This window comes from Corvus hawaiiensis, chromosome 10, assembly GCF_020740725.1.
Source record: "Corvus hawaiiensis isolate bCorHaw1 chromosome 10, bCorHaw1.pri.cur, whole genome shotgun sequence".
Lineage (NCBI taxonomy): Eukaryota > Metazoa > Chordata > Aves > Passeriformes > Corvidae > Corvus > Corvus hawaiiensis.
The window spans coordinates 8,143,964-8,432,321 of NC_063222.1; the positions used below are offsets into that span (position 1 = coordinate 8,143,964).

The following is a 288,358-nucleotide window of genomic DNA, read 5'->3' on the forward strand; positions in this document are numbered from 1 at the left end:
TTTAGAAGAATACAAATGGAAGGGATGTATCTCACCACTGTACCTACATGTGCTTATCCTCAAGCCCATAGCATGATTTTAGAAGCAAACAGCTCAGAGCACTCCAGGTCTGAGATCTTGCTGTTTAGTGTGTATTAGCAACTCATTTACTGCAGTCAGCCTCACAGAAGGCTGACTGAAGAGAGCTTGAAATTGAATTCACAGTGCTGAAAAGGGTTTAAATCTTTCTGCATAACTCAGAGAGTGATAGTTTGTGATTTCACAGTCTACCTAAGGTGATCAAAGACCTTACACATCCACCAAAAGGAACAGTCCTACCACCTCCACTAAGTTAAAAATCAGTGATTATGCAACTGTACTGTTAGTCAGGTTAGGAAACCAATTTGACTGAAAATATCCCATGAAAGAAGTTTTCGATTGGATTACATCACAGCTGTGGGAGCACAAAAGCCAAACGAAAACAGGATCAAAGAACATATTTTGAGTTGGAGCGAGGATCCAAGACCAAGAGGAACATCAAATTACAGAGTTAGGCGCTTAAAATGAAATTTGCATGTCATTAGGTTAGCATAAGAGAGCTAATAAGAGATGCCAAGCAGAAAAGTGCATCCTCATTCTTGCCTATTGTGTTGGGTTTATACATCCTCTTCTGCCCTGAAAGAAAGCGATTACATCAGGTTGGGATTCACCATTCAAAACCATCCACACATTTATGCCAAAGACAGCTTTCACAGGGTTTCTGGGCTGATCTAACACTTCACTTTCATCAAGGGATTGGCACCACTGCCATCAAGTACTCATGTCTGTGTGGTCTTGACTATTCCTTTTCTCACTCTGCTACTTTCTTGTCCCCTCAGTGAGCCAGTTCAATTTGTTAATCTCTCAGAAAGCTCCCTGAGTTAGTTTCCTGCCTCTAAACTACTGAATCTGCTTCCTTGGTGAGAAAGTACATTCCCAAGTCCAGGTATGGCATGGACAGGGCATTGGAAAGCTCTTTTAAAGGTAATGAGACAGCAGAAAATATTCCCACAGCTTTTGATACCCGAAGCGCACTCCTTTCTGGATTAAATGTGCCCATATTTAGCAGGTGTTCTTGAGACATCCAAATTCCTCAACAGACATCTGAGCATCCAGGCCTGTGACATGGTGCTGGGCCTGTAACACGGTGTATTCCAACCCCTGACTCCCCTCTGGTTCCTAATGCATGCTCCTTGTATTGATTTAAACTCTGCATTTGCTGACCAGAGTCAGTTTACTGACCTCCATCACATTTATGATCTGGTTTTGGACTCACTGCTGTAGAGTGAAGTGTTACCGGTCTCTTACTAAGAGTGAGAGACACCTTCCTTTAAAAACAGAGTAGGGATAGGGAAACAAGATCTGGGTACTGACTTCCCCAGCAGTGAACATTTATGCAATTTTTATTAAGTAATCATTACATAAAATGTTGGATTACGTCTTGGCATGGGATTGGAGCTGGACTTGTTCATAGGTAAACCGACAATCACTGTGCAAGGGAGTCATGCTGCTGCTCTCAGCTACTGGGAATCTAGAGGCACCCTTCTTCCTTACTTTGTTTTCATTTTTAAGAAATATGATAACATTAACAGATTATAACAGAAACATTTGTAAGAAATTGGATGCTAAGTGGCAGAATCTGTTCCAGCACATCTACCGCCCTCCCTATCACAGTCACAGGCCTGACTTCAGCCAGACACTCAGCCATTCCTTCCACTAACAGTACTAATTATAGACCGGTGATTTGTAGTTGTTGAGGAAGGAAGAGCCAAATTTTAAATGGGAAAGAGTGTCTTTGTGTATAATTCTGGAGAGTGTCTCTTAATTAAAAACACTTCATTTTCAGATTGAGTTTCCCATTACTCCTCTGTGTCAATTAATTTTCCGGCTTTAGTTCACACTTGAGCTGTTTTGAACTGCTCGTCGCTGCTACTGAAGTCAGCGGAAGCTTGGGTTTGTTTTCTGGAGAGGGTGTTTAGTGACTGGCTGAGTTTGCTTCAGGAAGAGAAGCCTGACGTACCTGGCCACACTACTGAAAACAAAGTAGGGATTTTAATAAGCCTTTCAGGCAGAAGTCCCTTGTACTAAGCCAATTCAAGAGACTTCAGTAAACAAAGTTTTACAGATGTGTCAATAAATAGAAGTTTCTGATAAGCAGTCAGAAAGTCTTTTGGTTTAATTCTAATAAATTAAAAGAGAAAGGACAGCTCGCTTTACACGCTGTCATTGAAACATAGAACCAGGGGGTGAAGGATTGATACAAAGTGTGTTTGGATAAATCGCTTTGATATAAACAGCTTTGGCAATTTGCACAAAAGAAGAGAGTAACTAAAGCAAAGAGGGCAGAAATCTTTCCTATCTTTGTGGATAATCTGGTATTTAATTGGTGTGAGCTTAGCTACAGTCTTTTACTAAGTGCAGCTCTAGGGAGAAAATCCTCAACTACCTTGTTTCCTAGGTATAACATTTCTTGAAAATTATGTGGCTGGAATATCCTTGGGATTTCTTTCCTATCTGTCAGTAGCCAATAAATTTAAGATTACTATGTGAATGGGGAGAGGCAAACAAGCAGACAAAATCAAAACAATCACATGAGCCTTTTTTACACAGAAACCCACTAAAATATAGTACTCATTACCATAATGAGACATGTTCTATCCACTTGTAACATGTCATACTTCATTAGCAGTAGAAGAACTCTGGAACTCAATGCTTCTGTTGTGTAACTACACAATTAAAAAAAAAAAAAAATAAACAAGTAGTTTAAGCCAGTGAGTAGAAAAAAAAACCAAACCAAACCCTTACATTTCTTAAAGGAGAATGGTTAAAGGACATAAAAAGAATGCAGGAAATAGTAATCCTAAGTAATATTAGCTAATTGTTGTTCATTAGAGGAAAGGCTGTGCTACAGGAAAGCAAAGGAACTATATTTGAGAAAAATGGAGTAGCTAGAACAAAACAGAAAGATGGAAGAGATCTTACCTTGCCAAAAAAGCAGAGCTGTGAGATATGCCTCCTATAGGCATTTATAAAAATGCTGTAGGGCTCATGGTTTCTTTGGGTCTGGATAGAGAACTAAGTGAGCATTGGGGTGTTTTTCTTTCTAGTGGGTCTAAAAAAAATATCCAGCTGCCTTTCAGCCCTTTTATTGATATGGGTAATTTACAATTATCAGTTTCCCCAGCCCTGCTCCCCTACTGTGCATTACTAACCAGCTGTTGTTGGTAACAATGCTGGTAGCTTTTGCTGCCTTCATTTAATGCTGAAGAAAGCAGTGCTTAGTTAGGAGACTGATTCCTCTCATGTAGCAATAGCATTCTTGTTCTTATTTAAATGAATACAGTGCAAGGAAGACAGTGACTTGAGGTAGCCTTGGAGTACACCTGCATTGTAGGGACAGCCTGTGAAGGCACATTCAAGCCAGCTTTAAAGCAGTGGCACTCCTTGGACAGGCACAGAGCTCAGTGGATGGAAAACCCACCCAAGGAGCCAAGTCAGTAGTGCTGAATTATTGAGCCTGTTCTGCTAGAGCCTTGCTCCAGCTGGGGAGCACACAGCAGTTTGGGCAGGCTGGGCTCCACTGCAGTCCTAACTCACGGTGCCTTACAGTTTGCTGAAGTGTTTCCTTGTGTGTTCCCCCACTCATGGGACTACTAGAAAGAGGAGAATTTTCCTCTGCAGAAAGACTTTACACCTTTACTGTGTTTTAGTTTTCCTATACTCCTATCTGAGATTCCCTATCAAGAGTTACCTAACTCTCGTTAAGAAGAGGGTTAAAAGCAGCGGGTGTTTTGACTAAACTTAACAGCTCCTATTTAAAGACTGGGCTAATCTACTTCAGCTGCATTTTGGCCTAGTAAGAGAGGATGTTGTGCTACTCTTCAAGGCACTTCAGAAAGCAAATCAGAAAAGATTTTAGATTTCACTGGAACCTAATAACCAATGAATCAACTTTTCTTGTCATACACTGACTTACTACTGAGAAAACATTTCCTCAAGTTCTAAAATGCAATTAAAGTACATTATGTCCCTATCTATAAGCTATTACCTCACTACAAACTTGATCATTAGAACTTGGACTCGGGTCCCTCAGAAATACAAATCAGTGCCCAAGACCAGAGACATGGCACTTCCCACATCATGAGGCCGTTACACCACACCTCAAAATCTTGAGATGGAGAATCTTGCAATTCACACTGAGTTAATGTCAAATGTCAGTTACAGAAGGCAGCACTGTTTGAACGATGTTTTTCCCAGCCATTTGTTGGATTACAGTACAATGACTTGTATAGGGAGACCATTAACAAAATATACTTGAAAATTGCACTGAGCCCGTCCAAGAACAGCCGCTGCTACTGAAGTGAATGCATTTCATTGTTTCCAACTTGGGATGCTGCAGCAGTCAGGTAGTATGGGTCCACTACAATCAAAGTGAAACAATAGGAGAAGACCTAGTATGAGGACTTGTGTATTACATGTTCAAAAAGTACGTTACTATTTGCATACTTTAATAGCTTCATCTGAAACAAAGCCTCAGTTCCCCTTATATAGTCAAGATTCTTTCTTTGTTGTCAATGGCATTGGTGGAGTTAAGTTTTTATAATACCAAAAATACTTTACAAATAAAGCTCTAATTTTCAAAGTTTACCCTGATATATTGTAATTTCTATTGTCTACTTTGTCAAAAAGTTTTATCAAAGTGATAATTGATATACTGCAAGGTGGAAAAGCAAAAACATACCAGGAATTAATTTCTTAGCCCATTGTTAAGAAAACATGAGTGTCAAAGTTGAACACTCTTGTGTGTGAAGTTACACAACCAAGCTTTACTCATCAAACTAGACACAAATCTCCCTATTTTCAGAACCCTGTTCTCATTTCAACACCATCATTATGATAATCATGGTTGATGGTCTCTGCAGCACACCAATATTTAGTATTTTTAAAGCTTTTTGGTTTTAAATCCAGGACATAGAACCGTTCATTCCTTAGTAATGGTATTAGTATTGTTAGTGTTGGCATGTCTGTATCTGCTGCTAGAGGTGATTACAGTGTGAGAGCTTGGACACCATCAGAGAAGATGAAATTGTTGTGGGGCTGTTGTTTCAAATGTGCTCCTGCAGCGCAGCAATGGGTGTGTGAGAACGCTGTGCAGAGCTCACTGAAGAACTCTTTGTTCTCCCTTCAGTTCTAGTTTACTGACTTTGGAGAAACCAGTTATTAAAAAGGAAGGTAGGGAATGTTCTTAAATGAGTCATGTTTGTTCTGTGACTGTCAGACTGCATCCATAACTGGTTCAGTAGCTCCATTCAACTGGTGAGGTCATTCCCATGCAGCACATGACACAGGGAGCCTTTGTACAGCTGCAGGCAACATGCTCCGGACTGGCTCGTGACTTTAGAGATCCCATGAAGGAATCAACAGGTATTTCTCCATGTTGATGCCGTGTTTTATGATGCTTGCAAGAGCACAGGACGGGCCTAAAACACATAAGAAACTCACAGCCTTGTACTTGAAGACCAAGGTGCATTTATATTTTATACTTGTTTTTAAACAAGAATTGAAAGACTCTATTAATGACAAACAAGACAACATGATCAGTCAGCCTGAGCAACACCAAAACAGAGAATGTCAGTGTTTAGGAAGCAGCCCTGGAAGCATCAGGATAATGCAAAGACCTTGATGGCTTAGTCCAAGTGTGCAACTTTTGTGGCTAGACACTAATCACGTGATTACTTTTTTCCATAGAGAAAGTGGGGAATTTAAGAATTAAATGAACTTACTTGAGAAGTAATAGCTATTGTAGACAGGAGGGAGAACAATATTTTGTTCAGCACCATGAAACAGAGAACAGGTGGGATGAAGCAGAGAGGAAGAATGAGACAAGGACAAACCCACAAAGAAAAATGCTGTTACGTTTGAAAACATTTGAGAAATTTGAAGCCTCGGCTGAAGAAACTGATGTACGAGAGGTAAAGAAGAATTCTGAAAAACTATTAAAATGAATGCCAGTTACAGCAGAATGGCTGACCCAAGGGGTGGACATGATGCCTGGGGTGACCGCCTAAAACAGAGACTAGACAAAATAAAAGAATAAAAGTAGGTATTTATTTGAAGGGCCTTCAGAGGTACACCCTGGGCAGTCAAAAGGCTACACCCAAGATGGACCTTGGGTCACGGGTTCTTCACACTTTTATAAGTTTGGTTCATTTGCATATCAGGGTTAATTCTCCAATTATAACCTCAGTTAATTATGTAATTACCCCAAGTTTGCCCCCTTTTTCAGAGGCTTTAGTTTGTACATTTTGGGGCCTGGTGTCCTTGAAGAGCAAACCTAGAGAGGCTTGTTATGTCTAACCAGCATCAGAGAACAGCAGCTAACAGGCCACACAAAACTTCAGAGTTACACACTAAGCAGTACAGGATTTGAAAAATATAAAAGTTAAAACCTAAGGCATCATTCAGTGCAGTTTAATCCCATACAGACAAATTGTGACCAAATTTGTTTTGCATTTGAGATTGAGTCTGACCCTGTTAGCCTATGTTGGCATCATTTGTGAAATAAATTCACTAGAGCAGTAAGCGGTGACTGACAGTGCCCCTGCTGTCACAGGGCAGTGCTGCCTGCACTGGCTGCCACTGTTTGACATTCCCAGGCTGGGCACCATGGGGTGGTCGTGGCTCTGCTCACTGAATGCCTCCTGGGCCAGGCACAGAGTCACTTCAGGGAGCTGCAGCAGGCAGGTGGCTGCACTGCTGGACAGCTGAAACCAAAAAACATGGGGCTTTTGTTGTTTGGGGGTTTTTTTCCTCCATTAAGGCAGTTTTAAAAGCAAGACATTTCTTTTTAAATATTTACATATTTATCTATGGGAAAAGGAAGTTTAAAAGACAACCTGCTTTCTGGCATTGCAGATATATAGTGATGTGCCCATCCTTGTCAGCTTATTTTAAGGGGCAGAGATAGTTCTGCAAATCTCTACAGAAAGCTTCCAGAGATTGTGCTATGGTCCACAAAGAGAAAACGCTCAGGAATAGAAGCTGCTAGTTTGAGTGGATTGAATTTTGACTCCTCCCTCATGTCTGGGTCAAATAGGAACAGACAGGTTATATGCTGAGGAACTCCTTTTTAATGATTATGTGCCTTTTGCTTCCTCTCTTTTTCAGGCATCACATCACATCACATCATCACATCATGATGTGTTGTACAAGGCTGAAGAAGTGTTCAGACTGAACTTAACTGTGTATTAATGATCTACCCAAAGGCCATTTTTAATAAAGTCCAGGCACAGGGATACCTTGTCTTAATGGCATCAGAAGACACTTCAATATCCTACATGAGAGCTGATAAATCTACATATAGGCAAGGGAAGCCCATAATGGGCACAGCACTACCACTTATACAGCCAAGCTTGGCTTTCTCACTCCGTACAGTTTCAAGTTCTAGGCTCAGCTGCAGAAAAAGATGTGGACTGGCTCTTTATCTATGTTAAAGGCAGGCCTTGAGGATACTTGTGCTTACAGCTATCCAAAGATGTCTTTTCTCCTTAACAAAGACTGTGATTTTTTCCATCTAGCTTCCAACCCTAGGCAACCTGAAATAATAGTATTTTCAACGGGCATTCAAACAGAGCAGAGATACCTGAGTGGTCAAGAAATGCCTCAGCTGGTGAGTGCAGTAGGCAAGTTCTACTTTTAGTATAAAAAACCTCTGGGGGGAGAAAAAGTCATGCAAACCGTGAGATTTTGAGTAAAACAAAAGACTGAAATGAAACTGTTAGTTGATTTATAGGCAGTGTCTCAGGTCACCTAGCTGCCATCTGGCTGGGCACTGGATGTATCAATACGATTTGTTTTGGTGATAGAGGCAGGAGAATTCGGATCAAATTAATTCTTGAGGATATCGCTTGCTATTGATTCAACAATGATAATTTTGTTGGTCCTAAACTTGTAAAGATAAGAAAAAGAGATTAAAAAACCCAACAGGTGTAACAGGATGATTAGGATGACTGCCATGGGGGTTGGAGGGTAAAGGCACTTGTGAGAAATACTAATATGGTAGTAAGATATTTTCAGGTTGTCACAAACATTTGTGCCACCGCATACAGCATTTGGCAAACCTTTACTTGGAGCAGAGAACTGAGAACTGCAATGGTCATAAGAGACAGAACCGGCAAGTGTGCATGGATGGACTGTCAGGATGACTAAGGAGGACATGGGCTAGTCAAACTGAAGAAAAACAGCAAACAGAAGAGTAAGAACTATACACTGTGCCCAGATAGTAAGCAGAACAATAAAAAGAATTTTTGAGCCAGCTCAGAAATTAAGCTCAGATAGAGCTTTCTAGAGGACTGAAGCAGGCCAAGAGCATGTGTGGTTATGAAATGACGACTGATAAGCAGGTAAAAGGATGGCAAAACTAATCCAGACAGTTCCTGGTGATAAAATGATTGAACTTTGTCACTGGAACTCATAAGTGTCTTCAAAGTGAGACATTAAAAGGAGATTAAAGTATTCTTTGCCAGTGCAATGTATGCATTGTAATTACTGGTTTACATTCCCAGATCCTCAATCACTATTAACCTCAGTGTTCCTTGGGGCATTACAGTTCCAGATGCTTGCTTTCTGCATCCTGTTCACAGCTGAACTGACTCACTGGATAGTCTGATCTGAGAAAAAAAAAATTCCTCCCTGTCTCCCTGGTCATTTGACTCAGACTAGTGAGAATTTTTGGTTTTCTCTCTTCTGTACCTTTCTTGGAACATTAGGAAGGAAGTTTAACAAAACCTGGATTGGTGCAGGGCTGTATGGTGCTGGCAACACCCCTGATCTAGCCAGCTCTTTCAGTGCACTGTCATTATGGATTACTACAGATTATATCACAGAAGCATGCACTGTATGGTATTGGGAAGCCTTTCCAGTTCCTGGTGAAACTGGACCATGGAGCAGGTGTTTTCTAGGCTAAGCCAGGGAAGATGTAAATAGCTTGATGTTGTATTGTACATTTCCTAATAAAAAGAACAACCTGCCAGTCATTAGGTAAGTACTAGAAGTCAAATTATCAAACCCACTGACTACATTCTGCAGAGTAAATCTGCTTTATGGCCAACAGAATGTAGAAACACCAGGCTTTACTTGCCTTTGTAAAGCAGTCAGCCAACAGCTGTTGAATTATAATTACACTGTTCAGATGATAAAGGAGAAGACAAGGGTGTTACTTCTGCAGAATCATTATAAAAACTGCCTTAAAAGTGTAATAAGTCTGTGCCAGGAAATTCCCCTAGTAAAATGTTCTCTTCATGGTTACCTTGGCGCGGTAAGAGCTTTTGATTGGAGCTGCCCAACCACAGGCGGTGTTACAAGGTAATTTTCCCCTAGACTAAAAACTCCCGGGAAAGCAAAAAGAGCTGGCTTGGCTCTCTAGTAGTTACCACTGCCTTTCTTTCATATGGAACTCAAGCAGTTTGCCAACTTTTCTTCTCAGATTGCAGTTTTGACCATCTTTAGTCATGTGAGACTTTTTTTTTAAATTTCAAAACTGTCAGGAGCACTTACAAGTATCGTATTCATTCACTTACCTTCAGGTACTTCAGCTTACAAAGCAAAGTGTGTAGGCAGTCACTTCAAGGATTGTTTTGTCTTTGAACTATCTGGTATTGACTTTCCAAAGCACGTGCATGTCCCAGGAGTTCGTCACCCCACATAGTTTAATAACCCCTAGGAAGCAGTTCTTCTTTCTGCTCCCTGAACTGTCATGAACTATGCAAATCTATCTGACCAGAATGAAAGATAGATTTTTCATATAATCTTACTGATTCTTCCATATCCATCTAAATATCTCCATTATTTTAAACATAACTTCATTTTCACTTGGTTTTGTCATTTTCTAGAATTCTGTGTAAGCTCAAAAGTCAGAAATTGGGATTTTTTTCAATAAAACTGAGCTAATTATGCAACCTTGCTGTAAGAGTGCTAGTGGAGCATCAGCCCACTGTGCTCTCTTAATAAGTCTCACTTTGGCTTTGATCAGCTTCCTGTGTTCTTTAATATCATGTTCACATGCACCAGTCAACATAATTCACTTTCTCACTTGGTCCTTATTTGCTATTTCACATAGACCAGAATGTGCAATGTATGAAATCAGTGATTGCTTTGTCCCAGCTCCTCCTTTTAGACTCAAAAGTGTCTTCAATTGATTGCCAGGTGCACTGAGTTACCAAGGACAAATCTATAGTTTTGCTAATAAAGAACCTTCATACAAAAAGGCATCTTGACATTACCTGGGTTTGGGGTGGGGAGAGACAATAATGTGCCTTTTATGTGTTCTGAGACCATTTGCAACAAAATTAGAGTTGTTGAATAATGCCCCAAGTGTATTGAAGGTGTGGAGCTACCTGGGAGTTACTGTGATGCTTATGCAATTTAAAATTTAGGTGTAGGCGCTAGGAAGGGGAGAAAAGCAGCTTCCAACTCTTGTCCCTTCAAAGGGCTTAATTATTCATTAGGAATAACCATGGCAACAGTTACCATGCCCCATTAATCCATCACACAAGTGGCCAGCACCAGCTGCTTCAAGTTAAGGCAGAAGAGGACCCTGCAAGAGAGTCTGTATTCCTCTCACTGAAAACCCTTCTTTCTTCATCTAAAAACTGTCCAACATACACCAAATTGGTGAACTAAGAGTATATCATGGCATTGAGTTCCCCGAGTTAACCATGCCCTATTAAAGGAAAACCCATGTTGCCATTAAGAAAATTAAGAATATGGTCAAATGCACTAAATACATTTTCTCATCTGCTCCTATTCACAATTTGTTAATGATTGTATATTTTTGTACTGGGTTCATCACTGTTTATACAACAGTGATGCTTTTTTTTTTTCTATTACACTGAACATGTAAAAACTCAGTGTGAATTAGAAAATCTTCATTTCTAGAAGTCTCCCATACTTAACACAGAGAGGGAAAGCTGAAGCTGCTCAACTGTCCTTAAACTGTGTGTATTGGGAACAGAATGATACAAACCCAAACTTCTTAAAACAAGATTTATTGGCACAAACATACATGTTAAAAATGTCTACGATATTCTTGGAAAATATGTTCACCACTTCAAAAAAATCACTGTTCACAAAAAAGTACAGTAATATCAAACTTTGTAAGTCATCACAATTTCAGCATCAAAATGCATGCATTCTATCATTTATAAATGAAATTCCACTGACCTCCAGGTAAAGCACTTTAAGAAATGTCCTGGTCTCCACAGCATTATTTTTCCTCTCCAGATAGTTCCAATAAGGTGCAAATGGATTGTTTTCTGTGCAGGCACAAATCACAACTCCTTGCTCAGTACAGCTGAGTCTATGAGGTGAGAGATGCTATTCTCAGCACAGACTTTCAGGTCCTTTCTGAGTGTATTACTACATAGCTTAACACCACTGTGTGGCCCTTAAAAGAATGCAGTTAGACATTTGGTCTGGGGTTTGGGTTTTTAAAAGGGCAACTGAAAACTTATTTCTGATTATTCCGATTACAGGAAGTAAAGCTTGAAGAATTACAGGGAAAGAGGTAGAAGAAAGGTTTTTATTTTGCACTGCCATTCCATCAGCATTTGAATCAGGTGTGGTATTGCCAAGGTGACTTGTGAGGAGAAAGAGTAATCTCAGTAAATCCTCTTCTTTCTTTGGTGCCAGTCTAGTAACTGAATAGCCACTCAGGATTGTGTCACTGACCTCAGACAATACAGAACAAGACTTCACCAGATGTTCTGGACCTGATTCTACGCCTATTCCCAGTTTCACGGTCAGAGAAGTAGGCTTCACACACTCAGAGGAGAGAGAATGCATTGATATCCTCAGCATGATCACATCTGGCTTAGACCAATGGCAACAAGAAAGAAAAAATTTCTTGATGTCAGTGGAAGTCCTTTGAAAAAAGGGGGCTTGCACTTACTTCCACTAGATCTGAATTTTATTCTAATCAGATAAATGTACAACCAAAAAAAAGGCAAAAACACAAACCACATGCACTTACAAAGGTGTTTCCTGCACTTTTATCAGCCTTGGCAGGGCATTGAACATACCCAATGACAGAATTTGTTGTGGAGTCACGGGCCTTGGAGATCTTCAGAACTCATCAAGACAATACCTGTACAACCTGATCCAACCTCAAAGGCAGCCCTACTTCGAGCAGGACATCAGACCCGGCAACCCCAGGGGTCCTTTTCTCCCTAATTTTTTTCTCATCCAGATGAAAGGTTTTTCCTCTTCTGAATTAGAACATATCAGGCCTGGATTTAGCAAGGACAAATGAGGGGTTTTTGTTGTGTTAAACAGAAAACAGAAATTCACTATATGCTTAGGTACATGTTGAAGTCACTTCCAGAACAGGGCACGCCTTGCTCCTCACTCCAGGCTGTCGAGTGTGAGATACTACAGTGCTGAATTGATTACATAAACACCTCCAGAGGCTGCTCTTCTGTGTTAAGACTCAAGCATAAGTCATTAAGGAAAATACTAATTAGCTGGCTATGAACTCATTTCCTGCAATGAGCATAACAAGTTTATAATAAGAGTTCATCTATTGCCACTTAGAGAACTTTTTATTTTGCAAAACAAACTAAAGGTTTGCTCACAGTAGATACTGGCTGTTTTATCTCTTTCATACTTGGAAGGAGAACATCTCGCCTAAATGGCAAATGCCTGTCTACATATATAAGCACTTCCTTTGGAAAGGGGAAGGAAAAAAGAACAGGAGTTGTCAAATAAAAATTTAACCTCTACACAGTTGGTGCTTCCCCCTCAGAATGTATTTTTGCAACAGACAAAGCATGTTTTTAAGTCCCACTCTTGAGTAGGAGGTACTAATTTCTAATCTTTCAGTGATGCTGATAAACCTAATGTGAGTAATATTTTACCAGGTTTATGGCTGGGGGAGGGAGGACGTTTCATTTACAAGACATTTTCATGACAAGTAGTGTGCTATCTGTAACGTTTTATTGTGCAGACCTGTGAGTGTGTCATAGCAATATTAGCATTTTATTGTCTGGGGAAAAAGTAGATGGAACATAGATTGAAGCTAGCTTTTCTAATGAGAAAAAATATTATTTCATCTATAGTTAGCCTTTGAAAGCTAATTATTTCACAATTATTTTATAATTATTATTTTATAATTACATTATTTGACTATTTTTATAGCTGGCAATTGCTTAAATAATACTTAAATGAGTAATGGTTAAACTTTATACCCATAGTCTTTACCGTACATTTCTACTTTTATTCAAAATATTTTTTCCCTTTGGGTTTCATGAAGGGTTGAACTTGCATTATTTGGTAGCTTGTTAGTGGCATGGTAGTCATGCTGATCACTGAAGTTTGGTTCCAGCCAAGACTACTTTCATTAATAAAGAAATTTTAGCAAACTTTCAGATCAATACTATAAATATTAATAGCTAAACTTCTGAAAAAAATTATGCATTGTGTATCTATGAGTTTGTAGGTCCATTATATGCACTATCTCAATCCTTGATCTTACAAAGAAAATAATTGCAGCTGCCATTATTTAGTTTTACTTCAAACAAACCTGCAGTGTATCAGGGGGAGAAACTGATTTAATTCTTTTAAACTTTTCATTACAAAAAGCTCAAGCCACCACCATGTGTTCATATATATATATATATATATATATGACAGGAATGTAATGGATTCAGCAAAGGGATTTTCCATCCTCACCTTAGACCATTTATAGGTGGAGAAGCACAGGTACTGGAGTGGATCAAGGGTAACCCAAATAATTATGCTGCATCATGAAGATTCCATTACTGAGACCAAACTGCTCTAGGACAAAGAGGACGTTCAGTCTTTATCTTTACTGCACCAGTCCTGATTTGTCTTAAGTCCTTGACCACTTCTGCAGCTGGCAGGAGCCCCATATCTTGGCATAGAATACCCCAAATGGTGCTCTCTGCAAAAAATGCTACACCAGCCTGCCTGCATATATCCGCCACATTGTCCAGGAAAAAAATCTACCATCTGTCATAGTTCATTTAAAGTATTTGAATTTAATAGACAAGCACTGCTTAATTTTAATATAAAAAAGGTGCTCTTAGGTAGAGCCACTTATAAAAAGGAGGTTACTGAATGTTAGTGATATTTCGCTTGGACCATTTCCCAATTTACTATATTGTCATTAGCACAATATCCTTATTTGCTGTTTCTTCTCTTTCCAACAAAACTAATGGAATTACTGTTACAAGAACTGTTAAATAAGTTTAATTCAAATTCCAGTGTTACAATTTAAAGTCATATAGCAAAAATGCTGTTGTTTAGCCTTCTTTTGTATCACATAATTTTGAACCAAATTAAGACCCAGGAGCCATATTCTGCCTCAGGTGTTCTCAACCACCTGCGAGAGTGGAGACTGGTTTGAGGAGAGCTGGGCATTATGGGGAGGAAGTTCTGCTTCACCCAAGGCCTGTCTGAGCTCTGGCTGAGGGCAACAGTAACACCATGGCAGGAGGCAGGGAGTCAACCGAGAGGGCAGAACAACGCTACCCCAATATACCGTGTTCCAAATACACTACCTCCAAAACCACAAAGGCTTTCTAAGAGAACAGAAAGAGACTTGAAGAATAATGGATAAGCCAGACACTGTGAGAAGAGCTAAAGAATGGAGAAGGTTTTTTCATAATTGTCTTTGTTGTTCTCTATGATATTTTCTCTTTGAGAACAAGTACTTTGCCCTTTTATACTTATAGCACATGGCTTCTTTGGTTGAATAGAGTGTTACGTGCAAACCATGAGGCTGTATTCATGTTTGAAACCAGTGCAGGTTATGGTTTTTGCTTTGGAGAGTTAGCAGATGTGATACAGTCATGACAGAATGAGGTTACTGCAGGAATGACTCATTGTTGAATAATCAAGTGTTTGCTCCACCAAAACTGCATGTAACCAGACTGCCACAGTTCTTCTGCTTTATTCTAAGATGTAGCTTTTAAATGTCAGTGCACCAGGAAGGAAGGTAAACTCCTCGGGTGGCTGAGATCTTTTTTTATGCATGTGTTTAAAGGCAGAGAGTCTTCCAGTTCTCAATGGAGAAGAAAACTGCTGAGCACATCAATTGAGACATACATTAATGAACTAAGGAAGGGAAATTATCTGAAGAGGAAAACAAAATCCTTTCTTGAAGTGGAATAGAGAAGTGTTTCTGAAGGAGACCAGATGGAGAAAGAACAACTGGTGTGAGGTTTGGTTGTTTCATACATCCTAATCTAGTATCCCTCCTGACAATAATGTTACCATTTGAGAAACCTTCAGGCAGTAATTTCTCTAGCTACAATTCTTTTTTTTCAAACTATTTTCTTCAGCCTTTTAAATTTTGCTTTTAAAGAAGCTAATTTGAGGGTGCTTTTGTTTTCTCTGGCTCAAATGTATCTTGTCTAGCAACAGGGACCTAAATGAGGTGAGGAAGAACTGGCTGGAAGAGCATCTCAGTCTTCTGAGTACATAGAGGGCCCAAAGGTTATGATCTGTTAGAGATCTAAAGTTCAGGTCAGGATGCAAATCCAGATCATAGAGACTTTGAGACCTTTCTCATACTCACTGTGTACATTGGGAGGGACCCCAGTGCCTTACATGGCTGCTGGTTCAGCCCTCTTCCCTGTTTAAAGGGCAGGAGAAGCAGGGTTGAGATCTAAATCCTGGATCATACCCAAGTGCTCTTTAGGTTATTTGTGAAGGTCTCTCACCAACATGAAATCAAGGCGCTCTCATAAAAAAAATAATAGATCATACATATTCCCACTGTGTGGATAATCTGCCATGGAATAGAGAAAATTCACTCTGTAAAAGCATCAAAGAGCTGAGTAACATCGAGCTTCTAAAAGCTCCTGAAGTTTGAGTCTCCCATGGTAGTTGCACTTCTGAGAAGCAGACATCACCATTTTGCAGGTATGTTCTAATACCGATGCCAAGTCAAGAACTTGCTCTTAAGAGCTAAAATCCATTGTATTCAGACAAGAAGTAGTCCAGCTGCTCATAAAATTAAAGTTAGGTGAAGCCCTGTCAGAGGAGTAGTGACAGAGAAACAGTAGAATTTTAAAAGGTCTCGCTACTCAGACAAAAGCATAACAGATTTAGGCTGTTCTAATTCAATCCTTGCACAGACAATAATGTCCTGCTCTTCCATCACTGAGAGTGTTTAAGTCACTTATTGCAGATCACTATATAAAAAGAAAAAAGCCAAATATTTTACTTGCCTGAACTGTTCCCAGGGCTAACATCATGCAGGTTCCAACAAAATGAAAGTGCCAGCTTTAAAAATCTACATTTCTAAATCATTCCTTGTCTTACAGACTCTAGGTTACATTCAGAATCTTGATCAAATTCTTCCATCCTCCTTCTAATAGTATTGGATCAGGTTTGACTATGTTGGATTGACTGCGCTGTTACATAATGTTGTCAACTGAAAATCAGGTCAAGTATGTCGTTAGGGCTTCCACACTAAGTTTTCCTGCCAAGTTATGTGCAACAATGTTTTCAGGTTTAAAGCCACATCTGTGTTACTGCAACGTGAGCTAAATTTGAGAGGAAGTGTAATGCCCAAGCAGGACCTCACTAGCCTGTTGATAGTGGGTGCAAATAACACTTGTTCAAGCTCAGAAGCTGATGTACGATCATTGACAAGCCAAGCAGCAGCCATGGTACAGGCACGGACCAGCTGTTAACCACTTCCTTTCAGCTATGCTCTGTGTGAAGGGCACCTCCTGCTATACAGCCTCTGAGAAGTACAGCTGTGGTCCAGAAAGCAGAGGAAGAGCTTCTTATAAGGATGGAATAGGCAGGTCTCAAACAATGTCTACTTCTGGATAAAGCTACCAAAAGCATTGTTTCCAGCCAGAAGAGTCTTCAGTTTGGTCCCCAAGGTGGCAGTCAGAAAGCAATGGCCTTGGAGTGCCCTGAGGATTTGCTACGGAGTCACTAAAGGGAAGCCCTTTTGTGATGTTTTACCAGCCCAAGGGAAGAGCCTAGGCAGCAGTCAGTGGTGCAAAGCAGGAGCTGAAATTCTAATCAGTGGTGACTGAACAAGAATGGCTTAACCTCTTCATGGACAATTTACAGGCAGGCAGTTGTAACTGTACGGACATTTAAAATGTAGAAGCAGCAAGTTGAATGCAATCAATCCTGGCTTCAACACAAATAAGATCTCCAACTGTGTTTATACAGATTATCCTCTGCACCAGTCTGCACATATGTGATGCTGTTGCACAATCTATGACCCTGAACAGTTCGATATTACCATACTCTCCTTGCTGAAGATTTAACCCTCTGCAAGAGCAGTTGAGCTCTGGGTCTGTGCATCAGGGAAAGACACACTTGTTCATGCTTCCTGGGCTGAATTAGAAAAGTTACATGGTTTATCTTACCAATTACAACCAACTACCATGGCACAAGCAGTAGCAAACATTCAGCATTCACAAGCACACTGTGGGCAAACAACTTTGAAAAGTTAAACATATTAATTTATCATATTTCATTACCACATAGGAGGAAATAGTCTCTTCACAAACATTCTACAACCCACTAGAAGGTAGATTTCTTAACTCTTCCTTGCAAAGTCTCACTAACATTTAGCAGTCACCCCCCCATTAGTTACAGTTTTGAGAGAGAATGGGTCCACATTCCACAAAGAACAATTTCTATTCTCCACTCTCACCTAAAGGTCCCACTTTGATTATTAACTTGCTTGAACTACATTAGCTGGGAGGATGTAAGCTTTGCATCCTCACAGCACTTTCACTACAGTTTCATTTGGGAGCTTTGCATGGTTGTAGCTAGAAGATTCAAACGATTTAATGTGTATTTGCAGTCCTATCAGCTGAGTACTCAGTTCAGCCTCTCAGAGGAGAAGGAACATCTACATTAAGGCTCAGTATCAGCATATCACCTTACTGATTGCACCACCTCCAGCGAAAGCTATCTTCATCTCATCAGTCTTTTCAGTCGAGAAGCTCTGTGAGGACACCACGCTCAACATGTGTGTGGGTGGCAGGGTCCCAATCTTAGGAGATAATTCTTTCATATCAGCTATCTAATTATCTTAGCAGTTTAAAAGGGTCCTGAAGTTGGATGGCTTGTTCCTCTACCAGTGAAAGCTCCATTATACTTAGCACTCAGGTGTGTCACCTCATGGAGTCAGGCCTTTCATCATCCCTATGATTTTTGTCTGACCCATGAGGATTTCAGAATTGTTTATGTTCTCACCCAGCTGAAGGACTGAAGTGAACAGGGCATACCAGGGAGTCCAGGATCAAATTAGTAACTTTGAATATTCAGCTTCATTAAGACTGGAGCCACTTATGACTTAATGATATGAAGCAGTACGCATGACTATAAAGTAATAAATATTTAGGGGAGAATGTAACTGGAACCTTTCAATTGATCATTACTTATTCTCTCTGCAAAATTCTACTTCAGCACAATTTATATATAGATTCACAGCAACAAACTGGTCAGGGTATCCATTTTTTTAAATCTAAAACCATGTCAAGAGAGATACTCCACAGTGGGAATATTTACACTACTATTACCACTGTTTCTATTCCCTAATTAAATTGCAGACAAAAAACCCCAACCCACCAAATTATTATTTTTTAAATTCTATGAATTCTTTTTAGGAATTCTGAAGGAGTTATCCTAAAAAGATCCTTTTCTGAATTTCCTGGTTCAAAATGTGATTAATTCATTTTTAGTTTGGTTAAGGATGATTAAACTATTCACTGCTTTAAAAAGAAAGAAACAAGAAATTCGCAAGACCATACAAGAACTTTCTCTCAAGCCACAATATATAATTTCTTTTAATTACATCAAATGTTAGTCTAAATTAATTGAGTATAATAGGTATCTCAGCTGAGCACTTTATAAAGATGACACTTTAGTTTATGAACTATCCACATGCACAAATTAAAATATATATTTTTAAAGCTTTTTAACACCACTACTTTGAACAGTGTTTCTCTTCCTTCCTCTTCTTCAGGAAAGCTTTGCTAGGCACCCTTCCGTTTCTCAGCCTCTCTCCACTGTTCCCCCCTACCTTCTTCCTGATTTTTGAATGATCCTTACAGCAGGGACCATTTCTGCAAACTGGTGCAGAGGCAGCTTCCTACAACAGAGCTGGAAAGCCGCAGACAGCACCAGTGCTGCTCATGTGCTTTAAGTTTGGGCCTAACTATTGTGGATTAGTATTCAAGAGATGTCCCATGAAACGTGACAAACAGTGCCTTGAGGTTTTAGCAAGAAACTGTTTCTGAGTAATTTGTGATGCCTGTATTACCACTTCTGCATTTCACCTGGCTTTTTCAGGACTGTGCTAGCTAATGCTTTTTGGTTGTCATACAACATTTTTTCTTTCTGGCTTTTGTATTGAGGCCATCTTGGTTGTTCCAAACACCATTAGGTGTTTTCCATAAGGAAAAAATTAAATCCATAAAAGATGATAAACCAGTCTTATTTATTTTCTGTAGACAATGTTTTTAGACTTGGATTCTACATCTAATCTCAAAAAAATCTGTGTTTGGTTGGCTAAATGGAAATGTGATATCTTACATGAATACTTGTAGGTATCACTCTCTTCCTTCAATGGGAATAAGAGATACATCTGACAATGGATTTTGCCATCCAACTTTAGGAGCTCAGATTGAGAATTTTGGTCCTAATGTTTGCTGCAACCTTCGATTTGAGTCCAATCCACCTGACAGTGTCCCTTTAAACAGGAGCTTCCCCACAGCTGCATTCTCTGATTCGGAGATGTTTTAGGATGCTTTTCATATACTACAGTTTCTGAAGGTCAGTGCATACACATTTTAAGACACAGTGATTAGACAGTGTATGGAACTACTTGGCAGTATTTAGCTGGTACAGTTTCTTGTGGAAACAACAGAATTCCAAAATACACCACACTGAATGCTTATGGGTTATTACAAGCAAAAATCCCAAGACACCGGGAATTAAAAAGCGGAGTTCAACAAAGGAACACTGATATCGTCGGTTGATATGAACAAAGTTGTGCCAAGTCTTCCTTCTTTGCTTTTTCAAGTGGAGAAATAAACTGGGAAATGAAGCAGAAGGAAAGAAAGATTAAAAAAAGACAAAAACCAACAGTTATTACAGAGTTACTGTTGTGCTTTATCTTACAGAAGCGTGTGATGTCAGAGAATTGCAAACATCTTTAGCACATCTTAGCTGAAGGAGCATGACATGTCTTGCACACAGTATTCCTTTCTAGCAGACATGAGGATGGGTCCTCCTGTGTCAAATGGAATTTGGAGGGGAAACTGGAGTAGAAAGCAGGGGAGACTGTGGCTCAAATGAGAGAAAGGGCAAGGACTGACAGTGATGTTATCTGCTTTCCCCAGCTCCAGCAACACCTGCAAAGCCATGTGTTGTATTGCTTCCTCCAGCAGGCAGCTTGGGCCATTTCACCACCCATGGTAGCTTGCTGCTGTGAGGAATGGCTCAGCTTATCTGCATCTATAGCCACCCCTCATGGAGAGTATGATCTTGTTCCCATTCAAATCCCGGACTGGAAAAGTCATGCAGGCCTTGTGTCTAACAGCACTTGGATGCTTGATGTCTATAGGATTTAAACATATACTTGAGAGCTACTGTGAATAAATACAGCATTGAGATAAATACACAGGGTCCTTCCTGAAGCTGCAACCTTTAGGCACTTACTACAGAAGAATCAGCCTGAAAAAATTATTTGAACAACAGGTACACTTAAATCTCACTGACCTGGTACTAGATCTCACTATGGTGAGCCACGACCTGGGTTGAACAATATGGCACTTAAGTTTGTGATTAAATACCCTAAACTCAACCTAACCCATGTCAAACTTGCAGTGTCTTTTTTTTTTAAACTTACCAGGACAGGCATTCAACACTTTAAACCAGGAGTGAAACAATGTTCTACTTATATATGGTTCAGCCTTAACTTCTATGGAGGAGTTACAAACTATCTTGACCGCTTTTTACTTTCTTGTTAAGATCACATAATGCTCAATGAGGCGTATATACACAGCAATTAGTTCAATGGCTGCACATCTTCTCTTGTCTGGTTGCTGCAGAAGAAGGGCCGGTCTTTCTCTTGAAGCCCGTTGCCTTGAGTACCCAGTTAATATAGTTAATTAATATCTAACCATTTCCCATTCTTGCCGTATCAGTGTTACGAAACCCTGGAATTATTCTGGGTCACGCTGGTGCCATGGTTCATAAGGCTAATAAACTGTCACATGTATCTCATTCCATTTAGTCATTTTTACAGGTGATCCTGTAAGCCTCCTTTACAGGAGCAACAGAGGAAAATGGAAACATGTTTAATATGAGGCATGTAATTTGAGAGCTGGGAATTAACTCACATCCACGGTCTAGCCTTCTGGTGAATCTCTTCTGGGTTACTACCTGGATTGCCCATCTGAAGAAATCTCCCTTTTAGGAGTTAATGCCATATTACAGTTATGTCACATAACAGCTGTTGCTAACATAGGGTTACATAAATGAAATGTTCAATTCCTGTCATTACAAGATCCCTGAGTCCCAAGCAGCACGACTGCTATTATTCATTCATAGCTAACTTTCCTACAACAACTGCATGGAATGAGATGATCTTCTGAGAAAAGAAATCAGTGAGACTTTGGGCCATCTTTTAACAACATTTGTGCATTCGAGATGCCAAAGGATCTTCAGAAACACTGACATCTCAAATTCTAGCTGATATGGTAGCAACTAGGCACCTACATGCTTTTAAAAATTCATCAGATGCCTGTTTGCCTGTGTGCCTTCACCCTCTTTTTATAGGCATGAGGTATTTCAAGAATTACTGTTCTTAGTAGAAAACACCAGGACTATGGCACTCATCATAATGAAAGGAAGATCTCTAAGACTGCATAAAAACTTACTTTAAACATAAAAAGGGAGAGTTTTTAATCCTAGGGAAAGTTATGTAACATGCTAATGTAAAAAACATTAAATGTCAACAAATTCTGCCAATATGTGTCCAGGGAGTTTGCAGTAATTCTCACTATGAAAGCATAACACTAGAAGGGAAATTTCACAAATTAATCAGTTTAAATATTTTATATCCTTTTTTTGTTGTTTTGGCTTTTAATATAGCAGCCATTCTTAAGTCACAAGCTATTGAGATCATAGATAAAAGAGAAAACGAATTACTCACTTATAATTATAATGAGAATGACTGCGCATACTACACCAAGGATGATCATCATCTATAAAAAGAAAGTTATAAGAAAGAAAAAGAGAAAGTCAGGTTTTCACATGAAAGACATTAACCCCTCAATTTTTTTGCTTTTACTTAGTGACTCATTCCTCATACTTTTAACTCTTGTAAAGACTCACTGCAACAGACTTGTTAAGGCCCCAAATTTAGTGTCAATTTTAAAACCAGCTGACCACCAACAATGGACATAGCCTCTTGTCAAAGCTAGCCAGTTCTTGCCTGTCAGCTAAAGATGCAGTGACCAACCTCAACCATTTCTAGCAATAAAGAAATAGTTAATTTCCAAAGTAAAACAACTCCAGTGGCTGGGGTCACCCATGGCCATGTACCACTTTATACCAGAGTCACTAGATCCCTTTTCCCCATGTTCCTGAAGTCAGTGAAGAGGCAGCTGGAGATGTCTAAAGCCCAGCAGCTATTTGTGCTGCTTTGTATGCTTGTGCTGTTGGGAGAAGCAGCCCATGCTAGCCAGAACAGTTTCCAGCACGTTCTCCTGGAAATAGCTCATTGCAAAGCAGGAGTCTGCTCCCCCAGGAACAGGTAGAGCAGAGGCAGCTGTGCACAGATCACAGCAGCACTGAGCTGTGTGGCTCAGAGCCCCCACTTGAGACTCACTGAAAGCTAACGAGCCCTCCAGGGATGCTGCAGTCCAGTTGCCATTATTACCCCAGCGAATAGTAAGACTGAAAAACAACAAACATGGGCATGTCAAATCAAGGCCTTCATTCCTCCTAACATGTGTCTGGAGGACAGAGCCAACCACTGGCTTGCAGGAGATTTTTTTTTTAATTTCTACCCTCTCTTTCCAGAGACTGGGAGCCAGAGGAAGGATGGGGAGATTGTTTGTCAGGATAAAGCAGGAAGGGACAATGAGGAAAGGAGAATGAGGGTAGGTTTGAAGGTCTAGTGTAGTGCAGATCATTCTGATGACTGCAGTCACATGGGTGAACGTAACTCAAAATCTGTGCTTGTAGCTCCCAAAAGTCCTGCTGCCTGCACTTCTAGGCATAAAAGAGGCCCAGAGGACCTACTCAGTTGAATTTCTAACCTAGATGCTTTTATTTCTGGAGTGTTTGTACATGTGGTTTACCCAGAATATTTTTTCTTGCTTTACATTTCATAGCACTGTGGATTGAAGAGACAAAGCAGACAACAGGCTAGCGAGGGATATATGTGGCATTCTCCCTTAGGAACAGGTGGTTTTATTTTGGGTGGACATAAGTAGTCAGCAGGAAAGTCGGTATTGAGAAATGGAAATGAAGCTGAACTTTTGGCATAGGGTTCATGTTGGCGGTGCATGAGTAGAAAGAAGCAAAGACGTGAGTCTTAGAAGAGTAAGAGGAAATGAAGTTTCTGGGTCCAAAATCCACAAATGCTGGAGAAAGTCTGAAAAAGCAAAGGAGAGTGAGATTCCCTCTGCTCTTGGGAAAGGATTAGACTTTGAAGACAGCAGAGAAGCCAGCTGGTCAGTGAAAGTCCTGCTCTATCCTAACCAGCCCCTCTTTATAAAAGACTGTAATTTCCTCCCTTCTCACAGCAATTTGTGGAATCCAGTTTGGGGTATTTTTTATAGTTTACCATCCTGAAGGAAAATCAAAAGGCTGATGATCCCCACAAGAAAAAAGCTTCTTTTCTCCCATTGCTAGAGTTCACTGCACCTGACCAGGTTTTGCGATTCACACAGAGAACTGACATGAATCGACATGGAATGCCTTCCCATCCCTATTTGAAGGCACTGGTGAAGCACCAAAAATTGTATCGACATTTTACATGCTGCACAAATTATGGGTTCTGGTAAAGATCAAAGTTGCTTGACCTATGGAGTCTCAAGGTCAAGGCACCTCTTTCTTGCCTTGACAAGAAGAGATGACTCAGAGGTGCCATCCTGCAGGCAAAGTCCCACTAAATGCAAGTGAAAGCAATTCCTGCCATGAAGTGATTCTCAACAAGAATTTATATTCCTTACCTTGCAATTTTTCCACCAGTATTTCCTCTTCAGTTTGGCTGCACTGGTCTCAAACTGTGAGGCACCTGCTTGCAATGCATCTGCCCGGTTGTCAAGCTCTGACAGCCTCTGGTCTCTTTCCAGCACCTTATCCACGTTCATTCTAATGATGTCAACCACCTACAAAGGCACAGACGCATGTGAGACTCCTCACACAGGAAAGCTGAAGGACACCTGTCTGTTCACACCCTGAAATACCACACATCATCCTAAACTCAGCCATTTGCCATTATGATGTGTGATGGCATTACCTGGACTGTGCCTCAAAAATCCCAGCCTATGGAAACACACCCAGTGAAAACAAGGTGAGCACAGCTGCACTGTGCTCAGGTGCTCTTAAAGGTAGAAAATAAAAAGACATCATGAAATACCATAGTTAGTTTTATTAAAGTTTTTGATTTCTTTTACATAGATACAAAAACCTGATGAAGATCTCTATACCACAATTTGATTGACATCACTAAGAACAAGCCATTATTTTCCTTATACTTTTAATATCTTCCTTACTTGAACTAGAGAAATTATCTTGATAAAGGCCACTCTAAAGGGAACTGTATGCATTTCCTCACCAAAGAATTTTCTCATTCTGCAGATCTTTTGGGCAAGATGACTTCTCAGCCATAATTTGAAGTCCTGCTTGAAACTGGAGGAGGAGAATGTTTTACCTGAGCAAATTCAGCCTGAAGAGTAGCAAAGTGTTCATGCCACCTTACTGCACAGCCAGTACACCACAGGTAAGGGCTGTTCATATATATATTTTATACATTGGGTAAGATGAAAATCCTCTTCCAGCAAGCCAATAACTAAATGGAAATCATGTAGAAATTCACCTCTAACGCAAATGTCAGACAGTGTAACTACCTCAGTAATGCTGTGTCCAAGTTTTCTAGCAGTGAATGAGGCTGATGGTCTGTAAATTCTCATACTCTATAAAAAGGAATTCCATGTTATACATATTTAATAAGATTTAACTATTACCTGCAAAAATCCAGAATTATTTAAAAGATACATTATTCAAATACAGTGAGATAAAATTGGTAGTGAAAGAATCTTTAAAAGGACTGGCAGAAGGTCTCAAAAGATTTGTTCCACTTGTCTACCAAACCTAAACCAAAATGAAATGTTTTGGTCGATTCAAATTTCTTACTTGCTTTTCCAACCCAAAACCTTCCAAGCATTTAACTTCATATAAAATAATAATAATTTTTAACAGTATTAATTTCTCAGCTACTATTTAATTGAGTTTTAACATGGTACAATGATTTGTAGTGAAAATTTTAAACTATTTGAAAATGCTGAAGCAAAATACTCTACTATTTCCTACCCATTCAGTTAAATTTTTATGGTTTTTTCCCCTCCAGAACTACTTACTGAATCTAACCTGGCTGCAGTGAACACTTGTTCCAGATGAGATTTCATTTTTGTCAAATAAATAAATGTTTTCCTGGGCCTTAGAAAATAAGCTCTACGACGTCTGGAGGAATCAGATGAGAAAACCCAATAGAGGTATACCTGAAATGCTATATGGGCATTAGTCTAGCATTAAAAAGATCAGTGGTTTCATGCAGACCCAAGGCTTCCTGCGAAGCCGGGCTGGGGAGCGGCGCTGCCCGTGGCTCTGCTGCCACCTACGGGTGACTTCCCCGCACGGCACGGAAGGAAAACAGCCGGAAAAGGTCTGGGAGAAAGGTCAAAGCCGTGCTCCCAGCCCGGATCCTTCGGTATTGCAAAGCAGCGTCACCCCAGTGACCGCACAGTGCTGGAAGGGCCGGTTTGCCTCCATCGGCCATTCTTATAATTGTGATTTCCCTGTTAAAAAGGACCTGCCGACCACGTGCTATCAACTCCAAACCCGTATCAACTGCAGCCTCTCTCTCAAATGGAAGGCAAACCCCTCACGAACCCTGAATTTCACCCACATAGTCCTCAAATCCAAGAGCTACTCATTGTCCCCTCACACTGGGCAAGAGTTCCTGCCAAACTTATGTCATCATCTTCACGAAAAGACAGATTTTCAAGTGTCCGAGTGAAAAGTGTCAGAATACAGAGTATCTTAAACACAAAGGAGGGCTTCACTATCCTCACTGATGCCATCTCTACTGATCTACTTGAAGAGCCCTATGTATCTGACAGGCATCACTCATTTTTAGATCATAAAAGGCAATTATTTTTCATCTTTTAGGGACAGTTACTTTTGCTATCACTCACATAAACAATTACAGGACCACCATGATGTAACATGTTCAGGACAAGAAGGTTATTTCATTATTCTGACCCAAGACAAAAGCTAAAATGTAACATTTCTTTCCCCACTGGAAGAAATACTCCACTAATGTCAGTAAAGTTAGTGGGATGTGAAAATCAGAGATAAAGAGAGAACGTGGTCTAGACATTTCTGCAACCAGAGGATGTTGTGAACACATCCAAGCACCAACAATGGGGAAGACCAGAAAGTCACTGTTCCAGATTTTCAGCAAAGAAAAGGTTCTCAAAAAGACAAAGCCCATTTTGACAGGTGCATTTAACTCATCTTAAGAAATTCATGTGAGTTGGATATTTTGAGGTCTTCTCTACTATCTTTAAAGCATGCCTGAAGCTTTTGAAAATAGAGGCCTTTATGCATGTAAGAACATATTTTCTAATGTGTATTTTATCAAATTGGCATTTAAGAATCACACAAGCTCTGCACACTTCACCATAGACAGTAAGCAATTAGTTACTTAAGTCTTTGGAGGGGTTTAACAATATTCTTTCCTTAATACCCAGCACACAAGTGCACACAGCAGGTGTGTAAGGACGCTACAGCTGCTACTGTCCTTCTGGTGTACTCCGGGACCGCACCCATAAGCAGTGGTGTGCTCACTACTACCATTCCCAAAACAGGTAGATGGACACTGGCATTACAGCCAAGGTGCAACAAGATTTTAAGGATCCAAGCTGGAACAGGCACATGGTCCTCCAAGATCAAGAAAAGAAGTGGGGATTTGTTAAAGATGCTGTTATGACGTCATGTGTGGGAATAAGTTGTGATGATTAATCAATAGAGCTCTTGCTAATGAACACAGCCCTCAGCTGCTTAATTCTGATGGTTTTAATCTATCTATGAGAAGCTGATGGCCTGTCTCTGTGAAACAGTCTGCGAAATTAGCATCTAACCTTTAGGAGTGCAGGAACACACTAGAAAAGCTGCTTCCACTATGATATTTCCTCCTAACCAGACTGACTGGGAGGAATTCCTCAATTGGCACCAATGCCCACATTTAATCTGCCAAACTGTTACTGGTACAGGGATGTTTATATTCAGAATCCCTCTTGTACTGTCTGCCTCCTCACAACTGCCGTCCTTTGATAAATCTCATTTCCCAGATCCACGGCCTTCAGATGAGCAGGTGGGAACCTGGGGGAGGAAACCAACCACAGCAGCACCATTGTGGTGCACAACAGATCATTTGGAACCACTTACCTCGTCCACCTGGGCTTGTGTCTGCTGCAGCCGCTTGTTGCTGGACACACTGGTAGCAGGAGGAGGCCCTGCAGCCCCTGCAGCACCGGTGGGACCTTGGGTAGAAGCTGGAACAGACCTAGATCAAAACCAGAGAACGTAAGTGACTGAAACTATCTTTATTTGCTCGCTACCCCTTCTCTGGAACTAGTAGAAAGTACCTATCTCTTCAAAGAACTTTTCCATTGTTTCAACCCATGTTTTCCATTCCTGGATCACAACCCTACTATTCCATACCACAATCAGTTTTCACACTATTTCTTGATAGGACTTTATCAAACTCTTCCACCTCCCTTGCTGCCTTTCTAAGCAGCAAACAATTCAGATTATCTACCCTAAGTTAGGCCAATGGCCAAACGGATCACAGGCCTGACTAGCAGGGCAGAGCTTATGTCCCACTAAGGAAACACATTCTGCTCTGGGTACTCTGTGTTAACACAGTAAGAGCCAGGGCCGTGACCCTGTCTTCCTTCTCAGTGTGCTGAGTAAAGCACTGCCCTGCTCCTTGGTGTTTGGACTTAACCAAGTAAAGATAAACAGAAGGAGAGGAGAAAGACATGGAGGAGGAAGTGGGGGTGAGAATTGCACACAGCATGGGGTTAGTCATCGCTGGCATTCAGCAATGCTGAACCTCCCCACTGGTGGTCACCAAATGGCCCACCAGAGCAGCTTAAGCATCTGCCACAGACCCTAGATGAGTATTTGCAGCAATGCTGTGAATAGAGCCCTGATCTTCTGCACAGTAGCTCTTAAACTTCAACACTGGCTTTCTCCGGTTTGCTCTATAACAAAGGACAAAAGAAAGCGTCCTGAAAATCCAAGAACAGAGCTGGTCTGTCTCACAGTATGAGTTTGCACAGACAAATCACCCTGCCAGCCTGAACAGGGTCCTTTAACCTTAGCCACTGATCCTTCACACCCATGCTTTAACCTGTGAAACCTCACCTTTTCTTTCAAGGGACCCCTCTCTGTTGGGGAAGATGAAACAGGAAAGCCTTATAAATATGATTGCCTGACAAAAGATTTTGGGAATATGAAAACTACAGGCAACATCGAAATGAAAGCCACTTTTGAAATACCAAGTCTTAGTTACTGAACAACTGGAAAACAATGGTATGGCCGACTGAAGGTAATCTCCTCTTGATTGAACAATACCCTCTGCTTGCAGGCAGGTCCAAGGGTCAGAGCAGACCCTACTAGCTCAGCAGAAGGGGTCGGTCCAAAGAGTAGTTTTTAGAAGTTAAGATGTAACACTCTATGGTAATATAAGAACTCTTATAGGCTGTATGTAAATGCTATAGGATTTGTATCTTGTATTAGATTGGTTAGTGACAATTAGAATATTCAGTACAGAAGATGATTTATTGTATTGTAACCAGGACTTCAGACACTCTTATTCTTACTACTTCTTCCTCACTCTCCTTGCTCTTACACTCTCTCTCTCTCTCTCTCTTACCTGCTTACTCTCTTGCTCTCTTGGGCCTGCTCCGAGCTGAGTCTGGCAGCTCTGAGCAGTGCCCCTATACCCACGCCCTTTGCAATAAACCGCCTGTGTCCCAAGATCAGACTATAGAGATCTCTCGTCTCCGTCACCGACCGTCCCGACCGAACCCGTCAGTAACCTACACCTCTCACTTATTCCCACAGGGAAATAAAACCCTTCCTGAAGCTGCAGAGGAAATCCCTAAGCATGTGAACTGAAAAATATCACAAATCCCACTCATGCATTACCAATGCCTTCCCACAGTGACAGACTGAGAGAACACAGTGTTTCTCTGTGAATCATTCCCTTCTACATCCTGGGGTCTGATTAATGCTGCTGGAATTATGGCCTCATTAATACACTGTCAAAACGCCTGGGGGCACTCAAGTTAGTTCCCCAAAGGTACCTTAAGCTGCAAAATTCAGTTTGACAGTATTGCCTGAGGGCTGAGATCCCTGTGGATAACACTGGCCCTCAGAAGCTCCCAGAGATGGAGCAGCTGTTTGCAGACCTGCAGCACTGCTGTAACTTACACTTCACTTTTTAACTGTGGGTGAGAATGTCATTAGCAAGCTTTAGCTGAAAGAAAAGAAACTGAGCCATGCACTGCTTGGTCATCCTTTGAGGACCTCACAGCCACAACTAACAACATAGAAAAACAGATGCTGCTGCCACCTGCAATGGAATCACTCCATCAATGGCCATGGGCCAGCATCCCAACAGGATTTATTCTGAGTTGTCACAAAGGATAAAAATCTGACTATAATGCACATCACACTCACACAACACAAAACAAGATCTCCCTGGAGCATCAACAGCTTCAAAGGGAGATCCTGGTACAACAACAGAGCCAAAATTGAAACTGTAAAATGTCTTTGCAGTTAAGGAAGTAAATAGGCATTTTCCCAATAGAGACAAGCAGAATTTTTTCTGTGGAAACACTGTGTTACTACTACAAACATTAAGAGAGTTTCTCTCTTGAGTTACACACTGTTAGAATCCCAGAGACTGCAGAAGGGGAGTATGTGAGAAGAGTTTTTCCCTGCCACATGTTTTGCTGTAAGCGTATCTTATAAATGCAGTGATGTTCTTGGTCAGAGCTACGAGAGAACTCCACAGTTTGGAGCTCTGCCATGTACCTTTCCTGCCTAGTAATTCTCATCTTTTTTTTGCACCTCCCAAGCTGTCCTTAAAATGACTTGACATACAGTAGACACTTTCAAGATTGTTCTCTTCCAGCATTCTTGCTGCCATCTCATTTGGTTTCAGCTGCATTTTCTGGGGCTTCTCTGCTCCCTGTATAGGGGAGGAAAGGATGGGAAGAACGGGTGCTTTTACAGCTGCCCTGACCGTCCAGCAGGAGTTACTGCAACCACCAAAGAGAGATGACAATCTTTATGCTAAGGCACAGCAAGCTTGTAATTAACATACCCATCTTAATTTAATTACCTAAAATCTAATTCCAGAGTAACCAGAGCTGGGTGCTGCCTGCAGTGCAGAGCTACTCTTTCCAAACCTTTTGTCTCTGGAACTGTGCTCTCCTTACACAGTTAGAGCAGCAGCCTCGGTCACAGCCTCGACAGTCAGAGCACTGAGCTGCCCCAAGCAGAAGAACACTCACCCAAAGAGAGAGGGACAGCACAAGCTCCCAGACAGGCTCAACAAAGGCAGCCCCGAAGCTCATGGCTTTAATGCCACCAGCAGCCCTTGCAGGTTACCAAGGCAAGAGCCCTCTCCCATCATGAGGCAACACACAATATCAAAAACAAATACACAAGATACCTGCATCCCCTCCTGGCCTCCCAGGGCACTACAGAACAGGACAGAGGGGTCCCAGTGCTTCTGGCTCCGCCCTACCAGTGTGTGAGCCCTGTAGAAAGCATCCTGGCTGGGAAGAAGACAGCACCTCAGTGTGCTAATGTGGCTCCAGTCCCACAGAGCAGCCAGTAAGAGTTTGGTTTTGAACCTAAGATTTCTGGGAAAGAAGGGAACTGAAGGCCTGCATCACTTGAAAGCACAGACATTCTCTGTGGTATCATAGTGCAAAAATCCTAGAATTGAAGTCCAGCCTACATTTACATAATTCTTCCTGCATTTACATAATTCTTCCATTATTGCCTCTGTACCATGTCGTATCAGTTTATAATTTCTCAGAAGCGTTATTCAAAGAAATTTATGCAAAAATATTAGCACTATGTTGGAGAAGCCTCCTTTTGAAATACATGAAGCATCACAACTTTAAAATACAATTTTTCATGGTCTGGCATGATTTTGTGGAGCTACAAAAGAGTGAAAAATCCATATAAAAGCTCCACCACTAGGCCCCTAGCCATCAGACTTGTGTACTTTTTTTAGGAAAACAATTACCACTGGTGCTGAGAACCTCCATTCCCAAGAACAAGTCAAATTAATTCTGAAAGAGGAACAAAATTCTATTATTGCTGGTGAAAAAGGATATGAATCCCTAGCAAATACTCTTAAATGGAACCACTCTGTGACATCAGAGCACTGGAGTACACTCTGGGAGAGTGATGAGTACACTTACTTCAGGACAACTACACCACTTGCTTAGAGCATCAGCAGCCAGGTCAGTCTTTATATAACATCAGTTTCATCCCCACTCCCCACAAGCCAGATTTGGATCAGTTAGCACATGAACAACCCAACAGACTGAAAGCACTGCAGGGCCTGTGTATGCAGCCACCTTGGAAGAAACATTCAGGGACTATCTGAGTGATTCAGCAAAATGGTCTCAACTGACTCAGACATCCTCAGTTCTTCTAGTTGGGCCTGAAACTGGTAGGTCAAATTCATGACTAAGAGATTTGTCATCTTGCTTAGATGTTTTGCAAGCAACTTGCAAAAGTTAGATCTGACAGTTAAAGGGAGCTGCAACTCTTAATTGAAAGAGAATTGGAGATATCCAGTATTACTGTTTTGCATTTCAGCACTGGCTGAAGGAACACTAAGGATGATTGTGTATCTAATATTTTGGGAAACCATCTGACACACACTTTCATTTTTGTTCATATGTGTGAGCTACACAGCAGAATTTTTTCACTTTGTCAGGCTAGGGAAGGGAGATTCATGATGCAAATTCCAGGAGGACACCAGGCCACCACTGTGACTTGGTACAGTTTACATTAGAACCTCCAAGGCTGCTTTCAGCATCTTCTTTTATCCATCCAAAGTGCTTTTTAAAGCCTCCAACTATAGGACCTAATCCCTTCAAAGTCTTTATCCTAACAACACTGCAATAAGCTAAGGAAAAGCTATTATCCCCACATATGGCTGGGAAACAGGTACAGGGAGGTTAAGTGACTTGCTCCATGGTACAGAAAGCCTGTGGCAGAGCCGCCCAGCCCTCTTCATTGTCATCCTTCTGCTCCTCTCCAACTACTGACTCAAGTCAAAGCTCACAACCTATTTCTAATAGCAGGAGTTATTTTCTACCCCTCAGAATTAAACAGTGAGAAACACAGCTAAAGCTGACAGCACAAGGAAAGTGAGAATCACATCAGACAGCTTTAGGGGGTGTCAGCTGGCAGAGCTCAGGGGAGGGGCAGTGAACGTGCAGCAATGCAGCAGATTTGACTAATGATCCCTACCAAAAATGAAATGAAGCAGGCAACTTTTTAAGAACCTCAGTCGGAGTCCTCTTTCCTCAAACCCTTTCCCTGTTGTTCGAATAAAACAAAATTGCACTGCCTCTCTTCCTACTTTTTTTTTTTTAACTGTTCAGGTATCATATTCGTGTAGTACATATTTACTGTTGTAACTTATGTATATTTAAGACACTCTTTTTCCATATGGACCCCTTCAAAAGGCACCTATCCATTTGGGTTTTGCTGTGTAAGTAGAGTCTGACAGTCTGTGATTTCAAAGGCATTTGAAAAATACACCAATTCCCTGCCCCCCCCCCCCTTAACTGTAAAATAAATCTGAACACTTCCATAGCTTTGTACTCTTGAGATTTAACTCTAAAACAATTATTAAAATTAGCTACAAATGCAAATTTATACACTACTTTAGTGGCTATGCATGTCAGTGAAGATTCTGGCCCAAAGAGTAACTGCAGAAACAAACCTGTCTCACGTTGTTCCCAGTGCAGAGAATGTCCATCTGTGAATTGAGATGCACTGGAAAGCTTTGAGGCACAGAGGATCTCTAAGGAAATAAAGGAGCTCTATAGCCCTGGGGGGTTGCTGTTTCGGACTTGCTTTGTCTATTCCTATGCAGTAACAGCTAAACCAATTTTTCCACTGATAGTTTGCAGAGAGGGACTTTTACTGACAATACTTTGAGTCTTCTGCATTCTGGAGGAATTTGGAGGTTTCCAGCTTACTGTTAATCAGATGCTACCACATGGGACTTTTTTTCTGCAGGAGGTCAGTTTAGCTAACACTCACAAAAAAAGCTTTCTTACCAATCAGTGTGGCTATATGAGGTTTGACACAATCCTAACAAAATCCAGTCTAATAAATAGAGCAGACTAAAATTCTGTGCTTGTCTATTCACGTGTCATCTCTCAAAGAAATATATTTTTAAACTCCTTAAGATTTGAGCCTTCCAGACTCAAGTTCTTAGCTGTACAGACTTAACAACAGCATGGGCCTACCACAGTTGTGTGTGGACAGTCATGTTTCTCTTTGTGTCCAGGAAAGAGACATTAGTTATCCATCCCAGCACCTCCTACCGAGTTATTTGGTTTTGCCATAGTGAAATGGGATAGTGTCAAATGGCAGGTCCTGTTACTCTTTGAAAACCACACACTAATTCTGTCACGAGAGGTGTAGAGAAACTTAGAGCACCCCCATAAAATTAAGTGTTCTTCAGGTTCTCATTCTTCTTACAAGTAGACAGTGATGTTCTCTGCCTGCAAAAACTCTCCAGAAAGACAACCGTGGCTAGAGACCGTGACCTCCCACTTCTGAGATAATGCTCTCAGTAGGGTAATTTGCTTTTCAGTTCAGTTGCCCACTAATTATACGTATTTCAGATTTCTAGCTCATCTTCCCCCCTCCAGTTATTAACTAGCCTATTTTAATAGGCTACATTTATCCTTGTTTTCATTCTACTAATGTCACTTTGGCAGGGGAACAAAAAAAAGCTGCTCAATGGGAGTAAAGAAAGCCATGATATCATAAAACTGGTTAGGCTGAGGAGATAATTAGCTGATTGATGGAGGAGTATCACTGCTGGGCTAGTGGACATTTGCAGACTGTGGCTGGAGGGATTTTCAGACTACAGAAAAATGTAGAAAAATTAGCCCTCTGAGGTCTCACAGAGGGAGCAGATTTAGCTCTCAACAAGAGCAAACAGGCTTCCTTCACTTACAAGGCAAGCATCACTGCTTGAACAGAGATGTTGTTCTTAACTGGTTTTTTTCGTATCTGAGCCCTTCAGTATTCAGTAAAAATGTGACTATTGACAAGTAAATGGCTACAGACTTAAACTTAGACTCATTCCATTCTATGACTATCAAATTTCAAGTTATTCCTCATGCTATTTGTAATAACTGTGTAATGAGTAATAGTGAATCGCTGGTAGAATAAAACCCCACATATAAAAGAAATTAGCATTTGAGATGTCTTCATTTTGTGAAGAAAGTTCTGCTTTGAACACAGTTCTGTTCTCAAATGTGCTTTTCATGTATTACCAACAATATTCTACATGGACTCTCCCATATTACCAAATATTTACTCTGATCACCAGCCAAAGGATAATACTCTGCATTTAATGTCCTGGGAACACATTTAATTAAATATTCCCACTAGTTTATTATGACTGCATTAACCATCTGGTGTGCTAAATATGCACACAGAGGAAAAGGAGAGGAACCCTAAGACATCATCTTTAATTTGATCAACACTTGTTAAGTTAGTAATGACCAACTGATTTATCTCTTCCAGTATCTTCTATTCAAGCCAAAATAAATGTTGCTTACAAAACCACCAACACCTGAATTCTAAATCCCGCCAGTTAGTCCAGCCAAATGATTTTTGTGACAAGCACAAGAATTTTCCAGAAAGAGTTACATTATTTCCATAATTTCCTCTAAATTATGGCCCTCACAACAACTAGTAGTGGTGACTCAGGTGGAGTTTCTGTTAGTCAGAAAAGTAACAGAAGGCAGGATTCCTCTTCCAAACTATCAACACCACAGAATTTTTTAGATCCTTCTTTCCTCTTGCTGTCATCTTTTGCAAAGTCCGTGGCTTAAGTCAGCTCAATGCAGGGATGTTGCTTCATGTGTTAAGCTCTGCTCATGCTTTGCAGAGTAGTCCATGGATTTGCTTGAAGGACAATTAAGGGTTAGATGACTCAGGGTGTCAGCATTCACATTCTATATTCGCAAGTTAAAAACTCAGAACTACAGTATGGAAGCCAACCATCTAACATATCCTAGTCTTAAGTGGTCATTAATCCAAAAAAGCACCTGCACATACAAACCAGTTCTGCCATGCCTTTAGATCCCACTGGACTAACCTCATCTTGACATTTAACCAGGCAAAAGTAGGGTTTAACAAAATTGTAGGGAACTAATGAGGCAGACAACCAAGCAGACAGTCGCCATTATAACCTGTAACCTATCTGACCCACTGAAAAGAGTTCAGTGTGCTACTTAAACTGCAATTAGGAACTGCACTGACCCAGACTAGACTAGCCAAGTCTCAGCTCTAACACACCGCGATGTGGGGTTTCATTTTTACACCACAGCACTTGCCTCTCCAAAAGCAGGGGCAGTGGAGAGAGTTCAAATCAGGTCACTGCGGGAAAAACTACCAGAGGGGAAGGCAGAGGTCCCTCGTTGTGAGCTGGCTGGCTCGTGGGGCAGCCCCAGGCACCTCGCTGCTGCTGGTGGTGAGACCTCTGCTCCCCTGCTGCCAACACGGCACCGGCACAGGAGCAGCGGGGACTTTGCCCTGACAAACCTCTGCATGAGACTGCCCAGATCTGAAGCTAATCTCGGACCAAACTACAGATATTGTTTCACAGCTACAAGGACTGCAAATTTATATACTTACATACAGAGCACTGAAGAAAACCCCAAACCAACTCTAAAGTAAATCTCCTTTTGAGGTAATTTCCATAGACTGACCTGTGACTTCAGCCAACTTTAGCCCCATACTGTGTGTTTTTTCTTAGAAAAGGGTTAATTCTCATTTGCTGGTATGAAACTAATTGTAATCTTTATACTACATAAGATTTTTTTTCATTAGAGAATGGAAGCAAATACAGGTGTAAGCAATAATAAAAAACCTTTCTCTTAATATTTATATGAACATTATATTATAAAAAGAAATGTAATTTATTGTTTTCTACATTTTGGTGTTTAAATTCATAATTTGCTTAATTTGTATCAGGCTGCTTTCAGATAGAAATTAGTTTAGTAAAACATATGGAAATAATTTATGTGATATCTTCATAATAGTTAATAACTAAAATCTATCTTCAGTGCAATGTCTACACAGAAGAATACCAAAACACCGTATTGCACTAACATCAATTTTTAGAAGGACATGTTCCTAGGTAGTATTGATTGCACATTCTATTAATTCTTACAAGATTTCATAATTGGCAGGTTTCAGGCTCTTGAAATAATTTCTCTTCACTAGCTAAAAGAACACAAACTTCTTTTTTTCCTTTTTTAATTTTTTTGATGCTTTTCAACCTGTTAACCTTGAGTATCTGGGTTATGATGTGGGCTAAAGGCAATAAAACTGGCACAAAGATCAGGTCTGTGATCTAATTTTGTCTCAAAATGGTTACTATTTCAAGCCAGTTCAATATAGAGTAAATCTTGTGTATGTAAATGAACACACTGTTACAAAAAAAATACCAGAATTTTCTTTTACAAAAGTTCTTTATGCTCCATTAGCCGCATATGTTCTTATGTTAATGTGGTTCATTTGAGCTGAAGTGGTCTTTAAATCCCTGAGAGCTCTTGACTTTGCAAGCTGCAATGGTAGCAACCTTTGCCACTTCAGTTACTTCAGTTCTGTCCTGCACACTGAGGTTACGCACCTGGAAAAATAACACAGACACTGACCATCACAGGAAGAGTTGCACTTTTCTCCCTAGAAAACTTTATTAAAGGAATTTTAGTTTATAAATGGGAAAGTGCTTTTACTGGGCATAAGAAGACACATTCCACCCCCCCCCCCCCCCCACTACAAAATGCCAACAAACCGAAGCAAAGAAGAGATTCAGCAGAGAAGTCAAATCCTGGATAACACAAAGCCTTTATTTTTCTTGCCCTAAGTTACTGATGGGAAATTAGGGAAAGAAAAAGCTGATAGCAAACAAACAACACTGGACTAAAGCATAAATCACTGCAGTATACCAGGCTGTGAGAGAGAGGAAGCCTAACGGAACAACGCTTTACTCAGTGCCTTGGTGAGATACATCTGAAACAACGCAAGAATAAAACAATGAATAGACTGAAAATGACTCAGTATCATTGCTGCCATTTCTTACTGGAAGATAAGAATTGCAATCTGCCTCGATAACAAACTGTAGGGCAAAGAGATAAATAGCAAACATGTTGCTAGAGAAATGTTTCCAAAACTCAGGACTCTAAAGCTTGAGTACATTTAAAGAAGCCCAGTGATGTTAAATACCCTGGTCTGCCAGACATTCCAGATTCACAACCCTGTTCTTTGAAGCTTCAGAGCAATCCCTAAGGACACAGTTTAATGGAAATGGCCAGCTCTATGCAAAGTCCCTATTTCTGAACAGGTGCTGATGTGTTACATCATAGTTGGACATCGCCTGTGCTTCTCAAGCACAGGAGTAAGAGCATCCACTATTTCTAACTTTCTGTGTAGGCTTCCAGTTTCGTGGGATATACCCTAAGGAGTAAACAGGCAGCAGCTGGGCAGGGAGTGGGAGGGAAGGATCAGGGTAGAGTTTGACTCAGCTATCCCCTACTCACTGACTCATGTGCTGGTGCAGAAGAGACTGCTGTCATTTGCTGCTGGTTGTAGTCAGTTAAAAGTTAACTCTGAAACAGAGAAGCAAGGAGGGCTCTCAAAGGAGTAGTAAGACTGATAAGCTTTCCTTGCTTTTAAGTAATATTTACTTAAGAGTGAAGGATGTTTTTTGTGCCTGTCTTTTAAGAGACTCCAATTAATACCTAGGAGGCTGTGGGGCTTCCCATTTGCCTATACATTACTTCCCAGAATTGCTGATGCATTTTAGAAGTAAATCAACTCTTAACATGTTTGTTTGTTTTTAAAGTCCCAGGAACAAGAAAACAGCTGAAAGAAAGTCACATTTCCACCAGCAGTGTTTTTGTAGCCTATCTATATATATGCCACTGCTGTTCAGTGACAGTTTCATCACAGCTAAACTTTATAGGGTAATTACCATCTCTACTTATATTAAAGCTTAATTACCAGGAGGCTTGTTAAGTTTAAATCTTGTCTAACTACTTGGCCAAGAAAAGTGCAGTGAATTATTTTATCCCACCTATTCAATACTTAAATAACAGTATGTGCAAGTGTTAGAGAACAGCAAAGGTATCTGCACAGAGGGCCAAACTTCCACCGTTATTTCTCCCAAATTGTCACGTTCAGTCCCTGAAGAGCTTCCATGAAGCGCAGCTATCATTCACAAGTGACAGTGTCCTATCACAGGCACTCCACCTTCCCACAGTGTTATGATTCACACACAATGTACCGTCTTCCCAGTTTCAACATCCATCAATTGCTAAAACTGCATTCCATTTAACCAATCAAATACATTAAAGCAATAAAGGGAAAGTTCTCATTTCAAGTTCTCATTGAATTAAAAAAAACGCCAAAAACACAGAACATTTTGAATACAACAAAACCAGATATTTAAAGACCTTTTAAAGAAGATTTTTGAGATTATTTTGCCAAATAAATTGCTTGGTAAACTAATGTAAATTCATTGAATACCTCCTAACAGAAAATTATGAACTATATTGAAACTTAAAATGTATAAAGTAAGATTGGTCTGTAAGATAACAGCCACCTCTCCTAAACTCCCCATGGATCCTCATGGGATCACCGAGAGCCTTGTAGTTTCTCCTTAGGCTAAGCTCCCACCTTTATTTTACCACCGATTTTTTTAATGACCATCTTTGCTTTACACAGAGACCTATGTTTAAATCACATTTCCAGAACCCCTAGTGTGATATCTGAAGCTCGCAGGCATGCTCTGTGGATCAACCTGTACATTTGAAAAATGCTACAATCCAGAAATTGAACTTCAGTTTTGCTTTTTCTTCCCCCAATAAATCCATAAACATCTACTAATTCAGTAAAGACCAGCTTACTCTGGTTGTGTCTTTCAGTTTTGTAACATTCAAGAGACTGCCTTTTGCTATTTGTGAAAATGCCTGAACATTTTCATGCCTGAAAATCTACAGTGAGTTGCATCACTATAAGCAGTCCTTGGGGTTCTCTGGGTAAATGGAAACATTCTCCTCCGTGTCTGCTGAAGGAGTATTTCTATTTTGCTTCCCATTCATCTGAAACTTGGAAGTTAATTACTTTTACAATACTTCAAAAGTAACCACTTGTTTCTCATCTCCTTCTTCAGAAATAAAAAGTCATTGGAATTGTGAAGGAACATTTGGGATTTAAATTTATACTTTAAAAGTCAAAGACTTAATCAAAATTTGAATTGTCCATATGTTATTCAAGTGACAAGAAGAACTGCTGAGAGTCATACTTGGGACAAAACAACACATTTACAATCAAACATAAACTCCTGTTTTTATAAATAAAGACGTCAGATGACTGAAGCATTCCCATAGTTAGCATTCCCTGCCCTCAAAACTACCCTTCAAGCTCTTTCAGTCTTTCCATCTGTGTTATATCCCTTGAAGGGCAAAGTATCCTGCTACTACAATTCTGATACAGATACATACTTCAGAAGCAAATGTTATTCATGCATTTTATTTCCATAAAAAAACTAAATAACTTTCTTCTACTATCCCAACTAAATATTGGGAATTACATCCACCTGTCCACAACAAATTCACCCTACCTACAGCAAGATTCAATGCACTGATAGAGTTATTACTTTTTTATTACTATTCCTTTTTGGCCTCTGTATCCTTGTGCAGCGGAGTCATCCCTCTGGGGCAGTGCTGTGGTGCACTGGCACAGCAGGTCCCAGACTCCCAGTTCTCCCAGCATTACTGGGAGCCCTGTGTATGGCACACCTGATGACAGGCAAACAGGGGAAGGAATGTGCAGGGCTGGAGCCAGTTCCCTAGGTAACCAAGCGATGTTTTAAAAGGGAAAGTGGTACCACAGTGATAAGTAAATAAATGCACACAATGAAGGCCCACACACATGACTAACTTTCCTAGATACCACGGACAATAGAGAATGGCAGAACATGGAAATTCATGGATCTTGCACCTGTGAGGAAACAGACAAATTTCTCCCCAATGAGATGGTTAAGTAACACCCTCATTCACAAGTTCCTTGTAGGCAGCCAGAAGCACTCTGCCTCCCAGCCCTTTTCCTCTTACCTCACCATGACTTTCCCAACTCTCTTCCACATTACAAACAGCTCCTAAGCAACAGGAGGTTTGCAGAGAATGAGTCACTCTCCTGTGGCTGACAGGCTGAGTGCAGGATGGAGATTAGTGACCTGTCAATGCACAGCCCAGAGCCACTGTGCTTCCAGAAAGCCAGCATGGTCACTGCAGCAAAACTTGAAAAATGAGAAGTGCTTTAGAAGGATACAGTTGTAAGCCATGCCTTATAACTCTCACAGACAGATCGTGTTGGCTTAGAAAGGAGACTGTTCTATGCTAGATGCACAGCTGACACGTCAGAAACCATTTCAGACCAATAAGGTACCTTAAAGTTAATTAAACAATAGTTAAATTAGATTTTATTTAGATGGTAATAGGAAATCATTAGGCTTTGGACTGACAGTAAAAATTTTGGGAACTAACCATGCAAGGTCAGTCAGCTCCCAATGTAAGCAACTGATTCTGACATAACTGGGAGTGTTTCTGGCAGAAAATTTCCTTCTGAATGAGGTTCTACTTCTCTTTCCCCAAACAGAACAATGGAAAAGAGAAAATTTATCTAAAAAAGGACTCAAGAGGTCATCTTGACCACTCCCTTATCTCCAGGGATGACTGACTGGTAATTCAGACCTGATACAGGTTTGTCTGCCTCAGCCTTGTCTGTTCTTTCCCCAGCAGTGTTTGTATCAGACATTTTGAGGCTCATTTAGCACTTTTAACTCATCCAAGCTCCTAAGGCACCAGACAGAGACATTAATCCTTGCAAGCATGCTTTGCAGTACTTAGTGCTAGGGCCCCTACTGAGGGTGCCCAAAGTGTATCTGCAGCACAGGCCCTTCAATCAGGAATCAGCTGAGAGACCACAGCATCCAGAAAAGAAAGAATTGTGACTTGTGAAGAGGAGGAATCTTGGTGCCTGCATGAAAGCCTTAAAATCAAGCTCTTTATTTTATCCATGAAGTCCTAGAGTGGCTGAATGTCCATAGAGAAATTCAATACAGAAATGAATATAAGTAATTTTCCTTGCTAGAGTATGGTAGAAACCACACCTGTTCTGGAGAAGTGTCTATGAAATCATTGGCAAAATACATTTTAACCTGTTCTAGGCCTATTCTCTTTATAACTGGGTTGATTCGATTCCCTAGTCTTAATTAAAACTAACTTGTTAAAAATAATTTAATAATATACTCATAAAAATCTTGACATTTGCAGTCTGTGACCTGCTGTCCATGAATATTTAAATTATTTAACTGAAACAAGTATTATCAGAAAGACAAACTACAGTGTTACTGGGAAAATAGATTTTGAAGTCAGATTCCAGCATTCAAATGGAGGAGAAAATTACAGAACTAGTCCAGCCTAGATGAACAGACCACATTTCCATTTTTTCCATGAGATTTTAAATAAAAACCATCAACATCTTATGAGTAATCCACTGAACAGAAGTTCTCAGAAATTACTTTCAAATGATTTTTTAAAAAAAAAATTTAGATGATCAGACTTCTCATAGGCAATTCTGAATTGAAAAGTTAAATAAAAAACTGTGAAGTATTGATTCACTTCAAAATCATAGAAGTTACTATCACAAGACTTAGTTATGCTATTTAAGAACCTGAAGTAATTCCACAAATATGTAAGCATGAATATATGTGCATGTATATCTCAAAACCAGTAACCATCAGAGCTCAGGGAGATGTTAGACATTAGATTATTCTCCAATCTAGCAAACAAAACCATAATGATCTAGGATTAGTGGGTTATAAATTTAAATGGTTAACTGAAGGCTAAATTTCAATTTTAAAAACTTGAACATCAACACACTAGTCCCTGCTATAATTCGAAAAACTTGTAATGCCTTAAAAAACTAAACTGTGAAATAATATATCTACACAGCACAATAAATCAGGATTTAATGCATTTTGGCCTTAGTCTGTGTTCCAAGCTGCAGTTCATTTGAAAAAAAAATCAATTTCTAGCTGAATTAATTTGATTTTTATCAATGGCTGCTAAATGAAATTCAGATGAAGTATATATTTGGTGATTATGCTAATCTCTCCACACATTAAATCCAGGTTATTCAAGTAAATGAAATGTAATCTGTAACTTGCAGAAAAAACCAATTCTGTTAACAATCTCACCTTCAGGATTGTTGCTAATTTTAAAGGTTTTATCTTGCTCATACACTGTTTATATAGTCACTAAACACTAAGAGATTCTCAAATCCGTTAGGAGTTAAAAGAACGGCATTCAGTTTCCAGTAATGAACCAATAATTACCACAGTTTCACCAACATCATCCAACCAAGCAGGGTTAAAGCAAGTTATGTTTTACTTTGTGCTCATACAGGGGAGCAAACATGATGAAAAAATTTGATCCAACTTCTTTTATCAATGGAGCAACTGAATAGTTTCTTACTCCTCTCGTACTCTGCTATAATCTTCTCTGGATAAAGTTGCACCAAATTCACAGTTTCCCTCCAGTCAGTTTCCTGAGGAATCAGGACCTCACAAATATTAGAACAGTTGCAATAATTTTGTTGCATTCACATGCATTCCAGCAGCCACCAGATGTGATGCACCCCTGTGCCTATGTGGATTAATAGCAATACTTCCAGAAGCTTCAAACTAGCATAAAAGAACAGTTTCTAACTGGTTATTGATATCTTGACACCCCATAACCACATTCTATGGCAACTTTCCAGAGAACCTGCAGCTTACTTCCATATAGAACCTTCCTAAACCATACCAGAGCGATAAAGAACCTTCTAACACCATTTGTTAAACATTTTTTCTTATTAAGATTTTGACTAACATTTCATGGGATTCAATAGATTTGAAGGGCCCGATCCTGAAAAGGACTCTTTTTCAGAAGTTTGCAGTACTGCTTTGTACTGGGATTTTTGTTGTTGTTTTGGGGTTGGGGTTTGTTTTTTGTTTGGTTATTTTTCTGGTTGATTTGTTTTGTTTTGAAAGAACTTCAACTGGGCCTTCAATCTTAAACATGCAGAGTTTTACATCTGGGACTAATTACAGACATTATGTTACTCCTTACCTGATGGTTTGTGCAGGTAGTTCAGAGATTTTGCCTGAATTCAGTAATATTACTGTCCTACCATTGTAAAGGAAAAATGGCTCATCTGACACAGGTGTTTTCCTGGTGAGAAATGCCTTGATGAATTGCTTTTAATCTGAAGAACTTTCTAATCATGTAAATTCAGAGCATTCTGTCAGTGAGTAGCTCTGAATCACACATCTTTGGTTTAACTCATACAGAATAAGTGACAGCAACTTCAGCACCCTGTCATCACCTTAAGAAAGCAATTACAGTAAAATATTACTGTTACAACTCCACAGTGTATCAGGCAATGTCCAAGGGGATTTTAATAGTGGGGTACAGCTCCATCTTACCACTTTAGATATCCTCTGGTGCAACTGGAGACAACAGTCGATGTCCAAAAGGAAAGAATATTTTCATTTTATTATCATTTGTACGTTAGTTTGCTTAGAAATGAAATGCATCAAAGCAGGACAAATACTCAATCTACTGGCTTATTTATTTATAGAACAAACTCTCACGATATATTATCATACGTCTTCACTTTGTATACATTTCTGCCTTTTTTTGTGGTTAAGGTCCCCCAGGAGTTGTTACTGATACTGAGCCTTATCCCTTCTACTGGTCTAAAACATCAGCACTATTCAGAACTACTCCATTTATTCCCTGCTTTATGATGTTATAATTGTCAGCAAAAAGCAGCCTTTGCAGGCTATGTTATAAACTGTTCCATGCAGAGCTAAACCAATAAAGCCTTCATATCCAAAATTGCTACATCCCTCCCCGGTCACCAAAATACCTCCAGCTTACCTCCGTTACCATCTTTCAAGACTTGCTAACATGAAATACTTCCAGTTCCTGCCACATTCACCAGCTCTCCTCCAGCCTTTCCCCCTCCAGGGAGCATCAGCACAGTTGGTGTGGTGAGGTCCCACCATCCCTGCACACAGCCAACCGCAGCAACAAAAGGCTCCTGAGCTGCTTCTCCTCAGCTGGCAACAGTAACTGGGGCCTCAACTCCACCTCGCTACTGATTTTCCACAGCTTTTAAGGATTTGCATCTATGAGGTCTTTACCACTCCATCAAGTTTAGCAAAATGGTAAGAAGGCAATCACACAAACTGTATTTCCTTGGAAAGGCTGACCAAAGCCACTACCATTTAAAAGCCTTGCGTGCATCTCTTTTTAGCCTCTGCTCCTGCCTTTGTTACTCAGTTTTACGCCTTAGTCGTGCCAGTGTGCTCTCCAGTGGAGGACACTGTTCATTTTATGGAGAAGCAGCATAAGACATAAGTAGGCAATCATTCAGCTTCCAAAGAAGGTTGTGGCTTTGCTTTTCTTCTGCATTCAGTCACTCAACTGCCCTGAATGGAATAACGACATGAAAAGCGTGGGCTGTTTTGAAGGTACAAGTAAAGAATCCACCACAAATGTTTGTACTGATTTCAGTTCAGAAGAAAATTTAAAACACTTGCCTGAAAATCCAGATGTATGGCCACTGAATATGTAGTCCAAACACATTTCCATTTTAAAAAAAAAATCCTACTGGAAAAGCATGATGGAACAGTTCAATTCTAAATACTCCAAGTATTTTGAATCTTCTTATAGAAGTCAATGCCAATTGACTTCCATTTCCACTACAGACTCACACAGTAAAACAGTAGTCAAAGAACATTTATTGGTTAATATGTAGGCAAGTACATACTCTTATGCTCAGTTTGATGATAGGTTTTAAGGATTTAATTTTGAATTAATTTTCTAACACCTCTTTCGAAATCATACACTTGGGGGTACACAGGAAAACATGTACAGACACCAATGGATTAACATGATTGATGTTTAGTTTCTGTAACTTAGCATTTAATGAGCCACTGATAACTTACTGTCTCCCAACCTTATGCATATCAGTCACTATTGTACTTGTTTCCTTCAGTTTTTAAAATCTTTTAAGCATTTTAAAATCCCTGGGGAAAACAGAAGTGGGTAGCTCATACACAAGAGATCTTTAATTAGAAAGAAAAGAAGGTTGGGGCTTCAGAGTCACTTCTCTTTGTAGCAGCTGAAGATCTGCCTCAGAACTTACACAGCAAACATACCAATCTTCAAGCACTGTTAGGAAGAGCTTTGTAATTTCTTAGGTCAGAGTAATTGGTGTGAGGAAAAAGAGAAGCTGACAGAATGGAAAGAAATAGCGGAGAGAAAAAGAATCCTGAGCAATACCTTACTTGTAACATCATTTCTCCAGTTTCACCCCCCACAAACTCTTCCGTAGAAAACAAAGAGTGAGAACTAGTGACGGTTCACTTCATTCTTACCTGCAGATCCACCCAAAGAGAATTTCTTTAGGACAGCAGTTCAAAGCTAACCCACCTGCAGGCCCACACTGACTCAGTGCCACATCAGACTTCCCAGCCAGGCAAATGTGGAAGCTGAAGGTGGGTAGTTGTGCAACATGTTATATATGCTGTGCTGTGAGATGGGGACTCCTTGACTAAGAAACCTACACATAACTGACACAAACAGGCTCTAGAGGCAGACCAGGACACAAAACCCATAGCAAAAAAAGCTACACAGATGTTTAAGAGCTTGTAATTGGGTGAAAGATAAGTAACATGAGCCTTTTGCGACAAGTTAAGAGGTTTACAGAAGAGTAAATTAGCTTAAAAAAATCAATTCATGATTTCCTTTAAATTTCATCTGTTACTGCCTGCTTGAGTTTGTTGTCTAAATTGAACAAATATTTCTGAGTTATTTATTACAAAGAGTATTGGCTATGACGTCTGCCCCTTATTCAGTGCTTGAGTATTTTACACACTGCATTTTCTCCTGTTACATTCATGATACAGGCAGCCCAAATTTCAACCAACAGTTCATTTATTATTAGGGGAAATCCCTCACCCTCACAAATGCTTGTATGTTGCATTTTTGAACTTGTGAATGTCTACTTCTCAACAAGATCAACCAGAGAGTAAATGTGCTTCTGCAATTAGTTCTTTATAGTGAGATTTACAGTGAGATTCTCAGTATTTCTTCGTTTGCAATCTTTGGAATTACTTAATTCCCATCCAATTAGGCACAAGTTCTGAACAATGAGACACCCTGACTCACAGTACCTAGAATGCAGATAAGCACCTCTTGTTTGTTTAGCTTGTCAGCTGTAGGAACAGGGAGCATCTCCTGCAATATTTGTACATGATCAAGTAGAGCAGAGACTCTGAACTCTACTGTTATACCAAACACTAACAGTTTTAATGTGGATCTGATGTTCCTTTCAAGCAAATATGGAAATTAAAGGAACACCCAAAGCTCTATCTCAGCCACACTAATCCTGTGAAAGCAGTGACTCACCTAGTAATGGCTTTCCATAAATTAGGCAGCTAAAAATGGGTAGGAAGCGTGAAACCATTAACAGTTCCTGTAGTGTAAATTCTCTCACTGCATGTGAAGAAAATCCATGGCAGTAAAAATAAGAGATGAAGGTGTCAGCACCCGTCATGTTTAGATATGCTGTTAATAATTCAAATCTTCCTCCCTTGGAGCGTATGGTTTCAGAATGAATCACTCTATTTCCTTTCTCTAATGAAAACTGAGGTTCTGTTGCTTACTAATCCCATATGTTTTCTTCCCAACTATGAAAAGAGAAGAAGTCAATGTGGCCAGTTGCCTGTGTTGCCAGCACCCTGCCACAGTGGAACCCTCCGGCAGCAGTGTTGTGTATGCTGTCATCTTCCACCCCTCCACACTGCCAGGGAAATGATTGATGGTAAAATTGACAATACACAAAAGAAAAGCCACATAGAGCTGTGCAAAACAGGAAGAGATGGAAGAGAAGGAGTCACTGCACCTTTGGGAGTAGCACTCCTTTCTACCACACAGAGCAGCCCAGTTGCTCTGGGCCTGGCAGGAACAGAGTGTGCCAAAAGGCTGCCACTGTGATTGCTGCTTTGTACAAGTGCACCATGGTATAATAAAGGTTGAAAACTGAAATTTTAGGACTGGTATCTAAACTTCGCTGCTGAACTAAGATGACATGGTTATACAAAAAGCAAAAAAAATACCAAAAATCCAACCAAAAAACCCTAAAGTGGTGCCAGACATAACAAAGTGCACAATTTTCTCATGACACAGAAGACTATAACAGAACATTCTAGAAAAGGTGGGAACAGCATGGTCTCATACTGAGAGCTGGCAATAGCCTCAATACTGTAACAGTTCTTGACATATCGCCTCAGTCACTCAGTGGCAGCTGTCCAATTACTTCTGTCCAATTACTCGCTTGAAATTCTGTTGGCATCCTACTATCAAGAACTCTGAATATCAAATATTCAGCTCAAGGTATCTTATCTTCTCATTTCTAGAGTAACAATACTTTTCATCAAAACCATTTGTTCTATCCAATCCAGTGTTGCTGCATCTACTTCCCATAACTTCTTGGGTTTTGTCTATACTTTGCCAAACTAAACAAGATCTTAAGAGAATAGAAGATAGCAGTGCTTTGCTATTAATAGCTGAATTTTGCACTCATGTTGCTCCATTCCTTCTGGACTACGCACCCACTGAGATCCATTCCTTTATGTAATTCCTTCTTGTCATAGGAATAGAGAGATTGCTCTTGCAGTTGCTCTTGCTTTAAAACAAGGAAAAATTTCTAGTTTAAAGTAAAACTGTCTAACCAAAAGAAAGGCTTCCGATTTTATTTTTAACTAAGTTAATTTTATTTCATTTGAAGTTGCCTGTGAGCTGGAAGCAACACAAATCTTACATCAGTTTAGCCACTTCTTAGAACAGCAGAGGAGCACACACAAGGCACAGGCAGTATTAATGAGGAGCAAGGGCTGGGAGACCAGGATTTACCTGGGCCTTAATCTCTCTCTCACCCCATCCAGTAATAACACCCCTCCCACAGCATATGGTCACAGGCAAAGCACTAAATGGGATGTGCTGATGAAGTGCACCCCAGTATTGTTCAGCTCTCCATCAGATTGTCCCTACAGAGGTGACCCACAGATATAAACATTCCTTCCTTACGGTCACTATACAAATCTACTGCCTTTATCAAAATAAACTCCTGGAGACAGAAAGACGAGAGATGCAGGTTGTTTCTTAAAAACTGAAAAGGCAAATGAGAAACTGACCCAAGACAGAGGGCAAGCAGGTGTTGCTAAGAAGCAGTAAACGTTGTTTAGACACGACTGTCAATAAAGGAAACAACCGGCAGGTTTGTGGAGATGCAACTGCTCAAACATTTGGAGCAATAAACCTGAGGGGCAAGCAGCAACACCTACAGATGGCTCTGTGTGGCTGAGTATCTCTCAGTAGATCCAGTGCTTTGTAGTTAGTGCAGGTGAACCTCCTCGTTCAGGTAAAGCAAAGGCACAAACCCTTGGGACTTGTCCTTTGTGGTGAGACTCAGGGAAGGATGGGGGTCTAAATGGGAGAACTGAGGTGCAGCTTCTGCTCTGCCACAGAAGCCCAGCACAGCCTTGGACAAAGTCACTTGATCTCAGCTTCCTGAGGCATTTCAAAGGTCCGATTCCCACTGACGTGCCACTGAGAGGGAGATCTTTGAGGATCTGTCTTTGCTGCTCAGCGTTGGTTCCTGTTTCTGTATGACTGTGACACACCGAACGCTGCGGGGGTGAAGAAGGGCCATGGACACCTACAGCAGTGCAGATGATCTTTGCTAACAATAACCTGAACAAAAGTTTTTTTCCAGAGCTTTTCACCCATGAACATCTCCTAGCTCACCATATAGGTTTCTGCCTTTTTTTCTGTGATAAGCTCCATATATTTTTGACCCTAGAAGGACCTACTCAGACTATTAAAGTGACTTTAAGAGTTATTACAGTTACATCAGTCTCTTGTCAGTCTGAGAGGATCTGTTTGCAGTACAAGGTGCATTAGGCTGTAGTCACCAGCACAGAGCACTGCAATAGAGCAGGAATTTAAGACTGCAGCTCCAAGGCTACCTTGACACCACATAAGTGGAGGCTGCAACAGACAGGAAAAAAGTCCCTATTCCCACTAATAACCCTTTAGCTACAACATATAATCTCAAGTACTTAGCAAGCCATCTAACTATCTTTTATCTCCAACAAAAAGCCCCACTCCTTCCTATTCCCCTCTTTTGTTTGAACTTACTATTTTCTCCAGGTATTTTTTTACCTTGTCATAATCCATTAAATTCATATGCTTTGATCTTTCCATAGGAAATTTATTTTCTCTCTTCAAAGATCTTTTCTAGTCAGAAGGTATGTTCCCCAGTACACAGACTCTGTTCCATTCAGATGTCACAGCAAAATGCTTTTTTTTCCTGCCTTTTTTTCTTTTTTTTTTTTTTTTTTAATTTTATGAACACTTAAGAAATCGAATTTCAAATTAGAACCAAGCCAGGCAAGTTTATTCCTGATGACACAAGATGTGGCCTCTGATGAAAAATCTAAAAGGCACACATTGTGCACACACTGCTGGAGCAAATTCACTCCACCAGAAGGTTTTGTGAGGCAAAATAATTACAGGAAAGCAAAGATATTCAAAGGTCAGTCATAGATCAAAGGTGAGGAAAGGCAAAACAAGGAGCAGGGCAGAGATGATTATGATTTACCACAGTAACACCCTTTACATGTATCTCACTGGACCAGAACATCTTTCCTTATCCCAGTGTCATGTTATTAAAATGTGTTGCTCCCCTATTTCGCTCACCACTTCTCTGGTACTCAATATCATGTGTATCACAAACACCAGCACACTTGCAGGGCTGAAAATGAACTGCAGAAGCCACCACCCCGAAGCCACGTTCCCAGCCAAACAGTGGGTAAGGATTCTTGTAGGCTGGGTTTTATCCCAGCACTTTGGGAGAACAAACATTCAGGAAGAGGACCAGAGTCTTAACATCTTTTAAAACCTTGATTTCTGGAGCATTGCGATGGAGACACAATCCCACACTAACTCAGTTCTGCGAGATACTTTTGAAGGACATCAGCAAAGGGAAGACATTCATTAAAGCTCTGAGACAATCATTAGCACACAGGAGAACTACATAAATCATTTTTACTCATCTATGCTACTCAGCATAAACCAGGATGCTCTACTCTCTTAATTCCCATTGGCAGTTGTTCATTCTGAGGAAAAATAATCCATAAAATATATTCTATACGGCTATATTTGCCTTAGTTTTCCAAGAAGATTTTAATTCTTCTTTGGTTCATTTGTCAGTGTTCATATTGTGTAAATCTGCACAGTGCTGAGGTTGCCAGTATTCCAAGAATCAATTTGCTTTACTTACATGTATATTACAGACTGGGGACAAGAAGGAAAGAGAAAGATGCTGGATGCATCCTCTTCTACCTAGTACAATATTATACAGCCTGTGACCTTCCTCTTTTATGAACAGGGCCAGTTCCTGTGCAATCAATAGCCACCCCCTGTCCTTCTATGAAATATATTCTCAATTTCTCTGATGCTGTAGACACAGAATAATTGTTCCTGGTTTGTTGCAATTAAACTTGCTACAAATGATACCTCCACATAGAGAGGATGAGCACCAGCAGCACATCCTGTGCAAAGCAAAGTACTCCTGACAAGAAACAAGTACTCTTCAAAGACAGATACCCAAACTGGGACAAGAGCCAATCCAGTGGACTGCAGATGAGGCCCCAAAAACAAGATGTTGAATTCCAGCATTTAAATTTGTCAAGCAACTTCTCCATTTTAGATATTCTAAACAATAAACAAAACAAATTGCCTATCCCAAAACAACCCATCTAAGGCACACACATCGAAAAACAACCAGCCTCTCAGGGCTTTATTTCTAAAGACAGAACAAAACACTGAATTGTCAAACAGAACATGCTTGAAATCATAATGCTCATATGTAAAATAGCTCTTGCACAGTATCATGGAAACTTCTAAATTGCGCTTTCTTTACATTTACACAAAGCAACTGTCATAAACATCAGCAATTTGAAAACAACATCTGCATGCTCCTGGGCAGAGGTTTTGTTCCTGTGCTGAACACCTTCTCACCTAAAATCTCACACTTCTTGTGGAGTGTTAACATCTTCTCTACTAATCCTTGTCAGGTCAACTTGTCTTTTTGATCTCTGAGCTACACATCCTGAGCCTTTATCTGGACATGCCCAAGAGCAAGTGCTGTGTAAAATCTGTTGTCCTTGGAAATACAAAATAAACCACATTCTGGAAAAGCAAAGGCTTCTCAAGAAGATCCCTGCTTTGGTTATATACAGTACCTGTAATATATAATTAAAGAAGTTTGGAGAGAAATAAAGCTTTGCTTAAAATTTCAAGTCTCCATTCTGAGACAGAATTGTGCTGTTAGGCCTGATGAAAGGTCACACCATCTCCCACATGCCTTGTACAAATGCTGAGGCACCTATGATGCTCTCATTTGAGATGTGAGGTTAAAGTAAAAGAAGTCTTGTCCATCATGACAATTCTCAGTTTTCTGTGCTGCTCCCCAGAAAAGGATTTACCAGGTTGGAGCTTGGAAGAACAGAAAATGCAAAGGCTTTTCAGAAATTCGAATGTTCCATAAGAAAGAGTCAAGGCCCTCACCTCAATTCCTCACATATTCTAAATTAATTTTCTTCTGACCCCAGCCTACATCCAGTCTGTTCTGTGATGAAAGAATGAGCAGAGTTTGCCTAGTTTATTCCCTCAAAGAGACAACCAAGAAGAATAAATGCAGATTATTCTACTTTGACCAAATTAAAGGAAACTGTAGCTCAGAGCAGAGGGATTCCCTTTGTTTACCTGACAACACAAAGGAATTACTGCAATCCTGTCTCCTGTCACCACTGACAGGCTGTTGGATATGCTTCTGTTGCTACTCCCAAAATGCATGCTACCAACCCAGCAGAAATTCAAAGGAAGGCCATTTCCACAGGCTGGGAGCTGTCATTGATGCTTGCCGGTTGATGAATCTATAATCAACCTGTAATCAAGCCACCTCAGGAAGGGAAAAGTCTCAAATACAGACAGACAAGTCCCATTCAGCAGGGAAGTGGCAGGAGAAGGCAGGTTTTGAGACAGACCATCTGCAGGGACCCGTGACACAACAGAGAAGGGTGTTCAGCGTGTGAGTCACCGCCCAAGGCACCTGGCCACGGGGATTCTCTGTGTCTGTGCTGTCAAGAGACTGAAAGCTGCCTTAGAGTAGCAGCCTGCAAGAATAAACACCTAGATTTGTCTCCTCCATATACTCATCAAGCTGCTACCTCCTCTCTGTTACTCACAATACTTCCCCATGCCTTCCAAATAAGAAGAGATTCTCATTTTGCAGCCTAAATCCTAGATGATAATTTTTTTAAAGAGAGGATGCAATCTTTATTAAGTACCTTCCCTTGTCATTTACACGCAAAATCCCATCAGCAACCTGCACAATCAATTTCAAAGCAAAACAAAGATAACAGAAATAAACGTAAGCCATTGAGAAAAGTCCTTCCCAGTAGATGAGTTTTACAAATGGTTACATGTATCCAAACAGTGAAGCACACATACTCTGCTCCGCTTTGAGGAAACAGCTGCCTTTGCTGTAAATAGACAAGAAGTACTAGAACAGACCCAGAGACAAGCACCACCACCAAAGTACAAAAACAAAAAAGAAAAAAAGAAAAAAAAGAAAGAAAGAAAAAAAAAAAAAGGTGAAGTTTTAAATTAAATGAACATTTGGCTAGTCACTATTTAGGTTTTGTTGAATGTTTAATATTTTGCAATATTTGGGGATTTTTCATGTTCACTCAGCAAAGTAAGTAATGCTTAATTCATTGGGAGTTACCTTCTGAACTACTCTTTGCTACTTTTTTGAACGTTTCCCTTCACGTTATGCAATGCTACTGCAGCATCTCAGAGTGAAAGTACCTTGCACAGAATGATTTAGCTCTGAGCTGAGCCTGATCCAGAGTCAGTAGCCATGTTGCCTCTGAGGACTTTGGATTTAACTTCCTACACAGATAAGACCCCTCTGGACCCCTGTCCCCTTGCTACATAGCACTTAATCTTCTAAGGGACTTAAGTACTAGCACCCATTCAGTGCAACCAAATGTATGATTTCTGGAGTTCTTTCACTTGATACAAGACCTACAGATTCCTCCAAGACTACAGCAAGTTACCCAGAAATCCTGGTACCCCTTGTTCACCGGCAGCACACAGGAACAAGGGTATTCTAGAGAGGAACTCTGCTCTGTGGGTTACTTGTTTCCTTCTCCAAGGTGCAGGCCCTCTCTTGATTCTTAGACACAAACATTCTGAGTTGTTCTTTCTTCTGCCCAAATATATAGTGTTTGACTCTAACTGTTATGTTTTTCTCTAAGTGCCTCCTTTCTGCATGATGAGTTTCACCATCCAGGCTGCTCATGAAAAAGGAAGGGCTGGGAGAGGCAGATCAGGATTGAACAGGCTGTGGTGGTGAAGGAGCTCTTGAGCAAACAGCTGCCTGGGAGTCAGCAACAAAAAAAATACCAACTTGCATAGTGCATAACTGGCTTTGCCAGGTGGGGGTTAAACAAGAAAAGCACCTGTCAGCTGTGATTTCTGCTAGGAGATCATCCTAATGCTAAGACATCTCGGTCTGCACAGAACTTAATCAAATCTGCTCATTCTCCCCTAGAGTCAAGTGCATAAAACTGATTGTCACTACAAGGGCAATGAACATGCTGATGGAAAGGTCTTTGCTTTAACGCTGCTGCTGCTGAAGCCACGTATCAGTTACAAGGATGAAATACAAGAGACCATGTTGCTTCATGTACATGAAGCAGTAGAGACTGAGATGAAAAATGTGGCTCCTGTCAACATGCCAAGACACGTGGAGCATATTCTGCCTTTCCACTCCCTCTCCCCTGTCTCTCTAAAATGTTCAATGCAAAGAAAAAAGCATCAAGGTGTTAAGTGACTTGAAATATTTTTGTATTTATATCATCTAGTAAACAAAGTTGCTGAAAAATGTCACTGTTTGATCTTCATATGTGTGGGAGACAGTATCTCAGCTGTCAGGGAATGACTGTACAGCTCCCTGCTGGAAAGAAGAAGTCAAGCATTTCACAAGCAGACTTTTATAGCCTGGTGGGATCTCTGCTAAACACTTGGGATATCCAGACTGTCAATTGCTTCCAGGAAGATATCTGCTGATTCATCCTGGCAGTACCCACTCCCAAGCTGAGCTGTCCCCAGATCCCAATCAGCAGAAAGGCTCTCAACCGCAGCGCTGACACCAGCTCAGTGAATTCTGCCTTCATATCCTTGGGTGAGCTGATGGGCTGGAAGTCATCATCAAATCCCAGTCACCTTTTGAAGTGCAGGAAACAACCCAGTACCCAAAGCCTTCTGGAAGGACTGTTTTGTTACCCAGTGCACTTGTGATGGTTTTGGTGCCATTGATTAAAGCTCTTTATTCCTTTGCTTCCCTTCCCCTTTCCCCATCTGAATTGTCACCACGGGTGACAGCTGCTGGGTGCAGGTATTGTCTCTGTGCACACGCTGGAAGTGGATACTACTGGAGATTTGTGAAGGAAAGAGAAGGGGGAACCATTCTCTGTCACAGCTATCAGGAAACCTAGCTGCAGTTCAGAAAGCCTTCCCACAAGTCAGCCTAAAAGAGTGAGGGGGAGAGAGGGGGTGAGAGAGTTTTGTCTCTTCTTTTTAATGTTGTTCAGGATCACTGACAGCAGTAAGGAATGTATAGGCTTAGAATTCCCCTCTAAACTCCAAAATAAAGTACAAAACACTAGCCCATGCATTAGGTGGTGGGTGCCAGCAGACCAGGTTTATCCTTTCAAGCAGCAGTGCCCTTTGCCTTACTGCAGCACACTGTAATTAAGGCCCTGCACAGGGCCAGTCACTAGCATGATAAAGATGAGCTATTTTTGTATGTGAATTCAAATGAACAAATGCAATTTCTAACCATTAACCTCCTGAAGCAGATAACAAGTGGGTTTCGGGATAATTAAGGATTTTCATAGTTTCTAGAAAAGCTTTAGCAGGATCCTTATATTTCTAAAATGCTGACATTGCATGATCTGGGACCTCAGTTCTAAAAAGGCAACGAGTACAACACCCCCACCTCCTAGAGCCAGCACCCCTGACTTTCTGTGTGTGCTGGGGAGATGCTGAGAAGCCTAGGGAGCCAGTTCCCAAGACCTTTCCCTCATGGATGCACACCTGCTCTTACACAGGCTCCATACTTCAGCAAAGCTGAGTACTTTGGGTGGATCACTCACTGTGAAGGTTCAGAGATCGATTCCAGCAAGAAATGCAGTTTGCATGGCTCACTGGGAAAACTCACTCCTCACCTCTCCTCCAGAGGTACATGAAATCTAGTATGAGGAAGGAGATCTGGAGAGGCAGGGAAGGTGCTGGGCTAGGGATCCACCCTGCTTCTGACACCCAGAAACAAGAGGTGGCCAGCACGGGTATAAAGAGCCTGCTCTGCAGAGTGTGCCCACAGAGCTCCTGCACAGCTCCACAGACAGGGATCCACCTCCTCAGCCATGTGCTGACACACACAGCCCTTCGTGCCACTCCAACAGCCACCAGCTGGTAGACAAGCCAGGGATTAAACTCACCATTTCCAGAAGTTACAAACCCAGCTGCTAAAGCCACAGCTCTGTAGCAGTGGGTCACAACTCCTGCCTCGGCCAGCACACCACTCCTTGTCTGCTAAGGGCGACTCCTGCTGTGTGCTGCATGTGGCAGTGAGATTTCCATCTCCTCTGTTACAGATCTGAATGCTCTAACTGGATATAAGCACATACGGTTTTATTAAATTGATCACTCTGCACTACTGAGGCAGCATTTACAGGGGAACAGCACAATGGCTTTTTCCAGACTATCAAGGTCGTGTGAGACATGGTGTAGAGAGCTGGGAGCTGACACCAAGCTAGAGAAGATTGCACTGAAGATGAAAGATGAGAAAGCTCACTTGCAGAGAACCTGGGTTTTGTTCTCTGTGGGAGGAACACAAACTTTTGCATTCAAGCCAAATTTAATAATGCATTCCAGTGATCTGCATTTTTTCAAGCTCCTACATTCCCTTCCTGAATACCATATGTTTTCCCATTCTTTTAGAGGTATTTCTGTGGCATCCACTGCCAATGGGTTGAAAATCAAAGTGCTACCAAGTTATCTGGATGAAACATCAAGATCTTGAATGTTTGGGAAACAGCCAAATGTTAGTTTAATTAACTCGAACATATTCAATTTTGACTGACCTTTTCAAACAGAATCAGAGAAGCACTGAGGTTGGAAGCAACCTCTGGAGATCATCTAGTGCAACCATCTGTTCAAAGCAGAGCCCATTAGATGGGCTTGCTCAGGACACCATCCAGTCAGATCTTTTATTATCTCCCACAACAATTTTCAAAACATCTCTCCTGAAGACAGGCACTGCAGTCCTTCAAGAAGTTATTTCAACCCAAATTTTACAACTTCATTTCCTAGAATGCAAAGATATCTTTTGATAATTTTGTAACAACACATTGTCCAGAATAGGAAGTAAGAAAAACCTTTTTGCTACAATGACTTCACTTTTAATACTGCTCACTTTTCAAATTTCAATGACCAATTAAAAATTTAAAACTTCAATATATAAATTCCCATCTGGACCTTGTGTAAGCATTTTAAAAGAAAATCAGCACCTATCCAGATCAAGCACTAAGAAGAGTTCAATACAACACTTATCACTGTGTATTTCTTCTCTTCAACTCTTTTCCAGATCACATAAGGAGTTTTGGAAACTCTATGGACACTTGCTTGCCTTGTCAGACTCCAGCACATGGAGATCATTTGATGAGACAGGACCCATCACAGTCTCTGGGGTGTTCCTACCACCCAGCAGTTCTGTTTCTGTCTCCAGCTACTTGCAAAGGCTGTTGCAATTGTGTGGTATCGACAGGTTTCAAAATAATGAAACCTCCAGTGAAGTTCACAGCATAGTCTCCTCACAAACACAAACTTTCAGCTCTCTGGTGCTTCCAAACAGGCAGTGACCACACACTGGAAACCATTCCAATACATTTACTGGTTTACACTGAAAGTGCACTGCAATAGATGAGAATGTACTTTAAAAAAACCCCAACAAATAACTGAACAAAGCACAAATCCTGAAACATTATGGGGTTTTTCTTCTAAAAGGTAATAATAGGAGAATCTCTATTTTCCAGAAGAGTTCTCTTTTGATGCTGTGATACTGAGTCCAGGTATAAGTTAAAACACCTGAAAAATTCAATTTTTCTCTCATTTATTCCGAAATATAAATACTTTTATTTTTCTTATTAAATTTTTCATCCAAAAAGGTCAAGGAACTGGATCACGTAATTCAGATCATTTGGTCAGGAACTTCCATTCTAATTATATCACCCAGTACAGAACCAACAAAACACTTGCAAAGGTACAGGCAGTTCTTTTTCAATGAGTTACTTACTAATTTACACTGAAAAAACATAAGGTTGTTGTAGCTGAGCAGTTAAAAAAACCCTACCTTGCAATCATTTGATGGTTCTTCACTGAATAATGGAAAAGGGTTTAGAGTGCTCAACCACAGACACCAGGAAAAAAAAGGCATTGCACCATTAAAGAAACCCAGGCCAGTTAATTGCAGGTAATCGCTATGAATAATGACAGCAGAGAGTGCTGAATGATGTAGGAGAGAGAATATTCTGTCTCTGAGTTGTAATTGCTTAAAACAAACAGTTTGGTCAATCTGAACTTATTCGTGTCTGTGCTGCTCCTTCCGGAACTGTAAACATTTGGCTAAAGCTGTCAGGGAGCAGCTTCCATGTGTTCTGCATCCTACAAATGGTGGCAGAGGAGCCGTGCAAGGAGAGAACAGTGAATACATTGCTCTCCTCTCCTCAGCCCTGCCTGTTCATCCCCCCACCCAGGAACATTCTGTACACACGTGCACACAAACATGGCTTTGCCTGGTGCTCCACAGCCTAATCACTGATTCTTCAGGAAGACATTAATTATGTAAATAGCTCCTAAAAAAGGAGAAATGTTCCTTTGCCAGACCAATTCATCTTCGACTGCAGCCACCCTCAGTGTCCTGTGAGTCACTCCACAGCTGGAGCTACCTGTGCAAAATGCCTGGAAGTCAACTGGAACAAGTTATGGCTGATGCACAGCAGAATGAATGAGAGCTAAGAGACAGGGAAAGGGACCACCAAACTAAATGTATTTGGGTTTCATCTACTTCATATTAGCCTTTTTGGAAGAATGTTTATTAGGACACATAATCTTTGTCTGTACTTGTCATATATCATTCCCAGTAGCTCCCTTTCTGAGATTGCTTTCTTAGCTGAGGCCCTCAAGACACCATGCAGTTTGATCTCTACACTTTCAAATACTCATCACCCAAATATCCAAAAGATTCATTACCTACTTGGGCCACCCTTTCTTCAAATGGCAAGTTGAGTGTATGAGGAATAACACTTCATGTGAGCTGGAAGCATTTATTTATACCACATTACATGAAGCTGATCTGTGCAGAATGCCACAAGAGAGCAAGTCGAGGGAAGCAAACAATGAATGAAACACGTATATCCCTCTGGTGATGTCTCCAGGCAGCAGATGAAACAGCAGCTCTTAGTCCTAACGCCCTTACTAAGAGCTGTGAGCCTTAGAACCAGCAAACGAGTCAGCATAGAACTATGCTGAAAATGGGGTGTTTTCTACTTCTCAGCATCCTCTTCTCATGTACACAGCCCTGCTCCTCTGAGAACAGCCTGGTTATTTTCACTACAAGCTCCATTACATCCCTTAAATGAGAAGAGTGACCCACTCCTGCACAGCCCTGGTTGCGGGAAACAAGTACTACAAGAGTCTCAGACCATCAGTCCCTCTGGCTGACTGCAGGGAGGAGGAAGAATGTCAGCAAATGTCAATCCTGGCCTTGGCTTGTCTGGGTCTGAGGCAGCAGGCCACCAGGTATAAAATCCTGAGAGCTCCAGTAGACTCACATCTCCCTGCACAATGCTCTTGTGGAACATACTTCTAAGGGAACACAGACACTTACAGCATGGAACAGCTGCACCACTTAGAAAGTGTATCCCTCCATTTCATGCTTGTTGTACTTTCCTAGGACATGCACTAGCTGTATGCACTTTTGTAAGCCACTAAACTCCCTGAAAGCAGTGGATAAGGACTGTGAAGAGGATTATACTGAATCGTTTGTCTCTGCTGATCAGTACAAGAGAAGGGCAGGGAGATTTTGACAAGTATTATAAAATTATGCCCACAAAAGCAGGGCTAAGTACTGCTCTACAAACAACAGGAGACAATAGTCACGACATTCTCCTCAGAGAAACTGAATAGACATTCAACCAGAACAGACTCATTACTACTGCTGGAACCATTTTAATCCCACCTGCCCCCTCCAGGATGGACTCCTTGCTGCTCTAAAACAGGCAGAAGGATATTTTTTTTAGGAAGCTCTAACTGCTACCCGAGGAATGAGATTCCAATTTTGCCCCAGGGAGAGCCAGGTGCTTTGCTTTGGTGCTTGTCTCACAAAAGTTGTCCCCTGCAATAGAGCACATTTGTATTGGATTAATGTAATCAAAGGCACCCTGCTGTCTGGTCACCGACCTGTCTGTAAACAACAGATGACGTGATGCCTTGAGCTGCTATTGTATATAATTACCTATTGAGTTGTGACCATTGTAAACTAAACAAATCCATAACTTCACCTGCTGCTGTTGGCCTGTTTTCCAGCAAGGAACAAAGCCTATAAGTGCCTCAACTTTGAGCACCATTTTGTCCTTCACTGCTTCTCACATCTCCTCCAAATGAGTTTGTGTGCTCTCCCTCACACCCAGAACAATTTTCCTAGCTGCACTGGCAAGGTCTAACCTTTCTCTGTTCTTGCTTTAAATCCCTTTTATATCCTTCTCCTTTCATCCAACCTTTTGATGTTACAGCTTCCTCTCCTCTGCCTGCATAAAGGTGAAAGTTGCCTGTTACCTGAATGTATCTCACCTGCCCTAGATTGTGCTCACTGTGATAGAGGCCACAGGGACAGATTCCCACCTGATGTGAATCATGCAGGTCTGCTGGGGAGATACACAAACATGGATCACAGAAAACACGGTGAATAAGAACACTGTTCTCTGGTTTCCAATACAAGAGTAAGATCAGGTGGAACCTGCTACCTGTCAGCTCAAAACCAACAGGAAGCTGCTTCCACGTGCTGTATTGTCCAGCTGCAGGGCTCCTCACCCCAGGACACTAAAAACTGAGCTACTGGACACCTTACTGAAAGAACAAAACCCCCTGGGAGCCATGAAATACAAAGAACTCTCCCCAGGTGTCTTCCTAAGTTGGAAACTGGAAAAGTATTCTGGGAATACCTCGGCATACCCACTGTACTCTTCCCTGAGCAAACCCTGCAAGCTGCTGTTGGGGACAGCACACTGGGGTAGGTGGAGCTGGCATCTGGCCCAGTGCAGATTTTTATCACAGCAGTTCACACCAGGGAAGACACAGCACTGTGTGCGTGTCATTGCGGGTCTGGACAGGCACGGGAGGAGCCTGATACTCCTGCAGGTGTAACAGCAGGAGAAGCGACCTCCAGAGAGTGTTTGGTGCTCATTAGCAAATGGCTCTGATAGCCAGTCAACTGCTGCAAGTCAGTAGCTAATAAACACTTACCTCTGTTGTTCATCAGTAACTCAGAAGTTACTGGGACATGACATTCATGGAGACTTTCAAAGAAAAGGTTCCATTACAATACCTGGCAATGAAACAGAAGCCAACTGACACTGCCAATGACAAGCTGCTTATTTGTTTTGGTTTTCTTTCGATTATCAAACTGAAAGTCTATTTGGCCAAATTAGACAAAACCTGCTTTCCCTTTTTCCTCTAATTTTTGTCAGAAGTCTGATGTAAAGCCTCTACAGAAGAAGTATAACCAAGTTATATTAATATCACCCTTTCTACTTCATTTACAAATGAAAACCTATATACGCCAAGACTGAAACACACACAGGTTATGTTAAACATTATCTGATTACTGCTTAGTGTCAGAACAGCTCAGATTGTATAAAACTGCAGCAGCAAGCTCATATTAATCATTGAAGAACAGCTCACAAACAAATAAAAATATTTGATGTAATCATCTGTTTCAATATAAACACAGCTAGGCAACAGGAGCCTTCAATGCACTGACTTTAAGTGATAGACTTCAGTGTTTGCATAAGGAATCTTCTTTTAGAAAGTTGTTTTTTTGACTTCCAAAGAGTTCCTTGCTTTGGAAATATTTTTGACGACATGAACAAAAGCTTCTTGTCTGAGATATTATATAAGAAATAGCACTGAAGACAAAAGCTAACATTTCAGAATATGTGATTGTAGACTCTATTTTGAAAATGCTTCCTCAAGAACAGTTAGTTATTGGAAATATTTTAAAAGTAATTTAATCACAGATTTCCAGGACAGTTTGCACTCCTCATGTTCTCTGAATCAACCAAGCTCCAGTTCTTACAAGATCACCCAGTACCAGCACCGATGACTGTTTTCAACATCTTCTTAGGCTCTCCCTTAAGGGTCACGGGGAATGAGCAATGAATTGAGGCAATAGTAAAATGATGCATTTAGCTGCCTGAATCCTTCTGTGAATGAAAAGGGGTCTGATCAATTCCTATTTACCTCAGCACACTTCTGGTTTCAGAATGGGCTTTGGGGGTTTCATCATTGCCTAGCAGAGAACGTTAATGCTTCCCTTAATGCTACATGCAAAAACTTGGATAGGTTTTAGGAGAGATAGGAACAGGAAGGAACAGATTACTATCAAGCACTGCTGACAGGAAGCCATTGGTACTGGAGAAGGTGAGGCTGGACTGATCAGACGGCAATCATCTGAGAGAGAACATTTCATCAAACAGTGAAAACAAGCAGGACCCATTTGCTGTGGAGCAGCAGCGCTGAGTGACTCATGCTATTGAACAATCCTGACTCGAACCTGTTGAAGATCTTGGCCCAGCCTTCCCTTTTCAGTATTAATCCGACTAGATACGTGTCAATAACCCCCTGGGCTGCTGCCTGGCAGCTGGATAACCAGCAGAGCAAGCCCATCTGGGCGCTCAGGTGCCCGGCAGCAGCAGCCCGGTCAGACCGGGCGGTGCTGCCGCAGGCTCCGAGCGCGGCACCTGCCGAGCCCCACGCCCTGCGAGCCGCCCCTCGGAGCCGCCCCGCGTCCATCCCCGCACCCCCGGGCGGCACAAGTTAAACCCCTGGGCTGCGGGAGCAACAGGGTGCCCGCGGTCCCCTGCGAGCCCGCAGCACTCCCGGGCCGGTACTCACATGGCGAGGGGCCGAGCGGGGTGCGCTGCCTCCCTCTCCAGCAAAGATGGCTTTCGGCTCCGCGCCTGCTGCCACCAGTCTCCTACTGTTGTAGGCACTGTTGTTGGGAGAGGAGGGGTAGGCACCGGCTACTGAGCATGCCTGCGCCTCACATCAGAGTAGGAAGCAGAGGAGAGGCACGGAGGTACCCCCTCCACACCCTCATGCCAGGCGGGAGCGAGTCCTGGAGTGACAGACGGGAAGGCAACCTCCGGGTCCTGCCCGCATCCCGCCCCGCACCGAGCAGGGAAAGCCTGGGTGTGGTCACCGGAGCGGGCTCATTGCGGCTAGCAGGCTGGGAGGGGATTTAGGTGAAAACCATTGTCTGTTTCTCTAACCACCTTCTTTCTCCCTCTCCTCTCTAGAAAGAAAAAAATTTTAGAAGGGAGAGAATGGCGAAAGGTGCTGCTGTTCAACCCCTGCTGTCATGGGTGAGTGCTTGTGAATGAAAACCTATAGCACAGGGCAAATCCAGAGACAGATAAGCTACTAGATCAACCACTGATTCTGGAAAGGTTGTGTCTCTCAGATGAAGTACAGCTCTTGCTTCTGGCTTAGATATCACCTCACACTCAACCTAAATCCAGGTATCCAACCTCACCCTTCATGAACATTAGCACTTCTCTTTCATGCCCCATCCCCCAGTACAGAACAAAACTTATTCTGAAGCAACACATGTTCCCTTGCATTCAAACCAAGGCCTTCACATACGCTAAACAGAGGTGAAGGAATAAGAAAGTCTGCATGGTTTTCCAAGAAGTGGCATTTAACATTGCTGTCCCAAATGATACCTTTTTCACTTGTAAGAAGATACTTCACCTGTCGCTGCCTTCACTAATTTTCCATGGATGTCAGTGGCAGCTAGCACTAGCCATTCAAACCAAGTATTTGGGTGAGGCAAGTAGCTTTTCTGAGTATCTAGACCTCAAATCTTGGGGTGCCTGTTGGAAATAAAGTGCAACAGTGTCAACAGACCAAATCTGTGTTTTCTGACGTGGAAATCTAAGAAAAGGTGAATTGTTCCTCAAAGCAACAGGCACCACAGTTACTGGGGGAGAGCAATGCATCAATCCTAATTTCTAAACTTGTTATCAGCCAGTTGAGTATTTTCATGGAGAATGTAGCCAGGGAATGTGACAACACCCAGAGCCCAGACATTAGGACACTCAGTTACTGCCCAAATACAGGCTCAGGTGTTATCACAGCCTGATTCAGATGTAAGCCAGGGCCTGTCAGCTCTGAAGGGATCCAGCTCCTTGGGGAACTATGGAACTCCTCAGAGTGACTTAGTCACAAGAACCTCTCTCCCTTCTCCCTCTGCTGCCTGAGAGCTTGCTCACTGCATTAAAGACTCCTCATACCTCCTGCCACTGGAGGGTGATTCTGTCTCTTCTGCTGAAGCTAATTACCTGCATGAATGAATAAATGTCACTTCGGGCAGCACTTTAAGCCTGAGTTTTTTTGCTCACATATCACACTCATAAGACCCTTGCTCTGAGAAACTTTTCCTGATGGAAGCAGAAAACACTTCAAACTGTATTTTTTCTATGAAAAGATGGAGTTTCAAACAATTGGTATGCCCTCATGACAATTAGGAGATTCCCAACTACCTTTAAGCTTTATCCATCCACAGATTACTTAGCTCAGCACTTCTAATCTGGAATTCCTCCATAGCTCTTCCGTCCTGAGGGGAGTTTACTTTTCAGATGTCCTAGACAAAGATACATTTATATGATACCCTTACAGCACACAGCCACATCAGCACCCACACACAGGCTTGCACCAAACACAGGTATCACCTGCTACCATTATCACCTTAATCTTCAAACTCAAGCCTCATCTGAATACTGAGAAAGTGAGAAGTCATGCCTGGCTTGTGAGGCCAGGAGCTTCTAGGAGAGAGAGACCTTCTGCTAGATCTTTCTGCCCTTTCTGTGGTCTCACTTCAAGTCATTACTACAACTACATGGAGGGTGGAACAAGTACTGACTCTAGACCAAAGCTCACAAGACTCAAAAAAACCCCCCACAAGCCTGGAAGACTCCAAGCCCAGCATATTAAAATGTTTTATTATACAAACTATCCAGACCAAATGATACAGTGTTTGTGCTGACTCCATGGCAGCTTTATCCTGAGTGAAGGGGAACAGAAAATGCCCACACAAGCATAAAGGTGAAATGGCAGTCAGAAAAATTAGAGATCAGAAATTAGCAGAAGCGCTCCACTGCAGGGAAAATACCTCAGACCTTGTGAGCGTAGTGCAGAATGAGCTGAAGCTACATCAGTGCCCCACATCATATAGCCATGGCTTCCTCCGGTGTGGTACCAGAGAGTTCTCAAAACCAAATTAAACATCACTGCAATATAGCTGCTAAAAAAATAATTTCCTACCAGCTAATGAGAGCATCACCATTCCAATCCAAGAAGGCTCATGATCCTGAAGAAAATCCACAGCTCACCTGGGGGACATTTTCCTTTAGCCCTACATTCCCTGGAGCTTGCAGACTATCATTAAAGGCTACCAGAGCCTTTGGTGTTGGAAGAGATGCAGAGACACCCTGTGGTGGCAAAAATAATACAACCAGAATTAGTTCAAACAGCTTAATTTCATTTAAGTCACAGAACTGAATCAGAAAATCTGCATCCCAGGGACACAGAGAAATTGTCCCCCAGTTGCTATTCAGGTACTTTCCTCTCTCCACCTCTCCTTTCCTGTCTGGCATCTTTTGCTCTGTGTGTTTGCACAAAGATTTTACCTCTTACTCTGTTTGGTATAATAGTAACAGCTGAATCAGGGCTGGTGCAATTGGAGGAATGCCATAGAAATGCTCCATTTTTGGAAAATAGCTTCCTGTACCTTTAGCCTGCCCATCTTGGGTATGGAAAACAATCAGTCTGCTTTGTAAAATGGTGGTGGTGGTTTTTTACCCCATCCATAATTTGTATTTTGTACTGAAGCAAAATTTTGTATATGAAGGCAGTTTCAGAGCCACCAATACACTGCTTAGGATGTTCAAGAATGAAAGCCATCAACAACCATCATCAGTGGAAATCAATTCTGGCATCTGGAGTCTTGCAGGTACTAGACCTTGCTTATAATTAACTAGGGACAACCTGTAGACAGAACACCGAGGCCCCTGAAAATGTTATGTACTGCTGTTACATGATCTTCATCTGAAGGCAATGTATTTTCTCACAGATCTGCAAGTAGGATCCCCATTTGAAGAGTCATCATGTAATCTATAGGTTTATAAACTGCCCATATAATAGAGTAAATCTCAGGGCTAGCCACAATAACACTGGTATTGGTTATTTTGGCTCACAAAACAAAACACAGTGCTAAATAAGAAAGGTGAGAACAGTTAATTGGTTTACAGAAAGCAGTTGTAATTAAGTTTCACAAGATTTAAGCAGAAAAGAAAAGCAAGCTAAATAAATCAATTATTCAAATGCTGTGTTTTCAAATCTTCTGATCTGGCAATGCATTTAAACAAAGTATAGGAGGAATTCCCCCCTAAATCATCAGAACTTATGACACTGGAAATTCAGCATAGCCAGACAAATTCATCTTTAAAAGAGAAGTTAAATACTATACATGTCCAAAGTACAAGTTTTCAAAAACTATGGTCTAAAAGGATTAAGAAAAGATCTATTCTAAGTATCTTCAATCCTTTGTCACCAAGTCTTACATGTTTATTTTCAATGCTTCATTTTCTTCTCTTGACTTTTTAGACAAGTGGAATTGGTAAGAACCTACCTTTGCAGCTCCCTTCTCAGAAGTAAGGCAGATGCCTGCCTGCCCAGCTGCTGATTTTATTAGCCACAGGTGGTCTATTCTGCAGAGCTTCACCTCAGAACCACTGCATGCCTAAAATGGGTCTTGAATTTGCAGATTCTTTTGCCACAAATTAAAACATCAAGTCTGTAACTGTGGGGTGTGTAATTTTCTTTCACTCACAACTTCTCTTCATTCCTTCATAACATATTAGCTGCTTTAGTGATAGTTTACTTTTACAGGTCAGTGAACTGTTTGTAATTCCTTTTATAAATTGTCTTTTCTGCCATTTCAGTGAGAGATACAGGTCCAACATAGCTGGGTTCTGTTAAAACCCTAGGTGTCTCATTTCCAAGCCTGAGTAGCAAGGTGTGACACTCTGTGCTCCTTCAAGGTATTTACATTCCTCGTTAATGGTATTAATGTATAATTTTGGTAAACATTTATAACACAATGAAAAACTTTGCAGGTGTGATCCTGCAAAGCATTTGCGTAGTGAGGCCCAGTCCCTCCTGCCTGTGTGTATCCCTATGGTAAGAACTGGGTGTAGGGAACTCTACTTAAAAGGCTGTGAGGGGCTGAGGAGAGAGGAGGTACAAGGAGGGAAGAGAAGAGTAAAAGCAGAAGAGTTAAAAATGGTTGCCAGTTTTGTTTTTAAGCCTACAAACTTCCTGTGATTTGTTTTAGAAGATTTGTGGAAAATATTTGTAATGGGCAGGAACAAGACAACAGAGGAGGGGGTGAACATGACCCTCCAAGTCAAGCAACCAAAAGTTAATGCAATTACCAAATATCAAATGTAGAGCAGAGGGACTAATTTGATCAGAGAGGCCAAGGGGATAATTCTTGGAGACAAAGCATTGCAACGCGGAAATGCAGGCTAATCAACTGCTTTATCAAAAGAAAAAGGAAACAATTTCCAAGCCTTAACTAAAATCTGCAGTTGGTTCTTCATCTTTTTGGGGGTCTGGTTTTTGCCTAGCAGAGTTTGTTCCATCTCACATTTATTTCACTGCTTCTGTTCCCAGCACAAAGCTGTTTCCCTGGCTCCTGGCTCTTTGCTTGTATCAAACAAGCCGCCTCTACTCTTGGTTTAAGGAACCACTTAATCATGAAGGAGAGTATGCAAAGGGAAATATTCATTATATTTAATGTCCAAGCCTACTTTCCATAATTACATGGAAAAGAGCAAGAATATCCAGAGTCACTTTGTGCCTGCAGGATTTTTCAGAGCAGGTATTTGCTTCATCTGATGGAAAGCGGCTGCTCACTGATCTCCACTGAACTCCTGCATGACCAGGACCCTCACACGTTTGTAGAGTAGCAGATCCAGACTTCACCAGGTACAACACAGCAAAGCAGAGGCTTTCAAACAGCTACTCAGACTTCTGTTTTCAGCTAAGCAGGTGCTGTTGTTATGACAGATAAAATGAGCTGGCACAAAGGGAAGAAGGAACTCACAGAAGAAAGCACAGGAGATGGGAAGCACGGCCGAAAAAAGCGAGACCGGCTGTTTAAGAAGAGATTTTCTCGACTGAGCCTCTTCTCTGAGTCTCCTAAGACTAAATTGTAAGTACATCCAAGATTATATTTTGCATGCATTTTCAAATGTAGAAATTTTGTGCGTATTTCCAGAGCAGCTTTGGAAGAGCCACAGACACCTTGTTACCCTGCTGTATTAACTGTTTCACAAACAAGGAAACAGCCTCTAACAACTTGAGCTAAAAACTAGTCAGTCACTGGCAGCACTAGAGACGAAATTAACTTCTCTAAGTCTTGTGTGTCTGTGTATTTGTTTTATATCCATTTCCCTATGCTTCCAGCAAGAGATTAGCAGGAGTAGCATCTCTGTTTTTCCAGGTACACACCAGCACTGCCAAGGGGACAACCCAGGACAGTTTCCAGCAATAACTTTGCTGCAGTTTTGGTTGCACCAAAGCTGTAACTCCAGGGTGCAGTGGAAAATGTCAATGTATGGGCAGCAGCAAAAATCACTGTTCAACAAAGTTAATGATACTAAATTTCTCAGAATTCATAATTAATGCTTGTGTTCCTGCAATAGTGCCTTTATACTTACTCTTTTCAGTTAGAAGGAGAAAAAGGGAAACAAAACAAAAAGACAAGCAAATAATAACTATTTTTTTTTTTTAACCAAAGTAAGCAGAGGCAAAAGTGATTTTGAGCTTACTGCTTTGTGAATGTATAAGTTTTGAGTTATTGTAATCATTCTTATGGGATTTAAAATTCTCCTCTTGGGTCTTTCTCCTTGGTATTATTCTTCCTAAACATGAAGTAAATGGAGTGTATGCAACATGCTAAAATCAGGAGGGGTTTCCAAAAAGTGTCTTTTCTCATCCAAGAGCTGTTTTCCCTACAGATCTCCTAAAAGGAGTCTGTCTTTGGTAATTATCATGAAATTACCGTCTTAGCAGGAAGTGCACGCAAGTCTCCACAATTACTCAGCTAACTGCATTAGGCTTGATATCCACAGCAGCTGGTTACAGGCTCCACAGGAGATTAAAATACACTAACAAGAAATGAACCTGAGAGCCAGATTTTTGATCTAATTGCAGCATAACTAATACCAAGGGCTTGGTTTGGGGATTTTTCTTGCTGTACTGCTGAGGAACTGGACTAGAAACATAGTCAAACATCCAAGAAGTAAATTACTGCTGTGAATGTTCTCTGTTGTTCATAATTTCTCTGAAGAATGCATTCAGGAGGCAAACAAATACAACGGAAGCAGTAAAATCATGTTTTCTGAACATTGATCCTTATTTGTATGTGATAAATATGAATTTTCCTCAGTTTGAGCTAAAAGAAAAAAAAAAATTGAACAGTAATCTAGTAACCTCCCAAGGTACTCCCACATTAATGGGGAGAGAGTCAGCCTTCAGACTTTACTGGACGTATTTCTACAGACACACTGCATGGCAGTGGTTTTTAAATACATTCAAGCCAGCAGGGCTTGCAGAACTTTCACAGTGGTGTAGCCAAATCAGATCATCTCTACAATTCAGCACTGATTCGTGAGCTCTTGTAAGGGATTAGGTAGGTAAAATAGAAGGGTATTTAATTTGATCAGGAGAGCTTTCCTTGCAGCTCTTCCATCTCTGTTCAAGGCCAGTGTAACACAGGGCTTATCTACTGGCCAGCATTAGTGTGCATTGCTAGTGCACACAAGTGGGAAAAGAACCTTTATGGTGGTATAGGGAAGCACTAGGTCAGATACACAGAGCTGCATGGAATTTGTCTTCATGCAAACACGTGAGGCTCATGCCACAATCACGCACAGAAGAGTTGCATATTAAAGCTCCTACCCCGTTCGCAGGTTTTGTTTAAATGATGAAAATCCTTTAATAATTTTGTGTTCTAAAACTAATGGCTTGTCACTGCCGCCACAGTACCAGAGCCAGACTCTCCTTTTTGCTGTCCATTCCTGTTTTTTTCAGGTGATCACACACGGGCACCCACTCCTAGTGTGTCACAGGCACAGCCTGTGGAAGAGTTCATAAATCACACACTAATTGCTTCTGCTGCCCTCATCCATCTAGGAAGTGCACGGGCTGAACTTGTCACCTCTCTTTGTGACTGTTCCAGCCCTCAGGGAAGAAGCCAGCTTTCTGAAGACAAGCGGAGGTGTTTACACAGGAAAGGTTCCAAGAGGCTGAAGCCAGCGCGGGAGGAAATGTGTTCCCTGAGGCAGCCGCACTCCGGGAAGATGTGTCCGAAATGCGAGATCCTCCTGTGCCGGAAATGCGGCACCCTCCACTCGCAGAGCGGCTTCATCGCCCACAGCCTGCTCGACCACTACGACACGGGAGGGGTCGCAGCCCTGCTCTGGTGACGGCTTTGGTGTGGGGGCCCTGCCAGTGCCTGACCACATCCCAAAGGCCAGAGCTGGGATCCATCAGCGTGACTGGATCCTGGGCCTGCGCAAGCTCTGCGCAGCCTCAGCCGCTCTGTAGTTCAGTCTGTATGTAGCAGATGCACTCATTTAACCAGCATAAACCTAGCAAACAAAGATCTGTAACCTAAACATTTCTCAGCTGTTAAGGACAGAGAATTGTTTCAGAAATATTCTCCAGAGCTTTCCTTTTCCTCTCAAGGAAACAAAGATTATCCCATTTGGCTGCAAAAGCAAGCGTGACTCTTACATGCAGAGCCACTGGGTCTGCTTGCAATGCCTTTGTTTGCTTCAGTGTTGTTTGTGGTCTGGAATATTAAACGTTTTATTTTTAAATTAACTAGCTCAGAGATATGACTTTATGGGGGAGAGGGGCTTCTAAAAGCTGTCCTGGCCATAAGGATTGCAGATCACATCCAAATTCCCTCCTGGAATTTCCAAACTTTCACAGGATTTCAACATCTCACTTGTGATCCTGCACCTTGCCTTAAAAGGAGCAACAAAAATCACAATTCACAAAGTATTTAAGCCTTCTTTGTGTTCTTAAACCCAAACCTGTATTTTTAAGCAGTTCTTAAAACAGTGTAGTACAGCTCCAGATAAGGCCAAGGCTCTATGGTAGGGGTGGGTGGCATTAAGGTCCAGGCATATATAAGACACTTTACCACTGTGCAGTTCCCAAGTACAGGTGAAGGGTGGAAGTAGCCTTTGGAACAGATTATCCCAAGTCTAGCAGCGTGCATCTTCTCCTCCCATGCCAACAGGCACAAATCTATACGCAGGATTAATTCCTTGCTCTTTTGTAGGGAACAGGCTAAACAGACTTAGTCTCCCACAGCCATTAATATTAAGGGTTCTTTTATTTAGCCAAGCAGAAGAACACAGGCTGGGACATTTGGACCTTTGTTTCATCTCTCCTTTTCCTAAATTCGAAAATAACAAGTCCTTAGGGAAAAGGGCTCTCTGTCCTTCCCACTCCTCTTTTGGAACTGTTCCATTTTTGTTCGAATTAATGTTTGGTAAGGTGACTGGAATCCAGATTTTTTTCTTCTATCCCTAGGGAATACTTTGACTGAGCTATGACATCTATTCTCATGCTTTTTTTCCACACCCCCCCCCCGGAAAAGAGTTCCAACAGGAAGAATTCAGAGCCACATGTACAACATTCCAGAGTATCCTGAACAGCAGTGCTCAGCTCCCTTTGTGGAATGTCAAACACTCCATGCTCCTCATGCAAGAGGTACAGAGACTATTTCAGAAACTAGACTGAGCTGCTGACAGCTCCCAGGGCAAAACCCATTAGGAATCTTATGTAGGAGGAAGCTTTAGGCAGGATTAACAAACTGGAATGAACTGCTACCAGGTTCCTCCCTTCTGCCCAGACTTCACTGGTTCTGCACACTGCTAGCAAGTACCCAGACTTCCTGCCCAAATTGAGACTTCTAAAGCCAAAAATTAGATCTTACGAACATCCTTGTGCTACAAGGGCCTTAATCCCTCTAAAACCACATTTCCATGGTGCTTGATTGCCACTTCCATTCATTTTAAAAAGCCAATTAGTGCCTGGCAAGCCAGAATTAACCTTTCACATTTCTCTGGGACTGCTGTTCCTAAACTGGGACCCTTCACAGCTTTCCCAAGAGTAAGCGACTCTTTAAGAAATACATATTCAACCCCATTCCTCTTCATCAAGCAATCCAGAGGACACTTCTCCAAATAATCACCTGAGGAAGAGCAAGGTGACAGACTGAAAGGATGAAGGACTAGCTCATCACAACAGCATTATTTTAAATCCTACAGTCCCATACAGTGAAATCAGTTCCAATAGGTCACATGACTGAGCCTTTATCTAAGTGTTCCAGAGGGGACAGAACAAGGAAAGTTCTATCAGCATCTGCTTGGTAGGGTTTCCTTTGTGGCTTGCTAAAGGACACAACAAGCTCCTCATGTGGGCTATTAGGCTGGAAAGGCACCCAAGTACCAGCAGTGTGCAAACCCAGCTCATCGAAGAGAAGCTCACTCTTGTCCTCGATGAATGCTGTTGTGCTGTGCTGTTTGAGGGACAGCTGCTAACACGGGCAGGGCGAATCAATGCCCTGCTCAGCACTGGCGCCAACACCTCCCCTCTTCTCTATCAGGCATGAATTTGTATTTGGGGAGAATAACTACAACATTTTTGTTATGCACGTAGGTAGCATGAACAGTTTTGTACTTTTTTTCTCAGCAGCTGTTAAATTACTGCACCTTTCCTGCACTGGCTACCAAAATGTGCTGCAGTGATCTGCTTGGTACGGCATTTGTTCCTACCATACCCAGGTTAATGTATGTGGCATTGAGGTCAGGCGATAGCACCACTACCTTGAGCTTAACCTGGCTTTTATCTCATCAGCCACTCCACAATGAGGCCCTTTTGTCTCTAAAAACCCCAGAGCACCATGCAAACAGCGAGGCCCAACAGCAACAGGAAACTGTCCTCTCATACAGCAGCACCTATTGACACTCGTCCACCAGAACAGCTCACTCCCTCAGCTCTTGGCAGTGTCATGCCAGACAAGTCATTTTTAAAATTATGTTAGCAGAGGATTTCAGTCTTAGATTTTAAAGCTGGCTCAGACATATAATTACATTAACACACTATATTGTGAAAGAATAATAATAGAAATACTGATTACACATTTAAAAGATTTAGGCTTGAAATCATCCTACAGAATAAAGCTATGATATAGCCTGACATACCAATTATTAAGAGCCTCTACTATTTAATTATCTGATTCCAATAGCTTTGGGAGATTAAAGAGGAATATTGGACTCTATTATATTAAATACAGGAATGCGCTCTGTGCAAGGCATTTGCTAGAATGTGAGTGACTTGACAATCAACAACACCCCACTGCCAAAACCACCAATACAAGCATGAGAGGGAAAGGAAGCAACTCCACAGCTGAGGGGTAAATCCATGGGAGCACTTTCCCTGGAAATCCAAGACAGGACAAGCAGGAGTGTAAAAGCAGCAACTGTCACCATTTGTCACAAATGATTCAAGGTACAGAAAGCAAACCCATCAAGTAATCATGCAATCAATAATAAACCAGAACAAATAAAGATCATTTACACACTGCATATACCCAATTTCAGCTGTGGTTTTTAAAGCAGCCTAGGCAGCTTTCCCTTCTGCCAGATACAATGAAGGCCTTGAGAAAGAAAAGTCATTTTTCCAGTGGACAAAGAAAGGTAATTAACATGAAACCATGTGAACTGAAGGTTCAACACAATCTTTAAAGTCTCTTATTATAATCTGACCATTTGATGACTTCTGAATTCAGAAAATCGTCTAAAATAATGTTCCAAATCAGCTCAAATTAACCTGCCAATTTATTACTATAGCTGGATATTGGGAGGAAAGTACAGAAATAATCAATGGACTGATGTGCCAAATTCCAGTCTTCTCCTGGATGACAAACTGTCTCTCCTTTTACTTTTCACAAAGCAGTTTATTTATTTATTTATGTGTTTTCTGAATCAAAGTCTGTATGCCACAGGCTGTAGCAAGTACGATGAAAACCAGGGAAAGTGGTGATCTATTTACTAATATAATTCAGCAAACCAGGACTGTGCTCAAAACTTAACATGAAGGTATCACAATATCAGCTTTGGTGATGTGGTAAATGCTGCTTCCAGTCAGGTTCAGCCCTGAGAGGTCAGCCTGGAAAGCATCCCTGGGATCTCTTCTCAGCTATTTGAAGACCAAGATCAATTCATATGAGGAAAATGCATCGTCTTTGCTGCCAAACACCGAAAATAGACCATCTAACACTCTTTCTTTCCCCATTCTTGTTAATTAATTGCCAAGAGTAAACAAAGACAACCAAACACAACACAGCCATTGAAGGGCTATTAACCAACACAAATACTGAGCAGAAGTAGCTTTTCCTAATAATCTCTAAGTATTCCTCCAAGAAGGGAGGCAATGGGATTTTCTCACCATCTCAAGTGCTTTTATAACCTGCATTAAAGTCGCACGCAAAAAACCATCAAACACCACAAAACCTCTTTACTCTGTGCAGTAACCCTGGTGGTACTGAAGGCAGGGAAGGTGTTCCTGCATCTGGAGGTCACAGCTCTCACCTGCAGTTCTGCAGAGGGGAGCCTGAGGCACAGACTTGAACCACCTGTTCCAAGTCTCACAGGAAGCCTGGGGTGGAACATGGAACCAAGCTGCCATTTAGCTAAGGAAATAAAGATACCATCATGCTCCCTCCTATCAGATTCCACACACACCAGCCTCAGGCAGCCAAGGTGCACTTGCCAACTTCATCTCAAAGCTCTGGGAAAGCTGATGTCTCCCTCAACAAGACCAGAGATGTCCAAGTGCTCTGTCTCACAGAAAAATAAAATGTGTCCAGGAACAGTTCCTTATGCAGATTCACATGCTGTGAATTACCTGAGGATGAAATTACTTTTTTCAGAGCTATCACCTTCAACATAGTTTCTTTTTAACTTTCCTGCCATCTGCTATAGAAATAATAATAATAAAAAAAAAAGACATGGCACACTTCAAATGCTACTATATTGTATATAGAAAAACCAACCCTAAACCCACCAAAACCAACCCACATACCACTTGTTACTTTTAGAATATTCTAGAAGCACAAGTCTTTTCAGACAGATAAGCCCAAAGGGTGAGGACAAGAGAATCAATGCCCTCCACAGAATGCCACCCAGACTCCAGGTAAGTTCTAAATCTCTAAAAGAAACCAACAAAAATAAAACTCTCTCAACAAAGTAAAACCAACTTTAATTAAATTCCTACATAATCCAACATTTCTATGCAGAACAACTGTTTAGTCAAAAAGTAAATATATATGTTTAATTCTCTTTCAAATGTCCACAAGAATCAAGAGCTACCAGTGTTCCTTGGAGAACAAGCAGTAGTCAAAACCTCTCTTGCTGATGTTCAGGAACAGTTCGTTAACATCTTTTAACCAGCAGTTCCCTATTGCACGTAACAAATTTGCTCTCCATTTAAGCACCTAAAAGCCTGATACCTCACTAAATAAATTAAAACAAATCCAGTTTCTTCAGCAACCATGTTCAACATATATATCTTGGTAAAGCAACATTACTGCAGGCTTTTAATAAATACAGAGAGAAGATCAATGACTTCGCATTGGTGTTCTGTGGAATGATCTTTTCCTATCAACACCTGCTTCTCCAAACAGTTGGGGTTTTTGGTATGTATGCTCTAAAAATCACTTTGTGTAGTATATTTAATAAAAACATCCCTTACATAAGTCAGTACATTTTTCAGGGAAGGACTCATCTGAGATATGAATTTCAGTGTAAGGCTGGCAAGAGCTTCTTGCTGAAACCAAACCAAATTGTGCCTCTCTGGGAGCTGAAGGCAAAGCCCCAGAGGCGGAGTGGAGACTGTAACCAACGAGGGATTCTCAGGCATGTTTGGAATTGGCCTAACCTTCCTCATTCTGAAGGGCTTCTTCTGTGTGTTAAGTCAGAGGAACAAAATGGTGCAACCCTGAACATCTGGATGCTGCATCACTCTCAGAGGTCTCCCCAACCCTCCAAACACCCACCCTTTCCTTCGGCAGCAGCACGAGACATGAAGCAGCTCCCTGCAGTACAGTGATACCATGGTTGCTATTTACAGTAGAATTAATGCATCTGTGCCAGTAGGGCGGAGGTCATATGAAAAATATACACAATGCGCTCATTTTTAGCCAGATTAGGATATAAAAAAAAAATTTACTCTTCAAGTCCTAACTTTAAACAAAGAACAATTCTGTCAGAGGTCTTCAAACCTCCTGAGGATATGTTAGAGCACATTACCCTAACGTATAAAAACAAATATTTACACCTCCATAAAGTACCAAAGAATTTTTAAAAATGCCTAGTAGCTCTCAGCGTGCAAAGTCAGCAGGAACTGATTATCCAGGATGTTCACAAATTGTAGAGACAGTCTTGGAATCAAGCATTCAGAAGCAGAGTGCAAAAGACTCAGGAATTATTTCAGTCCGTTTGTTTTCATTGTTGTTTCCTTTCTTGTTTTGAATCAGTTCATAGAATCACAGAATGTGCTGAGTTGGAAGGGACCCATCAGGATCAGAGTCCATCTCCTGACCCTGTGTGGGGCCAAGAGAACCACCATGTGCCTGAGAGTGCTGTCCCAACGCTTCCTGAAGTTTTGTTGGTCCATATGACAGAAACCCTTCACAAACACTTATCAAGGTAACCTTCAGCTTAGTGCAAATGCCACAATCTTCTAGGACCTGTAATCTTTTCTAACAGTGTGAGCCATCCAGTTCACTTTAGTAGTCCAACTTTCCCGCAGAGCTTCATCAAACTTTTGCTTAAACTGTTTTAGTGCTTCTTCCTCACTCTTCCCTAAGGCAAGGGAGTCCTAAGACAACAGGAAAACAAGTACTGTTAGGAATTTTAAAAAACACAGTTAAAGCCTCCTTCACCTTTCAACACAAGCCACAGTCTGTTTTGTTCTGCTTTGACACTTTTTCACTTACTATTCATTAAGCAATACATCAGTTGGTTTAAATAATACATCTTTCTGGGTCTAAAGATAAAACTGAAAAAGAATGAAGCAAATAATTTTCACCTTTACAGGTCTATGCTTGTGCATGAGCCAAGATGTAAAATACCCCTGAGATGACCCCATTTAAGATGCGGAAATCCTGAACTCATCCTTTGAGCACTAGGACTGACTACAGACCTTGTACTATAGAGCTGAAAAAGAAAGCTTTGAGGACTGTGTGGAAATCTTGACAGAAATGGAAAACAACTAAAATGTATTAATCTTGGAAGCAAAAATTCACATCCTGGAAAAATGCTGAGTCCTGCTGAGCCATAGATCTTACTTTACCTTGAGATACTGGATGTCCTTGACAGAGGTTAGCTCTGGCAGCCCTGCAGTCAGCATCAGTGCAAAGAGGGTAATAAATAGGTTCCCGTGCTTGCGCAGGATCAGGTAGGCTTCCTCACAATACTGCCGGAACCTGCGTCCAGCCCAGGCACATGCAAAGAGCACAACATGGGAGAGCTTACACAGATGGAAATGCGTGCTAGCACTGCCAGAATTTGTTATCAAAGACAGACTGTAGGAACATGGTAACAGAAAGGACAGAGATGTGTGCAGAACCTCCAGTGCATTCTCACAAATACATCCCATGTCTCCCCAACAAGCCCTTGGTACAAAACATCACAAGCTGTTCTTCAGAAAGAACAAAAGTGCCAGAGGTCATGGCAGTGTCCCATCTCCCTGAGAACTTAAGTGAAATGCTCTGATGATCCTATCGGGTGGGCTACAGTGGAACAGCCAAAGCTCTGTTGCAGTCCTTCTGCACCAATTCAGCCTTTCTCTAACCTCTGTCGTCTCTAATTCCTTCCATGGTCAAAACTGAACCCACTGCCAGGGCTGGTGGATCACAAGCATGTGGCTCCTTATGCCCAAGCATCCAAGCAAGGCCAGAATGGAGCAGCACAATGAATGTGCCCTGATGGACAGGAAGGGCAGAAAGGGAGCCTGTTCCTAAAGGCAGTGCTGCATCTTGCTTGAACAAGAGTCTGGCAGCCCTGCCTGGAGCCTAGAGCTGCTGAAGGCAGAGCTGAGCCCAGCAGAACCTGCTACCTCCTGCTGTGGGAGATCAAAAGCAACTGCAGAGCTGCAGCTTCTGGTTCTGAAATAATCTGTGGACATTAGAGCTCAGGGAGAGCAGCAGATCGTCCTGAAAATGCGTGTTGGCACACTTCCACACAAGTGCAAATGAGCAAACCAACCCCAGATAGGTTCTGGTATCCTGGAAATTATCATCTCAATTACCAATAGATCAAAATAACACTCACCGGCCAAATTTTTCAGTGTTCCCTGTTTTTCCTTGTTGAATAACATGAATGAAATCATAGGTGAGTATGAAAGGTACCCGTTCCCTTTTAATTCCAAACTTGGACTTAAAGTTTCCAAGAATATGACCAAAATCTATGTGAAAGAGCTAAAAAAAAAAAAAAAAACCCAAAACAAGAGAAAATTAATTTCTGCAGCAAAATGTGTCACTTGTCTAATATTTCTACAGGATGCTGGTATCAAGAACAGTTAACTCCTAATGCAACTCTCTACAGCCTGTGGTTCCAACCCTTTGGGAGTATCTAGTTCTAAAACATTTTAAGATTTAAAGTCAATGATAACATCCATGCTCTTATGAGTGACCACTGCAGCAAATCAGTATGTGAAAGATTCTCTCAGGTCTAAGCTGCTGCTGCCATGAGACATCTTGTTGGCAGTATCAGACAAAAATGAGCCCAACGATGAGCCCACAAGGCTCAACATCATCATATCCAAGGCCTTCCTACACAAGGACAGAGCCAAAGGTAGCAGAGCTGAGTTAATCTGAAGGAGCCTATGGCCATTCCCCCTGTTAGAACCGAAGAGATAAGGGCATTCCAGCTTTCTTCCAGGAGGTACAAACTTAAAAGAATATTGCAAATGTCTGTAAAACTCTCAATTTTATAACCCTTGCTAGTTTTCCAGGCAGAATAATTTCAGTTAAATCAGACAAGTTACAGTACAAAGTAACAATTAAGAAATTTATGTCTAAGAGCTCACCCAGGTTCTGAGTGCACAGCATGGTGCTGGTCCTGGGTTCCACACTGAGCATTTCTGCAGGGCTGAGTTGTAGAGACTCACTTCAGGGAAACCACACTGCTCCAAAATGCAATTCATGAATTTTTAAGGGCGGTCTTTTGTAAGATACTCTAAGACCACTTTTATTCAATAAATCTGAACCATTAAAAGGCTTCTTGGATATTCTGTAAAAACTCTACAGAACAGCCTCTCTCAGTACAGAATTGCTGATGGACCAGGCTTTGCTCTGCCCTTCCACCAGCATTGCATTCCCTTTCCTTGACGCTCTGCCCAACTCTCAGTGAACCCCAGACATCAATTCTGACCATGTGCGGCTTTCATTTCACCAAGGCACTAAAGAAATTACAAGTTCTCAAGAGAACTCTTGTACACCAGAGATACCAAAGGCATTCTGCCTACGGAAGGGATTTTTACCTGCCCATTTTTCCTGACCATGATGTTGTCACTGTGTCTGTCACCAATTCCCAGTACATACGTAGCTACACAGTAGCCAGCACAAGACAGAGTAAATTCTTCAATGGCTCGATCCAAGTCCTCTCTGTAACCACGAAGAAAATTATATTAGTGCACACTGTTAGAATTCACGTCATGCCTTGGCCTCAAAAGGATTTTTGCTTGTTTAAACCAGAAGCCCATTAGGATGCTGTAAAACCAGAATTATTTGAGAAACAAATACTGTAAAGGTAGCTATGGAGAATAAGCAATATGAAAGGCAACATCAAGGCTTGAAACTCATGTAGTTTTCTTGGGTTTGTTTGTGTTGCCAAATTTAATATAACTTACTCAACAGCACACAGCCAAAATGCTGCAAATGCTAGGCCCAAGGGCACCATGAATCTCAGTCAGAATTTGACACACTAGAAAAATAATTAGCAACAAACCACATCTTCCTCAACACTGAAAGAAACTTAAGAGGAATTTTGTAGCTTATACTATAGCTGAGAGAATAACTGCAGAAATTACCCTAAATTGTATTCCTTCAGCCAGTTCAAGAGCGCGTCCTTGTTGAAGGCAGCAGCTGCAGCAACATTGCTGCTGTTTAACTGAATGTCAGCAATGGTTTCTGAACTAGAAACAGCCTCTATAAGGCCAGAGTGATCTCCAGTTGCTAAACAGCCATATGGCAATATCCTGAAACAAAACACAGAATCATGTTAGAACTTAAAACAGCAAAATGTTTCTTTAGTGTATTCATTTTTTGGAGAAGCTGAATACTCATTTGAACAGGAAACTCTCTAAGGTTAATATACAGGAATTGCTTGTAAAGGCAAAAGACCAGCAATACATTTAAAGCATTCATTTTTCCAATTATGTACATATATGCAAAGAAAGGAGGCATTTTAAAAAGCCAAATTTTTCCTTTTTACTGGAACCCTGTTTCTTGTAATTTCCCAGGATGAGCCGCAGAGGGAGCCCTGTGCCTGCATTTGTGAATTCCTGCCCAGACAGACACTGACCTGCTCCAGTTCTTTCCCGATAAATTATTGCTGGAAATGGAAAAGAGGATCTTATCCTTTTTCACTGTCTTCCTGCTTCAAATGAAAACGCTAGAAATCCTTCTAAATAGTAACATAAAGAATGCTTTCTGGCTTTTACTAAATTGAAGCATAGAAACCCAATGAAAAACAGGAATCTACCTCTTAACTTGCTTCGTATCTCAGAACACACCCGTGCATCAACATACTGTGGCCAGTGAAAATACCTCTTACCATCACTGCATTACAGTAAGACACAGTTAAAGATGTAAATTAAGGAGAGATGTGTCTAAATAGGTAAGTGTATTTTTTTCCAATACATTTCCTCACTCCACATGCTTAAAAAGCTAAACAGAATGGCAACATCCCATGAGATGGGAGCTCAGCATGTGCAATGGAAACTTACAGCAAACTTTTCAAAGTTTTCAAAGGCAATGTATCACAAATTGAGGTGTCTGTTCTTGTGCCAGGCAGCTCAGGCCAAGAATATTATCCCAATTGTGGTCATGGTCCACGTATAAGGAAATGGATACCCACAAAAATCTACACTGCAGTACACAAGGTATAGACCAGCACTCGCTGACTTACAGAGCTGTATAAAACAATTGCAGGACATATTAAAAATTTATGTGTGTGCCTTCAGACATACATATATATATATATATATATATATATATATATATACACACGTATATACATATAAAATACTGCTGGTGAAGCTGTCATTAGTATTAATATATAAAACAGATATTAAGTTTGATTGCTACAAAGCATAACCACATCTCTTAACTGACACAGCCTATTATCCCAAGCCATGGAATAAAAATAAATAAAATTCCATACAAAATTAAACACAACTTTTTGGCCTTAGAGCTATCAGGGAATGGAGCAGTTTCTCCACCTAAGGGATAACACAACTGAAGTGGTGCAAGTTAACAATATAGTCTGGGATTCTTCCGTACTGGCAACAAAGTGAACTGAAACCCAGATTCAACAGGGTATTTCAAGAGTGCTCAACTTCAAAACAACAACAGAAGTGCAGGCTTGGAACGCTCTTCCCATTTCTATTCTGATCCCTTCCTAGTCCCAGCCCCGGTCCCCGGAGCAGCGGCTCTCCCAAGGAGCAGGAGGGTGGCTGGAATTGCCGCACACCAGCGCCCACGGCACGAGGAAGCTCTGCCCATCCTTATCACGACACCGCAAATGGGAGCCAAATCTCGCCAGGTTAAAGTGCACGCTGGCCTCCTTCCATGGCATTTCAACCCACTCCTCTCGCAGCTGAACTGGGCAAACGGCCAACAACTTCCCCTTCAAAAGCAAGCAATGATGAAAGCCTTCAGCCCCTTGGGGGCTGTGTGCTTACAACTGGAGGAAAAAACATCCTTGTCAGAGAGACAGTTTGACAGGAGTCAAGTTAGGGACAAATCCTCTGGGCCCTTTCCATCTCATCCTGGTCCTTCTGACTTCAACATCTGTCAGCAGGATATGTTCCCTGCTTTTTAAAGCCAGCAAAAGCCATGGACAGATCAATGCTGAAATCCTGGGCAGGACAGAAAATTCTCTTCACTCATTTTAAACTGTTCTTTATTTCTAGTGTTTAATTCTCCAAAGCAGTGCCCTTCCAAACACACAAGAAATACTGGTAATTTATCAACACACTCTCTGTAACTTCAGGTCCAATAGTTTAAAAATGATGACATTCTTAAGAGTTGTAACAAATGCATTTTTCAGTATGTGTGTGAACTCTGAATTCATTCATACACAGCCATATAACCTCAGATCTCACACATGTAAGGGCGATGAAAATGAAAACCTACTATAGACAGGCACTGAAAAAAGCGTTTTGGAGAATGTCCTGCATCTGGTCAAAAAAGTAACCAAGTCTTAAATACTTTAATGACAATTTGCCACAGCAAAGGTGACTTGACATAGATCAAACTCCTCAAACTCATGATTTTCTGTTGCTGTTACTTTACTCCTTTCTCCACTAATGCAACTTTGATGCTGTAACACAGGTAAAGCAGCTCAAACACTTTCTGATGCAAGGTTTTTCCTGAGAGGTGCAGCACCACAGACCCCACAGCATCCTTGGGAAGACAGATGTTATGCTCCTCTGCTGTGACACGTATTTGTAATAGGCCATCTATTTCCTGCTCAATGTTCAGGTAAAAATTTGTCTTAGAAATTAAGGTGTGGGGATTAACTACATAATACACTTTTTGCTTTGGTCATTTCTCTCTGCTACTTGACTGATGTTTGAGGTGAACTGACCCACGGCAGACTCCTCTAAACGTCAGTGTTTGGGTGCTGGCCCTTGGTGCTCATGGCTGGCTCTGTTCTGGGAAGCAGATCCAACCTACACCCCAGGCTTTCCTCAGCTGTGCGCATACAGGGAGAGCCCAGGATGAAGGACCTACAGGAGCACATGGTTCCATCCCCCTGCACACACTCTCTGCCCTGTTTGTCACCCACATGACAAATTAGTTGACAGTTAAACAAACAAACAAACATTTCTCCTCCTTCAGCTCTCAAAATCAATATATATTTGGCGCTCCTCTCTAGAGCTGAGAAATCCCACTGGGAATATCGTGCTTGCTTTAGACACAGACTGAGCTAAGATTTCATTTTCAATCACTGCTAAAGAACTGAGTGTGGATTGCAGTGCAATTAGAAGGGAACTGATCCTGTCCCCAGCTCCTCAGCAGCGGTGCATTGGCTGCCATTTGATCCATGCCTCATGCAAGCTGTACAATCTGCTTGTGGCAAAACATGACTGATGGGGAGAGGCAACAGCAAGAACTTCTACCCTGACACTGCTGGCACAAGTGAGATGCCCTGCTTTTACTTGGGTGGAATTACCAGGCTCTCTGTAGTGGAAAAAAGTTGAAAAGTGCAAAATCCATTGTGGATCCACAAATGGAAATAACTTCAGGGAAACTAAGGATGATACAGGGCAAGAAGCAAAGACTGCACTCATTGGTATGGGCATATGACACTTATTTTTCAGGAAAGCAGCTCTTTGACACTGCTTTTCCAGCAGAGACCATGCCTCTCACCCAAGCAAAAAGTAACCAGTGAGTCCTGACTCATGAACATGGCAGAGAACTCATCCCCACCACTGCTAGCTCATAGATTCTGGAGTTGTCTTTTCTTGAGAGATATACAGGCTATAAACATGGACATGACAAAGCCTCACCCTCATGGCTGTGCCCTCCTGCTCTGGGTGTTCAGAGTGCTGTTTTGTCCAATTCTGTTCCCAAGAAAGGTCATTTCAGAGCCTTCTCTTCGCAAGTGCCTGATTAATCTCTTTGACAGACATGGAATTGTAACCCTGCCTCAATCCCAGGATTTTATTTTATCATGGTAACTATGAGAGGATGAATGGAAGGAAGATGCTCCCAGTTAAGCAAATAAATGGAAGAGGCCAAATATAGAACTTCAATTCTCACTAGGAACTTCCCCTTTCTACTTTTTTCCTTCGTGGAGTTTTAAGAAAAATCTTGGACATCAGAGCTAATTTTTGGTTTTCCTTCGTTGCGTTTACAAAAAATGGCTTAGTCAGGAAAAGCATATTTGATGACTCTAATCACTATTCCTGTTTGCTAGGCACGGTGTGTGGCCCAGGCTGGAACCACAAACAGCTTCTGGGAAGGCAGCTACTAAAGAATGCCTCATCTGGGATTCCACAGCTGCCAGAGGCTGTCCTTGCCCCCAAATGCTGCATCAGTCTCCTCACAGACAATTTATAATGGCATAAATTACGTAAGGTTTCCTCAAGTCAGTGTTCAACTTCACACACACTCAACCACCTCATCGCAAATGTACATTTCCAGAAACAATTTGTAATTCATATTCCCACCTTTCCTTAAGCACTCAAAGTAACAAGTTGATATATTTACTTACCTGTGTTGATGTTACATGTCTTATGTAGTTCCCACTACTATGCTTGAACCATAACAAATTTTTAAAGAGCTCCAAGAATCTAAATGAAGTATTTCAGTAATATTTAAATATAAGTACTTCTAGACTTGTAAACAACACTTAAAATTAAACAATGAGGATTACAGCTCTTGCACAGGCATACAAAATTTAATTTATGGCTAAAAATGCTTTATAATAATGAGACACCCAGTACCTCCTTTAGGACTACTTTCCTAAAGTGCAACTAGAATTTGAGAATTGTATTACCTAAAACTGGTTCATAAATTTGGGTGGAAAAGGTTCCCATGTACTAGAGGGTTGTGCAATAACGCTGATACTGTTTCTCTTTGGAAAGCTCTAGTATTCCTTCAAAGAAGTCATGTTTACCTTATGGAGCATATGAAGGTAAGAAAGCTGCTTTGCAAGAGACTTTGGAAGATACAAAGATATTTCTGGTTGGAAAAATGCATTCTAGCATCCCAACAGTGTTTTACCAACAAGAGAAAGTGACCTCAGAGCTGAAGATGTTCACAGTGGCTGGAAGTGCTGGTGTGAACAGCAATGAGAGCTCTGCTCACAGCAGGAAGGAAAGAAGGTAACGCTTCCCACACCCTGTTCACCTTGGCTGTGGCAGCTGAAACCTCTAGGCACCCGGATAGATGTGTAGAAAGGGGACAGTAGGGAAGGTGCCTAAAAACAGGAAAGCTTTACTTCTAAAAGTAGCCCCTCCATCCAAACAAACCAGCCCTCGAGAGATCCTTACCGGAGATCCAGGCCAGCCTCTTTCCAAAGAACGTCCATCAAGCGCAGAATCTGGAGTGTCAACATGTCCTGTCGGAGATCTGCAATGAAAGGTGAAACCACTGCTTCAATTCCTCACAAACTTCCTCAAGTTTCCAAGGCCTTCAGAAAAAGGGATCTAAAAATACTCACCCAGCCTAAGGGTTAAAGTGGTATTAATCATAACTACACCATCCTGACTGGCAATGTCTGTGCTGTGAAACGCAGTCAGAAGATGCCTAATTTGTTCACTGATGTCAGAGTAATCCATGTTTACATTATGGCAATACAGAATGATACAGCTTAAATGCAAGACTGAAGAAATGAAATGAAGAAAGAAAAGGAAAAATTTCAACTTTCTAGCATTGCTTACCATCACCATTTTTAAAAATGATCCCTACGAGATCTCCTCCAAACATCTTGTTGTTGTACACTATCCAGAGAGGCTTCATTTTAGAATCCATATATCTACACTTCTCAACACTAGAGGAAAACACAACAGAAGTTGTAGTCAAATAGGAATAATTCAACTGAAAAGATCTAAACATGGTTTGGAACATAAGAGAACATGTAGACTTCCAGTCTGGAAGTACTTAAATGCTCTCTCTGCTTTCATGCTGCTGCTGTGCCATGAGCACTCACCAAGCTATGAACACATTTGTTACATGTGGAATGTACTTGATATTGACTGGTGAATGTATCTCTATGTAAATCAAGCACCCTCATTTTCAGAGAAATTCGTTTTCTTTATATCCTTTCCCATCAATTTTTATACTTTATATTTAAGTGCTGTGAAAAGTTTTAGTGGCCTTTGTGCTTTTTGTTATAAACAGAAGCCAGGAATGCAGTCTAGTTCACTTTTAGGCTTACACTTAAATATATTTAGCCATGGTAATGCATTGACTAAGAGAGTATTAAGTTTCATGGTGGATCACAAAAATCTTCTAATTTAACTGATCTCTTAGCCTCAGGAAAATGCCCAGCAGACTCTGTCACTATAGGAAAAGTTCCCTGCGGCAGCACATGTGCTGAACAATGCAGCAAGAGGAAGTTCAGACACGGATGTGTTTCTGCTCTACTGTTTCCATGCAAAGCTACAGTGAAATTGTGCTCATTCTTCACTTACTGCAGTTCTGAAAGTATAACAGAAGGATTCAGAGGAGACTGGAGGTCAGAAAGGGCTTCTCTGTAAGCATTTTGTTTCAAACACGTATGCATTGCATCTTTTCCTTTTGCTTTGCTTTGCTTCATGGCATTCAGCTTAATTAGACTATTTAAAGTCTTCATTTTATTGAGGGCTTCCACCTAAAAGAGATATGTTATCATTAAGAGTTATTGCTCAGAGGTAATATAATGCAAAATCCCTTTTCACAACAAAACCAGGTATTAAATAATTTTGCAGCTTTTTAAAAATGGAAATAACGGATGGAAATTAAGTCACTCATGTTTCAGAAATATCATTTTCATAATTAACAGAGACACTGATGAGATGAAAGCTCCTAAGCTTTAAGTCACTTTTAAAAGCATGACTTAAAATTTCCAAAAAAAAATGAATGAGGTATTTTAATGTATGACACATTAACACAAATTCTTTCTTCAAAGTACAGCTTTTAGTTCCCTATTTCAACAAAGCACATGAAAAAGGTGCCCCTAGGCATGTTGAAGGCAATAGAAATACTGATTATTTAGAGTTATATACTCTAATAAACTGAGACATTACTTGAGATGAGCTGTGGATGCAGATACTTCATTGTTCACATTAAGTTGCATCCAACAAGGCACGGCCATGTGACGACTTGCAGACAATTTTCACAGAGCAAAGTCTTACATGTTTGTCATTAAAATCCTGCTGAAGTCAGGCAGAAGACAGAAGCTGTAATTGACTAAGGTGTTCGAAATCATAGCATCTCAACTAAGCAAAAATCTTTACCTTAGAAATGTGTAAAAAGTCAAGGCAATTATTTGCAATAGTACAGGTGGGTTTAACACCTTTTCCCCCTCCTGTTTTGTAAAGTTTTTTACTGTTACAAAGTCTGTAAGGATTTTGGTGATGTAACTGATGATGTAAATGTTTAACACTGACAGAGCAAAGCCCTTTGGTACCAAACCTAGACAGCACATACAACAAATACAATTTCTACACCTAAGCAACTTTTTGACCAAATAGGTCTTACAACAATCAGCTGTGTTTGCACCAGCCTCAGTAACGTGCTGAGCAATACACAGATTCTCTAGCAAACAGCAGCAATGTAACAATTATGAAAGCTGTTTTCTATACAAGGAAGTTTCAGCCTAACTTACAAGGTGCTGAGTCAAAACTCACCCCTCCCACAGACTGAACCCTGTCAGGCAGGATGCTGTGGAAATTGTATGGAGTTTGATTATAAAACTGGGCAGTGGAGAGCTGCCAGGTCAGCCATCTGTCAAAACCAAAAACGCTCTGCTTTTCCACTATTCTAGGAGCTGTACAAACATCAGTGACAAGGGAACAAAATGGAACCTGTGTTGTACAAACAGGAACTTTTTGAAGTATTTCTACTTTGAATTTCTTCCGTGTTTGCACAGTTGGGAATTTTTTTGCCCCTTCTTTGATTGTACTGACATTTGCTTCCTGTAAAGTGCACAAAAACTTTACTGACCTTACATCTATTGCTTAAAGCATTTCACCACCTACTCTTTTCATGATTTTGACAATGCTAACAAGCATACATGGAAGAGATGGTCTTTTCCATGTCCTGTGAGCTGCAGCAATAAAGAGCTCAACAGAACATCCCTGTTCCATGTGCTCCCAAAGCACAGTTTCAACGCAGACATACACCATCATCAGTTAGTCATCCACTGAGTGAATCTCTGTGGCCTGATACAGTAAATACTTTAACTCCAAAGAGAGACCATTTTTCAAATATTTTTATGATCACAATCTAAATTAACTCACTAAAACTGCATTAGAGACTTCATGATTTGTGAGTGTCTCTTAATGATCTGCTGATAAAATTATTAGTGCTTTTAAAAGCAAACCTCTCATGCTTACTAGGGCATTTAAAAGCAAACATATCTCTCCTTTGTTCTCTCTTTTTTTGCATGTGTGTGTAAATGACAGACCTATATTAACACTAAAATGAGTATTTGGGTGATTTGCAACACCTTTTAGCAAAAGCCAAAGCCACAGGGAGTAGTCCTGGAGTAATCTAGGTAAAATTTAGAACAAGCTACCCTTACTGGGAAAAAAACTTCAAATGCACAGAAGCCGTTCTTCAGTTAATCCAGAGAGTCTCTGTTGTATCCAGAATACACACACACACACCGGAAGGTGTCTCATGTTTCAGAACACTGTAAAACCAGCTCTCTGAGGCCCCACAGCACTGGCTGCCTTCTGGGCCATAGAGGCTGCTCCATCATTCAGCCCTTTTAATTCCCTGTGTCACTCATGCCTCTTCCTCCTCACTGCCCAACTTTGTCAAGGTAGCCAATGCACCCCGCAGGAGCAATGGAATAAGGATGGGAGTTACAGGCTTGGATAGGTCAGGATGACAGGAAAGGGAAGTCCCTACCTGTTTAGCCAGCACCTTCATATGAGCCACACTTCCCCTGCAATAAGCTTCCAATATCAAACCGAACTGCACGGACACGGCGGGGATGTGAACCTCTGACCTGCAAGGGGAAAAGCTTCTCATCAGACCACAGCATTTACAGAACTGCGTTGTTCCAGTCATTAAAAAAAAACAAAACAAACACAAAGGAACTCAAAACAAACATTAAAACACTTCATGGTCACACAGTTGAAACAAAAAGCCAGATCTCCTGAGAAATGCTAGAACCCTTCTGTGCTGAAGATGACGAGAACAGGCCAGTTTTGATGCAGGACCCTTGTTTCAAGGCCCAGGACTGCTCTGGAGGCAGCAGTGTTCATGCCAAGAGGTAGTGACTGAATACCTGTTTCAGAATCCCCTTTTATTCAGAGCAGCACTGAGAAGTCACTGAAGGGCTGATGTTAAACCACATGCTCTCCAATCTTTGTAAGGGAAAAACTCAATTTGCTTGAAGGAGAACACTTTGAAACAAACCACTGAACTTTACATCAGAGCCAATTACCCTCCAAAACATTTTCATGTAACACTTGCTCTTTTTAGCTAGAAATATTAAAATTAATTGTGCTCTAAAGACAGAATCAACCTATTTCAGTCCATTCTGCAAGGCTTCTGCCATTTATGAAACTGTTCATCAAAAGTAGCAAGAACACACAGAACAGCTTTTATTTTCTGTTAGACTTGCAACAATAATAATTTTTTCCCAACTGTGAGGTATAAATATTGTGATTTTACTGCACCCACAACCAAAACAAACACTAGGGGTATTTACAAACCTAACTCATCAGGTAGTCAGAGCTGAATGCAGTTCAGAATACTTTCATCAAAGGGTACATTACAGACCACTCTAATTCATTTTTAATGAGAGGTTTGATTTATAGATGCCAAAGATAAAGAAACAGAGGAGTTGTGGGGCACTATGATAATGGCTCATCTAGAAAAATCCTCAAGAAATCATATTTGAAAGTCCAATCAGGCTCAATAGTTTCAGAAAGACAAAAGGGAAAAACTCCTACCTCAGGTGCCAGAACAACATCTGTCCTATTCTCCTATTGCCAAGTGCTCTTTCCAGAAGAAATCTGGAAAGTGCACAATCCAGAAAAGGCTCATACTTCAGGACTTGCACAAGCTGGAGAAGATACTGAGAGAGCTCTTCATCACTAGAATGAGGTACATAAAAGCAGTTAGTAAGAGAGCAGCCAGATTAGTGATACTCCAGAAATTCAGGTGCATATGACAAACCCAACAATGACAGGATTTGGTTCAACAGCAAGAGTGTCTCCCAATTTTTCCATCATACAGAGAAGGACAACACACGACTTAGTGCAACTGCCAGATGGAAATAATTCCAAATGTACTCTTAGGATAGCCCAGCAGCTAAATTCCTTGCTTGGATTTGAAAGAAGTCAAACTAATTTATTTTTTTTACCCCAGAAGTCCATCCTTGACCATTAAAAATTAATCACTAAACTATTCACCAAAGAGAATTCAGAACTCAAGGACAGGAAATATGCAGTAATGATAATGTTACACAAGTCTTGCCCTAGGTTACTGTGGAGAGCAAATGAAATGCAGTAAGGGAAGAACTGCAGAGAACGAAGGCTTCTGTAAATCAAAACCAAATCAGTAATTCTCTCATTATTTATTACATGCTGCAGCTTACATTCCTATTAAATGATACAGCCAATCCCTGCCACAGAGTGGAAGTGGCTGGGTGTCAGGTTTTACAGTATTTGACTATAGGAATACTTCTCCCTTCGTTATTAAAATGTTTCTCTCACAGTTTCTCATTCTCCTTTGCCCAAGAAAGGGATGAACACCCAATCCTTTCTGGGACAAAGGTGCACTGGTGTTCTCCTTGCAACATGGAAAATAATCATCATTTTCTACAAGGTGTCAGAATAAGGTGGTTTTATTTAGCTGCCAATAAGCCTATCTCGAAATTCGACTGCTTGATTTGGCCACCTATTCATGGCAGACAGTGTGTTTAGATCTTTCCTCTTGGGGTTGTTTTATCCTGTGAACAAAGAGAATGCAGTTTTGTGCCCCAGAAACCCTTACCTACCTCATCTGTCTCAAACAACCCACTGCATATTCTCTGACATACTGGTCAGGGTAATTGAAATCCAGCAGCTCCAAAGCCTCTCTGGGCAGCAGCTTGGGCCAGATCTGCAGGAGAGCCTGAAGCTGTTACAAAAAGAAGGTGACAGGTAAGGACACAGGTGGGTCTCACTGCCCATAAAGGCACTCAAATCAACAGAAGATGGTGACCAGCTACCATGAGGGGGTGGGCAGAAAGGAGAGAAATAATTTGGGGTAACTGGGCCCACTTCTGATTAAGTTTCTCACTCTTTAAAATGATGCAGATTATTTTTAGTCTGAAAAACCTGTTTCTTCACACACAATGCACAGTAAACAAAAATTAAGTACCAGATATGTATGGTTTAAAACCAGACATTCAATAAAAATAAGATGTCTTGTAAGTGCTCTCATAAATATATAGCCATTTTGGTATCAGTTGAAGTTTTCTACTAAGGATAAAAAAAATGTTTTTGTTGAGAGAGATCTTTCTTTACTAAAATTATTTGTCCACCTCAACTGATGGAGCCTTTTTGCACATTCACTGTGAATAGTAATGAGCTTAAATTGTGGAAAAAAAAAATTCAGGTTAGATACTAAAACAAATAAAGAATCCCTATATTGATGACAGTAATGTGCTGGAAAAAATTACGGAATACAGTGATGCATCATTTTGGACAACCAAAAAGAGCAACATTTAGAGGTCTCACAAAATAAACTGGTTTTATTGCATTGTTATGAAGCTCACAGCTACCTGCTGTGAGTGTTTTTAATAATATGTATAGAGTTGTATCACTGAAACAGTGCACTATGACTTCAAATAAACACTTTTAATATGCGTTTTATTAATATAAATGCAGTGTATCAACAGCACAAGATTTTTCTTTCTGTAGGAACAAGTCATAACTCATGATAATAATACCCTTTCCTACAAATTAGATAACACAGATTATTTCATATTTAAATAGCAACTTACAAAATCTGAATAATTAAGATCTTTATTCCCCTGATTTCATAATGACTTTACAACAGTGAAAAACCTGTATGTCTACTTTATGTCACACATCAACTCATGCTTCCAGTTCAAGTATGACAAACATGAGTTCACATTCTCAGCCCACATTTAACAGGCATGTTCATAACACTATTTATACACCTTGGGGCCAGATTCTGAATTGATTCATCAATTTTGTGAAATCCAGAAGACAAGAAATGGGCAGAGATAAATCACAGTACAAAGCCAGTGGCTGTGCTGCAACTCCAGAAGTGGAGGAAAGGATCAACTAAACTGATTCCATGGACAAAGAGAGGTATGAACAATTCATAATGATATAAAGTAGAACTACAGGTGTTCTAAACATAGATGTCACATTCCCACAGAAAAATACACTCAAAAATACACTCCAAAATCTGTTAACCCAGCAAGGGTCAATGATGCCAGTCCTGATGTCAAGGACTGCAGCCACCAACATTTTCACAGCAGGAACACTGGCACTGAAACTCTGCAAGAAATACTAACCTGATCACACACTTAATACACAAGGCAGACACTGAAAATGCAAACAGCAGCTCTGCTTGTCAGACACAGTTACAGACTCCCAAAAAAGACTATCAGAATTTCTACAAAATCTACTTTAAATCAGGTGCAGAAATCAGCAAAAATATAAAAACATTTTGTTAGTACTGAATGACTGAAATGAATGGAGAACCCGAAATAGTCTGAAAAGATGAGCTCAAGTGGCCCCACATGCCTCATATATCAGGCAATGAAAGTCATGGTCCACAGCATGTACATTTACTGGGAAGATGATTTGAAAATACAGAGCTCCTCCCTTTGCTGAAATTATTGCAGAGGTGGTTACAATGAGAATGAACAATGCATGTTTCAGAGAAAACTCAAATTCGGCCTTGGTGTATCAATATTTTCTTCTAAGAAATAACCACAATTTCTTCCCTAACAAGACAGGTTTACTATATGAGACAATACAATTAAGCACAGGCCAGTATTTTTATTCCAGTTATTTCAAGTATCTCAGTTGTCCTTTCTCTACTTCTCATTAATTATGGTGTCACTTCACTGAAAGCAAGTGGATTTTTTAAAAATTTCTTTTAATTTTTTTTTATAATTTTGCTCTGAGAATAAATACTGCCTGTGAATTCTCCTAACAAGTTCTGCCACCCTGCTACTGTGCTGAGCAGGGAGGTTATGGCAGCAGTAAGGACAATTCCTTCTGTTCAACGATTTTACTAGAATCCTGCATATCCAACAAGAGCTTGGATGAGATCTGCATGGTAAATAATTCAAGAAAGCTGCTTGAATCCACTGGACATAACTTCATGGACCACTGAACTAACAGATTAAAGACAGCCTACAATCAAATACGAGAGTCTATTTCTAAAAGAGCCTTACTATTTTTAAGCTGCATTAATAAAAACAGGAGTATAGTTATTAGGTCCATTTGCTTACAAACAGCTGGTATTTGATTGCTTTTTCTTATAAACAGCTGGTGTTTGATTGCTTCTTTGGGTTTTGTTGTTTTGTTGTATTGTGTTTGGGGTTTTTTAAAGTTTTTGCTAGAAGTGTCAAGACTTTTACTGAAATACATCTAAAAATGGGCATTAAAACAACTTCTGGTACAACAGTGTGCACATTGTAGCAGACAACTACAGCTAGTACAACAAATACTTAATTTTAATGGGAAGTAAATTATGAGTTCTGTTAATTTTGGAATTCTTAAAATTCATGAGGCTGTCTTGCCTTACCTGAAAAGGTAAATCATTAGGAGTACTTACATGTCTACATACTACAGAAATATTCAGTATGTTTAAGGGAAGATCTCATTTTTCAGAGACTCTCCTTGCTGCCAAAACCAATATTATAAACTGCACTACTGTCTATAGATAAGCAAACATAAATACTATATTCCTTCCAGAAAATACACAGTAACAAGACAACAACATATCTTCAGCCATCTGTTTAAATAAAAAGATTTATGCATATATAATATTTAATGTTCCCAAATGTAAAGGACTTTGAACTGTCAGCTAATATCCATACTCCAAATAACTTTTCAAAACTGCCACCAAGGGCCCTATTTCAAAGCCCCAGCACTCAGAATGCCTTTTCCTTCACATATTTTACAGAGCAAAGAGGTACCTGCTTATATTTCTACAGTTCTGATTTCCAGAAGACTTTTAATAATGAACAATAAATTCAGAAGCACGTAATGGAATTACTAAGGAACAGGATCTTGCACATGAAAGAATACAAGTGAGCAAGGAATGTTCCATTTTATTAGTGTAGCATTCATGGCATGGACAAGGAGCTAGGATGAAATTCCATTCATTTTTAGAGGTTCGCAGAACATATACATCTAGCTGGTAGGAAGGATGTTGCAGAAAATGAACTCTGCTGGAGCAAACTAAGATTCTGACTGACTGGATAATCACAAAAATCACACGATGGATAGACAGAAGGTGAATTTTCATGGAGTGGCTTCCTTTTCTTCCAAGAACATGTAGCTTGTAACAGGTGAAGATCAGAATACTAAGGCACAATAGAATTTTATATCATGAATCATAACCTTTCACAGCAAATGCTTTTTAGCTCTAAGTTTATAAGAAATGAAAAAAGTTAGTTTAAAATTTTTAAAATGAGACTCAGGGCAAGACATAAATATTATCTCAGTGTAGGGGTCTGCAAGAAGCTGAGCATCATTTAAACCTGAATTCTGTCAGGAAGACCAAAACAACACCTGGGTTCATCCCTTGCAGTGAGTGCTGTGCTTGTTAACTTTGGCCAGACTTTTTAGTTTGGCCCAAACTTCTCTGTACACAATCTGACTGAAACATTTCAATACCAATCCAGAAACCTGTTATTTTATTACTTTTAAATCAGTCTATCAAGCAGGGATGGTCTTACTATGAGCTCATATAATTTTTCCTGAATTAAAGTTCAACCTATTCCTAAAAAGTGTCCCAAAAGTTGGATTCTAGTTGGGTAAATACAGCAGCAAAAGGTTATTTCATTACACCAACTTCTTTACAGTGTAGTGAAATAACCTTGCACATCATTTGCTGTACAGCAAACAAATAAAACAATTTTACTGAAAATGCACCTTATATCACAGCACCAGCCTCACTTCCTTAAAAGTTACTTTAAAGAGACTCTATTTGGTTAAACAGCCACAGGATGAGAATGATGTGTTTCCTAGCACTGGTGGGTATCACATCTCTTTGAAAAACCATCTGTCTGCCTCAATGAGGTTTAATTACTCAGTCTGAGACGTGGCTTTTATAGTGTTTGAGCAGCTTAATTTTCACAAGAAGTTTTATTTCAGATCTTGATTTACAAACCTTTTTTTTAGAATAGCCTTGCTGTGAGGGTGGTCAAACACTGGACTTTGTTGCCCAGAGACTGTGGAGATACTCCCATCTCAGCTGGACACAGCCCAGCTCAGGCTGACTGTGCTCAAGCACAGGGCTACACTGGAAGAGTCTGTGAAATTCTTGCTTTTAAGATCAAATTTGAGCATGAGATTTTTAAATTAGTCTGTATAAATATCCACTGTGCTTTTCTCATCATTCAGAGCACCTCTGAATTGCATTTTGGTCCTGGTTTTTGGGGTTTTTTTTGAGAGAGTAAGCTCTTCTTTATGTGTCCAGGCCACAGAAGTCAGACACTAAACTCCAGTTTACACAACAGCACCACTTCAAACTGGTTACACTTGAGAAAGAAATCCTATTTACTGATGATTTAAATCAAGCATTTTTCCCCACCATCATTGTCTTTTCCCTTACCTGAGCAACGTCTTCAAGTTTGTTCCACTTTAAAGAGAGCAGCAGTTTTGGCAATGATTGTGGGAAATTTTCTCGACAGTCATAGCGCAAAGTCCAAATGAGATCCATTTCATTTTCACAAAGCTGGGATAAAGGATCTCTTTCCATTATATCTTTTAGCACAACATAAAACTTCTTACCACCTCGACCCTAGGAAATGAGAAATGTATAATGTTGTAATAAATTCAGTAGGATTCTCGTATGGTAGCTCCAATACCAGCCGCCATATAGCAGAAAGAACATCAGAAAAAAACTCATGAAACACAGGGAAATTACTACTGTGCTTTTCTTTCAGATTCCTTACTGTAGGCACTGTAAGTAACAGGTTCCAAATTCAGTGTGCAGAACTTTCTGAAAAAATAACTAAACTTTAGAGTTAAGAACACTAGATGGCAATATTTCTGTTTTCCAACTCCAAGATGGAGCACTTTCATTTAGGATGCATATATTTTCTTGTGTTTTTCAAATGAGCAAATCTAAATACATGTATAATTATTTCTTTTAATTAGAAACAAAAAAATACTTTTGCAACCATCAAAAGAAAACACATTTGCCAAGTAGACAGACACTTATTTTGGTCTTCTAGTCCTAAATTGTTTTCCAGATCTAACGTAAATCTTAGCTGTGTTTCAAATCCAGAGTATGTAAAGCTTTTTGAAAAAAAAATAGACAAGTCCAAAATATATTGGAAAAAGCAGATATATATCTGAATTTTAAAGCAGCTCATCAAAGTGAATTATATAAGAAAACAGAGCCAGTAGAATTGCTATTTGAGCAGTTGACTTATTTATTTCTAGATTGATGCAGAAGATAAGAACCAAAAAACGACAGAAAAATAATTTTTAAATAGTCTGTAGATGATGCTCACCGCCATTGCAGCATTGTCACTGTTTCTTGCAATCTCAGCTGCCTTTTCAAGTATCTGCAAGAAGTTGGTTTTAAATACATTAGATTTAAACCCAAATCTGACTGCATTGAAAGAATAAGCATTACAGAAATGAGGCAGATAAGGAAATTTTTCTCTCTTTTAGACAGTTTTGTGTATTCAGTGGTATAACACGGACTTCTGTGCTGTGTCCCTTTTCTCATCTACAGGACTAGGGAGATCAGGAGTAGCAGTGCTCATGATGACCTCAATTATTTCCTTTTTCCTCACTTCTGGGCTAAATTAAACAGTCTTTCTGATGACAGCTTGCTTTCTGTTTCTGCATTTCCTCCTTATTTTTTGCCACAGCAAACCAATTCCTCAACTCTAAGTTATCCTTTGCTTTCTCACCTCTACTTGCGCAGTTTTCAAGGGCACTGTTTCCATGCTCACAGATCCATACTTCTAGCCCTCAATTCCAGTAAGAATCCACAAGCCCAGTCCTTTCACCATGTTCTCAGATTGTCCATATGATCTCAATCAGTGTGTCTAGGTACTTCTCTAGATCTTAGATCTTCCTTCCTTTTTTTCCCTTTTGAACATTTTACTTGGTTTTGGAAGTCCATGCAATAACCCATAATGGAGAATTAAGTCTAGAAGTAAATGCAGTTCTTCAAAGTGCATTCTGCACATTACTACAACCAAGCCAGGTGTTACAATGGTGCCTGCCTGGGCCAATTGGCCCAGCTGAATTGGTCAGGTATGTCTATCTACAGCTGTCAGATGCTGCTGCTTTGAGGAACAAATCATAAAATAAAATCTCAATAAAGAAAAACGTCTAAGGAACTACACCACCTCCTTTTCCTGAGAGCTCTCCCTCTCCCATTACCCAGGAATACAACAGCACCCCCAGGTCCAGCAAGACTTGTGTTCTCTTTATTCAGACAATATGAGAAACAACAAAAGACTACAATTATCAGAGCATAAATACCCAGCAGCTAAAATCCTTAGAAAGGTATCCTAACTTGTTTTATTTCTTTTCTCTGTATGAAACTCTCATTAATATCATGTATTACATCTACTACTTGGCCACAAAGCTTATTTACTTATTGTGTGTGAAAACATGCATAAACAAAACCACAGTGTCCCAATTCTATGTTTGATTCTTGCCTCCCCGTGCTTTTCAGAGTTACTCTGTCTGCAAATAAACTTTCAAAGTCTTTGCAAGTCCAGCTTTGTTCAGGTGAACCCTGAGCCCCACGATGTGCCTGCAGCACTGGCCATGGACCAGGCCAACACATGGCTCCTGTCTCAGACAGTTTCTTATCCATGGTCTAGGCACTTTTGCTCCCTCAGCCTCAAATAGCTCCTTGCTGTGCAAGCAGGTTGATGATATGATCGAAAAGATTCATCTATTTTAGCACATTATGTTTCTTAAAAACAAAAATCTGGCATCTCATTCTTTGTTTTCTTGGCAGAAACAAGCCAACACTGGGAAAATGAAGAGCAGCCATAGAGCAAGCAAGTCTCAGCTGGACCATTTTGAGAGACAGATCCTCAGCTGATGTAATTCAAGCAGCTACAGCGTCACTCCTCATTCAATAGAACCTTCAGCAAGAGAATTTTTAGGAGAGTGAGTCGAATGAAATTAAAAGTTACAAGGGATGAAGACCATTAGACACTACCTTAATGTCACTACACCGTCTGTCTCACTCAGTAAATCTATTTGCTGCATTCTATTGGCTGCATTCAGTCCAGGGTTTTAACTTACTGAGAACTTGGTATTGTAGGGACAAATAAAGGAAACACCAGAGCTAGAACAAATATGTGATTACTAAAGAAACACACTTTTACTTAGCCTGTCTGTAATATGTACAGCAAATTTTTTCTTTAGAAATTAAATACATATAAGTGCAATGAGCAAAAACTTAAAGCATTACAAATAAAGCAATACCAAAACTGACTAAAATATGTTCACTATAAAGTGTTAACTGGTCATCCTTAAATAAGGCAGCAATTGGGCAGTACTGGTTTAGCTCTTGCTGAATTTCCAGTACTGTTTTAATAAAAGAAAAAGTACTGTGCTGACAAGGAATGGGAAACACTATCAACACAAACTCAAACAAAAAGCCCCCTATTTTGTTATTCAATTTCGTTTTTATGAACATTAAACCCCAAATCTGCCTTTGATCAAGATGATAAGACTTGGTAATTTCAGTCTTTTTGTTCATCCCCCCCCAAAAAATTGCAGACTAATGTGCATATGATTTAAGCCTTCCTTTTACAATGCATCATTAGCAGTCTGTTTTAAGACTTATTTTATTGCTTGTTTCCTGGTCTTAGCTTTTTCTGCTGGTTTCTGAACAACTTTCCATCTATCCTTCACACTACAGACATAACCATGTGTATTCCAAATATACACTTCCTTTCTAGACAGATTCTTGTCTTCTTCTGTAGAAGACTGCAGGGCAACTTCAGTGGATTCAGTCCAAGAGCTGACCTTCAGAAATCCCTTTGCACACAGTATTAAGAGTCCATTTATCCTCTAAAGGACTTGAGCTCATAGGGCAGTGTCCCAAAGAGTGGGTAACACACATTTGTACCAAGAAAGAACAGATCTTTATAGATCACAGGCAAGCACAGTTTGAAGGTTTCCAGAATAGCAGATAAATTTAGCTTTTTCTAAGATCATTCATATGGGAAACTGATTTGCTTTTGACCTTCAAGAGACCATGTACAGACCACTTTTAAAAGTGTACATCTTCAAAATAGACCCTGAAGTCAAGCACCGCCACTCACACGGTGCAAGTTTAACAAACTGCAGTATGGTGACTAACAGGCAGGAAAAGGGGAATTCACTGGGAAAGGCAGTGTTGAAAGGAAAGAAGAAACAGCTATTTCCACATAAGCATTCATGACTGCTCTTTAGGTCACACCTTACCTTATCAAAGGGAGGGTAATTAATAGGCTGTTTTGAATATTCCTGAAATCTAATGTGCAAAGCTGTTGCATTTTCAGTGTAAGGGTTAGTCTGGACTGTTCCCATGGGATTCAACATTTCTTCAAGTTCATCTGAGACACAGACAGAACAGTTACTATTACAGGCCAGGCAGGCATTAAAATTTTAGAAATCTGAAAGGCAAAGATGCAGTAAGAAATCACTTACTTGTAAAATGAACAGAGCACATTTTGCTGCACAGCACTTTTAGCACAATGCTCTGTATTTCCAGCATAAACCGCCTCCTACATTCCCAAATGTTGGATTATCACCCAATGAGAAACTGATTTTCTTAAGTAAACATAACAGTCAAGGGAAGCTGAGCTATCCCTACACTGAAACAAATCCCAGTAAGATCTGCAGCTTCTGCAAAGCAGGACACACCCTCAGGCTGGTACAGGGTTCCTCAGGATGGGATGAGGAGTGACATGGAGGCTCCAGACACTCTCACTAATTGATCTCAGTATCAGGGAAGAAGACAAAAATCTAATTCACAATTCTTGCTGATGCAAATGTTATCACTTACATTATAACTGATCAATTTAATTTGGGGTGCATAGCAGAGGGACCAAATGAAACCTAAACTGCACCTTAAAAGCAAGTAACACTAGATATAAACATGCAATTTATTTTATGTGGTTTTTCTTCCACAACAGATGAAATTTTTAGAACACTACTTCCAAGCAGACTCTTGCTCTTCCTCTTTCCTGACAAAGAATACTTTCAGGAAAGAGATTAAAATGTTATCTATTTATCCACATTAAAAATATAAGTAATGAAGAGATTATTACAGGAGAATTGAACATGCATACAGTAAATGTTCTGCTATTGGATCCCCCACTCTCCCATACTTAAAGTCCAAATCTGAAAAGCTAGGGTTTACCAGGAAATGATGACCAGCTGTGCAGTACCAGTTCTCCGTTCTTCAAGTGTCCTTTATAATCAAACACCATGGTATTTACCCAGGCTACAGGATAATGCTGTCAAAGGAAAGAATTTTTACATGGAAACTAAGATGCCAGCAAATATTACTACACAGAAAACACTACAATATACATAAAATTGAGAGGGTGGCTTGGGTTTTTTTTTCAAATGGTGATACCTTTCAGAAAAGCAACTAAACACTGAGAAGAATCAAAAGTTTTCATACCAAGATACGCAATTTTTAATACGTACGCTCTTTTTAATACCTTTTCTTTTTCATTTTGTGTTCTTGAGCACTAAAGTGAGGACAAGGAAAGATTTCTGGATGCTCATTTTGATATAATTAGGAGGTTACTCGAGAAAAACAAATTAAATAATTACCACTTTTCCTGCTTTCCTAATGGTTTGGTATTTGGAAGGATTCATTGCCTTGGTGGACTTCTTAGTTTTCATCTTATCCATGACAGCATAAACAGCAAAGCAGAGCCTTGCCATCCTTGGCAGATCACAGACATTGATTTCAAACTCCAGCACTTCATTCCAAACGTGGTCACTTCTCCCAGATATTTCTGTGCTTACAGTTGTTTTACAAAGGAGCTCTGTACCATGGAAAAGACCAGCCCTAACATGAACCTGCCATAAAGAAATATTTTAAGCTTGTCACAGAACCTACAGAACTCTGTAGAGAGTAATATGCAGAACATATATATACAGAAATTTCATCAAACAAACAACTAAGTAGAATGCAGAAGACTGATTTTCTGAATACAAATTAAAATCTCCAGGTAGAACCAATTTGTGCTTCTAAATGAGGAACATTTGGGGTTTTTTTCAGCTTAAGAAAAAACTAATTTTTTACTTAAACTATTTCTAAAATTGTATAGAGGGAACACTGTTGGCCCACATCAGGAATCACCTGTAATAATAATGACAATGTACATGATTTCCAGGATTTGTTTTGTCTTTAGTACCCAGAAACCAACAAAACCGGGTAGCTTGAACAATGAAAATAAGGATCAGGAAAGGAGAAGGACAACTAGACAAAGAAGCTGGAGTTAGTGGCACTGAAATTAAACTCATTACAGGTCAATGCTAAGATGTGGCTTATTTCTTCATTTCTGTTTAATAATACATATACACAGAAAACTGCAGAGTGAAATGTGCCAACTTCTTTCAGGTGGCCTTCCAAAATACCAGTGTGAGAGAGAGGCAGAGAGAGAGAGAGAGAAACCCAGAAATGTAATCTTTTGGTCAACAACAAATGGAAGTTCACAATTTTAAATGTTAAATGTGTAAAAGTGATCTGATGTTTCAGGTTCCCTCTGCTCCTTAATCAACCTTCCCAACATTCCTTTGAAGTTATCATACTATTTCTGAACAGTACAAGGGAAAGAGAGACATATTAAATTTGAAACAGGTTTTGGGTAAAAAAATAATTAGCCTGTTCATGTAAGAGATTGGATCCCAATTTTTTTCTTTTTATTCTGACATGCCCCTTTTACTAATGAAATGGTGTGTACTGATGGGGTGGCCAAAGACCAAGACAAAAGAAAAGCAATTTTCAATGTCATGTATTTGGAAAATTGGGTGTTGGACTGCTGGGTGAGGTCACTTGTGCCCCAGGTGAATGTCCCCAACCCAGCTCACATTGGGGCAGTGCTACCCAGCTGACAAATGTTTTGTTCCCCATTACAAACACTGCATTTGTGAACCTTGGTGGTGGTTTCAGCAAAAATGGATGAATATTGGCCTGATCCAAAGCACAGTAGGGCTAAAGGAACAATGGCAGTGAATTAAACAGCCTTAGAATCAGGACTGGAAAACAAGTAACTTCTCAATAATGACAATTTTGTAACACTGTAGACAGACAACGGAGGGAAACATGCACAGGTTTGCAGGGCCACTACATCCACTCTCGTTCTAGGTTACCCACAGGACTTCTAATTTTTCAAGACTAAAAAGCATTCAAAATACTAAATAACATTGAGATGGTGACCACAGGTGCCAATACAAAAGAACTGCCCATTTTTCCTGCTTCTTTGCAAGCTTAGAAAATACTTTGACTGTTTCTCCCCTAAAAGCATACTGAAATTAACCAAAAGTCACTTTTCTAAGCATTAAAAAATCACCTTAGAAACTCCTGATAGCTATGCTGCTTCCAGAATCCACCATCTCTTTTATCTTTCCTTTTAAAAACTTAAGTCTACAGAACAGAGTTAAGATGATATTGGAACTAGCTAAATAATGGTTTAGACAAAGAAGGGGGAACCATCTGGTTTTGCAGCCATCCACTTCCACAATCACAGTGTCTCAGGTAGTAAAATGTAACTATGGCTCATTTATCTGTGTAGTAAAATGTAGGATCACTAATTTACAACGAGGTTGTAACAATAGTTTTCAATGAAAAAAATGCACCAATTATCCTGAATAAAGCATGAAACAGCAAATATCAATGGTTAACTGGGTATCTTCCTTATCTACAATAGTGGCTACACAATTTACTGATTGCTAAACAAAACAAAGGAGTTTAATGTTGTTCTACCTCACAGGCAAGTGTTGTGTAAAGCATTAAAGTAGCTGTGCAATAAATTCCCATGTGTTAACAACTTGTGGTCTGTACAACAGTCAGTAGCCCAGTCATGTATATTTTTACAGGAAATGATACTCCAGCTTTCTTTCTTTGTGTTCCTCATGTGCAGAAAATAAAAGACAGATTGTATAGAAGCACACAGTCCAAGTTCAAATATACAGAATATATTCAGGACTACAAAAATACTCATGTTGCACTTTAAAACATTTAATATTTAATTTATTTGTGTCAGGTGTTTATGACAGTCTATTTTAAATAAGCTCTTTTCACACCACTATCAGCACTTTACAGATGCCATGTTTTAAGAAATCAAGTACCAATGAACACCTATGTCATACTGCCACAATTACTGCAGTGTTCCAATGCACATATCTAACTTCAGGCAATAAAGGAATACTTCAGCAATAAAGCCAGATTTTGACCAATGCAACCAATGCAACTGGGAATAAATAAAAATGCTTATTACACTTCTGCTGCACTGAAATCTGTATAATTTTGAGTTCACTTAGCATTGAAAATCATTAAAATGATAAACAGAATGTCTTCTGATACTAGACATAGTTACTTACTTTGGCATTTTCTTCTGTGTTTAGTTTATTACCCTTTAATAGAATAATCTTGAAAGGGTTGGAAATATCCCACACACTCTGAGAAGAGACACAAAGATACAAGTTCATTCTTCACCACTGTAACATTGTAACCTATTTCATAAGCTAAGCATTTTAAGAAAAAGTCACAAAAACAAACCAAAAAATGCATTTTAAAAAATATAAATTTGAAATCCTAAAAGATAAATTAGTTATCACAGCTACAAGAGGAGACAAAGTAAAAACTCAGCTGAGAGCGAGCTGGAGATGAGAACATACATCATGTACTACCTGCTGACAATTCAGAATAACCCTTCAAATTTGTTGTTCATTCTGAATAACTGCAGTGTGTGTAATAGAGCAAAGACCTGTCCACATTTCTCAGAGTGACAGTACACAGGCTATAACTGTGCAGTAAGGCCACAGGTTTAGCAGTAAAGGAAGCACCAGGTTATAAGAAAGTCAGCTGTATATTATGGCAAAAGTTGCCATCAGCGCAGCAGCAATGCCATGCAGGATGTCTGGGCTAATACAAGAGATCCCAGCCACTCCTGCCCAAGGGAATGAAGCCAATGCACAGCAGTGGAGCTGGAGAATCCAGTTCTCTGCAGTAACTTCTCCAGCTGCTGCTGACGGATTATTCCTGCTCCTCTGGGTTGTGATTAAAAGTAGAATCTATAGCAATGGAAGGGGGGCGCAGGAAGGAGAAAAGGAGGATGGATGAGGTGAGGGAAGGTAAGAAGTTTCCAAAAAGCCTCAAGGTCTGATGTTTCTGAGGTAAATCTCCCAAGCAACAGGAGGCTCTGAGTTGACCCAGGTGACCTACACTGGAATACAGCGGTCACAGCACAAATCCCAGGCACTGTGATTTATATTCTACGAGTCATTGTTCCCTTTGGGTATCAGACATTCTCCCCATGAACTTACAGTTGTTGCTCTTGTTTTTTTTGGTGGCAGAGGAAGAGGAAGGTTGGAGGATTTTCGGTTTATGGCAGCTTCTATGGCAATCATCTCCTGCTCACACATCTTCTTTATGGTGCAACACTCCACCAGGGTCAGCTGGGGAAGAGTCCTGTTCATCACGCAGTTGCGGATATACTGAAAACCCACGGAAAACAGTTGTTACCAGCCAGCAGACTATTTCTACAGCAACTTTCAAACCAAAGAAACAAAGAATTCATTACAGAGATATAAAGGGAATGGTGCACATGTGTTTTACAATTGCAGAGGGCTGCAGACATGAGGAGGGAGGTGCTACTCTTCAGTAATGGGATGCGAGGAAGCGCCTCTGGCCAAGGCAGCAGAGAATTGTTACACCAAGTTCCAAAAAACTTCATGTACCTGGAACTGAATTAATGGGTGATCACCAAAGACATATTCTAGCCTTCCACTAACTTGCAGCACATAGTCAGCAGGATCAACTTCCTCATCTTCTTTTCCATGGATAGTCAAACGTTTTCGGATTGCCAGCTCATTCAGCTTGATGGGATTCATGTTAGGAGACACCTGAAAACTAAATACATCCTAACAAAACACAAACAGGAACATTGAAGGTCAAACTTGTCATAGTCAGACACACAAGGCTAAAATTGCAGCACACATAATAAAACAGGTAGAAAAAAATAACTGTTAAATCCAGACTATTTTAACAGTTAAAGTCTGTATCTTCAGGGCAATCAAAATAATAGACACCCTAAAAGCTATAAGATGTTAATTCCCAAACTTTTATATTATCAGAAGTACATTTAAAAACATAGGTCTTTATTTGATTTAGCAGTGATTTAAAGACTTCTAGAGCAATGTATTGATCTAGAAGGCTGTATTTTGGAACGCTGAATGAGAGAGACAATAAATCATGATATATTTCAAAGTATTTAGCAGTACTAGATGTGTTAATTTTTCATCCTTCTGGCCACTAGCAAGTTATCCTCTTTCTAAGTATCACTGAACTCAGAAGAAAAAGCTTCAAGTAAGAAAGTAGAAGAAGCTGTGAATGTGATTTATGTAGAAAACCACCACCACACTGGGAGGAGAGCAGAAAACAGAGTAGCAGCCAACACCTGTAGCATTCTGAACTCAACAAGGAAAGACTGCATTTTTAAAGAAATGTTTAAATCAAAACCCTTAGAGGCTGTCAACCTACTTCCAAAGTATCTCTAATTTTAATGTGTTCTAAAAAGATAAAGGTAAGAAGTTAACTCTCTTTTGTAAATTAAAAAGAACGTTTAAATTAATTTCAAGTTCCTAAAGTAAAAGATCTTCTGTGAAATCCTTCATCTCCCTTCATCTACCACATTATGCTTTGCACAGGTTTATTTGCAAAGGTTGATTCAGGAGGTCCTGTGGTTTTGTTGTTTTATTTTTAAGTTTCACTATTTTTTATTTACACACCCAGTTCTGAAGATGTGAGCATCCTAAACCCAGTAGTTGACAAATGGGAAGTGTTGTCTGCTTACATTCTTTTGACTTGTGCTTTATTTATACAGACTGGTAAGAAGCCAAGCTGCCCCAACGGAACAAGTAAACTCTGCAGAGTGACACTAAATTAATTCTGTATTTTCTCAGTTTCTGCCTGGTTCACAACAGCTTCCCCCTTTCAGAAAGCTGACACAGTGTGAAGGCTTTCTTCTCCTGCCATAACTGGGAGTGAGTAGACAGGGAATAACACTTTTTCTTCCCAGGAAGCTGGTGCTCTCTGACAGCTGCCTTGTTTCCCAGATGTAGAGCTTAACAGATGTGTCACAGAGATGGGGATCAGTCTCTCCTGCTCCAGAGACAACCATGTAGCCCTTACAGCTCACCCACACCTTCTAGACAAAAAGTATTTTAATATTTCTTTCTCTCAATCTTGCAGCTGAAAGAATTGACAGAACAGTCCCCACACCTTCCTATTTAATTCTCCTGGGATGACTCCAATACTCAGTGCAAATAGTAAAGTCTGGAACAGAGTTTGCTGCTCTAAAAAGCAGATCAGATTTGAACTGTTAATAGCACTGAAGGTCAGAGCTGGCAGCAGAAGCATTTGAAACATTTGAAATGTCAGCAGCCTAAGGTATTACAGTGGCAGGCAAATACATTCTGCACCAGCATGAACTTTTGCACTGCTTTTGTACTGTCAGCATATGCATATAGACACAGTATTTAATCAAGAGCTGACAAACACACAGAATCTCACTCCTGGACAACTACAAGTTCTCTGTTAAGCTGAAGAGGACTGGAAAAAGTTTTGTCATAAAACACCTATGCATCCAACATCAGCTGGTGTTACTGGTGCCCAAATTTAGCTTTCAGCTCTACATTTAGTGTTTCCAGAGGCAGATGTGTGTACCATTTTAAACCTTTAAAGTTTAAAAGGATAGTACTAGAAATAATTCAGCTTTGTAACTAAAATCATCTGAATCATTAGAAAATCAACATCTTGCACCTGGGTCAAAATGGACACCAAATCTAGCCTGATGTATTTACACACTTGTAAGATTTTTAAGGTTTCCAATACTGATCATTCATGGTTATCCAAAAGAACAGAGTGCAAAAAATGGTAATGGGAATACTGGACTCAAGCAAGAGTCACAGCAACTTCAACATCATAAAAACTCATGATAAAATATTTCAGGATTTCCTGGTAGAAACTAAAGGGGGTTTTATTTTAAAAATAAACTATGGTTTTGCTAGCCTAAACAAAAAGCTAACTCTCAGTGTTTTAGTTTTCTACTTGCATTTCTAGTTAAGAGAATACTAATTCTTCCTTTTTTAGAAATTTATTTCTCAATCTTATTAGCAGATCAACCCCAAAGATGCTCAGTGAGTCACTTACAGAGAAGTGTGTTGAATATGGTGCCTCCCAATTACCAGCAATCTCTGATGAACTGAGCTTAAAACTGAATGTAAGTGAAGCAACACAGGAACAGTTGGCAAAAAAAAGTCCTGACAACTTTGAACCATGTTTTACATTTAAACAAACGTGAAATAATATAGAAGATACAAGTTGTACATTTTGCCTTTAGAAGTTGAACTGTAATTAGACTTTAGAAGCTCCATTCTGAACCATAGGCTCACATCCTCACTTTCTTTCAAGAGTCAAGTATCCTGGTGAAAGACTTTACTTTTTAAAGCTAACACCATAATGTAAGTATTCTATGTCACTTATATCCTTGAGCAATCCCATGTTAATTCAGTCCTGGATCAAGAACAGCTCATGAAACATGAGGAGCAACCATTCCTACCTGACAGTTATCAAAATGAACAGCCACTACAAGGTTTCCACTATAGAGTTTATCTTGGAAGCTCTCTGGGATTACAGGCTCTTGTTCTGGTGGGTAAGTGTGCTTCAACCAGTCCATCCAGGAGAGACCCACAAGTGACTGAATCTTTTCCTCACTGATTCTCCGCATTTTAGCTCGGAAGTCGTTCACTTCAGGATCTTGTAAGGCATCGAACTCATGGAGACCTGAAAGAATTCAAGGAAGCAAAAGGATACATGGGGCCCACATATCCCATTCAAATCGTTACTGTCTTTAAGTTAAGGTGACATAGGTGGTTTCCTTCAGCCATCCCATCCAAAATGGGTGCTCAAAGTTGAGTTGGGTTCTACATTGTCCTGTACATCAGTGGACTTCCAAAGTTCCTTACACAATTCCCATGCAACCTGACATGAGTGTTTATTTTAAACACTAAGAACCAATGTATCTCTTAGTTACTATGAGGCAGAAAATCCAACCTTACCCTGATTTCAAGGTAGTTTGGAAAGTTTTAAGTCTCTCCTCACAAGAGCAAATAAAAGAAAAGCACAATAAATGCATCATAAAGACCACAGAGCAGAAGTGCTTGCAAGCTATGGGGGTTTTTAATCCCCCAGAAAGATGACATCGTCCCTTTTGTATTTAAAAGTCAAAAAAGAAAATCATCTACTCAAATCAAAATGACATGACTGAAATTTCTACCAATACAAGACCAGTAGTTACTTTTCCAAAACATGTAATGAAAGAATACACAGGGCAAGTCCTGCCTGACCAACCTGGTGGCCTTCTACGATTGAGAGGCTACATCAGTGGACAAAGGAATGGCTGTGGATGCCACCTATGTGGACTTCTGTAAGGCCTTATAATGTCCTTCTCCCTAAATTGGAAAGAGATGTTTTTGATGGTGGACTGTCCAATGGATGTGAAATTGGTTGGATGGTCACATCCAGAGGGTCATGGTCAATGTCTCAGAGTCCCAATGGACACGAGTGACAAGCAGTGTCCCTCAGGGTGCATTGGGACCAGTATTATTTAATAGCTTCATTAATGACAGACAGAGGGAGTGGGGGCCCCCTCAGCAGATTTGCAGACGACACCAAGCTGAGTGGTGTAGTGACACACCCAAAGGATGGGATGCCATCCAGAGGGACCTGGACAAGCTCAAGAAGTGGGCACGTGGGAATCCCACTGAGGTTCAACAAGACCAAATGCAAGGTCCTGCACCTGGGTCAGGGCAACCTCCAGTATCATCACAGGCTGGGGGATGAGCAGATGGGCAGCAGCCCTGCCCAGAAGGATTTGGGGGGGCTGGTGGATGAGCTGGACATGACCTGGCCATGAGCACTCAGAGCCCAGAAAGCCAAACGTGTCCTGGGCTGCATCACAAACAGTGAAGGCAGGTGGGCAAGGGAGAGGATTCTGTCCCTCTGTTCTGCTCTGGTGAGACCCCATCTGCAGTGCTGCACCCAGCTCTGGGGTCCCCAACATAAAAGGGGCAGGGACCTTCTGGAGAGAGCCCAGAGGAGGCCACAGAGAGGCTCAGAGGGCTGGAGCATCTCTGCAATAGAGACAGGCTGAGAGAGGTAGGGTTGTTCAGCCTGAAGAAAAGCAAGCTCTAGAGAGTTTTTAAATTAAGAGGATAGGTTTAGATTAGATGTAAGGAAGAAATTTTTTACAAGGAGGGTGGTGAGGCACTGGCACCAATTGCCTAGAGAGGTGGTGGATGCCCCATCCTGGACATGTTCAAGGTCAGATTGGACAGGGCTCTGAGCAACCTGATCTAGTTGAATATGTCCCAGCCCACGGCAGGGGGGTGGAACGAGATGACCTTTAAAAGGTCCCTTTCAACCCAAACCATCCCATGTTTCTATGATACAATGGAAAGCTGTGACTTTTTGGTACTTCAGGATGTGTAGGGCCTGCAATTGTCTTTATCTTTACTCCTGAACTTTGAAGGACATTGTCCAAATCACACAAAGCACCAAGCACCTCTTGAGAATAAAGCACTAAGTTTAGAAGCTCAGACAGGAACACATTTTTTTTCCTGCTAAGGTACAGAACAGGGGCTGCATAAGGCAGGGTCTCACACAGCTCTAATAAGCCAAATATTCAATCACAGAATGTGAATCTCTCTGAGTCTGTCAGAATCTGTCTGAATGGTTAAACTGACCAACTGTTCCCATTGTCAGCTCTAACAAATAGGCAGACAGTGTACTGCTGAAATCTAAACAAAACCTGCAGTCTTTATAAGAGACCTAACAATGGCTCATTGTTTTAAAACAAGAGATATGACCTCATATGACCCTGTCAATCTTGATTGTATAACCAAGCAGAGTAGATTTAAAAGCCGAAAATTCTGAAATAACATCACGAATAAGTTACTGTGAAACCTTTAAAAATAGCTTTTCATTGTTTGATGAAAATTAGTGTCACAATTGAGAGTAAAAACAAGAATCATTGTTAATCAACTCAGACACCTCGTATAATAAAATCATAATAATTTCTAGTTCCTTTTGAGTATCCAGTTTGCTGGTAGGTTATTTCTGGTAACACTGTTCAAGGATTATGCTTTTCTTCACTTAGTAATAACAATAATATATATTTTCTCCTCATCTACAAAATAAAATTTGCTCTTGATTGATGTAGTAATACAATACAATGATGAAATGCAATACAGAAAGCAGCTTTAAACAGCTTTCATGTGTTTCATCTTGAGTATTTCAATTCTTTACAACTATATCAATATTTGTTTGACAAAGGGAAATATTGAATTTTTAATACTTTTTTTTTTTAAAAATCTACTACCTGCCCAATTAAGACCCTCATACACAACAAAGTTTAACCTCATTTCTAAAAGAAATCAAATGGAATTACCTTTGCCTATAAGGACACCTATTTTGGAATCCAACTTTTCTCCTGGATCACAGTTCCTTGTCACTAGTTTAAGGACAGGGAGAAAGGGTCTAACATCACAAAGCCTCCGTGTTTCATCCTCTAATTCTTCATGTACGGCAGTCTGATTCACACATGAGAACATGTAAGAGTCAATCTCCATAAGGAGATGAAAGAGTGGATAGGAATGTGCCTGCTTCCATAACAGCTGCAATGAAAATAAAGAAATAAATGAAAAAAACACCAGAAAACAGGGACATATCTTAAGGCACTGAAGGTAACATTCATTTCCATTTATGTTCCCAAAAAATATAAAAGAAACATGTTTGCTAACTTGGAGAATTTTTATCACTATATATCATTATATGTTTACTTTGACTCACTTTCAGTCTCTATCTTGAGTGATTTCCAGGACAGACCTCTGTAGTTAGGATCAGCATTCCTTTTCTTTGGAAAACAGCTGAATATCAATAGTACCTGTTTATGGCATGTTAAGTTTCCATGTGCCACAAGCATCGAGAAAACCAGACAGCTTAGTTCAAGTCCCTTACTGCTGCTATTTACACATTTGTTTTTAAATTCTTTATCACTTGAAATCACTTATTATATTAGGAGTAGGTTAGTCTGTGTTGTAATTCATTCACTACTTAACTCCTCAGTAATTTTTCCAAATGTCCTCACATGGCCATTATCTGATCAAAGGTCAGTAGATTGTTTTTTAGTGTCTGTGGTCACTTCCTTATGTTCTCCCCTTCCTTTGATTTGGATATTCCCTCACATTTTAAGTGATGATCCAATTTGTACAAAACCTTTAAGAAGTGGCAGTCACAGTTTTTAAAGCAATTCTCTTTGGTGTCAGTCAACAGAAGCAAGAGCCCAATCTGTGACTTCTGTACTAAAAATCTAATCAGACACACTAATCAGAGAAATGTTAGATCAGCAAACAATGGATTACTGATGTGTTAGAAAAAGGTTTAGAGCAGCAATACAGTGTTATTATAGAACTATTAGAATAATCTCTGCTGAACTGTAACTATCAGCAAGAAGCCACTTTCCACACCTTGCCATCTGCCCAAACCCAGGGCTACCCCCACATACACACACTTCTTTATCAGTCAGTCTGCTGTGCACGTGCCTTCAGTACCTTATTTTTATGCCTGCTAAAATTCATTACTTGATTTGCCAGAGGGCATGTCAAAATCAGAAACAGCCCTCATTCCAAACTTAAGTTAACTGCCCATTTGGTATTACCTGTTTAATCTGAGATATGGTGGCATCTCGAGGGACATCCAGGTTGATGTAGATTCCAGTGGGCAACAGGAAGTCCACAGATACTGAGCCATCAGCACCAATCTGTGAATCCACTGCCCAGATGTCAAGGCTGTCTGTCACGGCAGGAGGCATTATGGAATCTCAATAATATCATAACCACATGGCCTTAGGGGAAAAAAAACCCTAAAATTCAGTATACTTAACCTTCTATAATTAGACACACATTTTAAAGTCCTTGGAAAGTTTACATAAGCCTGCTTTGAGCAGCTCAGCTTACAACTCTGGGGTCTCAAATGCCAGTATTGCAAACACATAAGCATAGCTCTTACTCATGAATGTCATTTAATATAATAAAAGTATTTACCTGGCAAAGGGCTATTGTTGAGATGTTTATATCATTAAAACTAAGTAATAAGAGAAAAAATTAATTAGAGGTTAGCTGCAACAAAGTTCGAAATTAATTTCAAGTTTTCTCTAAACCTTTTCCAGTGTAAAACACAACCAAAGTAAACTTCTTGGATGAAGCATGGCAATATTTCATATGAAAACTCATTATCAGTTTCATTATTTTATTTTTTGCAAATTTCCTGTTAGTTGTCCACAAATGTGGCCAGTGACATATTGAACTTGAAAGTCTGTATTAATAGCAGGAAAAATTTCTTCAACTCTACTAGAAAGTGACATTTTCCTCTAAAGACACTAACCTCAATTTGTTTTCACCCTTAGAGAATGACCATCCTCTATGAACTCCACCCACTGCAGGGTAGGAGGAAACCCTATCTGTGATCTCCTTCAGCTCACTACACTGGCTTCCTGATTGCTTGTCCTCTGTGTTTCAGGACATTTTTATTTATTCTTAATGCTACCACCAGTTTTTCTAACCTTCCAAGTCATCTTTTTTGATTACCACTCTCTAAAGCTGAGTTTTCCCTTCAGCCACAGCTCACGTAATCATGTACCTTCCTCCTCATCCAGACAATGCTCTTCAGCTGACAAAGGGATGGCATTGTAAAACACTATTGTAAAGCACTTTAGTAGACAAGTTACCCCTACATCTTCCAAATAATTGTTGGCCAGCATGAGGTGTGGGAAATCACCATTTGTAACAGTATGTCAGAATGTGCAACTCCACTTACAGCTTTCCAATATTTTAATTGGGAATTCCCTTCCCTACAATGGATAATAGATGGTGCCAGCAGCACACAAATCAACTTGCCAGTTCAAAGCTGCCTCAGGTATTTGACAACACACTCCAGTCCCACCTCCAACTGCCACATAAATACACTGAATAACAAGACCGAAATCATTCCAACACCTTTCCATTTGGCCTTAGCAAAGCTTCGAGGACCAGCACAAGCTGCCAACACATCTTGTAACTGCACTAATACATGGATCACTTCATATTTTGTTTGTTCTAAATAAAAATATAGCAGAGTTTTCATTAATGCTAAATAAAACACCTCTAAATTTCAGAAAGCATAAATACATAAGGAAATGTATTTTTCCTCAATAGAAGCAACAATTAGGGAGCTCCTACCATCATCACTACCAAATAATAGTTTTACCACCATTCTGTCCATGTTTTCCTCCAAGGAAGTCCGCTACACCGACCAGATTGAATTAAAACAAAAAGACTAGGAGATGGGGGTGTGGTACAAGTAACAAATCAGATATGAAGGTATTTCACATGAATTACCACAGTTTACAAATCCATCCATTCATTGTTGGATGTGAGAAGTTTAGCATGGGGTGTGAGCTCTAAGCTGTCTAAAGGAAAGAAATAAAATGTTACCCCATCATTACACCCAGTACAGACTACATTATTGGAATAACACAACATCTACCCAAAAAACAACTCTAGACAAAATGTGTAATTCCTCATCACCAATCAGTATATTTTCAATGAGCTACTATTTTAATGAGATACTATTCATTTTCCTCCATCCAGTTACTTGTACACATAAAATCCTGGTTGCAACTCTGTTGTAACTGAAATTAGTAATCAGCAAAAAATAATAATACTATACATTTTTCATACTTGGATGCATACATGTTTTCAGTTATTTTGTGTGGTCATGAAGGTAAAATAAAGAGGTATTTCCATTAAAAAGCATTACTTGGACAGGTACAGCAGCAAGGAAATCTGTTTTATGTAGTTATTTTGTATACAGTTCATTCCTGCTTTAATTCAGCATGTCTTTTCTATTTTCATCCTCTTTCAGATGTTTTTCACAGTTGCAGTTGTTGAAACCACTTTAGTGCATCAATAAGAGTTTAAAATATTCAAAGAAACAAGACTTAAAAATGCTGCTCCAGACACCACAACACAGAGAGTCATAAAGTTCTTGTAAGATACTTGTTTATAATTATAGATTTCCAACACAGACACCAGAATCTTTTAAAATTCCATTTGCATTTTCAATTTAAAAGGGAAGAGAAGCCATTTCACCAATCTGAGCATGCTGAGAAGCTATTCTTGCTTTCAGGCACTTACTTAATATTTCCTTCCTCAAGGAAGCAGGTCAGTGTGTTTTGCAGCCAGCACCCTGTTTCTGCCCCAAGAGCTGACATCACAGGGGCCAAGACAGAACCAGTTTTTATCCTGAGAAACACAAGATGGCCAACCCACAGCAGCTCTGGAGATGAGTCACGGCCCCAAACTGTGACATGTGTGGTGGCACTGGTGACTAACTAACAGTATCACATCTAGGAACTGAAACAAAGGCAAAAAGCCATCTGGATTGGGAGCAACAACACCAGAGACATTTTAAACAACTTCCAGCTAAAGGAAAAAAACCAACAATTAAAATAATAATAAAGAGCTATTTCAGGCTGTTAACCTCATAGCTATTCCTGCCCACTGTCACAGTAACAGCAACTTCACATACAAAAGAAGGAAGTAATTAAACCAGCACTTAACCTTGGCTACTCAAATGTCTAATCAATGACTTTGAATTTCACAGGAGCAAAGCCCAGTACAAAATGCTTTTCTAAGTTACAGGCAGTACTGACAGACAGCATTCAAACCTTCCCATGTAAAGTGTAAATTTTCTCTAAGCTTTAACCTGCAAATTTCAGATTCATATATATGTGTGTGCCCACACACTCACTCTCTTAATCAATTTGTATTTTAATATATCAGCAGTTCTGCCAGAGCTGCTTATACTAATGGAAAGAAGTCAAACACAGATGAGTAAAACATCTGCATAACAAGAAATTTTAACACTCATCTTGGTATTTATTTATATAATGTACACAAAGAAGAAGCCCTAGAAAAAGATTTCTCAATTGGGTGCTTCTGTTTTGGTTTTTAAAGGACTTGCCATCTCTAGGCAGACAAAAGAATTTGCTCTGGTGCTAATAGCCTTATTCCTGAAGCCAAAAGACCTTACAGATTTCTCCTCACTTCCCAACAAAAGTACATCTCATCATTTAACCAACAAGACCACTGGGAAAGGAAAAAAGGAGAAAACAAAGACAAAAAAGGGCTACCAGAAGCAGGCTGCTTCTTCCTTGATTTCTAAAATAGTTTAAGGACAGATGACAGTCAAAAGTAAGCAACACATTTTTATGTGAATTACAGCCATTCATGTTTTCCCCCTAACCAAAACAGAACTAGAATCATACATCCTGGGCTATACAGAGTAGGTATAAAACTAGCTTGGAAAAAAAAATGTAGGCAACACTTCCACAGCAAGTGTTGGCCACCAGCAGAACCACTGGAACAGTTAACAAAACCCAGGCATTCAGAACATTCCCAGGCTTATTCTTTAGACTAAAGGATCAGTAGGATTTCAGAAGCTGTGGTTACAAATTGGAGCTGTGTTCTCTTACTAAACCACCCACCCATTTTCCTGAGGGCAGGCAAGACTATCTTGTGTCAAGCTCAAATCCATGGTGACTACTTCAGGACGTCACTGAGAGCCCAGGACCACCCAGCTGCAAAGGCTTCACTCCACTGTGGAAAGAGCTGGTGAAATCAGTTTTACCCCTGTTGGGTAGTTAACTGGCATATGTACAGGAATTAAATCCAGGAGGTGCAAAGATCTGACGTAAAACAGTACCGACCAAGAAGATACAAAGGGTAAGCATGAGAGAGAGTTTGTAAGGTTATCCTGAAATTAAGAGCTGCCCAAGAACATGCTCAGAGAGAGCCTGTCTGGAGCACTGCAAAAAATGAGACATGGAGTAACAATGCAATGAACTCTCCTTTGAAAATAATTGATATCAGCAAAAGACTTAGACATTAAAAAAAGACCAAATCCACTTGAATTGTCATCAACACTAAGCATTTATCTGCGTCAGATAAGTTCTTCTAAAACCAACTTTTTGAAGAATGCAGCAATTATGAAAACTCATGCTGTCATTAAATCCTTTACTTGTGAACTCACCACAAATCCCCTATCACTCATCCTTTGAGGTCTGTTTCTGTTGTTAAAAGAACATCTACGTAAAATCCAATGCAACATTCAGTGTTTTATCTTGAACTATAATCCAGAAGAATACTAATAAAACACAAGTAAAAGTAGCTGCAAAGAAGGTGATAATACTAAACACACATATAATGCAGTGTTAGAGGAAAATTTTGATGTCCTGTTATCTCTCATAGCATTTATTCTCTTGAGCACAAAGAAAATCTTGTCTTTGGAAAAGTCTTGAGAAGAGCTATCTTACATCTGAAATGATGTCACCCACCTCTGAAATGTGGTCAGAGTTCTCTCGGGGTGAAATCAGTATGCTGTCATCCCAAACAGATGGCAAAAATCTGGAGGGGAGGGTTATTTATCTATTAAAAAGTAATTTTCCTTAAGAAATAAGTTTCTTTTATACCACCTCTTCTAAACACAGGTGCATTTTAGGGGCACATAAATATCTACAGCTCGTCAAGTTAAATATAAAGCTGGATTTACTTTTTTTTCACTAAATCCATGAATATTTACATAAAGGACATATCAGAAGCTAACTTGTTTTGGATATGCAAAAACTAAAGGCACTGCGCTTATCCAGATTTTTGCTTTATGTAATAAGTTGTTACAGCTGTTGAGCACCACATCCAAGACAACCACCACTGTGATCAATACAGCTCTTTATCTACTGCTTGCTCTGTCATGTGGCAGTCAAGGGGCTAAAAAAAAAAAGTCTTGCAGTAGTGAAAAGGGCCACCCCATTCAGACACACAAGAACACTGTTTAAACAGTATCTTACTGTCCAGAACAGACGAGATGACAATCTGACCACAGTCATTTTCTAGGAAACAGCAGCAGCATATCACGTAGTCTAAGTAGGAGAAACACTAAGCACTTACACAACACAATCATTGTAATCGTTTTTCTAGCTACGTAAACATATAGTACTATAAAAAGATGAGCAAGCTATAAATGAAATATTTGAGAACAAACAAGGGAAAAAAGCCTCGTAGAAAGATGGAAAAGGAGTCTGAACATGCAAGAAGACTTATGTCCTTTGAAACTTACAAAGCCTTTAGAAAAAAGTTTTAAAAAAACATTGAAAACATTTCTTCTGAAGACATTTAAGACAAATATATGCGTTAGATCAGTGCCAGTTCATGGCTCTGTAGAACTACATCCTCTTCTGCTCCTCAGTCTGTACCAGATTCCCGGGAGCTGTTCCACAGCCCAGGGCAGTGTCCAAGAGCTGCCCGGGACTGCCACAGGCTGTGACAGAGGCACTTCAGGCACCAGCTCAGCCCTCTCCACTCATCAGTCCTGTTCCATCTCCTCATTGCTCCTGTTCCATCCCCTCATCCGACCTGTTCACCCTCTGGCAGCGGGCGCAGGGTGACATCAGGGTTAACGAGGAATTACAGCCGACATTTGGTTTAAAGGTTTAACGTGACAAGAGCAAGCACCACCTATGCCAAGCAGTGCATGTGCTACTAAGAACTGTATTTTCTATTCACCCCTCCAAGGTCACGCAGAACCAATAGTGACCCTCTTAAAACCAGCACCCAATGCACTGACAACTCAAATGCGTGCCACTGCTGACCATGGAAACCACTGCAGACCGTGCCATGGGAATTCTTATTTAGCCCTAAAGAGTGAACCCACTTAAGGTTCCAGCCTTCTACAGTTGCATAGGTGAATTTCCATCCAAACTGCTTCCAAATCTAAAAATAAAATACAATCAACTTGATGATAAATACAAATGCCTAAATCAGCTCTTTCCACTCCACGAATGTCATGGGTATCTATCTACAATAGCAAAGATTTTAAGAATTCAAGACATCTACAAAGTAGTCTGGAAAGTTATTTTTAAAGATCATGTGGTACTATAAATATTTCCCAGCAGTTTAGTTCAACTGCCACATGAGCTGGCCCTATGGAATGGAAAATTAAATGTCCGTTTAGTCAGGGTTCCTCCAGAAATCAGAACAAAAATATCACCATTTAGTTTTCTAAAAATATCTATGTACTGAAAACATAAAAGGCCTTTTCCAAAGGCCACATTCCCTCACAGTGCTCACACTGGTACCAAGAGTGGTCTCTCAGCCATCAAGTCCAGATTCTCTCATTCTCCTCATGAAATACAGCTAATTTTCCACAAACAAAGATAATTTCATTAGGGTTTTTTATCTCAGATCCCTGATTATCTTGCCTGTTCATCTCCTGTAGCTTTATTCCTCTGGTGAACCCATACCATTATGCACCAAGCTTTTAAAACTGAAGTCAGGATTTCAAACCCACAATGAATGCAGGTTCTGCCCTGATATTAATGCGTCTAAATAAAAGTGGCCCAGTTTTCAAGAAATGCTGAGCACCTGAATTTGTAATTGACTTACACAGGACTTAGAAATATGAAAAAAATGCAGACATGTTAGCTGGTTTCAAATTAAAATTTAATTTAAGTAACTTCATTTGAACAGATGGTTAGGTTAGATTAACTCTAGTCTTCCCTTTTTACGAAAATTATTCTACAATTCAATGAAAGCATAGTTTTAAAACTAGCTGTGAATGAGATTGTCTTCAGATTTTTTTTTTCCTGGAAAACAAGTCTACATGTAGAGAACGACACTACTAAAATGGTATTCCAGACTCAGAAGACTTACAGATTTGGCTTGAACAATGAGGATAGAAGGAAAATCTTACTTCCTGTTACTTTATATGCAGGCAAATACACACATTTGCTGTTCCCTTCAAAGAATATTCATGATGAACTGAATAAGTGAATAAAACTTAAGTCCCAGGCTTCTGATAGACTTCTGACAATTCACAGGCAGCACATAATTCATAATGAACACAAAACAGTAACATATCAGCTTCTCACAGCTAATTCACAGCCAACCTCCACGCTACCTTGAAATTATTGCATAGATACATTAAATATAAATAAAGAGTTTCGGGCCATCCTTTTGAATTGTGCAAGTGAGCTGTAGGGAGAAGAAAAACTCCTTTCACATTTCGATATTACTGTGTGAAATTGTCTTAAGAAGCATCCAGTCACTCAATCACATTGAAGCTGGGGACACTATGAGAAAACATTCCCTTTCAGCTCGCTGGAATGCAGTTCTGCATGATTGAGAAGGGAGGGAATATAAAGGAATGGAAGAAAACAGCAGATTAGAAAAGCACTGTCATATGAATAACAGTTCATTTGACACCTTGACCAACAGAGTCAGGGGGACAAGAAGTAAAAAAGCTCAAAGGAAAAAAAGCCCAGGCCAATTATTCAGTATTCTATGTCAACTGGGCTGTGAGAAAACATCTGGTAGAGTCACCTTTAGAAGCATTTCTAAACAGCTCTCTCAGATATTTTGGAAAATTTTCAATAGCAGCAGGCAGAGTAGGCCCTGACACGAGGTGCAATGCATTCAGTATAGCACACTCCAGGACAGAAAGGTGAGACTAAAGATTTGGGCAAAGATTAGAGCTGGTGAGTTCACAACCTGGATAACTCCCTTTGGCACTGCAGAGCACTGTAGATACTTTATGGACTAGAGGGAGGCTAGCATGAAATGTTAGGGTATGTTGAGTTCCAAGAATAGACTAAGCATTTAAATGATGGCATGCTCACATGGATATTTTAAACAAACAAACAAAACCAAGCTTAACAAAAAAGGTGAATGGAGGGGGCACAAGGGAAGAAGGAGGACTGGACAGTCAGACTGAATGGGAAAGGAGGAGAAGAGGTGACCCATAGCCCAGAACAAAGATGTCAGTTTAACACAGGCAAGTCAGGCTGCTTCCATAAAGCTGCACCAGTGCTTGTGCCAGCACGGTGAGGGTGCAGAGAGAAGCAAGAGCAGTGGTAGAGTGGCAGTCTCTCGCAGCCTCAGGGCTGGCTGGCCACTTGACAGCTCTTAACATCATTTCAAAAAATGTAGGCAAAACTACAGCCTAAAGGCCTGACTTTCTGACAGTCCAAGCTATTATTAGAACTATCATGCAATGTCTCTGTCATGAATCTGAAAAGATGCATTAATAATCTGTGCTTTTATTGATTTATTATACTAAGTAAACTGTAGGTGCCCTGTCCCCCCATTGTTAAACGAGAATTGTACCAGACTTCTTTGTCTGACAACAAAACTAGGAAATAATAAACCAGTATTAGTTCTGCTCTCTGGTATTTCCTTGCCTGCTCTACCACTCAAAAAAAAATTTTTATTCCACTGTAAACACAAAGGAAACATTCCACTTAGAAGATATTTAAATATATAAATAGTTACTATATAAATAAATGTTACAAATTTTACTCTATATATTATATATAATTTTAATTTAATAACTATATAATTTTATATAGTTACTATATAAATAAATAAATGTAAATTCCTCTCTTTTGGAATTGTACAAATGGACCTACAACATCAAATCTCACCAGCAGCCAACTGTTTCCTTCAGCTATTAAGATGTTACATCTAGATGACATGCTACTATAAGGAAAAAAAGTTAAAACAGAAACTAAGGTTTTCCTATAAGTAGATACCTCTTCACACAGGGACTAAAAGATTCACCTTTTAATTATTTCTCGTATTTTGATCAAAACCTCTAAGAAAGAGGGTTGTTCTCCAGCAGACAGATTGCATGCATCTACAGAGAGAGGTGAACCAGTGAAGCAATTAAAACCAGTTGAATATTAATGAGTGAAATTTACACCTACAAGGAGGCCACACAGACCAAAACACAGAGCTATCACACGAGCAGACTGTGCTTAAGTCTCATACAGAGATGCCATGGATCCTACAAGGTAGAAAGATGCCCTTTAATGGAAAAAAATATAAATTTTACATGCTTCATCAGGCCAGACATTCTTCCTGATTGGGTCTGTTTCTTACATAATCTAGTCTGGATTTTTGCAGTTATTTTTCTTCCAACACCAGCTTCAACACCCCTATCACACAGATTCAGAGGTGGCTGTTCACAGCCATTTGTTACATGGACAGGACTGTTCAATGCTGACCAAGCACTGAAGGAAATCAAACAATTCAACTCTAATGCAAATATTTAGATGTATTTTATGTACCTTTTTCATGACACTCATTTATGAAGACAAGTTGAAATACAATGCCATTTGGTAGAAAAACACAATCCTAAAAATCCCACACAATTGACACTGTTGTCATGAAGTTAAAGGTAACAAAGACAAAAGTAGCCCTGGCCATTCATCATAAGGACCAAAAATATTCAAGATTATGTAGGAATTACAGACTATTTAGCCCAAAAAGGACCTCTGGGAGTCAGCTGGTCCCAAGATTAGGTCCAACATTGAAGTTAAAGCATGTTTCTTAGGAGTGTGCACACATAATTTTGCAAGACTCCATGGATGGAGGCTCCACAGTATCCCAGAAATGCAGCTACCCTTGGAGCCTTCAGCATCCCTTCAGCGGTCAGTCCTTGGCTGACTGCTCCTGGGGTTACTTTTCTCCAGCTGTGAGATTCAGCATCTGCTTCTAAGACTTCATGAGAACTCCACCTGGCTTTTTAACTGTGAATAGAGATTCACAGTTTGCTACTGTGATTCACAAAATTTGCTACTCAAACTTTATTTTAATGCTCTTAGTACTTAAAAAATTCCAATTGCAAAATACCTTGTGATGATTGAAATGCACACAAATACACACAAATGTCCAACTAAAAACAACAACAACAAAAAGGGTTCTGAAACATTTCCCCAAAAAGGAAAAATCAGAATCAATTTTAAGTTGTAACAATGGAATTCTCTGAGTCTCTTAAAAAAAAGAGGGGGGAAGGAAGAAGCACAAGTTTACTGATTACTGAACACCTGAGCAAGTTTTGTGTCTGGTATAAGCCTAAATACAATGATTTAAAATGACTAAAGCTGTCTCCAGTGGACAGTCTTCATTTTATTTGTTTGGAGAGCTCAGTTTCAACTTTATTGTCTATCTGTTTTGGTAACTTGATTACTAGAGTCAAGAATTAACTTGTCAAACTAAGTGTGCAAGCAGCAAATAGGTTGGTTTGTTTGTTTGTATTGGGACATTGTGAACAGGTGCCTGTATTTCTACTGTGTAGTCTAGTAAGGCAGTAAAAGACAAATAACTCCACATAATACAGCTCCTGAGAACTTCAGGGGTCATAATTCAGAATCAGGTGCTACAAGAATGTTGCACATGAGTATTTATCAGTCACTTGACATATGGCCTAGATCAGAAACTGATGCAAATTTAAATATGCTGACTAAAAACTGTAGCATTTCTTTTAAGTACTTAGAGAAAGGGAACTAACACACATCAACTTCTTTAAATCCACATTTAATTGAAAATTTTATGGTGTTTTTTTTTAAGAGAGGAAATCAATCAATCCAAACATGTTATTCTGCCAGTTAAAAACACTTTGCTAAAAACACCAAGTATGAAAAGCTTTTCTTGTCTGATTAGGTTCCACAGACGTTTTTCTACCAAATTATGACACCCTATACACATCCGTGTTTAAAGAAGAAGCTAAGAGGAGTCATTTCCTCTTGGTAATAAAGCAATATGCCAAAATATACTTCTTGTAAATTAAAAACACTTCTCACCCCCTTCAGTTCTAATGGCCAGATATTTTTCATTCCCAACCAGGCATTCAAGAGTATTTCCAGTGACTCCTGCAGAATTACATTCACATAATCCCACAGCATGAACAAAATGCATCAGACATAGGCAGTTTTTTCCCAGTTTCTAAGGAGAATATGTTTTAGAATCTGACAATCCAATACAAAGTGATAGAAAAATAATTACACTTCTCATCTCAAGCACATGAAATAGACAGAAATTAAGCATTACACTGTATCAGTATGTAAATGTTTATTTATCTGGTAGCAAAAGGTGCAATCCTTTTGTGCAAGGTGCAAGTCCCTGCATTAGGTAGAGCGGCTTCTTTTATCATCAATGACATGTGTCAGCCCAGAATTCACAAAAGCTAGAAGTGAACTACAAACAGTGAAGAAAAGATGTATCCGAGATTCATAAATTGAAAACCTGAGCAAGTTTGATGAATGATGGAGCTACAATACAGGATAAAAAATAGCGACAACAAAAATATTAAAGTCACTCAGAAGAGCCATGACTGGAGAGCAACAGACAAAAAAGAAGTGTATTTTCAAATTCCATGGAAAATACAAGCAGTGCTTTAATTTTTGCTGGCAAATAGGGGCTTATATGCAATCACATCTATACCACACAACTCCCTGGTCAAAATCATGGCCAGCATACACAGCAGCCAAGAGAAAAATCTGAACCCCATTAAAATTTCACAAGATACAACTACTTCCAACATGGAAGATGGTTCAGTGGGAACCTATGAGTCCATCAGCAGCCGATCAACTGAAATGAGCACGGACCCACCCATTTATTTTCTTAATGTAACTACAACAAAGTTAAATACAATAAAAGCCTAATAGCCATGCTGACTTTACAAGCAAAAGATAATAGAAAACAAGCCAAAAAAACCCCAGTCCTGTAATACTTACTCCAATGAACTTTTCCTGTTTCAGTCTGACTGTGTAGTGAAGATACTTTTATTAAACATTTTCTTCCTATTACTCTTGTTTTTTCAGAAGATTCCACAAGATGACCTCAATGTGATCTAAAAAAAGCAAAACACAACATGATGTAACTGACCAAATGAGAAAATCAGTAATTTTTATTTGGTTTAAAAGCTGCAACAACTTTTTGTGCAGAAATACCTAATTAATCACACTATTTTTTATTGTCTTCAAATACTACAGCACCACATTCAGATTACACAATCTAACAGTTAAAAGAATGTCAAATCCACAAACGCCCTGCTACCAGAAAGGGAAAAAAGGAAGGAATAATTAGAATATGCCATTTATTCTAATAAGTAGTATGATAGTGAATTAGTCAAAAACCTTTTTAACTGCTACAAATATTTTCAAATTTTTGTGCACTCAGTTTGAATCAGACCAGCAGATGTCCATTGCAGTTAAAGACAAAAAAAAGGGAGACAGAGTTGCCTTCATTATCTTAAGCACATTTTCTTTTTTTCCTCCGGGCTGTAAGCTGATTTTGGTGAAGGTTTTTTGTTTGTTTGGGCAGGGGGGAGTGGGAGGGAGGTTGGTGACATTTTTTTAAGAGTGTAATATTATCTGTTGTTCTACTATGGAGAATTTGAGTTGATGACACAAGTGATCCGATCTTACTAGTCATAGAGTTCAACATGTGAAAGGTTCAGTAGGTCTCTGACCAACAAACACCCTGCTGATGTACAGGGCCAAACATCTCCACAGAGCCAAGACATCATCCTCATTAGCTCTACCTTGCAAATCAAGCTCTCAATAAACAAAAACTACTTAAATCCCCCTTGAGCCAAAGCAGTGCTATCAGTTTGCTCTGATGTTATCTACAGGTTTGTAGGCCAAGCCACAAAGCACAAGACATGTAACTACACTGCACTTCCCATAAACAATTATTTTTCTAAACCACACCAAGTAAGTCCCACTGTGCTTGTAAGAACTCAAAACAGTACAGTGACCAGGAGGGAAGGTGGGCTGTCATTGCCCCTGTCCCACACAGAGCAGGATTTCTCTGGGAATTGGCATGTAGAGCCCTCTGAAGCAACTTGGATTCTTCAGTGGCTTTGAGGGATAAATTCTTACTGTTCCACCTGCTTAAGCCTGGAAAAAAGTTAAGTTACTGCTCCATGCACAACTTTTTGAAAACAACCTTGTGGTGCAGAAAGGTGTCATAAAGGACATCTTTGTCCCAAAATGGGTTTTCACCTGGTATGCAATAAGCCAATTCACACACATTATTTGATTTATTTAGAGGCATGAGCTAGTCCAGAAACTTCTCATAATTAATGTCTAGGAGCCTACAGCAGGGAACACACACACAAAAAAGACTAGAGAAAAATGAAGACAATGTTATATGATTTAGAAATTGCAAGGACAAAGCAATTGTGTGAATCTCACAGAACCAAGGCTGAACTACCAGCCTGGAATTCATGTTTTACAGCCACGTCAATATTTGTGCTTGTGGAATCAGAAAAATCTGAATCAAAAGCTACCAGCCAGCAGGCAGGATCTTAGGAGGGGGTGTGAAATGCATCCTACTCTAGCTAACAGGCATGACAACAGAACTTCTACCCAAGGAAGAAATCTTGCATGACCTGTGGCCCCTCAAACAAGGGGCACAGTGTGTGACTGAAGTACCATACCCCGTGGCAGGAGCAGGATACTATTTGACTGAAAGCTGGATATCCCAAACTTCTAGAGGTCAATGGCTAACTAGACACATGATAACAAATCAGATGGTGGGAGCCCAGAAACTATCCAGGGTCTATAAACTGTACAGCTTAAACAAACCAGTGCACTGTGAATAGCTCCTATTACAGTTCCTGTGTTCACCCCAGTCTCTCACTTCCCTACAGCTCCATGTCCTGTTTACCCTCTTTTCCCACAGCACTTTGTATCTCTGCAGCTCAGACACGACATTGACAACAGGCCTCCTGCTGGTCCTCTACAACCAACTGTGGGGGATCAGCCAGTCCTCGAGATCTTAAACCACTTCTAAAGCACACAGGCAAACCCCCCACTACTATATGCAAGCATGAGAAACAAACCTTTCATTAGTGGACAAGGGTGTGCAGCCTTATTTTTCTCACCAACCAACCTTTCCCGTTTTTCAGAGCAGCACAGCAGGGGTTAAGAGAGGTGGTATCACTGGACTGCAGATCACACCATGGGCAGCCAGGACACCTTCCACCTTCAAACAAGTGGAGAATTTTCCAAAGGCTGGTGACTGTATCACCCAACAGACAGAGTACAAACTCTGCTGGCCTTTTATCGACCATGAACAGCCATTGAGGACTCCAACTATGTAAGAAACATGCCAGCATCATCTTTGGGAACTGCATAAAGATCAGAAAGACTTAAAGGAACTGCCTCACAAACTGGACTCTCTAATGATGACATCTTTGTCCCCACTGCACCTCTCTGGGGAACATGGGAAAAGAGAACTGGCAGTTGGACATTACAAGCCACCCTTTTCTGGGTCTGTTGGGTGTGAGCTCAGCGAAAAACACACCACCAAACCACCTTGGGCCCACACCCATATGACTTCTTCTGACAGTACCCACCAAGGACCCAACAGAAATCCTTTTCCATTCCAGCTTGTAACTTCTGCATGAGAAACTGCATTTGGCGAAATAATTCTTTTCATGAATCCTTTAATTACATCCTCATTACATAGATACTGATTTGATGTAAATTGTAACTTGTTTTTTCTAAAATATTAACAATCTTATGAGGCAATTCAGCAATCATAAAATTGTGTGGTGGCAATCAAAATGCCTGTGACAATACAGTAAAACTTTTTACAGTTCTCCACCTACACTCTATACTTCCCTATGTCCACAGAAACACTTATGAACATATGACCAAAAAAAATTACATCACAAGGAAAGAAAGGGGGAAGAGCTACAAGAAACTTTTGCCAAGAACTCTTGTGTGGCATCTAATGTTCGAGAAAAACAATTACAAGCCAAGGAAACAGGCCACTCACAAAGAGAAAAGGAAAACTAGAAGAAAAAAAAGAATCATTCATAAGCAATGTAAGATGCTACATAGAAATTACTGGGCTAATTGTGGCCCGATTGTCTTCTGCTCTATAACAATTTCTAGGCCCATCAGACAGGCTGCTCTGTCAATTCTTCCAGAGTACACAAAAAATCCATTTGTTGGAGAGGATGCTCCAGGTTTACTTCAGGATAAGGAACTCTGAGTGGGTTGAATACATTATATAGCCGTTTCTTGGGTATCTTCTCTGTAATTAAACCTCTTACTCTGGAAGAAAGCACTGCAAAAGACACCAGGAGAGCACTAGCAGATGTTTAGGACAGCAATACACACAGAAGCACACAGCTGGGGTATTAAAGCTTTTGGTTCACAGCTTTGGTCACCTCAAAGCTGTCTTGAGCATTTCATGCTCTCAAATAGTCCTGAAGACTGGACAAGTGAATATCACACTAAATTAGCTGCTGTAGCAATGAAGAAACTCACCATTTTGGAGTCGGAGGAAAAAAAAACCCAAAAGAAACATCAGTAAATACACTAAATATCTTCAACTTAAAAAAATATTGAAACATATAAAGCAACTCAGTCTTCCTCAGTCTTAAGTTCCAACAATAATAGACATAAAATTCTTCAAGAACATTCACTGTCAGTAATTAAGCCATTACAACTCAAATCCAGGAGCTTAAACAGTGAGCAAAAGAGAAACTCGCAGCAGTGTACATCTGCCTAAACGACAGCAACTTCCAGCTTCTACACGCTGCATACCTGAGTGCACAGGCTAAAAAAGCAGGTTAAAGCCTAGATCTGAAAAAAGTATTTCTTACATATTACCTAGAGTTGTGTGGAAGATGATCCAGATGGCAGAGCTCTACATAAGCACCGTCCTGACAGTGCAGCGCCCAGAGCCTCTTCAACAGCACAAACCAGTTTTGACCTTTTAAAGGCGGCACTTATTTCTGCAGTAATATCAAAAGACAAAATACTTACTGACAATGGACAGCACACTGTTACACACAGAACAGCATTCTTCTTTGTGTTCTACTTTCCCAGGTGTTGGTGCTTGGTCAGAAACCAATAATATCCTTTAAAAAGCCTCAGACTTCTCTGAAATGTGAAACCCACCTATCTTGCACAAAATCTTTTAACCAAAACTGAACAGGCAAAGAGCTAAAAGTTCTCATTGCACAAGAACAGCCACAGAAAAAGAAAAAAAAAAGGCAGAGACAGAAATTGCAGAACACCAAATGAGTTCAAAACACACATCTATGTCAGAACTGTAAGTCAGTTTACAGCCTTTCTTATTCCTGAAGATGGGCGAAAGAAAGATCATTTAGCATTTTCTTGCATAACTAAAAATATAGGTCAATATTATTCTTTAAGTTAAACAGATAACAGTTAAAAACATGATTTAAAGCTAAATTCAGTTATGTCTTCATCAAGAAGAACTTGATACCATAATTACATTTATCCAGTGGGTGATTGAAGGCAGGAGCCCTGTATCCCAGTACAATGAATCACAGTGTGAGGAAGCCTTGTTCACTCTTCCCAGAGAGCTGCCTCACTAAGTCCTGGCTCACTTCTGTGAAATCCCCTTCAGTGCCCAACAGGCTTGGTTAAAACAAATCTATACTCACGCAAGCACAGAGTAATGTGATTCAAAATGAATCATTTTTTTTACTTGGTTACACAAGCTGCTGAGTTTCTTTCAGGAGCTGCAAGACAGTATCAAAAAGATCTTGCAAGTTTTCACCAACTCTTTATTTTGAACATAGTGATTTTTTAACTGGGTGTCAGTTACTGACATTTGAATTTATCTGGTGGTGGGGGGGGTAGGGTGTGTCCCTCTTTCACAGTGATGTATCCTGCCTGATGGTGTTCAAGGTTAAGTAACGCAGTAACCCTCCTACTAATTGTATCTTAGAACTCGATCTGATTGGAGCTGTGAGGTGAATAACAATCTTTTTGTCCTTACAATAAAGTCAAACTTAAGAGCAAAAGACTGTGGGCACTTATGAATGTATGATCCTGGAAAATGAAGGACTTACCATTAAAGGAGCAAGAAACAGATAGTTCCAGATGGGAAGGACTCACCTGCACTATTTAGGATCAACAAACAGAAACCTAAACAAAAATAATTTATTTTTATTTTCCCAGAACGATTCAGCTGGTTTTTTCCTGCTCTGTCACTTTCAAAAGAAATGCCTCTGGGCAAAGCAGAAGAGGAACACATCACTGTTAAAGAAGCTTAACAAAAAAAGGCTCGTAGACAGCAAATTTTCCTCTCACACTCTGTCTGGCAGCCAGTCATTCTCTGATCTGAGGGCAGTGTGCTGAGATCGAGACTGGCAAAGTCTCTGCTATGGGAGACCCTGCAAACGCCCTCAGCAGTCGAGGGCTGGCTGCCAGTGCCGATCACTTCTAATGACAAGAGCAGACTAAGAAAACATCCTAGGAGAGGTTCTGGGCTGGAAGATGTGCTCTGTCTGGTACTCTACGGTTCAAAAAGCACAAAGTTCAAGGTTGCATGTGACCATCTTATAAAAACAGCAGTGTTTTTATGGTTTCAGATGACTCACAAACAAGTGCTTAGATTTGCTTTATATTGCTTTACAAACATGGAGTCAAGTGAGCAACACTTTCCAGCTCATTTCCAGTTCCGATCCAACACAGGGCACAAGTGATTACCCAGCTGGCTCAGCAGCTCCAAAGCTGGTGACAAAGAATTGAATAGTTTAGACTGAACAGACTCATCCATGTGAAGATGTAACTCCTCCCAGGGCCCACAGATCACTTTCACCTCCATGCCACTGTTGCAGCTTTTCTAAATCTGGTTCATTACATGTGGCTTACAGACGTGAAGAACTGGAAGCCATGGTCACAGAGCAGTGCTCCTCTTCCAAGAAATCGTCGTCTACACGTGCATGTGCACAGACACAGAGTGTGAGGCCCAAAGGCTTGAACTGAGCTAGCCTAACCACTGAGCAGCAGTTTAGGCAGGTGTAGACAAACCCAGCACCCTGCACAAGCCCTTGTGGCATCTACAGAGATGTTTGCAGGAGTCAATGAACCCCCAACCAGCCTGTCTGCAATCCCTGCACACCCTCAGCAGCCCTGCCACTCAAATTCAGCTTTCTGAATCCTACAACAGGTTGCAAGCAATAATAACATTTGATTCTGCATGGATTTTCACTACATCTAGAGCAGTATTTGAGGACAGAAATTTCAGGGGCAAGGGCAGGGGCATTAATTGCCAGCAGCACAGCAATTCCTGTACCTGTTTCTTTGATCTTCTAACACAACACAATTATGTCCCATACTTTTGTTTTGTAACCTGTGATTGAATCTAGAGTCATTTACTGGGCAGAGCACAAGGACTTGCTCTAGAACAAAACTACCCCCACACCATCATTTTTAATAAAGAAATCTTATATTCATTTAATGAGCCATTTTTAAGCATTCTAAAGTTTATGAAGTCCTTCATGATTTCTCTCTGATTGCCTTAAACTCTGAAAGGCTCAAGGTGCATAAGCGGTGACTAAGCATTTCCTCTGCATTCAGGAACACCTGAACACAGCCCTTACTGTTGATGCATTTTCTATTCACTAGTGTGTCACAGATATAAAAACACTGAAAAACCCCTACTGGTTCCACCCAAAAGTTACTAAATGAATAAATATTTACCTGCACTTTAAACAGAGAAATAAAGCAGTGAGTCTTCATCCTGTTTCTGCGAAGATCCCATCACAATTACTTAGTTACTTGTAATGTTATTAGTAGGACTACTTGTGATTTCTATTTCTTGTGATCTGCGTAGTCTATTTTCTTCACTACTTTCATGTCCCCATGTTTCACTTCCCAATTACATCCTGTGAAATGCCTAATATGGTGAAACTATTCAAATGTACTTCTATTTTGTTCACAAATTCTGCTTTTTGTTGTGCTCATATTTGAATTTATATAAATGAGAACACAGTTAAAAAGCAAGACTGAACAATTTTTCAGTAATTAATTATTATGAGCCATTTTGTGAAGGTATTGCCCACCCTGCTCCAGGTATCACTTGAAAAACTTCATTCTTTATGATTAAAATAAACTCCCAAGTGTGGATTGCAAGAGACTATGAACCAACACAGCAGTGTCTACCTAAGTGTATTTTAAAGACATGGTGCTGCAGTCCAGCTTGCCATTTGATTACAAATACTGCCACATGACAAATAACAACAGTATCCCATCACTAGCATCAGGTATACAGTAAATACTATCTGAAACTAGAAGCAATCACTAAGAATAGTTCCTGTGCTGAAGAAGGAAAAATACAGGCATCTAATAAATACAGTTTACCTCCAGCTATTTCCAACACTCAAAAGCAAATCTATTAAGTTCTTTTAGATAATAAAAGTGTGCATTTTAAACACCTCTTGCTCCCCACTCCCTCCTCTTTCAGGTAGTGAGGCCTCATAGAAAAAATATTTTAAATATGAAGCATAATTTCAGCATGACAATTTATAATACTATGTAATTTAAGAACCCCAAATTTGCACTAATCCCAGGCTAAAAGCAAGGGAGTGCTTGGTTTCAAAAACAAACAAACAAAAAAAACAAACATGAAAAAAACAAACAAAAAAAACACCCCAAACCCACCAAAGCCAAAAACACACCACAAACACAAAAGACAATCCTCCTCTCATCAAACCAACAGTTCAAATCTGAATTTGGATCCAAAAGTCATATTTGAATAGTATTCACGTATTTTACATGGTCTTTAGACATAGCATCTAAAATTACAGAATACTTGATGTAAAAAAAACCTAACCAACCCAAAACCTTCTATTTTGATCAGCTGCAAGGCTCAGCACAGTAATGCAGACGACATGGCGTTTTCTGGCTTCCTTCACTAATGAAAAGGTTTCAGTCCATTAACCAACTACCTGTTCTACAGGCTTACTTCTGAGAGAAGTAAAAGCGGTTTGTGGCGTGAGGAGCACTTCAGTGAGAAATTCCCTTCCACATACTGAGACGGAACAGAGTCTGAGCAGTGCTGGAGCTGTGGCTGGCCCCAAGAACCCTTCCAGAGCATTACCCTGTACATTCGCCTCAGAGAGTTTCACACAAAGAGCAGCAATGCTGTGACCCTGTGACAGCAGCACTGGCAGAACACAGAAATACTTGGGGAGTAAAGTTCCTCAGAAAGAGGGCAGCATGCCTGGCAGTTCTCTGGCACAGGGGAGTGACTTCCTACCTTCAGTACCGTAGGTGCTGCGGTGAATAGCACTGCTCTGACCAGAGTAAAGATACTTCTACACTCAGTGGGATCAAGTTGCAAAGCAATTTCTGACACTGAGACAAATCATGAAGAACAAGATGCAAAGAATAAAATACAACCCTCTTAAGTTTGTGTAACATCTCAAAACCACCAGACTAAAGAACGTGACAAAGGCTGCACTGAAAATGGCACATTGTCTGACATTTTCCCATGCAAGGTGTGGAAGGATGGAGGAGAGGCAGCAGATACATCGTAGACAATGTATTTATCCTCCTGCTACCACTAAATTATGACACCAGCATTTACACCACTTTCTGGCAATAGGCATCTAAAACCCACCCTCTCCTTGATAAATGAACACGAGCTCCTTCTTTTCCCAGAGCTGATCACTGGAGACTTTCTTTTGACAACTTCACTGCATTCTGCACCCCAGCCTACTGCTTCACCTCCAAACTGCAGGAGCAGGTGGATACAAGGGATGTAAACCTGGGCACAAAGAAGAACTGCTGGAGCAGCAGCATCTGTATTTTAGAAAGCAATTATTAAAATATGACAAAATCAGGCACCAAGAAAGTGACTCTTGCAACTGAAAACAAGGGCTTTTCAGTTTTCACACAAACAATGATGGCTTGACCAAGATAGAAATTCCTCAACACCACACTTGACTGCAGAAGAGTTACTTTCAAAGGAAAACCTCAAAAAGTATTTCCCTAAACTCTTTTCAAATTTTCTCCCAGGATAAGTGAGAAAGAAAACAAAGCCCCTCTAAAATCCTATTTTACTTCTCACCAGTACATGGCAAGTAAAAAAGTACATCATAGAACAACAGAAAATTTAACAACTAACCATTTCATTTGCCACCACACAACAATAAATCTTTCTTCAGGTTAACTGGGTCCGTTAATCACCAATGTGTAGATGCTTGAGCCAAACGTTTCAGGAGTCCTGCCATTTCTGAAGAACCCCTCTTGCATAAGGGGTCTAACCACTGCCTCTTTCTCAAGAAAATGGTCATTACATAGGCAGAAACCCTTACTACTGCACAAATAGAGCTGAAAACCACCCAAAGAGTAGCATGCTACTTTCCTGGCCAACAAGTCCCAGTTAAATCAACAATGAAAAAGCAACTTAGGGCATCAAGAGAATGGAAAACTTTCACAGTAATTGGTATATATTGTCTGGGTCTTCCAAGAGTTATCAGCACAGCACACACAGCCTGCATCTCGGATTCTCCTGAGGCACTAACCCCAGGAATTCACCCCTAAGCAGTGATATACCAGAATTTTAAAAACTGGCAAGTAGTGATGGGAAGACAAAAGGAGCCACCAAATGCTGAAGGCCTCTATAAATCTTGTAGTTGCACACAATTAAACTTGACAAGTTATCAAGCTACAAATAAATCTGAAAATTCAGCCGTGGTTTGTGAAATTCACATTAAAAAGAAAGTAACTTGAGGATACTAAAATCATGAGCTGCAGAGATAGACTAAGGCAAGAGTTGCTCTGCCTTCTCATAAAATTTATCTAGAAGTTAACTGGAACAGGAATAACTCAGAGAAAACAGCTATAAATAGAAAGGGGTTAATCATTCAAATTTCTATTCCCATGACAAGAATACACTAAAGACTCTTACTTTTTAATCTTATGATAGGATGCTTTAAAAATACTTTAGTTGCTGCACTATAGTCTGCCTCTACCTACTTTTTAAAAATAATTTCTCCTTTATTTTTTTAAATGCAATAAAGGAGATTTTCTTTCAACAGAAACATTTTCACCGACAGTAGACAAAGTGAGCCTGTGCATCAGCTGGAACAATTATATGTGGTCACTTAAACAGATCTTTTTTTAATGGGGCCACTTAAAAATACATTTACCTTTTCTCCATCCTAATATACAGCACATAAAACTTATTTGTTATCAATTTCAACTATTAGAGCTGCTACAAAGTATTTTTCAATTAAGTGTTTGCATTTATCCTAAAGTAGAAGAGAAAGCTAGAACCATTAAGGTTGGAAAAGATCTCCAAGATTATCAAGTCCAACTGTTCCCCCAGCGCTGCCAAACCCATCACTAAGCCCTGTCCCTAAGCATCACATCCATTATATTGGTTCAAGGACAAACACAAGTTTACCATGCAAAGACACCAAAGAAAGAAAAACTGCCTCATCCTCAATGCACAGATAAAAACACACCAGGATAACCAAACGTCTCCGAACTCACAAGCAGCCTGTGACACACTTGGAAATAGAATCTAATTATTACAACTCGCCAGCCAGTGCTTTACTCACAGTATTTCTCACCCAAGTAAATTAATGTTGAAGCTTTTAAGTTAAACCAAATGGAGTACAAGAAACAGAGAGAAGTTCTTTATTTAAAATGTAGAAACAGATAAGGACTTCTGTCATTTTGTGGTGACCAGCAAATTGAATATAAAGTGAGGTGTAATCCAGCATATTTGCAGAGGCAGAAATTAGAACAGCACCAAATATATGCATTCAACTTCGAAAGATGCAGAGCTGCTACAGATCTTCATTGACTACTCATTACAAGAAATTGTGAGGGAAAGACTTGATTGTGGTCTTAACATTACTTCCAACTTTTTAAGTTACCTCCTCTCATTCTTGCCAAACTTGCTTTTATTGAAGAACTCTACTAAACAGCCTTTCCTTTTTATGCAGTACTTTTCTGCTCTTCCCTATCACTGCAACTCTTCATGCACTAGATTTATTTACAGCACCCAGAGGAAATAGAAGTTAACAGTTATCAAAACAGACTGCAGAATGTAAATAAACAATTGTTATGCATTTGTGCTAGCTGGACTCTAAAAACTTGTGCAGAGTGGCATTGAGTATCAAAAAAAAGGTATCCTAAAAATTAAAGCAGCAATTCAGTAAACAAAATGTTGCTGTTGTTTTTATTACTCAGATAAAAATAGAGTTAGGTCATTAGTCTGAGCTTCCTAAAATTTTCAACATAGCTAGAGGTCACCTAATTAAATAAACATTTTTATTAAAAAAATATATTCTTTCTCTGCATTATTATCACTAGTAGTAAATGTAAAAAAGTACCTCTGAAGTGCTGGGGAAGTAAAACTGGCCTAGCATGAAGACTCTCAGTATTCTACACATCTGAAGAGTGGTATCTCTAAACACATGGGAAATTCTGCAATTGTTTGCACATAGCTTGTAAAAGCTTATAAACATAATAAAATTATTTCAAGTTAGATATGTAATTGGATGCAGATTATCAGTATATTATAAAGTGGGTTTTTTATTTTTAATAAAATATACAAGTACTTTTGTCAAAAGCATTGGATCTGTCTTACATGGATAACAAAGAAGCAGAACAGTATTAGCTACCAAGCACAGATAATCAGTCCCTCCTCACTTTTATTATTAACAACAGAAAGGAAAGTCTCTTTTTTTTGCTAGCAAGTTTTGTGCCAAAAATTAATATACCATTTGCTGCTGACAATCTGCCAGACTAATGATGTTTTTCTTCACTCAAGAGGGTTCAGAAACTACTACTCACTTTCCAGTCAGCATTCATCACAGATTCCCAAATACAGTCCTCCCATGAAAAGAAAAACAAGACAGCTCTTCTACAGACACACACACACCTCTTCACACTTAAGTCATTACTACAAATAAATAATTTAAAACACTTCAGCAGCAGTAGACAAGTGTTCTTCACCTCCTGCTATTGTGGCTCAATCCTACATCATGGTGTACATGATACTTTCACTTAAACCTGGCATAAGACAGAATAAAATCATAAATTCATTTAGGTTGGAAAAGACCTTAGAGGGTGAGTCCTTTAACCCAGTGCTGCCAAGCTCAGCACTAAACCATGGCCCCGAGTGCCACATCTGCACATCTTTTAAATACGTCTGGGGATAGTGAGTGCACCACTTCCCTGGGCAGCACATTTCAATGCTAGATAATGCTCTTGGTGAAGAAATTTTTCCTAATATCCAATCTAAATCTCCCCTGGTGCAGCTGAGGCAGTTTCCTCTCATCCTATTACTTGGTACTTGGGAAAAGGCTGACCTTCACCTGGCTATAACCTGCTTTCAGGTTGTTGTAAAGCTCCACTACTGTAAAATTGTAAAGCTAGTTGTGGATGCCCCATCCCTGGAAGTTTTCAAGGCCAGGTTATACGGGGCATGGAGCAACCTGGGATAGTGGAAGGTGTCCCTTCCCATGGCAGGGGAGTGGAACTGGGTGATCTTTAAGGTCTCTTCCCACCCAAATAATTTTATGATTCTACATTTCAAATTTTATTTCCTACTATGTTTGGACTCATTTTTGGGGATTCAGTCTTTTCCATCTCCATTAATCAGTACCAGGACACCACTGTGTCTGCTCACATTCTGATGCTGCCATTACATGTGCCCATGTGGACGGCACACACACATATGCACTGTCTCTCTTTCACTGCTGTCTATACACCAAGTACTAACTCTTCTTTGTTTAGAGGATCCCTGGTTATGACTTGGACAATCCTCCTTAAATATCTTGTGTCTGCATCCTTAGCAGGGCATACAGATAACCAAATAGTAAATTCAGAAAATCCTTCCCTCTATCAGCTGAAACAAAGTAAGACACCCAGCACTAAAGGTCAGAAATACAAATACTGCAAGCCTACATTATTTTCATACCCCAATATACAATGTGTGTGGTGGTGTGAAAATCCCAAAGGCCTTGCCTTCCTCAGCAACACCTATTTAAGTCAAAAAGGGAACTGAAAAAAAAACAACCACAAAAAAACCCCAAACACAAAATAACCATCCCAACACCAGCAAAGAGTAAATAATACCAGCCAGCTATAAGCACCAAAATGTAGAGGACCCAAAGTAGGCCTCCAGTCCCATGATTTCTCCCAGGCCAGCCCCCACACTTCCCTGTGTGCCTCCAGCCCCCCACTGCCCAGCCCTTGGCACAGCAGTCCCCTCCTTTACTGCACCTCATCTGTGACTAATGGTTTCCTTCCCTCCACAGTTGTCACCAGAGTCCTTCCTTCTGGAGGTTCTGTTTTACAGAATATTATACATAGTAAAGCATGAGTTATTTCTAGCACACACCCTCAGGACAGGACTTCACAGGTACTGTAAGCAACACTGGCCTATGCCTCCAAAAACTGGCAGTGTAAAAAGACAAGACACTTAACGGGTAAGACTCACATATGGTTAACACACAGGTCCTTAAATTCTTTGGGGGTTGGGAGGGAAATAATGGGGCATCTGGGGAGAAGCACTAACCCAAGAGTAGTAAACTTAGTGATACACTGTATGAAGAAAAGAAAAAAAAAAGTAAAAAAACCCAGGAACACTGAAAGGTAGATGAAGTGGAAAAAAGTACAGGCAAAAGGACCAAAGTACTCTTCAAAACCAGAAAAGGAATTTGAGACGTGAAGCCAAGCAGGAAGGGGATTCAGTGCCCAATGAAATTTTTAAATAACATTTTGTGTGCTTCTTTCTGCCATGTCAACTTTGTACTTAGCTTTTTGAGTTTCTACTGGAAACATTGACCTTTATTCACCCGGTTCTCCCCTGGAGCTGTGTCTGTACCAATGGTTTGTAATACACCAACTATAGCCCAACCTGCAGCCTTCTGGAGGACATAATACTAAATAGCAATGCTCACACCACTGACTGAAAACCATCCTTCTGCAGTACTCAAAAGCAGGTTTTTTGGCTGTTATTTGTAGTGACACAAATGTAATCAGTTTTTTAAATCACGTACGCTTCATATTCTTCTGTTATGAACATTCTATACTCATAAACATCAAATTATTAACTGAAAATAACAGCATATTTCAAAATGTTACCTTTCCTTGTTAAAAAATAAAATGATGCAACAATATCAAAATTAATCTCTCAAGCACCTTATTTACCAAAGATAAAAAAGGTATTACTCAAGAGCTGGCTCCCGTAAGAACCTCAAGCACTGAAAAATGTTGCCAGTTATTCTGTTTTCTAGAGACTTTGTACAATGTTCTCCAAACCACCTACCTACTCTGGTTTTTAAACTGCTTCTAGTACTCTGTAGCTGCATACAAGCACTGGTCTTCCACATTAAATCTGTCACAAAACCACTTGAAAGCAGGACTCTGAGCCTCTTACAATGTCAGGTTAATGGTAAAGAATACCAGCTACTGCACAGTCCACATAACAGCTTTCACAAGCAACTGGCTATTCTTACGCTTATTTTTAAATTATTTCATTGCCCTGTCAAGATACTTTCTGTGCACACAAAGGACTTTCAGAAACACTAAGAATTAGCAAACACTTCATAGCAACACTGTACCATAAAACTAAATGCACAGCAATATTCTTATGAATTCTTATTAACAGACAACATTCACCACAGAACCTCACATGACTTCCACAAAACTGTTTATCTACCTCTGCCAGCCACATGAGCTCTTGCCCACACGCTGCCAGCTGATGCCAACTCAAAACTTACATCCTCTAATTAATCTTTGAATTCTCTCATGGAGTTTTTTTTTTAATCCAGTGGATATATGGTGCCTGGGGGCAAGGAGAGGGCAGGAATGACCTAAAGTGAGAGCAAACAGTGCAAGCTCCTAAGGGACTACACATTACTTAAAACTGTCCATTGGTTCCAAATTAATGCCTCTGCTTTCTGCTTTGCATACAAGAAATATGGGGGGGGAAAGCTGCAGAAGAGCACTGTGAAAAGAAATTTTAAATCAACCTAAACCTTTAGTGGCCCCCAAAAGGGAACCCAAAAAGACAACGAGAACACACTGCTTACCTGTGTCTCATAAAAAGAAATTAGAAATCACAGTGCCGTCACTGTTCCCCTCTTACAAGTAAACTCATGCAAAGACAAAACATAACATCACATACCAGCACAAAAATTAAGCCCACCAACACAGACTTTATTCCCAATCATCATCGTTTCTGGAAAAGCAGGAACAAAAATTGTATTTATACAGCCAGTAGTAAAGTACTAAAAGATCATTTATCAACCTAATATGGGAAGTAAAACTGTTCAGCATTACAGCAACACATAAAGCTGAGCTACACAAGCATAAAACTAGACATCAATACCTCTTATGGAGATGCTTTAGGATATTTTGACGCTGCTATTTTGATGAATTCACAAAGCTATTCTAAAAAATCAGAGTAACTACAGCAAATAAAAGCAAGATATTCTAGAAACAGAAAAGCACCCTTTACAATTCAATTTCATAGCAAAAATTCAATGCAACACTACTTATAAAAAATACACAAGTTTAACAATCTTGAAAAATACAAAAGTAAGCTGCAAGTAGCAAATTTACATACTTTGTGTCAGGAGGAAGTTACAGTACTCCTAATTCTTATGCTCTTTTAAAAGTAAATACTAAACATACTTCTATATACGTAGATGTAGCTCCAAAGACACAAAATTACTCCTGATTCACAATTTTAAATCAAGAGCATCTAAGGTAAGAAATAGATACAGCTGCCCTCCTCCCTTTTTAATGAACTGAAAAAGGTTTGGCCAACAGCCAAAGCTGGGAAGTAGCAAAGGTAGCCCAGGACAGCCTGGATCCTCGATGTGTGTACAACCAGTTTTCTGAAAGGCTGTGCCCTGTAGCAGGATAGCAATTAACCCCTGGCTACCTAAAAGAAGACAAAAATCAAACCAAGTAACAATGCACACACACACACAATTTATCAGTGGGGAAGTAGAACTGCCCCATCCCACTTCTCAAAGGAAGTTGGTTTTGACACCTCGGTGTTACTCTGTGTTTCTTTAATCTTCTGAAGCCAGTATGTAAATTCAATTATGTTGGTACCTACATATCCACAAGCATTTGCACATGAGGGCCTCCTCTGCAGCTCCTAATGTATGTAAATGAAACCGCATTCCTGAATTTATTTCCACCAAAGGCTGAGATAAATAGATTTCCCCATGTAAATCTGATAGACTAAAACAGATTGACCAATGTCGCTTACAAAGTACCTGATACTTCAGGTACTATCCAGATACATACAACCTTCACCTTGACAGTTCTCTGAATTGTGATTATTTCAAAGGTTACCTGCTGTTAATTCTGGATTGTAAGTACACACCTTACCAACCCAAAGCAAAACTGCTTGCTTACTAGTTACTACTAAAATTAATTACAAAAAAAACCAGGTTAAATTTCTAACACAAGATGATCTTTGCCCCCAGATCTGATTTAGTTATCAAAACAAATCACACAAACTTTCCCAGGTGAGTGACTGTAAGAATTTGCAGCACTGCCACAAAACAAATTGGTTTATGCACTCAGGCATTAATACTGAATTCCTGGCCTCCATGATTCAAAGTCCTCATACTTTGAGGCAAACGATTTGAGATGTAGTGTGTAACACCATGTGTGTCAGCCTAAGGGTATTGGTTTGAGGAAATCATACAATTACTAAAAAAAGCCAAAAACAAAAAACCCCACCAAAATAAACAGGCAAGCTTTTCTACACAACTGTGTAAATAATGCTTATTTCAGATTTTTCTGTCCTGGACTGCTTCCACAGAAACTGCCAGTTGGAAAAGAGGGTGAACTTAGTGGTCTGCTGCTCCCAAGAGTGGCAAGTCAGAAAGTCCACCTAAACCAAAGCAGCCCTGTGGCCTTTAAATAAATAGAGTGCCACATTCTACAGCCCAACAACCCCTATACTTATTTTCAGGTGAGTTAACTGATGGCAACTTGTAAAGAACCAAGGGCAACACTTCCATGTCTATCTTTAGATCTGTGAAAAAGCACTTAAACTACTTGAACTGTGTGCCCTGGTCACTGAAACACAACAGCAGCTAAAACACCAACCTGCATTTCCACCCAACTTCTAAATAACGACATTCTTTCCTCTGCACCCTTCTCATATATATAGCATTCTAACAGCTTGAATTTCTACTGGATTTTGGGTTTAAATTATTTGCAAAATAGAGCATATAAAGACATAAGCAAACTTTAAAATGAAAGGAGTAGTGGAACAGGACACGTTCTCTCTTCACTACATCACAAAAATCAAAGAAAGGTTTTTTTTTTTTTTTTTAAGAAGGCTTTCCCACACTAGAATTTGGAGTTCTGCCAAAAGTCCATAGACAATTGGAGAACCAGTGAATTCATAACATCAGATATTCCAAGGAAGTGAAACCTGGCTTAACAGAAGTGATTTTTACTCAAGAAAAATAGATACTTAAATAGACAAACAACAAAAATATTTTAAGACCGCGTATGGAGAAGGTCTCTTTTATTAAAAAAAAAAAAAAGCCAACAAAAACAACCACGCAAAAAAACCAAAAAAAAAACCAAACCCAAAATATTTAATCAATGTCAAAAACCCCACTTAAGCATGTTTCCAAGGCAATCCACATCAAAACATTCCTGATGTTACCAATATCCCTGATATTCTTTTAAAAAAGGCCAGTAAACCAGTTACCAAAGAATTTTTGTTCAGTAATCCCTTCCTGAATGCCCATTCTCCTGAAAAGCACTGCTTGATGGCATGAAATTCCCAAGGCCTGGAAAACCACCATCAGTCTGAACTGAAGCTTCTAGATCAAAGTTTCCAAGTGACCTGGTGATTGATTCCCCAGCCACCTTAATGCGTTCCACTAGACTTCACAAACCTTTGCCAAGCATATGGGTGTTCAATATTCCTTTATATGCAATTTTCCTAAAAGCAAGCATGTTATAAAGTTTTACTCCACCTCTTAATTAATCTTTGAAGGCATACAGCTGTGGGAGTCTCAGCTAATACTGCAAAACACAGGCCAATCAAATTTCTCCAACATCCTTCATGCATTCATCTCACTTCAAACCCTGAACTATGGTCCTAAAAACATAAATAATATGTTGCTGGGGTTTCTAGTAATTCCCAGCTTCAGGAACTTCCTAAGCCTAAATGAAGTTCAATATCAATAGAATAATGGCAGCACGGACTTAGTACATAACATTTACAGTTATGGCTACAGTTGTCAATTCCAAATGAACAAAATTTGTCAGTGTATCTAGCAACAAGAAAAGACTGTAAGTGCATAAAGTTCTGGGGAAAAAAAACCAAACCAAAACAAACAAAAAAAACCCCTACACTCCAATAAAAACTAAGCTTTCCAGATTTTGGAAAGTGTCCAGCATGAGTCTAAGCACACATGTGTTGGAGCTAGACAAACCAGCGAATCTGGCATGAAAGGTTTCCGTTTCTCTTTCAGGAACTCTTTGGGACTAATGAAGATTTATTTCCCCCTTCCACAGAAGCAGCTCCTCGTCTATGGAAGTTCACTTGTCTGTTACGAGAGCACACGATGACAGACAGCGGAGCCAAAGCCATCGTTCTGTGCGCCGCCCGCGCCGCGCTGCACAGCGCGCGAGCAGCTGACTGGAAACACATTTCCGAAATACTGCTTTGTCATACAAATTCCTGCGGTTCCGAAGGAAAACAACGCCCAGAAAGCCAGCTGAAAACAACCAGGAGTATCCAGTAATTGAAACGCCACTTAAAATTCACAGAGGAATCACCAAGAGTTCTCAGCTGGGGGGGGAAAAAAAAAATAGAAAAAAAACCACCAGGCACAGCGCAAAGCTTGTCCGGCGAACGCTCGCGGGGGAGCAGGCGCCGCGCACCCAGGGACGGTCCAGCCCCTCCGGAGTGCCGCCGAGCCCCCGGGCAGCGGAAGGGGCCGGGGCTGTGCCGCTCGCCCCGCGCTGCCCCGCGGCGGGAGGGGTCGCCCGGGCTGGACGGGCCGCCGCGGGCCCCAGACCGGGACGGAGCGGAGCGCGCCGGGCACTTGTTGCGGGGCCGTTCCCGCCGCGGTCGCGCACAAAGGCGCCCGCCCGCCCCACTGAGCTGAGCCGAGCCCTGCCGGCCGCCGCCCGCCCCGGGCCCCTTTCCGCTGCCAAACGGCCGCGTCCCGCCGAAACCTTCCCCCGCGCGGGGAGGGGGCAGAGCCGCCCGCGCGGTTGAACAACTGCCGTGTCGCAACCGGAGCGGTGCCCTCTTCTGCGCAGCTCGGCGCCGCGGGGCGGGGAAGCAGCGAGGTGGCGGCCGAGAGGAGGCACCGCCGCAGCCCACACCGACACGAAGCGGGTGCCCGCCGCTCCGTCCCGTCCCGCTCGGAGCGGAGCCCGGGCACAGCCAGCCCCGCACTCCCCGCACGCTCACCTGCCCGGGCAGCGGCCGCCGCCGTGTCCCGCGCCTCCCCAGCCAGCGCGGCGGCGCTGGCGCCAGCGGGGAGCCCTCCCTCGGCCGCCACCGGCACCGGCCGCTGCGCTCCGCCGGGGTTACCAAGGCGATGGCTTCACCCTCGGGCCGGCACCGCCAACCCGGGCAAGGCTTTCGCTATCAAACCGCGGGTGGCGGCCAATGGCGCGGCGCGTCCCGCCCCTCCGGGCGCTCCCCTTCCCCGGGAGGGACGGAGTTGGCCGCGCCTCTGACCGGCGCTGGCGGCGAGGAGGGTGGGGGTCGCCTTTTCCCCCGCGCCGTCGCGGGCCGGGCCGCGGAGCCTCTGGCGAGACCTCCCTTGGCGCTCCAGCAGCGCTCGGCGGCCGCCGCCCGGCCCCGCGGACAGACGCGCAGTTCCACTTTCCCCCTTGTCTGGCGCTCCCCGGGCGCGTCTCGCACTCGTAGCGCCCCGGAAAGCCGCTACCGCACCCCCGGCCAGCCCTTCCCGCGGCCGGGCTCGGACTGCCGGCAAGGGCAGCAGCCCATTGGCACGCTGGAAAGGCTCTTCCTAGAGCAGCTTTCCCGAAGCGCCTTTCGGAAATCGTTATAGAAGCTTATTGCCTTGCCAAGGATTTCAGTGATACATCCTCATTTCAAGAGTCTTGGTGCTGAGCTGTAAGGAATAATTGCATGGAAACTAGTACCTATAAAATGGGGTTTTCTGAGGCTTAAAAGAAGCAATCAAAGAAAGGCAAAGTAGATGTAACCGGTAATGAAACAACTTTTGCATGCAGCGGGCCCGTCCCCACCCACTGAAATCAGCAGCAACATTCCTGCCGCCTTTAATGAACATAGGGCGAGGCGTAGCACATCCTTGTCCACAAAGAGTATGATCATATTATGCATATTTTAACATCCCTATGCTAATAATCATGCTGTACCATTAGGCTTGTCTATTTTAGTCTGTTCATTTTTCCAGTTATTCCAGTTTTGAAAATAGATGGATGGATTTACTTCCTCAACTTCACTTACCAATTCTCAAGGCACTAAAAATCCATTAAATTTGGATTAGAAAATATCTAGGAAACGCTTTGTTGTTTTTTCCAAACCACCCAACCAACCACAACATGGATTAACTGGAAATCTATGGGAAGGACAATGATCTCCCCTATTACTTCAGCAAATGGGATTTTTGCATGTATGGTGATCATGCAATGCTACCTCTAGGCAAATCTCAGTGGAAGGGCAGAAGTTAATGAGAAATCTTGCCTACCGTGTGTCAGTTGCTTTCACAGCCTGTCTGTTGTATGTATCAATTAACAACTCCCTTTCCTGCTTTTAACCAATTCCTTAAGTCTGCTCAGTACCACAGGCATTGCTCCTGAACATCATGCTACTTCTTCACACCACAGAGTATAGTAACAACACTTGACTTCCCTTCTTCCTGGAAGAAAAAAAAAAAAAAAGCCAGTAGATTTCAAACGAAACTGAAAATTTATCAGGCAAATACAAATGGATCCTGTTCTACATAAGAAGATTTAGTTCAGCATGTTGCGCCACTTGTTTCTTCTGTTTCAAGTTTACATTACAACCGAAACATATTTCTGAAGAAATAAGGTATTAATGAAATCCAGTAGTGTAAAAAGTCCCAGATATGCAGTTTTTCAAATCATTCTGATACTTGTGGTTTTGACGTTAAATATTCCAGATAGTCTTGGCTTAGATACTGAAACCTTGGCTCAGTAGCTGGCCTCACTGATGACAAATGGGTTTGTGACAGGAAAGGCCTGATAATGTTTTTTTAAAAAGAGCTATTTACTCTGGATCTTGCAACATTAGGTGATTTTTCTGCAGGATCCAGTGCAGTCTTTGCAAAGCATAAGCCAAGTATGATGTGTGTGACTTAACTGGACTGATCAAAGGGCTACAATCCAGAGGATTAAAAATCTGTTAACTGTACTGCCATCTTTTCAACTGAATAATGATGTCTTGAAGTGTCTATCATGCATAAAGCCCCAAGCACTTTAAAACTGTCTTGTATAGCCAATTTCTATGTCTGTGAATCGACTTCAATAAAACCTGACCACACCGAGTTTTTCTCCAGGATTGTAATCCCCAATTTCCACTTTCCATTTTCTGTTTTATGGCTCCAAATACAATATCAGTATAGAGCAGGAGAAATAAAGAGATCTTAATCAGTAGTTATTAACATATTTCAGATTATAGTTGATCAACTTGCATGATATTCATGTTCTTGTCACACATGGAGTTGTTACAGACAGTGTGTGCGATATGGATAAGGAACTTGCCTTGAAATATCCTAAAGAAACATTTTTATACCCTATGTGGCATGGAAAAAAACCCACCAGACTTTAAATATAATTTTAATTTTCAATTTCCTTATCTTTATCTTTTTCCTTATCTTCCCACCCCCCTTCACAAACAACAAATGTTCTATTATTCTGCCCCCCAGGCTATTGTTACATGTGTTCTCAGAATAACAAAAGGGTTTTGTCTAAAAGGACTGTATCTCAGTCATGTCTTTGCATATGAAACAGCTGTACACCTAGGGCACATTCTTGGTTGCTTGAAAATGTGAAATGTGTCATTTTCAGTATTTTGGGTTTACACTACTTGAATCCTGTGTCCCTGCAATGATCAAAAGAAAGGAACTAAGTTGTCTCTGCAAACACCACAGAACCCTGGCAGCAGACCCAGACATTAAAAAAAGGCAAGTGGAAATGCCATGTTAAGGATGTTTGGCCTGAAGCAGAAAAAGCTGTTCTGAAAAAAACTGAAGTTATTAAATCTAAAGGACAATGATCCAGAACACAGCAAAATACTGGGCAGGAGATGCTTAGCAAGAATTCATTAAAAAATTTAAACACTTATAGCAACTTGCTACTGTCTGATACTGTGATACAATGGCAATATCTACAAACCAAATGAGCTTTGGGTAGTTAATGCACAGGAAAGTTTTCTGGTGAATACAGAATGACAGGAGAATTTCTCATCAGTAATTCTTTTATTTAAAAAAAAAGAAGTTATATTCAAAACTATGTGAGCAATAGCAGAGAGAATAATGGTCACTTCACACTGCATGGGCATCCCTTTGTCAGCTTGCTGCCTACTGCTATCCAATAAAAGGCTTCAGAACATCTTGTGTATGACAAATAACATGTCACTCTCCTCAGCAGTCACTAGAGGAAAGCCAGTTTTCTTTATAACATTCAAAAAATAGCTTATCTGTTAACAAAACTTTCATCTCCACTTTGAAGTCCCTCCTTCATCTATACTAGAAAAAATGTCCCCTATTGCCTAAAGTAGCAGGTTGTTACCATTTGGAAGACAGAGTCATTAGTCACTGAAATTAAGAAGTGTTAAACAAGTGAATAATATTGGTTGTGACTATTTCAAACCACGTGTTTAGTACAATAAATCACAAGAATCAGGTTTAACTGTCAAAGTTTATATTTAATCTCCTGTAGGGGAAATACTAAGAGATTCCCAATACATGATTTCATGCCCTAGGTTAAAGTACTGCAGCACATATAAATGATATGACAGAGAAGATAAGGTATGTGGGTAGCATGGTCCTGTAACAGCTTCAGCTGATAAATAAAAGCTGGCATGCTGGCCTGGACCTCCCCCATCTCTGCAGTTGTTAGACAGCCCAGTCTGTGAATCCAAGCTGGCCATTGCCACCAGGGCCTCTCAGGGTGCATCAAGATGTGCTAATGGCACAGTGAAGGACTCGGTACGACACACCACCTCAATGTTGTGAGCAGGACATTCCCCCAGAGGTGCTCTGGACAGTGCTTTGGTCCCTGTGCCTGTGTTTGCACCAGCATGGGTGTCTATAATAAGCTTCCCTTTGTGTCTCACACTGACTCCGGGGAAGGGGGAGGCAGCAGCAGCAAATGGCTTGAGTGACGTTCAGTACCAGACTGCAAATGCAGATGTCAGACAAAACGGATGCTGAGTTTGGCTAATGAAGCAACAGCCTGCAGCAAGAACAAGCAGCTTTAAACAGTGCTTTACTAAACCAAGTTATTTAACATGAGTAAAATTCAGTAGGAAAGTTTTCTGAGAACCTCGAGCATATGTACAGGAACTAGAGAGGCAAACCCCTCTGACAGCTGCAGTAGCCCCTCAAATAGCCAGCAGCACTAATACCCAAATGGGGACCAGCCTGGAACTTCACTGTTCTGTTCCCCCTACTGAATTCCATGTCTGAGGCCTCTCATTTTAAAATTTCAAGCCTACTTAAATGACACAGAGCCATTTGAAATAGAGGGCCTCTTTCTCAACCTCCCTGACCTCCCTGGCTGCTGTACCACGCCAGAATCACCAGCACGTCAGCTGATGCACCCATCAGGGCAGACACAGCCCTGCTGTAAACTGGTGGACTCAGCTCTTTCTCCTTTTCCCCTCTCAGACAAGCTGTGAGCTGGTGTGCAGCAGCAGGTCCAAGCTGGAGGGAGACCTTACCCCACCAAAGCTCTCCTGGAGCCCTGGCTGTGCTGGTGATCCCATAGAGCACAACTACTTCCCTTGGGCTCTCTAAACCTGGGCTCTGGACTGGAGAACTGGACAGTCCCTTTGCACTGAGGCTGCAGCTCTGCCAGGAGGAGTTGGAAGCTGATCCCCCTATCCCACCATGTAAATCCACAGCCAGAAGGCACATTGTCGCATTGCTTCCAAAGCACAGAAACTCCATGGGCAGGAGCTCTTAGGCAGGCACTTCTAAATGGTGGCATTTTGATCAATTTATGCAAATTCTATTGTAATAAAGCAGCAATTTTTTAATAGCACTAATCTGTAGAGAAACTGACTGAAAATACTTATTGTCACTAATTCCATAGTATAGCCAGTGTATATTTTTCTGCATCTGTTCTGGTTTCTGGGTATGGTCACACTTTACAAGACAGCTTTTTCATGAGGTATGTAGACCTCCACCTGTATCAGCAAGTGAAGTTAAAAAAAAAATACTCAGAATGAGGAGGAGTAAGGCCTTTACAACAATCAACAGCATCCTGAAGTGGTCAACTGACTTTCCTGCTACATTCTCTCTTTATATACAAATAACTCTACATAGTCTTTCATTTTTCCAGTTTCCTAACACAGACTTTGTAAAAATAGTTCCACCAATACAAAACAAATTCTTTCATCCAAAAGGCCAATGCCTAATAGAACAGGACTTCTGTCCACATGTAACCTCACATCCCACACAGGCAAGTCTCCCACCAGCTATCATTTCCTCTGCCTACTTTATGGGTCTGAATTTGTAACCAATATTAACATTTTCTTGACTAGATTGTTAGAATTGTCAGTTTTTAGATGAGGCACCAAGTTCCCTTGTGTTATTTCTACTGACTTTTCTAATCAAAGATCCCATGACACATTTTGACAAAAAGTAGGGCACAGCCAGCTTATTTATTCTTTTACTAAAAATAGGCTTCAGTGTCCAGCAGGTTGTAATGCGAGACAGCACTTCAAGTGTAACAGCTGCTCTACCTGCCTTGATACATCTGTGTTACCAGCCCCTCTTTGCAATCTGCTAATTACCAAAATCGAAACATCAGGCTTCACAAGGACTTTAAGTAGTTCCCTTTTGTTAAAATGCTTACTACAATTAGGCTATCCAACAATTGGAAAAGCAATAAAATATCTTCTCATCCTTACAGGAGGAGCTTCTGACACCCTTCCAAGCACAGCACAGCATGTTTTACATCCCTTGGGTTAATGGCATATTACTATTCTCAGCCAGAGGCAAAGACTAGAAAGAGATTCATTACAGGAAATCCGTCTCTCTCTCAGCTTCTTTGCATACTTATTTTCTAGCTGGCCTTTTTGTTAAGGCAATTCTGATAACAGAGCAGATGTGACAACTGTGAAAACAAGTAATGATCAAGAATGTTATTGAGTCTGTCACACTTTTTAATGACTGTGGATATGAAACACTATTATTTCAGAATTTCACCTTGAGGAGACTTTCAACTGATGTTTTGCCAAGTTTGCTTAGAGAAGATCATTGTCCAACCACAGTGGCGTTAACCACGGTTAGCAAGACTTTATTTTGTCAGATCTGACACAAGAGAGAAAACACAGTCTTTATCCCTCAAAGTACACTGATGTAGTTATCCTTTGGGTCAAAAACATCTACTGACCTGCAGTGCACAGTGGGCATCACCTCAGAATTTGGCCATGTGACATTTGCAAACCATGAAAGACTTGCTGCAATGCAAATCTTGCTTTATCTCGCACGGGTTATTCGTGATGTACAAACCAAAGAAAGAGATGAAAGCAAATGTGATATATTGCTGGTACAGTAAGACACAGGTACTGCGTTAACATTTCAGTAGCCCATGGAAAACATGATCAAAACAATAATTTCATTGCTTATCACTACTATACCTACATAGCAGGGCAAACTAAAAAGTGTAATTTTAAAAATCCATAAGCACAAGAAAAATGACAAATACTACATACATTATCATTCCTCAAAAATACCAATTCTAACTACAAACGGACTATTATTCTATATTTAATCTCTATTTAAAATTTCAGATTCTGACTTCTTCCCTCTGGTGTCTATGTTGTAATCTTAATACTACTGATGAGTTTCTATTTTTAAAATGACTACCAAAAATACACATATCTAGCAGATAGGCTTTCAAAAGGCATTTACAGATGTCTTATTAGAGATGTTTCAAGTCTAATACTAATTTGTGTACAACTAATTTCAATGTTTATTTTTCTATAAAACTGTCCTACACTAAATGAGTGCAAACAGAGTCACAAGCACACACCGAAATTGGTGAGAAGCAAGAATGTTTGGTTCTCTGCTGCAGCAGACAGAAATAATTTCATCTCACAGTTCTACTAAACTTCCGATAATCCAGAGCCATGAGTCCCATCCTCAGAAAAAAGCAGCACCCTGACACACTTCAGAGCAGCGCCCACCAAGTGTTATTAACGGGCACTGCACAACCCATGCAGGAGAGATTCCTGGAATACTCCTAAAATGCCAGTACATTTTTTGAAGCAGTACTCAGACAGCCTTTTCTTGCTAGACAATCCAGTCACCCTGAAGCAGGAAGACTCATGTTATTTCTAGGAATTATATTTTAGACAGTTTCTTCGAGCTACACATGCATCATCTTAGTTTTTAGTCCACTAGAGCTAACATTACTAAGTCTGGCAAGATGCCATCACAAAAAAAAAAAAAAATTGTTGCAGTGTAAGAATACAAGTATATTACTATTATTATTATTATTATTATTATTCCTTTCTAAACTAGAAATTAAGCCTGCCTTACTATTTTGGAAACTCCAGGCTTTGTGCTAGATCACTTTTAACAAAGTTTCCAGGTATTGATTAACCAAAACAAAAACCGTGTTTCACCCACTCTGCCTGGGAATCTATCACAACAAGTAGAAAGTGTCATTTATATGACTCATATGCCTTCAGATTAAACAACTATGCAAACGATGCCAAATCTTTGTTTATCACAGCTTTGTCAGCAAAACAAAATCATTCAGCAGGTGAATCATGAAATTACTGTCTGTGTGGATGAGGGAAGCAGATATGCCATCTTAACTTCACACTTCCCAATCTATTTCTCCTTCTCATCTCCTTCACTGTATGACTGCAGCACTGTTCATACAAGCAGAACTCCCCTTGCCTTTCCCTCAACACAGCCCATTTGGCTGCAGTTCAGAAAGTCCTTTAGGCACATCAGGAAAACTGAAGCTTGAGTGGCTTGCTCAGGAGAGAGCACTTGCTGCCTCCCTCTGAGAGGGAAAGTGGGCTTTCATTTCCAGGATGAGAAGTGCATCCATTTAAATGGCTCCACCATTCAGCGTGCAGCTCCTCTGCTTGAAGAGGGCTCACAGGGGGCTTTTGTGTCAATTCTGTTCTACACTGGAGAAAGACCGACAGGGTGTCAGTGCTCAGAGAAGGAGTAGCCATCTGGACAAGGTTAGGTCACCTTCACTAAAGAGCACATTCCAGGAGCTCATAAAAATGTGGCTCAAGAACACATTTTCTATTCCTGGAATGTATCTCATTGCCAAAGAAGGTAGCTACGAGCAGGAAAATATTCCATGGGGAGCAAACAAATTCTCCTGCCAAAGCCATTCCTCCCTGCTCCACCCCAGCTGATATTACAAAAGTTGAATAATGCATGTCAAGGTATTAAGTAACATGTAAACACTTCCAGTAAATGTTTCTGCTGCAAGCCTTAGCTTAACTGGTGTTGTTTCCCTCCTGTGATAATGGAAAAACATCTTCCTCAGTTCTTCACCACTTAAAGCTTAATATTAATGAAGCACTTCCCACCAAACACTGACTGGAATCTTCCCTCTCACCCCATCTCCAAGGTAGATTTTAAACCTCTTGAAAACTTACCTAATGAAGTCTCACTCAGAGATGGCCTTGTCTGAAAGCCTCTGATTACCTTACAGCCTATGCAGTGGGGAAACCTGATGTCTCAGAAGTATTATAGTTCTGGTAATACTCTTAATAACAGATGACAAAATTCCAATGGAAGCAAGTTGGGGGTTTTCTCCTACCACCAAGGATGTTTTATACGAGCCTTGTCTTCCCACCATGCATTGCCCAACAGTATTCCCCACCCCAATTTTGAGAATATGTGTTTTCACATTTTTTCCCAAGGGGAGCCACAGTTCTTTTCAATCTGGTAGAGGAAATCTCCTTGGAATTTAGTGTCAATTTAGGCATGCCCACTGCTTGCACAGCACATGCCAGTAACTCCTTCTGCTTTACTGTCTGGGACACTCCACAACAGGGCAAATGCAGTTCTGAGCCAATTAACCAAAAGAGGACTTGGTTAATCACATCACTGGGATGAAGATGGGCTCTTGAGTCACCTCCATGAGACTGAGAATCATTAGTCCCAAGGGAGAACTGCCCAAGGAAATTTCTGGGATTTTCCACTGGCATGTGTACTTTCATGAGGGTTTTTTGTAGGAGAGACTAACCTAGGGTCAAGTATCCAAGGAACTTCCAGGGAACACCACTCTGAAGAATGCCCGGGCAATAAGTTTGAGAAGAGCTGTTAAGTAAGAAGGTAACATCATGCATTTTCTGTAACTTTTTCCAAGCATAAATTATTTCATTTGATGTCTGTTAACTGCACAGGGCTGAGAGTTGTGGTTTGAGTTGGATTGTTTCCTTTCCATAGTTGTTTTCCTGGCAATTGAACTTGCAGCCCAGCTGAGGATGTGACACCAGCAGCACTAAACACTACTTAGATCCAAGGGTCTAAGTCACTGCAATTGCTAAGAAATATGCTCCTGTTTGGGCAATAAATAGAAAGCAGAAATAAAAGTGAACAACCTCCTCCAAGTCTTCTCCTGCCCCCTGCTTACAGCAGCAGCCTTTTGTCCCTGATCTCCCACATCTGGAAGAGAAGTAATGGGTTAGTGATACTGAACGTCACAGCTCCCAACACCAAGGCCTCCCACCTCTGTATGACAACTGTAACACTGGTACCAGTGACTGTTCAAAGACTAAAAAGCACAGAGGAACTGAAATGACACCCCCTATGGCAAAATCAGATCACAGTCCCATGTTGTGTACATCTCATTAACTGATACGGGATTATTTTTTTGTCTGGGCTGATCAGGACAGGCACAAAGCAAAACCCATGCCAGAAGGAGCCTGTCCTGCTCAGAAGATAGTTCAGAAGATCATTAATGACTGCATTACAGCTATCACAGGAATGCCAGTGCTCAGTAATGAGTGTTTTGAAGAAGGGTTTCTGAATGCTACTCCCTGCTGCTTTTCCCCTACAGAAGAACTATTGGAAAGACCAAATCATCCACAAACACCTTTGGAGAAAGCTTTGGCCAGCTGCTGCTGCTTTCCTAAGAAAGGGTAACTCACTGCAGTCTTCATTCTTCTTTATACTGTGAAATAACCTGTTTTGATGAAAGACTAATAAAACTACTGATTTCCAGACTTCTAAAAATGTTAGGGCTAAGTGGACTCTCAGAAAGACCAGTGGTTTCTAGACTTTTAAAGGCCTGAAAAGTTCACCTGAAAAGCTGTTTATCTTTCAGTCAGGGCACTGGGGGTGTTAAAGCTCAGGTATAAATTCCCTATTCAGAGAGGAATGAGATGACAGCAAAGGACATGCATTTGCACTGTCCTTTTTTCCCTCCACCCACACACCACCACCTGCAAAGCAGAATAGTGTTCCCCAGCTCTTGCCTGGATCCCTCTCCACAAGGGCAGGGGAACAGGCAGGCACATGCCACAGCCTCCACACCAGCAGCACAGGAGATAAAGCAGGACACAGTGCCACAGAGCGAGGAGGGGCTTTCCTGAGGGGGCTTGTTGGTGCGCACATTGCACACACCTATAGATGTGTATAATCCACACCTCCTGCAACTTCACAGCAATTTGGCTTTCTAGCTCTCAATACATGCAAGAAATGACAGACCTCAGCCTGTCACCCACCATAAGCTTGTGGTTATAAAGCAGTGTCTGGCAGCAACAGTCTCCTAGCCCTCTCTGCAGAGTCCTTATCCCACAGGGAGTTGGGAGCACACTCATCCAGCAGGAAGGCCAAGACTGGATGGTAATGACAGCCTGTACACATTTGACATATGGAAATATTTACATACCTGACTACACATAGATCTGTATCCTTATTACCGTGTGCTAAATCACAGAGCTTGGAGCAGAAGACTTAGGCAGACCTGTTTCAGCTGCAGTGATCCATCCAGACCTTACACTCCAGTGAGCTGCTAAGGCAGAGCTGTGATATAATGCCATTAAAGGAGAGCCTGGTGCCTTTAACCATCCCACACAAATCCAACAGCATTTCTAGTGCCCCCATATAATGGACATCAACACTGAATCATTGAAACTGAAACTTCAAGTACATCCTTACCATTTCATTCAACTATATTTAGAATTCCTTTTGTCAAGTACAATTTTCAGTTATGGTGACTCAGTTACAATGAGGACTAGACAGGTGCTTCAAAACAGCAAAAAAGTACCAAGTAGCATCTCTCAAGCACCTTTGTTCTCAAGCACCATTAACAACAGAGCAAATACCTGGAGCAGTCACAATACAGAAAAAGAAATCTTCTCTACATCCCAGTGGAAAAAGTCTCAATGATATAGCACCTGTAAACTTATAAACCATCCTATGCTAATTCCTTCATATATTAGATCCAAAACAACCTTTTAAAACACTATCGTTAAACATTAGTGTTTTCCTTTGATAATTTAACTTAAAGATGCATATTTAACCTTTAAATCTTGACTCTTATGCTAAATATTCCTTTGAGAAAAAGTCTGAATAAAGTATTAGAGAGATGCACACTTCACCTCTTTTAATCTCAGTCACATCTTAAACTACCATTATTACAGATATATGTTAAAAAGAAATACATGCAGATATGAAAAACAAGGTCCTGTTACAGCATGTCAGGTTTTCTATCAAAGAACATGCCATGACACTTTGTGGCTTAATCATTTTCAAACCTGAGAATTGATGATGCTCAGCTAAATTATCCATAAAATAAACCTTGAAAAATAGCACGATTTTGTTTTGCTGTTTTCTCTCCTTCGCCCACGACAACAGCTGGGGGAACAGTCGTGCAGTTCTACAGTGGCTTGGCCATATGAACTCTATTAAGAAACTGATTATTTCGAGTTGTTAAAGATCAGGTGATAACCTCCCTCAAAAGATGAAAAAATGTCAACAGACCCTAATTAGTATCTGATAGAAGTGGGGCTGTTGCACTGTGTAAACCCTGAATTAGAATGATAATGCAGGGAGACTCAACAAAAGCAGCTTTGTGTTTCTCCTTGCAGCCGGTAACAGCTCCTGCAGGGGCTGCCCCTTCCAGCACTGCCACTTCCAGCATGTGGAATTCTGCAGGAGTGGAACACTGGTTATTCCACACTCTGCTCAGATATACCTGGCAAGTGCTTCTATAGCGTAGTTTAAAAGAACAAACCCGTGTCCCATGCTACACATCTTTTCTGGTACAAAGAATTTTTAAATAAATCCTTCTGGGCTAACTGACTAAATCAGCCCCCTGGTAAGGTAACTCTTACCAAACACACCTATTCAGTGCACCTGTGGCATTGCCTCAGCTGTTCTGCCATTGCTCCTCCCTGGCTTTACACCAAAAATGTGCTCTCCACCTGCATTTAGGACTGATGGGAATGTGCTGTTCCAGGTGACACACAGCCGAGTCACTCTGCAGCAAACACCTGCTCTGCACACAAGGGACTGGCTTTGCCTTCTCCAAACGCTGGCACCCAAACACACCAGGGTTAGACTCGAGGCTGCAGAAGGCACAAGGCTACAAATGAATGACTGCATGGCAAGTTTACTGCCAGCTCCAAGTTACTGTGGTTGCTTCCTTCAGGTTCTCTGACAAACACTGAGTATCTTAATTAGCAATCTGCCTTTTTAATGCCCAGAAAATCACACTATGTTTTGTACTCTGGGTCTGTAGTGGCTGATCCCACATACCCACACATGTAACCTTACACACAGGAAAAATCCTGCTGAGTCCAGCACTCTTTCCAAGCCAGTCTGCTCCCTAGCATATGTCAGCTTCTGTACATTTTGCCCTTTTCCAATTCATCCCATCTGTTTATGGTCTTTCCATCTAGTTAAATATGATTTTCCAAGGTTTCCAATTCATCATTTTCCTTTCTTTTTTTTTCCTACACGATGTCCAGTTAATGATATTAAAGGGAAATTTATTAAAGAACTATCTTATTTTTTCCACATTTTTTCTCCAAATTGGCTGTGACCTTTGCAAAAGTATTTAGTAGAGGCCTGTCATTTACCAGATTATTTTTCCACTTTTTGTCAGAGTGAATTTTGAAATTATTATCAAATTATTTTTGTTACATCAAATTTAAAAAATGTTCTCTAGCTAAGCTGACATATTTTAGTCTAATTCCTTAAAACTGCATGAGATTAAGTACACAGTAGAAAAAATCCACAAAAGTCTGGTTTGTGGCCAAAATTCCACCTTGACATAAAACAGAAGGGGGAGAAAATTTAAATCTCTTGAATAGTATTTCCCAAGTGTTTATTAAGAATTACTTTCTTTCTTAGTCTCAAATCCACATAGTCTCAAGTCAACAATGCCACATCTGGGCTTGATGAGATCTGTTGAAAATCTGTTAGGACAACATCTCATTCTGCTGCCCTGCCGTCTCCAGTAGGTTACACATCCATGGCACACGCAGACCAAATTGTTTATTTCTCACAGCTCTCATTAACCTCTGACTGCTGTGTTGGTTTCGGATGCCAGGTTGGAATCAGGAGACCAGTTCAAATATCCTCTTACAGTTGCTGCTAAATCGTAACTATTTGAAAAGATTGAGTATGACAGGTCAGAGAGAGGAACAAAGAGTTTTATTCAGGGAGAATCTTACTAGCCTTCAAAGCAAGTCATATGAGAAATATATGAATACATATGTTTTTATAGCTTGTGCCTAAATTAGAAACAAGATCAGAAATCTCAATGTCCCTCATGAACTCCTTCCTGTTTCACCATGTTCTTCTATTCATTTTGGATGATACACTGTCCCCTTTATTCTTCTTCCTCCTCTTATCCCTTCTTGTCCCTTGTCACCCCACTTTGCACATCCTACTTCGTGACTTTGTGTTCACTTGTAACCTTATGTTGGATTCAGAGATGCAACACCCCAAGATCTGTCACTCTGGAAATCTGGGAATTGCCAGCTGTGAATTTCCCATCTTGCCTCCCCCAAAGAAGCAAAGCGAGCACAAAGGCAGACTCTATCCCTCCTTAACAAGTGATATTCAAATATACTTCACAACAAGGTAAGAAACAAGCCCTTTAATGCGGTAGATGTGAATGAGAAAAACTGTCAAAGCAAAATTCTCTAGGAAAAAGGCCATTTCCTCACCTTCTGGCTGTTGGAACTAGATGAGGATAAGCTAAGCGGGTGAGGCAGAAGTCCATGCCATTTGACCACCTCAACATGGGGAAAGAAAAAAGGAAAAAAAAGAGAAAAAAAGACAGAAAAAAAGTGAAAACTGTTTCCACATGAATCCTTAGGGCCATCCAAACTGGGAAGGTATGTTAGAAACCACTTCTGCTTGCTGGATTAAGGTTTCAAAGTCAATCGGGGCAATTATTTTTGGAGATATAGTAAAATACAGATAGTGCCTTTTGACTCAAAAAGAAGAGATAATGAGAGCAAGAGACAAACTTTTGGTTGGACAAAAAGCTCTTCCTACAAGAACAACCACCCCTAAAAGAGGTAAAGAGAGCAACAGCAACTACTCAGATTTACACTGATGTAACAGAACAAAATTGAAACCATCTCTAGCTGGTACCAATTGCTACATTTGTAGGTCTAAACAAGCTTACAGCCTCAGAAGACTGCAATCTCCCACACAGGAAAGGAAAATCGTTTCTTTTAGAGGAACTCAGAATTGCTCAACTCTAATTAATCTTCTAAAACAGGAAATCCCTGCCACCACAGGTGGAACTATAACACACGGGCTGTGCAGCTGAGGAACATGAAACATACAACTTCTGTGCTCCTGTCTCACCCACCAAAAACAGAGTAAGTAAAACAGACAGCTGAGAAATCTGAAAAGAAGAATGCAAGTAAGAAAACTGAAAGGAGAATTTAAGAAGTCACTTGGTCATTCCTAAGAAAATTCCCTACAATGTCAAGGATGGTTTAAGCCCCTCTGAGGAAGCTGCCATCACTGAGAGCCGAGTTTAGGGCAAAGGAAACTCATATTAATCTGTATTTTAGGAAACAAAGTTGAGAGGACACTTTGCTGCCTTCTGACATGATCTGCACTCCTGAAAGAGCCCTGCAATGTGCATGGACAAGTCCAGCTTCTCTCAGCCATCCCTTTGTTCTCTGTAATTGCTATGTTTAAATACAGTTTACACTGTTATTCACTGGACCACATCACAAAAGATGAATGTCAGGATAGACGTTTCTTTGCCATTGAAATGTTACTTGAGTTAAAAGCAAGACAAGAAATAGGCATTTCTTTATGGTATTTACTTGTCTGCAGCATAATTGTGGAGGCATGTAGAAAAGAGAGATATAACCAATTATTTACATTGCTACACATTTCTGTCTGCCTAATTGAAGCCAACAGACTTAGGGACAGGTGGAGATGACACAGGTCATCACTGCTTGTAGGGTATGCCCTGCACTCTGCTCTGAGCACTAGGGCTGTGCTTAAGTTCAGCTTAGGATAAACAGTATTTTTCATGACAGCTTATTTTAGTTTAGTTTAGTTTAGTTTAGTTTTTAAACAACCTGGTCTAGTGAAAGTGCCCCTGCCCATGGCTGGGGGGGTGGAACTAGATGATCTCTAAGGTTCTACAAGGCCCCTTCCATCCCAGACCATTCTGTGATGCGATGATTGTATGACAGCAAGCACCACAAGGCCATCTGTATCAGAAGAAAGACACAGGGCAGATTTCAGAGAAACTAAATAAAAATTGTGTTTTCATTCAAATGAAATCAACTAACACAAACAGTAGCACCAAAGCTTTGTTTAGACCAGAGAAGTTCAGCAAGCCACTGATGAAAGAGTAAGGTAAGGGTGGGATACTGCAATATGTTTTCACCAGAAGAGCAGTGCTCTCACTATAAAATAGCCTGAGTACTTCTAACCATAGGAAGTGGCCCTCACTCATCTGATGTGCCAGACCAAGAGGGTAATAACCAAAACCAGATTAATTTTGTTTAACTACAAATATACCCTCAATACACTTGCTCACTGGGAGAAAAGATAAATAGACTTACTATTAATAAAAATAACACTGGGGGAGCATGACACTTTTTTTTCTTTCCTACACACATACAAGTTCTCTCTATTTAGACTATTAGAAGGCTAACTTTTCTCACACATACATTTCAATCAATATAGTAGGTATTTGCATTGTTATGTTACTTTCTCATGAATTTATGTTTTATTGCTCCATTTCCAAAAGCCACTGAGCCCACAGGACACAGCTGTAGCCAATATAGTATTGTACTGCACAGCAAAGGCATGCTTGGAAATGACCTGAACACATGCAATGGAGGCAGTAAAATGAGCAAGATTACTCAGCTGGTCTGTCATTTAAGCCTGGATACTATGTTCCAGCAAGAAAGTAACATATATTCTCCAGAACAGATGTCAGTCAAAGCCACAGAACCTCAGTTGCTCACAATTCAATGCTTACATGCACCTTGCCAATACCATGTCAGAGCTGTGAGTAACCTGACACAGGAGGCTGCAGGTAGATCAGAAGTGCAAGCTGGTCCAAAATGTACACATGCCCTTCACTAGCCTTACATTCATTCTCAGTCTGACCTCTGTGATTCAGAGTGCTACACTCAATCTTGAAGGTAAATATATAGGAACAACTGAAAACTATTTTCATCCTGGCCTATTAGTGAAGGGAAGTGTTTAATTGAAGAAGACAAAGATTATCCTGTGATTTAGTGTGCCTCCTCTTAAGATGGATAGGTAAAATGCAGAATTTAACATAAGGTAACTGCAAAACTGAGATAATGACATGATGTTTTGCTTTTTACAAGATAAAAGGAAAACCCTGGTTGCTATATTAGGAGGGGAAATGATTTTAAATAAATATCTTAACTTCCTGGCAAGTTACAAGGTTTAAGTCAGCTCTAAAATGAATTTGTGTCAGCTGGAATAAGGCATCTATGTGAAAGATTAATAATAATGAAAACCAACCACTTAAAAAAGTTGAAGTAATGCTTGTTGAATTTATCATCACCTGTAGGACTGGTTATGTTAATAATCCTTCATGTTATGCCAAGTAGACTGAAAATAATTAATAGTTCACAACCTTCCCACAGAAGTTTCAGTGCCAATGTTGTTTTGACTGATGAGAATAAATACAAAGTATAATCCCAAATATTCACACCTTCAACATGAATTCCTTATATCCGAGCAACTTCCATGAAAAGTAATAAGAAATCTAACAGTCCAGCATTACCCTGTCAAGGGCAACTGAGTTCCTGGATCACAGACTCAGTGGGGAATTTCAGTCTCACTGTTCACAACTCTTTAATGAAGTCCACTCTGCTCATGGAGAAGCTGATTCGATGTGTGCACTCAGGGGTTCCACTACTGAGCTCTGCTGAGCCACCACAAACACTTGGGAGGCAGTGAGTGAGAACCAGGGCAGTACCAAAGCTTAGCTGATTGTGCTGCTTCAGGGGGTGCTGTTAAATCCTGAAGGCTCTTTGTCTCACGGGCAAGCTCTTTCCTCCTCGTCTGAAGCAGCTGTGAGACAATGTTCCCCTGGTAATATGCCTCAAGCCAGCTGTAAGGAATGTCTGCAAGGACACAGCACTGTGAGAGAGGATGGAGAGGAAGAGAAGGAAGTGGAGAATAAAGCAAAAGATGGAAGGGAGGAAGGTCAGAAGGTTGTTTATATGCTTACAAAATCTCTAAAATAAAGTCACACCCCAAAGAGATGCAGGTGGCAAACTGATCTCATTAGAAAAACCACAATGGTTCAGAGACAAGGTTCATTTCTGCCAGGATCCTGTTTCCAGTACTGCTCATACCCAGATGTTGCAGAGGAAGGTTCCCAGCCACACTCTTTGACAGACTTCAATGTGATTACTGAAGGACAAGCCAGAAATATTTGGCTAAAATTCATTGCCAAGTTAGAGAAATACTAAACAAGGAAGAAATAAGATCCACTATTTAGAACAGGGCATCTTGGTTAATCAAGTTTAGAACCTGCTCATGGTATTTTTCCTTGGAAACAGCACTTGGTGCAGCATACAGCATCCCCGCAGAACTCCCAGGTCCAAAAAACTCTCATATGTGCCTTGAAAGTGTGAGAAATAAACCTGGCTACTCACTGCTCTTTTAGCCTAGGAACTAGGCAACTAGTGTACAAACAGCACCAAATCCACCAAGGCATGAAAGGACTGCTATATCCACCTACACCATGCAGACTTTTGGGCAAAGCAGAAAGATTTACAGAGGCCACCTGCCCTTAGGGAACAAAGTGCCCCACCAGGATGACGTGGCAGTCAGTGTTTCACTCATGGATGCTGTCAAGGCAAGAAATGGACAAGACTGACTGCATTCATTCATCATCTCTCCATTAATACTGGATCTCCGGAACTGCTGCCCAGGGCTAGTCAAAAAACTCCCTTCATGATGTTTTTCTACTGAAAATTGTGGCTTTCTCCTGGGAAAAAAAGGAAAGCTTTCCATTAAAGGCCCTCACTCTGTCTAGTATTTAACTTCTAAAAACACCAAGACCTACGATCTTTTTGTTTTCAACAAAAACTTGTTTTTGAAGTGGTGCCTCACCGGAGCTGTGGTTCAGTTGCCAGAGCACACCTCCCACAAGGTGTGAGATCACTCAGAGGGGAGGTGATGACACAACTGTGGAGATGCAGCCTGGCCAGGAAAGCCAGGCTGCAGCTGAGTCAAAGCTGTCAATCAAAAGGTATTCACAATTTTAGGAAGTCTACTGCAAATGTTGACAAAAGTGCTTTGCTTTAAATTTTTCTGCAAAATAATATATTTGGTGATCATGTCTGTTCCTCACCATTTCTGGGCACTCCTGAAGCTGCCACTCATAAAAGTGGAGTCAATTACAGCAGGACACTGGAGGCTCAAATAAGAGCAGCCATAGCCCACCACTGCCAGGCTCTTTCCATGCTTGGAAATTGCAAGTAGTTTGCTGCTCCTTCTCTATTTCTTCCCCTCCTCAAGCATCTCAGCTCCGGTATCTGTCCATACATTGCCAAAAGGGACTGAGCTCCCAGGGAATGCTCTGACAATGTCAAAGATTAACTCAATGATCTTCATGTTTAATGTACAAAAACTCTTGCTGGAACACTGCATTTAAGCCTTTAATATAGACTCTGATCCGAGGGCAACGGACAACCCTAATAGGAAAACTTAGTGCCCCGGCAGCTGTCTGAGCTCTCTTACGGGATGTGAAGTCTCCAAGAAGCAACCCAAGAGCACACAGGCATTTGCAATCAAGGCTCCACTCTTATCAGACCCCTCCCAGTCTGCTCAAGCTTTAACAGATCACTGACCTCCCTCGTGTTACAATTGCCAGTAAAATACAATAGCCTGAAACTGAAAACACCTCCAGTCCACCAAGAACCCACTCTGAAGGACAAACTCACTGATAATGCTGAGACCAGCTCATAGGATGAGACACTGATTGTTTCAGTGCTCTAAGTGAGCAGCTTAATTGGAATAGAAAAACAGGGTGATGAATCAGAGCTAAGGAAAGCACCTTGCTGAGGAAGACAGACAACATCAGTGCTTTACATCATTAAAAAAATTTTGAGGTTGCTGTTTAGGACAGCACACGTGGAAAACATTTCAGGAAAAAAAGATGAGATGTTGTTTAATTGGTAAATTCTTGCCATTAACACCCTAAACGGTCTGACACATGCTGGCGGGTAGGAGGTGTCAGCCTCAGACACGCTGCCAGCCACACTTCCCCACTCCCAGCAGCTGCCAGACCTTGCTGAGGTTTGAAAGTTTCCCAACTGGAGGCCCTCTTCCCTTTGCTTTCTGGTAAATTAGCCAATGTAGGCACATCTCCTTGGTGGGTTCGATTTTCTTTTCTTTTCTTTTCCTTTTCTTTTCTTTCTTCTGCTTCTCTTTTTTTTCTCCCGGTTTCTTTTTGATGCAGTAGCATCTGATTTTATTCAATCCTAACCCCTCTTCTCATCTCCTCCCTCCCGAAAAGGGACAGAGACTCCAGAAGCACCCTAGAGCGTGGGGATTCACCTAGGACTGGGAAGCCGCTCAGCCAGCCACCACTGCAGTGGGACTGGGGAGTTTTTCACAGCATGAAAAGCTCCAGCAGCGAGAGGGAGGGGACCGCGCCCGAGTCCCCGCCGCCAGGAGCCGGCGAGGAGCGGTCAGTGAGCAGGAGCGGGAGGGGCTCACTCTCGCCCCGCAGCCGCCGGTGCCTGGCAGAGCTCCGGCGGTGTCGGTCCCTCGGGCAGTGCTGGGGAGCGCTCAGCCGGGGGATCCCGGCCCGCTCCGGCCGCGGGCAGAGCCGCCCGCTCCGCCGGGGCTCCCGGTCCTGGGAAAGGGTCGGGAGAGGTCAGAAAAGAAGCAAAGCAAAAACGCGACTCGCAGTCCTACCCGGCTGTGCCTCCCGCAGCCTCGCACCGACAGGGCGTCCGCGGCACCGGCTGCCCCAGCCCGCCCCGCCCCAGGCCGGCCACCGCCTCTTCCTCCTCCTCTGCCGCGGCCCGGCCCCGAGCAAGGCACAGTGACACCGGCAGGGTGTTTGGCGCTGGCTGTCCTGGGCTGCAGTGGGGCTCCCACGCCCTGCTCCCCACCCACTGCCGCCGGGACAGTTCCTTTTGTCCCCAGGCACTGGCACTTCCCGAGGCACCGCTGTCCACCGGCCACTACCACGCACAGCCTGCCACTGCCACCACCACTGCCACACACAGCCTGTCAGCCTGCCACTGCCACGCGCAGCCTGCCACCACTTCTGCCACCGCCACGCACAGCCTGCCACTGCCACCACCACTGCCACATGCAGCCTGTCAGCCTGCCACCACTACTGCCACTGTCACGCACAGCCTGCCACCACCACTGCCACGCACAGCTTGGCAGTGCCCCAGAGCTACACTGTACCTTTGCCCCGGGCAGAAGAGCAGCCAGCCCCCTCAGTTTACAACCATAATCTTTTCAGCCATGACTTTGCGCTTGGTAGTGAAATACTGAGTCACGCCAAATGTTACCCAGCTGTTCCTTTATCTCCTTCTCTGAGGAAAGGTGATTACTGCAATAAAATCTGCTGTTTTGTTTCATGCCAGCCTCCAGTTGTCTCAGAGGAACTGCCTGGAAAGCACCAGGTAACATGTGGGGGGATGCAGGGCCCAGGTCTGCCACAGCCAACTGAGGGCACTGCTTCCTTGCCATCCCTCACCTCCTCCTCCCAGCCAGCTCCCAGGATGGCCTTCAGCCAGCCAGCCACCCACGGGGCCTGCCTTCTTCACAAACATCACACATGCCACAGGCCTCCACCTACCACAGAAACTCCGGCAGAAACCCCTGCCAGCCCCTCAGGCTGACACAGGGCATCCCACAGGCACACCCTGCAAGACCAGGGGATATTCTGCCTTGCCTGAGCCAGCCCAGCACTAATGCACAGCAGAAACCAGCTGCCCACAGCCCACACAGACATCTGTCTGGCCTCCAACCAAAAAAAGGCCTTCACTCTCCTCTGCAGCAGCATGTTGTGTCAACCTTCCCTGAAGTTTGGGCCACTGCTTGGGAGATGGTGTTCTAATAAGTCAAAAACTGTAACTTCAGGTGTAGTGGTGACAGATGTGCAAATCCAGTCATCACATCTGGCAATGTGTCAGGTGGTAAAGCACAAAACTCTGCTCTTGCAGGCTGCAGCTTTGATTTGGTGGGAAGGCCAGGGTATCTGCCAGCAAACATAAGACAACTAGAAAGCTAAAAGGGGGACAGTAAGCAGACCCCACAGAACGAGTGGCCTCAATTGCTGAACCAAAGGCAAACGTGGTCTCTAAGAAAAGCCTGAATCCAAAAAATGCCCTAGCAGGAGGCCTGAAACATCCCACAGGGCAAGCTGAACCTCATATTCCTGTTTTATTGTATTCCTTAAGCAGCTAGAGTGGTGTTCAGCAGCAGAACTTGAGTTAATGATCTCTAGTAAATTGTAGTACTTGCAGAAAGGTTTAATGAGAATTTTCAAACCTACAAAGTTGGAATATATGCTAAAAGCCTGGCAACATTATATTTTTGAAGCCTGATATTCTTTTAATGCATGGTATGGGCAATAGATTGCAATGAACAACAGCAACTGCAGACCCTCTCCTACAGCTGTGCTGGCCACAGATAAGGTTCTGAGCAAGGCAGGAAAACCAATGTCACAGAACAAAGGAACCTGAAGTGCCCTCCACCTGGAATTTCCTTTCCCAGGCTCCTCTCTATGCGCATGGGTTTGCTTTGGGGATCCTCAGTGCCAGATCTCTTCCCTGCCCCTGTCCTCTGGAATGAGCAAAGCTGTCCCTCCTCAACGACACAGAACAAAATCCAGGTAGCAGCAGTTCCTTGCCATTTCTAGCAGGGTGCTGGTTCCCCTCCCCTTGGACAAGCATCTGTGCCTACCAGTTACATCAGCATATTGCAACATCACCCTCACATATGGAGAAGTGCTTGGGGCACTCTGTACACACGGCTTCCACCTGGAGTCACAGAAACTGTAAAGTCAGAGTTCAGTCACAATTTTATCTGGCATAAACCCACACCACAGGAAGACACCCCCTTCCCTTGCCCACTCATGGTAGTCTCTCCATCACCCCCACCTTCCCACCACTGCAAGCTTCTTTGCCACTGGACATACAGGATGAGTGAGCTTATCCAGGCTAAACCACAGTGGTTGGCTTCTTTTCCCAATGTACTTGTGACTTCTAACAACTGCCTTCCTCGAGCAAAAAGGATATATCCACTTGATTTTTTTCAGAACAGAAGGGACAGTACTCACTTCTGTATCTAGAAGTAGTTGTTTAATAATCTAAATGGAGGCATCTATCCAGGCACCTGTCCTAGCACCTATATGAATCAATGGCAGATGTGATGAAAACCTAAGCAGCTGAGAAGGAGCAACTAGGAAAAACAGAACCTTAGGGAAGTGTTTTCCACCAGTAACTCTCAGTGACTGTTGGTGCTTTTGAGTTTATATCTGCATCAGAATTGACAGATTTGCAGGCATAGTTCTCCATGACTGACATTTGCCAGCACTTTATCAGTAGCTTTTATGGCATCTGTAGGTTAAACCCTGCTTAGAAAGGACTCTACTTCCTTTGGATGCTCTGGTATGACCATCTACGTCAAGGGAGCTAATATGTCAAATCTCAGAGAACAATGAGCATCAAGGCACTGCTGGCTCTAATTCTTCACTGAGTTAGTTCCCTGAGATAGTTCCTTAATCCAAATTTCCAATTTCCTCCCACAGAGCATGGCTAATACTTCACTTTTTCCACCCTCCACCAGCCATCCCTGTACAGGTGATGCTGTCCAAGTAAGGCTGTTCCGTATGCACTGAACACAGCTGTGGCACCTAAGCATTGCCTGAACGGGTAAAAATAGGTACCAAGGTACTGCAGAGACAAACCTGACTTGCTTAGTTTCGTGCCCTTGCCATGAAGAAATCTTGTTTTGCATGTCCACTACCACAGCTGGATTTTTCAGCCTGCAGACAGCTTGTCTGCCTGGCCTAACTTACATACTCCTGGCCACAGTTTCATCTCACCTTATCAGTGTACTCAGCATTCTTCAGATCCTGACAACCCATGCCCCTCCCTCGCTGCTTCCCAGGATCCCTTTGTATTCTTGTCATTATCTAGTGTTGCCTTTTATACTTCTTGCTTTTTCTTTGTACTATCATTTCTCACCAAACACCTTGAGAAGGGTGAGTTTCCTGGAAAAAGGCTTACGGAAAAGATCTTGCCTCCCTATCTGAGCAAGCAAGGGAGCCAGGAGGTATTTACATATTTTCTGATAAGCAGTGAGAACGTTCTGATGGTCCTGTGAAGTCCACAAGGAATTGGCTTTGTGCTATTCTGCATTTTCTGCTTGTCTATGCTTGCCCAATTCTAATGAACTAGCAGTATTAAACATATTTTACATATTGTTATAACATTATTTGGAGGAGAAAGCAGTATCAGCATCTTGAATTTAGTCATTAAAGAGATGATATTGGCAATACTTAGCATTTAAAAACATGAAAATCACTTTTAAAGTATGATTTTTTTCTTATTAATTATAAGTTAATTTCTGCTTACAGTATTAGGTTACTGCTGCATCTAATTTCTAATTTTTTTCGTGAAACCATTAGGGTAAAAATTATATTTTATTATCTATTATTAATTTAAATTCTTTACTTTTTTTATAAGGACTAAAACTGGGGGGGTATTGAGGTTTTTGCAGTTGACATTTTCTTTTCTTAACATAACTTTAAAGATCTGGAGCCTTACAAGAAAACCCCAGATGCACACAAAGTGCTAAGACTGATGGCTGGCAATAGCACCAAGAGCTTTCGCTGCCCTGGCACGGGGTAACTGTGGGAATGGGGGTGCTCAGCATTTTGCTTTCACAAAAGATGAGAAGCAGCCTCAAACTGCCCATTCTCATACAGCAGCAGCACAGCAGCGACCCTCAGGTAGTGAGCAGCCCTGTAGGAAGTGTAAAGAGTAACCCATGAACTGACCCAGGCCAGCAAAGGGACAGAGGTGTCAGGCTGAGAGGCAGAGCTGCCACTGCTCCCCAGGGCTGCTTGGTCTGCAGTCCCCCGTGGCAATCACAAGTCCTGGATAAGGAAATGCAGGGGAAAACTTGTACATCACTCTGAAATATTTCCCTGTCAGTAAGTGATCTTTGCGTGTTATGAATGCGGCAGATTTCTGAGTATTTCTTGCTCTGTAGCTAAGAAATAAGAAAGGCTGGGCTATGAGGTAACTGACTACCAGGAGAGAACTGTTTGCTGTCAACAACATGCATGACCACTTCTGAAAACACAGCTGAAACTCTCCTGGGGGCAGATCCTGAGATTGTAACTGTTTTCACTCGGACCATATTCAAATCAGCCTGTACTGACAACAAACAAAATGAAAGCTAAGCCAAGCCACAGTCTTGGGAGGAGAAGATGCAAGTGGCTGTGAGAAGAGAGCACACAAGCTGCCCCTGCAGGGGCTGCCGGCTGCTGTCAGGGACCGCCTCGTTGCTCTGGTGGGAACTCTCCTGTTCCCACTACTTTTGTTCTTTAATTTTTCATTAGCTACTCGACCTGTTATGACTTTCAAAGTGGTTAATTCAAAGTTTCATCTTACTCACAGCACCTATCAAGCCCTAGCACTTGGCAAATACTTCTAACACACCTGCTTTGAACCTTGCTTTAGATTACAATATAAAAAACTACCCATTAGGTGAACTAAAGTTGATTGGTCACCTGTCAGCCCCTGACAGCCACACCCATCCTGTCTCTGACAGTCACCTGTTGCAGCATCTGCTGCAAGCAGAATAAAGGAATATCTATTAATTTTTGCCTCTCTTAATGGTTTCAATCAAATCCTGTGACGGTCAAAATTGCTTCGTTTTGAAAAGGCTTTTCTGTAGGTGCACTTTGGGCACAACACTGACTTTAAAGCAATACAGACACACCGTTTGCAAAAAAAACCCTATCCACACAGGGAGAAATCAGGCAGCAGGCTTCCTTCCAAGGAGCAAATTCCAGCATCCCAACCCATATGAGTTTGACCCTAATGTAGCACCTTGAAGACACAAGTAGAGGCCTAAAACACACAGCTCCACACATCCACTTGCTGCCATACCAGATCTCAGTCCACACACTTACATGTGAAAATCCCTCTTAACTTGGTTTTTGAAGAGTTGTACTCATTCTCATTTTGGTAATCTGCTGATGGCAGCAGCGCAAGTTCTGCGTACGATACTTTATTCAGCTAAACACTACTGAGCTGCTCCTTCATCTTGTTGTGCCTTATAAACCGTGCGGCTGCTAGGCAGGAGGAGCGAGTTGTGGGGAAAATAACATTTCAGTGCACCAGGTACTGCCCAAGTGCATCGGAAATAATCCCTCCTGTACCACGGGCCTCGCCGTCCGAGAGGCAGCATTGCACTCACAGCCCTGCTAACAGCCTTGACCTTGAAACGGTCCTGAAAGCAGGGCTGCAGGGGAAGAAGCAGCAGGACATTTGCAAGTAGCTGCACTCAGGCGGAAAGACAAGCCCGCGGCACGTCTGCCACGGGATCGCTGCCGCTGCACAATTTCGCCGCGCAGTCAAGCGCGGCCCCTCCGGGAGCCGCTCACCGGGGCTGTCTGGCGTGGCCGCTCACCTCCCCACGACCCGGGGCTGTCTGGCGTGGCCGCTCACCTCCCCGCGACCCGCGGCTCGGCCAAGCAGCACCGGCTCTGCGGAGAACGCACCGAGCACTGTGGACTCCCTGCACACAGCGCCAGCCGGCCACTCACCTGGGAGCCTTCTGTGCACAGGGCCCACACTCTGCCAGGATCAGCGTTTTCTTGAGGCACAATGGCAGCCATCCTGACAGATGCTAACAAGATGTTTCCCTGGGAAAAACAAAGATGCTTGTGGATACTTGAAGATACTTGAAGAGGATCATTGCCTGCAAAGTCACTGCAATGCTTTATAGAGTCCCTGGGATAGTTTTATACTCATTCATTATAAGATCTACCAACTGCTACAAAATAGCAAGGGCTGCAATAACAGCATTACACATTAAGGATGGCTTTAATTATGTACACAATATCTATGCAAATGGCAGATAGCATCTTCTGCATGAAAGGGTTGGTTTGTTTGCTTCTTATCCTCACAGTATGGAATCTTAGTGCTTCTTATGATGCAATATTAATTTGGTTAGACTTAATTTAATTACTTTGGTTGGCAATTAAATTAACATGTCTTAAATTAAAATAACCAGTATCATCACGAAGTATTTCTGTCACAGTGGCTCCTAAAATATTTCGGTCAGGACTAGATCCCTATTGTTCAAGAGGCTGTGAAAAAAAAAATGCGTAAGAAAACGGGGCCAGACAAACCCATCTGCTTCTTAATGTGAGGAGGCCACTGCTGAATGGCATGCACCTGGCACAGTACAGGTACCTCTCCAGCACCAAAAGCAACATTTTTCTCAATCTCATCCTAGTTTGAATAACTTGACCTGAGTGTCATGTCCAACATTACACCATAAACCACTAAAGCAGTGCTTGTTTCACCGCTTTTCTTTAGCTGTTTCAGTGTGTTTGGTTAAACCCTCAAGCACCAGAGAGCAAGTTCATAGTGGTGATTGTCCTAGACACCCCAAGTCACTGAGAGGTAAAGTAACTTGACCAAGGTAGTGGTTAACTCAGTAGCTTACCCTTATTTGTACTGCTGCTGTAACTGTGCTGAGAAGTTGGGCTCCTGTTTGAGCAGGAGTAAACAGATGAGGCCCTTGTTTAGTCACTGGCACAGTCAAAAGAACTCCAACATCCTGCCAATGTCAATGATGCTGAAGGCACAGCACACCAGGTAATTGGGGTCTTTGACTTTTCGGCAGGAGCAGCTTCCCCTGACGTGGTCTGGCCAACCAGGCTTTTGAGGCAAAAAGCAACCATTTGCTCCAGATTAACACAACACTCATGGAATTACACTGTTTGCTTGACTATGGTTATTGCAGAATATCATGCACAAGGTACAACGTTACATATACACTGAAAAACCAGAACCAACCCCACAGATTGCAAGGACAAAGGTTACCAACACATCTTCAGCTTAGTCCTCTCCAGGCCATGTGGCACAGTCTTGATTCCTTATTTCTCCTGCATTAATTCATCAGTGAAGCTCGAGCCCACTCTCTCCCTTGCAGCTCTCAGGAAGAGATTGCTTCCAGACTCTCAGCTGGATGACAAGGGAAACATTCAGTGTGGGCCAGGAGAACACATACCCCACAGTGAGTTACACAAGCAGTTGTGAGACAGTACTGGAATGTCAGCAAACAGGATCTTTGGGTCTAGCTCCAGATCTGGAGGCAGAGAGCAGCCTAAGTCATCATCAAGAGGCCCCATCACACCAGCAGGTAGATTTACTTTGAAAGGTGATATGGCAAAGCAGATGAGCCTTGCTGCTTTATAGGCCAGGGCTCCATTCCCAGCTCTGTACACAGCCTGCAAACTGCAGTTTATCTGCAAAACAGGTGGATGACCACTGCCTCCCAACAGGAAGGATAACTGGCTTAAAGGAGTGCATGTGCTAACTGCAGCAATGGAACACGTGGGATTAGACATCACAGACTTCTGGGCAGCAGTAAACAGCATTGTGACTGTGTCTAACTTCTCCCCCTGCACTTACCCTTCCCTTGTCATTGTGTGGGCTGGCAGGCTTGCCAAATGTGTCAGAGCCACATGAAATGCATGACACTTGTGACCCTGTCCTCGTGGCTCCTAGGCTGACGGTCAAGTCTGAGACACAGACTAACCCAAAAGGAAATGAAGAAGGTCCTACCCAGACCATAAAGGACTGCAGGACCAGTCTCAATGTGTTTGTTTATTCTGCAATTTTGAGATGGAAAGAACCCCTGTAATAACAACCAAGCTTTTGAATTCTGTGCTATGTATAGCAATTCTCTTATATGTGAGCTCTGCATGTGCTTGTTGATGTCAATGCCCTGTAACCAAGAGCCACTGCTGCCTATCACACACAAGTCCTCATTATGTTGCATAACAAATTACCTTTGTTGCCTAACAGAATGGCACAGTAGATTTTGTTGTTGCCTCGTGTAAACTTTAGTCTTGCGAATTCCATTTTGCACTGACGCATTGCTTCTGCCTGACAAGTGCTTTATTTCTGTTGTCAAGCAGCGAGCTTCATGATATGCAGGCGGCCACAGAGCCTGAAAAACAAGTTCAGAAATACATAAATACGCCACCACTATGTCTGCAAAACAATTGGCCACGTGGATCCTGACTGCCGCGTAACACTGGGCTTAGAGGCTGCAGCTACGCATCCTGGGAGGCAGCACCGCTGCATATTCATCCCTCATGGTCATCTGATGTTTTCAGTTACAAGGAAAAACAGGAGCATAAAGAAACAAAGAAAGTGGCAGAACAGCAAAGGAATTTTAAACTGACAAAGGATTCACAGTGTTGGCATTTTAAAGCTATACTGCTGCCTTTTTAATGGATTTATCCAACTGCATTACATTGTCTCTTGTTTTCAGTGTTTAAGTACTGTTTCTAACTAAAAACATTAGTTACAATGTTCATCTACTAAAAGAACAAAGTGTGAAAATATTAACAAATTCATCTGTATGATTACAAAATGTTAAACCTCACTAGACACTCCTGAGTCTTCCTTCTTTATATAATGTTCAGCACATATTTCAGGGGAAGGAAAACATTTACTGCCAGGATTCAAACAGTGTTTCCTTTCTTTAAACGTTTTAGTTGGCAGCTTTTTCTGTTGGCATGTGACCAATACTCTGGATAAGTGGGAAAATAGCCGTGATATCTACAGGCCAGATTTTGCCACTTCTTAAAATGAGTAATGCTATCTTATTTTTGTATGTCCTGGCCATACCCTCTACTCAGAGCACTACTGGAAACTCACTGATAGCTGCTCCCTGCTTTCCCTGGACAAAATCCAAAGAGGAAGAAAATCTAGTCATTACAATGGCAAACTTCAATAAAGTCTGAGAGTTGGCCTGTTGGGGTAACCCTAAATAAGGCTAACAAAATCTGGATGCTAGCTTATTTAAAAATGCACGTTTTGCCATCCCCTCCTAGTCCTTTGAGAAATGTATGTTCCAATCTCCAATATACACTTACCTCCCATGTACTCTCCAAATTTTTTAGGTGCTTTAGCTCCAAATTTGCTTTTAGGTGCAAATTTTCATCAGTGCTCCTGTCATCCCATCTCTTCCATGGCCAAGCAACAGTCATCAAATAAATCATTGGAGACATTATTGGACAATGGGTGAATGAATTACTGCTGAAGGATTGGGTTTTGCCTCTATTTACTGGTTGTAGTTAGAAACACTCGAAGCCAAATTTCAATTACAGGGATAAAATAAAGGCCAGCCGAGTCTGGGCACTTAAAGAGATAATTGTACTTCAGTAAAGCACTAAGGCATAGTTGTTTTCAGACATTGCTTCTCACAGCTAATGGTGCTGGGACAAAATCTACCTGGGTATTACTGCAAACAGGTTTGGAGAGCCATCATGGGAATGAGTATGGTCAATGAAGGCAACAGGGTGCCTGAGATGCTTGAGGTACAGGACAGCAAAACAAAAAAATCTCTGTAGGAACCTGAGGTATGTGAGCACTCTACAGCTGTAATTATGTTGTTATTATAACAACTACTCTTTAGCTTGTGGAAAAATATCGTGAGCAGTGTTAAGTAGAAGGAAGGGAGATTACAGCCCTGCCTCCTTCAGAGTAAAACACCAGCCCTGAAGCTGTCGGTTTCTTCATCTTCACAATATGCCTATGACACAGGGCCTGGGAAACTTCAAATGATGGCTGAAAGACCAGGATTTCCCAGGAGAGAGAACAAGTGAGTCAAAGAAGACCTGATAGAAGCATTCAATATGGGAGATAGGAGCTTGGCTCTTTCCTGTCCTGATGTTTGAACACAGGGATATGAAAGGAAATGGAAAGGGTAGAAAACTCAAATCTGAAGAAAAGAAATACCTTTTCACAGCAAAATTTAATGTGAGTCTATAGAAAGTCTGCACATTAACAAGAGTAGACAGTAACCCAAGTCCTGTTTATGCTCCACATGTTTTGCCACTAACATGTATTGTTTAAGTCCTGCTGTAAGCTCTGGGCTGACTGGTTACCCTCTTTTAATAATACAAGAACAATATTACTTCAATGCAATTTGAAAGGCAACATTTTAAATTATAAAATCCTTTTCTACACAGCACATAGTTAACCTATGGAACCCTTTTCCACAAGATTTCAACTGAGCTGAGACTCCTCCAAAAAGAATTGTACGTGTATTTATTAGCTGGCCCGATTCCACTTGGGGCAAGGGTAGTAAACATTCAATTGGGTAGTTGTAAATGATCCTTTTAAAATCCCCGTGGAGAGCATGCCAGCTGCCCTAAGGACCTCAGGCTTGGGAATGATACACCCAGGGGGCAGGAATTTTCCAGGGCTGCACTTTAACACTCGACTTCTCCTCAACAAGAGATGGAGCAGAAAGTTCAGCTCCACTGCAGTTGGCAACAGCGCCCTCGGGACCTGATCCGCAGCCCTGGCAGTGGGTGTGCACAGGTAACAGAGGGTGTGCACAGGTAACAGAGTGACCACTGACCACACACCTGGCCATTGCTGAGGCTTCTTCACACCTGCCGAGCTCACCGAGTGTTCGGATTCGCAGTGTTCTTGTCGTTCAGCAACTCCAGCAGAGTCAGAGCCCCTGCATAGCCGACACTTCACAAACACAGATCTGCTGAGACCGAAATCCTGACCATGCCTTTGTTGCTTCCGTGCCGGCAAAGCCACCGCTTCACCCGGCTCCGGCGGGGAGGAACGGGCGCGGGGGCATCGGGCCGGCAGACGGTGCAGCCCGTGCGCCCGGACCGGGCTCCCCGGCGCTTCCCCGGGTTCCTTCGGGCTCCTCGGCGCTTCCCCGGGTTCCTTCGGGCTCCCCGGCGCTTCCCCGGGTTCCTTCGGGCTCCCCGGCCCAGCGCCGGCCGCGGGCGTCGGCACCGCCCTCAGGGGACCCCGCCGCGCCCCATGGCGACACCTGGCGGCGGCGGCCGGGAGTGGCGGCTCGGTCACACCGGGATGGGCTCGGTCACACCGCGCCGGGGACAGTTCGGTCACACCGGGATGGGCTCGGTCACACCGGGATGGGCTCGGTCACACCGCGCCGGGGACAGTTCGGTCACACCGGGATGGGCTCGGTCACACCGGGATGGGCTCGGTCACACCGCGCCGGGGACAGTTCGGTCACACCGGGATGGGCTCGGTCACACCGCGCCGGGGACAGCTCGGTCACACCGGGATGGGCTCGGTCACACCGCGCTGGGGACGCGGGGCTCCGTTCTTCCAGCAGCCTTAAAGCTAACACTCCACCTGGGGAGGCCAGACTGGCTACAACTCCTCTGCAGCACAGTCCCAGTTTGCGTCTCAGGGACAGGGGTATTGGGATGGGACCGGACCTCAGGAGGGGACAAAGCAGAGCCTGGGCAGAAGCAGAGAAATGAACCTAGAAAGGAAAGGTAACATCCAAAGAAGCTGATTGAGGAGAAGTACCAGAGAAGCGGGGAAGATAGATTTTATCGGTTTTGCCTCTGCAATTCATCTCCGCTTTTTAGGACACAACTACTCTCCCCACACAAATCTACCAGCTTCTGCATCTTTTGTAGAGGGGTTTCTTCACCTCTAGACAGAGCTCAATTTCTCTTGGGGCAAGTTAAGCATTAGGCCCATCTCCCAAGACCCATCTTCCATGTCAAACAGCAGCCAAGGCTGCTGGCTCCTCACCACTCCAGCAACATGCCAGTTCCCTCCAGGTCTCCCAGGCAGATCCATAGTGACAAGGCAGGTCTGGGACCAGGCCACAATGTCCGTCTGTGGGTTGGGGTTCAGAACTGACACAGCTGTGACCATGGCTGGAGCTGTCATATAGCTCAGGTCAAGACTGAAGGCTCCAGGGTGAGCAGAAAGAGGCTCCTGAGCCATGGGCAGAGGTGTGGGTGGAGGGCCCAGGGGAGGCTGTTTAGGCTGATTGGGGCCTATTGGTGCCCTCAGGGCCCTGACACACGAGAGACACACACCTGAACTGACTAAAGGCTTGTGGTGACTCCAGAGACCTCACTATGTAGGCAAGGAGGGATCTAACAGAAAACTGCTGAACGAGCATGGGGAGAGATCCTGCTGATGTGCAGTAGCAAGACAGGGCTGTATCAGGATGCTGCCAGGTCTCATCAGTAAGAGCCTGGTTTACCTAAAAATAGCCCTTCTGAAGCCACCAGCCAGAAGGCCATCATGCATAGCTGAGGAGACAAGATGAAGGAACAACATATTTTCAGAATAACTGAAATTAAATCAAAAATTAAATTAAATTAAATTTGATTAAAATCAAACACACTATTTCAATATTTTACAGTGGCATCTGTGATCCCACAATTATGCAGGGTTTGGAGAAGCAGCTACAAGTTTCCACAGTTTTCAGTTCCTTTTCAAAACTCTGACTCTGTGCATTTGCAGCCTGAAGTTTCAAGACAGCTCAAGCTTCACTGTGCTGGGTTTCCTCAGCCTCAACCCCTCTGGAAAATGTTCCGTGTGCACATTGCATCTCTCCAGATTTTCTCCTTATTCCAAATCGGCAAGTACAAATATAGTAACATTCCATTCTCCTAATGCACACTTACAAGATGTGCTGAAATGTCAGATGCTAAACGGTACAAAAAAGCACTTTTGCACGTTCCTGTTGATGTGCAATATAACAGAGAAGGCAGAAATTGATTTAACATCTGTTGATTTATTAGATCTGAGTACTCTCCTCCTTTCATCTGGCAGCAGCAGAGCGATTAACATTGCCGCAGCTGCTTCAGAGCTTGCAGCAGAGCACTATACACACCTTGAGAACGGTCCCATTTCTGCAGGATTTTGATCACGTCTCCTATCCAAATGAGAGCTGCCGGAGGAGAGGGATTATAGGAAGGTGAACCCAGCAGAGAGGAGTGGGCAGGCAGGTAATGCCCCTGCTGTGGGGAGGAAGCAGGGGTGAGGCTAGAAAGCTTCCTACCACCGTAGCTATTGTGTCCCTGCTTCCTCTGCCGTACAGGCAGGGAAACCATCGCTGACGCAGCCCTGGGACGGGGCTCACACAGCGGCACTGCAGGGCTCTCCAACCCGATCAGAATCGGCTCTTGACAAGGAGTATTGCTGAGTTATTCCAATGGAAGCGATACAGGGTCGTTCCTCGTGGTTGGTATTGTTTCTCATGCAGCTAAAAACAGCCAGCTGGCAATATTCCTTCTGCACATTTGAATTAGAAAACTCAACTCAGCCAAAAACGTTGAGATAACAAGATTTTTTCCTGCTTCTGGATGGGAAACAATATTTTGACATATTAAGAGACTTCAAAATGAAAAAAAATCAAGGTTTTGTTCTGATAAATTTAATTTTCTCAGGGAGTGGAGGGCCAGGGAATCGCTTTGTTAAAATTTCCCAGTCAGCTTGAAGAATAAGGATATGACCTTGTAGAAGTCAACTGTGACATGAATATTTTCTCATAACAGAAGACACAACCACTACTTTACTGTGGATGGAGTAATGTGGCTGGTATGTTGAACACTGTCCAAAGGAGAAAACATGTATTCAAGTGCATCTTGTCCAAAGCTCCACATAAAGGCAGCACAGGTGAGAGCTCAATGTCCTTGCCCCACCTCTGGTCCTGCCCTGCCCTTCCAAGAAGAGAGTTGGAGCTTTCTTCGAATTAGGGACACAGCTTGCCTCCTCCTAGAGAACATTTAAGAGAGGAATAGCTGTCACATGCTCTTGCATTGTTAGCACAGCTGGCTGGTGCGTTGGCATTTGTCAAATGTCCTCCAGATTGGCCATTGCTCCCTTCCCTTCCAAGGGCATGGGCACAAATCCACTCTGAGCATCTATCAGGCGGCTACAGCAGCTGTCAAAACCCTTAGGCTGAAATAGTTGTGAGGACAAATTTGTTTGGAATCAAATTAGAACCTCACCATGGGATAAGCATCAGGTTAAGCTGAACCACCTCAGGAGCATCCTTTAAACAAGCAGTCCTCAGTTCTCCTTTTCTGCTGCCAGGAAGCCTCTTGACTTCAGCGAATTACTTCACCCAAATACGCTCATATTTTCCTAATATTGAAATGATAAACTGCCAGAGCAGCTAAATATAGGAACAAAATAAACTAACTGCAGGAGAAATAAAAGCTTATTTTGTGTCTCTTTTGATGTTGTTAGTAATATTTCTTTCCTTTTTCTAAAGTACCTTGCTGAGATGGAAAAAAAAAATCCTAGTTGCCAAATCTGTATTTAATCTGATGTTTCTTTCTATATACTTGTTACATATTCTTTTCTTTTTTTCAGTCAAGGTTCCTATGTAAATGCAAGTTCTCCACAATGTCCCAGACAAAATATATGCTGTATTAGTGGGAGCTAATCTCTTTGGTACTTGAGGAGCAAGTCTCAAGGGATTTTTCTTCAGCAGAAACTCTGTCATACCATGAGCACTAACAAATACTGCAATTCATGCCTCCATACTTTGTGTATAAAATTTAAACTTCTCATAGCTGCATTTCTGGCTGTGATCCCCATGAAGATGTCGCTGACAATTCCCACCTCATGAAGAAGGGAAATGTCCAGCCATAGCTGGGACTTGCGTGGCTCCTGGGGAACGTGCAGCAGCTGAGCAGCCTCTGGTGCTGCCTGGAGCTGCATCTCAGCAGTGCTGGAGCTGCAGTGCCTGATTGCTCCAAAAAAACACTTAGTTCAGATCAATCCTTCCAGCTGCAGCATTAAACCACTGGTGACCTGAAACCAGGGCATAGCACGAACAGCCCTGCAACATTTGCCTCCCTCTGCCTGTGTTAAATGCAGCTAACTTTTGCCATCTTCTGGAGGAAAGGAAAAAAATTAGGGTACTCAGTCATATTTGTGCTTTATCAAACTTGAGACATTAAGTAATCTAGGTTTTTGCTATTCTTACAAAGATCACTAAGTGTGTAGAATTTTTAAGGAGCTTTTAACTATTTTGTCCCCAATTCTCCAATGCGGCTCTGATTCTGCCTCAGACTCTAGAGGCCTCATGTCCATCAGAAAGACTCCCAAGGTACGCATGACATATGTGGGGTTTCCTGACAAGTTCTTTTCAGCATTGCAGCCTGCTGAAAAGAACTGCTCAGTACCAGACCAGTGGTGCATTTCCCCTTGACTGAAACAAAAATCTCCTTCACAGGAGAGCTGCGCTTTCCCGTGGACAGTGAACTCACTTCCTTCTGTTTTGTTTATAGCCCTATGTGAGGTTTTTCCTCTTCCATTTGCTTTTCCAAAAGCAGTAAGACAATAAGACATTGTTAAGTGTTAAACATCCATGTTTCTGTTTCTTGTCTTCGTCACAGGATTATTAGAACGACGAGAAATGAAACAGGGAAATGATATGGGAGAATGGCAAAATTTAGCTCAGATTTTTACACAAACCAGCAGAAAAGACATTCAGAAATAGTCCAGTAATGGCCAGAGGCCATTTTGGTTTTAGAAGAATTACAGATTAACCATGTACTGTTAAGGAACCCGGGATCCATGCTTAAACTAGAACACCTGAAAAAGGTGAACAGTGCCAACTGTGACAGGGCATAGGAGTGAAGCATGCAGGTCACTAACAAAATGCTGAAATGCCACTTCCAACAGCGCCACGAAATAAAGTATCCATCACTGAACCACAAAATCCTTGGACTCCTCATAAAGTGGCCCTCCCTGGAGGGACAAGGGATAAACACAATCATGGGAGGACCTGAGGACACCTATGGAGAAGAGGAAACTCTCCACAGTGTGCGGGAGAAAACTAAAGGAGTCTGACCTTCCTCACAGCTTGAGGAGAATGTCTAAGGCAAGACAAACTGGAGCTGGAATGGCACACCCAAAGGGATCGGTGCGAGCCCAGGAGCTGGCTGTAAGGGTACAGGCATGAGACATACAGCAACAAACCTATCAGTGGGCAAGAAAGGAAACTTTGCACCATCCTCAACACCCTAAATGTGGTGGGTGCCACAGTTTCACCTCGAGCAAGAGAAGGGCACATGCAGGGACCCTGGGCAGCTTTGAAATGAACCTCGTGTTAAGAAAAGAAGATCCAGAAAATGCGTATTTGGTTTAATGAGGAGAGTCAGCCCAATGCATGGACAGACAGATGCAGGAGGTTTGGGAGCACACCCACTGCAGCAGGCATCAGCAATTGCTTGGGATCCCCAGCTGGCTAGAGAAATGCATGTCACACCCAAGCCAGAAACCTCATCTATTGCCTCTGTCTCCCCAAGACAGCCTTGCTGAAGCCACATGGATGGGCAATCCAGTTTAGCTTGCTGAGTGTGTTATTCCCCACACAATAACAGAGCACAGTTTACTGGCCATGAGCATAAACACTCTCAGTCAAAGATATGCCACTGATGGTCCCAGTAGTGCCCAAGTCAAAGGTAGAAGATGATGATACAGTAAGAAAGGGCCTATCTTAAAGAAGGCAGAGAGATTGTGGTCAATATTTAGCATTGTTGAATTATCAAATAGATAATTTCAAGATCACTCAATGACTCTTTCAGCCCTAAAAAGCATGAAAAGTTATGCTGTTTTACTAGCAGCTTGCATGCACAGGAACAGACAAGGCAAAAACAATGACACTAATTCAACAACAAAACAGTTGATATATTTTGGATCAGTCAGTGCAAAATGAAAATGTTGCCATGAGTATCAACAGGAGGAAACAGCAATTGCAAACAACTGTGGTATCTAAGTGGACAGCCCCAAAGTTGGGGGCTGCAGGACAGAGGAGCCAGAACCCCCATTTCCAGCTCTTAGAAGGCAGGACAGAAAAAACCAGCAAACTGAAAGTCCTGGCTCACAGCACTGCATGGAAAAAGGCATTACTGCTGCTGGAATTGTGGCAGCGTGGGAAAACTGAGAGTATGGGGAACAGTGGGAGATCCCCAGGAAGACTGAAATTTCTGTGTCATTTTTTGTATGTAATTACATGGACACACACATATATATCTATAACTATGGAAAAAAAACCCTCCCACGCACTTTCAATACATAAGTAGTAACCTTCATGCTACAGGCTTAGTTTTTCTACAGTAAAAGCTGAGAGATGACACAATAAAGTGTCATTATTTTTCTTGCTGCTCTCCTCTTTCCTATCTCATCTCCATCTTTCATGTTTTTCTTTCTCGTTAATTTCACTTCATTCTTTCCCCCTTCTATTCCTCACTCTCCCTTCCCCCCCATACTAGCATTTCATCCCTCCACTCATTCTTATTCTTTTCCTGCCACTTCTGTTCTTCTGTCTTCTTTCCAGTCATTCATTTCTTTCATACTGAATTAACTCTATCCCTGGTCTATGAATCCTGACAATCTATCTGGTTTTAATTGTTGCATTAAACTTAGCTGGACATTTCAGAGAGCCGTGTACATTTAAACTGAGGACGTTTTCAAAGTCTTCATAATTCAACTTGATTTCATGTATTTGATACAAGAGCCATATGTTTTTGTGGATCACATATTGTTTCGCACATGTGAACACTTACGGAGCAGACCTGGATTCGGGTATCAATTGCTTTTGCTTTCTGAGCTGTCAAGTAATTTTGGGCTGTGTAATAGCATTGATACTTTGAAACATGCAGAGATATTCTCCACACTTCTAAAAATACTCTTTAGATGTAACAAATGAGAGCTCACAATGCTGACTGGGCTGTGCTTGGCACCCTTTCACGGGTGAAAAAGAAGGCCTCACATGCAGCTCCTGGTCAGGGCTGGTAGGGTTTGAGCAGCATCGAGGCCACATTGCTTCTTCATCACCATCAGCCTTGTTAATGGCCTATCACAGATGCTGCCAGTGCTTTTAAGGTTTTTGATTCATCCCAACAGACTCCCTAGAAATGATCAATTAATCTACTGCATCCTCAGAGTGGATCTAGTAGCCTTTACTCAGATAAAACTCCCGGGCCTCATCCTGGTGCCAAGTCTATAAAGAAGGGGAGAAAAGAGGGAGAACATCATAATGGATTCTGGCAAAGGCATGTAAGAATTGACATTTCCTTTTCAGCAGCTAACTCAGTAAACCAAATGTTAAATCCTACCCTAGGTGTGGGTGTCCCTGGCACATCTTTGTATTGAATGTGGGCATCTCCAAGGGGAAGTGGACAGAGACTAGGAATGATCTAAACAGAGGGGAAAAGTTCTCACACTGATTCAATTAGAGCAGTAGATGTTGTAATATAGCTTCAAGGGATAACCGAAACTTTTGGAGAGTGCTTCCTTTTTTTTTTTCCCTTTTTCTTTCCTTTAGCTGCTGCCACATGGAGCTCATTTCACATTTCAACTATAATGTAAGTGATACAGAAAAACAGTTCTCGCATTGTGTCAGATCCACTGGTGCTGAATCCACAGGCACCCTCCTTCAAGGAGTCTGAGAATACAGCTGCGCTCGGAGGTTTACCTTTTCTACCCTACTCCTGCCACACCTGGGCTTTTTCAGTGGGTGAGTTCTATTTCTGACTGCCAGCCAGAAAATACTGACTGACCACCAGAAAACAATCCATCTCACTCAGTTCTCTGGGAAAAAGCACAAAAGTTAAATCATGACAGGTGTTCTGTACTACAGTGAAGTGAGGCACAGGACAAAGAAAAAAGTGCTATTAACTGACTATGTCAAGAGAAATCCAGACTAACACCATGAGGGTGCACTGACTTCATTACTACTGTGCTGATTTGCACCAGGGAAGCATCAGTCCTGGCAAGTTCTCTGGGAGCAGGGCGCCCTTCAGTCTGTGATAGCCAACAGTCTGGAAACATCACAGGAGTATTTTGACTGGGGGCTCTTAGGAGCTGGGGCTGCTTTGTATGCTGTGGTATTGCAGAAACACCTCAATCTTGCTTGAACAGTAAAACAAATATAACCATAACTACAAAGATAAACCACAAAAAAAAAAAAAAAAGCCCACTCCTGGAATTCCCAATGCAAGGTGAGCACCTTTCTCCCAGAAATAGCCAGCACCTCATCTTCCCACTGCACTGGCTCAAGCTGTGGGTGCTCAGTGAGCCCAGAATTCAGCTCTGCTCTGGTCTTTGTCAGCTCAGAAGTTGAAAGATTAAAGAAAAAACAACCCTAGAAATCAAGGCAGGTAAGCTTGGTCACTGAGGAGAGCTGCTCTAGCTCAGTCCTTCCCACTCAGACTCTCATCCTGCCACCAGAGCTGGCACATTGACACTGCAACACTGAACGGGACAGTGGCTTCACCACAGCCAGGCTGAGCAGCCAAAGGGGAGAATTTATTTTCAGCCTGTATTTCTGTGTTGGCAACGGATATCACAGCTCATCCTCCAGCTGGGCTGGCTGCTGAGACACAAGGATTGGAGTAATCTTTGTGATTTTCCTTGGCCACTTCAGACCAGGGGCCATGGGGAATCCCCTGCAGTCACACTGCCCCACACAAATCCCCCTGCCCAGCCCCAGTGCAGAACTGAAACAGGGAAAGGCCACTGCCAGGTCACAGTGAGGGAGCTCACGGCAGCACAGAGAATCCAGGACTTCCTTCTGTCTGCAGCATCATTTCACTGGTCCTTACATTTCTCTAGGATCCACTCCACTTCAGTTTCTTTAGCAAACCCTGTTTCTCCTCATACTTTCTAAGTAGTCAGTTCTTTTTCAAATAAAGGGCAACAGCTGATCATATAAAGAATATTAGAATTCTTGTAGGATCTAATAAATTGTGAGCACCTTAAACTCCGTGACATTGGGAACTACAGAACTTGGTGATTTTGTTGCATAAATGACAAACTGCTACTATAAACTAGCAACAATCCTATGTCCATGCATTAACAGATGCGAGTAATGTAGGAAAAGGTATATTTCCTTAGCCCATACCCTTTTCTTTTTTTCTCATTTCACATTTTGCAATTACAAATGTCCATGTCTGATCAAGATCAATGGACCACACAGTAATTTTTTTTGCATCTGAGTAGTATAAAACAAAGGTTTACTACCAAAAATGTCAGTAAGTGTGTACACACACATTTTCTGTATTTATAAAGTCTCAGTTGCCAAAGAAGGATTTTATCCTGCATGTATTTACAGGAAAATTTAGCTATGAAGAACCTTCTGGTTCTCCTAACCAAGTGCTGCTTTCCACAACACTTTTTAAAAATTTGTACAGGGCCACACTCCAAAACACAAGAACTCAGAATGATTTGTTACATGAAGGAAATTTTCCTTAAAGGAGAGATCAGCGGTTAAAAATACATAACACCAGAGCAATGGCAAAAGCCTGCTGTCAGGAGCGGTGTCTGCAGCCCCCGTGGTAACAGCGAGAGAAGGAGAGCAGCAGCGAAGGGAAAAGAAGAATCCGCGAGGGGAATGGAGCCGGCAAAAGCAGAAATGTGCAACTGCGTATTTGTAGAGCAGGAATTCCCCACATTGCAAGACCGCACGAAGAACGTCCCGCAGGCTGGGAAACACCTCCCGCCCCCGTGGCTCTTCTGGGCGTTTTCTGGCACTCGGACGCTGCTGCGGTGGGAAGCGCGGAGCCCCCGCGGCCGGGGGGACACGGGAGCCGCTCCGCGGGCGGTGCGGGCGGTGCGGGGCCGGCAGAGGGCAGCGCCGGGCCGGGCCGGGGCTCGGGAGCCGCCCCGCACCGGCCCAACTGCAACTACTTAGGGTGTGCTCCTGCTTCAAACTCCGAAACGTGTCATGTGCAACATCAGAAAGGCGCACTGGTGAACTCCCCGCCTCTAATGGGAAACACTTGAGAGTTCTACCAAATCTGTCACTTTTTAAATGAAAACATGAAAAGGAGCTGAGATAAAACAAAACAACAGGGAAAAAAAAAAAAGTTGGAATCATGCACTTTGATTCCGATACTGAAAAATTTTCCTCAAGGAATGGAAAAACTGATGGGGAAAAAAAAAAAAAAAAAAAAAAAAAAAAAGACAAACCAAAATCTTCTGGTGCTTGCAGCAACCGGAGCAGACATTGTTCCCTATAATCCCCTCGGTCCCTTCTCGCTTCGGGAAGGGAAAACAAAAAAAAAACCAACCCAAACCCTTCTGTGATGGCTCTTAGAGATTTTGGGACCTTAAGATGTTTAAACAAGTGGTTCTTATTTCTGTTCCAAGGCAACTGGTGACTGTCCCAGACAACACTGGCTGCTCTGGACTGAACGGAACGGTGGTTTATCAAAAAAGGCGGAACCAAGAGGCGTCCAAAGCGAACTCGTTGATTTTGGGGAAAGAGTAGGTCAAGAGGACTGCTCCCTGGGACTGGAGCTACAACAGGCCGGGCAGGAGGCTGCTCTACAGGAGATATCATCAGGGATGTGTATTTTAAAAAGCGTTACTGCTAACTTTTTTAATTTCCCGTTTCTTTTTTTTTTGAAAACGTCCCCGTATCTCGGAGGCTTCATAGGAACCAGAAAAGCAACTTGTAAGGCCGGGAACTGAGAGGCCGTCCCTTCCACTGTCCCTGCCCCTGCTCTTGCCCCTGCCCTGCCTATCCGGCAGGGCGGCCGCTGCCCCGCGCCCTCCCGCCGCTCCCTGGGAACATCAGATCCATCGCAGGATCTAATGAGGACATGGATTGAAGCTCCTCGAAAGCCCCTCTCCCACTGGTACTAGCGGGGATCCCCGGGGCCGTTCCCGGACTCAGGGTGCGAGTCCCTCCTGCCCCCGCCTGGGGCTGCTTTGAGGGCAGAAGGGGCTGGCAGCAGCTCCCCGCAGCGCCCGGCGGGTACGGCCCCAGAATCTTGGTGAAAACGCATCAAGGCAGAACTCCGGCTGCCCAAACCTCAGGCTCCTGCAACCTGCTTTTCCCCGAAACGCCTGCCGGCCTCACCCCGCGCCCGGGGGGTGTTTTAGTAGCCAGGCAGCCAGCGGCGGTGAACATTTCTCGGGATTTCGTTGTCCGGGCTGTGCGAGCCGTTACCGGCGCCGCTTCTGATTCTGCGCTGGGGCTGCCAGCAGCTCCTCGGCGGGGCTGGATGCGGGGCTGAATGTGGGGTTGGATGCGGGGCTGGATGCGGTGGTGAATGTGGGGTCGGATGCGGGGCAGCCTTCGCGCCGCAAGAACCACGTGTACCCGAGCGCGGGGAGCAGCCGAGAGCCACGTACCAGATGCCGCAGACGTTGTCGCTGATAAGCACCAAGCGATATCACCTCCAAAGCAAGGAGCAGAGGAAGCGCAGTCAACGTGTGCCTGATACTTTTTTTTTCTGAACATCTTGTTAAAAGCAACACCTGAAAAAAAAAAAAAAAAAAAAAAAGAGATCAGTAGCGAGTGACTCTCTTTCGTTTCTTCCCCCTTTTGATAACTTAGAACATTACGTCTCGTGTTGTGCTCAGCTTCGCCCTGTACTTTATTGATTGTTTGGGTTTTCAAGGAACAAAACGATAGTAGCGAAAAGAATCACAGTTATCGCCGGGAAAAACCCAGAGAAACCGGCGACATACCTTAAACAACCCGTCAGTAACCCTTCTCTGTGGTGGGGCCGGCAGCGTGCCTCCAGATCCGCACCTTTGCAAGGACTGCTTGCCTGAAGAAGTGGAAGCTACCCCGACAACCCACAAATCCCGAACCTCTCCCAGAGCCCATTTACCGAAGCCCCTCGGTTTTTCTTCAGACGCCCCTGCCCCAGCCAAGCGCCAGATGCCCATCCGTTGTCAGTGACATGTCCCTCGGGGGCCACCCCGTGCCTGCATTCACCCCGTGCTGCCTCTTGTCATCGAAAATCATAACTGTGAACGAGAAAGGTGAAATTCCGCCCCGTTATTTCGTGATCTCTCCGAATTATTCATGTGGGGTGGGAGAAAAAATCCTTTTGGAGAGAGAAAGACATTAAACGAAAGTAGGCGAACAATTCAACTGCCAGCAAAACCGTAGGGTTTACAGGGACCAGCTGGGAAGCCAGGAGATTCCGCCGCTGTCAGGAGCCACCTGTGTGCCCGCATCCGCATGTGCCCTCAGGGCAAATCGAGTTTGGCACCTCCGGCACGGCAGGGCAGGGTGGCGTTCCTCCTGCCGTCATTTTAAAACAGGAAAAGGCCTTATACAGCTCGCAAGCCCTCTCTCAAAGGCAGAGCAGGGAGAGCCGGTGTTTCACTTTAAAATAGCACCTGATGAGATTTCTCGGGGTATTTGCTCAGAGAGAGCAAGGCTCTCCTTCCCTGCCAACGTGCTCCTGATCTGTGGTCCTCGACTGCCTGTTTCCGGGACACCGGGCAGGTCCCCGCAGCGGGGGCGGGCGGGGTCCCGCGGGGCGCAGCCCTGCCCGGTGCCCGCCGCCCAGCGCCGTGTGCCTGGGGCGGGAACAAGCACGAGGTTTTGTCTAAAGCCGAATTCGTCTTCAGGAAACATGCAGCTGATTTTGAACGAATTCCCACCAGCCCACCAAGTCCTGCAGCTGCTTGTTTGGCCAATAAAACCCCATGTGGTTTCTAAACTTACGGAAAGAAAAAGGAAAAAGATGTCCATCCAAGTAAACTATAAGTGAAAACTCATTGATTACCTCCGCCTTTCTGTCTCTGATTTGATTAATCATTTGCCATCATGCTTTCCGAGTCACTTCTGTGTTGGTTTCCCTCTGCCTGAATCCTGTAAGACTTTTCCAGAAGGGCGGCTGTGATGTTGAGACCAACATACTGTAAACAACCACAAGAAGCAGAGCGAATGTTTTCAATATAGCTCGAGGACTAAAATAAACTCATTGGATTAGGCCAGCCCGAGCGATTGTTTTGGTGAACGCTTCCCAGGCCCGCTGCTGAGCACATCCCCAAGGGCTACCTGGGGCGGGCGGCGGTGCCGCGGCGGCCCCGGGCGGCGGAGCGGGCGGCGGGCGGGCGCCGAGCCCCACCGGGAGGAGCTCTCCTGCCCTCCCGCCTGGCCTGTGCGGGGGCGCATCCCTGCTGCGGGGCGGATCGCCGCAGAGCAGAGCCTGCCAGGGCGGCGATGCCCGCAGACCCAGGGACGAGCTACTGGGGAATTTCGCATAGGTGGATGGAGAAGTCGTAGGGGACCTGCAGAGCCGGGAGCTCCGCCTGAGGCCCCTCTCCCTGCTCACCTCCCGGCCGCCACGGTGTGCCCAGGGCTGCGGGCGTCGCTCCGGGGCTCAACGTTGGGCTCAGGGCTCTGCAGCGCTTCTCGGGACTCTCCAGCCTGGTTATCCCGACCCCGCCCGAAGCCGCTACAGTGCCGAGCTTTTTAGCCCTTGCAGTATTTTTTTCACCCTCTTGTATTGCCCAAAGCACCACGCCGGCTGCCCGTGCCCGCCTGCACGGAGCTGCTCCCCCGCGTTTGAGGCTGGCCGGCCTCCCCTGCGAGCGGGCAGCAGCGAACCCCGCAGGGCGGGCCGAAACCCAGAGCGGGGGGAACGGGGGTCCCCGTTGCCTGCCCGCCGCCCGCCCCGTCGAGCCGCCCTCCGGCCGCACAGGCCGGGACGGGCCCGAGCCGGGGCCGGAGCTCGCCGCGCTGCCGACCGTCACACACGCAGAGTGGAGATTTTTTAAGTAACAAATGTACTTTTTTATTTTTGAAACAAAAATATCATTTTCGGTTTAACAATAGCCGGATCTCGCTGAATAAAGCCTTTGCATATTTTCCTGTTTTAATTGGTTGTATAATAAACAGTCCTGACCCCGCACTCTCTTTTCAATGAGTTCAGGGTGAAACGCGGACCATGGGACTGGAAATGACTTTTTCACCACTTAAAACACGGACAAGAATACCAGGAATCAGGCGGTATTAAACAGCCGCTCTGGCCGGGGCGGGAGGGGGGCGCAAGGTAAGAGCTCTGTGTGTGTCTCCTCATGGAGCTTGGCTCTGCCCTGCCTGCAGCCACCGCCACCGTCGCCTACTCGGTCCCGGCACGAGAGAGGAGCGGGACAAAGCCCACGGGGTCCCTCAGCACCTCGCTGCCGGGCTCCTGTCTCCGCGCTCCCGCCGGCCCGCAGGCAGAGGGCACCCGTGCCGTGCCGTGCCGTGCTGTGCCGTGCCGCCGGGGAGCGCTCCCGGCGCCCAGGGCTTTTTTGGCACCTTCCGAGCCCGGCCAGGGCTTCAAAGGACCTTTGTGGCCTGCGCAAAGGACCGGAGAGGAAGAGAAAGCTGCGGTCGCAAAACATTCCCCGGAGCTGGCACTGCCCCGGGTGCTGGAGCAGCAGAGGGGCGCTGGGAGTCCGCTCAGCCTCGGGGATCCAACTCTGTCCTTCCCCGACAGAGGCAGGCTGCTTCCACGCCCGCTCCGGCAGGGAGAAAACACCCCTCGCTCTTCTGCTTTCATCTCCCGCCAGCGTTGCATAAACCCGAGGCCGCTCCGAAAGGGCAGCGGCGGCGGCTCAGCAGCCCTGAGCCCCCCTTCCCTGGCTCTGGCCCCCGGAGCAGCCCCGCGGCGGGCGGCGGCCCCGGGACCAGAGGAGGCTCTGCGCCAAGGTGCTGTCCCGGGGAGCGCGTCCCGCTCCGTGGTGCATTCCTCCTGCCGTCATTTATATAACGGGGAAAGACCTTACACAACGCGCAAACCCAGGGCTTGCCAAGAGTACGGCGCTCGGCCGCCTGATTTTGTAAGGGGCCGACGGGGCTGGGCGGCGGCGCGGCCGGGGACAGGTGGGAGCCGCGGGAGGAGGTGACGCGGCGGCCCGGGGCAAGGGAATGCTGAGCTACCGTGGGCACCCCTTGGTCCTCTGGCGGTGTTCGTCCCCACGGAGCTGACTGCAAAGGGGTCTGTACAGACCCCTGCTCCCGCTCAGCCCCTGCCGTCCCAAGTTCCACTGTCCCGGGGTGCGGCCCGATCCTACACATCACCCGGACTGCCCAGCGGGCTGGGCGCGGGCCCGCGTGGAGGCAGAGCTCGTACGGGATATGCGGTCCCTGCGGGACGGCGCCTAGGTGCTCGGCAGCGCACAGCACGGTTCGCGGCTGCTCCCCAGGGGCCGGTGCCCGCTGCCCAGGCAAGCACCAGCATGCAGGGAGATGACGGCCGCCCCCGTCCCAAGGCCGGCGGGACTGAACGGGAGGCCCGGCCGCTCCCGGCAGTGGCAGAGGCCGAGCTGCTGCCGGCAGGACCAGCCCTGCCTCGGGCCGCCGCCCGACAGCACCCGGCGAGCGCGGCCAGGCCAGCCCGGGACGGCGGCCGGGCTCTCGCCGTGATTTCCCTGCGAGTTTACATTCAGCGCAGTCTCTGTTTATAAAACACAGAAAACGATCGTGAAAACATCCTACAGCCGCCCGGGAGCGGCGCGCGGGGCCCGGGGCGAAGGAGAGCAGAGCCCGGGCCGGGCACAGGGAGCCCGGCAGACGGACAGGCCCCCAGCCTGGCAGGGAGAGCGGCCTCACGGCCCTGCCGGCCTGCTTCTCTCCCAAACACGCGGTTCCCTGCCTCTCTCTATGGGTTCAACCGGTCGCTGGTGAAGCACAGTGGGACCTGGGTGGACACCGCTCGGGAACTGGAATAGCCCCAGGGGCCGCACGTCCCTGCCCGGTCCCGGCCTGCTGCCTCCTCTCCCTGCACCTGGCATGGTCAGGTATAGCTTCACTCAAAGCTGGCGAGCCCCACCGGTTCCCGGGAGTGTGCCAAAGGCGCTTCAGCCTTTGCTTCAGGCCAAGAGACGGCAAAGCCCAGGAAGGAGCCCAGGGAGGCGCCGGTGGGTCTGTGCGGGGGTCCGGGAAGGTGGTCCCGCCCTCCCTTCGCCCCGTGCCCATCTCCGGTGGCGGGAGTTTCCCTTGTGGCCTCAAGTACCCCGGAGGAAAGTAGCGGTATTGGCAGTACCTATCTAATAAGGAACAAGCAGCCAAGGCCTTGAGCCCTCCGGTGGAAAGCTGCGATCCTCGGTGCCTGTGAGCGGTGCTACCTCGCCCCTCCACCGCCCGCTCCCACGCGAGGGCCCCGGGCAGGTCAGAGGCACAGAGGAGCGCGTCGCTCCCGCAGAGCCACAGCTGGCAACGGCGTGAGTCCCGGCCGTGTCCCATGCGCTCTGGCATCCCCGCTTCGGCCTTCGGCCTCCCGTTACATCGGTGTTCGTGCAGAGGCCAGGCTCGGTTCGCCCCTCCCTGTGCCCAGGGCAGCCACTCGGCCCCCAGCTCCCGTGCCCCGCTTTCTGCACCCCTTGTGCGTCTCTGTCCGCCCGGGAGCGGAGCCCCTCGGCCGCACCAACGCTCCCAGCGCCCTCCCGCCCTCCCCGCCTGGGGAGCGGGGCCAGAGGGCACAGCAGGGCCTCCGCGATGGCCCGGCGGGTTCCCCGGAGCCCTTCTGGCCTGGCCGTGCCCGCCGAGCGGCGGAGAGGTGACCAGTCTCCACGTCTCCCAGTGCTTTCTGTGGCTGGGCTGGAGGCTGCCGCTTCCTGCCGTGCAGGGAAGCAGGCCCTGACAGAAAGGGAGAGCGTCAGGCAGCCGGGCAAGGGCAAGTGCCAGGCCCCTGGCAGCGGGCGCGGAGTGCTCAGCCCCGTTACCGGATTTCACCCCTGGCAGCCGTGTCCGGGGCAGCGAGCTGCCCGCGCGGCCCGGGAAGCGAACGCCAGCATCCCCGCTGCTGCCGCGGAGCTGCAGGCCTGGCCCAGGCCGGAGTCTAAGGGGGACCCACTACATGCCGGGCCGGCACCGGGCGGGGGTCGTCCTGCCTGACCCATCCTCTCCTGACCGCCAGGCGCCCGCGCAAGGGCCGCTGCCTACGAGGACGGGCAGGTTTAGAAGCGAGGCCCAGGCCGCTGCCGCAGCCACCGGCCCGGCGAGGAAAGAGACACACCCGCCGGCGGCTCCCGGCTCCGTCACCGGCCCGGGCCCGGACGGGGCCGGGCTCGGGGCGACACGGGACCGCTCTTCTCCTTCCAGGACCACGGCTCCGAGCACGCGGGGAAGAAACGAAAGCGGAGCCAGGGTCCGGCACAGCCCCAGGCACTGCCCGGAGGCCTCTGCCGCCGGCACCCCGGGCCAGGCACACGGGTGAGGTGCCGGCAGCCTCCCGCGTCCCAGAGCGGAGGCGCTCCCAGGCCCGCCCGCCCCGCACGCCCGCGGAACCAACGCAACGGTCCCCGCACCTTCTCGGCCGCCGCCGAGACAGCCCCGAGCCCCCGGAGCTCTCCGCCGGTGCCTGACGGAGCCGATGGAGTGCCCAGCACTGCCCGCGGGTTCCCGCAGCCGAGCGGCCGTGCGATGCACCGGGGAGCGCTGCAGCTGCGGGCCGGGAGCGCTGCCCGCAGCCCGGAGCGGCCCCGGCACACAGCGCCCGTCCCGTTCTCCGCTGCCTCTTCCCGATCCCGAGCGCGGAGGAGCGGAGTGAAATAAAACGATATGGAAAGAAGGAAAGGCATTTTATTGGAGACTTTACAATGCTAGAAAGTACAATGAAAGTGCTAGTTCATTCTAGAAAAGTTGGTCCCAAAATGGTACTATGCCACAGCATCTATCAGTTTACACAAACATTTACAAAATCGCTATGAACTGGCCCCTGTTTTAAAATCGCTATTTTTTTCCCCCACATGAATCTATGTAAAATTGAAGGATCAAAATCTTTTAAGAAAAAGGGTAAGCATTCAAAAGCAGAACCTACCGGAAAATCCATTTTGGGCCAGGTTTGGGGGCAAAAAACCTGAAGATAGTTTAAACTTTCATTATTAATAATAATATGCACACGGAAAAATATTCCAATTTACAGGAAAGCACCTCTTTTTTTTTTTTAATAACATCAAAATATTTTTTTAGACATGTATAAAATTACTTTTAAGACCTCAGAGGACATTGTCTCCTTTAAAAATATATTTACCACTGCCGAAATGTTTCACGAGTGACCCTGGCGGGTTTTGTTTGTTGGTTTCTATTAACCAGCAATATCGCACATCTGCTGTTACAGCAGTCCCCACGTTAAGTACTATTTTAACGAAAAGCCACAGCTCGGAAGAAGCGCAGTGCTTTGCAGAGCGAGGAAGAAGACAGAGGGGATGAAGAGAAGAAGGAGGACGAACACCGCGGGCACACAGTAGTGTCTAGGCCCCGCCAGCCTCGCACCGCACGCGTGAAAACGCCTCCGCTATTTACAGACTCCACTTTACTCTCCCCATGGCTGAGCCCGAAAAGATTACGGCCGAATTACAAAGAAGCATAATTTTGAGGGCTGAACAGCCAATTTTTAATTAGATGCTTCCCCCCCCAAAAAACAACAAAAACAAAAAACAAAAACGAAACCAAACAAACCCAAAACAAAAAAACCCCACCAAACCCAACAACTCACAAACACACACACACACGAGCGGAGAAACTCCCGGTGAATCCCCGCTCGCCCGGAGACAGGCGGCCCAGCCGCCGCTGCCCGGCGCAGCCCCGCGGGGAAGCCCCCACACTTACACTGCCTTCTTCTCACGGAGGGACGGCTCCTACACTGACACTACACGCGGGGCAAGGCTGCTATTTCCCCACCGCGAGAGTTTGGGCACAGAGAGAGGGAAGTCCGTGGCTAGAGACGAGGAGGAGAGACACGGAGCGCAGGGGAACGCGGCGGGGCAGGAGAGGGGCAGCGGGGCCGGTGCATTTCTGTGACGGCGGCTGGCCGGAGCCTCCCTAGATGTCTATGCGGGAGTGCAGGGTGCTGTGTTTGCTGTCGTGCTCCCAGTAAGAACAGTGCATCATGGACAGCTCGGCGGGCTGACGGGCGCAGGCAAACTGGAGGCCGGCTCCGTTTGCCGCCGGGGCCGCGGGCGGCGCGGGGCTGGCCGGGCTGAGCTGCTGGGGATGGTGGGCGTGCGGGTGGTGGTGGTGGTGGCCCATGCCGTTGTAGGAGTTCACCATGCTGGGCAGCGCCATGCTCTGCACCCGCGAGTAGGGGCTGTAGGATGCCGGGCCCGAGAGTCCTTTCACATTGACGGGGCTGACGTTCCCACCAGACATCTGGCAGGACGTGTAGGGCATGGGCGCGGGGGGCTGCGCCAGCGGCCACGAATTGTTCATGAAGGTGGACTGCAAGTACTTGGGCGGGGACAGGTAGCCGTAGCTGTCGGGGCTGAAGAGGGTCTTGCCAGGCTGGAAGTGGGTCGGAGGCGGCCGGAAAGGCCGTTTCATCCTTCGTCTCCTGCGGTAGTTGCCCTTCTCGAACATGTCCTCGCAGGCGGGGTCCAGGGTCCAGTAGTTGCCCTTGCGCTCGCCGCCGCCCTCCCGGGGCACCTTGATGAAGCACTCGTTGAGGCTGAGGTTGTGGCGGATGCTGTTCTGCCAGCCTTTCTTGTTCTTCTCGTAGAAAGGGAACTTGCTGATGATGTACTGGTAGATCCCGGACAGCGTCAGCCTCTTCTCCGCACTCTCCCGAATGGCCATGGCAATCAGGGCCACGTAGGAATAGGGGGGCTTCTGCGAGGGGTCCGGCTTCTCGGGGCCCTTGTCTGCGCTCAGCTCCTCCTTGCCCCGATCCGGCTCCTTGCTGCCGCTGGTGTCATGAGCCAGCAGCGCCACCGTGTCCTCCTCGCCGTCCGGATAGTTGCTCATCATGGTGCCCCGCGCCCGCCGCCCGGCGCAGCGCCGCGCGGTGCGGAGCGCTGCCCGCTGCACGGAGCCCGCTGCTGGCGGCCGTCCCGCTCCGCGCTCACCGAGACGGGGCTGAAGCCGGAGTCGAAGTCGGGACCCGGACGGAGATCGGGAGGCGCCTCTCGCGGCGCCGCTGATCCGTGCAGCACGGCGGCGGCGGCGTCCCTGCCCCCGCGGGCTCCGCTCCCCTCTGCCGCGGCGGCCGGGCTCTTTTCTGATTTGTATGGGCCCGGCCGAGTTCCGCTTTCGTCAGGAGCCCGCTCCCCTATCGCCGCCGAGCCGCTGGGCACGGCCGAGTTCACCCTGCAGTCACGGCGCCGCGCTCAGCCCCGCGCACACGCGGCCCGACGTGGCCCCGCGGAGCGGCGCGGAACCGCCCCGGCTCAGCCGCGCCGCCGGGGGCGGGGGGAGGCGGGGGGCGGTGTCCGGGGGGCGCTGGGCGAGCCTCCGCCACCCACCCCGGAGCCCGCCGGGGTCCGCGGCGCTGCGCTCCCCTCCCGCCCGGCGCGGGGTCGCGCTGGAGGCAGTGGGTGCGAAGGGGTGTGCCCGCGGCGCTCGCCCTGCCACGGCGGCTTGTCACACGTCCAGCCGCACACGCGGTCGCGTTTATATGTCTTGGCCGCGGGCCCCGCCAACCGATCGCGCCCGAGGAGCACAAGGAGGCTGTTGCCGCTCCCTGCAAGTCGATTCTTGCAACTCTTATTTGTAGGAGGCAGAAAGAAAAAGGTGTCGGGTGGCCCCTTCTCCCTCCCCGCAAAGTACACTCTGGCCCCCAGCGCGGCTGCGGGGCTGACAGGCGCCTCAAGGGCCGGGGCAGGGTGGCGAGACGGGGGATGACACGCTGGGCAGCTTTCCTGCTCCTTCGCCTGGAGAGCTTCGGCTTATTTCACACGGTTCCTGGAGTAGCGTATGCGGCACCGACATTCCCCTCTCCTTCCCCTTTCTTGCCTTCAGGTAGAGCCTCCCCGAGCAGCAAACAGGCAGTGTCAGCTAGCCCGAGCACAAGAGCTGTCGTGTTGTAACAAACCACTGCCACGGGGCTGCTCAGGCACGGGTGCAGCGGCGTGCAGGCGACACTTTGCACTGGTTTCAGCCCTATCCCGGGAGCGGGGCAGACCAGCCCTGTTTGACCCCCGAGCCTTTCCACCAGACAAGGAGCCCGCCGGCAGCCGCAAGAAGCGGGCCGAACTCCGCAGGGCCGGGTCCACCTGCGCTGCCCGGCCGCGGCCTCGCTGGGCCCCGGGGCGCGGCGCTGCAGTGAGCCCGCTGCTGCCGGCACGGCTCCGCAGGACCTGGCCTCCCCGCCCATACTCAAGCACAATTCGGGCTGGCCAGAAGCGGCCCTGGGAGCAGCTGCACGCTCACCTCGGCGCCCGCAGCTCTGCCGGCCGGCAGCTCATGGCCCTCAGACTCGCTCCTGCCTTTCTTGCACGTGAACCGCCTCGCACGATGTTCCCTGTCCTGATGATTTTAAGTTCGACATCAATTCTCGTAACCAAGCGTGAACCCGGGGGGCTGGCAGCTCCCGAACGTGCATGCCCGGGGCAGCCGGCATCTCTCGTCGGGGCGCCCAGGGCTTCGGTGGCCCATGCGCGGGTTTCTAGTTCCTCTGTCCGGCCACGGGTCCCTGCTCCCCTACCCGAGACAGACTAATTGCGGGTAAAGGCAGTCGAAGATATAGAAACGTATTTTAATCGAGAAATAAATTAGGTCTTCGAGGAACTATTAGATTTATATAGATATATAAATATATAAAATTACATATTTCTATATGTCTTGATTAAAACACGTTTCTGCATCTTCGCCTAGAGCTATATAACGAATCCCTTATCTCCTGTCGGCGGAGGAATGTATGCCCCAAAACCCGGGCTGCATGATTTCGGTCACAGAAAGGAGGCCCGTCTATTTCCGCACCCAGCCGCGGAGCAGCGCACGCCGCCCCCAGGCACCCCCCTAACGCGCACAAACGAAGCGGCGAAGGGATGAGGCCCACAGGAGAGACCCTCTCCAGGGTTCCTCTCCCTGGGCAGCCCCTGGCGGCTCCCCGGCGGCTCGCTCCGCGCAGGGCGACGCAGCAGCCGGAGCCAGCTGTGCCCCGCCGTCGGGGCCGGGGCTGCCGGGCTCCCCAGGGCCGGGGCGAGCTTCTTTCTGCCGGCCACCCATGCTGCTCCCGGCGCTCCCCCTCGCAGGCATTTCCGCGGTGAGGGCCGGTGCAGGTGTAACAGCACTGCTGCGTGTGTCATCACCTCCGCCAAATGGCACATTCCTCCCTTCTCACTCCTAAGCCGGGCGCGTAACTCCTTAGCAGGGCTCGCTTGCTCTCAAAGGACATTTCACATCCGAGGGTCTTGTTTGGTTTTTTTTGACAGCCCCACCAAAGGGGATTTCGGATGAACACCAGGGCAGGAGCTCAGCCCAGCGCTGGGAGCGGCGATCGGGCCGAGCAGCAAAGGTGAGCGCGCAGCCCCGTGTGCGGCTATTGGAACGTTTGACACAAGGGCAGGCAGTGGCTGTCGGCCTCTCCCCTCTCCTAATTAAGCCCTTTTTGGGACATGAAAGAACTACCTGAAAACGTAGGAACACGCCCCTGGCAGCTGCACACTGTAGCTGCGGTTAATCGGAGAGCTGAGGGTTTATCGGCACCCACAGAAATGTCGCAGCGAGGGGAATGCAAGTAACGGGAACGGGCAGCCAGCAGAGGAGCGCGGAGAGCCCTTTCCGGGAGAAGGAGCGGGGATCCCGGCACGGCCCCGGGGAGCGGCCCGATCTGTCGGTGCGCCCGGCTGAGCCCACGCCCCGCCCGCCGCCGCTCCCGGGTCCGGGCAGCAGTCGGACAAACCCGGAGAAGGCGAGAGCAGAAGGAGCCAGAGGAGCCGCTCCCGGCCCGGTCCTGCAGCCGCTCGCGGGGGTAGAGGAAGCAGGAGGGGAATTAGCCATGGAGGGGGGCTCACGGTGCCGATGCCCGTATCCCGGCTTGCTGCGGCGGGACGCTGACGGGCGGCGGGGAAAGGGCTCTCACTTTCTTCACACGAGGGCAGAACAGCCCCGGCCACAGCCCGGCCCCGGTGCAGGGAAGCTGGGAGGGAGGCGGGCAGAGCGGGACTCAGTCCCGGCCGCGCAACCCCGCTAAGAGGCGACCCGAGAGACGCTGCAAATTGGGGATTCGCCGCTACCGAGCCGGACCGGGTCCTCCTTCCCGAGTAGAGCACGAGAGCCCCCGCTGCGGCCCCGGCAGCGCTGAGCCCGTTCGCGCGGGTGGAAGCGCCGAGCGGAGCGGGGCACGGCGAGCGGCGGGAGTCTCCGCCGCGGGGACACGGGGCACGGCGCCACCCCCACGTCTGGCCCCGGCAGCCCGGACGAGGATTCCCACGAAAGCCGTGCCTTCAGCTGAAGCGCTGATAAGACTCGAGTAGCCCGAGTGGTTTGGGGTTTTTTTTCTACTCACCGTCTTCAGGCAGCAGAACCTGGAAGGTCTGGGGTCCGTTTGTTTGAAAATGCGGCAGCCTTCCTCTCCCAAAGGTTGTTTTTCTTCCTCTCCTCTTGGCGAGAAAACGTGTCCGGCGGGGAGCGCCGGTCCGCCCCTGGCTCGGAGAGTCCCGCTCCCTTTCGGCCAGCGCAGCCGCCGCCTGAAGGCATCGGGGCAGGGCTCTCGCCTCCCGCATCGAGACCCAGAAGGGGACAGGCGGCACAGCCCCGTTGTCAGTCCTGTGGCTCCTGCTCCGTTCTGCTGTCCCGCCGCGCCTCGGCTCCCGGGGACGAACACACGGTTGGTGCCCTGTAAGGACGCACCTTTCGGGACCGCTCGAGCCCGCAGCACACTGGGGCCGTACCTACACTAACCCGCACTAATTCGGTTCACGTAGCAACGACACGGTCACGGATGTAAAAGCGGCCCCAGGTGCGCGTTGTTCCGAGTCCCGTTTCCCTGAGGAACGGGATCGGCTGCGGCGCGGGGCTCCGGGAGCCGGGCAGGGCTGGGCGCTCTCGGTCCCCGCTCCGTCCCCCCAGCAGTTCTCCTTCCCTCGGCACAGCCCGCAAAGCGACCGGGACAGGGCAGTCACCAGGCTACCGTTTCAAGTATTCCTAGTTTATTCCTTCTTCTTCTTCTTTTTTTTTTTTTTTTTAAATCTTGTTTTCCCAGGTACTACTGGTCTTTAAGATCGTGGAGTATTTCTCCCCAAAACAAACCCAGGAAAAATAGGCTACACGTTAAACGCGGCATGCGCGGGTCTGTCTCGCACCACGGCGCTCATGAGAGTTAACGAAATGTACTGCGGGAAATAAAATATTCTGGCCTCAATGAAAATTCATCAAATTTAATCTATTAAAAGGCTGAGACGGGGGCGTTTTCCTGCGTTACCGACGCGCGGGAGCTCCGTGTCCCCGCGGGTGGAGGGAGCGGAGGTGCCCCGGGACGCGGCAGCTCCAGTCCCGGAGCCCGCAGGCAGCTCGGGCCGGGCCGGGCCGGGCCGGGCCGTGTCCGCAGCCGCCCCGCTTCCTTTCCAGAGCCCGTTTCGCTCTCTTTCTAAATGACAACAAGAGGCAGGGCTCGAATCCGGAGGTGTTTTTATCGGCACAGCACCGACTACCAGGAATAAAACCTTTCCAGCCTCAACGCAACCATTATGTGAGACGAAACTGCGTGCGTGTCACTACCTTTAGACCCTAAGCTCTGGCTTGAAAAAGCTTGCAGTTTCAAAATCTCACCTCTCACTTGGCCTGCAAATCACCTCGCTCATCTAGGGACACCACAAACACACACAATTCCACTTTCCCCTCTGTTTAGAATTCCCAGCAGCACAGTCCTGAACATTTCATAAATGCTCTTTAATTACATTACTCAGTGTGTAATGCCAGAACAAGGAAATATTCACCTGGAAAGTGTCTTCTTCTGCATGAATGAGTCTCATTGTCAAAACCCGGAGCATATATAGGTGTGTATATGTTTTGCAGTGGAGAATTTAGTTTCTCATTTATGCTGTACAGCTAAAAATTTTGGTAGCTTTAGGCTTGTTTTTACAAGCTCCCAGCTGTACAAGGATTTCTGTTTTTACAGGAAAAAACTAAGCAATGCATAGACCATGATGGCTGTACATCCATAATGTGAGCTTCATGAGGAACAGAGCAACTTTATTATAATCTGGACTGAAATCACATTGAATAAAAGCCCATCTAACAGAGCCTGAGGGGAAGAGTCACAAATGGGCTCAATTCTCTACTAAATCCAATGGGAGTGAAAGGTTTTAGGATCAGGAGAGCAGATTTCCCCCTTCAGCTGATACTACGAAGATATTTTCATGATCCCATTTAATTTTGAGCCTGTTCCTGTTGCCTTGATATCAAAGAAATCTATCTCACGAGAAAAGACAGCCCTAGCCCTTTTCCCTCATCTAATCCTGCTTCCTATCTCTCCTCTACTCAGCTTCTCTTCTATAGCCTGAGCCTGAGTCTTCACTACAGTATATTTGTTTATGCTTAGAGAACAGGCCTACAGGAAAACAAACTCTGTATTTCACTCCACCATTTGGTAGTTCCTTTCTTTCATCTGAAAACACAGCCTTTCTTGAATTCACACAACCGGTTACATGATGAAATGCAAACAGTTTCTTGTGGTATTAAATGGCAGCCCACAGCAGAGTTCAGGTTGGCTGTTATGGATTCACTAGTTACGGCTCTGCAGGATAATCCTGTGTTACTGCCATCCTGCAGTTAGTGGCCTACAGCAATGCTGCCGAATGCTGCAAATAAAAACAAACAAGGCAGCCTCTGCTTTTTAGACAGAGTAGAAATTATGTCTTTTTAGGAAGCTTGAAGCAAAGATCGTTTGTATCAGTCTGACAACCTCAAAAGCAAGCTGCTCTTTCTAGCACTTCAAAATTGATGCTTATTTTTTCTACAAAGCATGGGGAGGGGGAAAGAAAAAGAAGGATGAAAAACCCAAACAATACAAGTCCACTCATGTCCAGATCACCCTGAAGCTGCAAATTAATAGCATTGTACAACAAAATTAGAGCCAAAGCAGGTGTCTCCCATTGTTGCTGCAGAGATACATGGCTTAACAGATTGTTTTTAGGTAATAAAAAATTCTGCGTGCTTTTTTAGACCATTTGAAAAAGTGCTTAGCTAAGTATTCAAGCAAGGAAAACTATAAAAATTTCAGATTTTTTTGAAAAAAAGAGACTTCAAGAAAAATTCTTCTAACCAACCTACAGACTTCAAAGAAAATTTGTTTTCTATTACTTCTCTGAGAATGTGGGTCCCAAACTATAGCCATGATGCTCTCTGAACTCATATAATCTACCCAAGTCTGTTTTCATAAAGGGTCTGTTACTGCATTGAAGCAACAATATTTGAAAAAGTTATTCCGGTTAGAAGTTGAAATGCCTAAATTTAGGAGACAGAGATCCACCACCACAGTATAACAACGTAAGTGGATTGTTAGTGATGGGGAGAAGAACAGTTCCTCACCTGATACAACTTTGCTGACAAAGGCCCTTTTAGAGAGACAGTTGTACTAGCAAAGTTTCAGTCTGGAGAGCTGGTACCACAGGCTTGGGGCTGAAGTAAGCTCTGGCACTTGACTGTTACTTAGCTGTGTCCATTCTGGAAGCACTTTGCTGTGGGAGTTTTTGGGGATACTCCTGCTCAGTCTTGTGCCGGAGGCTTCCAGTCCTACAACAGACCCGGCCAGCTGGGGACATGCTTGCACATGTTTGCAGCTCTGGTGATTTTAGTTTGAGCGAGCAGCTTGTGCTGACTCACTCAGACCACTGAATTTGGGCAGCATGTCTGTGTACTGAGAATTCAAGTTTTATTAGCAGCTCCTTGAGAATTTGTGTGAGGCATGGCCAGTGCTCTCTGTCCACTCTCTGCAGGCTCCTGCAGAGGAGGTGCTGCCCTGGGAGCAAAGACAGACAGACACATAAAAGCCATGCATATATTCAGACTTTGCCATGTACAGTATGACCACATACGTCATGCTCCTCTTCTATTTCTGAGCAATGCAGAAGCAGTTGAACCTGGTTAGAACTAAGTAGCCATGTCCCAAGGCCTTCCAGAACTTGCAGAAGGGGCTACATCAGCCAGGAATAGGGTACTTTTGTTTTACATAGTCAGTCCACATCTGGAATTGGTGTATATATTACCTACCTAAACAATTTGTGAATAACTCTCTATACACACAGGCTTCTCCCCACCTGCTTGTTGAATAGAAGCCCTGGCTGCAACACCCAGAGAACACCCTGCCAGATCCAGAGGGCAGAGTTATGGTAAGGGAGGACTACCACACCCTACAAAAAGCACCTACCTCCTCTTAAAAACCTGAAGGGTTCAGGAGGAGTCCGTGGCATCACCTGCATGAACTGCACCTGTAAAGCTCCCCAGTCTGAGTGGGGACAAGCTATTCCCTCCCACATCTAGCTGTGCCTCTACCAAGTACATGCTGCACTTAAAAACAATTAGAAGCACAAGTTTGTTTCCTTTCAAAATGTAACTACTGTGCTTCTACAAAGATTATAAGATTTCAAGATAAATAACTAGGTTTGATCTGAGAACAAATCTGTTTTGTTGGATCAAACCACATGCCATCTCTAGAGAATTAGGTTAAAAGTGATGTGATGGAAGAAATTTTCTTCTTTCTGGAGGAAAGGAGCTAAGCTTTAGCCAAAGTCAACTTCAGATTACATACAGTCTCGCCCCAAAACTTGGATGCATAACTTGAAAGCACACACTCAGTGGAGATAGAAGTGGTGGTGCCAGTGGAAGGTTGATCTGATCCTCAGATACCTCTTAGGTCCCTGCAATTCTCCCTGCCAACCAATGGACTTGTAAGCACAATGCAAACCCAAAAGACTAAATTTCCGTTCATGGCAAGAACAGAAACTTTGAAGAAGCTGAATATTTCAGTTTAAGCTTGGCCACCTAAATTCTAGTTGATTTTTGTCTACACAATCACCTTGAGATCTTTTAGTTTATCTCAATCTTTTTCCGACCTTCTGAGTATGCGAACCTGAACTGGGAATCTACCAAACATGGGAATTTGCATGACATTTCCAGCTTGTCCTACTTTTGACCTAGCCAGAAACAGCATATCAGACTTGCTCATGGTATTCCAGCATTTCTCCTCTTGGTCACAATGAGAGCAAGGAAATGCAGAGCAGACCAAACAAAAAAAATATTTAACCAAACTTTCTTAGACTCTCAGAAGGGGCTTGGTTCAAATCCAGTTGAAATGTAGATGAAAGTTCAGCCTGCTCATTTTATTACAGTTTGTTTACTTACATATAATTTAATTTCAATTTGTTTTCCTTTTTTCATCCAGTTTGTAGCTATCCCTTGCAACAAATAAAAGAGAGACACCCATTATGAGAATAGCTGTCAGGAGAAGTTAGGCCCCACAGGCGAGTCCAACCTGGGTTATGCACAAGTTATTCCATCCTGTGACCCAAGGGTTCAAGTCAGAAGTTGTGCCAGAGCCAGGCAGCACAGCCTGGCCACACAGAGCAGCTCTGCCTGGGGGTCAGGACACACCAACACCTTCCCTCCGGGGTGGGCAGGGTGGCCAGCACTGCCTGCAGAAGGCAAAGTGGAAGGACACCCTCAGTTGCAAGGATCCAGCCCCATCTCCCAGAGCCCTTTGCCAGAGCAGCTCCTGCAAAAATCTGGCCACAGGCAAGGGTGAGATAGGGGATAAATGCCCTCAGGGCTTACAAGAATTGCCATGACACCCCTAGCAGGGTTCAGAATATAAGCATCACTTCTGTTATTTAGCAACAAAATGTAATTTTTTGCAAAATAATTCTCTCCCCACTTCTCCCTTGTCCCATTAAGTACTTAGGTAGCTCTGTATCAGTCTTCATCTGCCTGGTGCCGTAGGTGTTTCATACTAAGCATGAAAGAACATTAATTGCATAGAAAAGCTACTACATGTGCTACATGGCTGAATATTGTACTGAGCCAGTGCTGTTTGATGGCTTCATGTGTGGCTGAACTCTTGCACTGCCCACTGAATATGGAAGTATGTATTGCACTGAATACTTGCTAAAGTCTCCACCAGATATTTGGAATAACAGTTCAAAAATTTAAAATTTATTATTCTCCTGTGTTTCATTTTTAACGGGCAGGGCACAGCAGTTAGATGTTTTAAAACTTTGGTTTTAGCTGACTTAAATCAATGGCAGAGGAAATGAAGGAGTTCAGCTGTGTCTTTTTCAGAAGATTTTTGCCTTGAGTGATGCCAGCTTTTAGTGCTTTGTGTATCCCTGCACCGTTCCAGAGAGAGCTCTGAGGATGTGCAGTGTGTATCAAAGGTTAAATGCATGGCTTGTTCTCCAATGAGGAGAATTAGGCTCAGCTTCACCTAATAAGTTAATTAATCAACAGTTACAACTCTTCTTACAGTTGATATTATGACTGGAATATTATACAGCATTTAAGCAGCATGTCACCCATCTTTTGGACAATTCAAGTATTTTACAAACAGCATCATTGCTGGAAGGCATAAAGCAAAGCTTTACTTGCTATTGGATCCTCCATTAGTCATTTCATGTCACATTTTTGTACATGTGGTTTCTCAGAATTAGGTAATACACAGGATCTTTAAATGCATATGGGAACTCATGTGTCTAAATACTGACTGTGATTGCTGATGTCAGACACCTCACTTTGAAAATGTAAAAGACATTGACAGTAAGAAGCACTAAAAACAATGAATGAAGGGCACTTCAGCACAGATCTTCAAGGAAGACATTGTCCCATTGAAGCAAAAAAAATCCCACCAAAAAAAGAAAGAGAGGCAGCAGTCGTTTAATGCTGCAAGCCCTGAAGAAACGTTCCTGAGCACCACCCCAGGAGCAAGCCCTACACTGACCTGTAAACCTGATACAAGTCTGTAAAGAACTGTATCCCTTTTCCCTGCTTGTGGGATGACTGCAAAGGGATAAAAATGCTAGGGCTTTTAAACAGGCTTTCAGAATAATGCAGAGCTACATTTTGGTTCTTTTGAAGCTGAAAAGGAATTTCCCTCTTGATCTCGAGGGGAACAGGATTTCCCCTACTGTTTAAAACTCCTCATAATGAAAAGGTACTTTTCTGTTTCAGTTCTTGCTGCTGGTGAGGTGTTAATCCAGCACTGTCATGGCCTTGCAGCTATTTTGCACATTTGCTGGGAATGAAGAAAAGGAGAAACTACAGTTTATGACATATTTAAAGCCTAGTTTTTCTAGTAATACATGCATTTACAAACCAAGATTTTACAGCCAGATTTGGGATAGAAAAAGAAAAAGCCATCTACCCTTTTTTGCTCGAGTGTCTATGCATAGAGTCTTGCCTGCCTCAGAGACTTATTACCTTAAAAATACCTATATGGAAGGACTAATGAGGGGGATAACCCCTTAACTCATTGATTCATGAAGCTGGTGTCAGTATATATTTTGAAAAACCATTTGTTAGGAGGATCCTTCCTTTTCAGAGAGACTGTTAGATTTTCCTGAAACCAGCAAAGAACTTTGTTTTTGAAGGAAAAAAAGTGTGGTTTTATAAACTATTATTTTCTGCTGAATAATGTATCAAAAATCCCAGCCTGGCTTCAGTTTTTCATTAGAAATACTGTCAATTTTTGACAAAAAGCAAAACTGCCTAACTATTCCTTTGGGCACAGGTCAGTTTCTTGTTTAAAACTGTTTTGACAAAAGATTTCTGATTAGTACTGCCCTGGGTCTCTGAAATGTCCAGCTGAAATGTACTCCAGGGCAGGAATTCAGGCTGGGAGCTAGGTTTGAGTGAGGCAGAGGCGGTTTGGGTGTCCAACGCTGCCAGGGAGCCCCTCCACTGCTTCACATCCCTGCCAGAAACCAACCACCACTGAAAATGTTTCAGGGAAGCTTTCAATCAGCAGTAGGTTTTGCTGCTATCTAACTGAAAGAGTCTTTTCAGAAGCTGGTTTAGTATTTTAAAAGTGAAGCTGTTGTGCAGCAGCTCCTGCTGTGGTACCTACAATTATTTGCTGGAGGGGTGGAGACTGCTCCCATCTTGCAGAACAGTTGTAAGTGATCCAGTGTGGTACTCATGGTGCAGGTAGTGGGGTTATTCAGCTACACTGCTTCCTCTCAGTCTCAGTGTTTCTGAAAACTGGCAGAAAAGCCATTTATCAGGATCATATGCCCACCACATCACCACAACCCTGATTAGAGAAAAAAAAAAAGGAAAAATGGAGCTAATGTAGCTTTTTCTAAATGGTGATAACTATAGTCAGTCGATAGAACTACTGTTTGTATGACTGAAATCAGTTTACTCTGCACATCTCTTCCATGAAACAACTATAATATAAGATTCTTAAGGGCAGGGTGGCTTGTTCCTTCTTACCTCCTTGAATCAATAAGGTTCTCCCACCAGGTTCTCCCACTCTGCTTCCCCTTTCTCTTAAATTTGATTTCTCAAGCCCTGTTCTGCCTGGGTTGCAAGGCTTATTTCAGTTCTTTAGTGGCTGTATTAGTCAAACACACAGCAGATGTCAGTGCATTACAAAACTTGGTTTGAGAATAAAAAAAGAAGTTACAAATGAGAAACGGGAAAGCAAAAATGCAGGGAACTGCAAAGCTCTGAAGCCATGGAGGAGGTCACCCCTCTGCGTTTGACACATCTTGTTAACCACTAACACTGGGAGCCTTACTGCAATTTTCCAGCTTCTCCTGTTGAACCCTTCTAAAGCTCTTAAATCTCTCACCCACCCAGGTTTTCTGGGAACTGCAGCACAAGCTTCCCAGCTGATTTGGGAAAGGGGTGCCTGCGTATTTTTTCCCCTTTTGCACAGTTCAGCCCGTAGAAGTGCAGCGGAGAGAGGAACAAACTGAAAGCATCTCTGCTGCTCACTCCTCCTGTAACCAGAGATTCTCTCTCTGCTCTAGGAAAGCCATCCCTAAGCAAAATATTTCCTTGGCCCGGGTGTCACGACTGAAACAGAGGTGGGTCATTGAGAGTCAAGCCATGCATACCCTAAAGCAGACCTCGGTCCTGCTCCCGCTCCTCCTAATTTTGTTGAAGTCGCAGCAATCCAGGAACAAAAGAGAGATCCAATTAAAGGCCTCTCTTGTTTCCCCCAGAACTGAGAGCACCCTGGAAAAATAAACAGCTGCTCCCCTGGCCCGGGAGAGGCAGCAGAGAAAGCTGCAGGAGTGTGGAGGGACCCTTGGGCGATAAGGCACATTCTCAGGAAGCCCAGGACACAGCCTCAGTCCAGGGGGCTTCCTTACTTTGTACACCCAGCTTCCCTGCAGGACACAGGGCATTGTCTGGCCACGGAGAGCCTCAGCTCCAGCAGGCAGCTCACATCCAACTGCTTCACAGGAAACTGCTGAGGGCTTTTTTTGTTCCTGGAGAAGTAAAGCAGAATGTTTATCTTTCTTATCTCGGATAGGAAACCTATGGGAAATGCTATGCCATATTCTCCACTGTTCTCCTGTCATATAATTATAATGCATTACACAAAGCAAAATCTTTTTGGAAAATCAGCAGGGCTAATGAGGAGACAATCCCTTATTAGAAGGCACTTTTCCTTCCAAATTCTACAAGGCTCATCTGAGTAGCCATTGGTATAAAAACAAAAGATGAGCTAAATGTTTATGTCAGGAAAACACAACTTACCCTGAGCGTCTCATGGCATTAGGAGAGTAATTGTTACACAAGGCAAATCTCTTTCCCCCAAATAACGAACCTAGGCCAGATTTTTTTCAGACTTCAAAGGAAGAACACAGTAGGGCCTTTCCACTGCCAAATGGCTAAGTGGAATAAAAAAATTGTGATTTTGCCATTAAATACTTGGTATAGATTCAAGAGGATTTTTTTTCTTTTAAACAGTGATGCTATTACATTCTTTACTGGAAAAGGATAAATTAGAATATCAAAGGCTCTAAGCAGTCACTGGAGAAGGAACCGTGCACACAAGACTGCTGCACCACAATGCACAGTTTAGAGCATTTACAATCCCAAACCCTGCTAGGATATATTCTCCATGTTAGTAAAGTCAGCACAGATTACACTGAACCAGCACCTAAAACCTTACATTCTGCCAACAGAATTTTCCCTTGAAGATTTACTACAAAGCTCACAGTATTCCTCTAAATTCCACTGCTTTGGATTAAAAAAAGGCTCTGAAATAGTTGGGAAGGCTGACACAAACAACATCTCTAAGGAACTTTCATTTTCTTCATGAAATGCTTAATGAAAATTTGATGAAGACGATACTGAGACTATGCAAGAGGTTGGTAACAAGCCCAGGTCTCCAACAACACAGTCACAGCAAAAACTTTAGATGCTTTAGATTTTGAGGAAGAGTGACCAGATCTAGATAGGAACCAAAGTCCTTCAAAGGCGAGTACAATCCTCACTGATTTCCATTTCTGCAGCACATGTTCCTCAGAACTACCTAAAGATGCACACTCAGGAAATTATACTGAATTAGTGTTTAAAGTGGATTAACTAATTGGCCTCAGCCCCCAACTTATTCACAACCAAGAGCTTTTGGGTTAACTAAGTTAAAAGCTGTTTAGAGTACTCAAATTCTGAAAGGAATTTCTACACAGGATTTTAGTCCTGCTAAAGTAATTTGTTTTAAATTCACATCTTCACTTAATTTGTTGAGGTTTTTTTAAGCCTTCCTATGTAAGTGGGTGCTACAGCAACACAGAAAAAAGGAGTTTAGATAAGTAAATTTGTAATTTTTAAAATAAAGAAAATGTTTAATCTCAGCAAAAGTAGCAGGATCATTTCATGAGAGTTCTACAAGCAATCTCTGAGAATGTGCTGCTTTTTGAAGCAAATGTCAGTACAGCAGGAATAAACTTCTCAAATCAGACTGTTCTCTGCAGGTATTTGGCCCCCAGTTTAACATGTAGAAGCACCTGAAACTGTTTGCAGGTATTCCAGGCTTCTCAGTAGTTTAAGTGAAACTGAATGATGTCACCCAAAGAATCAGATAAAAATAATGAGGAGAAAGTAACGTGGAGGCAGCCTAGGAGAGCAGGAGCTGAGCTGAAGGGAGCCCCCAGCCCTCAGCAGCGGGTGGGGGAGCGAGGGGAGCAGGGCAGCTCAGCCCTGGCGCTCTCTCCACAGGGGCCATGACATGGACATTTTCCTCCTAGCTGTCTGGAACCAGTTTTACAGGAAAACAGCCCTGGTGGTATGGATCCTTCGACAGTTACTGAAGTGTACTAAATTCACTGTTACCAGCTGTTTTTGTTGTGGTTGAAATTTTTATTTTCTAGAAAAATACATCTCTCATGGCTTCTTTTCTCAATTGCTTAAAAAGAAATTATTTATGTTGATTAAGGTCCATTACTTGTCAGCTGCCTTTAAGTTTAGGCAGTTTGTAACATCTCATTCTAACAGGAGCACCCTCAAGATGTGATTTTAACTTCATATTCCTTTCTGTGGAGCTGTTATCCATGTCTGATTTTATGCCTGACACCTAGAGAGAACCACAGTGTAGGTGTTGCTCCCTAACCGAGCTTATTTCCCACTTTCCACTTACAGAATGAAAATGCAGGGCCCTTCATTTGCTGTTACTGCTGGCCTGTCCTTCCTCTGGCACACCTGGTCATAACTTGACCAAAAATAGGATTTAGCCCCCTACACTAGGAAAAAAGCTCCCAAAAAAGATCCACAGTTTTTCTATGAGTTCCTAACTTTGTTGTTCATTACTTTTCAATGGCTAAAAGAAGAGATAATCCAGACTTACACTCTCTGGGAACAGCCATAGAAAAAGGCAGCCAGCCCATTACTGATACCTTGCTGCCATTGCATTCCCCTGCAGCTCAACTCCTCTCAGCCCATTCTGAGCACAATTCAGGGAGATGAAAAAGAAGAACCTCCACGCTATTATAAGATTTCATCTACATATTAGGTTTCCTTTGCCTATTCTTCATTTGAGAACAGGGCTCCATACAGACACCCCAGCCCTGGAATAACTAATGACAATAGAAAATGTTTTTCTCAGAGCCTGCACTTATCAGTTACAAGAGTTGTAGTTACTACACAGTTTAGTACAGGAAGGAGGAATTTGACACGCAGAAAGGCATCTTTGACTGGCTGTGTTTTCCAGCTGGATAAGCTTTTTAAAAAAGAACATAAGCAGAACTAGAAGCCAGAAGAAAAGGTGTGCCACATTTCCTGGATATTCAGTACTCTATAGAAAGATTTCACTGGAGCCTTTAAAGCAGTATTAGGACAAACTAAACGAAAACAAGAGTTTCTGTGGGTTAAGCATCAGTATAACATTTCTTTTATCTCAAATAAATTTAACCTGGTCAAAAAGCTCTTTAAAATGCAATAGAAATTATTATGGAAATGTTATTTGTTGCTTGTATTGTACCAAAAATAGCATTTTCTGCCTTTCAGTGCTATGCATACAACCTGGGATGAGGAATACGGAAAATAGAAGCACTGAATTTCTTTGCTGTCAGCTGTACTCCTACTCAAATCAGGGATTCATTACAAAGCTGTGTTCAGTGGGCGTTAAACTGTGTGAATGGAAGCAAGCAAATACTCCTGTTTGTGTGACACTCACGGTGCAGCACAGAAAAGCCCAAGAGGGCCAAAGGCTGGGGACACTGTGTAACTCCAAAGCCCTCAGAGCACCCTGAAATGTCACTCATTGTGGGAACAGCAATTGCTTTTTAGTGATTGACATAGCTCCTGACGTGGGTAGCTCCTGATGACAGGGATCTTCAGATTAGGACAGAAGTTAAAGAATGAGCTTCTTTTCATCACACACAGTTTCTCCAGTCCCTCACACAGTGGCGAGTAAAGGTGAGACCACAGCTCACCTCCACTTGTTTTAAACCCTGGCAGATCACTTTGCTCCCTCTGGCTTTTTGCAAGGCTGAAAGAGAAGTTGCTCTTTCCACCAAGAAAGAGAAACCCCAGCTTCACAAAAGCAAGTAGAAATTTGCTGTTGACTTTACAAGGTCTGAGTTTACAAAGGTCTTAGCAGCAAGTAATATTAAAAGAAATTGCTATATCTACAAAAATCAAAGCTCAGAATAATGTCCTGAAGTGCAGTAGTTTCATGCATGCAAAAACCCAATTAAATATTTACAAGGATGTATGACAGCTGCTGTGAAAAGGCTCGATTTTTAGTTTTTGTTTCATTTTAATAAATATTAATGCCAAAAAACTTTCCTTCTGAAGAGGGTATTAAAAAAAAATCTAATTAAACTTGGAGCAAAATACTATTTAGAGTAATTAAATTTATGCATAGTATATCACTAAGATATTTAAAAGCCAAAATTATCAGATATTTCCTATAGAAAAATATAATACACAATACTAAATGAAGATGTATCTGACATTCACATGCCTATAACAGGTATTCAGCATAAATTTTTCTTGAGTATGTTATTGTCAGAGGGAGAAACAAATCACTTCATTCTCCACCTTTCAAGTGAAAAATGTACCCTCTTACAGGTTTTAGAGAGCCACACAGAAGGGGCCATCTGAGCAAACAGAGAGGAACTGCCTGTGGGTAATACAGTTTCATTGAAGTGAGACAGAGTACTGCTGTAGCTTCATAAAATCTTAAATCTGTGCATGGTTTTGGGTTTCCTCACACACTGTCTCCAGCTGCCTTCTCCTGCTCTGGTGTTTCCTAAAACGACCCAATCATCAACACCCAATTAGTGCTGGAGGGAAAAAAGGGGCTTCTGTCAAACAGAACTCCTTAAACAAATTAGTACAGGTTTTGAACTGGGCTTTACAACCTATTGCGAAGATTCATGCATCAAATACATTCAAATTTGTGAGACAACAGGAGTGGAAAATGAATTAAATTTATTTACCCCTGAATATAGAGAGGTTTATGAAAATATTGGCAGTAGAAGTGTATAGTAGAGATCCTTATCACAGCAGTTCAATCACAGGTGTTTCCCCATATTACTAGACTATCCTTATCCAGAATAAATATTTAATGTTAGTATTAACAAAGAAAAGCTGTAGCTCCAACAACAAGCTCTGTGTATTTAAAGCTCAGTGATGATTATCCACTTTAAAATCAATTGAATCATAAGTATTAAACAATTTTACACAACACAGGTTTTCAACTGTAAAGAAAAAGCTTCCAGTTCCCAGAGGCATTGCTTCATGAGCCAAGGCAGTTCTCCCTGCTGGGATCCAGCCCCTTCAGAACAATGCTCTTGACTGATTTTTCTTCCCCACAGATGTCTCAGATGTCTCCCCACGCATAAGTGATGTGTTACTGTAACACATCCACCCACTGCAAGCGAGGGCAGGATTCTGACAGCAGTTTTTTTGCTCGTGCCTCTCAGGAGGTTGTGCTTCAACTCACAGCCTTGTGTGCCACTCGGTAAAAGCCCTCTGCTGAGCACAGATGCACCTTGGGGTGAATGGCAGTGCTGAGCCAAGGTGGGATGGTTTCATGGGAAAATCTGGCTGTTCTGGCAGTGATTAATACCTGATGAGTTAAGGTTTGATCTTGGCAGAGCGGGAGCTGGGAAGGCTCAGGAGACCCCCAAGCCCAACACCCACAAAGCCTGTGGCATCCCTGCTGCCAGTGACAGTTTTAGGTTTTTGGAAGGGTTGTCCAAGAATCCTCCTCATTATGTTATAAACTACCCAAAGTCCACCTAAACACAAATTCAGCTTCCATACAAAATTCCGTATTTTTTCCTAATTCTCTGGAGAAAAGTAGCAAAAAAATAGGGTAGCAGACACACAGGCTTCTCCTGCAAAACATCTCCACTTCTCTTGAAATTCTAGCTTTCAAAGCTCTTAATAGCCTTCTCATTTTCCTAACTTTGACATCGTTCTCATGAGTTTCTCCTGACAAGTCTTTTATCACCAGTATATTCAAGCTTGATGTTCCACCTGTGCTTGGCCCCTTTGCAAGTTCTCCTGACCTCTACCCTTTTATTAACTTTTCTTTTTGCATCATTCTTTTTTAAAATTTTATGAGTGGCTTGGAGAAGATGAAAATTATCCCTCCCACTGGAACAACTTTGTTAGGGAACTTGGGACAGTAGAAGACAACAGACCTCAACTCATGAACCACATAAAGTACCCTGGGGTCTCCCAGTGTGCCTCTGTCCCACCCTTGCTATGCCTCTCATACTCTTCTAAAGTCCCTTTTCCTGGTTTATTCTCTCACTGTTTCTTCTCTCCTAATAATTCCCATCCTTTTTTTTCTACCCAAGCAACTATCCTCCCTCCAAATAGTCAATTTCTGGAAAAACATATCACAAATTGTCTTTCCTTGTTCAAAGCTAAAGTACATCTGCCTGGATTTGGTTATTTCTTAAGGTGTTTTATTCCCTTTTCTTTACTCTTTTGCGAGTAAAAAAGATGAAAATTTCTCATGTCTTTCACACTATTTTGGCAAAAAGAAAACCCCAAAAATCAGGGCAAAAGTTAAAGACTCTAAAGAAAATAAACTATGTTTAACAGAACACCATTTTTGACCTGAACAAAACTTTATCAGCATTTTCTTATAAGCACCCTGAGTTCATCTGCTGGGGGAGAAAAAAGGGGCCAAGAGTCTGACGAGGTGGTGTGGGAAGGATGATGGGGATGGAGGTGGGGGGCACCCTTGTGAGCAAACCCTGCACCCTTGTGTCCTCCCTCTGAGTGCAGCTCAAGGCACAGGGCCACTGGATGACTAACACAGCAACACAGGGCATGAAACCAGAGCAGAATGCTGCATCAATCCTCCTTCTGAGGGCTCCTTCAGTAGCAATGATTTCTTTTGAACAGAATCACTTTATCTTGTGGTTATAAATCCAGGCCTGCCTCCAAATAACAGAAATCTTTATCAGAGAGAACTCCTTTTGGCTAGAAGCAATTGGTAAAGATGACTGATAATGGCTGCGCAATTACTATTCAAATGATAATTTCTACACAACACACACACCAAGATACAATCTGCATCACTTCTTATCTGCATATTTGCTCAGTTTCTAGGCATCACTTTTCCTAATGCCCCTGTGGGATGCAGAGGGTGTGCAGCTCACCCATGACTGCACCACAGAAGGGGCAAAGCCTCAGGGGCTCGGTGCGAGGGCACGGCGGCGCTGCCTCCAGCTGCTGCCCCTGCTCTTTCCTTAGCACATCTGCATTCCTTAACAGCCTCTCAGGTGCAGCTCAGGGGCTCGGGACCACCTTGCGTGATGAGCACATGGGACCCCTGCCGCAGCCACGAGGCTGCGCCATCATCCCAAAGCAAACAGGGCTGGGACCCGCCTGGGCTCTGATGGGGCTGCAGTGCCCCTCGGCGCTCCCAAGGCAAGGGGAGCAGGTCCTCCGTGCTCTACACGATGGGCACCAATAGGACTCTCCCCAGGGAAGCCGGCTCTCTGCCCTCCTCCCTGCCCTGCGGGGACAGAGGGGACCGGCCCTCGCTGGGCTGGGTCACACACGAGTGGACGGAGCCAGGCCAATTGCTTCCATACGCAGCCCAGGCATCCCGGGCCGGCCAAAGCTGCTATTCTTAATTGGAATTATTTACAAATGTGTTGGATTTCTTGTCCTCTTCTTTTAGTTAGTTCCAGGAGCTATGGACCAGATTCAAAAAAAAAAAAAAAAAAAAAAAAAAAAAGGCTGGGGGCTTTTAGATTGGTTGGATCTTTTTTCTTTGGGTAAGACAAACAGGGAGATTAAAAGCATCTCCAAGCTTTCTATATACTCATGGGAAGGGTAATATCCATTAACACAATCAGGAAAATTGCCTGATGGAATCAAAACTGTTTATACAAGGCGCAGTTAGAGGACGGATATAGGTGGAAATAAGTGGTGCTAAATTCAGCCCTCTTTAGAGTATGCACAGCACTGTGCAATTTTCTTATGTTACTTAAGATCCGAAGTCCACTTTGTCTTCATGTAAGGCATAACCCTGTTCTATTAAAAAATAGTGTAAAGGAAACAGTACTTTTCCCTATTGCCTCACTATACCTATGCTGGAGGGCACAATGAGAGTCTTTTCAAGTCTTGCACAAGTAAGGCTGTAAAGCTGTGCTTTATTTGTGCTAAGGAATGCAGCATTAAAACCAGGCTTCTCTGTGGGACATCTCTGGGGGACCCAGAGGAAGCCCTGTGCAAAGTGCTTCCTGCATTTCGCTGCTTCTCCTGGGAGGGGATTAAGATTAGGGACCTAATTCCACTGAACATCCTCAGTTTTTTTAGCTGTCCACAGAACTGGCTTCCTGCAAAGAACCTCATCTAATTAACTTCCCCTCCTGAGTGACTGGCGCGTGCTGTGTTATGAAATATCGATATGCTGGCATGTTTTCATACTGCATAGCTGAGCTGGCCTTCCCCACAGTGCCATCAGGATGGCACTGGGAGCAATATGTTTAATTCAGGCATGCTGCCAGCAAATATAGATGTTTCCTGTCCTTTCAGGGGTCCCTCATACTGTCTTCTCTGAAAGACTGAACATATTCCACAGTTCTAATAACAAACATTGTAACCTTGCAAATAGTGACACTTGGAGTTTTCTTTAATATTTATATTTTTTGACCCCAAAAGGGGAAAGAATTTACCATACTTAGGCTGGAAAAACAGCGTGCTAATTTTGCTTATCAAAGGCGTTCAGACCAAAGAGCCTGCCACTAATAACACTATGTTAAAAAAATATTCTGGAGCGCATCATGTGTTACTGGATTTTAGTACATGCTGGTACCTAGCTCTAAATGTCAGTATTTTCACAGCGTAATTCATGTCAGCTCTCAGCTCTTATGACATCAGAGGATGAGTTCAAAGGGACACAGTTTTCTGCTTTATTAAAACAGTTTAAAGATAAAAGCCAGTTTCAACCAAAAAAAAAAAAAAAGAAAAAAGAAAAAAAGAAAAAGAGAAAATGAAAGTATTAAGAAGTGCATTAACCAAACAATCCTCTGAGAGGCAAATGCCAATCAAAAGAAGATGACAGTATCCTATAGTGAAACCATATTAGTAGCAGTGATCAACTGCTGCTGATTACTGCCTTGCACAACGTTCAGTGTCTTTCCTACTAAACCATGCAGCTGAGGAACGGGTAAAAAAGCATATCAGCTATTGAACAGAGAAGATGAAAACAGAATATTCTCCCTTACATCACTGCCAGTTTTTAATACATGTAATGAATCTACTATCTATAAACCAGCTTCTCTGTCAGTGTGAACAGGCAGAGAAGAGAAAGTGACGGACTATTATTTTCTATATTCATAACTAAAACAAATAAATATCAATCACATGGCTTTAAGCATTTAGTTTTCTGTAGATCTTTCAAAACTTTTTTGACCCAGCACTCGGTGCTCTGGAGCTTATCAATGACACCAGGGGTCAAAAGTGTTAGTGCGACTAAAATTACTTGGACAAAGCCAGAATCAGGTCAGATCGCCATGGGATAGTCCCATAAGGCCTCCTGTAGGCTGCTGCCACCAAGGACTTCTAAGGAAAAGAAAGGAAAGACTATGAATCAAACATCCCAGAAAATTCACAAGCAAATGTGTTATTAATCAAGGAAAATAAAAACAAAGTTTATTAAAATGTCTTGTAATAGTACATTTCAAAACAACACAAAGACATCTTATGTGATGACCATTTTATCACTGAGGCTCATTCCAATTGAGTTACATTCTTCAAACCCAAAGAGCCACAAGTGTGCCAGAAAAGAAAATAAACACTGGAACGATGTGTGCAGTCACACATCTAATTTGACGATTGATCTCACAATTTAAATAGACACTTTCCACCCCAAATAAATGCAGGAGTCTGTATCAATGGCACTTCTGCAAACTGAAACTAATGGTAGGACTGGTACAATTTACACGTTTCTTTCCATATTTAGCTGAGAAGTTCAAACTAGGACCTGAATGAAGCCAGAGGATGAGAAAACAAAGCAGAAGGGGTCTACTATGTTCTGCATGATTTGGAATACCATATTAAAATATTTTAAAATTACTATAATTTTCTCATTCTTTGTATAAATATTTATGAAGGGGATGAATCCTCATATGGTGCAAACAGCCCCAAATTCATTGGTTTCAGTGATTCCAATACAGCCAAGGAAGTTACAACAATTTATATCAACCATGAATTTGCTCCAGTGTGTTACACAGGAATTCCAAATCGAATTCTCTGTTGCTCCAGCTCTGGGGAATTGATGGAACTGTTACAGCACAAGATTTAGTCTTTTACGCTCTAAACGGACATCAAAAGATGGATCCTGTTTCTCCCCTCCCACAAGCTCTTGTTTACCCGAATATTGTCTGTGAAGTGACTCCTGGGAGCAGGGATTGAACTATTAGGCTTGCCTTTGTGCTAACGAGGCTAATACACAGGGATATTTGAACTGCATCAAGTTTTTAAGCTAAAGATGGAGGTCAAAGTTACAATTTTATCAGTTACATTTTGGAGCCCTTCACTTGATCATGACAATGCCATGTTCATAATACAATTATTGTAATCATATTTCCAGTATTGCTTGCCTTCAGTGGAAACAGATTGCATTAGACTCCAAAGCCTCCTGAAATGGTATGCACATTTCAAAGTCAAACAGAGGTTATGGAACAGGACCTTTCAATTCATGTGCAGAGTATAATCAGGACTTGATCACTGGAGATATTTTTGAGGCTTTTGTGAACTTAGCAATTCATGCAAAAAATAAGCATTATGTGAGGAGAGACAGAGTAGTTATTAGGTAATGAGCAGCTCAGTGATTACACAGACCTTAGCAAGGCTGTGGGGAGAGCTGAGGGCTCTACATGATACTGGTGCTGTTATGATTTATTCATGCACACAATTTATTTGCTTGAAATTTATACCAGACAGCAGCTCACGTCCCTGTTGCTGCAGCATAGATCTCCCAAAATCTCCCTGGCTGGTCAGGTGGTGTAGTCAGTGGACTCTGGCTGCAGCCAGTGCCCACTCCTGCCAAGATAGAGCTTATTTTGCAGTTCCTGTCTGAATTTGTTTTATTAAAATTTATTAATGAAAGCACTTAAAAAAAATCTCTACTTTGTGTATTCCTTCTATGCTTGCTTTCTGAAGAACCCTACCTTTTAGTCTGTGATACTGTTCATGATCTCCAGTCGGTAACAAATAATTATATTAGAATTAATTACCTCCAGTCTTATAAATCCTGAAATAGCATTATGTAAAAGTGGAGCTATCATATTACCAGGAAATGTAATATACAGAAAATATGTCTTAATTATTTGAACAGAAGCAGGACAAAGATTTATCACCTCACTAGCTCCAGAGATCAATGTCTACAAAAAAGAAGTTTTGTTCACTGACTAAACCAGAATTTTAAGAAAGGATTTTAAATTTTTTTTTAACTCTCAGAAATTAATTTCTATTTTTAAAGGTCTTATTAAAAAATTATTTTCCTGACTTAAAGAAATCCTTTTGGCTGACTCAAAATGAAATTTTGATGAAATTTTGTTGGTTTTCCCAGTCTATAGAACTATCTAAAGTAACATTTTGGATTTCTAAATAAAAATGTCATTTGAAATAAGAAATGTAAACTTTATTTAAATACTGCAATAATTGTGGGTTTTTTTGGTTTTTTTAAAATCTATTCATTTATTCCTTAGAAGCTTTGAATGTAGTAAAGGATTGTAGAATTTGCATCTCTGGTGAATAACACAGCAAGTTGCAAAGCATCTCCCAGCTCTAGTTATAGCTCTGCCCATAAACAGGGAAGAAATCCCAGGCATCTCTAGAAGTGCAGAAAAGGCACTGAAGATGGAGTGAGACAGAATATTGAGATTGTATGGGGGATAATTTTCTGTATTAGGAGGCTGGGGTTGTTTTGTTTTTGTTTTTTTTTTTCCTGTTGTTTCAATTTATTAGGTTTTGTTCTTCTGAATTAAAAATTAGCCAGCTGCAGGGACAGCTCAGAAAGCAAAGGTTTGGAAATAAAAGCGAAGTCCTCCTGTCCCTGGCTGCGGCCAGCGCGGCCCCCCCCCAGCCCCGGCTCCTTCCTGGAGGTTGTCCCCACGCTGTCCCCGTGTCCCCTCCCTGCCCTGTGTCCCACATCCTCCAGACCCAGTTGCTCCCGGCGCCTGCCAGCGCTTACACGAAATCCGGGCTCGTCGCTCGCAGGCAGCTCCAGGGCAGTGCCCCGGCCCCCCCACACGCACCTAACGGGGACTACGGCAATGGTGCAGAGACCGGAGCCTGTCGGAGGCACAGCAAAAGGGGACACTCAGGGACCAGGGAGGGTGACGGCTCTCTGCAAGGCATTTTTACAGCTCCCACAGATGTGTGACCAGGAGTAAGCTCCACTAGCCCCAGTACTTTATTTTTTATAGATTGTAAGATGTGATCATGTAACAGGGAGCCTGACTTCCTAAATAACACAGGCCAAAATAACCTCACCCGCTATTTTCCCTCTCCATTAGTACAGACTGTCTTCACCTTGGAAAATATCACGAATGTGAACATGCAGAAGAATGAGCAGAATGCTGTTTCCAGCACGGGGCTTTTGCCAGAGCGTGCTGGCTCCTGCTGAAGCCAATCCAGCCCTCGTGCATGCAGAGGGCAGATCCCAGCTCTCGCTGCTAAAAGGAAACTTTGCAGAGTGTCATGTTACTCTGGAATCAAGGCTTTGGGGGTTATTTTCAGAAACTCACAGCTAGGGTGTAGAGCCATTGAGTGTGCCCAGCCCGCGGCAGGTCAGCACCAGCTCCCTTAAGAAGTCTGGCTGCACCATCCTGCAGTCCCAGTGTCAGAAATAAGCGTGTGCTCCGAGGGCAGTACTAGCACAAAACCCTTGGAGGGCTCGTGGTGGTTTCCAACAGCCTGATCACAGGACCGGAGTCTTGGATTGCAGCTGCTTCAGGGCAAGAATCACGGCTTTGTCATTTGCTTCTGAGATATACAGCCCCACAGCTCTCAGTCTCTGGCAGGATGAAAACACCAGCAAGTTATTTGGAAGGGGGTCTAGCCAGTTTAAAAGGATTTCGGTACTCCTTTCACGTGCCTGATTTTGCGAGGTCACACCATCAAATCTTACTCCAGCTGACAGAGCTGATCTGAAAAATAAAATGCTGGGGACCTCTGGGAGTCAAACCTCGATATGCACCTTTCAGAAATCCTGGCTGGGACAGCCTGACCAGAACCTTTATCCCAGGAAAAGCCCTGGGAGGGAGTCACTGTGAACAACTGCACTTCGAGTTCCCCCTCTAAAGAAATACCATGAACTGTGTGCTACGCAGCACTGGATGGTTTTGCAGGTAGCTGCTGCATGTGCCAGCCATGACTGGGACCCAGGAATACACTGGGAATATTCCCAGCCTACAGATAGCACATCCACGCTAACAAAAAAGTGATGAGTTCCTAGATATTCTGAAAAACTAATATTAACACAGATTTGGTTTATATAAGATGTAAGTAGGGCTTTTTTTTTGAAAGTTTGTTGGTTTTGTTGCCAGTTTTAATTCAAGAGACTCGGAAAAAAGAGATTAAATAGTGTCTAAACTTGGCAAATATTTCCCACAAGTGCAAAGATTAAAGCAGAAATGAGTGGTGGTCTGTACTGCAACCTGAACCCCACTCAATAAACCAAAATATTCACTTACTTGAACATTTAATGAAGGTTAAATATAACCCTTAAAGCATGAAAACAATGATTGCAAAAGTTTCCAAGAGCCTCTTAGCTGCACCCCCCAACCCCACTCTCCTTAGATTTTGGAGCAGTGATGAGTGATATTTCTTAGCTGCTTCAGCTCTTCCTGAATCTCTTACTAGAGATGCAGGAGGGGTTTTTTCTGCAGTTCTCCTGCTTCACTAATGACTCTCAAGGTGGGGTTTTTCTAGCATGAACTGAGATGAACATTCTCCCTGGAGCTTATACAGGTGTCATTTGTATGAGCCTTCAGTGGTTTTCCACAAATGATTGCCCCAGGATTTTTAACAAAACAAGCCAAATGGCCTCCTTCCTTTAATATATTATTTAAGCTATAACATCACTCTAGCTTCAGGCTTCCAATGCAATAATTAGACCCAAACTAGCATTTACCCACAGAGATGCAAATACTGTATTTAAATAAAATAGCAGTATGTAAGTAATCCTAATTCAGAGAAGAAGTAACTGAAGTAGCTGAAGAAAACATTAAAGAGATGGTTAGGACTTGTATCCCCATTAAAGGTTAGTCAGAAAGTTAGACTGGCACATATTAGGGTTAATAACATAAATGGTATAATGGTGTAGGAACAACTGTTCACATCAGCAGTTGCAGTGCTCGCAGTACTGAAAGAGAAAAGGAAGAGAACCAGATTTGAATGACACTTACTGAAATATAGTCAACTACCTGGACAAAGCTGCCCAGTCTGTAACAGAAAAAACATCATTAATATGGAAAAATATCATTTTACCACTCCGATTAATAGTGACTTCCTTCTGTCCCCTCACAGTTGCACAATTTTTCCTCCTCACTTAATATTTTAGTACAACACATTTTCCATTTAAAAATGAGATGTCATTCCTGCTTATGTGAGAAATTTCGTAACAAAATAATACATGCTATCAAACAACAAACATCAATGATGAAACCAGTTTTGCAATGTAGACCTGAGTCTTGAGACTTGAAGTCAGAAAATCATAGAAAGGTTTGGGTTGGAAGGGACCTTTAAAGGTCAAGTAGTCCAATTTCAGGTCTCCTCCCCAACCTACAGGGCACATTTGTGGAGGACCACATCCGGGCTGGGTACAGGAGCCCTTTCCTGGGAGGAAGTTCCTGTGGGACAATGGCAGCAAGAGGTGCCCAGCTTGCAGGGCTGTGTGTCCCCAGCAGCTCTGCAAGTGGCCTAAGGGGAAAGCTGGGGCTATGTCGACCCTCATGAAGGAAGTTGCTATCCATTGTGCACTCATACAGGGTAAAGAGCACCAAAGAGTTACATGTAGACAAATAAGGAGCCTGCTGAAAGGTACAAGTCCTATTTCACCAGTTTGTTTTGTCTTATACAAGGTACACTGCCAGCTGAGGCAGGCACCCCTGGGTGCTCACACAAAGCAGTTGTGCATGCATGGAAAGGAAATCCTGACTGCCCCAGTAGCAGAAACAAGAGCTTACCTGACTTGCCTAGAGAGTCTGTCTGGCAGTTTCTGGCTGAGCCACATCATGGGTATTTCCTGATTTTAGCCCTTGCTACAGCCTTACCAAAGACAGCAGCTGTTTTAATCTATTTTAGCTATTCAAAGTTAACAACCCCCTTTTAAAAACAGCAAGTGATTTGTATTAAGCTCAAGTCTTTTGAATCCCTTTAGAGAGATATCTAAACCACCTTTTTCCTAATGAAGGCAAGATCTGTATATCTGGTTCCAAGCACAGCAATCTCGTGAGCTTGACTAGGGACAGTAGGCACCAAATACAAATAACAGAGAACCAGAGGTGTTTCTCGTTAGAAAGAGGCTTCTTCAGCCAACTTCCTCGCCTTGCTAATTGGAAGCAGGGTGCTGCCTTCCCCAAGCACAAGGAATAAGGTGCTCGAGGCTGGCTAGGATGAGCATTCACAATCAAAACCACAAGCAACAGTGAGAAAAATATATGAACTTACAGGGCAAACGAGTCCTTAAGAACTTTAGAAAGAGAGCAAAACAGTGAGCAGTCAGTAAAAATAATGCTGGAAGCAGACACTGAGGATGACTTTGTGATTTCCTTCCCTGCTCTGCTCCTCGGAGTATTAGCAAGGACTTTAGTAGAAAGTGGTTCCCAAATGCTTTTTGCCTGCCACATTCATTTTAGGCAAACTTCCTTTTACTCTGCTGAAGCCTGGAAGACTGACTGGTGCTGCCTTGTCCCTGGCCCCACTACAGAGAGTACTGGATGGAAAACACCTCCTGTAATAAGCTGCGAAGTGCATCCATGACCTGTGGGGATGCACTGGAGAGAGTTTCACCAGCACGGGGCAGTGGCTTTAAAACAGGGGTAGTCTCAGCAGTACAGAATTACTTTAAGTCAGTTCTTCCAATCATCCTGTTGATGGGTATTTAACCTTACTTCTACTTGAACAGTACACTCTGTCCTTACTGCTACTTAACATACTCCTATTCTGAAATGATTCTTAAGAACCAGGAGTTGATGGGAATATTAGAGAAAAACCAATCTGTTTTATTCACAAGGATACTCTGTATTTTTTGTATTTCCCAGGCAGCAGAGGTAATTGTTAAGGTTTTATTTTATTCCTGTTACCTCTTGGCTAAAAAACCAGCCAGTATGGATAATGTGTGTGGGGTCTTCCTCCTATTTGTTTTTGGTGGCCAACCTTTTTACTTTAGGAGGGTTAGAGAAATAATTATTGAACCCTCTTTAGGTAACAGCCAGAGGTTGTTTTCCTTAAGCTGCTCCAGATTGTTACAAGGCGAGGTTGAAACTATAGGCTTTCACATGGCATTTGAAAAGTAGGTGGTGAGTCAGAAAGGCAGCAAGACACAGGAAGGCTGCTCCAGGTGGCAGAAGCAACAGGGTCAGAGAGAAGGCCACTTGTAGCCGAACAGAGGAGAGCAAAGAGGGGAGGTTATTTAGCAAGGCTGGAGTTCTCCCACGAAATCCTGGGGAGAGGCCTAAAAACAAGAAGGGCAGTTTTGAATTGCATCAGGGAATAATGGAGCTATTTGAAGTTGGGGGCTCTAATGCTGTGCTTCTTTATATAGGAGGGAAAATTGCACTTGCACTGGGACTGCAGAGGAAGCAGCAGCAGCATCACAGAACTGGAACACGAGAAAACTGCAGATCTGGGCCACGTGAGGGACCAGCACCTGATGCTCAATGCCAATTGCCTTGGCTTGCAGCACACACAGCAAAAAACCCCCAAAACCCAAGGAAAAACTCAGCACAGATTTGGGTGGAGGGTCAAAATCTGCACTGACATCAAGGAGAATGACAATGAGGGGAAACCATGGAGAAGGGAAAATGGGAGGAAGATCCCTATCCGAGGAAAGCAGCACTGATGTGGCCAGACCAAAGCCCAACTGTATGGACAATGTACATATTTATGGTTTATATGCTCAGGTTTCTGAATGGCCACACCTATAGACATTGCTGTAAATGATGCATTTACATGTTGAGGTACTTCTGTGATCCCCAAAGATATGTTAAATAAAAGCAATTAGAAGAGAGCTAATAGCTCTGGGAATTTTTTTTTAATATATGATGTTAAAAGCCATGAAATAATATCAAGGAACTCAAATGTTTATGAGTATGGGAAAACCAAAAGCATTTTTCAGTTTGAAGGAACATTCTGAGAGTGTTTTATTGGACATCACCAGAAATACCATATGAAACAGAAGCAGATACCCCAGGAGTTTCAGACATTCCACTAGACTACATAACCAACACTAATTGAACTAATTTATGTTTTAGAGATATATAAAAAAATTCAATTTTCTAATTTTCTTCCCTTGAGTGACATTCAAGGTGCACTTTACTCATGAGCATCTGCCTGAGTCTACAACCAGGGAGGGAAATTCAGTGTTTTTGTTATTCAACGGGATTAGCAGCCTAGATTCAGGTTAAAGTGATATAGAAGGGCCTTAACTCGTTCTAAATGACTTAATTCCCTGAAAACAGTATTTTTTAATGTGCTGCTAATTAAAATATTTAAGAGCTCACTGTAACAACATTTTGAAAACAAACCAGAAGAACCAATGTAAACAAAATATCATTTTACAAACCAAACGGAATCACTTAAAATCCAATGTAATTCTATGTTCCAATAAAAATAAATATATATATACAGGTGTCAAGTTAAGATTGTCAAGCACACTCCCAAGATACCATCTAAGAATGAACTAAGAAGTCAAAATTAACTCCTCCTGTACTTGTTCTTACTTTTTGGGAAAAGCTATAGAATTTCCTGTGTAGCACCTACCTCTGAAATCCATGGCAGTGCCCAGAACACACCAAATGGAGGAGCAGGAGGCACCAAGGAATGTTTTGGTGGAAGTTAAGTCTCTCTGCAGGACTGCAGTGCACTACTACCCATACACTGTGTTTTCAGGCTTTTACTCAATATTCTTAAAAGCTAGAGATTTTCTTTGTAGTATTTGTCTTATATTTTGATAGAAATCTGAGCATGGCAGATACAGATTTAAGGAATATGAGACATGACAGTGCTCAGCAGCTTGGTTCTCTTAACAATTAGCTTTTTTGGCAAAAGATTATCCTTGCTCTTCCCCACTACATTGTACTGACAAAATAACATGAAGATGAAATGCTTTACAGCTTACAAATTTTTGTCCCATCAATTCAAACTTATTTTTCCACATTCATTAGTTTCCTTGTCCTGAGAAAGTTTTAAGTGCTGCTTGACTGTGGTGTGGGCAGCATAACAGCAAAACATTGAGAAATAATCATTCAAGGCCAGCTGCAAGAAACAAACCTTGTGCCTCTGAACAGGCTGATCCCTCCACCTGGAAACTGTTTTCTTTACAGAATCTGGGATTTCAGATCTGTGTCTCTTCTTGCATTCAGCTCCTTCAACAGAGCTAGCTAACTAACTAACTTCAGGAGAAAGGGAGGTGATAACAGCTTTTTTCCTTTTATTTTACTGGTATTTCCATATAATTTCTGAGTCTTCAGTTTCTAGGTTGGAAGATATGTCCTTGGCCATTATTTCGTGGAGCACAGCTCCATGCATCCATTAGAATATCACTCCTTGTGCTCATTTCAGATGAACCTTTCCCTCGTATTCTCTGTACTATATGTGTTGTTGTTCTGGAAATACTTTCGTCCATAAAAAAGTGATTACTAGTCTGCACAGCATTGTCTCCCAGGATAACATCTTACACTTATCCAGTGCAAAAAAATGCTCCACGTCTAGGCGGCAGACAAGTGGGAACATCAAATTGTAGATGTAATGCTTCACTTTAGCCACTCTGTGCACAAGCCAGCATCAGGTTACTCACAGCGTAGCTAAGTAAGTTCCTCCACCAGGATTTATTTTGGTTCCAAATTTGAAAAATCTACATGGAATAGGTGCTATTTCACAGCTGAAAAGATGATATTACATCAGAAGTCTATTTTGGACATTAATAGAATACAGCTAGTAGCTTCAGGACAGGAAAAAAAAGTTGTCTTTTCCAAATAATCAGGTCAGCAGGTTCCCCACCCTTCAGCATGTTGGCAGGGACCAGTGCTAGTACAGAAGACAGGAATATTTCCTAGGTGATCTAATAAAACCAGAAAACCCTCATATCAGTAAGTCCTATGGGGATACTGCTGATAAGCTGCTGCCATAAGCTGTGAACTCTTTCAAATATCTCATCTTCCAGAGGCCAAGTTCTCATCTGTCAGTTCTCAAAAGCCAAAATATCTTGGGCATGTCATCTGTAACATGGTTAAATTCAGTACTATATTATGAAGTTCATTAATTGTGAGAAACTTGGGGTGACAAAGGAGAAGATTCTGCAATTTCAGTTACTTGCCTCTTCTCCAGTTCCTAACTACTATCTTTATTGATGAAAGGTCCCAGACAGCCACTCCCTCTCTTCCTGAAGGCTGAAGTAAGCATCTCCCAGAGTGCTGGGAAGGAGGACTCACCACAAACCACTCCTTCTCTGGGGTTTCAGAGAGACACCGAGGTGAAAGAACAAGAGAGAAGGCACAGCCTGAACTCCTCCTTGCATTTTTCTCCCCTCTACTGGAAAGTGTCTACAGAAAGCAGAGGTATCAAGGATGCTGTCAGGGCAAGACTGTACAGTCATCTTGTCCTGCTGAACAGAAAGACAAAAGTGCCAATTCCACCCCCTTCCCCAACCAAACCAACTCCTCATGGTTTTTGCAGCAGGAAATTGGCCCCAAATTTCTCTGCAGATCTAACAGGCACTGACAATTCTCACACGGGTATGAGATCCTCCACAGATCAAACGGTCAGCATGAAAAAATAATAGATTACCTTCATGAAAGGATCTTGAAGAGCTTCTCAAAAGAAAATGAAACCCAAATATTATTTCATGTTCCTACTGCAGAAATAAGCGCTGCAGTCAACTGAATGCCAGCTCTTAACCAGCTGGGCAGAAAGCCAGAGGGCCAAGAGGGTGTCAGATGGAATTTAGGCCAGGCAGGCAGGAAGCACCAAGAGGAAACACCAACAGCAGCTGTAGAAGCAAAAGAATGGGCAGAGGCTCTAAGACAAATAATAACAGGCAGAGCAGCAGCAGTAGCAGATGTCAGACCATTGCTTTCTGGAGGGGGATGGGATGGCACTTGGGAAGAAATAGGATTTTTTTTTTTAACTACTTTATGTTAATTTTCTGAAAAGGGATTCTTCCCCAAAATCTTTTGAAACACTGTTATTTTGGATTAGTTTGGGAGGAGAGACTCAACTCAGCATCCATTCAACATGGCAATGCCCGGGACAGGCACTGCTGCTGATCCTAGTTCCATTCATGGGTTTGAATTCTCCTGTTCTCCTGTGATTAAAAATAATTCTGGAAATCATTTTGATAAAGGAATCCCTTATTTCTAGCGTGGTTTTACTGTAAGGTTTTCTGGGCATTATTTAGGATTATATAAAATGGAACTATCAGGGAGAAGGAGGAATTTCTGCTCTTTCAGAGGATGCTACAATGCTGCTTTTGTCAGGACTGTGATTTATAGGCAAGCTGATACATTTTAAATCTTTTGATCACATCCATCATTTGATTGATTCCCTAGGTCGGGAGAAGCGGCTCCTGCATCACAACAGACTGTGTTATGGTGATGTCTGTCACAGTGTTCTGTCATTCCTGAGGAACTTGTCCCCTTCCACAAAGTATGAGGCACTTTGCAGAGAGGGTATTACACTGACCCAACCACATTTCTCTCAGGCTACATTCAAAAGGTTGTAGATGAGAGAACTAATCAACCTTTCTCCTCAAACACCATCAAAAGGAGAGGAGCCACCTGCCCAACTTCAAACCAGCAGAGCACCAACTCAGTAAGGAACTCGGGAATGTGGCTGGAGAGCTTTAGGAAATAAATGTGAAGAGAAAAACCTAAACCCAAGTGATGTACATTAATTGTATTATCTTTGTTTCACTCAGGAAAAGTATCTGTCCAAATAAAGGAAGCACAAGTTATAGCTCAAACAGAGTAATGAATTGATGAAGAGGAACCGGCTTTGGGAAGCAAATCACCCCAAATGGGACCTACCCAAGGCACACATCAGCCCCGTGGCTGCTCAGTGACATTGGTGTGACAGAGTCAGATAAAGCCACCAGCCTGCAGCCGTCAGGGGTGGCTGAGCCGACGCTCCCCCAGCCACGGCAGCTCTGGGAGCAGGGCGCGGCTCGGCGCGGCTGCCCCGGGGCCAGCAGCCCCCGTCTCTGCCCACAGCCGCGGCAATCGGCACCCGGCATCTGCGCGCCCGGGAGCCTACAGGGACAGTCGGGTTTCTTCATCCCAGCCAGAAAGGCATCAAGTAATTTCAATTAGATATGGATAAAGCTGGGATGAGGAAATAGGGAAGAAAAAGGGCAGAATTACAAACTCAGTGGTAACAAAAAGAATAATTGTGAACTTGTCAGGATTGCACTTAATGGTTCATGCAAAAAAAGCAAATAAATTGTTAACAAAGTATTACATCTCATGAATTTTTAATAAAAGGTCTGTGTTCAAAATTGTCTTTTCATGCCAAGATCACCTTCAATTTTATCTTCAAGCAGCAACTTCTTTACAAGAAAGTTAATAATTTTGTTTCACATGAGATCATTGTGTTGGGCTTTTGAGAAATCCATTTCAAGATTTTATTTTCCTAAACAAAAATCAAATTAAAAAAAAATCAAGGTCGAACTAAGATGATTTTCTCACCCTGTTTTTCAGAACCCATGTTGAACATCATCTTAAAAGTCTAGTTACTTTTCCAAGTTTTCCTGTAAATAATATTATATTAAAAAACCCCAAACATCCCTACAAAAAAAAATGCTATGGAGCAGTTGGTCAGAAAATACACAAGAGCAGAAACAATTCTTCACTTGTTCCTGAGCACCTGGTTCAAAATATTAAAATTAATTCTTGTTAAAAGAAAAGTAAAATCAAAAGGTAAAACAGAAATTCCCAGGTATGAAGACTACAAGAATATCTAAATAATCATGTCAATGGGACAGAAAATGCACATTTATGAAAATAACCTCGAGCAAGACCAAGGAGATTGGAATGGTTAACGGACTGACAGAATATCAGAAATACTGATTTTCTCTGAAAAGATAAACACAGATATAGGCATCTTACTCATATACCTAACTTATATTCCCAAAGAGCTCATGATAAATTTTTTTCTCTCTGAGCTTTAAGTTCAAATGGGATAAAAAACACTGTAGGTGTTCCTGCTGTACCTTCTGTGCAGCGCTGTGCTCTTCCCACCTGGCAGGGAACTCCGTCACTGCCCTTGCCCTGCCTGCAACACCCTCTGTCTTGTAAATCATCCGTCAGCAAGAGCATCCTGCATGGACAGGAGGGACAAGGGGATATCCAAGGGCCATGATCTCAGGGTCGTGGTCTACACTGGCTGTAATCTTCTGCTGGCTCAGGAGGAAGAAAAGGACACCTACTTCTCACACAGCTTGGGCCTTTTCCCGATCCAGCTCTCAGGACAAACCATAAGCTCCCATTAGATTTTCTGAAAGGATGAGCAGCCTCAGATGGGAAAGATAGTGAGCAGCCCACTATAGGCAACGTTTTCACTGATGTCAACCATTTCCTCTCCTGCACACATGCCAAACTGATACATTCAGCTGAGACAGACAGGGCCAGCAAACATCTGGTTGACACGAGAATCAGCAGGGCCCAGCCCACAGTTTTGTGTTTTTACTTTTGTTATGTGATTTTAAGTACCTGAAACGTATCAGTGCAACAAATGATTTCAATGCATTAACCTCGTTTCTCTCCATCAGATGTGATTGATTATATGGAGGCAGGACTTGTCAGATATGTGACAGTGGCCTGTCCTTGTAGCATTCTGCGAGTTCTTTTCAACTTAATACGCTCTTAGCCTTTTCTAGCACGCCAAGAGGACACAAGAGCCAGGGAATTTGGTTGTTGGCTGCATGTCAAAGAAGCATAAAAACTCCAAGTACTTAAATGAGCCAGTTGATACTTACTGACAGAAAGCCTTCACTGAAGCAGTGATATAAATTTAATGCCCTTTTATTGTTTGTTGAATATTTACATCTGAAATAGCAGCAAGAAAAGAATAAGTTCTGAGAAACAACGTAAAACTACAGGCTACATTTTTGTATCTAATAATTACCTGTAATTTAAAATTAAATTTATTAGAAGCAAAGATGGAAATACAGTGCACACTGTAGGATTTTTATTTCTTATGCATCTTGCTTCAAATGTGACAATAGAAGTGCTTAAGTTATTTTCTTGAAGCATAAAATCACAAATCTGAGCATTTGCTATATCACCTTTTATACAACTTGATCTCTTGAGATCCCATGGTGTAAACCAAGTGAATCTGGTGCCTTTAAAACACCTTCTTTTTCAATTTTAGTCTGCATAGATTTGCATTTATTAGCACAGAACCACTTTATTTCTGTATTGTCCATTTATCTAGAGGTTATATTTCCTGATTTGACATGTTCTATCATAGAGCCAAACTCCAAGTGTCATCTTTTATTAAAATTTAACTTAATGAATACAAATTTGTTGACTACATGTGTTACCTCATATACAGAATCAAATTTCCCTCTAGATTAAGTAAATGACACTGCTGTTAATTGTACAGACATTTTCAGAAAGGAAGTAAAATAAGTGTTGATAATTATTCTCATAATTATTGATGCATATTAATATTACTGACAGAGTGCTAAGTCAGAGATTCATGTCAATTTAAGGACATTCGAGGATGTTAATCTGAAATTTACTTAAATCTTTTATACATTAAGTTTTCCTGGACATCCTACTTGTCTCGAATCTTGCAAGAGCTAATATAGCTGTACTTTTTATAATAATATAATCCCTCCGGTACTCTAACTTGCCTAATTTATGTATTATGCAATGTTCAGTTTCCCTAAGAGCTTCTATCATGCACCAGTTTTGGCTGGCACGTAACAAAGACAGAATTAAACAAAATATTTTGCATAGCATGGTGGTTTCAGTGTAACTAATTTACTATTCTGATGGACCCTCAAAGGAAGTACAATGAGGTTCATGTCACAACTTAGAGGATTTTTTCCCTCCCCCACAAGATTTTTGCACTTGTGATGGTTTAAACTCAAATATGGCCATTTTAATGGAACACATTCAATCTTGTGTTTAATAAATAAAATAAAATACACAAACATCCACCACCCCCTTTTTCACAGACAGATTGTGGAGTCCCTGACACACATAAAGAAGTCCAGGTAACTCTGCTGAATAAAGAGTTCAATTTCCTACAGAAGCATGGAGCAATTCCAGTACAATCCAGCAGGTACACCCCATGTATCAGACCTCGAAGAGCCTTGGCTTTCTGAATTTGGACAGGCTAAGTGAAGCCTATATTTAAAACATCTTGCCTATAAATTGCAAGCAAATATTTCCTTCCTTTTAAGGGGTACACAGTGACTCTTTTAAGGTACATGAAGCTAATGGCCAATTTGAAGTAGATGATAGGCAGTTAGAAGAAATGAGAACATGGTACAGAACCTTCTGGTCCTCGACCATACACCTGTTAATGACTCAGTCACTGAAGAAAACAAAAAATGAAGTGTTCTGCTTCCCAGATAATCCTCCCTCTCTCTCCACTCAAGAGAGGAAACTGATCATTCTGGCACTGGTGTGGATGAAACACTCCCAGCACTCTAAGTTTTTTAGAGAATTACCTCACAAAGCATAATCTGAGTATAAAGCTTCCCTTTTACAGTGACTGTCATGACTTGCAACTGCCAAAACAACCTTATTCTCAAGAGCTAACAGCACAGACTTAGAATTTTTTTTTTTTTAATAGTATTCACTAGGAAAGGAGAGGAAGGAGGAGGAAAAACATTGCTCTCCCTTTAAGATGCAGTTTGAGTCCAGGTGGCTAGACTCAAGTGCAGAGCACAGCTGTACTCCCAGAGCGAGAGAGATGTGCTGTGTGCAAGAGCAACCTGGAGCTCCAGTTGCAGGAGAGTGCTGAGTTTTTATCTTGCATCACTCTGGTGAGATGAAAGCTGCACACTGATAATGCTCTTGTCTGTTTGTGTGTAGGATTAACAACATGAAATACTTTCAGTTCCACTTTGCAGGAGTAGCAAATATCACCCTTTTTAGGAGATGGTGCCTATAGCGGAAGCAGTTGTGGTAAGAGAAGAAAGCAACACCTCTGTGTAGGTACTTTGAACAGGGAGAGGCTTAGAGAGCTCAGTTTGAAATACAGATATCAGTGCAGTGTCTGCACAAAGCTGGGAGGCTGCACTACAGCTCGGGACCTTTTTTCCAGACAAATACCAAGAACCACCAAAAGGCTTTCCTCATCCTTTCTTCCAGAGGATTTCTGAGATGAGAACTTGTTTCAAGGCATTGACGCTATTAGAGATACCCTGAATGACTTTTGCAATTTTTTTTAACCTCCATTTCCTGTACAGTATGCAATTACTAGAAGGGTGGAAACTTCTGAACTCCCTGGGAGAGTTTGCTATGTCTCTCATTTCAGCTTAATAAAATATAATCTAAATTGCAGCATCTGCAAGACAGAGTTGTTCCTTATCCAGCTGTTCTAACTCAGGTTATTCACAGGATGATGAAGAAAGGAGTTTTGCTAGAGGGATGCTGGATTTATTTGATATGAATAGCACAGCTAAGTCTTTTATTTTAGTATTTTAGAAAGTTTTCCCTTGTCAAAGTAGTTAAATTAGAAGGATTTGCCTTGTGCTGATTGTGCTGATCCAATTGATCTTTTTTAGACTGTCTGCATTTTTACATGAATTATGACTTTTCATTGATACACTCTCTGTGTTCTTTGTCTTTCCAGGCTACCTCAGGACTTTCATGTTCCTGGAAAGAGGGTGGCTTTCTAGAGCAGAACAACCACGAGTCAGGGTGTTATGAGAGTTTGTTGCCAGGAAGCAAAGTGGGACAATATACTCTTTCTCCTGCCTGTACTGAACCCATTTACCTCTTAAAAAGAGGGAAGCTTCACACAGACTGAACAAAAAAATAATGAGAACTGTCTGGATAATTAACAGGTTCATTTGATCAGACCCTTTAATGTGAAAGAAAGGGCAAAACCAGGGACACAAAAATGGGGAAATCAGAGAAAGTTTGAACAAAGTGATAGTTCATCTCAGAGTTTTTCTTTTGCCAGTTAACTCCCCCAAATTATTTGCTGTTGATTACAGACATGAAGGAAGCTGATCTAGCCCTGCATAAAGACACTCCAAGATTAGTCCATTGTGAAGCTCAACTGCAAGATTTTTTAATGATAAATTCCAGCTCCCTATTAGATAGCTTAAACCAGGGCTGAACAGACACTTTTTTTTTCCTTGGAGTGAAACACTAGAGGTATCTTCCTTTTTGGCTAACAGCTCCACAAAATGGAAGTGAAACCTTATTGATTCCCTCTGAACTTATACAGTGAAACTTCTCTTAATTCTCATCCTTAAAAGAAAAATCTACTTAAGATCCTAAAAAATTATGAAAGAAAAAAAACAGGAAAAGAACTGAGGCACTAAATCCGGCATGACAGATTTCCACAGGGATATATTTGACCAAAGAGATTTTCCTGAGAGTTATTCTAATAACTGCAGAAACAAACTCTGAAACTCTGAATAATTAGAGTGCAAATGACTAATCAAACCTTGCTCTGTTAAACATTTGCCTTTTTTAAAAAGTGCTTTTCTGAGCTGGATATATTTAGTTTGCCTGCAATAAATAATTAATATTCATATGGCACACAATATATTTTCAGGAAAAAATACATGATGGGATAAAAGACAGTTATGTGTTTTATATGTCTAAAATTACATTAAAACCAGCTCCTAGGAAATAGCTTCTTCATTGCTGATCATTCCACTTTTGTCTAAACCAGATTTAATACTGGAATAATACATTTATGAAATGTACAGCATTTATGAGGTTTCTTTATATTTACTTACATCTTTAGCCTTCTCCGCTCCCCAAATTTCACAGCTGCACATTAAATGTGCTCCTACAACATGCCACAGTGAGCTCTATTTTCCTGCTGCTTCAGACTGATACAAGTGCATTAGTCCCTAAGCAGCCTTTGCACTCAGGAAATGTCTCTCAACTGCACAGGGTAAAAGAAAGGTCTTCAGGCAACAGAGAAATGGCTGTGGATTTGGAGACAGGGACTCCTTTCTTTATTTCCTGCTGCACACTTCCTAAAGGCATTTGCTGACAAGGAATTTGCAAATCTTGTCTTGTTAACGACTGTAATGCTCCTTAGTATTACTCAGATATAATCATCTGTGTACCTGTCCAAATACAGCTTAGCAAGTGCCAGGCCGTGGAGCTGAGAGTTCCCCTCCCGTCTTTTCACCAGTGATCAAATATCACAGTTTGCCTGCAGTGACCTTCTCCCCAGAATCCTTGCAGATGTTGCCCGCCCCCTCCTCCCGAAGGTTGTCCTGGAGAGAACATGAAGTTCTAGGATGACTCATACCCACACACTATCCCTTACTCATTCAAATAGTTTCATTAAAGGCACTGGACCACAGCAGATAATCTCCCGTTACGCTGTGAGCCTGTTTTAGTGTTCTCTCCTCTAGGATGGTCAGACAGACCAGGACAGGGGACCTCCATGGGTGAAGGACAGAGCCCAGCAGGGATACTTCTGGGAAGAAAGAGAAGGTTTCATTGCAGCACCCCCTTATCAGGCATTCACAAGTGTTCATTAATTTCTACACCAGACAACCAGTGCAAAGTTCTACAGCCCTTGCTCCCCAGCATGGCTGACATTAGTTATTTTGCTTATTTAACATTAAAATTCTTAAAAAAACCCCAAAATTTCACATACGTCCCCCAATTCACTCTCTTTGAGAACACAGGTGAGTGCAGAGAACACTTGAGCTCCCCAGCTGAGGAGATTTATCACCAAAATGATAACCTAAATTTTAGCACAGCTTTAAGTTATTTGGAAATTAGAGGCTTTACTTCCCATGCTTCAATTCACTGAGAAGTGCAATATGGCCCTAATTCTCAGAGGACAAAATGCAAACCTACAGAATGTAAAGGCTACTTAAGGGTGTAAAAAAGGTTGAGGAAATAGCAAGCAAGCACCAAAAATCCTGTGCTCCTAAAGCTGGTTAGGAAATACCACAGAAGAGGGAAATTCCAAGAGCAAGGAAGAAAAGGGAATTAGATAGTGTGGTGGCAAGGCTAGTGAAAGAGAATTCAAGGTGTCTACACAAGAACTGTTCTAGGCAGAGACCAGCACCATCATTCTGGGGAGAGAGGTACAGTGTCTCCAGTGCACGGGATCAATTCAACAAAGCCAAGGGAAATTCTCAGTGCTGGGACTGTGAAACAGCTATTGTAAAACCAACACATCAAGTAGATTCATACTTTTCTGGGGGCTTAATTTTCTGCAAAAATAAGTTAGAAAATTCAAGAGCACATTTTAATCAACTGCTGAAAAATACATCTGAAATTTCCAGGACTTTTGCATCAAGGATCCTGTAAGAGTCTCACTGGTGTACTCACGGGAGGGAAGTACAGGACATCCAGCCTTGCAAGCAGGCAATTCTTAAAGGATGATTTTATAGAAGTCACAAAAGAACAGCTCATATTGGTGGAAGTTATCAGATAACTCTAAAATAAAGCAGAAAATATCATAGAAAAGGCGATCTGCTGAAAATTTTGCTCTTTCCAGCCTCCAGAGTGCTGCAAGATCCACAGTAACTCACAAGAAGTCAGGCCTAAAAATATTCCTTTTTCAAAGTAAACCTGCCATACCAGTGCTGACAACGCAGACTCCTGGACCCCCACCTTTGCATTTACAGCCAGAGGTGCAAGAGCTTATTTTTGTGCCTGGTTGTTATTCAGACAGCTGGATACAGTGTTTGAAGGTATTTGAAAAATAAAACAGCAATTCTTTTCTAAGCCTAGAAGTGTTAATTTCCCAATAAGCTTGTTTGATTAACTAAGCAAACCCAGAGGACACGCTGACTTTGTCTTGTTTCCCTTCCCCCAAGCGCATTTTTACAAAACTCCAGTGGAGTCTAAACCAAAACAATGTGCTGATAGGAGAAGCTGTCTGCATTCCTCTTTTGCAATTCACCTTACACTCTACATGTTACTCGAAGATAAGCTCTTCTAGATGCCAAAAAAACTCCAGCAAGAGGTGAAGGCTTCTCTGCAGCGGGTAGAGCCCTGCACAGTTTTGCCAAGTTATTCATGGCATTCTTGCCTGTGGACCCCCATCCTGAGTGTAATCCCTGCAGTCGCTCCTCTTCCAAGTCGCCCCAGCAATACTTAGGGGTGAGAAGAGCCTATTTCAAACTTGACTATTAGCTAATCACCATTAGGTACTGTTTTAACTTCTTTATATTCACACTCATCTCTCTGGATGGAAAGCAGCAGCCTATTTAACTTGGCACCTGTGAGGGGCCTGCTCCTTTTCTCCTCCAGGAAGGAATATCCATGGGGCTGGACCCATTTCCAGGGAAGAACCTTCACATTCTGGGATTTTTTGAGTGGGCAAGGGAGGGGGAGGAATAATACTTGTACTTGTATTATTTCAGCTTTGCTCGAGAGAGGTGCTCCCCATAAATAGCAAATAAAAATATTTTAAGAAGAGTAGAAGGGAAATTGTCTCTCCTGCACACATTTATATGCACACAACCCACCCCCCCCCCCCCCCCGAAGAAACACAGAGGTGCACTGAAATTTGCACTTCCAAATAGGTGCAAAAATGCAACAAATGCTGTAACACCTAAAGCAGCTACAGATGAGATGAAAATAAAGAAAACTGGTGTTTTCTGACACAAATCAACCTTCCCTTTTGGCATGCACATTTTACGACTTTTTTACATGGAAAGCAGGCTCCCACCATCTCCCTATTTTCAGAGCTGCTGATATAACAAACCAGAACGCAGCTTCCAGAAATGGTGTCAGCTAGAATCCTCAAACTCAGGACTATCAGAAGAGAAGAAACCAATGAATGTCAGAAAAAAATCTGAAAAACTATTAGAAAGACAACTTATATTTAGTCCTAAAAAATCCCTTGAATATCCCTAAAAGAAGGTCCCCTGGAACCTGTGTGAAGATGAAAAATGCAGTTACTTAGGCCCTTCTGAAATTCCCACCTCAGGCAATACTACTTTTGAGGGAAGGATGACATTATATAAATGTAGCAACATGCACATACAGCAGACAGAAGGATTCTGAGTCTTTTCTGGAGCATATTGCAATGCTATTAATAAATATCTCTAGTGGAATTAACTGTTCTCTTCTCAAGTGTTCTTTTGACCTGAGAAACAGGTCTTGTGCTCTATATTCGGAAAGAGCAATCAGCAAAAGGAACAGATTTAAGGAAGAGGGTAAAGATGAGGTAAAAACACAGCAGTGGATGAATGCAGAGTAAAGAATTGGATGGACAAGACTGTCCTGTGAAATGCGAGTCCTTTGAATGCTAATATGATGGAATAACATTCCATTGTTTCTGCCTTTTTTCAGTGAATTCACAGAACTGACATGCAGATCACATCACTTCCAAAGGAGCCATCTGATTCTGAATTATAACCTGCTTCAATTACTTATTTGGGAAAGATCAGAGTCATTAACTGATAATTAACTTGTGCAAATTTGCAGGCATGTGAAAACAGAAAAGCTATATGGAAACTCAATTCAATTAAGTGTTAAAGCTCTTTAAATCGATCGCAATTTCTTCTACCCACTTCAAACCAACATTAATTCATAAAAAGAGCCCTGTCACCAAAAACCAACCTCTTCTGCAGTGGAATCTGGAAGCTGCTAAGAAAAAAAAGCAACACTGCAGATCAATTTTTTTTCTAATAGTACTAATTTTTTATCTACTTATTCAGTTGTTTTCTCTAGGAAAAGACTAAAATTTCTCCAAACCACTTTAATATTGGAAAAAAACTGTAAATCAAATAATTTCTTTTGGGTCAGTTCAAGGGCTGCTCCAGGAGAGCTGGGCAGCAGAGTCTGAAACTGAATGTGCTCATTTCCTCCTTTATTAACTCATGAAGTCAGCTTAAAAATATTACAAGGTCTGTGTTAGCGGAGTTTAATATCCCCTCTTTTTCACATGTGTATGTGTTCCAAGAGTGTACAAAGCTTCTCATTAATAAATATTTAAAAATTTATACTACATAAGAGAAATATATCTGTATGTCTGAAAGTTATGCTGGACATGCTAACATTTTCCCTGTATTACTTGGGAACACAGAGCTGTTGAAAGCAGTATAACTAAAATCCCAAGGATAAAAAATGCAAATATTTACTAGGTAAAGAGACTGAATGTCACACTTTTTTAATGCAAGAAGCAATGTGACATTGCTCATTTAATCTGGGCTCTGCTAATTGGTCTATTACACAAGGAAGAAATCTTTGGGAGCCCTTCTGGGAATGTCTCACATCATTCCCTATCAGCTGTTGACATACAAATACTCTGGTAATGAAAATATTTTCATTCCTTCATAACAGCATTCCCTGTCCTGTTTAATCTTATTTTCTCTCTTTCTGAAAACAAGCTTCTGTGTGGGGTTTCTGAACTAACAGACCTGATGCCATATATCAAAAATATCCTGTGCTCCTGTCAAACTTGCTAGGAGTCCACCCAAAAGAGAGCAAAAGGGAAAAAACCCAAGGATTTATGGCAATAACATATGATTTTCAGACCATTTGAAATGAATTTCTCTTCTGCATTGTTTCAAAGGACTGTGAGTGCAACTGGGCTATAACCCTGCAGCTGGAGCTGCCATCACTGGCAATGGAATACCCAGCACAGGATCCAGTGATGTGCTGGAAAGGAGCAGGTTCACAAATTTCCAGAAACTTTGCAAAGCAGAATATTTTAGCCATTTTTCTTAATTCTATCACTGTAATGAAAAAGGCCACTGAGGAACAAAGAGCTGGAAAATGAGGGTGCCTTCTTGGCCTCCAACCAGGCTCTTCTAAAGCCAGGGTTCAGGCCCACTAACCATGAGGACCTCGGGGACCTGTTACTGGAGAAGATGGATAAAGTGGTGCTGAAAAAACTTCCAGCAACCCCTTCCATGCACTGTCCCCTCTCCCCAAGAGGGTATCAGCACCTCCATGGCACAACCCTCTGCAGAAGCTGCACTGTTCTCCAATCTCACAGCAAATCCTGCTTGGGACAGTTTTCACTTTCAATATCCTACTTCTAACCATTTAGATCCCCACTCTGTGCTCAGGCAATTAGCTTGGGAGATAAGATCACATTCTGCTGTGCATGAAATCCTTGCAGCAGAGTCAGTGCTATGGTCTCAGAGCAATTGTTTTTGGAAATTAAGTTATTTCAAAAGTTGCTGCATTCACATTGTTCAGGTGAATACCTCTCTTCCCCAGTAAACACCATACCTAAAAACTGCTCTGAAATTATTTGTCTTCAATATACCAAATTCTTCCAAATTCAAGGTCTGAAATACGATGCCAGCTCCTGCTCCTTCCTCCCCCATCCCACTCCCCCCTTGGGACTCGAGCCTCCACCCACATCCTGCTGCCCAGGTTGTAACATTCCTTTCTGCACCCTATCACTGTCACACTCCCTCCTGGAGACAGGTGCAAGAAGATTAAAAACCCACTCATTCAGCTGGGATTTTCGTCTGTTTGCACCTTCCTCTCTGCCACTCCTATGTGTCAACATCCCGTGAGCACAAGGTGGTGGGAAGGCACTGGCTCTGCCAGTTCACACTGCTGTTTACAGGGAGAAGCAGGAGTTTCCATCTCAGGGACAGCCATATCAGGGCACAGGAGAAAACTTAAGATACAAAGGCTTTACTTAAATTAGGCTGGTATTTTTTTCCTTAAAAAACACAGGTGTTTTGTTAAAACCTAAGGTCAATTTAAATGTCAGTGTTAACTGGACCTAAGAAGGTTGTTTTAATTAATTTTTGAAAAATACATTAATTCTATGTTATTCTTTATAATTCCTAAATTGTTCATGATATGAGGATTGAAATATTGTACCCTTTTTCATTTTAGTCATAAAATAATTTTATGTCAAGCTGTCACTGCAACACAAACAAAGGAGTTTGACCTAGAAGAGAAATCATTCCACGCATTTGGTAACTGCGCTTAATATTGTAAAAACAAAGGTAATGCAGTGGCTGAAACCTTCTTCCACAGTGGTTCTGTATCGCTGCAACTGATGTCAGGAAACAGTGACACAATCTCTGCATTGCATTTGAAAAAATCCAGAAACATTTCTACAGACATCTTTTTTTCCTAAAAGTCACTAAAATTGAGGAATGTTTTGTGTCCTGTCTCTATGCTGTCATTCCCTGCCCTCCCTTTTCATGCTGAATTAAAGCAGCCTATATCCTCTCACCCATATTTTGAATTGACAAGATTGGCCATGGAGTTTCTGGTTTGGTTTTTTTTTTATTCCCCAAAAACCTACACTCTTTGCACTTGTGGTCTGTGTTACAGAAGTACTCGCCTTTTTGGGAACTCTGTTTTCTGTGCAGCAGGAGCTCTCTGAAATACCATGGGGAGGAGAGGCCTCACAGGACAAGGTCTGTGGGCAGGTATCTCCCAGAATGGCCATTCCAGAAGAGTCCCTGGTGCGCTACCTGCAATCAGCACCCACACAAGGGCTTCCAGCAGAAGAGCCATTCCTGCACAGGTTTGTAAGGGCAGGCAGACCATCAGATGTGAAGCTGTTCAGTGCCAAGGTCACACCCTCAAACCAATTAAACTTGTGACAACTGCTGGTTTCCCTCTCTTTCCTAGCAAACTGCGGGCTGCAGAAACGCAACCAACTGGAACTGAGCCCCCAGGGGCAGCAGCAGCAAAGAGCAAGGATCTGGGTCATGTTCTCAGCTCTGTAACTGGATCTCTCTGGCAAGAACAGACAAGTGCATCCCAGAGCTGGGACACTTCCTTTGCTGTCTGCCACAGGAGAAGCGTGGCACACAAGCTGCTCAGCCAGCACAAGCTCCCAGGATGAAAAGGGGATGCGCACTCCTGTATCACATTAAAGGGCTTGTTGGAAAGTGAGCAAGAACAACCATAGAGACTAGGCTCAAATTTTCAAAGATATTCTGTTAATTTTTTTTGTAAGGAGAACTAATTTCTGATGTGATACTTTGGCTAAAAATGCACAGGCGGCCACACAACTGAAAACTGAAAGCCAAATGCGCTTTTTAGAGCTTTTTGGTCACACACACACACACACAAAGATTTATAATGTATGAAATCATTCCCACCTCCTTCCTCCAGTGTACTCCCTCATCCATTCACAGGGTTCCTACTTGCAGAAAAGGCAAATGGCTAATGATGAATTTGCCAACACAACAGCAATTGGGCACGTTCCCCCGAACGCACCCAGCAGTACTCAAACCCAACTCATTGTCCTGGGCCGAAGGAAGATTTTCCCGTGATATGAGGCGAGGAGGGCAGAAGGGGGCATCAGTGAAACGGCGAGCGACGGAGACAGCGCGGAGAGGAGGGATTGCTGAACCGAGCATCGGGGCAAGGTGAGAGCGAGGCGGTTCCGCAGGAGCCTGAGAGCATTCCCGGAGCTTCCCAAGGAACTTCCAGTCCATAAAAAAAAGGCAAAGCGCCAAGAAAATGCTTAGCAAAAGTATAGCAGTTTCTCTCCTGAACAGGACAAGGATCTAGAAAAACCTGTTAGCATGCAACAGAAGGAAATAATATGCTCGTAATGCTTAGAAAGATTTGGCATGGCTGTATATGTGCATATATGAATGTAGCCAGTGATTTGGGAAAAAGTGTGTGTTATTTTCCCTAATCTTATACACCAGGAAAAAAGTATTTTTAATTTCTAGTTAAAAAAGAAATTATTATTTCAAGATCTAGTCTTTCAAGGGTAAGACAAGAAATTTGAGAAGTGTAAAATATTGATCCTAGCAGATATCAATTCATAAGAAGTTCTGGCTTTTTTAGATAGGAGAGAGGACACCCACACTGATGGGTGTCCACTTGCATGTGCACACATTAAAAATAACATCATTATAAACAATCCAGTGGTGCTTTCGAATGAGTTATTTCAAAGTCTCCAAAGCCCCTCTCAACATTTCTTAAACATAGCGGGGAAAACACTAAGTCAAAGAAAATCTTTAATACTGTTCCATTTCCAGCTCTTGGTGTGGAGCACTGTAGTAAGGGAATGTTTTCAAAGATCAGCATTTGCAAACATTTGTTGTCCTTCTTGCCTCAGGTACTGCTGGGCACCACGACCTGGCCCAGAAATGCTGACCATGCACTCCTTGCCCTTGGCTCTTTGAAGTCCCTTGCTCAGTGTCTTTTTTGAAATTTTGGAGTATATCAGATCTGGGCATAAGGAAATAACTCTCCTCTCTGCTTGCCCTCTCCTCAAGCACTTCTGGTGCTTCCTTCAAATAAGAAAATTCAGGAAGAAAATTGTGCAAGGTAACTCTGAGCAGGACAGCAGCACATGACCCCCAGGCTCCTGCTGCTCCTGGCTGAGTGGCGATGGCACCTCAGCAGGGTGCTGGTACTGGAATCGGAGCAAACCACAGAAATCCCTCTCTGTTAAAGCAATTCCAGCCTACGCCCCTACCTCCTCATCAACCTTTCTCTTGTATGCCCTAGTTTGGCTCCTCCTTTATGCTGTCCACATTGAAAAGCCATATGAGAGCCACACCAGTCACCAGGTCTGCTCTGCAGGCACATATTCCCTGCTCTAAAGAGGTTTTCCACCTGCAGCCTCAGGTTGCATCTCTTCACATCCCCCAGCTTTAACATGAGCAAAATACAACCCTTACCCCAACCCAGGAGTCAGCTCAGGGGTACCTGTGTGTCACTAACTCAGGCACAAAGGAAACAGGAGAGATTTCTCTTTTTCTCTTTAGCCCTTCTCATGCACAGGGCCCATAATCTGTTTATTAACTTGGTATTACGGAGAGCTACAGGTATCCTCAGAGGTGAAGCTTTTAAGAGGTTGGGTAGTACTTTAGGATATAAAATCACAATAGTTTTAGTAAAAGGTGTGTGTCCCTCAGGCTTCCACAGTCTGAAAGTCTACTCCTGCTTAAAATGTCACATTTTCCCTTTAAAGGAAAGAGGAAAAAAATGTTTGCCCTTCACAATCCTTAGATATTTTTACTGATCTTTTGTTGACCATTTTGTGAACTCAGAAGTCTGATGTCAGTTACTCTATAGAAAGGATACAGGCTGTTCTGCCATATCTGGAATTATTTTTAAACACTTCCCCCTCACAAACTAAATCCTTGGAGGCTTTAGGGGGAAGGCAGCCCACTGGGTTTATATTGAGAAGAGAATATCTTACAAGAATTTAGTTCAGGAAAAAATAAGGAAAGTGTGGTGAAAAAACACAGCTTATACAAACTCGTGGTGGAGGTATTTTGACACTGTAATGGGATAAAATCAACAACTTATTCCTGGATACAAAAGCTCAGGTCAGACATTTCAATCAATGGGCACGTTGTGTATATTTGTGTCCCAGGCAAACCACTGGCAGATTGATATATCCTCATTATTATGAATAATTATGTCTCTGATGAAGCTTCCACAGCTATTTGAAATAACCACTCCAACCCTTGCCAGCAGAAGTTTCACCCCAAAAGTTTTTCTTTGCTTTGAAATTTCAGACAGAGCACCTCAGGAAGAAAACAAAACAAAAACAAGCAAACAAATCTTCCCCTGCTTGAGTAGCTCAGCCATAACAAATAACAGAAGAGAAAATTTGCTGGAATGACGGGGGAAAAAATCATTAAGGATACAAAATCTGTAGCTTCTGAACAGAATATACATGGAAGCATATAAAACCAACAGAAACAGGCTCAGTAAGATTTAATTTTAATTGAAAAACATTGATATTTTAGCTCCTTTTCCTCTCAGCTTGCAGATTTTAATTTCAAATATTTTTCAGCCTCTTGCATTGAGATGAGAGGTGACCACACACCTGTCTATGGGAGCTACTGGGAAAAACAGCTGAAACTGAGCAGAATTTATGATCACTGATAACAATACCAGAAACAACAAAATAATAATGCTGTCCTTTAACTCACTTTCAAAGGAGCTATAAGAAAACATAATAACAAACCAAACTGCCCTGTACTTGCAAGCAGCTGTACTCTCAATGGCAGGTTGCAGATATTTATTTGTAAGGAGGTGTTAGATATTCTCTCCCTTGTCTCCTCTGCAGTTCTCCCGAGGGGCACAGTCGGAGCAGTGAGCTGGAATTGGTTGTTACAGCGCTGATGGCCAAGCAGGGTTCCTGCAGTACCCACGTGCACCCTATGCCCTCTTTTCCAACCGAACACTCCTACTGCCAGCTCACTGCAGCTACCACTGCAAGGATTGCCTCAGAGTTCCAGTCTTACTAAAGAATACCAGTCTGAACTCTACTAAAAACTAATTTTTTCTTTGTTTTTGCAATTTCTGGTACTTTTGAGAAAGTCTCTGTTCTTGGAGCCTCAGAAGACTCAATTTCTGTGCTGCAAACAATCAATTATTTCTCTTAAAGGTGAGGTTCTTGGCTCTTGTTAGAAGCAGAAAATGAAAAAAAAAAAAAGCAGTAAAGTATATTGCACTGATATGCATTTTAGGTGAATGTTATGATTTTGGGGACTTTTAAAAAACTGGTGGGTAATAACAGAAGAGAAATGCAGATGTACAAGACTACAACAATAAACACACCTATGCTGGAAAGCAGAAAGAGAGCAAAATGTAACAATATGTGCTACACCTCTGGCCTACCAAACTTCTTTCAGATTTTAAAGAACACAAATTTGTAATCCTTCAGTGCTGTCAAGTAACCAGTTAGCAAAATTAAAATAGAACCCAAGTGTTCTGTGCTGCCCACTGCAGCACAAAGAAGTTAACTCCTAGTAGAGAAAAATTGCACATTCATGATTTTAATCAAGTCATCTGAAATCTGTTAAAGACCTCAATAAAACTGAACTCATCACTGTACCTGACAGGGGCCCTGGGTCACTGGAATCAGGCCATCTACCAGATGTCACATCACATCTTGCAGAACTTTGTCATATCCTTCCTCAGGACCCTTCTGAAATGTGGTTTCCGAGAGGTTTCTCAGCAGTGCGGAGGATGTCTGCTCCAGAAACGAACACACACTTCTTTCAGAAAACAAATGCCAGGACTTTAGCAAATGATTTGTCTTCAGTTATTGAATAATACTATTTATGTACTTGGAAGCACAGCAGAGTTTATATTTCTTTCCCTTAACAGCACAGATTTAGTCAGTACCACTTTTAATATGAAATCCTATCTAGAGAGTATTTTTTTAAATACACTACACTTTCTGTGCAGCTCTTCAGTAGGACTGTTAAAGTATTAAAAGCTTTAAATTTACCATGGGCTTCTGACAAAATTTATGTTTCCCATTCATCCATTCAAATCAATAAAATGAAGTTTTTACACAACTTTAAACAAGTATACACATTCTTTAGTGAACTTATAAGCGTATTTCAAATTTACTGGTATTGAGAACAAGACCTGAAAAACAACTCTGGAGATAAACACACCAAAAGCATTACTAAAATATATGTAACAGTCTTGTGCATTTTAGCTAAGTCCAGAGCAGAATCTGGACTGTCTGCCCCCACTCTCTAGGGTGTGTGGATGCAGACATTTTGCTCCAGTCAGTGCCAGAGTGAAGTACAGGGCAGGTAGGTGGAGGGGCTGCCCAGCTGCTGGCAGTGAGCATGAGGAAGTTACGCAGATTTTCAATGCCTGAAACTTAACTGGGGCATGCACTGCTCAGTCCCTGGCACTCACAAATGGAGTGAATTTCTTGGCATTCATCTTGGTGTCTTGAGGATTAAAAGGAACAAAGGCCTTGTATTCACAGACCAAAGTAATAAAGTATTGATACTAAATGGTGTAAGACAAGAAAAAGGGACATTAGTCTCCATTATATTTTTTGTACACATTGCAAAATGGGCTTCGCTTGAGCTTAGTGTGTCATTAAGTGTCTGGGAGGCTCCAAATGGCCCCGAGGTTCTGATGCAGTCCCTCTGCACAGAAGTAATTCCACAGTCACAACCTGGAAAGCATGTCCATTGCATTAACATGCAACTGCAAGAGAACACTCAGCTTGTTTATCCTTTAGAAGAATTGATAGCTTTTAGGGGTCCAGCTGAGATGAAGGTGAAATCCATGGGGATATGATCAGTTTGGTTAGATCTCCACTGTCCGAGGAACATGAGTAAGGACGCTGGGGCTGGGGGTCTGGCCCACTGAACTGTCTTCTCTTTTTAGTTTAGGAACTACACAGGGACTAACTAGAACAGGAAAATTGTCCCTCCCCCCAGATTATTAAATGATTTCCTGTCAGTCCTTAGAATAAGCAACTCATTGCTCAAAGCCTTAAGAAGTTGTGAGTGGCTCACGCGCAGACTGGGAACAACAGGAAGGGAAGGATAAGCAGAGCTAATTGGCCTTTTCACGCTTTACAGGGTAGCTGGCACGTTGTAGATAAGCTTTCTTCACCAGTGATACCCCATCAGTCCCTTCCCCTCTTTCAGTTTGCTTTGCCTTTAAACATGACCGTGTCAGATGTGATCCTGGCCAACACCCACGGGTGACTTCATGACCTTCTCTGCATACCAGCACTCAGGGAAGACATATTTTAATCTGCTCACTCCACCATTTCCCATGCACAATAGAAATAAGCCATTTTTCCAGTGGCCTCCTTCACATAATTTAAAAAACCAGACCAGCACAAGTAAGATCACCTAACATGGATTTCTCAAAAGACACACTTCTCAAAGTGATCTTTCTAAAACTATGTCAAGTGTTTATATACTTGTACTGAAACAAGTACCACCAGCAGTTTGGTAAGACATCCCACAGACCAATGGTTTGTGGTCTAGATGCCAGAGAAGCTGGTGCCATATGTTAGGTCCCAGTCAGGGTATGTCCTTACAGCCTCGAAGCTCAGGCACATTTTTTCTGGAGTTGGCCCTAAATGATCTTTCAAAGAATTAAGGACAGTCCTTTGATCACAACTGCACAGCAAGTATTCCTTTCTGTTTCCAAGTTCTGCTGCCAACATGCAAGCATAAAAAAGTGCGTAAATTATATTAACACACATCTGACTTACTAATAAATCTGCATGTTTAGTATGCTAGACAACACCCACTTTAAAAAAAACCCTCACTTTTATCTGATTCTAGGAATTACTTGCAACAAGTTGATGAGCATTATTACAGTGACTTAGGCCTCGAGTAACATTTCCAGACCTCCAAATATCCTCAGTGCTCAACACTGAATCACCCCCATTGGTGCTCATGATCTGTGAAATGCCAAGCCCAGGACAGGACACACCATGCCTGATGCTTGCCAGCACTGCTGAGGTAAGGTGGCTGTTCCCCAGGGCTCACCAATAATCCCCCGATGTTCCAGTGGGTCCCAGGCCTTTCTTTCCAGCAGCAGGATCGAGTCAAGGCACGCTCACTGGGACGTAGGAGCTGTGGTACCTGATTCTCAGTTAGTCACTGACCACTGCTTGTCCACGCAACACGTTGCTGCTCGTCAGGGTGCTACCTCACACTCATCCTTCTTGACCAGAATCCTGTCGTCTGCAGATTTAAACCACACTCTTTCATCTTCAAGCTGTGTTTCTGATGGATGAACCATAGCCAGAATCTCTGAAATCCCACCCAATATATCCATCCACCCATTTGAAGGTCACCTGCTGATAACTGCTTGAACAGCTTCCCACTGTGCTTCTCACACATGTGCTTTGGCAGTTCCATAAAGACCTGAATTTTCTAGACTTTCTAGCCTAGAAAAACGCTGAGTATATTTTAAAAATAAAATTAAAAAATTACCATTTTTCTCTATTAAGTGGGCCTCTTACTTTTTCTTGTGGAAGAAACAAGGCCAGCCTGGGCAGCAAAATTGAAGACCTGGTTGCAACCCATACTCTTTCCACCACTTTTACTTGGATTGAGCATTTATGCTTCCGGTTCTGCATGTCATTTAGACCCAAAGCAGATGGTACATCCTGGAAACGCATACTCTTGGAGGTGATGAAAACACTGCCATCATTTATGGCAAATAAAAAGATCTCAGTAGAATTTTTAAAACCCCGCCATTACTTTTACATGCAGACTATAAAAATAAAAATGAATGCACTGTTTTTTTTTTTACCTTTGACACATCCCACTTCTATCTCTTGTTATTTTAAAAACATATTTGTTGTCCACCCTGATGAAACACTCTGTGCAATGTGTACTTCTGGAAGAAAGAGGGAAAAAAAAAGAAAAATCTACATTTTTCTATTGACAATCAAACTTTTCAAGTAAAATGGTCCAATGGTTATACTTCATCTAACAGTTAAAGATGTTTTATTCTGCATAAAAGACAGGCACTTTTTTTGGTCCCCTAAAATATGTTTCTAATTTAAGTTTGAAAAAATATTTCCATTGTGCCATATATGCGGTAACTCAAAACCAAAATGAAAGGATTAAAATCAAGGCTGCACAGAATGGTTTAAATTAAATTCAGGTAGTGGGGAAGACTGCCGTATCTGGCAAGCTCCCACTCACTGATCTTTCTGGCCAAGAGGCAAGATGAAGCATAACAACCCTTACCTGCCAAGTCTACAGCAATTTTGAGGGTTTTATTCATCTCTTAAAATAAAATGTTAATGCTCTTGGAAACTTGCCTTGCCATACAGTAGATCTCACCTGTCTTTTCCTTATCCTCGCACAAACGTACCGTAGCACGCTTCAGTAATGACTGAAAATGTTTTCAATCTTTTTTTCCTTTTTCTGAATACACAGTATTTAAACTTATCGCCCATTACACCTCAATGGAAGATGTGACTAAATCCTACAGCTATTTTGAAAATCTCAGCTAATACGTCAACAAACAGTTTGTGGAGAGCTGAAATCTGGGCTGTGGAATGTCCTCTTCTGTCACTCTTTCACACCTATAAAACTTTTGCAGTCCCCCCATAGTCTTCTTGATTAAATCTGCCCCTTGCCAAGTGGTTCTGCTTATGATAAATCAGTTGGCACTATTTATGATCCATATTATTACTACAGCCACAATGAAATGAGCCCCAAAGCTTCCCCAAATACAGCTATGTCCCCCAATAGATTACTCTTGGCTAAGCAAAGGAAGGATAAGCAGAGCTCTGCCTTTCAGAAAAGGCAGCAAAGTTGGAGAATAAAAGTTTTCATAGGCTTCTTAGGAGATTACTCAAAACAGTAATATTAAATTATTTTTACAATCATTAGGGAAGAAATGAAAATACATAAATAATACATAGATCTCTCTAGAGCTTTCTCCCAGTCTTGTATGAGGTTTAAAGGCTTTCAGATGGCACCAGTAACAAAACAATTTAGTAACAGCCTGGCCTACTAAAGCCACAGTTAATCTGTACAGACCATCTACCTTCAGGGAATTCTTTATTCCAAGCCAGGGAGTTCCCAAACTTTTTTCTACCACATGTACAACCATCAGTAACTGCAAACACCTTCACTGGCAGCCATCAGTCCTGTTTGTTGGCCGGGCTCTGTACCATTTTGAAGTGGTTTATGCCCCTCCCAGCAGTACATTCATCACTTTGCCTAAGCTGTTGCCTTCTACAGCAATATCTATAAATCATTGTTTGCTGGAAAACCCAAAAATTTGCAGCAACGGCACACCAAGTCACAGATATGTCTGATGTGAGGAACTGCTACCAAACCCAGTGTTTTAACAGTATTTTTCATCTCCTTGGAGAGGATTTTTTAGGATACCTTGACTTGGAAATTTTGACAACTTTGTCAAAAAATGAAGTTTCTCATCTTTCTTTTTGGGACCAAGGGCATCATAACACATCAAAACCAAAAGAAATCTTTTATTACATATCAAAATCATGTCTTAGGAAGAGCTGCGAGTTCTGAGCACCTTGGGGTGGACGGACAGCAAGTAATGAAACTACTCCTCACACTATGGGTTCTGCAAAACAGAAATTAAAGGAGAAAAAAAGTCATAGAATCATTTGGGCTGGAAAAAACATTAAAGATCATCAAGTCCATTTTGTTCCTCATAATTTGTCAGGAAAAAAAGAAAGGCATGACTAAGCAAGGTTGTAATAAAGGCTGTTTTTGTTAATAATTTCTTCTTTCTTGAACCACGTTTCATGAAATGTGTTAGTAACTCTTGGAAACGAACACACACCACTTGCCACTGAAAGGAAAGGAGGCAAGGATGCCCCGAGGGAAAGAGGTGGTACCCAACTTGCCCTTCTGCAGGCTGCTCTCAGGTTGATGACATCCAAAGTGTGCAGAGCTCCCTGCTGAGGTCCTGCAAAGCCGTATCTGCCCGATTCATGCTCTGCAGAATTTAGGAGTTAATACAAAACTTGGCAGCTCTGACCAGGGCTGGGAGACTAGGGAAAGAAAACTGCACTGTCAAACAGGAGGTAAATTTTCAGTTCTGCTTAAACTCATGTCCCAAGTGACTTATTTCATGATGATTTCAACTGCCACATCAGTGACCTCTGTGTTCAGAATGTGTTTCCAGTACTGGCACATGCAGAAAGTTTTCTTCTTAAATTACAGAGAGTTTAAATAAGTACAATCCTAAACGGGATCTCAACTTCAGAACAGAACCAGAGTCACTCGTGCCATTATCAGATCATCTTCGCAGACAACCCGAGGTCAGGCCAACCTAGGCAATTATTTATAGTCATTTTTGTGGAACTCATGGCATTCGAAAGCCTTGTGAAAGCTCATCAGGCTGCACAAACTCCAGAGATCATTTCTGTTCCTTCTCATTACACCAGCTTTTAGCAGTGAGGGGATTAGAAAAACTCTTTCTATTCTAGATGGTAATATTTGTCTTATTAAGAAAAACCAGTGTACCAGAGCCTACACTGAAGAGGAGATTGAGACTTATGCCTGAACTCTTGTAGCAAGGCTGATCTGTAACATGGGACATTTCAGGGAGAACAGCATCTCCACAGGGTCACAGCATAGTCAGGGAACCCCTCTGCAGAGGCACAGGGTACAGCACAAAATATGGCACGGATGTGGCAAGGGTACACAACCCAGCTGCTTTCAGCTTGCCCACATTAATGCATTGGGAAGGCCTTGACAGTGACACTGACTTTCAATGTCATTCACAGCCAGGGCACTGCTGGAACACCATCACACAGAACTGGGTTCCTGCACGTGCCAGAACCTGACACTCGGGGTGCACAGACCCAGCTGGATGTGCCTCTCTAAGGTCTGCTGAAAAGCTAGGACTTTGCACTGCTGTTCTCTCCCTCAGCAATTCTCTTTTGTTTTCCCAGACCTTGCTCTGGTTTGTGAGGAAACCCACGGAAATCAGATAAGGACAAGCACAGTGCATTTGGGAAGTCTATAGACCCCACCTCCCATTTACCAAAATACCACTAATTATTCTGAAACAAAGATACCAAAAGGCATCTATGGAAGCAAAAGATATCCTTCACATAAAACAGAGGCAAAAGCACTGCTGAACTCATTACAAAAAAAAATTTAGGGAATTTAAGCAATCTCCTCTTTTAGTAAGTACCATGAACTGGATGCAGTGTTTTTTTTCCTGCTAGCAAGAAAAAAATAAATTAAAAACTGAGCTGGCACCCCATGCCTCAGCAAGGAGAAACAGCCCTTTGACTCAAACCCTATTTTGACCATTTCAGCATGAAAGCTACAACTGGACAGAGCCCCATGGCCAGGCAGTGGCCATGCACCCGCTAAAGGAGTGCAGCAGGGGAGCATTGGCAGTACAGAGTGGAAACTACAGGAGCACAAGGAGCTGACCCTGCCCCATGTCCAACATCCATATTGGTTTGAAGTTGTCACAGGAAATGTAAGTGCCATACTTTCCAGATTCACTCATGTATATATATATATATATATATATTTACATCAAATCAGTGTGGAGAAGAGTTCTGTCCTATTTGGCAGCCACCTTTCTGCTCCCCTTATCCAGCTGCTGGGAGCCATCCTCCACTGCTGAATAGACTTCATTTTTCATTTCTAGTCTCCCTTTTATCGCTCACTTCCCTGAAAACCATTCCCTTTATTCGTGTGTGTGTGTGTGTGTGTTCATTCTGTCTGGCTACTGCTCTTAATTATTACATTGGTGCTGTGTAAAAGAAAAAATAATCAGCATGATCTCTTCACTCTCCTCTGCCCTGAATGTAGAGATATCTAATAATAACTCTTGTTTATACAGTGAAGCCTCTGTCAGTGGAGTTGCTGCTTTATCATTTTCATTTTGGGATATCTCTTAGAAACCAGTTGTTGCGTTCCCTGCTCTAATATTGTTTTGCTTGAGCATTTACCAATATGCTAAAAGAAAAATATGAAGTAGGACGGTGTGCATAGCTAAAACAACATGTGCAACATGGCAGGTTTACACTAGAATTCATTATAGAAGGAAAGAAGAAGTAGCAAAAAATTCTGCCTGAGCTGATTTATTATTGTTTTACTTTGCATGTGCACTGCCTTGACAAATACAACGTATAAAACCGTGATGGCTGTTCTTGTCAAAGAGCATAAGAGACTGGAGATATCATGGGCTGAAAGCCATCTCCTAGAGCAGGTGGTGTGGGAAGAGATTGATTTGCCCAAAGTACAGAGCACAATATACTCAGCTACTACTTAGAAATTAAAAAAAAAAACCAACCTTATCAGATATTCCCATATATATATATATATATCTATCACTCAAATATTTTACTGGACCCAGAGAAATGTATTCATGCCCAGGGAGCATTTTCTATCTAACATTACCACTGATTTCAGCAGCATAATTTTCCCCATGGCAAAGCATTCAATCTGCATCCCTCACCTGGATCTTCACCATCCTTCTGACAAGTTCCCTTTATGCCCTGTATTTATTAGTGTTTAATTGGAAGTGTCATTTGGCCTACCATATCAAAAGAGGTGTTCTTCTCCAGGGGCTGTCAGTTCTGTTCCTGGAGCAGGAAACAGCGGGGTTTTTTCCCTGCTCAGGAGCAATGTCTGTGTTGGATTGCCACCACCTCCACAAGTGGTTCACTGAATCTGTCCTTGTACAACACCCAGTGCAAAATTCCCCTCAGGACACACAATACCTCAGGGCATTGCTTCACTCTGCATCCTTATTCACCAGTCACTCCAGCACAGAAGGCATTGCCACAGCATTCTCAGGGGACATATGGACCTCTCTCTGCTAATGACAATATGCCCTGAGATCACTTTCCACTGAGCTTCACCCTGCAGGGACAGCTGTTACTCTTCTTGGGTGGACAGCTCACATCAGTGTTTTGGAGTACAAGGTTTCAGTCTCCTCCAGTGTGTGATCAACACATCAATAGGTGAGGATTGGCAACAGAAAACTGACATGGGGCTTCCAAATAAATCCATACAGGGCTGTAGATACTAATAAAAATTGTCACCCTCTCAGGTGATAGGTAAACAGGTAGTGAGAAGTCAAATTCCACATGTAGGAAAGGAATTGATCTATGAATTGTTGCTCGTACCTCTGAATACATCTACCTGCAGAGTTTACTTCTCCACAACATGACTGCACCAGCAGGTGGACTGGTATATTATAATTGGGTTTTTTTAGGATCCCAGAAGAATGGTCACAGCTTCCCTTCTCTCTCTCTGGGACCGTGAGCTGTGAAGCTGAACAAATTGACTAATAGGAAGCTGACCTCACAAACTTCACTATGATCCACAAGCCAGTCTCAGGAAAGAAGATACTTGCTGGGGTATGTTCCTCACCCTAAGAAACAAAGGGAGTGAATATGTCTGCAGTGAGGTAGAAAACTGACTCCTCCAGACACAGCTTAGGTTTTGAAGCCAAATGGAGAAGTCAAAGCCACATGGAAACGACCCATTTATAAACAAACACACATCAGAGAATGGTCTTCCCAGGGCTGGAGCCTGGGAAAACAGAAGGTAAGGGATAATTAGAAATTTGTGATGCAGCTCGACTTAACATAGAGGCAGACGTTTGGCTTGGGCTCAGCCAGGCAGTTGAGGGAAACTGAGAGAGATGGATACAGTGCCCCTTTCCTGCCACACACAGAATGTGCAGAGACTGCAGAGCTCTGCAGAGCTGCTGGCGCATCCCTTCCCTCAGTGGGTGAGGCAGGAGTTCAGAGCCCTTGCAGGAGTAACTTCTTTGAAAAATGCTGAAGCCATTGGGTATGTGCCTTTAAACCCAGCTGTCTGCTATTAGGATTTCATTACTGCACTCTGCTCATGATTTTGGCAAGACTCTGTGACAATTAACATGAATTCTTCTGGGAGGGATGCAGCACATGACATCATGTAGTAAATTTTCTGATATTAGAGCCTTTCATTTGTGCCCTACTGTACTTGTTAGGGTAACAATTTCAAAATGAAAAATGTAATTACCCAACAGAGCTTTCAATTGTATCGTATATTAACTTCTAATACTCTAAGTATTCATTCTCAAATCCAAACCTGGCACAAAACACCTTGGAAGATGAAACTTGACAGATCTAATCAGGCACTAATCTGATTCTTTGACAGACACTGATTTAAGAGCATTTCATAATGGGAAATCTCAAGTAAGATAATAGCAACAGTTGAAGAACAATTACCTTTGTCTGCCTTAGTGCTGGACTCTGAAAACACACATGCTAACAAATGCTCAGCAAAATGCACAACCAAATAAAACTCCTGAAACAAGCAGCATTTTGCAGATAAATATTTCTGAGAACAGATTTCTGAAAATATTAATAAGATTGGGAAACAGTGGTTTTCAAATCTTAATTTGTGCTCAAAACCCCCTTGGATAAAATTATTGTAAGTTTACACGTAAGTAGTTTAGACAAAAATTAATAACTTGTTTTTTCAAGAATAATCACCAGATATCTAAAAGGGCAGGATAGGATAGAGTCTGTAACTTGATCAATGAAACAAAATTGAACACATCTAGTATTTCCAGATTTTTATGACAAACTCCACCTTAATCCTCTCTCTGCTCTATTAGTACAGTGATTTACTTGACAGGAAAAATAAACTGGTTTTGTGCACTTCTAGGCTAAGTTACCAGGTTTTAGGACTTCACGTGCTTTTACCAGAAGACTCATCATAGCAGAAGATCTGAACAACCACAGGACAGGCCTCCCCACCAGTCTGAATCCCACTGGTATTAACTACGCCTTTTTTTGTGATCTCTGACTTCTGGTTAACTGAGTAAACAAGACTTCTCATGTCCAGTTTTTATTTCCTTCTCAGTCTTTATACTAGTTACTGTAGCTAGAACAGGTCACAGTGGCAGACTCTTGTGCATTCACTAGCACAAGGAAAGTACAATGTTCATTCTGAAAGCTCTGACGCTATCCCATTACAAATATTGGCTTCCCTTTGGAGATGCACTTTCCTCAGATACCATGCAAGAACACAACCCCACAGCATTCCAAAGATTTACTTTTCTGGGTAATTACAAGAGAATATTCAAAACTTCAAGAGAAAAGCTGGGCGCTGTTAGTATAAATTGTTCAACTTCAGTAATTTCAATAGCACGAAGACTGAGTACATCCTCAGACAGCCTAGAACAAATCTCTTACCAGAATCCTGATGCAATACTACTTTCTTTCCTAGGCAAACATACAAACTTTCAAAGCAAATTTGAGACCTTTAGTCTTCTAATGTTAAGACACTTTCCTATCCTTTCACTGAAATTTTATTCTACTTATTAATACACAATACAACATTGTCCTAGAATTAGCAACAATGAGAAAAATTGAAAGCATACTTACCTTTTCTTCGTTAATTAATTCAACAGAAGACAAAGCTGTTTTAAAGATATTCAGCCCTGTGTTGGTTACTGAACAATTTCACCACTAGTTTGCAATAAAAGCAGAAAAAAACTGGAATTTCCATGAAGGATGAGAGTGCACCTTATTTTAACTTTTCTGCATTCTGCCAACATTATCTCTACCATCCCAGAAGGATAAAAGCCAAAAAGACCCAAACAACCTGCCTAAAATATTGAAAGTAAAGCTGTAAAATAGATCAAGGTGACTCCAATATATCTCAACCACAGAAGTGAAAATTCAGCATGTGGTGTAAATTATAAAGAAGGAGGCCTCAGAATGCTCAGAGCATTGTATTTGTGGCACTATACTAAACCCACAAGATTTGACTAAATGACCTTCCGTATCTCTCTAAATTTCCCTCATAACCTCATGTTTTACTTTCCAGTCTTTTCTTCTGCTCTCGTTTGTTCGGTTTCCTCAGAGCACACACATCTTCCAGCTCCAAGGCAAGTATAAATGAGATCTATGTCAGTGCTTGTCTCCAGAGTTATCTTTTGATACTCGCCTCAAAACACCCTCATCCTAAAGCTAAGGAGATGGCTGATTGCCTGGGATAACTCCTCACAAAGGAAAACAGTAAACAGCAATTCCAGTCCATAACTCTCCTGCATATCTTGCAATACAACTCTTTTGTCAGTAGCAGACTACACCTTTAAAAAAACCCTTTATTTACATCTGCTCTTCTTGTAAAAACAACAGTAACTGGGACTGCCTATAAATATCTAATATTCAAAACCCTGTGTTCTGATTATTAAAGCCTTTTCAAAAAAAATTTGCTTCCCAGCATTTTACGTTATCATCACAGTCAACATTAGCTAGAGGCCTTCACTTTGTAAGATTCAAGTGCTCTTTAATTATTTTCATCAACATAGCCCGAACCATACCATAAACCTAATATTCTTCAGGTGCAGAGGTTCCCACCCTGAACTACAGCATGAAGCAGATGTTCCTCAGGTGTATGGAGAGGCACATACAATTCCCAGGATTGGATTGCATTGTGCATCCACTTCTGCAGTGGAATAAATTCAAGTCTTCACATACTAAATGCAGAAAGCACCTTGACAATGACTACCCAAACTGACAAGACTTAGCCAGTGTAATTTAATAGAAAAGGGAATAACACTAATTTTGACTGAAGGGCAGAAACCGTGCTCACTCTGGAGCAGAGGTTGTACTCTGCATGTCTTGCTTAGGGCTTGATCACACATGACACAAAGAACCTTGGGCCAGGACATTACAACAAAAGTCCTTCATACACCGCAGTGAGGGAAACATTTTGCTTTGCAACACAACTCTCCTGAAATTGCCTAAAAGCAGCATTGCTTGTAGCAGTCAACCTTTAAGTTTTCAATTCTGGACGTTTTATCTCTTCTTTTCTCCCTCCAGGGAGAAATTGAGATCAAGTCTCTGAAATTATCTCCCCGTCCACACTACTTTAACAACTAGGATAATTTTCCTACCAAGTGTTATTCACAAGCAGGAAGCCCATAAAAGCTAAGTTTAAATAAAAATAAATTTTTCATTAGAACATTATAGGATTAGCAGCTGCATCCATTAATTTCCTCCCTCTAGCTACAGAACGGTACCAGAGAATTTCCAGAACAGGCTACTGCAAGCTTATGCTTCTTTCATGCACTGGAAGAGCTGCTTCTATAGCAAACCTGGAGATTAAACTCTTAATTTTAATTTCTGAGACGGTTGTTGATAAAGATGCAAGGTATGAAAAACCCAGACTTTTCTGGAGTAAACTCTCCACCCTGTGGCCCACTATTCAGGAAAATCAGGTAACTACTGTAGTGCTATTGCATGATGTGGCCTGAGCTCATTCTAGTGAGCTGGTGCTCTCCACCTACCCACATCAGTTCTCTCAGCCTTCCAAACTTTATTCAAGAATCAGATCCTTCCCTATCCAGTACCACCTGCCCTACTAGCTTGCACTTTAAACCAAAAGGGTTAAAATATCTATTACAAGACTCAAGCTCTGGAGTTTCAAGCATATCTATGACTGGTTAAACACTCTCAAACCTGTGTACAGGTGATCATTCATTGCTTCTGTCCATCTGAACAAGCTTTTAATACTGTCTTTCAGTTGTAGGGTTATAAGCACATAGTGGGACACACCGGAGGGTGAGTTGTCAGATGAAACACAGGATCATGCAGAGATGTTAGCGCAGGTGGGAATCAGAAAATTCCATGCTTTTCTTTTTTGGGGGTTTAGCATCCAAATGCAGTTGGACTACTCCTGCAGCCTCTCATCCCTGCCCTTCCCAACTTTGGGAAGCTCAGTGGAAGTTTGCTCTGAGCTCTCCTATTCAGAGCCTGAGCACCGCTCAGGGCAGATGTGAGAACCCACATAGAAATTCCCTAACCCATTCTCCTCTGGATCCAAGGTGGCCTGGGCACTTTGTCACAAGTTTATGTTGGTAATACCAAAATGTTCCTCACCAGTAGTAAGCAAAATGCTATAGAAAAACAGCAACAAACATATGTGAATTTTAAAAATGTCCTGAAGCTGATAGTGAAATAATGACTTTGTCTCCTCTCCTTCCCCAGTAAAAGTGAATGGAATGCACTGACAGAAGCAAGAAGTTTTGTAGACCAACTCAATGGGCGATTGTGACATTGAAGACTTCCATGATATGCAAACATAGGACTAGAATACAGGTTACATGAGCTATTTGGAATGTGAACACTTTGCTGTAATGCCTTTGCATTTCCTGTTACCCCTGAGCTCTATCTGCCTTTGCAAGTTTTGCTGAACAATAGGAACAAGTCTGCAGGGTGAAGAAGCTGATGAAGAAGCACTGTCAACACTATACTCAGTCTGAGGGTGTTACTTCCGACTGGCTCTAGTCTGTTCTCCACAGCTGAACACCCAACTATCGCGGGAGCATTTTAATTGCATTTCTGAAGCACTTTTTTCTGTGTTTGTTTGTGAGCTCCTAGACTGGCCTGTGAATTGAATCAATGCAGAGTGAGCAGGGATGATGGGAGACTGACTGCAGAAATGCATTTCTGATCACAGTCTGTGGACACCTCCTTTTGTACCCAGCAGGCCAGCTCTGTGCAGGGGTATCCCCCAACCATATACAAAAGACACCTGGAGGGAGATGCTACTCAGCATTTTTGAAGATGCCAGAATGTGGCTTCCTATTAGGATTGCTCCCTCAAAAATACACTCCTGGGGGAGATACTAAACTTCAGTACTTAATTGAGCCAGTCCATGAAATTGCTACAGGATGAGTTTTAAGACATGGAAGGAGCAGGTATATATCTATTATGGGTTATTTTTTATATAAAGGATGTCAGAAACAAGTTAAATTAGGTAGCTTTATTTAAAATGAAGTATATGTAGCCCTACAGCTTCTAAAATGTCTATTTTCAAAGTAATGGACCTAATATGACGTTTAGTTTATGCATCTTGTCATAATGGTTGCTATCTGGAATTATTGTACTATGAACCAATTGTTATTTATGTTACCACTGGATACAAGGATTTTGTTACTGGAATTCAGCTTCCAGATTCATTTCATAATCCCTATGCCTATTACTTAGAAGAATAAAGCATAAATCAAGATGACATTTAAAAAAAAAGAAGCCTAGGCTAGTCTTGGAGGAACATCTAAATCCTTTCCCATATTAAATACCTTATCTCAGCAGCAGTGCACCAGCCATTTAGGAAAATTAAAGAGGGAGATAGCAAAAAAGAGACAGCAGATGCTAAAGTGGAGTAGTTTCTAGTCACGTAGATAATGAAGGGACTCGGCACATGGCCTTTCAGTTTATCCCTGCTTCAGCTTATCCTTCATCTGTTTAAATTCAAATGGATCAGTCATTATTAAAATGATTTTGAAATTAGCTGCTCCAGTTTCATGTGACTTTTTGGTGTATCCTCTAAAACTTAGTAACTCTTTGGGAAGACAGGTGCTGTACACTTTTGCCATTTTAATTCAGTTTGGAACATGATTTCTAAGCAGCAACTGGTAGCTAATGCTTAAATAAAATTGAGTTTTACTCACTAATACACACTGTAAGCCTTTTATACCTTCCAGTGAGTAGCCACATAAAAAAATATAGACTTCTCGGCTGAAAAATATCAAATATTTTGTGCAAGATGCTGTGGGCTTACAATTTTAAGAGATACTGGACCCTGAAAGTATATTTTTGACTCATTTTATTTTCTTTATTATTGGATAAATATTCTTCTGTCACCCTTGGAACCTTCTACTTGTTAATTCTGAGAAACACTGTAAGTAAGTGCATGCATGAAGCAATGATCAGCCACCCTGTTAAATATTTAAAATCTACTTCAAACCACTGCTGGATTTCACCCAGTTCTTAGACACTGATCATCCTCATGTTGGCATCTACTGGCACTGCCCCAAGCAATGTGCATGGCATGGCTCCCCATGCTCAGCATGTTTGCCTCCCCAGGGACAGAAGCACAAGTTATTGACAATTCTGCATTCCCATTGATTTCTTTGGAAACATACAAACATTTAAAGAGCAAACATTGCATGTTAGACAGCATATATGGAGTGACTCTTCACGCTACTTACCCGAGTGGCTCATAACTTTTTTGCCATCCTAAAACATTCCACCGGCCAAATTCCCCATGGTCATACATCTCCTTTCCCCCCTTCCTCCTACCCAATTTAAAATCTTGCAACAGGGACCATTTAGGAGATTTCTGCCAATCTCAAGCACTTGAAGAAAACAGTGGTGGCTCTTACCTTCACATTTGGCAACACAGCACTACTGTAATTCTCCTTTTATGCCTCCTGGAATATTAATAATAGTCACATCCAGCATGAACATACCATATTGAAGCAGCTGACTGCAACCAGCTCCTATCAGAAGGTGGCTTATGACTTCACTGCCTTTTAGCTGTCAATAGTTCCTTAACGAGCAACAGCTCCTATATGAACTGTTCTGCACTGAGCTTCACTGCCACGTGGTTTCCCTGGCACCACCTTGCTGTGCTCTGGTAACACAATCCACAAGAATCAAGGTTCTTGAACTATATTATGTCTTGAAACTCCTGCCATTGAAGTCAATGACAGAGTTCTGCATCATTAATTTTTTAAACAAAACGTGTTTCTTCGGTTTTAAAAGGTTTAGAGACTATAGAACTTACATAAAGACAGTAGGAGTCTTAAAATCCTTGACTTGGGTTTTTATTTGGGAAATGAATTAACACATCTCCATCATGCAGATTGTAAAAATATTTGCAAAAATTAGCTTTGTAGCTGAGTTAACTCAAGTGCAGCTTTGCCTTTCATCAGCCAGAGCACCTCTTTGTTATTCTTTGCACCAAGATGAAATGGATAGCTTAAACATCAAAACAACACAGCCTTACATTCTGCTTACATGCCTCTAACAACACTTCTTCCCACCTGTAGGTCACCAGTTCGGAGGTGAACGGGTCATTTCTGTCAGTTCTTCAAATCTAAGACTAGAAATCCTCAGTGCTTAAAGGTTTTTTCAGATCAGCTTCTTTGAGTCAAAGTTCCCCATCACAGGTGCGTGTCTCTATTGTCACTAATTGCTGTAAAGACAGTGGAGTTTTTCTTCAAATGACAGTCTTTTGAAGTTGGCTCAGGCACTTTCCTGCTACCTTCCTGCAAGTATATACTGGGGATTAAATAGTGACAACAGTGCTCCAGTGAATTCTCTGTACCAATTGATCTGACAGAAGCAAAGAGAAGAACAGCAGAAGTCACTGTGAATAATCACTGCCTAAAGAACTCCATAATAAAAATGAAATTTCAGGAATTGTCTGTTTTTGAAGGAAAAAACTATAAAGGATGCTATCCCCTTGTTAATTAGAAATGTGTGCACTTCAGAAAACTTTTAATTTTTACATAGTCCTAGGCTGGACAAATTTTTTTAAGGCACTTGATTAGAATCAGAGGTCTTACCTTACCTTGCTGAAGATTATAAAATGTTCAAAGTTCTTCTGCTGTAGGCTGACACTGAGCATTTTTGCTCAGCCTTGTGTTAAGGGGTGGTACCCAGCTGCTCTGGCCCAGAAGGAGCCTTGGGGAAGAGCTGTGACTCTGCTAATGCCTTCCTTATTTCCAGGGAAAGGAAGATGAAGCCATTGTTTACAAGTCACTACATACTGATGTAACAGGACAATGGTGAGACTAAGCTTTGTCACGAGGACCTTAAACTGCGATTACCCAAGAGTGGCTGCTACAAATGATTACTTTAAATAGGAAAGTATTTTCCTATTTTTCCTTACTGTTTTCTCTTCAGTGAAATTGTCAGTGAGGCCAGTAAATACACTTCGGCTCCATGAAGAGTTAAGAGCCAGTGTTGACACTTCTGTCCCTCAGCTGACCTAGCCCTAATCCCCAGCTATAGGGCATTGTCTCCAGACTTCCCAGTGACAGATCTGGACGGACAGACTCTGAGACATTTTTAGTAACACCAGCATCTCCATCCACCCTGTGCTCCTTTCTGTCTTTGCTTTCACCCACTGCACTAGGAGGCTTACTGCCCTCAACATAGTGCAAATGACTTCATAGGCATCACTTCAGGTGAATGGAACTGTATTATATTACACTCATGCTTTACAGATAGAGTGATAGCAAAATGGAGTATTACCTTTGGAACTGCATTTCAGAATTAGAAAGTATAGGTCAGATTCTGCCACCTTTCAGTTGTCTGTTTCTCTAGGATGTTCCAAGTCTTTCAAAAGGAATTATCTCAGGAGTACAGTATTTATAAAAAGAAGTTATTGTTTATGCAACAGCTGTACCTTCAATACTGAATCAGAGGGAGCTTTAACACCTGTCTAGACATACATTAGTAGGCTCCAGCTATGATAGGCTTCAAACAGCTCTTCCCAGTAGCTTCTGACATTGCCTTGCACAGCAAGTTGAACTCTGGCAACACCAGCAATGTTGGCTTTTATCAGTAGAGGATGTGTTCCCATCTCTTTAAATCAAACAGTCATATTACTGTTATTCTTCCTCTGACACTTTCAAGACTGTAGTTTGAGATACTATCAGCTCTCTTAAGCGCTGCAATTAACTCCTTAAGTTGTATGCTAATAAGAGCATGATCCTTATCTACCCTCTGGACATAGGCTACACTTTACACTGGCAGAGAAGCCTCTTGTGCAGTTGGTATTCACTTTCCCCACTACAAATGACAAGCTTTATGTGCTTAGCCTTTAGCATTCATACACAGAATACCAGATGGAATTTTTTACTCTCAAAGACACAGGTTTAAAGCAGGTATAGTAATTAAGTATGGTACATTATTATATACCCAGAAAATCTCCTCATAGTACGGTAGCTGGCCATAATATTTTTCACACGAAAATTACTCAATATTTGAATAATAGTGTTTGTAGGATTCCCAAAGGGGTGTTTCAAACTGAGGCACTAAGGTGTAGACTGAGCTTTCAGTGACTGACGTCACAATGCTCCTGGCCTGCCTGCTGGGTCAAACAAGCTCTTACCCTTATGGATGGAAGGAAATAGGTTAAAAATAGGCCTGCTTTTCAACAGCAATGCCACCAGAATTCTTACTTCAATTCAGCTGGGATGTTACCTCCTCTCTTATCTTAATTTCACTATAAGCAAGGAATTTGTGTACCATTTGTGCAGTCTTCTCCAAAACCACTTAGACTAAGAATCAGTAGGGATTTTTATTCAATATAAAACACTCATTCATCAGTCCCAGTATGAAACACCAAGGGACATTTCTCAGGAGAAGATGGAAGGACTGGATGAAGAGAACAGCAAGGAGCACTCATCTTTGTAGGGGAGAGGGACCTGCTATAGACCACAGCTTCTGACTGGTCCTTTGGGAGACTGAGCTTCAATTGCCATCATCATCTGCAATTTAAAATCCCAACTGAGACTGGAGCAACACAAAAAGAGAGAACAAAAAAGACTCCCTAAGCAACTTACTGTCTTTGTTCCTAATCACTCGCTTCAGAAGGGATGAACTAAGGCTGCAGTTCCAGTGCAAAGTCAAAGTGACTGCGATGACACCGCGGCCAAACACGGTCAATCCCACCAAACCTCCTGACACAAATCATGTCAGAATTCCCTCCCGACTTACTTCATCACTTCATTAAAAGTGACTTTTTCCATAAATACTATTGCAAGACTCAATCTCTCCACCAAACCTGTAATTTTGTAGCTGTTCTCTTCAATTGATGCTTTGAAATAAAGACACAGTTCTTCTAATAAGTACTGTCTCAAAGATTCGGCACTTCAACCTGCCTGTGTTTGAAGCACAATTCTCAGTAAAATTCTCAGTACCAATATTAAGAACTCTGAATGTACAAGTTATGCTATGTTACTGTCTTCACCATCTTTTGAACTTTTATACCATACAAGGTAAGTGAAAATTTTGATTCTAATCAGCTAAAAAAATTTGAATTTCAAATTTATAAATAAACTCCTAAGAAATTTGGAATGAATTCTGAAAATTTTTTCCTCATTTGTAATCTAGTTATGGAACAGCTGGATTCCATGATGTTCAAATCATACTCAATATTTCTAACACCTAGATAGTGAAAAAAGTGAAATACCTTTTCAATGGGAAGGCCCATGGATTAACACACTTGTAAGAGAAATGAGAACAAACAGCAGCTCCTGCTATACAAAACCTGAGTGAATGAAATATGAATTCTCCATAACACAAGTGCTCAACTGAGTATTCAAAGTCAATAAAAACGATTGAAAAGCCAAAGCACGTAATGCAGAAACAAACACACTCGGATGGAAATCTGTCCTGCACTCAAAATGTATCGCAAAACAATTCCTCATCCTACATCTTGTAGTCACTCAGCCCAACAGTGCCACTTTTTAGGAAATGTGAAACCATTAATTGCCTTATCTGATGAACTGGAGTCCTGCTAATGACTTATCAATTATCACAAGGCTTATCTTTCAGCTTCTTATTAGCCAAAGATGTTCTGGAACAGACTATCCTTGGAATTGCTTAACATACGGAGACCAGACTACCGTGCGGGAAACAAAACATTTTGTGTTCAAAACACCCAAACACCACAGCATTAACATTCCAGGGAAAAAAAAAAAAAAAAGCCAAAGTGGATATTTTTTAGCCACATCAGAAACCCTTTTGTACTTAATTCTGCATACCACCTTCACTTTTGGGATAACTGCTGATAAGTGTGATTGATACAGGAAAACAGGCCAGATTTGTAGGAATAGATGGTCCCTTGTTAGCTCAGCCAATGTCTCTGGAACAAACTGAGGGGCTCAGTAAAATGCAGACCCCTCTCCAGCAAAAGCTGCAAACGATAATCTGTACTCACTTGTGGAGCAGGGCAATGGTAGATGCTTTGAAACACCTCAAATTTAATATTAGGTAATTACTCACCCAGGAAGGCAAGAGCACTGGAATATTGGTTTCACTTACAAGCAAGTGCAGAAAGACACTGCCAGGTGAATGGACAGGCAATTCATGCAGCTGTTAGGTACACACCTGAAACTGCTTTGAGGTAGAATAGGATAACATGGAGAGAAAAAATAACTCTAAAAGAAAGTTTTGATGTTAAATCTTGGCTGTATCATACCAAGCACTGGTAAATTAGACACCAAAAAAGGTATATGCCCTGTCAGGAAAATCATCTGACTGCTAGAGCACAGGCCTGGCAATTAATACATTTGAAATCCCTGGCTTTGCCCACTGCTAAGGCAGGCACTAGAAAAACTGTGCTGCCACCAAGAGAGACTTTAGCCCTTCAGGCTGCTGTTTTCGCCAAGGGGACAGCATAGATAAGTAGGTGCACAGGCAAGAGTAACAATAATACAAGGCCCTGTTAGACTCCTGAAATTTAAGGTATTCATAAATTAATCTCTAATTCAGTAAACTATTGAGCACATAGCTATGCTTATTTAGACCTTATGGTCATCAGGAAGTATTTGAAGACACCCAGAAGACCTCTACCTATTCTGGGTGGTCCATATCAATTCCTTTTTCTCACAAGTCCTTTCTCTTTGCTGAATAAACCCCAAACAAAAACTCCATCCCCTAAAATTCCAGACCACTGTTGATGGGGACTACAGTTGTGATCTTTCAGATCACAGTAGATAGCTACATAAAAAAAGCAGAAATCCTTTGTCAAAGCTCTTCTTGCACGCTTGCAGGCTGCTAATCCTGTGACATTTAATCTAAACCAAAGGCAAACTGTTAGCTAGGGATATTTTCCCTCACCAGTGCTCTAAATGTAATAATGGTTTTCAGAATGTGCGGGTCTGGCTCACTTCAAGCAGTTTTGCTCCTTCCTTGACTCCAGCTGCAAACTACTAAACACATACTTTTTTAGGTCATTATGGCCTAATGTCTGTGGCATTACATTATTTCAGTGACATATCTTTGAACATACCGTAATTCCAAAAACTGCAGGTCATCTTTTAGGCTAACTGGAGAGCAGGATTTTATATTAACTCCATCCTTTGTCTCCGTGTCCCTTTTTAAAAAAGGCAAAAAAAAAATCCCACTGAAACTTCCTTTCTTATTATTCCCTTCATGGTAATGAGCCTTATAAACTTGCCCTATTAGGCAAAACCTTTGCTAGTGGCGAAAAGCACACCACGACTGAGAACATCCTCCATCCTGATAAATCCTGGCCCAGAACCAGGCACCAGGATAACTAAAGCACAACATTCGTAATCAGAGATTCTTAGACAATGAAACCTTGCCAAAGAAGACTTCTACTCCTCCCCTTAAAAAACAAACAAAAAACTCCACACATGCACCCAGGCCAATAAAAGATGACAGCTGTCTTCGGAATGATGCTTTTTATGGTCCTTTTCAAAAGGAATCAAGGAACCAATTTTTCATTTAATATCCTCAGGTTAATCCACTGTCCTTAGATACATATTTGTCTACTTAAACTCTAATTAGCTATCAAATAAAATTTATCTGGGTGGTTTCTGTTTGAGAAAGGAATTCTCAGAAGAGCATAACTTCTCTAAATCAGGTGCAGATTCTGTCATGGCTGCGACAGAACTCCATGAGCTGTCAGACTCACCATCCCAGCTCTAAGTGACAAATTTAGGAAGAGTGCACACACTCTGACATAACTCCAGGCACAATCTCTGAGTTAAGGTATGTCAGTTGCTCCATTGGGCCAGTTTCATCTCAATGGAAAATGGGAATTCAGATATTTTGTCAACATAAACTCTGTGAGGGACTGTTTCCTATGAGCTGAGTGCTCTCACAAGCAGAAAATCACTGGTATTTTGTACTGGCAGCAGAATAAAGCATCATTTGAACTATGCAAGTGCAATACCTTGAAGGATTCATTCTCCTTATTTCGTATTCCTCCTGCAGTAAGGATTTTTTTCCAGCAGAAAGCAAGCAAGCATGACATGGAGAGTTTTGTCTCCATATCAGTTTTTCACACCTCCTAGTTTTCACCATGCCCAACCATAGTCAGATTCTCCCAGACACAAAACTGAAGCTTCCTAATTTTAGTAAGGGGAAGGACATCAGCGCTTCTCACATTCTCAAGCACCCAGCAAGGAGAGAAGACAGAGCCATGGAACCAGATTAGAGAAGACCCTAATCTGGGCAGGATCAGAAGGTAAAGAAAATTCCAGATTTCATTCCCCACCATCCCTCTTCCACGCCCCCATGCACACACACACATCTGAAAGGAAACTGAGGGAAAACACCCAAAAAATTTTCATGTTACTCCAAACCAGAAATTTCCATGTTGCCCCCAAAGCCCAAAGTCCCACAGGAGCCTCAGGGCACAGGAGAGCCACGCCTGCAGCAGGAGAGGAGGACATGCCAGAGGTGGACAGTGGCCTCAGAGAGCTTCCTGCATGGAAGCAAAGTTGGTGTCAAACTGTTCTCTTTACACCAGCATTTTGGGAAGCTGAGCTCTTTCTGAAAGACACTTGCTTGTTCCAAAAACCCTCTGCTGCTGTCCCCTAGCTCCTCATTCCTTTTCCAACATCCTGGCTGCTCTGGCACTTTTGGCTCCCCAGCACTGGACGGGCCTGGCAAGGCTGTTCATTTCTCAGCAAGCCCTTGGTGCAGACTGAGGAGCTTTAGCAAAGCATGCAGACTTTGGATGCGTATCCAAACCAAACCCAAACATCTTGAGATTCTTCCTTCACTAACTCCAAACACATTTGATATGCTTAAACATGTATTGTATTCTGTCAGGAACCAAATGGCTATTTTGCTGTTCCAAATAATTGGATCTATTTTGCTGGATGATTAGCAGGAATACTGCTCACCCAAAGCAATCAAACTTTCATTTACATGTTTAAGAGCCTGATCTACAGTCCCTGGAGTCTCTGGGACTATTTCCAGTCACTTTGACAGACCCTGGATCTGGCTTTAAGCAATTTTTTCCTCTAGATATATTCATCCATTGAAAACTGAGCTCAGCACTGATTTTTTCACACTGTAGCTAAAGAATGAATATACTTAAAGCTCCTTGTAAGGGCCGGATATCACTAGGTAAATTGAACACAGAGGCTTGTTTTCCTTACATTTGGTTTTGATGTTCTGTTCACTGAGCCTATGACTGCAAAGGTTATAGATGATGCAATTTATTTTCCTTCTGCTTTTTACCAGTAGAATACTGCTCCTCTTCTTAGATTAAACACAGGCTTTATTGCACATTTATCTCAAAATACATGTCTTTGAAAGGTCCAAAATCTAACAGCATGTTTCACATTTGCTAGTAGTCTCATTTTTATGCTGGTTTTCTAAGGAGCCTGCTTCCAACTCAGTTTTGCCTTTCTAACATCAATGGTTTGTTAATCCAGACTTTCACAGAATGAAATGCTGATCTTAAAACCTTTGGAAGGATCCTGTTCCTACAATAAGCACTGCAGACATCCCCATTCCAGCACAAATACGGAATTAAAGACACAGCAACTATGTAAGACAATAAACTCTCTCAGTTTACAGTTGCTTTTTTTTTGTTTCTATTCAAACTGAAGTTGTGTACACTGGTCCTTTCCAGTGTTTATTTTATAACTATCTACAGGCATAAACCTGCTCGTTTTCTACTGAGGATTGCAAAGTGTTGAATTAGCTGCAGAATGCTGGTCACAATGTTACGTGCTATGCTTGATTACATGGGCATTACCTTAAAAACACGATCACACTGCTCCCAAAGTATATTGGACAACATGTAGCCACACAAACTGCACATCTTCATCTTCACAGTGCCTTTTGTGCCTTTCTTTCTGTAAACACAAAACTGAAATCCAGCTCATGCTGAGAATAACTGGGTAACCAGCAGTTTGCCCACCAGTTTTGTAAACCAGACTTTTTTTGGTTTTATATTCACCAAGTAATTTACTTTAAAAAAGAGGCCATTATACCTCATTTATTTTTTTCAGGGAAACAGAGATCTGGCCAGTAGCAGGTAAGTTTATATAATTTTGACAATAAAATGCAGTAGGATCTATTTAGGAAATCTAATTGACAGTGCTTTTACCTGAGAAGCTTTCCAGTTATGTGATTTGACCTCAATTAGTGTCTAAAACTGAAGGTACATCTCCTCATTCATGGGTGTCACATTGCAAGTCTGTTTTACAGTATTGCTCTGACACCAGCCAATTACATGGACTAATTGAGAGCAAAACATTCCTCCAGTGCTTTGTGTTAGCCAGCTCTTCAATACTTTCCAGAGGCCTATTCTGAATACACGCCTGTGTGCTACCCTGAGCCCATGTGCTTTTAGCAAACTGTCTTCCCCTTAACTGGCCACAGTTAAATGTTGAGCACTTAATTAGAAGTAAAATTTTAACTTGCATACTCAGCATATATTTATTAAATTTTTCACTTTTCTTATCAAGGGAATAGAGCTAATTGTAAGCAATACAACAACCTAAAATAAGTTGCAAACTTTCAAATCATGGAAGTAACTGTGACACTTTTGTTCTGAGTACTGTTCATCCAATGTACAGGACATCATAGCTAGAACAGGTTTTTATTCTAAAAAAAAAAAAAGAGGAAAATAATGGTAGGCAGTGTTCTTAATTTTTAATTACTCTTCCTGTTTTGAAAAAGCAGCAATGAAAACAGTTACTGATGTGCTCCCCCTCTTGCTCAATATACTTCTCAAAACCCCCTTTACTCAGTTATCACTTTCACGACTTCATACTTTGATTACAGCTACTGCAAAGCAAAGCTTGTTCACAAATTCACTATTTCCATGTAAGAAAGAAATGAATACTCAGAGGTTCAAAGAGGCCAGGACTGACAGCAAGCTTTTCACAGCCTTTCTGCCTTGACAACAATTAAGCATTTCAAGTGATTTTGATGAGACACCCAACCAGGATTTTCTCAGTGCAGTCTCATACATGATCAAGACTTGAGAGACCTTTTGGTCCAGAGGAAGCGAAAACACAAGCTATGGGCTTGATTCAGTTCCTAAAGAGAGCAATGGAAAGGCTCTCCTGAACCTAACAGTACCTAATAAGCTCCTGAACGTTTGTCAAGCACTGTACAGAAACATTTGAATCTCTAGAAAGGGGTGAAATAATCAAGTTAATAAAAGACTAAAATAACACACTTTTTTTATGACATTCAAAATTGAAATTAAAAATATGTCCGAAATTTATTATTTCTATTTATCAAGGAAGAAAAAGAATGGAAACCTTAAACTACATAAGCACTTAGATGTGTTTTCTAAACTAGGCAGTTAAGAGCAATGGGCAGTATCAGATACTATGCAAGATGAAATACATCAGTCGCTTCTCCCGCTGAACAGAAGTGAGACAATGTTTCTCAATTATTTTCACAAGAAGAGAGAGATACAAATTCAGCTGAATCACCTTTAAAGTCTTTAATAACTTTAATCACTTTAATAACCTTTAAAAATTCACAGATGAATACTTAAATCTTAGGAAAATTCAGGTCCTTAAGATGCTTGCCATAGACTATTGATACATACACACATTTTACTCCCAATTCTTTTGAAACACCTGCAAATTTTTATAGAAAGGACAATTACTAGCAATAATCTTTCAAGGAATCACTGTGATATGGAAACAGTATGCAATGAAGCTCAACTTAGCCCTCAGTGAAGTCTAAGTGAGAATTTATTGAGTAGACATGATCATCTGCTTTCCACTACATCTGATTAGCAAAGGATCTACTCATCACAATCAGAGTAAAAGATACCACTTGTTCTCTGGGAGGAGCTGAAGAAGGAGAGTGGGTAAGGGAAAGAAAACAAGCTGCAGCCTCACTGCTCTCTCTGAGACCACTGCCCTCCCATGCTGACAAGGGACAAATTCCAGAGCAACCAAAACATTTTGTTGCTTTCTCTCTCCACTGTTCTCTTAGTAAATATTATCCTAATGACCTCTTTAGTAAACACTGCTGTAAATAGCCACCTGTTCACTGCAGTGACACTGAAAAAGCCAAGTACCAGATAACATCCTTTGGTGGCGTTTATACCATCTCCAAACCAGTAAAATAGGCTTGACCTAACCTGCTTCAGCAAAGCTTCCTTTGCTAAAACATGGATTCACTAAGGGCTAGGCCTAAATAAAATTTACATCCTAATCACCATTGAAGTTGCATTTTGTTAAATGCTTTTCTACATCTTACTTTTGTATTTAAGAATGTCTGGCTTTCGTTTTTTTGGGTGTTTTTGTCCAAGAGGACAGAGACATCACTAATGCCAATCCTGACAAGAAGAGCAGCCAAAAGCTACTAAAAGCCTAAAGGTCTGTGCTCTGTAAGGAAACATTCCAGGTTTAAGATGCATATTTTATGACAAAGAGCACAAGGTGCCTTCTGTCCTACACATTTTGTCTCAATTAAGTAGAAACGGCAAGACAGGGACTCACATGGTACAAAAATGAGCTAATGCATTTAGCAAGCTAAAGCGAGAAAAGTGACTTAAAGTTATTACAAACACCAGACTAACACCACCATACAGCCAGTAACTATACACAATATGTGAACTTCCTTTCCTGAAAAGGAGAATGTATCATTTTAGTGGAAGGCTCTGAGACAAAGCCCAACAAACAGCCCTTTATAGGCACCACAGCTCAATTACTACAAGCATGTCCCAGAGCAGTGGAAACGCTGCAGTGCATTCACCAAGCACTCTCAAGTATTACTTGATGAAAGAGGCTACTGCTTCTCACAGCAGCTTCCAGGGAATCCCCAGAGCAGCTATTACTGAGGGAACATCCAGGTGTTGCTGAGCTTGAACAGGAGAAGGGGCTGGGAATGAGAGGAATTCTGCTCCCCTGCCCACCCCTTTTGTTTCTCCCCTGCCCACCCCTACAACCACATCCCATTTCTGAAGATGTGACAGACAGCTCCCAAAACTTGACCACCTGGCCTTTATCAATAGGCATAACCATAAAGCCCCCAGGACCTGGGCCAGATGGAAAGAAATATTCAGCAACATTCACAAACAAAAGCACTTACCCACTAAAACCTTGTTGTTTCTTGGTGAAGTTTAGCATTGTTCATTGACAGGTCAGCACTAAGAGTAAATCACCTCCTCTAGGTGTCAACACTTCTCTGAGCACTGCTAATTGTTACTGTATATTTATGTCACTTACAGGCATCACCACAGGAAAACACAGCCAGTAAATTACTTCACCTTCATGCAGCAAATCAGCACCTGAAGTCAAACACCGTTTGCTCAGTCAGCATTTTAACAGTGCACAAAACATGCTGCTCACAAGCAAGCCTGAAAACATTCAAATGAAAACTGTATTTACTTCATGATTGAGTAAGAACAAAGTTTGGGAGCTTGCCTGCTTGTTTTTACATCTCAGCCGTGCCAGTTGCTGACTCTGATAGGGAACAGATTCAGAAACACTAAAACGTTTTCACTGAATTCTGTCACTTTTCATTCACCAGTCTCTCGAGTTGCAAAGATTTCATTTTTACCAAATGCTACTTTATAGCTTTTTGATTATATGATAAAAACTTTTAAATGCTGCTTGCAAACACAACGTGGCAACAAATAGTTTGTTTTGTTGAAAGGGGACTTGCAAATCGATTTTCAAAGCCCCTAAGAGGAACATAGCTCCAGTGCCTTGCAGGGGACCCGGGAGTAGGATGGCAGGAGATGGCAGCAAGGACAGAAGTCCAGGGAGAGCCCTTTGTATTAGTGCTCGTTCATTAAATACAACAAAACTACACAAATGCTGAAGATTTGCAGGTTCCATCATCTGTGAGAGGAATAGCCTCATTCCACAGAAATAGGAAATACTGTTCTTTACTTCAAAAGCTTTAAAATATCAGTGGGAGATACTTTATTTTAATCAAGCCCAGGAAATTCAGGTTCCAAGCCAGCACACATTCCTGTCCCTAATTTTTTTTTTTTTTTTAATTAAAAAAAGCATGGCCCCAGGAAGAGTATTTTGCACTTAAAATTAACTTAATGTGTAACATTTTAACTTCTTCCCCAAAATATTAGTACAGTAACAAGTATGAAATAGCAATCATATGAATCTTACAAATAAATATTTGCAGAATGTATGATAAATTAACTGTTATAATATTTGTAATTTAGAAATCAGAACAAAATTAGAATGCATTCTTAAAAAGTGTTGGTGCTCACTAATCAGACAGGTAATCTTTTTGCTGCACGTAATTTCAGACCCCAAAATTATTTCTCAATAACAAAGGACCAATCTAGATGTTATTCATGTGGTTTCAACAGGAATTTCATAGGGCCACACCATACCTCCATAAAGACATAAAAGTGGATCATGTGGTTCCAGAAACACAAGATTCTGAAAAGTACTCATACATCATTAATCCCCAGCACTGAAGACACCAATCCAACCCTGATAACTTTCACTCTCAAAAATGTCATGATACCTAAAAAAGAACTCAAACCAACTTCACGTGAAACTGGCTTTTCTTATTTCTGGCAATCCAGTTTTCCATTGCTGGAAGCTTTTGTTTTTCACCATGAAAGCTATGAAGTTATTAGTCCTAAAATTCCCTTACTAATCTTAAATTAGTGCAGGACCAGTAAACTTCACTTCAAAGAGGACAAACAATTACAATAAATCACAGGCTCAGCATGAATTCAGTATTTGATGGTACCGTATTAGAACCTCTTGTTAAGCTGTATCAGGGAGGGGCCAAACAAATCCTGAACCTTGCTGGCAGGGTACCCAGACTAAACAGATTTTCTGCTTCATTCTAGTTGCCTCTCCTTCAGAAAATAAAGGCACACACCCAGAACCTTGAAACTGCTTGGTAAAGTTGTATCTGTAACTATGAGAGATCACAAACTGTTCACCAACTCTCAAAACCACGTTTTTATCTGTGTCTGTCTTTCCCTTTATACAGCACCTTCAGAGTCAGGAATTCAGCATTATGAAAGCAGCAACAGCTTTGCACTGCGTGGAGGGACTGTTAGGAACAGATTTAGTCTTGTGGGCATGGATGGTTCCTAGACATGGAAGATAAAACCCTGTGTCAATAGTTCAACAGTCTCAGAGATTCACTGAAGTACCTTCTTGCCTTAAAAATAGGTAAAAAGCATGTAAAAAACCAGATCATTATTTTGTTAAGCTATTGCTCTTAACACCTTGTAAACTGAATTAATGCAAATGGTGTGTTAGATTAGAAGTAATTCACTGCAACAATCAAACCCAATTCTTAGGTTCTTGGGCCTTTCCTCCCTTGACTGGGCCTACCATCACAAATTGCCTTCCTGGTCCTACAGCACAACAGAGAAAGAGCTGGAAGGAAGAGGAGTTTTTCACATTACACTGCTAGGATTTAGATCTATTTCACTCTCATCACTGGTTTGAAAAGCTGTATCAAACTTTCATTTTAATTTTGTGTAGTAGCAGGAGCATTAGCACAAAACTGAAGTATAAACCTTTTCACTAGAAACACTATGATTATTTTAAGTTGTTATAAAATAATTGCCACACTTCTTTAGCACTCAGCCTATCTGAAATTTGTTTTTTGAGATCATCATAGGCAACAATGGCCTGCTTTAGATAGATATAATGATGTGATAGCCTCTTGTGTTTCAAAATATAGCACTTCAACTTATGTTATAGTGAAAGTAGCAAATCTTCCCTATTACCTGAAAAACAAGTGTTATGAATGCATAGAATTTTGCTAGTATACATATACTAAATATATATATATAGTATACATATACTAAAGGCATAATCATAACAGTAAAATAGCTCTACATACCTGGAAAGGTATCTTGAATGCTTCTTAATGTTGCTTCCACATTATAAGGTGGGAAAACTCCCCAAACTATTTTTGCATTTTAGAAATTTTCAGTTCGACAAGGGATAAATATTCTGATAAACAGGACTAACTCTAAAAAATTAAAATGTCACCCTAAAACTTTAGTTCACTCATTGTAAGCTAAACAGTAACTAGTAACTAAGAAGCTCTGAGCTCCCAGACTAGTTTAGCCAGACTAGGAACTGAAGCCGTTCCTCAGGCAAGACACACTCACATTAGCTTTGGCCTGGGCTGTGATTACACTAATTGGCCTTAATTGCCCTCACTCGACTCACCTCGTACCCCTCCCACTCCTGCAGAGACTCGCTGTAAACTCAGGCTGAAACGTGGGAGACTACTATAGTGCCACTGTAGAACTGCCCCTGAGGAACTGGAGCACACTGTGGGTCTCAGGAGAAAACAGGATTTTAGCTATCAAGTAAGAGACTTGCTCTCTCCTGCCAGCCAAGGGTTCCAGTAAATTCTGTTATTGGGTCTGCTGTGTGCAGGATCTGCATGTGAACTCTGGGTCCTCCGAAAATCCAGCCTTTGCCTCAGTGTATTTATCAAAAGTATTTTTTCCTCCATGATCTGGGATATTGAAGGTGCCACTGCCTCTCCTCTGCCTCTCTGTCCCTGAGAGATATCATAGAGCTCAATACATTTTTACTTCAGTTCACAAGTCTTATTTCTACTTTTCTTTTTACTCCTGTGTCAAGTTAAATATGTTCCACATTGAAAGACACTGATAACACTGACAGAGTGTGCTCTGCTATTCTACCCAACAAAAGCTTTGTCTTGAAACGAACCTTTCCCTCAGCAGACAAAAGTGAAGGGCGCTAATAGCAAATGCAAACATGTAGCTCTGTTTATTAGGGCTGTTGGTTTGAACGCCAAGTTCTCTGTCCAGGATTAAGTGCATTTTGTATGCAGCTGGAATATGTCATAGATACATTTAGGTCTTTGAATTTTAACATTCCCAGGTGATTTTGGTTTTCCTTCTGTCAGTCTTTAGTGCAGAAAGAACTCTGGATATGTTTTAAGTTCTCCCATTTTGAAAAAAATATTGTTATTAAAATTAATGCAGTATTATGGAAAATAACATCTATTTTCAAATTGAATTATTATGAAGCAATGTCAGCAAAAGAAATGCTAAAAAATTTCAGATTTTATATACTTTTTTGGAATGAAAGCATTTTGTGTTTAGTATCTCTTCAAATATCTATTTCCAATACAACATTTGGTGTTCTATTTAAAGCAGTGCTGAAGTTTTCAAATTATTTTGCTCATATATGCCCAGTTCCTCACAAGTAAAATGAGTAGAAAACTTCACCACTGCTTTAAAGATTTGCAAATTTTCTAAACAGAGAGGGAGCCATCTTCTTCCACGTGCTTTTGAAACAATACATTTGTTCCACACAACGAAAGCAGGGTTTCTGCCTGCTGTAAATAACGGATATATTTTATAAAATAAGCTGCTCACTTATGGCCTGAGTAAACCTTAGTGAATCATAAAAATATTCCCATTGATTTCTGGGGACTCTGGATATAGTCCTTAGGCAAAATAATTTCTTAGAGTTTTGTTAAAGTAGCCTTTTGGGAATCATGAAGTTCTGCATGTCAGCATCAAGGGTTCTTTTATATGCATTCAGATAAGGTTGGTTTCAGCTTTGTTTATTAAATAATGTGAATAATGGTCATATAGGAATTTATTTTGAGTGATGAAATTAAGAGATATATAGAAAACTTTTATAGGAATACAAACAAAAAGGAACTGAATAAATGAATTGGATGTTTCACATATATAAACAATTCCTATGATCATCCTCTGGCCTGCCACCACTCAAGTCCTGCATGCTCTTATCAGCTATGTTTTTGTAGGAGATTAATATACTTGGGAAGTAGATGAAGATATTTATTAGCATTTGATCACCATTATTATATTTGAGAACTCATTTATTCAAAGAAAGGCCCCGCATATTCTTTTTCTTTATATGCACCCTTGCCTGTGGATTTTTAGGCAGGAATGGTGGCTTATGCTCCTTCTCAGTGTGTAGCTGGTCAAAAAATGGAGGCCTGTCTGCTGATAAGGACCTTACCAGAGTTACTTATGTCTTTGACACTTCCATGCTGTTTTACTGCACTGGCTGGTATTTGAAGTCAGTCTTGAAGACCACCCAGAAGTACCAGCTGGTGCAGAACTCTGCTGCTCACATTCTTAGTAGAAAGGAGTTGCTATCACCATAAAACAAACTGTCCTCAGTGTTTTGCTCTGCCTATCTTTTGCTTGGTGCTACAGCAGTGTGCAAGTTGTCCTGGGGAAGGCCGGATCGTCTGGCAACCGATTACTTGAAGCTGCCTCTCCTAGTGCTCCATCATGGCTTGCTTCTCTCAAGCTCTTTGATAAAACCTTTAGGACCAGAGGCAAGCCACATTGAGTAAAAGATCAAACTCTTCCCCTCTGGCAGTTTGTCAGCAAAAGAGCTTGGTAGGGCATAGTGCACATTTGTTATGGCAGGTTTTTAATTACATCTTTGATACAGCAGTGATAGGATTCCATATGTGAGAGTAACACAGCTTATGAACCGGTACAGCAGAGTTGAAACAAATTTAGGTCAGATCCTCACCTGATGTAAATTAACTGTTTCACTGACTCAAAGGGAATCCTGTGTATTTCTCACAGCTGAGAGTCTGATTCCTGGTGAGATTTTACTAAAACGTGTAAGCCATAAAAATCACAAAATAATAGTTATTTTACATAAATGTACTTTTCTCTTTCTCCCAGCCCTGGAGCTCACAGTGTTACTAAACTGTTGGTGAACTTTTAGAAGAAGCAGACCATGTGTTGACCTGTGTAAAACATATGAAACCTTGAAAATATTAGAAGGTTGTGGACTTTGGAACTGTGAACCTCAGCTGGAACTTCCTGCCGACTGCTCTCCCGGTTAGGAGGCATCAGGTTGAGTTTTGTGCTGTGTAGTGAGCAGCATGTCTGATCACAACTGACAGACTGCTTCCACACCACACATCAAGGATGAATACTTCATCTGCTCCAGAGCAGGACTGGAAAAAGATTTCTGACTAAGGGAAGCTAAGAAAAAAAATGCCATGGGGTAAGATGATTTATTTATAATATAATGTTCATAATTTATTATCCATAAATGACAACAGATTTGTGTGTATGCATGTGTCTGTAAATTTTGGGAAACTGATCAGTTCAATTTCAGTAAGAACATAATTGAAAGTAATCTAAGCTTCTAAGTAGTGTTCTTTGCCAATCCTTAATTACATAAATCGTGTGCTCTTCATATTATGCACTTGTTTATATTCAGTAAGTACCAATTCAATTTTATCTAGATAAAATGTTCATAAGGCCATCCCACTGCAGCCTGCTCCCTGCAAAGCTTGGAGTCACCCCACAGCTCCACACTCAGCTCGTGGGACCCAGCCCAGCTGTGCACGGCTTCCATTTCTTCTAAAGACCCATTGCCAATGCTCACCAGTTTAGGCTCTCATTGCTAATTTTAGACTACAGAATGACTTCAGAGAAGATCTTTACTTTGAATGTCCCTTGTAGTTCTCCTCTCCTCTTTCTCTCTCCACCCCACTTCCTTCCCATTACCTAAAGGTCAAATATTGAGGCTCTTTTCCAGTCATGCTGACCAAGATGTTATTTTACTAATTGCCCACAGAAGACAATAGGACTGCTGTCAGTGTAAAACTAGACGTGTAACTGGTGCAGGTGGAAGTGGTAGAAACCAAAGTTAAGAGCTCTAAGAATTATTCCCACTGACTTTGGTAGGTCCCAGCCTGGTGAAAATGATGTGTACATCGAAGTATCCTTAAAGCAGTGGGCTCTGTGAGAAAGTGATTGTAAATTAGGACCCCATGAGAAGAATAAAATAATAGGAATGAGTTTCAGCTACTACATGAAATCCTGCTCTGAAATAAGATTCTACAGGTATGGGCTTTTTTCAATTCCTGCTCCCATAGGAGTTGGGGTGTCAACCTTATCACAGAAGGGAGCAGGAGCCCACATTACTGTGCCAGCATGGAGAACAGGGAACAGAACACTGCCTTGCTCTGATCTGCCCTTTGATTTGAAACCTGGCTCCTTTCACAGTTCTGCAGCCATAGCTCTGCAGGGAATAAAATGCCCTTAGTAAATGACATCGTTTTTCATCTCTCTCCTTTGGATGTCCAAATCTGGATAGGACCATGACCAGAAGTTTTGAACAGATAGAGGGAGGGATGATGACAAAGCATGTTCAACTGTTTTTGCTTCTATGACATTATCAAATATGGGAATTAGGTTGGCATCTGAACCTCAACAGTTTTTGAGGGACCAACCTCAGTCTTCTGTAGAAGACTGCAAGGGAACAAAATACCTGATGCGTGTTGGTCTTTTGCAGGGAGAACCAGCACACAAAAGCAGTGGACACACGTGTGTGACAAGACAGGTAGACAGAGGAGACAGAAAGCCTGACTATCAGATTGATCCTCTCATCTTCATCTGTGAGCTCAGGCCATGACTTGGATGCCTGAAAACATGCTGAGATTTCAGCCCAAGGGAAGAAAATGACAAGGCATTGACCCAAAAAGGGAATCTTGAAGTCTTCTGAATACTTTTGTCCTGTTTATCAAACAGAATCTTCAGCTTTTCCAAACAGAGTATTTTCATTTCATGCTTCCATTTTCTATATCACATGCACAGAGAAAGCAACTGAAAATGTCCTAGAAGGATCAACAGTATATTGCAGTAGAGAAACAATTCACATTTATGCTCCGATTTCCACCAGTATCCCTCAGGTTTGCAGGGATAGCCAGCACCTGAGGCCTCATGATGCTGCTACCGTGAGCACAAGGAATAAGTGATAGAAGTTGCTTCATAGCTATACTGCATTATTTTCCCACTGGGGTTTCTCAGGTAATTTTGCTCTGCCTGATTAAAGCCTTTCCCTCTCAGATTTGTCACAGTTAAGCTCTAGAAGGTAGAAGAAAATAGCTGGGAAGAAGGTAACTGTGACACATACAACAGGGCATGAGCTGTAGATTTCCAGAAAGCAACAGAACCCTTGGAATTTCATTTTCTAATGAGCAGGTGAATCTGAACAGAAGCTGCTGCTCAAACAACAACAACATATTTGCTCAATTTCCTCTGTAAATTGGGACTGAGGAGGAAGTGATGAGAAGTTCACAGAGCAACAAGCAAAGAGAAACAATATTTCTTCTTTTAGCTCTCATGAAAGCGGCAGCTACATGGACCTGAACTCCATGACCAAAGTCTCATAAATAAGGACACAAAGAAACAGCTGTTTCCATAAATGAAGACAGAGTAACCTACAGCGACTTGTCGAAAAAACCACCTTGGGAATATGCAGAACTAACCCCAGCCCTGGACCTGTCTAATGCATCTGTCATGATGCACATGTAAATTGTACTTTTTTGTCCTTACTGAGATGTTAAGAATTGGCCACTCCTCATCTTCTACTCATCTTTTCTGTGCTATTTACCTGTTCAAAACATCTCTTTATAATGCATTTGTCATCCTTTCCCTCCAAATGAAGAGCCTGATCCAAGTGCTACTGAATCAGTGGCAAATGTCCCACTGCATGGAGTTGGATTAAGTCTTAAATGTGTGTGAGCAGTTCCATAAGAGGGCAGAAGAGACAATAAAATACGCTTATCCAAAACATCTGTGAATTTTGCTAAGATCACAGGTGAAGGAGCACAAATTTTTAAAAGTATAAATTATATACCAAGTAAATTCAAAGTTGTAACTTGCCATGTATAATTCACAATGTTACTAAATCATATAAATAAATTTCCAGCTTTCACAACTTCAACGAAGAAAGAAATCACCAGAAAAGAAACATTACAGAAACATTACAAGCCACAGGAGAGGAAAAAAGAGTCTTCAAACTGATGGCCCAATGAGCACCATGTTAGTCAGGACGCAGGAGGGGGAAGGGTTATCCACCTCCATTAAATTAGTGGGGCTTTTCTCTGTCCTTATTTAATTAGAGGCTATCAACTTAATATTTGGCCAATAAACGTGATGATAATGATTATTCATCAGACTATAAGGCCTCTCGTGGATTTCATACTGTTAGAGAATGTGTCTTATTTCACAGCTTGTCAGTACAAAAATATGACCAAAAAAGGCTTATCCCAGCATCCTCTGAAGCCTTAAGTATTCTTGCCCACTATTTGCAATAACCATCATGTTGGCTTTTTAGTGGAAAAATTCTCGAGTGACTTACAGTTTGAAATCCACATGGAATGAATAATACCATTACTATTATTATCAATACTGGTAGTATTCGAAATAATATAACAATAAAGTAATAAATAAACACATATTTGTTCAAAATTTGATCCTGTATATCTAAAAACTGGTAATGAAACACCCTATCATTTAAAATTGATTCTGCTGTAAGATTCCACGCTGAATAAAACAAAGCATTGCTGAAGGGATGTTGATTTATTGGCTTGAATGCGTGTTTACTTATCCCCAATGCCATGATGATACACAAGCAGCAAACTCAGCATAAAAGGACTCTAATTCCTCTGTGGCATAATAGAAATGAAGTAAGGAGGTAGAAAGGATTAAATGAGATATAAAACTGTTACCCGCAAGGAGCAACACTTGTCATTGTAGAAGAGATGAGGGCTACAAATGGGGCCTGTATTTGCCTCCAGATTAAAGGCTGCATACTTCGAAAGGCTCTCCTTTTGGTCTGTAGGAAGGAAACACAAAAAGGAGTCAGTCTTCATCTTAAATATTATCTCAGACAGGAAACGCAGCCTCTACAGCAAAGTCAAGGAACCTCTCATCAAAGCTTAGCTGAAGACATAAAATAAATAAATAAAAAGTCATTCCTTTGGTAGGATCCCTGTCAAAGGGCACCACGCTCTTGCAGCAAGGTCTCTTCTTTCTTTGTTCTTAAAAGGCCTAAAACTGTCCTGGTCAGTCCCCAGGGACAGGGCTATGCTGGATGCAGTCTCATGTATTTTAAATGGTTAAAATGGCATTTTGTTCCTACAAGCGGATCCCAGATTGCCAAATGTGTTCCTGCTGTGCTTCCATCTCCTCATGACAAGAGCTGTGCAGCATGAGAGGGGGTCATGCTCATCCTTCTCTGATTTAGACTTACAGGTCATTGCCCTCAAGGTCAGAGGAAAAAGAAAAGGGTCCAGCCAGCTCCATTCCTTGCCTTCTATGATGTTGGGCCACACGGAACAGCTGAAGCTCAAACCCAAAGTACATTTGCACCCCTGAGGGAGATGCACCTCACACCATTATAAAGCCCCTTTGCTGACACAACTTTTCCAGTGCTGTGAATTAAATAACCTATACCAACAAGTTGGTTTTAGTCTTCTTCTTAGCACTGCTTTGTTAAGGAGCAGAGGGAAGAATCAACATCGCCAACTAGGGGTAACTCCCAAGAATTGCCTCTGAATTACCCCAACTTCAGCAAATAACTGGGGCTTGTATTCTGAAGATCAACAACCACCATTGTGATAGAAACGCAGCTGCTTATATTCTGTGCATAATGAATAAATTACTCAAATGACAAATTTTAGGCGATATTCCTCCAACACAGATTTCTCAGATTACTTAACTAGACATGTTCCCCAAATTTTCACCAATGCCAGTTACTCATCTAATCCTTCAGCCCTCAGTAGTATCTTTGTATTAAGTATTCCCAGTATGTAAAACATACCCAAAGGCTCAAAGAATTTTTACTCCAGTTCATATTTTCTGCCTAGTATATACTGATCAGGTGAAAACACATTAGAGAAGACAATTCTCTGGATTAAATATTTTAAAATAAGTCACCAAAATGTTTTTTGAGAATCATTGGTAAGAGAAGAAACAATATTGAAAGAGAGGCAATGTCTGTAGTAACTCAGTGGTAAAGTTAAATATAGAAATCCTGAGCAACACAGCTTGAAATCAAAGTTCCCAGGAGATCATGACCTTTGCCTCCTGTGATTTATCAAAATAATAAGTCTTTAATGGAATTATCACAGAAGACATTAATTTGCCCCACTGGCTCACTGCATTAAACACAGCAATTATACTTTCAAGCCCTCAGCTTGTGTGATCTGCTCTTCCAAATGGCAGCTGTGATGATTTGCTGCATGCTCAGAGCAGTTTATGCCTTATGTACTTAAGAAAATCAACTACAGGCTCTTGGGAGTGAGTTGGTCTTTTTATTCATAATATCTTAAAGACTGTCTTCACAGAATTCACTCAGCACCTGAATGCTGTGACTGTCCTGATTCAAGTTTAGATTTTCTCTAAATAATTGTAAAGAAATAATAAATATTACTGGGAAGATTTTCATTTTGTCTTAGAATGAAACCTCCTTTCTGGACCTTACAATGATAAGATTAGCACAGTCACTGTGTCAGATCTCCTCTGGTTTCTGTCCAGGACATCCTCAGAGGAAGCTTCTGTGGCTTTTGCCACACAGTTCTTCTATTCTGCAGCAGAGCTCCATGTACCTGACACACAGATCTGTTAAGCTGTGCAGGGACACTATGACTGGAAAAATGACAGCGAAATAACTTCTTCCCTATTTATTCACCCTTATTCAACCAAAGATACCCAGCAAAAGACCAAAAAAAAGAAAAGTTTGCATGCAGACTGTACTAAACCTGACCCTTCTTTGCTAACCTGCAGTTATGCTAAAGTTAAACTATGCTAATGTTATGCATAAAGTTATAAGCAGTTACACTATGCTAAAGTTTCTGCAAGGATCCAAACTATTTTACTGTAGCATGCTCCTGATGTTCCTTTCAGATTTTCTTCATTTCTCTTCTTTCCTAGGCCGAGATCTTTAATGGTTTTGCCTTTTCTCTGCTCATAGACTCCGGTTTGAGCATAAGAAGCCCTTGCTAGCTTTGTTAGACCCAGTTCCCCAGGCATATAAGCATAATTTATGATGTGATCAACTCATTGCCACACTTTGTTTTCTCCTTCCCAACCTTTCCTACTTTAGCTCTATAAAGCTGAGCAGGATAACATCACTTAAGTAAAATGAGATGCATATAATATTTACTAAAAAATAAAGTAAAGTAAAGCCCCAAACCTGCAGATATTTTCATTTTCTCACTAACAAATAGAATTTGAAAGGTCACTAGCTGAAAACAGTTTTTAAAAAAAATGACAGATAAAATGACAGGACCTTATCAGGTAAAATGATAGGACCCTACATAATTTCTGTATCTGCACATCTTAATTTTTATTTAGCTATGAAAGGAAAGCTCAAAAGGAACCAAGAGGGTTCAGAAAAGCAATCCTTCTTTGAAGAAGAAGCTGAAAGAGGGACAAGTTTTTAGGAATGAGCAGAGAGAATGATTTTCCAGATACAAAAGATGCGATGTTATCTCTTCCACACTTTAAAGCACAGACAGAGAAAAAGAAGCTTTCAGCCCTCTTGGGAGGTCTGGCAGATTTACATTTCTGGCTTAGATGAGATTTTAACTTCCCAGTGACACACTGATATTGGATAGACTACAACCACACAAAACTATTTTGCTTCCTCCAATATTAAATGGCATATGAGAGTGGAAAGTAATCATAATGGCAGAAGTTGGTTGCCTAAAAGATTCACACCAGATGACCACATTTAAATGTACTCCAGCTTGTTTCTTTTCATGTTTGGAGGGAATATGTATTGCACAAGATAGAAACACAGTGTAATTAAATACAAATATATTTTAGCTTCTAAAAATAGATATTCCTCATATTTCTCATAATTCCCTATACTGTTTCTCAGTTATTTCTCTGATTCTAAACACGCTGCCTGCTGGCTATAAAACCTTGTGCTCTTGTCTGAATATTTCTGCAGTAATAAGAAACTGAGCCATTACAGATAGGATATGCTGAATCTGGCCTATATGGAAAGAACACGAAAATAGAAGTAAATTAAAACAGATGTATTTCACAACTTCTGAAGAAGTTCAGAAAGCAAATCTAGATGGCTTTTATGTCTATATAAACTGGGTAGATCAGTTAAATAACCTGAAATTTCTTGGTAGCATTTACTCAGGGAGTTGAAGATAGCTTCAAATGATTATTACTGTAGATACAGCTCTTGGAGCAGGTGTGTAGTCTAGGTAAGTATTATCCATGGATTAATAACCTGTAGGATGCGTGAAGACAGCAGTTCGCAGTCATATTGGTAAATCAAATTCATGTCTGTGTTTTGCCTCGCAAACATTAAGTGATGCCATAAAGGTTTATTTCCTGATTTGCATCCAGTCAGAGGCTATCTCAAAAGTTCTAGTAAGAGACTTGAAACCAACCACAGCTAAGGGATCTTGCATGTTTCCAGCATTTCAAATACATTTCTTAAGTAATTTTTTTCCTGTCACACTGCACAGAAGAGTGTAATATTCTTCTGCAACAAACCAAAGCTTTTTAAACATAATAGATTCAAAGATAATTTAATTGTTTCTATGTTAGAGCTCTTTTAAATACTATGAAGAAGAGTAAACAAGGTCTTGCAGAATATATATATTCTGATTTATTTCTATTTCTATTATAGTTCCTTGTTGCTTCAATATAAGTGGAAACAGTATTTGAAATGAACAGAAAGCTTCCACTATGAGATGGGCTTTGTATGCTGATTTTTTCTGCTTGATACTAATAATTCAGAAGTACACATTTTCTTCATGTCTTTCACCAAATTCTTAGCTGGAAGGAATATGTAGATATATATCCTAAAAGAGAATGTTTACCCTCTGTTTAAGAATTCATGTCCATACTTAGTCACCTAAAGAAATTCTAGACTTCAACAAGCTCCCAAAGACTGTTTTCAAGCTCTGAGTATCTTCAAATGTGATTTGGCAGCATCTCAGAAAACAAGAGAATCAGTACAACCACAAAAGTTGCTTCCATTTATTTTCTCCTTTTTTCCAAAACAGCTTCCACACTGATAGCTGTTTTCCTACTCAGTCCTTGCATCTGTATTAAGAATTCTGGGACTAGATAAGACTTTTGACTTCATTTGAGTGTATCACAAGGCTCCTGTATTTAATTTATTGTGATAATTTTGACAAGACAGAAGATACCATATAAGTAGATTCATGAATCTATAACGTAACCTGGAGATTATCACTGTCAGTAATGTACACAAATTTGAAATGCTGTACAACTGCCAATGGACTGAAGTTGAGGGATGAGATTGGACTTTTTTATTATTTATATAGACTCTCACTATCTTATGTACAAGTGATTAATTCCATCAGTGGACCAGGGATACATATGCCAGCTGAATCAGTCTGATCAGATCAGGGAGAAGAGGTTGGATCAGCGGCAATCCCATTGATACCCTATGCTTTTGGCTCAAGAAGTATCTTGCAGAAGAAACAAAAGATAAAGTTACAAAAGATAAATATGGACTTGCTCTCATCCTTTTGCCTGGGATTCCTGAAGTATTTAAGACAAGAGAAGTGGGCTGATCTATATTTCACATGGGAGGTGGCACGTGCAGTCAGCACAAGTGAAAAAAGGAGGATCACTTTTCACAGGTTTTCTGTGAGTCCTAGAAAAGATGGGTCCTGTGGCATTGCCACTTTCCCACTTCTTGGAGTTAACCAACACCTCCAACAGTTTAGACATGAATGAATATAGAAAACTTTGTGAACTTTGGTTCCCCTGACATTCTGAGCAAACAGCCCATGAGGGTTCTCTCTCCTGCAGCACATTGGGAAAGTGACCACTTGCTATATTATGCTAATGAGGAAGTCACCCACCTTAGAGTAGTGGAGAAACTGCAGGTGCGAAAACACAGTTTGTACAAGTCATTGCCCTGTAATTACAGAGTGAGGGGAACTGCTCAAGAGTTTCTCATTTCCAGCTTTTGTCTGAGCTCTGAGACAAGACAGCAGAATTCTATTTGTCCACGTTCTCTGCAGCAGCACCTACAGAAGTCTTTTCCCTTTAGAAGGCGACTCCTACTGACTCTGGAAAAGGCCCTGCAGGTCCCGCACCCTGATGTGTCAAGTTCTCTGAATGCTGTCACCTCCATTATGTGAACAGGAATGTTATAATGGCCATACAGGTTAACGATCTGCCACCTTTATTGTGTCCTCTAATAATTCTTCACTAATTAATTTTTAGAGGGGACTAGGTATTACTAAATCATTTGGAATATAACCTGTGTAAGGAGACCACAGTATGTCCTAGGAATTTTGTAAATATATTAGTAACTAATGAAGGTGAGTACATCCATGTCTGAGCTATCAGACTTGGGTTCCCCATCCTGGTCCCACACGGACTTGCAGGGTGAATTTGGAAGAGTCATGCAGAATTTGGATGCTTTTGTTAAACAGGGATGATGTTAATTTTTGTGGGATTGCAAGGAAGTGTACCCCAAAGCCTCAGCTATCTCTGCAGCGTAGCCCACAGACGTATCTAAGAGGAGAGTTTATTAGCCAGAGCCTATTAATATCCAGCACATGATCTTCCAAGAAACATCCCCAAATTCACTAATGGATTAGCGTGATGGATAATCCAGGATAAGACTGAAAAGACATATACTTCATTTGGGGCCAAAAAGACTCTTTCTGGGTGCATGTGTGAATTAGGTTGAGTCATACAAGCAGTTTTAACTTTCTGGGGCTTGGAAAACTTTGTAGTTTTCCTTAGTTTGTAAACACCTTTACTGTTGTTTATGAACTCACAAGAAGACCTGGGGTAAACTTTTTTACATATTGATCACCATTAAAGGGAATTTTTCACTCTGTTAAATTTATTTATAGTCTGCTGATGACCCCTTTGGGTGTTAATATGATGAAATATAGTGATACTTCTGCATTTTTCTATCCTCTGACTTTTTAATCTCTGCATCATTCACTGTATGTCTTCCAGCTGATGTAGTGAAGAGAACCTAGAGAAAACATGGGTTCTGATTCATCAGCTGTGTCATCTCACACAGGTCCAGGCTTCCTCCTGAACAATGTAAGAGTCCTGTGGGAGAAACAGTATAGTCTCCTGCTCTGGAGATACTAAAGCAGGTTCTAGGTGAACCTGCTTTAGCAGGGGGGTTGGACTACATGATCTCCAGAGGTCCTTTCCAAGCCCAACCATTCCACGATTCTGTGAAAATCATAGCAGCAGGCTTGATCCTGACATTCCCTTACTCTTGAATGTTAGAATTTAAAAAAAATCATTAATCTAACTCTAGTGTTTTGTGTTTAATAAGGATGTTCAATTCCCTGACAGCAGGTGATACAGAAGGCAGATAGATAGAGAGCTTGTGAACAGCTGCAAAAGCTGAATGTCAGCCCCTTGTCAACTTTGTCCCTCAGTTCTGGAATTACCTGAGTCCAGGAAGCCTAAAGTTTTCTCTTTTAC

The 288,358-nt window shown here is 42.1% G+C and overlaps 4 protein-coding genes and 1 long non-coding RNA gene across 16 annotated transcripts; 1 reads left to right on the plus strand and 4 right to left on the minus strand.

Annotated features, from left to right (window-relative positions):
* Positions 1 to 11,047: 11,047 nt before the first annotated feature.
* LOC125330789 (vesicle-associated membrane protein 2-like) lies at positions 11,048 to 63,471 on the minus strand. Of its 2 annotated transcripts, XM_048314406.1 has the most exons (5): positions 63,183 to 63,468; positions 27,772 to 27,889; positions 24,270 to 24,428; positions 22,241 to 22,292; positions 11,048 to 20,116 (listed from the first exon to the last, which is right to left on the minus strand). In XM_048314406.1, coding segments are annotated over exons 1-5 (348 nt in total). In that variant the 5' UTR covers positions 63,185 to 63,468; the 3' UTR covers positions 11,048 to 20,099. The 2 variants fall into 2 exon arrangements, with proteins under 2 accessions (XP_048170363.1, XP_048170362.1); XM_048314405.1 differs by lacking the exon at positions 22,241 to 22,292 and having other exon boundaries at positions 63,183 to 63,471.
* On the plus strand, positions 27,859 to 71,310 carry C10H17orf50 (chromosome 10 C17orf50 homolog). The gene is made up of 4 exons (XM_048314404.1): positions 27,859 to 27,909; positions 63,587 to 63,652; positions 68,421 to 68,565; positions 70,597 to 71,310. Exons 2-4 carry the CDS (start codon positions 63,649 to 63,651, stop codon positions 70,841 to 70,843), a joined length of 396 nt encoding a protein of 131 aa, XP_048170361.1. The 5' UTR covers positions 27,859 to 27,909; positions 63,587 to 63,648; the 3' UTR covers positions 70,844 to 71,310.
* A 4,367-nt stretch (positions 71,311 to 75,677) lies between these two features.
* PIK3CB (phosphatidylinositol-4,5-bisphosphate 3-kinase catalytic subunit beta) lies at positions 75,678 to 175,250 on the minus strand. 11 transcript variants are annotated; one of them, XM_048314027.1, is made up of 29 exons: positions 174,956 to 175,250; positions 172,361 to 172,521; positions 171,390 to 171,530; positions 171,010 to 171,224; positions 170,102 to 170,200; positions 128,441 to 128,565; positions 124,544 to 124,659; positions 112,595 to 112,780; positions 111,326 to 111,551; positions 108,437 to 108,660; positions 105,555 to 105,737; positions 105,141 to 105,311; positions 104,196 to 104,273; positions 101,418 to 101,669; positions 100,996 to 101,092; positions 100,056 to 100,186; positions 97,118 to 97,171; positions 96,211 to 96,399; positions 91,397 to 91,518; positions 90,348 to 90,491; positions 89,296 to 89,395; positions 86,871 to 87,049; positions 86,118 to 86,227; positions 85,728 to 85,806; positions 80,532 to 80,699; positions 79,983 to 80,106; positions 78,773 to 78,918; positions 77,793 to 77,925; positions 75,678 to 77,318 (listed from the first exon to the last, which is right to left on the minus strand). In XM_048314027.1, the coding sequence occupies exons 8-29, from the start codon at positions 112,745 to 112,747 to the stop codon at positions 77,181 to 77,183; spliced, it is 3,201 nt and encodes a 1,066-aa protein (XP_048169984.1). In that variant the 5' UTR covers positions 112,748 to 112,780; positions 124,544 to 124,659; positions 128,441 to 128,565; positions 170,102 to 170,200; positions 171,010 to 171,224; positions 171,390 to 171,530; positions 172,361 to 172,521; positions 174,956 to 175,250; the 3' UTR covers positions 75,678 to 77,180. The 11 variants fall into 11 exon arrangements, with proteins under 11 accessions (XP_048169984.1, XP_048169990.1, XP_048169987.1 ...); XM_048314033.1 differs by lacking the exon at positions 128,441 to 128,565; XM_048314030.1 differs by lacking the exons at positions 170,102 to 170,200; positions 171,010 to 171,224; positions 171,390 to 171,530; positions 172,361 to 172,521; positions 174,956 to 175,250 and adding exons at positions 129,655 to 129,730; positions 131,291 to 131,594.
* A 3,911-nt stretch (positions 175,251 to 179,161) lies between these two features.
* Positions 179,162 to 187,107, minus strand: LOC125330658. The gene is made up of 3 exons (XR_007205674.1): positions 186,980 to 187,107; positions 186,495 to 186,620; positions 179,162 to 182,355 (listed from the first exon to the last, which is right to left on the minus strand). It is a non-coding gene; the product is annotated as an uncharacterized LOC125330658 (long non-coding RNA).
* A 5,551-nt stretch (positions 187,108 to 192,658) lies between these two features.
* On the minus strand, positions 192,659 to 195,093 carry FOXL2 (forkhead box L2). Its single transcript, XM_048315077.1, has one exon. The coding sequence runs from the start codon at positions 194,839 to 194,841 to the stop codon at positions 193,921 to 193,923; it is 921 nt and encodes a 306-aa protein (XP_048171034.1). The 5' UTR covers positions 194,842 to 195,093; the 3' UTR covers positions 192,659 to 193,920.
* Positions 195,094 to 288,358: the final 93,265 nt, after the last annotated feature.

Coding starts and splice junctions, on each gene's coding strand:
- LOC125330789 (XM_048314405.1), bottom strand. Junction 24,429..27,771: donor CACAAGCCCAGGTGGACGAG/GTAAGTGGTTCC, acceptor GTGCCTTTGTAG/GTGGTTGACATCATTAGAAT. Junction 20,117..24,269: donor ACTGGTGGAAAAATTGCAAG/GTAAGGAATATA, acceptor TTCATTTCCCAG/TTTATTTCTCCACTTGAAAA.
- C10H17orf50 (XM_048314404.1), top strand. Junction 68,566..70,596: donor GAGTCTCCTAAGACTAAATT/GTAAGTACATCC, acceptor TGACTGTTCCAG/CCCTCAGGGAAGAAGCCAGC.
- PIK3CB (XM_048314033.1), bottom strand. CDS start 112,747: ATGCCTCCTGCCGTGACAGACAGCCTTGACATCTGGGCAGTGGATTCA. Junction 105,738..108,436: donor TTCATTTTGATAACTGTCAG/GTAGGAATGGTT, acceptor GTGTTTTGTTAG/GATGTATTTAGTTTTCAGGT. Junction 77,319..77,792: donor AGGACATCCAGTATCTCAAG/GTAAAGTAAGAT, acceptor CTGTTGTCTTAG/GACTCCCTTGCCTTAGGGAA.
- FOXL2 (XM_048315077.1), bottom strand. CDS start 194,841: ATGATGAGCAACTATCCGGACGGCGAGGAGGACACGGTGGCGCTGCTG.